At 51.8% G+C, this 286,501-nt stretch overlaps 6 long non-coding RNA genes across 10 annotated transcripts; 1 reads left to right on the top strand and 5 right to left on the bottom strand.

The window, feature by feature from the left end:
- Positions 1-15,753: 15,753 nt before the first annotated feature.
- On the bottom strand, positions 15,754-19,065 carry LOC128316196 (uncharacterized). The gene is made up of 2 exons (XR_008299788.1): positions 18,929-19,065; positions 15,754-16,246 (listed from the first exon to the last, which is right to left on the bottom strand). It is a non-coding gene; the product is annotated as an uncharacterized LOC128316196 (long non-coding RNA).
- A 39,014-nt stretch (positions 19,066-58,079) lies between these two features.
- Positions 58,080-85,807, bottom strand: LOC113601868 (uncharacterized). 3 transcript variants are annotated; one of them, XR_008299066.1, is made up of 3 exons: positions 85,522-85,807; positions 69,275-69,462; positions 58,080-58,464 (listed from the first exon to the last, which is right to left on the bottom strand). It is a non-coding gene; the product is annotated as an uncharacterized LOC113601868 (long non-coding RNA). The 3 variants fall into 3 exon arrangements; XR_008299065.1 differs by lacking the exon at positions 85,522-85,807 and adding an exon at positions 79,922-81,266; XR_008299067.1 differs by lacking the exons at positions 58,080-58,464; positions 85,522-85,807 and adding exons at positions 66,306-68,143; positions 79,922-81,266.
- A 285-nt stretch (positions 85,808-86,092) lies between these two features.
- Positions 86,093-92,061, top strand: LOC113601867 (uncharacterized). The gene is made up of 2 exons (XR_003423180.2): positions 86,093-86,608; positions 91,479-92,061. It is a non-coding gene; the product is annotated as an uncharacterized LOC113601867 (long non-coding RNA).
- On the bottom strand, positions 91,042-118,265 carry LOC106980791 (uncharacterized). Of its 2 annotated transcripts, XR_008299064.1 has the most exons (5): positions 117,343-118,265; positions 116,136-116,281; positions 114,092-114,253; positions 113,308-113,478; positions 91,042-91,782 (listed from the first exon to the last, which is right to left on the bottom strand). It is a non-coding gene; the product is annotated as an uncharacterized LOC106980791 (long non-coding RNA). The 2 variants fall into 2 exon arrangements; XR_003423179.2 differs by lacking the exon at positions 113,308-113,478.
- Positions 118,266-139,680, bottom strand: LOC128315907 (uncharacterized). Of its 2 annotated transcripts, none has more exons than XR_008299069.1 (3): positions 139,002-139,680; positions 126,089-126,233; positions 118,266-119,706 (listed from the first exon to the last, which is right to left on the bottom strand). It is a non-coding gene; the product is annotated as an uncharacterized LOC128315907 (long non-coding RNA). The 2 variants fall into 2 exon arrangements; XR_008299068.1 differs by lacking the exon at positions 139,002-139,680 and adding an exon at positions 131,480-134,124.
- A 528-nt stretch (positions 139,681-140,208) lies between these two features.
- On the bottom strand, positions 140,209-229,232 carry LOC113601866 (uncharacterized). Its single transcript, XR_003423178.2, has 3 exons — positions 227,923-229,232; positions 172,245-172,332; positions 140,209-141,204 (listed from the first exon to the last, which is right to left on the bottom strand). It is a non-coding gene; the product is annotated as an uncharacterized LOC113601866 (long non-coding RNA).
- Positions 229,233-286,501: the final 57,269 nt, after the last annotated feature.

Raw genomic sequence — 286,501 nt, forward strand, 5'->3', positions numbered from 1 at the left:
AAGGTTTGGTGCGTTTGATGTTTGTTTGTTCCTGACACCCCGCCTACTTCCTGAGAGTACTTGAGGCAGTTTCTAATATGAAAACACACAGAGAACAACCCAAAAGAAAACCAAATAAGAGGTTTCCTGAGCCACGTAGCAAACTGGGAGGAAGAACGCTTCAGGAGCCTCGAATAATAAGATCTGATTTGACCCCCGAGCCTCCTGGCAGCCAAGGCAAAATGAAGTAGCCAGAGAAAGGTGATGGGGAACTTGGGGATTCTTAAGAAGGGAAACCTCGATCCTTTCCTGGAGGTGGGGCCGGGCTTGATGCCTCAGATACGGCCCACCGGGAGGGGGCTCACCGCCCCCCACTTTCCCCAGGTGATGTCCACTCTCCCCAGCTGACCTCAGCGAAAGCCCCAGAGATTACAGTGATGCCTGCTGTACCTCTCCAAGCCAGCTTCATTAATAAACATGGGCGCCGAGGAGGAATTCTCCAAAGAAAGTTAGGAAATCAGAGTCGTGTTTATCCTAAGGAGCCCGGCATGCAAATACAGCAGCTGTTTCCATCCATAAACAGGAGAGGAGAGGGATTTGGTGGCTGTTTGCAATGATCAAGTGTGGTCTAGACCGAAATAGTCAAGTGTGTTTGGGCTGGGAATTAGGTACAGATAAACATGAGGTAACTTGCTTTCTGCAGTGACTGTCTAGAAACACCGTGGGCAAACTTGTCCCTCATAAAGTGGATGATATTTACACGCGCTCAGGCAGGCGTCAGTTAAAGGGCTCCGTTGGCTAATCTTCTGTTAAGGTTTAGCAACGTCTGTCTCCTTTATCTGTTTGATACAGGTGACCATCTAATGGATGCTTGGATTGGTTGGCGGCGGGGGGGGGGGGCTCTCTGCCGTATCCACCTGCTAGGTCAGCCCCACAGAGACTGCGTGTTCCCAGAGGTCCTGCAAAAGCACTGCTCCCAGGGCATTTGCAGAGGCTTCTGCAGAGGTGGATAAGACAAGAAACCCACTGCCAAGGAAAGGGCTCAGAGGAGCGGGACAGTAACTTCCAGAACAATTTTTAAAAGGCTGAGCAGATCATACGAAGCCTTTCATTAAGGCTCTGAGTATGTGTGCAGCCTCATCTATCCCCGCAGGAGGCCCTCTGGGGGCGGGGGGTTGCTCACCGGTGTTGTGGCAAACTTCAGGGCTCCCCAAACATGTCAAAGCCATGCCCTTTGCCTGGACCCCCTCTTTTCTTCCTCTAGTGGCTCTCAACGGGAGACAGTTTCACTCCCCGGGGGACATTTGGTGATGCCTGGAGACGTTTTTGGCAGTCACAGCTTTGGGAGGGAGCTGTCGGCATGTGGCCAGAAGAGGTCAATGTCGCTGAATGCCTGCAGTGCACCGCGCGGACTCACGGCAAAGAAGGGTGCAGCCCAAAGGTCGATAGTGCCCGGGTTGCAGCGACCTGCCTTCCAAAACTCAGCAAGGGGTAGCGCTTTACTCAAGAAAGCCCCCTTGACTTCTCCTGGCTGTGCTAGGAGCCCCCCACCAGGTTCCCAGGCCAGCAGAGAGTTGGGCCAGGGGACTCTGACGAAGGACCCTAGGAATGACGAGGCATTGTTCCTTCCCAGTCCTGCCTCTTCTGTTTGAGTGAGTTCCTGGCTGGTTCCAATTCTGGGCCAAGAAGCCTCCAGCTGGTGCCTTCTAGCCTCAGTTCCCCTCCTGCCCCCCCCCCCCCCGGTAAAAGAAGGAGCACAGACCCGTACAGTGCTGACCTCACTCTGCTCCGAGCTCCCACCCCTCCAAGGTGACAGCTGCCTGCTCCGTAAACCGCCTCGGCATCAGCAGCTGAAGCACAGGAAGAGACCGAGGTTAACTCCACTGCAGAAAAAGAGCAGGGGACCGAGGACCTTGTTAGAAAATATCTACTACGCAGAAGAGAAAGTCACAGTTTACTTCCCACAGCAGAGCCTTCTCTTCGGGCTGTTGGTTTGCACCCTTCTCGCTGCTGCTTCTTGTCCCCTCAGTGCCCCCAGCATGGCTGATCTGCCCCCAGACGGAGCCTCCTGATCGAGAACAGGAGCAGGAGACTCTAAGGCAGGAGCCAGGGAGGGGCTGCCTGGGGCATCCACCTGGGAATCAGGCCATCCAGGGTCCAGGATGGCCGTTGCTTCCATGTGACCTTGGACAAGTCTCCTTACCTGCCTGGGCCTCGGTTTATCCATCTGTCCAGTGGGAATGTAATGCTCGGGCTATCTCATGGAATCATTAGAAAATCGGTGGAGGAGGGGAAGACCAAGCCAGAGGATGCTGCTAATATTTCTGGAACCCTATTATATGTCAGGCTGTTTACATACATCACTGCCCTATTATTCGTGCTGAGTCGACGAATGCCCAGGGTGAACCCGGATGTGAGCGCAAGTCGGCCCCACCAAGGGCCACATTCTCTCGTCCATGCGATACTGTCTCCATGACATGTGCTGCCTGTGGAACCAGGGAGGGCTAACCACCTATAAGCCTTTCCTAGGATGGTCATCCTACCATGTACTTTGTCCTTCACTAAGGGTAAAGTGTGTGGCACTGAGGAGACATCCCACAGGAGGAGAGGAAAGAAAAAAATGGTGCGAGTTGGAGGAGGTAGGATTCGAACCCGGCCCTGGGGAGCGGGGGGGCGGAGCAGAGAGGAGCAGGGGGACATTCCAGGCACGGAGAGAACAGGACCAAAGGCGTGGCGGCTGGAATGAGGGTGGTGGGCGCAGGGGGCAGTGAGAAGGGCATCTGAGCATCTGACTCACGCTCACATCACATGGGGAAACGATGGCGCGAAGGTGGGGGCCCTGGGTGCCTTGCGGGGATAAGCCACCTTTTCCATCCCCGTCCGTGAACTGTGGCTCACAGATCCCCCTCATCCACACTCTGGGGTCAGTGGCAGACTAGTGAAAAAAAAAAAAATGAAAAAGGAGAACCCTTGGAGATAATTAGCATTTTAATTGGGATCAATGCTTTAGGCGAAAAGGAGAATGCTTTACTGCAAAATTCCAGGCAGCAGCTGGCAAGTCCAGCAGGATCTGGGACGCTCTGCGCGGGGACACAGTCAGTCCTCCCTTTTCTCTCCCCTCGCCTTTCCATTCAATTAACCTCCGCGCTCCCTTCTCCACGGCGGGCCTTCCGGGAGGTGCTTCACGCACCGTATCTCATTTAATTCTCGGAGCAGCCCAGAGCTCGCTGCTTACTGCTTGCTGTGAGCCCTGCTCACCACCCCTCTCTCGGGCTGGCCGGGGTCTGTTCCACCCCGTTTGCCGGTGTGACAATGGGAGGCTCAGATGGCACAGCTCTTAGGGGCAGGGCTGACGCTGATGTCCAGATCCACTCGACTCCCTGTCCGGTGCTCCTTTGCTGATAGCTCTTGGCCTGATGCAAAGATCAAGGCAGGGCCCGTGTCCTTATGGCCAGAGCCCAGGTTAGGGTCTCAGTGGGCAAGAGGAAAGGGGAATGCCCGTTGGCCTTGGAAATATGGGAAGGGTTCTCAAAAGTCAATCTCCAGCTAAGTGAAGGTTCTCAATTTAAGCACCATATTTTAAAAAATAAGTTAAATAGGGGCGCCTGGGTGGCTCAGTCGGTTAAGCATCCCACTTTGGCCCAGGTCACGATCTCGTGATTCGTGGGTTCAAGCCCCGCGTCGGGCTCTGTGCTGACAGCTCTGAGCCTGGAGCCTGCTTTGGATTCTGTGTCTCCCTCTCTCTCTGCCCCTCACCAGCTCATGCTCTGTCTCTCTCTCTCTCTCTCTCTCTCTCTCTCTCTCTCAAAAATAAATAAACATTAGAAAACTTTTTTAAAAAGTTAAATAAATAACAAGTTAAAAATAAGTTCGTATCATTTCATATGGAAATCATGCTGTCCCTAAAAGGACACTGGGGACAGTTGGTGAAATCACTCATCATTTGCCCATCAGATGATGGGCAGGTGAGCTGTTCCTGCTTTTTATTCAGTTTGCAGCCAGTTGAGGGGCCCAGAGCCTCCAGTGGGAGTCCCTTCCCCAGTGCTGCCCATGTTGATTTCCTCGCTGCCCAGCAAACCCTCCCCTTGCCTGATGAGCCCCAGGGTCTCCCTCTGGGGGCCGCCTCGGAAGGGCTCTCAAGAGAGGGGTCGCTCACCCAGCTAAGAGCAGGCCCAGGCCACACGCTGAGCCAGGCCACACCCCTCCCGGTCCAGGGGGTCTGCTGCTGACGTCAGAGTGAGAAGGTAGAGGAAGGTCTAAGAACATCCCTGCCCATGGTCCCTACAGCCTGGAGACCAGGAAACACTCACTCTATTTCCCACACTGGGTCCCCTTCTGTGAGCTTCCTTCTGTGAGCCGACAAGGGCCCCATCGCTCTGAGCGTTCCAGAGTTCTTCGGTGGGTTGTAACCAATGCTCCTGAGCCAACGTTGCTGTGTTCTCCCTTGCTGCCCTCTGTCTTGGTGCCTTCTCTCCCTGCCATCAGCGTGCTGGCCTTTAGAAACCGTCCCCTCCTGATCCGAACGGGCCAAGGGATGGGGAAGCCCTCGACCAGCCCCTTAGAAGTGTGTGCAAAGTAGGAGTCCCCGGGATCTGAGCAGGGTGTGCAAGGCTGTCACCGGTCAGCTACACAGTCCAGCAACACATATTTTTGAGTTCCTACCGCGTGCCAAGTTCAGTGCCAGCCTCTGGAGGTGCGGCCAAGGCTGCGGGGGAGGCTCTGAGGCTTCTGTCAAGACTGAGCATTCTGGCCTGGGAAGCGCCCTGCTAAGAGGACTGAGGTTTAGAACCGTGGTCCCAGCAGGGTCCTTCGATCCAGAGGCAAACTGCAATTTACAGGAAATTTTAGATAGCCTTTTTATCTTTATAGCAGGAAGCTGGGTTGTGACCGAGGGTCCCTCACCTGTGGACACTCAACTGGTTGGGCACATAAGCCCTGTGTAGAAGAAGAGACACCATGGGACAGCAGGTCAGGAGCCCTGGGAGCCAGCCTGGTCTCACATTCACATTTATGTGAATTTATTCTCCATTTAGTGGGCGTTTTTTTTTAATTTTTTTTTAATGTTTATTTATTTTTGACACAGAGAGAGACAGAGCATGAACGGGGAGGGTCAGAGAGAGGGAGACACAGAATCTGAAACAGGCTCCAGGCTCCGAGCTGTCAGCACAGAGCCCGACACGGGGCTCGAACTCAGGGACTGTGAGATCGTGACCCGAGCTGAAGTCGGACACTCAACCGACTGAGCCACCCAGGCGCCCCAGCCTAGTTTTCATTTTTGAGTGTGCAAGGACATCACACGCCAGCCTGTCTTCACGTAACTCACAGTTTACACTCATCGTTAGATGGTGGCCTAGCCTGTACACGCGCACACACGCGCGCACACACACACACTCGAACACCTGCTTCCAGTCTGAGTCCCGTGACAAGCCTGAATGGCGAAGAGACGCCTGGGTCCTGCCTTCAAGGCACTGGGAAGAAAATGAGAACCTCTAAGAGCCTGTTGCAGGGCACCCTCGGTGCAGCTTTGAAATCCGAGGCTGGGCTCCCGGCCCTTCCCTGCCCTTTCCCGCCTGCGGTTTTCCTCTCGGCCTCCCCTGGGGAAGCAGGCCCTGCCAACGAGGCCGGGTTTGATCAAAGCCTCCCCAAACCCAAGCCGAAGCCGCAACTCTCCGCATTATTAAAGCGTTTAATAACTGTCCACGGCTCCTCCCTCCCAAAGACCCTGAAAGCCCTCCGGCGCCTCCTTCCTTCACCCTCGGCCTTTTAATGGCAGGAGGAGCGGGAGGGGGGCGTGGGGGGAGGGGTGCTGCGACGGGCGGATGGATCTGATTTCCCTCGCCAAGTTCAAAATCATAATCGCAATGTTCCTAATTTCCATGTTCGGGAAAGCTCCTTACAGTATAACAAATGCCCCCATTACCATGCTTGCCGCCCCTTAATGTCGTTTTAAACACACTGCTCCATTTCAGTCCCCCTCCCCCCTCCCCCCGCCACGTGCAAATAAACCCCGGTTACGGCTTCCTGTGTGCAGAACAGGTCTCCGGCCGGCCTGGATCCAGAGATTTCAATCTTATCTGGCAGGAAGGGTAATTTGAAATTTAATCACCTTTTCCCCAAGCCAGAATGCCTTATTATTACTTTTTCAGAGAAAAGAACAGGCCCAGAAATCAAGCTCCAAAATTCGGTGTGGAGGGAGAGCGGGAGGCGGAGGGTGCACCAGGCTGTGGGTCCCTGCGACCTCATTAGGGATCTTCTTCTGTTCTCGGGACAATCCCTGTGACCGTTTTCAGCCGGAGCAGAGCCAGTGGGCAGGCCCTGGCAAGATCCCTCCGGCCGAGAACTCTCCCCTAGACCAGTTTTTCCTGGGCTGAGAATCCTACAGAGAAGATTTTTTTTTTCCCCCTCCCTTGTTGAAAGGGAGTCGTCCCAGAGAGGTGGTACAATGTGCACTGGTGAGTCAACAGGCTGTCGGGGAAGCCACCCGGTACCCCGGCCCCCCAGCTGGTCAATGGAGATGTTTCGGCCGCCCGGCGGCCTGGAGACAGATAAAAGAAATGCTGAACGTTCTTGAGCAAACCGGATTCTGTCCGCGGACTGTGGAGGAGAAAGAAGCTACACGGAGCCAGAAGCTAGTCCAAGGGACTCTCTTTCCGTCATCAGCCTGCACACTTCTGAGCGGGGACTCTGGCTGTCACCGTGCCTGGCCCAGTCGGGGAGGTTCCTTCCTGTAAGGAACATACTCAACACTCTCCCGTATACAATAAGGAACATGGAACATGTTGACCGCTCACCCATGAAGGAAATTTGGTAGAGGTGGCCACAGCCTTACAATCCCAATGACCTAACAGCAGCGATCTCCAAAGCTGAAAGAAACGCCTCCGAATGCTCAATAACAGCCAAATTCAATCGACGGTGCTAAAGGGAAGATAGAACCGGCCTGCTGTTTTGCCTCCAGAAAATGCTAGCACGAAGCCGTTGACGTGGGAGAAAAGGATCAAAGAGAATATAGTCCAGAATAGAGGGGAAAGCTATCTTATGGGCATGTCAGGCAGCTAACTTCTAAATATTGTTGTTGGTTCCTGGATTTTGTCGTGTGTGTGGTATTTGTCAGCCTTTTAAGATGGGATTTTTTGTGATTTCTCATCCTAAATAACAGTCAGGGCGCTGGGTGGCTCAGTCGGTTAAGCGTCCGACGTCAGCTCAGGTTATGATCTCGCGGTTTGTGGGTTCCAGCCCCGCGTGGGGCTCTGTGCCGACAGCTCAGAGCCTGGAGCCTGCTTCGGAGTCGGCGTCTCCCTCTCTCCGTTCCTCCCCTGCTCACTCTCTCTCTCTCTCTCAAAAAGAAATAAATATTAAAAAAATTTTTTTTCAATAACACGCACTCTCATACTGAATTTTGGACTCGACGTTCTTTTTCTTTAACGAACACCTAACCAGACCTGGGTCCAGTCTGGCAGGTTGGATGTGGGGACACCAGAAAGATGGTCAGGGATGACTCCAAGGTTATGTCTTCCCAATGTTTGGGTAGTAAATTTCCCCCCTATTTTATGCAATAATGGGAACAATTAGGTTTTAAGAATGACCTTATGTGGCAAAGGAAACAGCTGGCCCCTTCTGTTGACTTGCTATTATGTTTATATTTCGAACGCCACTGGTCTGTGAAATCTCAAGTCCGAGCTGGGCAAAGCTGTTGAGGGGGACTGCCAGGGAGCGAGTCCTGGAGTCGTGCCCTTGGACAGAAGGGGCTGGGGAAGACTTGGCTGTAAGGAAAGGTGCAGACTTAGCCGTGTCAGGGGCCAAGAGCACAGCACCAGGAGAGACTAAGGACTGTTTCCCAGGACTGGCCCCGCCTACCTCTGTGGGCCCGTCCTCACGGCCCCTGACCCCTGCCTAGTATCTCCGACAGCCCTGACCCCATTGTCACACCTGCTCCCCTCTACACTCCCAGCTCTTTGCGGTGCAAACCCTCCGGGGGTTCTGTGTCTCCACGCCTGCCCAAATGCTCTCCTGGGCTTCTCGGCATCCTCGCACACACAGGAGGTGGTCTGCCGCTCACACTGGGGCTCCCGATCACCCCAGGTCTCTTCCTTACTGAGGCTGACTCATGGCAGCACGTGGGTGCGCACTGGCCGATGGGACCAAGTGGCAAAGGCGTCTGAAACCCTCCCCAACAACAAGCAGCTGCTCAGAACCCCTTCCCCTCTACCCTGCAAGAGGTCCAGCCAAGACCACCTTGGAAGACAAAACGATCCTGTTTAAAATCACCCTTAGTTGTGCTTAATTCTGGGGTTTTTTTTTTAATGTTTTATTTATTTTTGAGACAGAGAGAGACAGAGCGTGAGCAGGGGAGGGGCAGAGAGAGAGGGAGACACAGAATCCGAAGCAGGCTCCGGGCTCTGAGCCGTCAGCACAGAGCCCGACGCAGGGCTCGAACTCACGAACCGGGAGATCGTGACCTGAGCCGAAGTCGGACGCTTAACCGACTGAGCCACCCAGGCGCCCCAGTTGTGCTTAGTTCTTTCTGTCCCTTGGGTAGGGGGACAGCCGCCCGAAGATGTTTGTTGACCTTCACTGGTACCACCCCCCAGGTCAACCTGGAAAATGGCACCGTCAGTGTGGCAGCGAGGGGTCCGCGGTGGGGCTGGCTGCAATGCCTTTGTTTCACTGCAGTAAATCCTGCACTCTTGGACCACCCGCCTTCTCCCGTGCAGGAAGAAGCCAACCAGAATGAAACAGTATGGCCACCCCTCCCCCGGTGCTTACTTATGCGTCAGGCTTAACCCTCCAACCCTCCAGCTGGTGATCCCCGGTTTCCAGAGGGGAAACTGAGGACAGCTCCCATTTCCTGGCCGTCGACCTCAGGCCGTGCTCCACACGGTGGTCTGAGGCCAGAATCACCGACAAGTGAGAAATGCCCAGCTTCTTTACCTCCGTCATCCCAAATCTGCGCCTGAGGTACCCTCGTTCCAGGGTGACGGGGAATTCTGTGGCAGTTACTCTTATGATCTGACCCCCCCACTCTCTCTGAGCCGCCCCCCCCCAGGAACTTCAGGTTGCTGGAGTTTTCATGGAGCCCAGAACTGAAGCAGGGCCCCCAGAGGCCAGGCGGTGGTCGGCACCCCCTCGTCCTGCATGGGGTAAGCTCCTGCAGCCCCCAGCTCCCAAACACTGTCCACTCTTCGGCTGCGTGAAGGGTGAAGGTCTTTGCCAGGCAAGTAACCCTGAGCTGGGGGCCCGGCCTCCTTGTGGCTGCCCAGGGCCACCCACCCTTCTGGCGTCTTGCCTGGGCGAGAATGCTCCCCGCCTGGGGGCCTGCCCACTGCAATCCCATCCCTGCATCGCGCAACGCCATTCTTTTTCCTCTTGTTGACCTCAAAAGTGTTCCCTTTTCTTTGTCCCTGATGTAGCACCTACAAAAGTTTAGACCAACAAACCACGAGACAACAGACCAAGGCCAACGTGGTGATAAGTAATGTTACACACGCAGCATCTCATTCTTAACCCTCACAGAAGCTCTCCGTGGGCGGGTATTCTTAGCCGCATCTCACAGATGAGGAAACTGAGGCTTAGGACTGTCAACTGGCTTACCCCAGCGTCCCACAGCCTGTTCAGTGCAGAGCGGGGAGTGGAACCCGGGTCTGTCTTCATCATGCCTCAAGAGCTATGTTTAAAAGAGTCTATCTTTTAAAACATATTGAGCCTAACCCTGAAAACGAATCCCCAGGGGCAGGCCTCCCTCTTCCCCGTTCAGGCCAGGCCTTCCACCAGTGCTGCCTCCTGGAGTCTGTATGGGGCCTGCCTGAAGCATTTCGTGTCTCATCCAGCTGCATAACCCCGCTCCTGCCTCTGAGAAAGAGGGCCAGTAAAGGCTTCCAGTCTCCCCTGGAAACCAGCGGAGGATGCCAGCCCCCTACCCCCACGTGAGCCCCCCACCCCCACTTGCAAAAGCGGGGGGGGGTTGCCCCCAAGGGAGCCACAAGGGGGTGAGAACAGGGGACACCGGGACCCGGAACTAAGCTGGGGAGTCAGGAAGCAGTGACCGGGCCTCCCTTCTATATCCTCTCTGCAGGTGCAAATCAGGGTTCCTGTGAGTCCGGTAGCTCGGAGGGGCTGGGCAACCCTGCCCCCTAATTAAATGGAAGAGCCCAGGGAGCAGGATAATGAGCTGTGTCCCCCTGGCCATGGAGGTGGATGCCTTCCTTCACTGTGCTGCAGCTAGACAGAGTGAAGACAGAGACTGTATCAGCTTCATAAAGCAAGAAGTGATGTCACAGCGGGTGCGGGTAGCCAGGGCCTTCCCTGAACTGAACGTGAGGCCTGGGGACCTGAGCATCTCTCCGAGTGGACAATGGGGATCACTGCCCAGAGCCAAGAAGGACTTGTCACCTCTCAGGGACCCCCTGGAAAGGCTGGGAGAGGCTGCGGGAGGCGACAGGGGAGGGGAAGCAAGAAGAGAGGAGAGTGTCCCCAGGATGGAAAAGGGACCGTGGAAACAGCTGGAAACAGATCTGCCACAAGGGGAGCTCAGCAGGTGACTGAGAAGGCCTCCCAGTCAGCAGGAAGGAGGGACCAACATGTCAAGGGCGTGGGTGACTGAGCGTGTTCATGGAAATACAGCTCTGTTCTGAGCTGTCATCACACACACGGGGAAGTCCCCCCAGAACACAGAAAACCCCAGAGAAGAGCTACCTGAGGGAGGGAAAGGTTCCTCACCAAAATCATACACCACGAGGGACAAGGCGAACAGATTTAGCTTAGTCACAAATATTTCACTACTTTATTTGCACTGATTAAAAAAAATAAACACCACATCTTGGGGAGCCTGGGTGGCTCAGACGGTTAAGCGTCCGACTTCAGCTCAGGTCATCATCTCACAGTTCGTGAGTTCGAGCCCCGTGTCGGGCTCTGTGCTGACAGCTCAGAACCTGGAGCCTGCTTCGGATTCTGTGTCTCCTTCTCTCTCTGCCCCTCCCCTGCTCATGCTGTCTCTCTGTCTCTCTCAAATAAATAATTAAACTTTAAAAAGAAAAAAGGAAAAATTTGTTGACCTCTGACTTAGATTCTATAATTAATATTTACGGCACGTGCTTTATCGCATACCCAGCCAGCTATGAAAAGAGATATTTGCGACTCAGATACTAGCAAAAGATGAATAGCCAAAAGACCTTGAGAAGGAGCGAGTCCGGACTTCCTTGGAGGCAACCCAGAAGGGATGGGAAAAATGCCGGAAGAGAAGAGTAGATGGTTGGTGTGGGCCGTGAGCTTTTGGAATTTTCCGACAGTAAGACTGTTATTGCTGCTGTTTTTTTCCTGGTAATGGACCAGTCCGGTCCGGATGGTGCAAAGAGTTCCCACAGTGCTTAATTACCTTTGGGGAAGGATCATTTGATTAATGTGGACTTTATGCCCCAAGGAGGCAAGGTCCACACAGCAGTGTGTAAGTTTGATGCCTTGCACAGTGTTGGGTCATCCATGACCCCCGTCAGTATTTGTTAAATCAATGAAGCCCTGAATCTCTGAGACAGGAGATGAGTCATCGACCCCTGCTTCACCGAGGTATTGCCTCACTTGCCCGTGATGGGAATGTCCGGCCTACCCTGTCACCTGGAACGAGGGACTCTGGGAAGGTGCCAGTTTAATCAGCCACTACTCCTGGTGGGAGCTGCAGGGATGATCTGGAATGTTCCTTGCATCGAAGGTGCTATCGTACAGGTAGGAGGGACACGCCTCTCTTCTCAGCCACCATCAGGCAAGGAGGAAGGGGATGTGCACCCTCCAGCAGGAAGCAGGAAGACCATTTTGTACAGGTGCTAAGCTGTAGCAATTTGGCTTTCTAGGTTGTTCCTGAAAACCAGCTTCAAAATAGATCCATAAAAGGCAATGTGATTGCAAACAGGTGTCTCAAAAATGCATAATATGGCCTACTGTTTCTGAGTAACATTTTTAAAAAAGAGTAGAAGAGCAGTCGGTTTGGGGTAGTGAAAAAGATCAGAAAAATGGTGTAATTGGGTAATTCACGAGCGGCTGGCAAACCATCCAGGCTCCAGATGCCGATTCCTTCGCCGTCTCTGAAACGCTGTGTGCTGTTCTTTGCAAAGATGCCTTCTCCAGGCACCGAAAATTAATTGGGCATTTCCTTGGAGGGGCTGTTATGATTGTATTTATTTTGGTTGTTTTTCTTTCTTTCTCATTTTGGCAAATTGGGAAGGCTGGAGTGTGTCTGCCCTCTCATCCAACGTTCGTTGCTATGGGAAAGAAGCATACATTGGGCATCTATTAGGTGCTCCACTCTGTGCCAACAATTTTATTCCCTCATTCCTTCGGTCATTCATTTGTTCAGGACCCTCATGGTCATGGTCACGTTCCTGTGTTTCAGGGGTTGCTGAACTGGAGGGACTTCTGAAAGACCAAGCATAATAATTCCGCTCCTCCTATCCGTGATGGGTTTAATAATGATCATGTGACCCAATTTGAGCTGATGAGCCTTGAGGACACGTCTCTTGAGCTGCTGGAAAAGGTTTCTTAAAAATGGACATAAGGGTTTTTCCTTAAGGGTGGTGAAAATGTTTTGGTTGAGTGTTCAACTCTCGACTTGGACTCAAGTCGTGATCTCAAGATGGCAGGACTGAGCCCCACGTCAGGCTCTGCCCTGGGATTCTCTCTCCCCCTCTCTCTCTGCCCCTTCCCCACTCATGCTCCCTCTCTCTGTCTCTCTCAAAATCAAATTTTAAAAAAATAAATAAATAAATAAATAAAACGATCGATTTCATGTTGTGTGACTTTCATCTCAAGGGAGAAAAAATGGACAGCCAGAAGTGTCCCTCGCCTTGCTGGCCTTCTCTTCGTGCCATGTGAGGATGCCAGCCTGGAACTTCAGCAGCCAGCTCGTGCCCAGGAGGGCACCAGCCTGGAGGCAAACATCTGTACGCTGAGGGTGGCGAAGCAGAAAGATGGAAAAAGTTGCCCTTGGGTGCACAGAGAAGCTGCGAATTAGGAGACCCGGGGATAGTCCTGTCTTTGGGTATACTCTACGTAAGATATTAGATCTCCGGTTTGTTGAAGCTGTCTGCAGTCACATGTTGTCAGATGTTGTGGCGCTGGTAGCAGAAAGCACTCTGACTGTGTGTGGTCTGTTTCCTCCGGTCCCAGAGGGCAGGCACCTTGCCTCTGCTCAGCCATTTCTTCCCATGCCTTATAGTCAAGCCCATCACAGAGTAGACGCTCGGTGTTTGTGGAATAAATGGGCATTTTACCTGAATTATTTCATTGAATTTTTAGAACAGCCCTGGGAGACAGATGGGACCGCCTGATTTTATTTTGTTTTTAATTTTTTTTAATGTTTATTTATTTTTGAGACAGAGAGACACAGAGCATGAAGGGGGGAGGGGCAGAGAGAGGGAGACACAGAATCGGAAGCAGGCTCCAGGCTCTGAGCCATCAGCCCAGAGCCTGACGCGGGGCTCGAACTCACGGACCGCGAGATCGTGACCTGAGCTGAAGTCGGACGCTCAACCGACTGAGCCACCCAGGCGCCCCAACGGACCGCCTGATTTTAAAGCAGAGGAAGCTGGGTCTCAGAGATTAAATAACTTGTCCGAAGCCAGAGGACTCAGTTCAAGTCTGTCTGACGACAGTGCTTCTCGTTCCGGTCCGCGCTGCGGCCTTTAAGTGCAAGACCGTGGACGAGGGCAGGGCTGCAGGCTGTCCGTGAGACTTCTGTGGCTGGATTTAGCTTTGCAAGGGTGCAGGCTCAAACGGCCGCTGAGACGGTCACGCGGCTTCCATGGTCGCCGTTTCATGGTGCCTACGATGTACTTGGAAATAGACCTTCTTGTGGGGTTCTGGCTTCAGCCCTGTAACGAGGGTGGGAGGTGCAACCTCACGTTTTAGGGATAAGGAGGCTATCCCGAGAGCAGGAAAGTAAGATTAACTTTCCTCCCCGCTTACTGTGAGACTCCAGAGGGTTAATGGGATGAACGTCACCCGTGAGCTGTAAGACACTGGACCCGGTAGGTGATTATTGCTGGAGCCCCGAGAAAGGGATTTTCAAAACGACAGGCTCATAATTATAATAATAGCCAGCAATTATTAAGCCCCTGCTACAGGCCGGGCACTGCATTAAGCCCTTTACATGAATTTTCTCATTTAACTCTTACCGTGTAAGAAATGCTATTATCTCAGATCTACACATGAGGCAACAGAAGCCCAGAAAGGTTGAGTGATTCTCCCAAAGTCACACAGCTATTCTCGGAGGAGCCGGGACTGAGTCCGGTCTGACTTGGTCGCTGTAAGAAACTGCCCACCTGTTCCTGAGTCTCTGACACGCAGCTGCGGTCTCTGATATCATCAACCAAACAGGAAATTGTACTTGTCGGTCGCCTTTGAGGATGACCGAAAAACGGCCCCGAGTAAGATGTGTCTCTGCTGAATGGTGTAGACTCATCCCTGCCTGCCATTCTTCCATTGCAGCTTTGCATCTTGTTGTTGAAGGTCAGAATTGTCCCATTCGAAAGGACAAATAGCCCCCTGGCGAGGGTGCCCTTGTTAACTCTGTATGAGTATAATCATCTTAGTCAATCGCTAGTAAAGGTGTTGCAGGAAAGCACGAAAGAGGGAAACATCCCTCCTCCCCGGTGCACCGGGCCCAAGTGCAGTTCACCCCAGCTTCTGCCCGGGGTGGGAGAGGGCAGTGTATTCGCTTACACAACCTAGGAAAACGGCTTGTGCATAGATTCAGGGATCACATACATGGAGTGGATTTCTCTTCCTACGAAAAGCTCAGGAGGTTTTTAAGCCCCTCCTGCCGCCAAAATGCAAAGCGTAAAAGATGGCGATTGCGTCCCAGGCGCCTAGAGGAGACACTCTTGCCAGATCGGAGGACAGCCACACCCCCCGCTTTTGCAGCAGGTTGGGACAGTAGCAAATAGGAGCTCGACTAGGCAAAGCTTTGGAGGAGCCGCTCAGGAAGACCCCGCCCTCGCCTTGGGGGTATTGCGCACTTCTAGAATAAACACCCTCCAGCCCTCTTGGCGGGTGAATGAGCTCCCAGTCCGGCTCGGACAGTCAGAACTGGGGCCGGGCGGGTATGGAGAAGCGGGGGTGATCTCTGCGCCAGACAGCAGAAGGCAATCCAGGGCAGCGGTGAGGGTCTTACCCCACATGGCTCCTCACTCGTGCAACCTGCGAGGTGAGATCACTGTTATAAACAAGATTCCCACGACAGCCACAGTGGTGTAGGCGGATCATGTTATCCTGGGTACATATTTATGCTTAAATGTTTGGTTTGAAACTCGACACAGTTGATCCCTATGGTCTGCATTCAGTACTTAGCCAGTGCCCCTTGCTTTTTATACAACCTTGAGCTTCAAGAGTCATTCGTGGTGTTGTTAAGGAGGGGGAGTCCAGCCCGGAGCCCCCTCCGGCAATTACGGTTAACGATCTGGTGCCTTTACCCATGTGAAATGTTGGTGGACGGGGGCAATTGCTACAAACCACTTGGACGGCAATTGAACCCCGTGAATCTAAGCCTCTCATACTTCCTAAGGTGGTCATTCTTCTTCTGAAACTGTATACCAGTCACCCAATAGACGGCAAGCACGCCATCTATAACAGCGGCAATCTGAAAACACGCGCAACGTCCGACAATGGGGGGTGCTCGGGGGAAGTGGTGCGTCCATTTCAGGGACCATCAGGGAGCTGCCGGGAATTATGTTGATGAAGAGTGTGCTGAACGGACGTGCTTGCAGCGTAGAGTGAAGAAACAGCACTCAAAACTGAATGCACGCTGATTATAATCTATAAAAAAAAAAATTAACAATCCCGTATACTAGAGGGAAGTCAGAGCCTGAGTCATGTCTGCGTGGGGATCCAGATATTTCTAAGCGTGCTTGGTCATCGTGTGGGGTGGGCTTCCCGGGGCACGTGTGTATGTGCTGGCTTGCATGAAGGCTTGAGGGAGGCACCCAGAGGGGCGGGCCCCGGGGACTGGGGAGCCAGCACTGCCTGCCCTAGGTGTATGGTTCCCAGACACCCTCCCATGGGCCAAGTCCGTGGGACAGAGGGCAGCAGGGGGATAGCAGGTACTGTTTTGACAAGGTGCGCAGGTGACCCACTGTCGTGTAGAATGTCTTCAGGGCAGAAATCCACGGGGCAGCCTCCTTGCTGGTTGGCTGCAGCACCCCTTCGGCACCTTGCAGTGGCAGAGGCGGCGGTGGCCAGGCCCTGTCACCCCGTGGAGGTGTCAGATGTGGGCATCACCAAGGGCAGCCTGAGAACACAAGAGCAGCACTCTAGTATTAGGTGTGAGCACATACTGGGCACACCCATGTGACTGCAGGGAGTGTGGTGTGTGTGTGTGTGTGAGAGAGAGAGAGAGAGAGAGGGAATTGACAGGCAGGACAGAGGCCAGAGGAACAACAAGGCTACTGGGGCTGGGCTGGCCTGCTGAAATCTAAGCGACCCCTACCTACGCATCTGGAAGAAAACCTATCAAAACACTAACAGTAGCACAGGGGAACAAAAGGAGCCCAGAGTAGACAGATGACCTTCACGGCATCCCTTAGAGATAATGCGTAGGGTCTGGTCATGTGCTACAAAGCCCTTGAACTAACCGTCTCCCCCACCAACATGAAGGATGACTGGTGACAGCCTCAGGCACCCCTCAGATACTGAGCTCCTAGCCCAAACCAGATGCTGTCCTAGGAATGAAAAGGGGTATCGGCCCAACCCTGACCTTCCAGTCCAGCAGCAAACCCCTGCTTGTCTCTCCAGGCTCAGCCCTGCCCGCCCCCCTGCTCTGTGCTCCCCTCCCTTTCTTCTAGCTCCCTGCCACCTCAGGGACTTTGCATGTGCTATTCCTTTGGATGAGAACACTAGTCCCTGTCTTCCTTCTGGCTGACTCTTATTCTCAGTCCAGGGCTCAGCTTACATATTCCCTCCTCGTGGGCTCACATCAGCACCAACCCCTCAGTCTCCTTGTCCTACATGCTCATTGCTCCCTGATTTTTCCCTTCGTGGCACTTTTCAGCTTATAATCTTAAGTGTATGTCATTTTATGGGATTGATGTCCAGCTCCCCTGTTGGACTGTGAGCTCTGTGAGGGGTGGGGCTGTGAATATGGGCTCAGCACAGTACTTACTCAGAAGGCATTGAGCAAATATTTGTTGGATGGATGGATAGATGGGTGGATGGATGGATGTGTGGATGGATGGATGGATGAATGGATGGACGGATGGGTAGATGGATGTGTGGATGGATGGATGGATGGATGAACGGATGGATGGATAGATGGATGTGTGGATGGATGGGTGGGTGGATGAATAGATGGATGGATGGATGGATGAATGGATAGATGGATGGATGGATGGGTAGATGGATGTGTGGATGGATGGATGGATGGATGGATGGATGGATGGATGTGTGAATGGATGGATGGGTGGATGGATGGATGGATGGACAGATGGATAGATGGATGTGATGGAGATGGATGGATGATGGATGGGATGGATGGATGGATGTGGATGGATGGATGGTGGATGGATGGATGGATGGAATGATGGATAGATGGATGGTGTGGATGGATGGATGGATGGAGATGGATGAGGATGGATGTGGTGGATGGATGGATGGTGATGGTGGATGGATGGATGGATGGGTGGAGGATGGATGGAATGGGATGGATGTGTGGATGGATGGATGGATGGATGGATGGATGGAGTGGATGGATGGATGGATGGATGGATGGAGTGGAGATGGATGGATGGACAGATGGATGGATAGATGGATGGGTGGATGGATGGATGGATGGATGGGTGGGTGGATGGATGGATGGATGGATGGATGAATGTGTGAATGGATGGATGGATGGATGGATGGATGGACAGATGGATAGATGGATGGATGGATGGATGGATGGATGGATGGATGTGTGGATGGATGGATGGATGGATGTGTGAATGGATGGGTGAATGGATGGGTGGATGGATGGATGTGTGAATGGATGGATGGATGGATGGATAGATGGGTAGGTGGATGGATGGATGGGTGGTTGGATGGATGGATGGATGGATGGGTGGACGGATGGACAGATGGATGGATAGATGGATGTGTGGATGGATGGATGGATGGGTAGGTGGATGCATAGATGTGTGGGTGGATGGATAGATGTGTGGATGTGTGGATGGATGTGTGGATGGGCAGATAAATGAGATGGAAAAGAACATGTTATGCCAGAGATAGTGAGAAGATTAGTGTGACAGGGAGGAAGAGTATATGAAATGACCCTGGGGGGTAAATAGAAGCAAGATTGGATGGTGGCTGGTCACACAGAGAACAATTCAGAGCCACCAAAGAGAAGAGGTTAAGGGGACTCATTTAGGATTGGGGCAGAAAGGAGGTGATAGCTAGGAAACAGCAGAAAGTAAACATGGGCCACAAGTTTCTGGGTATCTGTCTGTCCATCCTCTTTCCCTTCAAGTCAGCTGGCCTACTTACTCCCCTGCCAGGCGGCCTGTGACGAATGCTGGAGCACTTCAGGTCCCCAGGGCTGGGGACCTCCCTGCCCCCAACCTGCGCCTGTACCAACACCCCTGGGAACCTGGCACAGGGCTCCCTCCCAACTCTGCCCACAGGGTCCTGACCTAGACTCACTGTCAAGGTCTTGGGTGGACACCCTGGTCAAGTCCCTGCCTCTGGAAGCCAGCCTCCTTGGAGGCCAGGAGCTAGTGGAAATTGCAGAAGAGAAACCTCTCTGCCCTTCACCCTTGTGCCAGGACAAGAGCAAGGTGCCGGGAGGCCTGGCTTTCTCTCACTGAGACCCTGGGAAGAGGTGAGGGACCGCCAGTGGGAGAGCCAACACATGCTACAGCTGGCGGGCCGCTGTGGGAGTTTGCTAGAGCTACAACCAAGGTACAGACCGGGTGGCTTAAAGAGCAGAAATTCATTTCCTCACAGCTCTGGAGACCAGCCAGCTGAGATCCAAATGCGGGCAGGCTGGTTTCTTCTGAGGCCTCTCTCCTTGCCCGGAGATGGCCGTCTTCCTCCTGTGTCTTCCTGTGGCCTCCCCTCTGTGTGTGTCCGTGTCCTAATCACCTCTTCTTTTTTAAAAAAAGTTTTTGTTTTTTCATTTTTGAAGGAGAGAGAGAGAGAGAGACAGAGCAAGAGTGGGGGAGGGGCGGAGAGAGAGGAAGACAGAGAACCTGAAGCAGGCTCCAGGCTCTGAGCTGTCAGCACAGAGCCCGACGCGGGGCTCGAACTCACAAACCTCGAGATCGGACCTGAGCCCAAATCAAGAGTCGGCCGCTCAACCGACTGAGCCACCCAGGCGCCCCCTAGCTTAGTTACCTCTTTAAAGACCCCATCTTCAAATATGGTCACATTCTGAGGTCTGGGGGGTTAGGACTGGAACATGGAAATCTGGAGGGGGGGGATCCAAGTCGGCCCGTCCCCAGAACCCGGGATCACCACGCGCAGTCCCCCAGGCTCCCGCCGTGCAGACTAGAACGCAGCGCTTGCATTGCAGGGGAGGCGGAGAAGGGAAACCCAGAGGAGCCGGGGCTGCCTCTCGTGGGAACACAGTCGGAGGACATCCCTAACCCCTCGGCCCTCCCCACCACAGCCCTTGCGGGGACCTGCTCCTCCCAGAGCGGGCGCTCAGGCAGCCACGAGGCTAATTGCTTGGCAGGGATGCCACAGGGGGAGCGAAGCGGCCTTGAGCAGGCTTTGAGCTCCTCCGAGATAGGGCGTCTCCAACCCAGAGCTTATCAGCACGCTGCTGCTGGGTCAGGATCCAGTAATTAGAATGACATTCCCAGAGCAATTTGGTGGAGCGTTTGCCCTTCCATTCACGCCAGAGCCAGACGGGGCCTCGGGTTTGCAGCTTCTGAAAAACAAGAAATTCCAGTAAGGGATTAATGACTTAATTATAAATGCGGCTTGGAAATGCAAAGGTTATTAAGAAGGGGAAAAGATACATGCTAATAAGAGACACGCTATTAACAACAGAATAAAGATTCATTGTTGGCGCCGCAGTAAAGTTTTCCAAGTTCAGTAATAAAAACCACCTGGTCTGCGGAGGGCCGGCTGCCATGGTGACAGGCCCCAAGGCGCGGGAGCTGTCTAATGAGGCGAGTCCTCCCCGCCTCTGATCGTGCTCCCTACGGGGGCTCCGGCTTCCTCGTACAATTGGCCCACAGGCCTCAAACCACCGGAGGAAGGGCTGGGCCTGTGCCCATTTGTGGGAAGAGCCCAGCGAGGCACAGGGAAGCCATCAGGGTTGTCGGGCCCCTGGGAGAGTCTGACTCTCGGAGCGCCTGAAGACCCATCGGTGGGAGACGCAGAGAGCGCCAGAACCGGCTGGAAGCTGGGATTCTGGGAAGGGGTTCAGCCCTCCTGGACCAGAGTCAGCGTCCTCTCACCCACGGTGATGAACCCTTCGCCCTGAGCTCAGAGTGTTACTACTGTGTCTGTGAACTTGGACTCGCCCACTGGAGGAGTGTTGGAAAGGAGCTGTCCTACGTGTCCGGGCGTTATACCAGGTGCCCTTGTTCCCGTGAAGTTATTTAATCTGTGCAACCATCTTGTGGGGCATTATTGTTTCCACACTCCGCTGACAAAGAAACAGAGGTTCACAGAGGTGAAGAAATGCACCCAAGGGCACTGAGCTAACAAGTGGCAGAGCTGGGATTCAAACCCAAGGCCAGGGTCCTTCTCATAGGATGGTGGAATCAGGGGCCAAAGGCGCAGAGCTATTCTCCCAGTGGGCTAGAGGTTCCCGAATGGCGGGGCTGGGTTCTCCTCACACATTCTCAGACGCAGGGCTCACACCCCAAGTCACAAACAAGCTTCATTCGCAAGGATCTGGGTCACCAAGTCAGGCTTCTTTACTAATTAACCAGCTGTGCCCACGTGTCTCTCCCCAGGGCCACCAGGCCACCTGCTCTCCCACATGGCCAGGAAGTAGCTTTCCAGAGTTTTCTAGGGGCTTAAGCGCTCCAGCTAATCCTTGGAGGGCTGATGGGGTCTGGGGAGGAGGTAAGAAGAGACAGCTAATCTCACCTACACCTTCCCTCTCCTGCCCTCAGTACACGAATCACAAGTTGAGGTGGGTTTCGTCAGGCCCTTGCAGGCAGGGTCAGGAGTCCTGGGTCCCAAGAGACCAGTGGAAGGGCCTAAGAGCTGGATATGGGGCAGCTGGGCCACCGGGCACTCTTGAGACAGGGGAGGAAAGACCCACCCAAAGCAGATAGGGAGACAGAAGCCTCACGGGCTTAGCCGGCCAGCTCCAAGAGGGACCGTGCCTGCCCACGGGCACTCAGTCAATATGGCAGAATGAATGGCACATGAGAGGAAAGCAGCCTCAGACGCCAGCGCCCGCCCTCCAGCAACGTTCAAGTCCACTTCCACTTGCAGCCCTCCAGTGACCCAGAGCTCACTCCAGCCTGCGGCAGCCCGCCCACAATGGTGACAACCTCTCTTCCCAGCCTGAGCTGAATCCCACCCGTCTCGCCTCTGCCCTCTGTGCCCCTGTGCTCTGAGTCACCAGAGCATCCGTACTCACAGGAGACAATGCAGCCCCTTCCTCGCTGTGTGATTCTGCCGGCATTTCTAAACCTCCCTGAGCCCCAGAGTCCTCCTCTATAAAACGTTGACGATGACGTCACCTCGCTGTAGGAAGCAGACGCGGGTACTCACAACCTCCCGGCATGGGATAGGCTAAAAACGTGATGGCTCGAACCTACCCCCTTCAGATAATCCATAATCCCACGCCTGCTTGTCTTCTCCCGGGCCACACACCCCTATTGATGATTGATATCACTTGTCATGGGGCCCGGTGCCCCTCCATGTCTTGGCCCCTCTCGTCCTGGGCCAGTCCCAAGCTCAGCCGGACCCTGACACAGGACACCTGCTGGACCGCCGCGGGCCACCCGGTCCACACCCCCCAGCCCTCCCGGTCACCTGGAGAGCTATCACTGGGATAAAGCAAGAAAGAGAAAATGAGGAAAGGATGTGGGTTCTGTGGACATCAAGTCCAGGGAGCCCCCAAGAGAGAGAAGCCAGGGTGTGGACCGGACTGGGCTGGGGTTGAGTCCTGGCTCTGCCACTTGCCAGCTGCCCCTGAGCCTCAGCTTTCTCATCTGGAAAGTGGGGCCATCTCTTTATACGTACGGTTGCTCTGGAGATAAAATGCGATGACGCGTGCAGGTGTCTGATACATAGCGAGTGAATGGTCAACCTCCGCTATCTAGCATCACTTGTATTTTTGCACAAGCGTTTTGCTGCTCACGACAACTGAGGGGACCTGGGGTCTTTGTTTTGCTTCACTTTGCTTTGTTTGTAAACCAGGAGGGTTTGTTTTTTTTTTTAAATAAGACTACAGCATTTTATTTTATTTTATTTTATTTTATTATTTTTTATTTTGAGAGAGAGAGAGTGCATGCAAGCAGGGGAGAGGGACAGAGAGAGAAGCTCAAGGGGGCTTCATGCTCAGCGTGGCGCCCGATGCGGGGCTCGATCCCACGTCCCTGGGGTCATGACCTGAGCTGAAATTGTCAAAAGTCAGACACTCAACCGGCTGAGCCACCCAGGCATCCCCCTGCTTTTTTTTTTTAGTAAAGGCACCTTTAGAAGGCCCAGGAAGCCCCAGTCCCAACCCAGACCTCAGGCACCCCTGACCACAGAGCCCATGAGGGCTCTCAGCATCAGCTCCAAGGCTGTGTGGTGGGCCAGCCAGTGCCTGTCCCACAGGCAGCGTCCTCTGACTGGCTGCAGAGGGAAGGGGGGTGCAGGTGGGGGTGGGAGCGGCAGAGCCATTGGAGGAAGGTAGGTGACGGCAAAGGGAAGGGGGCCAGGGGAGGGAGATGGCTCATCTAAAATGGGGAAACTAATGAAGAAATCTCCATCTAATTAGACAGGCTGCAGTTTTAATCAGACAGAGTTTCCTTGGCGAAACCTGTTTGCATGTTTTCTGTCATTCAGCCAACGTGTTAATTAGGCAAATAATATTAATAATGATATTCACTTCGGGAAAGTGAAGAGGGGAGGGAAAAGGGGGAAAGTGACAGTTTGGGATCTGCGGAGGGGCCCGAGTTCGCAGGTCGCGTGTGAGCCTGGAAAGAACACCGCCCGGAGAAGGCGCCCCAGCGGCTGCTCCTCTCCGAGCCTCAGTTTCCTCATCTGCACAATGGGGACGGGCGAGTTGTGGAGGACTAACCGAGGTGGCGGGTGTTCAGTCCGGAAGGCAGTGTGAATGGAGCAGAGCAGGGCAGGACAGGGGCTGCTTGTCGGTTTCAGCCCTACCCGCACTGCCCACCCACCTCTGACCTGGAGTCCTCACTGCCTGATCAATGGCACCCTGTCCCCCAGCACAGTCTCAGACTCCCGCTTCCTTTCCTGTCCACGGAGTCCGGCATCCGGACGAGGGGAGGCTCCCGCAAGTCTGCCTTGCGGCCAACCTGCCCAGAGCCAATGTCCCCTGGCTGCCACCAGCCCCCCAGCATCCCAGGCCCCCACTGCACACTCTCCAGACTGGGTTCCAAGGAGGGGGCTCCCTCCTAGCTCGCAACCGTGGATCACGGATGGAACCATAGAAATCAGCCAGCAAGCCTCCTTCCCCCTAGTCCCCAGAGCCCCTCCATGACATCCCAACTAGTCTTAGCTTGGATACGCCCTGTGACGGGCACTCGCACCCACTGATGCTGCCTGATTTTCAGGCGATTTGGGCTCCTCTTGGCTTTGGGTTAAAATACTCCGGTTGCAATGTTCAGCTGATGGACCCAGCTCTGCCCCCTGAACTGCACAAAAGCCCACCCTCTCTCCCGCAGGGTCTTCTCTCTGGGGTCTGTGGCGCCAGCCTCCAGGCAGGTCCTGGCAGACCTGGTGTTGCCTCCTTGGATGCTCACTGAGCACCTACTATGTATCAGGCACCGAGTCCGGGCATCTTCTACACGGTGTGTGTGCCACTTAATCTTCCCAGCCAGCTCAACATACAGGGCTCAGGAAATTTTCTCAGCCTTGCGGCTGAGAAAAAAAAGACTCAGAACTGTGAAAATACCTCGTTCCATCATCGAGAAGAGGCTAGAATTCAGTCTTAGCATCGTACCCCATGATCTTTCTAGAAGAAACCCAGGAATGGTTCATGCAGCGAGTCTGTCCTCATCTGAGCCCTGTGACGGGAGCACCATCATCCTCCCCGCTCCACAGATGAGGGACCTGAGCCTCAGACAAGTCACGTAAATTGTCCGCGTTCACACGACCAACAGAACGGGCAACTTGCCCAGGTCCGCCCTCCGCACTCGGGGCAAGAAGAACCGCACTATTCTGGCCCTCGCGGGGCACCATCCACCGTTCCAGAGACTCAGATAATGCTGGTTAATTGCATTTGCAGTGGGCGGCAGGGTTGGCCAGTGGTTAATGCCTCCTACTCCCCTTTAAACTCCCCAGCCTGTCTTTGCCGTTCACCTTCAGGGAGAGGGTGGTGAACCCTTTTAACTGCAGCCAGAGTGCTTGGCTGTATTCCTCTCGCCCGGGGTCAGACGCGCTGCGCGCCTCCCAGCCAGCCGTGAACAAGGTGATTATGAGCTAATAACCTTTGGTTCCAGAACCCCAAGTGAGCACTGACCAGGGGTAATCCCGAAGGCAGCTCTCAGGTAGGCGTGGGAGCGGTGGCTTACCTCACCCCTTGCAGCCACAAAAGAGGAATTCTCTTTTTAATGGCAGAAAGGCCTGGCTCCTCTCTTTGCCTGCTGTCATCGCTGGGCGGCTGGAACACAGGTCTGGACCACAGAGGGTCACGCTGGGGCCCTGCATGTTACAGAAAAGGAGACGTGCCCTGAAACGGGGTGGGAGGCGCCCAGGGTCTCCCGAGGGTTGGTGGCGGGCAGCACTGGGTGGAACCCTGCCATCCACCTGTGGACCTCTCTGCCTCACCTCGTGGGCTCTCAGATTCTGCAGAGGGTCTGTTTGCTGGCTCGCTTGCTCACTTGGGGGGCCGGCCACCAATCAGCCTATGGCTGGCCCCTTCCAGACCCTCTAATTCTCTTCTTTCAGTAACATTACTGGTCATTTCGATGTCAGCCCCGATTGCTGAGGGGGGCGGAGCCCCGGCATTGCCCCTCTGACGGCCAAGGCAAGGGAAAGCACGAGGTGGGAGAGAACAGAGTTGGGGGTGGGGAGGTCCCGCAAAGGAGCCCCGCAGGCACAGCATTAACTTGTTATGTAAATACCTTATTCAATTATTCCTCCTCCTCCTCCTCCTCCTCCAACACACAGTGGGCTAATCACTCATGCCTGGCTGGTTCATGAATATTAAACCCAGCTCCCTTGCCAGTGCATCTCAGCCGTGGCAAACCGTGGCCTCCAGGGGAGAGAAAAGCGGGGGCCTTGAACGCCACCTTTAGGGGGCCCTGGAACATCAAGGGGAAGCCTTGGGTGCCTCTTTTTCCACGTACGGGGCAGACAGTTGGAATAATCGGTCCTCGGAGACACTGAGCACCTGCCTCCGTGGAGACACCGGGCTAGACTCAGGCTGGACAGGTTGGAAAATGATTCAACTTTTCTGGGCCTCGGTGTTCCCATCTGTAAGATGGGGGTAGCAACGGTCACCTCGGCAGTGGTTCTGATTCATCAGCCAATACATATATAAAATGTGACTGTACCCTGCGTACGGTTAGAAACGCCTAACTGAATCCTCCCTGCCTGACAGAGCCCACGCTTGCCTTCAGGGAGCTCCAGGCCTGGTTTCTAGGGTCATCTACCGAGGAGGAAGGAGCCCAAAGCCCAGAGGGAGGGAAGGGCAGGTGGCAGGTGGAGGCCGAGGTAGGAGAGGATTCCATAGCCTGGGGTAGGTGCAGAGGGCTTCCTGGCAGAGGTGGGCTTGGCACAGACTATAAAGATTACATCTATTCATTCGCTCATGCAGTCAATACATATTTATTGAGCACCTATTATGTGCCAGGCACTTGGAATAGAGCAGGGAGCAAAACACTCTAAAGACCCTACCTACCCTCAAGGAGCTCCAGTCCAACTGGGCCCAGCCTGCCCACTTTCCTTGGTAAGGCAACAGAGAGGCAAGCCACGCCAGCTTGGATGTCCGATCCCTGCCCACCAGCTGAAGACCACCGGGCAGTGGTCTTTTCATTTATCAGTAAATGAACCAAGAGGCCTCTCCTGAATGCCCCACACTCACAAAAAAATAATGAAACGTTTCTTGTATTAAACTATTAAACTTCTAGAAAGTGTGTCCTCTAGCAATAGGGGAAGCAGGGGAAGACAGACTGACAGACGGCAAACATATGCAGTGGAGGAAAATGCTACGGAGAATGGAGGATGTGTAAGGCAGTGTCCGTGTGCCCAGGGAAGCACTCGCGGAGAGGATGACGTACGAGCAAAGACCCAAGGAGGCGATGAATGCACCTGTCTGGAAGAAGAGCGTTCCAGGTAGAGGGAACAGCCAGTGCAAAGCCCCTGAGTCGGGAGGGCACCTGGCTCATACCAGGAGCAGCCAGGAGCCGGTGGGGCTGGTGTGCAAGGAGCAGCCTGCTTGCCCATAGGAGCGTCTCGCTCCTCGGCCGCAATCCTGCACGAGGGTCCCAGTGCCCTCATTTGAGGGCACCCAATGACCTGTATCTCTGTTGGGAAAGCGGGTAAAAAACCATCCTGTGATTCTGTGACCACAATTTTCCAGCTGCCTCGCCTTGCCTCTCCTCTCCTCTCCTCTCCTCTCCTCTCCTCTCCTCTCCCCTCCCCCCCTCCCCTCCCCTCGCCTCTTCTCCTCTCCTCTCCCTCCAAGGGGGTTCCTGAGGCTCCAACATGAGCACCACCCCCCACCTTCCTTTCCCCCGCTCCCGCACTAAAATTTTAAAGCTGCCTGATCCACTCAAAAGGTCGGGTGGGGAGTGGCTCTGAGGCATCAAGAAGTCAAAAGGAAGAATTTCCATGGAAGGAGCATCTACGGGAGAGGCAGACACTGCCCTCCCCGGGAGGCAAAACTCATCATCGCTGGCATGGAGGGAGTACTCGCTGTTGCCAGGCTGTGCCAGCTCCTTTATCTCATTGACCCTGACCTCTGTGTGGCCAGTACCATTATGTCCCATTTCCTGGATAAGGATGCTGAGACACGGAGCCACTTGGATACTTGGCCCAAGGTCTTCTGGTGAGAAGGCAGAGGGGGTCACGACGTGCCGTATTTCCCAGCCGAATGTCCCGAAGCGGTTCCTAACGCCAAAAACAAATGTCAACCCCAGCATAAGGCTTCCCACGGACGTGGGATTCCTGTCCCCACCGCGGACACAGGTGAAAACACAATAGAACTCTCCAAATCGTGCCGGGAAAGGACGTCCTCCTTCTCACAGGTTCTGGGGTGAGAGCAAAGGACGCAGGATGGACACTTGTAGGACTAGGGGGCTGGTGGCACTGGCTCCGTTCAACCCAGACAGGGTGAGAGGAAAGGGAAGGGAAAGAGAAGGAGGGGGCTGGCGGGTACCAGGTCTGGGTGAGCCGGCCATCAACGGGCCCCGGGTGGGAAGGAGGAGACAGAGGATGCCATTGTGCTTAAGATCAGTGCCGCTAATGATTTATTAAGGATGATAACACGGTCGACACTGATTGACCTCTAACCCTGCATCAACCTTTTAATACAGCTCGTTAACGCCTCGCCATGAACCGAGGAGTAGTGACGGCCACCTTATCTAGAGGGACACCGTGGCTCAGAGGGGTTATAGTACCTGCCTAGCGTCGTCACACAGTCAGTAAGCACAGCGAACCCGGCTCTTTTCAGTCCCGGGGCCCATGCTCTTAACCACCATGCTGCATATGGAACAACTCACAAGAACACGGCCCCCATGCACGCGGGAGTCTGCGTGAGCTGCATACAAGTCACGAGGGATATCACCCATCGGTGGAATTTCAGGCATCGACATTCAGGGCTCACCGTTTATGGGAGGCTCGTTTTATTTGGACACGGTCTCGTTTGAGCCTCACAAGAGACCCATGAAGTTGACGTCATTCTTTCCTCTTACAACTGTGTCAAAGCAAGAGCCACAGCTACTTACACGGAGTCTCAAGGACAGTTAGCTGTGACGTTGGGACTTGGCCACTTGACCCCCAGCTGCCTATCTGCGGCTTAAGTGGCTGCCCGTGGGCCCTGGCTGTGTGTTCCCCACAGGGACGGGTGGGGTCCCGGCGGGCCCCACCACTGTCGCCCCTTAACACAGCTCTGGCCACAGTTGCACCCTGGGAGCGGTGTGCCCACCGGGAGGACAGCGTCCTGGGACCCCGCTCTCTGTGCGGTGGGCGGGACCGGCCCCGAGGAAGCTCTCTGCTCACGGTCTGCAAGGGCTCAAGACCAGTGTCTGGGTGCAGTGCGAGTGTGTTGTAACCTGGGGGTGCAGGGGCTCTCGTGCTCGTATCACACCCTCCTGCACTGCTACATCTTCAAGCCACGCTAATGCCTTGCTTCCGTGGGGTCTGTACAAGTGCTCAATACAGGAAAAAGGAAGAACGGGCAAAGGTCACGGTGTGGCGCTTCGAAGAACAGTCCCAACCTGATCGATTTCACTGATCGTTAAGGAAAAGGAAATAACCAAAAGGATGCTTTCATCCGTTTGGCAAAGAGTTAAAAGGTAACACCCAGGGTTTGGGGGGGGGGGAGCGGGGGAGGGGGTGTAGAGAGAAACAGCCACTCACAAGATCTTGGTGGCAGAGTACATGTGTGATCCATTTTGAGGGTCAAATGGGCAATACGGGCAAAATGCAAAATACTCACACCCTTGTATGGAGCAGCCCTGCTTTTAGGATGTGTCCCCCAACCGTTCAAACGCACGGAGACGTCTAGGCAAAGATGATAAATTGCAATGATGTGAGTAACTGTGAAAAACTAGACAATACCCGCGTCCCGATCAACGGCCAGTCCATCAAATGAATTCAACGCAGTAATATACAGTAATGAAAAAGAATATGTTACATCTCCATACAGTGGCGTATGAACTAGGGCATAAAACCGTTCCCAGCACGTGGGGTGGGGAGGTGACACGAAAGAATATGTACGGAACAACTATATTTTGTTTCAAAGCAAAATAATTTTAATTCTTACATTTTCTATTAAGTTTTAAATTTAATAATTTTACATTTTTAGATGTATTGATAGGCTGAATTCAAACATCCGAACTTACGCAGAGCGGGTCACCGACTTTTGTTATTTTAGAGGAGGGTCATTGGCATAAGGAGTGCTCGGCTTCCTGTGTTTGCAAATTTTTACCTTGCCCTCTTTTATATTTGTAAGCAGAAGGAAAATATGGTTAATAAGTGAACCCATCAAGAATTAAAAAAATAAAAGAGGGTAGGATCTGTGAAGCCAGAGAGCAGGAGAAAGGACTCTTAGGGGAGGAAGAGCATGGTGAAGGCTGCGGGGACAGGCGAGTTTAGATACAGCAGGGGATGGGCGGTGCGGGCATCTCGGAGGCTCTCAAGTCCCTCAGGGCAGACCCCTTGGAACTTCTCCAGGGCGCTCACAGAGGAGGGGAGGAGAGCTGGCTTCACAGAAGGAGGCAGAAGGGGAAGGGGGAAGGTCCCCCCAAGGAGGAAGATTCGGGACCAGAAGGGATGTCCCAAAGCTTACAGTTTTACGATTTGGAAGACATTCCCAGCAGAGGCGTGGAACAGAAAAGGGAAGACACGGCGGGGGCATGGAGGAAATCCGGCAGGGGTAGGGCAGCAGCGTGCAGGGGGCAGGATCTTAGGGACCACCGGAGCCTTGGATGCAATGGCCATCATGATAGGTCCTGGGAACAGTGGTTCTCCAGGAAACTCCAGACCCTGGTGGCTAAATCTCTGAGGGTTTGTCCCCGAACCTACACGTTAGCCGAAGTCCCCCATGAGTATCAGGCACTCTGAAGCTTGAGAACCCATGGCTTAGAGATTTGTAAGCCATCCTCTTTATTTTAAAATGGGAACACAAGGCACAGAGAAGTTGAGCCACTTGCCCAAGGTCACACAGCCGGTGCATGGCAGAGTGCAAGAAACCAGGTGCTCGGTCTGCTGGAGTGTCCGGGGCTCTGTATCTTTCTAGCTGGGGCCTCTTGAGACCCCGCAGCAGGGCGATCATCTGCGGTCGGCTCCCTGCCATTTCTCCAGCTCACTCCCCCCCGCACCCCACCCCTGGGCAACCTGGGGACGGAGCTTTTAGGCCATAGATTTCGGTGCTTTGTATCTCAACCTGATTTCCCTGAAATCAATATCCTTAAATCAATTTAGAATCTACTTTGGCAGAAATATTTCCCGGCCCGTTCTGAGTCTTCTCCATCATTCCAGGGTTTTCCCGGCCCTCCCCACTGCCCCCGCCCAGGGGGTTGATTTAAGATTGGTGAAGGTGGCGGTGGTGGTGGGGGGGGGGTGATAGAGAGCCAAAGTCTAGCCACTCTCTGCCTGTCCCGCTCCCCCGCGGCCAGACCAAGGCCTGCCTCCCCCAGGTCCTCCTGATGGCTCTGAGGACCCCTCTTCAGAGCCCCTAGAATCCTGGGGTCCCCAACAGGTGCCATTCTGTGGTCCAATTACCTTGTTATTTTATGGTCCCCCAAGGGGTCTGAATGTGTGTGTGCATGTGTGTGCTCGCGAGCACGCGCGCAGACACATCTTAGTTACCCCTCTAAACTGGGGGTGCCCTACTTCCTAACCGCCCCAATGCCCAGCAGACTGCTGTCAGTGCAAAGGAAGGGCCCAGCCAGGAGGCCAGGCCGGGGCTGGGGCGCCGATCCTGACTCACAGTCCCCTTTCTCCCCTTTCTGGCCAGCTTCCTAGTCTGCAAAATTAGGAAGGTAGACCCTGTGTCTGCACGTTCCCTCCAGGATACATAATTCAGCTAAACATGGCACCAGAACAGTGCCATCCTGAATCCGCACCCTCCCCCCCCCCCCCGCCCCGCCCCTGCCCCTCCAAGCCTCCGGCTCTGTGCTGGGCAATTGAGAATTCAATACATATTTAGCTGATTGATGTAAGCAAAGCATAAAAGTCACTGAAGGGGACGTTAAGCTTCCAAGAAACACTGGAACCTTCCATGGTATCCCTCTCCCGTGAATTCTCTCAGAGGGCAGAAAGCATAAATAAAGTAGGCAGCCGATTTTTTTTCTCTCTTTAAAGTCAAAGACCCATAAATCATGCATGTGCAAATTCGTCTCATAATTAACATCCCTGGGTATACGTCTGTGAAAAGTTGTGCTTCAGCTGGCTGAGATGTTCTGCTAATTAAAGGCTTATTTTGTGATGGGAATCATTTGGTGGAAGCCACTTCACATGCACTCGTTTAGATTTTTTTTTAATGACCCATAGGCTCTGCAAAGTGAGTCAACTGATGGCTCTGAGCAGCTCACGGCTTATTAGACAGTAACACGGCGTGCACTCCAGAGCCCCCATTCGCGAATGCAGCCCGTGGTCAGTGCGTTCGCAGAGTTGCAAAAACACGCGCACACGCACACACACACGCGCACACACACGGCCACAGAGAACCAAGGGGAACGCAGCAGCCTTTTGAGATAACTGAGGCCGAGAGGAGGGGAGGGATCCGCCCAGGGCATCCCAGCCGGCTGGCAGAACCCAGTTCGGGAACCCCATCTCTTGCCAGTCCCCAAAGCTCCATCTGCTCTCCCTTCGCCCCCACGCCGCACATGCCCACGTGCCCCTGGCTGTCTCGGGAGCTCTGGAATCGATCGCTGGGCTTGCTGCACGGTGAAGGAGGGCTCGCAAGGTAAGCCCGCTCACTGCTTTGCTGAGCACCCCCTGGAAGCAAGAAAATTGGAAAGAGACAGCTGGGATGGAGTCTTAACTATTTTAATAATGTTCGGCACCATGGCTGTTGCTGGGAGATTAGCAGGGAAATGTGACGGTGTGTAATTTTTCCTAAGAATTCCATTAACAAAATCCAATGGGCAGACGGAGGTGGGGGTGGCGGTGGGGGGGAGGGGGAAGGGTTGGAGAGCTTTCTGGGGGCTTCCTGGGGAGGGAGCTTCTAGGCTCAGGAACTCAGCAAAAGCTCTGGGGTGTGAGTTCAAAGTTCTCTCGGGCCTTCTCCCATCTTCCTTACCCCTTCCTGTCATCCACGTGGAGAACAGGGAGACAGGGTTCCAATCTCCGCCCTGCCACTGTGGCACTGTGTGGCCTTAGGCTGGTGGCTTAACCGCTCTGAGCATCAGCTTCCTTGGCCGTGGCCTGGAATAACCATGCAGTGTTATTCTCAGGGGCAGTGGCGATGAACACGGCACCTGAGGCAAAGTGGCCCCGGAGGGAGGCCCGGCGTTGGTGACTCCCAAGTGTCACGTGTCCACGTCCGGCCCACCCAGATCTGTATCATCGCCTCTCACGCGCCGGTTCCTACACCTGGACTATCCTTTGCATGTCGGGCCAGGACTGGGTGTCAAGGGCAGTGCCAGAGAGATCAAGGCATGGCCCCTGCCCTCCAGGTGCTTACAGGGAGGTGAGGAGACCAGACACTTTCACCTGCTCCTCTCTGGCACGGCAGCAGACTTGAGATACTACAACATGTATTACAGGGATCCGTCTCAAAAACCTTGGGAGAAAGGGGCTACCGTGCCCATTTTACAGATGAGCAAACCGAGGCTTGGATAGGTTGTCACTTACCTTAGCCTACACAGCAAGTCAGCAGCAGAGTTCAACAGGGAGCCCAAATACCCAGATTTGAAATAGCCAATTCTTTCTCCAATACCCCTTCCCCGGGTGTGTCTACAGTTTCACTTACTATGTTCTAATTTTCTACTTGGTTTCGTCTTGCCCTACCCATTAGACCACAAGCTCCTTGAGGGCAGGCATTTATTATACCTTCTGTCTGTCTGCCACGAGACAATGCCACGCAGTAGGCGCTCGAGGAAAGCACGGGATCGAACAGAGACCCGCTGAGACACTGTTTCCTTACTAAGTCCAGTCTCTAAGTGTCCCTTTCTCTCATCCTCCAGTCCACACACACACACACACACACGCACACGCAGCTTGCAAAATCTAATAACAACCAGTTTAAAAACATACTAAAAACAGAAAATTTATGTAGCATGACCCAAATTGAATTATACATTACAGCACTATAATTGATTTTTTAGAAGAGAGATTAAATTTATTTTATGCCTCACTAACTAACAGCTAGATTTACCTAATTGCTTGGAGTGCAGAGTTAGTATGATTCATTAAACTCCATGCATGCCTGGGTACACTGCGCACTGAGTAAAGCTTCCCTGCTCACAGCAATTAACGAGGAGAAACCCGAGGCCGCACCAGTAATTGACGAGAACAATTCAGCCTGAAGTTTGCTCTGGGTGTTTTATTAAGTTCTTTGAGCAAAACGCAGATACTGTGTGCATCCTGGTAAAGCAGTTCCAACAAATCAAAGATAACTAATACTCTCTCCCGGTCTCTCTCAACTCGGCTGTGATGGGGGACGGAGGAAGAAAAAACAGGAAAAGAGGCAAACTGCAAGGCTTGTCTCGGCTTAATTACATCAATCATAACAGTGTTTTTTTTTGAAGATCTCACCGGCATCTGACAGCGTGCAGGCGAAGTCAGCCAGCCTAACAAAAGAGTGAGTTTGGGTGGAATGAAGGAGCGTTTGGTAATTATATACACATTACCAAAAAGGTAGCAATTTAGGAAGAGGGGGGAAAAATATGCTAATTTTTGGTAGCAAGAGAAAATTAGAACTCTCGGAGCCATTTATTTATTATTATTAATAATAAACATTTAAAGTGGCATACTTTCAAACATAAGTGTGAGTCCCTTTGTTGGTGCCTGTCGGGTGTGATTTTTGGGGGTTCTGCAGACGTCACACGCACACCATTTACTCCTCAGTCAAAGGCGCGCTCAGATTTTTCACACTCCCCGGCCCAGTGAGATGTTTGGACTGGCCTGTCGGTAAAATGGATAGAATCCCTTTGCCCAAATCATACTTTAAAGTTGTGGGCTTTTGCCGTTGTGGCAACAGAGAAAGCGATGCCCTCGTATCCCTAACCACATCTCTCTCGAACCCCCCCTGAGCCTGTATTTGGGGTGTTGAGCAATTTGCTTTGCCCCGAAAGAAGCATTTAAAAGCAAACGATGTCAAGAGGCGCCTGGGTGGCTCGGTCGGTTCAGCGTCTGACTTCGGCTCAGGTCATGATCTCGCGGGTTGGGAGTTCGAGCCCCGCCTCGGGCTCTGTGCTGACAGCTCAGAGCCTGGAGCCTGCTTCTCATGATCTCGCGGGTTGGGAGTTCGAGCCCCGCGTCGGGCTCTGTGCTGACAGCTCCTGCTTCGGATTCTGTGTCTCCCTCTCGCTCTGCCCCTCCCCTGCTCATGCTCGCTCTCTCTCAAAAAAATAAATAAGCCTTCAAAATAAATACATAAAAGTATAAGATACCAGACGCCGCTTTAATCCCTCAGGAATGGATGATGTGATTGGGGAGGCAAGATGTCCTAGACGTCAGTTAGGCTGCCTCCATGCTGATGCTTCCCTTCTCTGGTGGCCTCCCAAGATACCCAAGTGGGGTGTCCTGCAGCCCTGACTAACGCTGACTGGACCGAGGATAGACACCTGTCCCCAGCTGGGCCAATCACATTCTCTCTTCTGTGAATCTGAAGCCAAAGGAGGGCCACACGGGTTGGTGGCTGTTTGGAGTCAAGGTACGCTGGGGGCAGCGCTCCAGAGAGATGTTCCACCAACTCCCTCTTCTACGGTCTTCAGACCTCCTGGGACCCAGGGATCCTGCGTCATCCTCCGATTCTGTAGACGCCGCGGGGTCCTCCCTCCCCCCCAATTCCTCCTTTTGTCTTAAGCCACCAAGAGTGAGTTCCATTAATCACACCCGAAGATCCTTAACCTAATACGGAAGGCAAAGGAAGCGTAACCGCCCAGTGCAAGGTTGGTTAGCGCTTCTGGGACTACAGCTTGGACCATCCCTACTAGAAGATTCAGTGAACGCAGAATGTTGGGGAGCTGGCCAGGCCCTCAAAGAGCCTCCACCCTACAGGTTTGCAGGCAGGGTCCCCAGGAGGGGCCTTTCGGAGAACATTGTGACCCTGCTCCGGCCAGAGCAGCGGTGGCATCAGTTGGTAAACGCTTCTGCCCCTGATGGCTTTCAAAGCATCTGCTTACTGAACATACCCCACCTTCGAAAACAAGCGTTCTGATTGAACCCCACCATTTACGCACGGGAGAAATGAGTGCAGAGGAGTTGTAAGTGACTTCTTCAAAGGTGACAGAGCTGGACAGACGCAGGAGACTTGAACCCAAGTTTCGGGACATTGACACCGGTTCCTGTTTTCGTTCCAGGGCCTCGTGATGCATTCCAGAAAACTCTAGCGCCACCCAGAACCTCTGTCACACTCGTCACCCTTCGCAGGATGTGTGTGTGTGTGTGTGTGTGTGAATGAGCCCATCTCTTGTTCCCCGAGGGCGGGACCTAGGGGACTCCCTCGGGCCCACAGCGTGGTCCCAAGTATCAGGAACTTTCACTTCCTGCAAGGGACAATGCCCAGGAAAGCCTTCACTGGTCAGTGAAGGGTTTTGCTCACAGTAAAGGCAACAGTGCGGGGGGCCAGGCCAGGGCCCGACAGAGCCCGGGCTGGAGGCAACAAACAGGGGCCCCAGGTTCTGCTCACACAAGATACTTGGTCACGCCAGGGTCTGGGCTGGAGAATGCACAGGGCCCTGCAGGGCGACCGTGGCAGTCTCGTCTGACAGATGGGGAAACTGAAGCTCGGAAAGCCAAGTGAGTGTCCCGGGCCAGAAACCTAGAAAACATCGCAAGTGGGATTTAAATCTGGGTCCATCTGACTCAAACGGAGCGCCACTGCTTTCCTCTGCGACCACCGGGGAATGATCCCAGGCTCTCTGGAAACGGGTGTTCTGGAAGTCAGCTCCCCAACCAGGTCCTGTGAAGCTTCTCCAGGGTTCGAACCTTGCGTCTGAGGAGCGCGTGAGGAGGCCCCAGCCCTGCCCTCAAAGAGCTTCTAATCTGGGGCGCCTGGGTGGCTCAGTCGGTTAAGTGTCCGACTTCGGCTCAGGTCATGATCTCGTGGTTCACGAGTTTGAGCCCCGCGTCGGGCTCTGTGCTGACAGCTCAGAGCCTGGAGCCTGCTTCCGATTCTGTGTCTCCCTCTCTCTCTGACCCTCCCCCCGATTCATGCTCTGTCTCTCTCTGCCTCAAAAATAAATAAACGTTAAAAAAAATTAAAAAAAAAAAAGAGCTTCTAATCTAAGTCGGAAAATAGAGTCGATGCCCTGCAAATATGTTTCGGTGTCCTGCCGCTCTGTTAACCACCCCTCCCCCCACAAGTCCTCAGGGACCGTCAGCCAGAAGCTGCCTCCCAGACACGTTTCTGAGAGGGGACCTGAACTGTGTGTTAAAGGGGGGCGGGCTCGCGAGGCAAGAGAAATCTCTCCCAAATCCGACTCATCCTGGGAGCATTTATGGAGCCCAAGCTGTCACATTTGGGCTAGGGATTCCAAGTCACCATCCCTGTCCCCGAAGGAGGAAGTATACTGTCCAGGAAGGAGTCCTCTGTGCGGGAGGCTGGAGACCCAGCCCGGCGCCCCCTTTGCCAATCTCCTGGTACCTCGCTTTCCAGACCCCAGTTTCTACAGCTGCGAACAGAAAGGAAGAATAAGGGAAGGATCGGGTCCACCTCAAAAACTGTTAAGATGTGCGGACTTCCGACAACGGAAAACGTTGACGGTTTTCGAGAGGAAGAGGTATTTGCTCATCCCCACCTCGCTGGAAGCGTGAGCCTACGGTTCCCCTGAGATGCTCGGTGTGGCCTCGGGCCTACTGAGCCAACCCCATTTCCCCCGCTTTCTGTCTCCCTCCCAGGGGACTCAGACGTAGGGCCTAGCATGGACCGTTGGTCCACGTCAGGGTAGCAGCAAAACCAGATTAGCGCATTCATGAACCACCTTAACATCAGGGGCACGCAAACAGAGCTGTTTCTTGGCCTCCCAGCCTGACCCTCCTCCTCAAGCCCTTGATTAAAGAGCGTGCATTCCCAGAGGCTCCGGCCTTTTCCTCTGAGAGACTGGCCGGATCCATGCACCCCTCCCTGTCTGTCCCTGGGCAAGGTGGGCCGAGAGCACTGGTGCAACAAAGCCTGCTGGTGGGAGGGCCCGAGGGGGCCCCGCCAAGCTCTCCCCTGGCTTCCCATGACATCCCACACCACAGCCCGGCTTCTCGGCCGTCCCTTGATGCCCAAAAGGCAGCCGTGCCGGCCACAGAGGCACCAGTGGGATCAGATGGCCCGTGTGGAATCCTGGCGAGGGCTCCGGGTCTGGATCCTTTCTGTCCTGGTCGACGTGACCCAGAGAAAGTCATTTCATTGCTCTGGCCTCCACACTCGGGCACCGTGTGGGCAGACGTGATTATTTCACAGGGCGTATATGAAAATTAAAAGACGCGCGTATTCGAAATGCCTTCACATTTGTTATGTTGAACATCAGGGGGCTTTGTTTTCTCCCGCTACCCTCGTTCTCACTCCAGAGAGGTTCTCGAAAGCTTGTCAACACACCAGCTCACCAGGCTCGTGAGGCTGCCAGCTTCACATCTTCAGAGGGTCAGGGTTTTCTCCACGTCCTGGTCGTTTATGCCAGAAGGACGTGAAGCTTGCTTTCCACCCTCGCTGTCCGAGTCTCAGCAGGAAATGCAGAGCTCTCATCACCAGGGGCTCAGCAGATGGAATCAGTGCTCCAGTGACAGAAACCAGACATAGGCTTACCCCTTCCTAAAACCCGGCAGAATTCTAAGGTTTAATACGACCAGCCCAATTCTCCGTCGGGGTAATAGCCTTCAAGCCAGCTTGGGAGTCTCTCCACATTTCCCAGAAGACGGAGGGGCTTCGCCCGGGGACCCTAGCGGCTGCCAGCCTTGCCAGAAGTTTCTTTAGCTCTTCAGGGTTCCCCTGAAGCAAAGGAAGCACAAGCAAACCCTCTGGGAAAACCCGTAGGTAACACAAACGAATGCGCCGTCCTTTGGACACAAAGAACATTCTAGAAGCTCCTCAGTTCTTGCCCGGCACAAACATTAGCTGTGATCCAGACTGAAACATCAGAGAAGCAGGGAGACAGGAACGCACAAAGCAGGGACATCAGATGACACCTTCCCTTTGTGTGGAATTGTACAGTTCCTAGGACGATTCTGCCCTCCGTTTCATCCCCAGAGCAACCCTGCGGGCAGGTGAGGCACCTCACCCAAGGCCACCCCACCTAGCCAAGGGCCAGAAGAGTTCTGGTGTTGACCTCCACGCACTTCCCCTGCAGCGATGTGCCATTCAGGTGGGGTAGGGCCAGAACACCGCAGGCGAGGCGGGAAGGACCTCAAAAGCCATGTGATTGACTCCAGCTTTCAATGAGAAATCACCAGAACATCAAGGCCTTTGTACTCTAGCACACCTGGAAAGTCGTGCTGAAAGGGGAGCTTTTCTATGTGAAATCAAACCATGGCTCACTGCACGTTGATATCGCCAGCACAAAGATTCGTTAGCAGCACAAACAAACACGAATCACTGGTGAATGGGGGGAAATTTCGGGCATAAATTCCATGTTTGCTGCTCACAGGCTTGGCATAATTGAAATCCATTTGCTCTCACAGAGGAGGAAGCTAAGAGTTGGAGTAACATTTAAAGAAAGTCTCAGGAATCTCTTTATTTTGTCCCTCGGTCCTCGGTGGAGCCACGGCAATAAAGATCTCTAAATTGGCCCTATTTATATCCTTCTAAAGGCATTTTCCCCGCTCCGCAGAAGCTCCAGCCTCGTAAGTAATGGTTTGGGGGGGATCTTGGGGAGGTCTTTGATGAAACTTGGGGGCATCTTTTGATAGGGAACTCAAGGCAGGGGGCGAGAAGTGAGTAGCTATCAAAGGGGCTTTATTGAACTTTTACTCTCTAATGAATGCATTTAATGGGCACCGCGTTGGATGTCAATGCGACATAATGATAATTTAATCTATTTGGCTAGATGTGCGTGGCTTTCGAGGAGGAAAGAGAGAAGGACCTGCGTGAGCAGTTACTCACGCTGCCTTTAGCCAAACTTCATTTAAAATTTTGCCGTGTTCTCTAAGCGGTGCCGAGAGACAAGTTAAAGTAAGCAGGAGACCCAGGCTTTTAGCCTCTTATGTTGAGACTCCGTATTTCTGGTGACACGTGATTCAGAGAGATGGCAGAGCCTGGTCGAATGGGGACATTAGCGACTTCCACACCTGGCCCCATTCTGAACATTGGTTCCACCCTGCTGATGGGGAAACTGAGGCCCGGAGCGATCCGGAGACTTACCCAAAGTGCTCACGGAGGCAGAGTGGGGCTCTAGACGTTCTTTTTTTTTTTTTTTTAACTTTTTTTTTTTTTAATTTATTTTTGGGACAGGGAGAGACAGAGCATGAACGGGGGAGGGGCAGAGAGAGAGGGAGACACAGAATCGGAAACAGGCTCCAGGCTCAGAGCCATCAGCCCAGAGCCTGACGCAGGGCTCGAACTCACGGACCGCGAGATCGTGACCTGGCTGAAGTCGGTCTTTTTTTTTTTTTTAAATGTTTATTTATATTTGAGAGAGATAGACAGCCGGTTCCCTTCTTCCTGAAAAGGCACTCCACCCAGACCCCTCGGCCCCCCTTAGCAGTGCTCTGAGCATGTCTGGGGTTGCCTCCCCGCCCCCCAAGGGAAGCCACTGCTCTGTGCACCTTCACTGACAGCGGCCCAGGCAGTCCCCCAGCCTCAGGGTAGACGTCCAGTTTCGACCCATTCTGTGAGAACACTGTGAGAACACTGAGACCCAGAAAGGTAGACGAGGATTTGCTGAACGACGGGAGCCGCCAGCTCACACAGCTCGTTTGAGTCAGCACTAGATTTGATCTGTGGCTAAAGGTTCCAACACCCCTGCCCTCTCCCTCCCCGCCGTGGGAGCCCTGGAGGGAAAGCAACCATTTTTATTTATCGGCGTTTGACAGATGGTGACCCAGAAGCCCAGCAGGCGAAGAGGCTCATTCTGGGGTGTCGAGATAATGGCTATTTAACTAACGCGAATAGTTCACGTGGGGTACACGTGAACAGTGGAAGACCCCAGCACACTCACACACACACACACACACACACACACACACACATTTACACGCCCCGCTGGGAATTAACGATGCAACTTGAAAAAGAACACGTGGGGGCACCCGGGTGGCTCAGTTGAGCGTCCAAGCCTTGATTTCGGCTCAGGTCACGATCTCGCGGTTCGTGAGCTGGAGCCCTGTGTCGGGTTCTGTGCTGACAGTGCGGAGCCTGCCTGGGATTCTCTCTCTCTGCCCCTCCCCTGCTCATGCACACACGCGCGCACACACACACACATGCACGCACGCACACAGAAAATATATAAATAAACTTAAAAAAACAAAAAGAGCATGTGATGTCAGAGAAGGGTGCATGGTTGGTATTTTGTTTGTTTTTTCTTCTCGTTCGCCCTCCCTCGGGAAGCTGAGCTCAGAGGCAGTAAGTAACTTGCCTTTCGGTGTTTCTGCTGGGCCTTGAGCCCAAGTCGGTTTGGCTCAGCCCTGTAATACCATCGCCCAAGCTGGATCCCATTATCGATTTATTTTCCCGCCTTGCGATGAGCTCCCGCGAGCATTTTCCGTCCTTACGGTAGCTCCCCAGCTCTGTCATAACCGGCCCCCGCAGCCCTTGCCGGCCAACCTGACCTCACTGTCTCAGGGGTGGGGCCCAAATTCCCACCCAGAAGAAATCCACCAAAGGGAACTTCAGATTGATTGAAAAACCAGATTCCCCACGTGGAACCCGTAGTGTTACGCTCTGTCTGGTTCCACTCATGAGCTAAGTGTTACTTAAGGTCTGCGCTACGATCCCAGTCTGGTTTTATGGAGGACGTTCTCCAGCTGAGGAATTTCAAAGGGCAGCCAGCCCCGCGGCCAGCGACCCCTTGAACCTGGCGCCTGGCGCCTTCTCCCCGGCCAGCACGCGGAGCAAAGCCGGCCGCCGCTGCCGTGGACACCCCCTGAGGGGCTTGGGGGAGGCGAGGGGGAAGTCGAGGAGCAAAAATCGAGGGAGAAGGAGAGAGACCAAGGCACGCCCTGCCCCTCTCCGCGCACAAGCCCCACGATCTCCGGGACGCATCCGCTCTCTCCAGCCCAGGAGTGGAGGGATCCAGCCCCAGGGCTTGTGACCACGTGCACAAGGTACCCGCCATGTGGCTCTGCCCTGGGCATGGCGCGTCTGTCCCCACACGACGCAGCCGCGCCGCCTTTGGCACAGGTGGAGGGTGGGGACAAGAGAGGCCCACTCTACCTTCTTTTTCTGGATGGAAGCATCAACTCCAAAAGCAAAAGAGCGGGCAGGCCTCCCCTCTCGTGGGAAGAGTACACAAGTAAACGGATCTGGATCTGGACGTATCGGTGGACATTAAGCCAGCTGACGGGAAGGTCTTGGAGAGGCGTGGTGGGCGCTGCCCTCCCCAACATTCGCTTGTTCTCGTGGACGGAAAACAGGCGGGTGTTGACTGAGATGCATAAGATGGCCCCGAGCAGGCTCGTGGCGATCACTCCAGAGAAAGGGAGATTTCTGGGCACGGAGGCAGGGGTTGACAGACGTGGAGAACCAGGCTTCGGGGCCGCCTGAACAGGCTTCCACCCCACGGCTCGCCTCCCAGGGCCCGTGGAGACCTGGGGGCCCCAGCTTGGCTTCCAGCCCCCCCTCCCCCACCCCCTGCCAAATTCTAGGAAACCCAAATTCTAGGGAACCCCGCCGCCCGGTTCCCCCTCCCGGAGTCGGTCCTCAGCCCTCTGCTTCCCCCACCCTGCCTCTCAATGCCCTGGGTCCCCACTCCCCTCCATCAGGGAGCCCTGGGCCTGCCCTGTCCCAGCTGCCCCACCCCCACCCCTCCTCTCTCTGCACACTCAGCGTCGCACATCAGGCCGGAAGCTCCTGGGATTGTGAAGCTTGTGTTAGGGCCGCTCCCTCCCAAGGCGGGACTGGAGTCCACAGTCCTGTGTACTCTTCACGCGAAGCGGCTGAGGAAGTCTGGGTTTCCCGAGACCCCCCCCCCCCAAACAGAGTGCCAATAACTCTCTTGGCGGTAAGTTTGAGGTATCCGGGCACTTCCAAATTGGCATTCTCTCAGCAATCTGCACCGTGGGCTTCTGGTGCTACGCCTCCCATTCCGTAGATGAGAGAACTAAGCACACGCACCCGGGCTGGGTTCAGGAGGAATGTGCCGTCTTCGTCCCTCCCTCCATGGCCCGCCCAGGAGGAACGGGGCTCTGCCCGAGGCGCAAAGGTAGGGACAGTTATGAGCGGGTCTCCAGGATGGGGAGCCAAAGCCCCAATAAACGCCCTTCTGGCCCGCCGCTTGGGTGGAGCAGCTAGTCACAGAGGCCACGCCTGCGGCCCTCTTGGTCCCCTGCCGAGTTCTGGACAACCCCGGGCTCTTGCGGCAGTCCAAAATTATTTCCAGAAGGAATTGTCCTAAGACTCCTAAAACAGCAATGAAGCACTCTTTTACGTTTCCACATGCCCAGATGTACGGTCCTGGGCCTCCCGGCATCCTAGCCCCAAGCCAAGTCACAGATAACAGAGCCATTCTTCCCCTGGAAAGACTTTACATGGAGGTGGCCTGCGTCCCTGCCCGCAGGCTCCTCCTCACTGGTCTGCCAGGCTGTCTGGGGCCTCAACATACAGAGAGGAGGGGACTGCGTTTTGGACACATCCCTTGGAGAAACACAGACAGGACACCTACTAGGTGCCAGGAACGGTATCTGGGGACCCGGCAGGGGGGAAGACCTTGAAATCCAGTGGGGGGGGGGGGTGGGGGCGGGGAGGCAACCAGTCACCAAGCAGTTCTAGTCACGCAGGAGCATGGGGGGAGGGGGCAGCTGTCAGTCTGGGTCCTGGAACAGACGTCTGAGTGGAGAAGACCAGAGAGGTGACTGGGCAACTGCTTGGAGGCCAGAGAGCGGGTATCAGTCAGGGTTGTCCAAAGAAACAGAACCAACAGGCTGGATGGATGGATACATAGGAAGGAAACCAGGAAAGCTAATGGCGGAATTTAGTCCAAGTGCGGAAGTCCGAAGGCCTAAGAGTAAATCTGCCCTCCCTCCCCATTTTCAGGGGCCCTCAGGGGGTTGGATGATACCCAGGAGGCCATCACCCACTGCATGGAGGAGGCCAGCGAGGAGACTGTTGGCCGATTCGATTGCGAATCTCTTCCAGAGACGCCTTCACAGACACACCCCTTAGCCCATCGACTTGGCACATAAAATTCACCACCACGGAGGCCGTGGTGTCGGGGGGTTGAAAACACTCCTGTAAGGTGGGAGCACAGCGCGGTGGGCAGATGTGGGGAGGGGGTGGTAAACGGAGAGCCGAAGCCAGAATCAGGGAGCCCGGAGTCAAAACCAGGCTGCCAGAGTTCTCCTGACCTGAAGATCCCCTTCGCTCGTTGATGGTCAGCTTTGTCCATCTGGACAATAATGCCCACCTGGCAGGCTGGAGCGAGGATTCCGGGCGACCCCGTGCCCGTGTGCACACAGGGCCTGGCACGCCGCAGGGTCAGCCCGTCCTCGCCCCTGCTCTGCCCGCCTTCTGCTCAGGGACAGGCACAGGGCCCCACCCTGCAAGGTCAGTCTGGTTCAGGCCGAAGGGTGAATCATGTGGGTGCAGCAAAGGCCGGAATCCTGCCTCCTGCCCAGGGGCTGGAGTGAGTCCCAGAGCGCCCTTATGCTTCCCCTGCTGCCCTCCCAGGCCTGCTCTGCGTTCTGTCCATCTTTGGGGCCTGGGCAGCCCCCCACCCCCTGCTTCCTGATAGCCCTCCAGTGTCCCTGCTCAGTCAGCCCTTCCCTGCACACTCCCCACCTCCAGCCGCCGAGTGGGACAGAAAGAATTCCTGGCCGGGGGATGTTTCTTGAGGGTCCCCCGCAGTCTGCCGACAACAGAGACACCCAGGCACATCCCCTGGGCGGTAGCCAAAGTGATCAGGGAGGGGCTGAAAGCGAATCCTTCTTACTCCCAATGTCAGCCACCGGTGGGTGAGTTGAGGTCTTGCCAATAACTCAGATCGCCCCTCCTCTAGAGGATTTTGAGGGTTTTTAGCTCACTTTACAGCACCACCAACCCCACCTACCGCCCTGTCTTGGGACTTCCTCCGCCATTCCTCACGTCCCCGTTTCAGTCTCTCTGCCGAGATGGTGTCCCCTCCTGCCACCCCAAAGCCACTGCTCGTGTCCCTGGCTTCCCCCTTTCTCCCTGGCTGGGACCTTTGCCTCCCAGCAGGCCTCTTCCGTTCTGTCTCTCCGAAGTTGGGAGTGCCCGCCATAGTGAACCCAGGCCCCGCCGAGAGTCCAGTAGGAGAGCTAGGCTCTTGGGAAATACAAGGCCAGGCCCCCGGGTCAGAAACCGTCAGCTCGTACGGGGGGCAGGAAGCAGCTCGTTCGGGCTGGGACATAGGACTTTGCCGGCTAAATCAAGGGAACCCGCGGTTTAAAACCCAACCACGGAAGGCCTTCCTTGACGCCAGGCTGTGGGGTGCCGCCTCGCACCTGCAGGCCGCTGGCCGTGACCCTGGAGTTCCATCGCGACCACAGATCCTCTGGATCCGTGCTCTGTGCCGTAGGCAGAGGCCGGCCGGGCACATGGAGTTGTGCACCTTTCAAAGCCGTCACCGGAGAGCAGGAGACAGCATCCCAGAAGTAGAAGAAGGCCGGAGCACGGCAGTGAAAGCACTTCCTGTGCTCAGTTACTCATGGGTGGGAACGGCGGTCCATGCCCCTCTGTGTCCTTCGTGGTGCCTCCTGTGGTCAGTGCCTTGCAAGGCACAAGTGCTTTCAAAGCACCTGCCGGTGGGGAATGAACAAGGGCCCGGGCCCTGGAAGCCTCAAATAGAAATCCTGTGGAAAGCCGCGATAGAGGGTCCCGACCCCCATTCGGAGGCCCCACAGGAGTGTGGGCAATGGCACAGACTTTTCAGGGGCCAATCCGAACCCCTCTCCTCGCTAGTTGGGCAAGTAACTTAACCTCAGGTTGCCTCCATTTCTTATCTACAAAGTGGAAACAAGAGCCGACTTCACAGGGTCCTGGTGGGAGCAGCATCGGGGATTGAGGGGGTGTGTCCTTCCCAGGTTCTTGGGTTGAAGCCCTAACCTCCAACGTGGGTGCCTGGAGGCAGGGCCCTTAGGGGACAATCCGGTTTAGATGCGATCACAGGGCTGAACCGTGTGATGAGATGGGTGTCCTTCTTACAAGGAGAGACTTGTCTCTCTGTCTTTTCCTCTCACTCTCTGTCTCTCTCCCCTTCTCTTTCTCTCTCTCTCCCTCTCTCTCCCTGCCACATGAGGACACGGCAAGAAGTCATTCTGCGAGCGAGGAAGAGAGCTCTCCCCAGGAACTAAATCAGCCGGCACCTTAATCTTGGACTTCCAGCCTTCAGACGGGTGAGAACTACATTTCTGTGCTTTAAGTCAGCAGTACTTTGTTACCGCGGCCCAGGGCGACTCAGACAGACTGTGCACGTAGAAGAAAGTGCTTAGAACAACGCCTGGCTGCGGAGGAACCCTAGGAACTTAATAAAGGGTAGCCAGCCCTGGGAAAGGAAATAACGGCACAGAGCCAGCAGCCAGGCTGCCTGGGTTCACAGGTGGCAAACTCCTTAGCCTCTCTGTTTGCTCACCTGTCAGAGGGGAGTGATGATAACTCTACCTGTTTCCAGAACAGGCATGCCACGACACTCAGCTGCTATCTACAATGACGCAGCCGTGCTTACAGCTAAAATATCGAAATGTTTCCACGCCAGCTGGCGGCAGTCAGCTGTTCGTGTCCCTGAGGGCCACTCAAGACCCCCCCAGATGTTCCCGTAATCTGGCAACTGAAGGGCTCGTAGCTAGTATGAGGGGCCCACTCTGCTAACTGGGTTCATCACTGAATTAAAAAGTGTTCCCCAAATGCTTCGAGAGATAACGTCACCATTGTCGGAGTCAAACGTGCCTCCGTTCATCCCTTCATTCAATAAATATGTATTGGCCGCCTCCAGATGTCACGGATGTCAGGGCCTGGGGATTTGAAGAGAAATAGGCCTGCTCTCTACCCTCAGGAGACTCACCGTGTAGTGGGGAAAAGATCGTCAGAAAGTAAGGGGCTGTGTAACACGATGCCCAGAGCCCTCGGGGCCTCCAACAAGGTGATTGAGACAAAGGACAAAGTGACAGTCTTTTGTCCAGGAGTGCTCTGTCTGCTTCATGCTCACCCTCCCTGTGTAGGGTTGCCAGATTTAGCAAATGAGAATTCAGGACACTCAGTCAAATATGAATTTCAGATATGCAATGGAAAAAAAAAAAAAAAACATTCTTAGTGTAAGTATATCCCAAAATATTGCATGGGCTATACTTATACTAAAAAATTTTTTTTTATTGTGGTTGTGGTTGTTTGTCTGAAATGCACATTTAAGGGAGCATGCTGTATCTTACCTGGCAACCCCATTTCTGCTGGCGATAACCAGTGCCCTTTTAACTGCCAAACGGGCCCCTTCCACGTCCTTCCATAAGACCACGTAGCACGGACACAGGTTGGTTTCCTGGAGAGAACAAGAGGAGGACAGTGCAGAGAGGGAAACGAGAGGGAGGGGGGCAGAAGACGGAGGTGCCTCAGGGAAGGGGTGGGGGGAGGAGGCCGGGGGAGGAGAAGCGATGGGCAGTTGGAGCCGGAGGGAGAGCTCACCCCCTCTGCAGCTGTCTCTCCCGCCCGGGCTGCCCCCGCCAGCCATGTGCCCGGGGGGCAGGCGGGGGGGGGGGGGAGGCGCAGGCTCGTCTTGGGAACCTGAGTGTGCTCTCCGAAATGTCAGCAGAAATAAACCTGGCTAATCCTCCTCGATGGCCCGTCACATTAATATCCCTGAAATTCCAAGCGGATTAAAATAACCACGAGCATGACACCATTTGGAAGGCCAGGGATTTACTCGGAAGCGGTGCCCCATTGGCAAGCATTCCTCTAATTGCTGCTTCGTATAGTTCTTTAATATCGCCACCGGCCCCAGCTGACAGATTTCGAGGGGGGCTGTCGAAGTCATTAGTGCCCTGGCCGCGGTAAACCGAGGCTCCGCTCGGGCTGTAAATGGGGTTCTCGTGGGCCGATCAATCTCACCAAAGCCACCAGCACTGCCTGTTGATCTGCAAGGTCCTGAGTGGCTATAGCTTCCCAGAAATGTGCTTGCATCTGTCAGAATTATAAGCAGCTGGCAGCTGACACAAAGGTCAAATCTGCTTCTAGTGTGGAAATAGAATCTCCCCAGTACAAGAAATGCTACTTAGCAGTATATCAATTGCAGGCGGGTCATTAAAGGTGTGTGTGTGTGTGTGTGTGTGTGTGTGTGTGTGTATTACAGCCTTGGTTGCCTGGAACCCACTTCCTCTGTAGGTAGGTCCACACCGGGCACAAATGCAGGTGCTCAGATGTGAACTTTTCCGCATCATCATCCTAAGGCGGTTTTGATTCAGTCACCTAACGGGGATTTACTGAGTGTTCACACCGACTCCGGCGCTGTTCCAGATGGTGTAGACTTGGCGAAGACCTCTCTTATTTCTGGGCTGTGTGGCCTCGGACGTGTTATCTACTGGCCTCTCTGAGCCTCGAGTTTGCCATCTCTAAAATAGGGGTGATAATTGCTAGCTCGGGTCACATCGAGCAGACTTGGAATAAGCCCCCTACGGTGCCGGGACCACTCGCGCTCAGTCTGTGTTAGCCAGCGATGGCAACGCTCACTTGTGTCCGATGGCCATCTGGGAAGGGGGGCAGGGCAGGCGACGGGGCCAGAAAAGGAAAGGTCCAGATCCAGAAGGGGGTACACCATCCCAGAAGGGATGGTTAAAGGGCTCTATCCCAATTCGGAAGCCATGGGGACTCGGACTGCATCTGAAAGGCAGGTCAGATTTGCAGGGGGAGGGTTTCCCAGCTAAGTCAGTTTCCGGGGCCTGTGGGTGCTTCACACCTCGTTTCACCGAGACGCGTCCCCCAGTCAAGCACGGGGCCCCAGGGAAGCAGGTTCCACACCACCCGAGGAGAGGGGCAGAAGACAGGCAGGCCCCAGGGCCTCCCGCACCAGCCTCCGGGCGTGTGGAGCCCAGGCCATCTTGCGGACCCCGTTCTCGTCCATTCGTCCAGTCCCCTAGAGCGCCAAAAAGGCTGCCTACCCTGGTTTTGGAGTTTACTCTCCCTGGGTGAATGGGGTCTGTGTTAAGCCGGGAGGTGTTCGGATGAGTTGGCTTCTGAGGTTTTATCAGACCCCGTAAGACAAAGATCAGTCTTCCGTGTTGGGCCAGATTTCCACCCAAGTTCTATTCCAACTCCGATTCGCTGAAAATCCACCTGCCTGAGGCGGCTTCTACAAGAGTCAGCAGGTGACTTATTCATTCCGGCTGTTGGCACGTCCCTCCCGGAGATGATTCCTCGGGTCTGCACGGCATGCTGCCCAATTAGAAGTCCTCCTTTGTCCCGTGGTTCTTTCAAGCCCCACACCGGCACATGGCTGCTTGAACATGAAGAACACGGGCTCTGGGTCCCCTGGACCTGGGGTTGCGCTGCGTCACTGCCTGCCTACCACGGCCGTCCCCCAGCCCCGAGGCCCGCTTTTTGTGCCTTTAACCTCTCTAAAATCAGAAGGTGTCTTATCACCCGTGAATGCTTGGCAGCTCTTTCCCTTTCCTTGTTGTTTATAAAATATTGGGGGCTTTTGAAATATTGTTCAGAAAACAGTCCCACGGTCTACAGAATCTGAGATTCGACGAAGGACTTCTGAGCGTCTGGCCTTTGGCAAGTTCCCTCTCCTCTGGGAACCTGTTTCCAGTCCCCGTCACCTGGGGCCAGCAGCAGTTGGCGGGGCTGTGGTGACGACACGAGGCGCCTGCGTGTTGCAGGCCCTGAATGCGTGAGGCCTGGGCTGGGGCGGGGGTGGGCGGGGGCTGTTAGTTGCAAAGCCACGTGGCCTCCGAGATGGGGAAACTGAGCCCCACAAGGGGAGCCGTGACTGAAGTCACACAGCCCCAGCAGACGCCGATGTCACAGCCCCTATGTCACCAGTGTCCACGATCGCTCAACCAGCAGCAAGAGGGACTCCCTCTTGGCTCCACGGGGGGGTTTGGCCTGCTTCTGGACACTCAGCTGCCGGGGGCGGGGGGGGGGGGGGAACGGAGGGGCAGTGTGGAAACCACCAGCAGGGCCCAGAAGGCGACCACTAGCACCAGCCGTTTGTTAAGGAAATAACTGCCCTACGTGCGGTCTATCATTTTCACTTTCTGCCCCAGGATGTGGTAAGGAAAACCAAAGTCAGATAGCGTTTGATAGTAATTCAAGGACAACGGCGCCTGAAGCCTTTTAAAGATTGCGGATTCGTCTTCGCTGTATCATATCAGAACGAATTTCATAGGCTGCCAATTCAAATGGGGGCGGGGGGGAGAGAAAGAAAGAGAAAGCCGATTTCTCCCTCGATCCCCAATTCTGCTCTTGGCAGGACCTCTGTTTTGGTTCATCCGGGGATTTTTCCCCATCTGTCCTTCAGGCGCTGTACCTGGTGGGGTGGGGGAAACATCGCATCAGGGCCCCCAGGGGCGCACAGCTGGTTCTCTGGGGTCACCTCCAGTGAGCTGGGCCCTGCCCATCCAGTCCCGGGCGTCACGGTCACGGTCACGGGCTGGTGAGGGGGTCCTTTGCTCCCGCAGCTCCCGGCTGTGGGACCATGGAGCCTGCATCGCTCCCAGAGACCCATCTAACTCATTCTTTCCTTCGGAGGCCTCTGCTTCTCCCCTAGCACCCCCCTCAGGGAAGCATTAACCTAATCTGGGTTATCGGTGGAAAAAAGTGGCTTAACTAACCATACACCAGTCCTCCCAAGTGCTGGATGCCCAGGATTTGAATGCTCAAAAGGGAAGATTTTGAGACTCCCAAGCTATTGTCTCCACTGTGAGATTCACAAGCTATGTGCTCGCTCGTTTCTCCTTCTCTGTATTTCTCTTTTTTCAATGTTTATTTTCGAGAGACAGAGAGAGCAGGGGAGAGGAAGAGAAATAGAGAGGGGGACAGAAGCTCCGAAGCAGGCTCTGGGCTCCGAGCTATCAGCACAGAGCCCGACGCGGGGCTCGAACTCACGGACCGCGAGATCATGACCTGAGCCGAAGTCGGATGCTGAACCGACTGAGCCACCCAGGTGCCCCGCTTCTCTGTAGTTCTGCTGTGATGACCGTACCATGGGGTCCGTGAGTAAAGACTGGGGAAAGGTAGAAACCACCAAGAACGGTATAGGGGGATGTTTTAAATATTTTCAAAATGTTATCCTCCATGGTAAGTAGAAATTCGTCAAGGTCCAACTTACTGGTGAAATCAAGACTTTAAACGTGTATCGGAGAGAGTACCCTTGGCTGCATCATGTCAACTAGGAGATAGGAGACAGGATCTGAAGCCTCACTCTGTCCCCCACCAAATGGAGGCACTTCCTTCCTTCATGAGTCTTGGTGAGAGGCAGGCTCCAGGCTTCAGATGCAGACACCAAAACAGCCAGACATGTTCTCCCAGACCCTGACCACTGCGGGGGGCCCATGGCCAATCAGCTGTTTCCCCCCGGGAGTGACCCTAAGAGCCCTGGGTCAATTTCTAGTGCATCATGGCCCCAGCTGAAGCATGGTCAGGCCATGCCCTCAGCAGCCCGCCTTCTCTGGACTCCTGCTTGTTTTCTGAACCTGGATCTCCAGGCTTCCAGTGGGTTCCGTGGGCTCCCTAATATCCCCCCTTCCCCCCACCATCACATCTCTCTCCCCTTGGTTATCCAGCATTGGTCACGGTGCACAGCCAAGAACCTGGACCGGTGATAATGCGTAACACAGCTCCCCTCTAGGGACCTCACTGGCCTTCTCTACTACATGAGGTATTGAAACCAGATGCACTCCGAGATCTCACGATCTGCTTTAGGCTTTAAATATTCTGGGGCCGAACCACACAGCTTACTTGGCTGGTTCACGCACCCATGCCCAAAGCGCCACCATTCTCGAGGCGACCCCTGTCCACACTTCCAGGAGCGGTCACCCTCTGTGCAGTTGGCCTCGAGCCTCATCATTCCATCCAGCGGGTGGGTAAGCCACCCGAAATGAGTTCCGCGATCATTCAGTCAACCAGTCCTCTACTGCAGGACTTGTCAGAGCCTTTCATAGGCTACGGTACACTGGTGATTTTCCAGGGCGGGATGATGGTACACACACCTGATTTCCCAAATGAATTTTGCTACAAACACATTTCCTTGTTGCTGATTTATCTCAAGAGCTGGAATGCAATGGAACACACTTGGAAACAACAGTGCTGCAGAAAAATAGATATCAAATGTCACATGAGAAAAGACATCTTGCATGACTTCTAAAATTTTCTCTCTCTCTCTCTCTCACACACACACACACACACACACACACACTTGCACACATAGGAATTCCCTGGCCCAGCCTGATTCCATTTTTTCCTTCCTTCCTTCTCTCTTTCTCTCTCTCTCTTTGCCACCGCTTTGCTTCCTGCACGCACAGACAGAAGCAGCGTTAAACGCCTTCAGCTGGAGTCCTACGCCTGCGGCAACAGTCAGCAGTGACTCAGGATCTGGGGTTTCCACACTCCACGCGGCTCATTTGTCCTCTGTGCCACTCAAGATAAGGCAAGTGCTAAAACACGTGTGCTTTCCCAGCCCTGGGCGCTCCGCTGGCACGGGGGCAGCCTGCCGCCCGTGGAGTCCCCGCCGTGGGGAGGACACTCAGGGGCAGGCTGACGACAAGCACCGCCCACTGCCCCCTCCACCCGCCCCCCCCCAGCTCCGCGTGGGCTGCCCCCTGACCAGGCCCGCGGGTGGCCCCGGCTTGGCCCCTGGGGACGGTTGGGGAGCCTCCCTGACACCCACCCCAAGGCCCAAGACGGCCCCACCACTACCACACCCCTCTCCCCCTCTGTGACAGAACTGCCATTCGGGGACATTTCAAAACCTCTTGAAACCATTTCTATTTTCAACGTGTATCCTCTCGGGTGAGAACAGCTGGTTCGCCTCCTATTGCTTCGAGAAGGGTTTCCTCCTTCAGCTTTAAGGGAGCTCCTCGCGCGGCGATTACAGGGCCAGGTGGGGGCCTGCCTACCCCACCCCTCCAGGAGCGCCTGGCTCTGATTCCACAAGTTCAGCAAGAACACGAGCATCCGCCCTTAGCCCCTTTGCCTTTCCAAAATGAAGAAGCAAATGTTTAATATAGTGTCTATTGGGGGACTTTCTTGTTTGTGCTTTTTTACAAGACGTGCTTGTTACCAAAAACGTAGGAAAATGGAGTAACATATACAAAGAGATAAATAAGGATCACCCACATTCCTGCCGCCCAAAGATAATACTGTAAACATTTGGGAATGTGTCCTCCTTATATTTGCTCCTTCTTTTTTTCCCTAACCCTTTGATCGCAACCTGCGTAAATGAGGGCTCATTCGCCTTCTCATGACTGATAACGTGACTCAGATGGGGCTTCCACATATAAAGAGAATTTATTGGTTCTCATCGAGGGAAGATCCAGAAGTAGGGCCAGCTTCAGGCAAAGCTGGATCCGGAGCTCCTTGCCGTCCTCAGGACGCAGCTTCTCTCCAGTCCTCGGCTTCGTGCCCAGGATCCCGGATGCCACGGGGGGGGTGGGGGGGGGGGGTGGGGGGGTCCGCTCACCAGCTTTCAGGCTCAGGTCTAGAGGGGAAACCTGAGCGTCTTTCCTAGGACTTTCCGCGAAAGGCCTGAACCTCATTTCGATCGCACCAGCGTCTGGTCACGTGCCCACCCCCGAACCAGTAGCTGTGGCTGGGGAATGCGAAGGGCTGATTGGCTAAGGTCAGGGTCATGTGCTCTACCTCCAGGGACCCACTCAGGCCACCGGGGCCAAAAGGTGGCTGGTGCCTAAGTGAAAACTCGGGGGAGGTTGTTGGAAAATGATGGAATCAGTGCAGGGGAGGGATCAAACAGTAAGAGTGCTTTACGAACTGGATAGACGTGTAGCTCATCGTAGTGACTGGCTCCCTGATTAGCCTTTACACGTTCTCACTAGGTACGTCTTGGAATGTTGACAAAGGGCAGAATTCCCAGCAGTGGCCGCTGACCTGCCCAGGACGCCTTCATCGAGCAGAGCCCCTCCCCCCTCCCAGGGAACCCCCTTCACCCCCAACAGCAGCTGAGAGCGCCAGAGACCCAGGCGGGATTTTCCGGATCCCAACGGAGCACGGCACAGACCAACCGGGAAGGAGGGACCGAGCCGGGTGCCCGACCCCGCTGGAGATTCGAGCAGAACATTTGTCCGCCTTCTCAGGGAGCTCATGACCCGCTGAAAAGACCTGCAGGGAAAAGATACAGATCTCGCGCCGAGCTGAACTCAGGAGGCAACATTAAAAGGAGGTGAGAAATGGAAGTATTACATAGTAGCTAAAAACGCAATGGCTGCATTAAGAAACCACTCTGGAAGTAGGTAGTGACACATACAATTGATGACCCAGAAAAGCGAATCAGCCCCGCAGACAGAAAGCAGGCGGCCGGCTCTCTTGGGACGCAAAGGGGACACATACAAAGGTGACAGTCATGAGAAATCAGACGGGGGCGGGGCACGGAGAAGAGCAGAGATACAAAGGCTAGACCTGGTTCTGGAGCAGAGCATCGTTGGCAAGTCTAATCGGGAAGGAAGAAAGGAGAAACGGGGTCTAGCCGTTGGCCCGGTGTCCCCAGTGCGCGAGGAGAGCTGAGAGTTCCAGCAACTGTCCTGTTCTCGGTCTGGAGTCACCTGTGGCAGGCTCAGGGCTCAGTGTCGCTGCGGGTTTGGGCTTTATCCACTGTGTCACGGGCTGTCACCAGCTGTCCGAGTTTGGGGGGGCTAACAAGCTGCCGGCAGCTGGGGGGACGCTGGGCCACTGCGAGGACGCTTAGCAGGTTGCAGGGTCAGCGACAGCCCGTGAAGAAATGGTGGTGGTCAACGGAGTGATGCGTTGAGGGCAACTCAGGAAAATAAAGGCCCACGAGCCCAGAAGCCCCGGCGGGTCCAATGAGGCTGGATTCAGCAAGCCGTGGAATCAGAGCTTGGGAGGAGTGCAGAGCGGCTGACACAGGAGGGACCATCTGATTGGTTGGAAGCAGCCCCCTCCCCACCCCGCTCTTCCAGCCCAGCCTTGGGGTGGCCCAGAGCTCAGCCCCAGTGGGGCCCCTCCAAGGAAGCTTGCTGAGCCAGGGCTCGGCTCTACCTTCTCGAAATGCCGATCACACACCTGCTGGAGAATGAGAGAGGGCACTGATTTGGGAGTCCGAAGTCTTCAAATGCGGACCTTGATGTGCCCAGTGACTGTCCCTGAACATCTCGGGGCATGGCCTCTGCAGAGAAGGGATCCCCTAGGTCTGGCTCTGTCTCCTTACAGAGCACCGTGACCATCCTACTGACACATTCACTGGGAACGTGCTTGGAAAAGGAGAACGTGACCCAGTGGTGGAGGTTGAGAGGATTCGGAGAGAGAAATTAAGGGAGAATGTTCTAGAAGCTGGGGGGGGGTTGGTCGTAATGCCCAAAAGCCAACATTCTACTTATAAGAAAAAAATATGTCTCCGCAGCTCCTTAGTGAGAAGGAAAGATTCTAGAAAGCGTCTTGGAGTCCTGATTCTCACGCTGGCTCTGGGGCCACCCCCCAATCCCTCTCTGTCCCTCCGCCTCTGCTCTGTATGATGTGTGTCATCAGCTTTGAAGTGCCTGCACAGGAGGCTCAGAAAGAAACTCCCAAAATATGACGTGAGGGGAAAAAAGGACAATTTCTCAGCAGGTTGAAAATGGTGGCCTGTTGACAGAGGTCGGGGTAACGAGGGGATGCATCTCCCTCCGCTGTGCCTCTGCCAACCTGGCCTGTTCTCTGATTTATTTTTTCAGTCCCAAGGAATATTTTCTATAGGCAAGAGGCAGCCCTTCAACGTAGCTTCACCGGAACCGGACATCACAGAGGAGCCTGGATTCGGGATCAAGTGCCACCTGCTGGGCCTATGCTTGGGCCTCAGTTTCCCCTTCTGTAAAATAAGACGATGGGTAAGAAGAAACCCATCTCCCCGTCACCATTCTTTAGCAGAGCTTTTGTGGAACCATCATTGGCGGCGGGGGGGGGGATTATTTTTGGGGAAAAAAAGTGTTTTGCCCGTTTTCTTTTCAGGTGTACTGCATAAATACATGAAATGTTTTATACGGGCATAAATGCAGCCATAGGCATGTATGCCCAGCCTTGTTTCTACTTTTCCTTTTTGTTGGGTCCCGTCCTCCCTCGGGAAGAGCTTTTGGGACCTTTGTGGCTCTGGTGGTCCACATTTCCGGGGCTGGAAGAATCCCAGGGCGAGGTGAAAGGAAAACAAACAGCACCAAGGACCAGTTATGCGTGATGCTAAGATGGGGAGCCAGGCACCATGAGGGTGGTCCTTGCTCGCCCTGGGAGCGTAAGGCCTTTGCTTTTCCTTTGCCTCTCTAGCCCTCCTCCCCTGACTCCGACAGTCACCCCAGGACAGGTCTGGAAGCCAGGCTGTACCTGAGTTTGGCCTCCAGATTTCCACTCTGCCATGGAGTCTGGGGACCAGGGAAAATTCTCCCTAGAAAATTCTCCATGGAAAGCTGGCCCCGCCCATCTTTCTGCAGGGAGTGGAGACTGGCGCATTCCCAGGTTTTTCAGGCCAACCGGCTCATTTCCTTCCATCTTAGAAACCTCTGGAAGCCAGGATGCCCACATCCTGGCTCACCCCTTAGCCATCAGTTCAGCCAGGAACTACTCCTTCCAGGCAAGAGAGAGCAAAAGCAAACACAGAAAGGTCAGCCTTAAATGAACAAGCAATTCACAGAAGGAACAGAAGCAGCTAAGAAACGCATGAAAGTAGTTTCAATCGCAGTGAAAACTAAAATCAGTAAAAACGAGAAAATAAAAAATAATAAAGAAAAATGCACACCAAACAGTGGTATGCCTTTGGCAAAGGTGACTATTCTAGGGGCGCCTGGGTGGCTCAGTCGGTCAGGCGTCCGACTTTGGCTCAGGTCACGATCTCACGGTTTGTGAGTTCGAGCCCCACGTCAGGCTCTGTGCTGACAGCTCGGAGCCTGGAGCCTGTTTCCGATTCTGCGTCTCCCTCTCTCTCTGCCCCTCCCCTGCTCTCGCTCTGTCTCCCTCTGTCTCAAAAATAAAAATAAACATTAAAAAAGAATTAAAAAAAAAAGGTGACTATTCTGTGGGGAGAGCCTGTAGGGAAGCGGGCTGCTGTGTAGACCAGCAGCCCCTCTGTGTGGGACGGACACGGAGAACCTCCTCTCTGGAGAGCAAGGTGGCAGGGGCCGCACAACTCTGACCGGGTGCTGGCCTCTGAACTCAGCAATTCTGTGTCTGTGAGTCCGTCCCAGTGGAATGATAAAGACTGGACACAAATATCTGAACTCAGGAATACTCCTAGGAATTAGAAAGAACATACTTGTCCAACAAAGGGAGATTGGCTCCGTCACCTGTGGTCCGTCTCTACAACAGAATTCTTTTGGACTTCATATCACAAAAACCTACACCTGGGCATAAAAACGATGTTCAGGATACATCGCTGGGTAGGAAAAGCCACTTAGCGGACGCCAGAGTCCATGCAGTAAAATGACATTGCCTTTCTGTGAAAAGGCATGCTATGCGGCATGATGGGTCATAGACAGCCTTCTGGATCATTTATGAATATTTTAGCCACGTTTTCCTACATAAACAGGTACCACGTTGTTCCCCTTCCCTCCCCCCATGTTCTTCTGTCTTGTTCCTCAACTTCCACGTAGGAGTGGAAACATACCTGTCTTTCTCTGCCTGACTTATTTCACTTAGCATCACCCTCTCCAGTTCCGTCCACGCGGCCACAAAAAGCCAGATTTCGTTCTTTCTCATTGCCACGTAGTATCCCATGCAAACCACGCCTTCTTTCTCCACTCATCCGTTGATGGACATTTAGGCTCTTTCCCTAATTGGAACAAACAAACAAACAAAGTTACAAAAGGGGAGGGAGGCAAACCATGAGAGACTCTTAAACACAGAGAACAAACTGAGGGGGACTCGGGGGCGGGGGAGAGGGGAAAGCGGGCAACGGGCATGGAGGAGGGCACCTGTTGGGATGAGCACTGGGTGTTGTATGGAAGCCAATTTGACAATAAACTGTATTAAAAACCAACCAACCAACCAACCAACAGGTGGGGCTTACCCATGACGAAAAGAAAGCAACAGCCCGAAGAAAGGAGCCTTCGTCCCATGCAGAGGGGTGGTCGGGAGAACAGGTTGAACTTTAGATCTTCCCCACAAAAATTTCCCCCGCCGCTGGCGGGAGAGGCAGCGAGGGAGAGGGAGAAGGGGTGAATATTGAGGCATAAATCCTGGGGCAGCACCTTTCTCTTGTCCCTCTGTTAAAAAAAAAAAATGTGTCCCCAGCACTGGCCAGGAAGTGCTTTCTCTCCCAGACCCTTCTGTGTCCGGTCTTTCCCCACCTGTTAACCCTCCTCCTCCCCTCCCCCATCTCCTCTCCCTCCTCCCTCCCCCTCCCCTCCCCCATCTCCTCTCCCTCCTCCCTCCCCCTCGCTCTCCCCTCCCCCTCTGTCTCCTCTCCTTCGTCTTTCCCAGGAACGCTCCTGACTGGATATAAACTCAGCAATGCTACTTCCCAGCCGTGTGGCCTTGAACGGGCAGAAAATGCCTTTTTATGCTTCAGTTTCTCATTACAGAGAGGATTAAAAGAAGGAGAAGGAGCAGGAGGAGAAGGAGGGGGAGGGGGAGGAGAAGAGGAAGGTAGCAGGAGAATTAAGGAAGGAAGGGAAGGAGGGAGGGAGGGAAAAGAGAAAAGGAGGTGAAAAGCTTTCGCATGCGATGTGATAGCTTGGATTTTATCCTGAAACAGAAAAGAAGACATTGGTGGAAAAGCCGGGAACTCCCAATAAAGTCTGTCGTTTAGCTGATAATAATACACTGGGCGTTAATATCTCGGTTGCGACCAACACGTCTCGGTTCCGGAAGACACTAGCGTTATGAGAAATTGAGTGAGGGCCAGGGGAACCCTGTCCTCTCTTTGCAACTTTTCTGTGAATCTTAAAATTACTCCAAGATAAAAGTGTATCTAAAAAAAAAAGAAAACCAAAAAACAAAAAACAAAAGCAAAGTGCTCAGAATAACGTCTGGCCAAAGCAAGCGTTCAGTGAATCGTGACTATTATGTAACTGGGACCATCCAGTTGTTCATTAGCTCGGAGAGGGCATCCAACTATTTCGCACGTCGCAAAGAACCTTCTATGATGTCGGGCACCCGGGAGGGCTCCCCGTGGCAACTCGCCTTTCGGCCTTTCTCAGTTCCCACCCCTGGCCTCCGCTTTCTTGTTACCAAGACTCTGAGCGTGCGTTACCTTATTTTCAGACCGTATCGAAGCTCCATATTGCAAGTTGGTTGACGATTCTTTGGAAGTAGGCGGGCTATCAATAAGTAATGGAGACATTCATCAATAAGTTACTCTGTTTTTCACCCGCACTGCACACGGAAGCTGAACCTCTCTGATTATGGGGTCTTGGGAAGAGCGCGGGTTTGGCCAGAGAAGAGCCGGGTCTGTGAGTCTCAGCTCCACTCCTACGGACCGTGTGCGGGCAACTGGGTGAACTGGGAGCAGCCCCCACCTTCCCAGGCGCTCCAAGGTTTCCTTATGCTAATGCTCATGCAAGCCCTTGGCAAAGCCCATCTCCCTGACCGCTGTCTCCCCCTGCAGCCGAGACTCAGGGAGATAGTGTCCACCTACAGGGAAATCCGGGCCTGGGACCAGAACCTGCCCAATGGAACTCACGTCTCCTGGCCAACCGCTTCTCGCAGTCACCTGTGGTCCCCCAGCCCCACGTGGGACGGGCTAGTCCGGCTGCCTGACAGGGCTCCGGGCATTCACCCAGGAGGTGGGCCTGAGGCCGGCCGGCCGCCAGGGCCTCACTCCTCCCAGGTCTACTGCTCAGGCCCGGCCAGCCCCTGTGCACTGCTCTATGGCTTCACAGAACCTTAGAGAAAGGGTATCACGGCACCTCCGATTCCCTAGCAGAGGGATGCTGCCTCCAGATAACCGTGGGTGGGGAAGGAATGACGTGTGCACGATTTATCCCTGGTCATCTCCGGGGCTGAGGGACCAAGGAGGTGATCTTGAACCACGAGGGGTGGGGGGTGGGGGGTGGGGGTGCAGAGCGGTAGGGGAGAGGGGCCACCTCTGATTCCTTTGAGGCTGGAGGACTCAGTCCCTTGGACCCTAACTCCCTGGCACTCAGCCTCGAGGCAGGCTAGAGAGGGAACAGCGGAGGCCAGGAGTCCCTGCATCTGAGGGCCCTTACGCTGAGTCCTCCCAGGATTCTGCGCTCCTTTGGGGCCCTCCCCCAACCAGGAGGCCCCTTGCCCTGCTGATGAGGAAGGGCCGCTCTTGCTGAGGAGTCCTGAGGCAGAGAGGGCTGTGAAAGAGGGCATGCAGTTGGCAGCTGAAAGGGTGCGGGTCCCCGGATGGTGCCTCCTGGGAAGCCATTCCGACTAGGGGCTCAGCGGTGTGGCACCTGCCTGCCCCGGGCTGAGCCAGGCAGGCCCCCGATGGTACCGGGCAAGTGGGAACATCCCAGAGAAACTGTGACACATAAACCGCAGAGAGGACCCTGAGAAACCCCCACGGGTCCCCTGGGGCGGCGGTGGGGGGATGGGGGGACGGCATTCATCTCTTCTCCAAGAATCTGGCCTCTGCTCTCTAACGTTTTTCTCTCTAGAAGACAGAGAGAACAGGCTTACTTTTTGTTTGTTTCCAGCCTGTTTGACAAACAGAGAAACTGAGGCCCAGACAACTAAGTAATGGCCCGTCAGGAAAGAGCTGGAGGGGACACAGAGGCCTCGCCACCCCAGAGCGGGCTTGTCCCGCTGAGCGCTGTGACCCAGCACTCTGCCCTCGCCCCAGGGCTCCGTCTAGAAGTCTCTGTTGGCACGGAGTAGCCAAGAATTTGGCTGTGGGTCCACTCTTGTGAATGCTTGGTTTGTACACCCTCAGCTTTATCCCAGAGCCTCGGGCTTCTGGAAAGGGTGGGGCTGGGGGAATTTCAGGACCTCGACCTGGAAGGAATTCCGGGAGACCGGGCTGCCTCTCACTCCACCGGCCGCTGGAGAAGGCCTGCCTGAGCCACAGACTTGCTCGGAGATCACAGTGAGGATCCCCTGAGCCACCCGTCCGTCCCTTCTTCTCTCTCTCCCCCCTCGCACCCATGGCGCCTGCACGGGCGGGACAGCCAGATTCCTCAACATGGAAGTCACAGCCCATTTCACTTCTGGTAAATGGCATTTTCATAGGGTCACAGAATGCAAAAACTTGAAAGGATCTTATTGATGGGTATGACCAACTCCCTCTTTTAATAGATGAGGAAGATGAAGGCAGAGAGGGAGGGTGGCTCCCCCCGGGGGTGGCCAGTGAGTCAGTGTAGGCAGGGCCTGGGCTAGAACCCCAGGCCGGCTCTCCCGGACCCTGCGGCTCTGTCTGACCTCCCTTCCCACTTTCCACTCCAAATCCCCAGTGCTCTCGCCAGAAAGGACTACAGGAAGACTGTGATCAGGTCAGGGCAAGAGTTGGGGACAAACCCGAATGCCTCAGTGGCGGGGAGGGGGAGGGGGGCCCTCAACGTCTGTCAGAAGAGGAGAGCCAAGACCTGGGTGGGGGGAGGGGGTGACTGCCACACCGATCATCGTCCCGCAGGCCGAGGATTTCTGCACCTTCTGGCTTTTTAAAAGCATCTATAAAATACACTTTTTAATGTAAAATAGTCCAACACTTAAATATAGAGACAATCCAAGGTTAAAAATAAAACACCCGGGACTAACTTATGACCGGCAGTAGAATTCAACTGCATCCTGTTTTGATAGATGAGGAATCTGAGGCACAGAGCGGTGGCCCTCCGGAGACCACGCAGGGACCACTGGCCAGTGTGGCTGAGTCATTTGTGGGGAATCCCCCATGCGGGTCGTGGCCACACCGTTGACAAGATGGCATCCCCCAAGACCGCACTGCCAGTATCTGGACCCCAGCCCCGACTCCTCCGTCTGTAGGTGATTTGCCTTGAAGGGCCTAACCCTTGGCCTTTTGTGAAGTGCTCCCTATGGTCCACATTCCCCAAATCTCTCTGAGCGTTCCGTTTTTCCTGGACATGTCCCTTTAAGACTCCAAAGTGGGCCAGAACATTCTGAGACCCTGCCGGAGGCTGGGAAGGACTGCAGACTCCCTTCCCTGTGCCAAGCCCTTCCCACATACCATTCCCCTTGCCTCTGGACATTCTGCCCTTCGCGGTCCAGCTCAAAACAGCACAGCTGACACTCCAGAAAAACCTCATAAAGCCGAATTAGGAGCATGTCAGCAAAAGGGGAAAATGAGATCATGGCCAGCCTGCCACCTTCCCTGGCCGGCTAGATCCACCGGCGGGCCGTCAGTCCTCGTGCCCTCCCTGACCCCTCCTGCGTGTCCAGCCCTGTGCCCAAGACAAGGGGCCTGGGGCAGTTAAGTGAGGAGGTGACACACAGCCTCGTAAAACCACAGGAGAAAGTCAAGTGCAGAGATGAGCACAGAGGATAATAAGGGTTTGGTGAGCTGCAAGGAAGGGGTGGCCAGAATAAACAACGGCTCCGCCGAGAAAACGGGTCTGGAGTTTTCTCGAAGACAAGACGGAATCGGTGTGGAGAGCTAGCGAGGAGGGGAGAGAGCATTCAAGCGTCAGGCAGGCAGCAACATCGCCAGGGGCGGGGCATGTTGGGGCAGAGTGGAGGCTCGGCGGCAGCCCTGCTGTCCCAGCTCTTGGGCGAGGCCCCTCCCCGATCTGAGCTCTGCTTCCTCACCGGCAGGCGGGGACTTGGGCCAGATGAGCCCCAAGTCTTCTGCCTCCTTGAGCAGGAGATCTGCTCTTGCTTCTCTCAGCACCCAGCTTACACCCAACATACGCACTCCTTGAAGGAACGGGTGAGCGAGTGGTGTAACAGACACCAAGCCGGTGAGAAAACTAGGAGACCCGACCCCCAAATAAGCCCGTTTCGCATGTTCGGTGTTTCGAGGCACTTCCCCATCTGCCTTTCAAGGCACTGCCCCCACTGGAGGCAGACAGTGGGTTTCATCAATCCTGTCCGACAAGTAGGGAAACTGAGGCATGAAGCGCGTTAGGAGGGATCCGAGGCTTACCTGAATGGTGACCTCGGACAGAAACGGAAACCATGGCCCCGCCCTTCCTGGTGCCGCCTCCTGGGGACCTGCCTGCCTGCGGGGAGGGTGCCTTCGGGCCTGCTGCTGCGAGGGGGTCTGCGGTCAACCATTGGGTCTGCACCTGGGTGGGAAAGTCTGCCCGCAGACCCGAGCCCCATCTGCAGGTGCAGCACTTACCAGAATAAAGCCGCCATTTTGGTTTCTATCTGAGTGGCCCTGCAGGGATCCCTTGATATGTTCTGAACCCCAGGAGGGGGAGAGGAGTGTTGTCTCTGCAAAACCCCAACAGGGGGCGTGAAGCAACTCGTTCAGAGAATCCCAGACTTTACCTGGGGGGGGTCCCCTGACATTCAGCCTCCTACCCTTTCCGGCCCGATGAACACTGCCAGAGAGGAACAGGGGGCGCGGGAGAGGCACCCTGGTGGGTCAGATGTGGGCAAGTCTTGCTGGAGACACCCACCTGTTTTCTGGGAGGGGGCACGGTGGGGGGGGGGGGGGAGACAAAAGCCTGAGTCTCCGCATCTTTCAAACGGGGATAGTCTGCTGATCGCGTGATGTTGATGTGAGCAGATCCTTCCAGTCGGGCAAAGTCACTACACAGGTATACAAACCTGTACCCAAAAAGGTGTATGCGATGAGGGATTTACCGCGAAAAGGTTAATGGAGAAGTAACCTTTCATTTGACCCAAGGATTCTCCGACTTGCAAAATGACCCACTGGGTTTCTTTAAGTTGCAACCCCCTGCTGGCCCCTCTCCTCTAGGCTAATTTAAAATAGGGGACAGGGGCACCTGGGGGGCTCAGTCAGTTAAGCATCAGGTTTACTGATGGTAAACCTTGGTTTCGGCTCAGGTCACGATCTCACGGTCTGTGAGTTGGAGCCCCCGTCAGTCTCTGCGTTGGCGGTGAGGAGCCTGCTTGGAATTCTCCCACTCCCTCTCTGCCCCTCCCCTGGTCTCGCGCACGCTCACACATACACGAGTGCTCTCTCAAAACCAGTAAGGAAACATTTAAAAATAAATAAGTAAAGGGGCGCCTGGGTGGCGCAGTCGGTTAAGCGTCTGACTTCAGCTCAGATCATGATCTCGCGGTTCGTGGGTTCGAACCCCACGTCGGTCTCTGTGCTGACAAGCTCAGAGGCTGGAGCCTGCTTCGGAGTCTGTGTCTCCCTCTCTCTCTGCCCCTCTCCTGCTCACACCCTGTCTCTCTCCCTCCTTCAAAAACTAAACATTAAAAAAATAATAATAAATAAATAGATAAAACAGGGGACGATTGTAAATGCTCTGATTTATCAGGAACGTGTCTGTTTATAAAACAAAGCTCAGGTGTGGAATTCTGTGAATTCATCCCCGTGCTCACCAAGGCCCCTTTACATTCTCTGCGGCCTCAGGATGAGGTGCCAGATGAACCCTACCTGCTAAGTAAGGCCCCGCGCCTCCCACCTATCCACCAGAGTTCTCCTCCCAGGGCCGCCCCGTGTGAGGGCCTCGAGGACTCAACTCTTCCTCCCCACACTCCCAGGCCAAGTTCACGTCCATCTCCTGCTGCCTGGGACCCTCCTCTGGCAGAGACTGTTGGTTCCCTTCAAGGACCCGCTCTTCCCATGGCCTTTAGTAATAGAACTAAAGGCCCTGGTCCCCAGGCCCCCTTGCCGGAGGCTGTGTGGCCCGGAGCCCATGCTCTACCAGTGACACATGAGGGAAATAGTGTGTGCCAGGTCTGGGTCATGTCTGGCCTTAAGGGGACTGGTGTTTCTTCAACCTCCACTTTTCTTCTTTTCTTTCCGTCGGCTGAACCCCTATGATGGCAGGGGCTGGGTCATCTTGGACCATATGATAAAAGTTGCCAATGGACAAGAGCAGAGCAATACAATGGATGAATCTCGGGTCTCCAAACCCTTGAAACTGCCATCCTGGCCCTGGACTGCTTCAGATATCACCACGGTTCCGTGAAGGAGACATGCACTTCCATTGAGGTTAAGCCCTCGTTCTTTAGTGATGGCGGCTGGACCCCTTCGCTTTGCAAAGCCCTTTCCAACCATTCTTCAAAACGTACCCGGAGGCCACCAACCCCAGGAAGTATGCCCCGATCATGCCAGTGATAGCCGGCCTCGCCTCCCCCATCCCAGAAGGCATTGTCAGAGCCAAATGTTGATGCACCAGACCCTATCGTATTTCATGTTATTCACTCCCGTGTAGAGTGAGGCAGATCAGGAGTGCTTAGCTTGGTGTCTCTTTCGTGGGCACAGTGCCTTCCAGACAGCGCCGTAAGCCTCTGCAGCGCAGGGCCGGGTCACAGACCTCTGTCGCCACCATTCCCGGCGTGTAACACTCAACTGAGACTCGGGGGCTTGACCTACGTGTTACCAAAAGGAACTAATAGGAAAAGGAAGCAGCCAAGGCTGGTGGGGTGTGGCAGGGGACAGTCCCGGCGCCGAGCCTTTAAATACAACCTGATGTCAGAGAAGTCTACGACATGTAACCCCAGAAGAGGACTGCTATAATCGGATTCTTCCGATGTGGAAAAATAAGGCAGGCCGACTGCTGCTGCCATGGAGAGGCGACAAGTGTTTGACCTCGGGTGTGAGGAACGCTGACTGATTCTGTGCTGTCACAGGGAGAAGGGCACACCTGTTCCAGCTGGAACACAGTCAGCCCCAGCCAGCCACCGTCAGAGAGACCAGCTGGAGTCCTGGAAAAAAATGGATCATGCTAGCTATTATGCAATGAAGCTAGCCAGCAGCTGTCCAAGATGGAATAAACTGCCTCATGAGGTAATGAGCTCCCTGACGCTCGAGGCAACCAAACCAGATGACCACTGGTGGGGATACTTTACGTGGATTCCAGTTTCAGACTGGGGAAGGAGACTGCTCTGGGTGGCGTGAGGTCTTATGAAACGGATTTTTCAGGCTACGGGTGTGTGTGTCTTCTCCATTGGTTCCAAGTCAACATTTCTCCCTCAGAGCCTACCGTTGTGCCTCAAGTTGTACCATGAGAGCTTTATTCACTGGAAGTCAGGTGTCATGATCTCCCGGGGATGCCAGTTAAATAAAGGGATGCTATTGGGGCGCCTGGGTGGCTCAGTCGGTTAAGCGTCTGACTTCGGCTCAGGTCATGAGCTCACAGTACGTGAGTTCGAGCCCCGCGTCGGGCTCTGTGCTGACCGCTCGGAGCCTGGAGCCTGCTCGGGATTCTGTGTCTCCCTCTCTCTCTGCCCCTCCCCTGCTCTCTTCTCTCTCTCCCTCTCAAAGAACTAAACATCAAAAAAATTAAAAATAAAATCAAATCAGGGGATGCTACCTAATGTTATAGGTATTGACTCCTCTTGGCGAATTCATTTAGCAGACCCTTCTCCAGAATGGCTGGGGGGGTCAGGGTTAACTGGGACACTGGTCACCATAGCAGAGGGCTCTGACTAAAGGCAGGTGGAACTGGGATTCAGATTCGGTTACGGGACTTTGTGATTCCCCCGGGAGAGCTGTAGCTCTGAGCTCCTGCTGGCCTGGATCCTGGCCCTCTTTTCTCCTTTCTGTCAGCCCTGTTCACAATCGGGGCTGTGTCCTAGAGCTGAGGGCGTGGGAGGCCTGGGGCTCCTCTCCCAACATCCCGTCCCCTCACTGGGCATCCTCCCAAAGTGGCCTCCACGGCTTGGGATCTCTGCCCCCAGCTCAGTGCTCAGGGGAACCGGTCTGGGACCAGCCACGGAGGGTGCCATACTCACCCATGCCCTTCCTCTGCTGCCCCTCTGCCTGCCCAACCACGAACGGCTGTGTGCCCCGGGCCGGTTACTTCGGTTCTCTAAGCCTCAGTTTCTTCATCTGTAAAATGGGCATCATCGGGTAAGTAGGTAGGTCCGTGCCTGGCACATGGCAGGTCCTCGCTGGGGGAAGAAAGGTAACTGATCCCCACTCATTGAGGACCTGTGACATGGCAGACACTGACTTACCTATTTATACACACCGCTCTTCCTATGTCATGACCATTCTCCTCCCCCTTAGCTACCTCAGCATGTATTTTCGAGCAACAAGAACATTTTCTCATACAACCACATCAACACACTCTCATGCCAGTTGACCTATCATGGACTTTAGAGCAATGTTTTTCTGGCCCGAGATCCAATCAGGTCTCACACGCGATGGTCAGGTCTCCTTAGTCTGGAATGGCTCCCATGCTTTTCTGTCTTTTGTGACCTTGACATTTGGGAGGAGCGCAGGCCATGCATTTTGTAGAATGCCCCTCACCTTGGCCTTGCCTTATGATGCTTCCTTGTGATCAGACCCAGGCCCTGCGCTTTGAGCAGAAACATCACAGAAGAGATGCCGAGTCCTTCCCAGGGCAACTCGTCAGGAAAAAGTGACATCGATTCGCCCGTCGACGGGGATGTTCCCGCTGATTGATTTGGGGCTAGGGTGACGCAGGTGACATTTTTCCCGTTCTTTGGGGAACGTGGTCCCGTTTTAAGCCCAGGCTCTCAAATCCAACGGAGCTGGCTTGTGTCTGCACTTCAACATTTACCAGCTATGTGGCCTTGGTTGAATTACCTAAGCTCTCTGAACGTGTGAAACAAGGATTGTGCTGCTACCTCTCAGGGATGTTTCCAGGAGCAGATGGGACCAGGTGAAGCGCTGGGCAGTGGGCACCGGTGCCTGGCACATCGGGGGTGCCTGGTGGACATCAGTCGACTGGGCATCTGCCCGAGGCTCCGGAGGGGACTGATGGAAGAGGGGGGTCCCAGGAAGCAGCAGCAGAGGAACCCGGTGTCACTGGTGCTGTCATGATGCCCTGGGCTCAGAGAGGTGCCAGGGACGGGAGCAAGTGTCTACTCACGACAGATAACCCTGGGCATAGGAATGGACTAGCAAGGTAGACCCATGGCCACGAGCCAAGTGTGGACTCTGGGGTCCAGCCCATCTGTGGTTGTAGCCCATGATCTGTGTGAATTAGCTGTCCTTGGGCAAGTCAAACAACCTGAGTTTCCGTGTCTCCCTCTGTGAAACGGGGGTGATTCCACATCTCTCGTGAAGTTGTAAGGATGGTGAGATTAATGGATGCCAACAGCATGGCCCGGTTCCCGGCATACAAAGTACAGACACTGATCTTCTGGGCCAGGATCCCAGTTCTCAGCTTCCTTCTTTAGAAACGACTTCCCTGGAGTGCCCGGGGGGTTCGGTCGCTTGGGCATCTGGCTCCTGATTTCTGCTCAGGTCACCATCATCTCACGGTTCATGAGATCGAGCCCCACATGGAGCTCTGTGTTGACAGTGTAGAGCCTGCTTGGGATTCTCTCGCTCCCTCTGCTCCTCTCCCCTGCTCGTGCTTTCTCTGTCTCTGTCTCTCTCAAAATAAGCAAACATTAAAAAAAAAAATGCCTTCCCTGACCACACCCCCTGAGGAGAGAATCAAACTTTCCCTAAACACTCTTGGGGTTGTGTCATCTCACACCTAGCAGGACCAGAAATCGGTACAATTTCTTCCTGGAGGACATTTTGCCAAACGGGGATTTTGTTGGTCAGTGTTCTTAGTTGTTCTTAGAAGCCATTCAGCTAGCTTAAGCAGAAATGGATTTATTAAGGAGAATAGATACCTCCCAGAATCATCTGGAAGTCGAAGTAACACACCCCGGGCTGGGCGTCCAGGGACATGTCCCAGAAGCACAGACCAGAACTGGCTGTCACCGGAGCGGCTGCTTCTGCCTTGATCAGAAGGGAACGGTCACCATAGCTCACGATTCCAGAACTGGGTCACCTGCATCCTGATCTGTGGTGGCAAAGATGCTCCATACCACTGGCCGTCCCGCCTCGTGACTCAGCCTTGAATCACACTCCTAGAAGTTCATCTCATTAGCAGAGCCCAAATCGCATCTAGAATGCACGCTGTAATGGAGTCTTGGCTTTTAGCCGTCCATTATCTAGACACACTAGAAGGAGGTGAAATATGTTTTGAACGAGCCGATCCACCAAATCAAGAACCATGAAAATGGTCACCTCTAGTAATTGTCATTGCTTTTCTAGGAATTCATCAGAAGGAAATTGACATAAACAGTATTTTTTATAAAGAGGAAGGAAGGATGAGAGGGAGGGAGAAATGAAGGAATAGGAAGGAAGGAAGGAAGGAAGGAAGGAAGGAAGGAAGGAAGGAGAAGGAAGGAAAGAGAGAAGAAACGAGAAGGAAGGAAGGAGAGAAGGAATGAGAAGGAAGGAAGGAAGGAAAGAAGGAAAGAAGGGAGGAAGGAAGGAAGGAGAGAAGGAATGAGAGAAGGAATGAGAAGGAAGGAAAGGTGGAAGGAAGGAAGGAAGGAAGGAAGGAAGGAAGGAAGGAATGGAGGGAAGGAGGGAGGGAGGGAGGGGAAAAATCCATAAACAAGGGGTTGGTTAGATAAATTTTGGAATTGTCATAGGAGAAAAATTTTTGACCAATAAATATAAATTATTCAGAAATTTTGAATAATTTTGCAATGACATAGTATTAAGGAGAAAAGGCAGCAACCAAACTTTGTAGAGTGTGATCGCAGTTTTACAAGCAGGGCACATACACGCACGTTATCGAAGGAAGTACCTGAAGGTGTTTGTCTGGAAATCACATGGGATTTTTTTATTTTCTTGTTTACACTTTGCTAGATCATCTACGCGCTCTACCAAGAACACGTATCGCTTCTTATAACGAATTGTTTTCGAGATTGAACGATGACATAAACAAAACGAGGTAGTCGAGCCGAGCACGCGGCCTTGCCTTGTGCAGGCGTGGCCTGTGACAAAGACAGGACTGGAGTCAGGGTGGAGGGAGGAGCGGGACTAAGTGATAAGAGTCGATAAGAGAGGACAAGGACCAAGTGTACAGGGTGGGCAGAGGCCATCTCGCACTTATCTGGCATGTAAGGGGATGTCTATAAACATTTGTTCTGTACCCATACGAAGAAATCGTCAAAGGGCTTGAAAGCAGCCAGTTCACAGCAAAAGGAATACAGACGACTTTGAAATGGATGAAAAGGTACGCAGCCTTAATCAGAATCAAAGAAATGCAAACTAAAACCCGAGGGATTTTCACTTACCAGATTGGCAGAGATCACAACGTTTGCTGAGAACCGGGGGAGGTGCACGACTAGACTCCTGGTTGTGGGCTGTGCCTGGCCCTGAGGAGGATTTGTAACATCTCTCAGAGAGGGAAATGTGTGCGCCCTTTGATCCGGCTGCTCTGCTCCTGGGAGTTTATACCCAGGTAGAGTTGTGCGTTGCTCATCTGCAAAAGAGGGAGCGCACAGGGGTGTTTATGGCATTGGTGTTTATCTTACCAAAGATCAGAAGCCGGGTCTTCAGTAAGGGTCTGCCTAGACGGTGGGGTATCCATAGGACGGATTACTTGCTGAAAAGGAATCATCTCAAAGATGTATTTTTAAGCACCGAAGTCAAGGTCAAGGGCAAACTACATAATATCCTATCCTTGTAAGAAGAAAAAACACATGCAGAGATATCATTGGATACAATAGTCTATTTCTGGTGTCCCTGGGGAGAGAGACCGGGGGAATGAGGGTGTGAGCTCGAGCTGGAATTTGTCGTTTATGCTTCGGTACTGTGTGTGATTCGATCACGTTCATGTGTTACCTTTTCAATTTCAACACAGAATTTGAAAATAAATACTCTTTGAATTAACCGTCGGGCTAGGAAGCCAGGGAGAGAGGCATTTGGGGGTGAGGAGACGAGCCATAGGGAGCCGTCGATGGTTCTTGAGTAGGGCAGCGCAGCTTCTAAGTGGTGTTTGGCAGGGAGAGGAGCTGGGAAGCTGGGCCAGTCTGAGGCATGAAAGTCACCGGGCAGGCGGGCTGCCCCCAGGGGTAAGGGTGGGCGGGCAGAGAAGGGTTACTCCATGGGGAGCCTCTTTTTATCCTCCTCTCTCTGGATGATTCTCCCTGTTCCCGACCCGTTATGCCTCACAAGTTTCCCAGGCGAGCTATGGAATAACTCCATCTTTTGTCAGGGCAGATAGTTTCTTTCTTAACCATGGTCTCTCAAGTACCACTCTACTTCCGTCTGCTGGGTTAGAGTCCCTTGTCCTTCCTCTCATTCATTCCCTGTGCTCCCGCCCAGATGGAGCCTGCTCTCGCCCCACACACAGCCTCTATGCTCCGTTACCTGGCTCTCCTGTCTCAGCCCGCACTGCCCCCTTCCCCTCACATGCACACCTGCTCCCCTCTTCCTGGTACCACCCCAGAGGGAGCCCTGTGAGACAGATTACAGATGGCCTTTCTCCTCACCCTGGCTCAGCCAGGCTCCCAATGAGGTTTATGATGGGTCTTATGCCCCAGGAAGAGGGGAGGGGGGTGGGAGAGTGGAGGGAGAGTGGGGTTGGAGAGGAAGGAAATAAACCCGTCCTGCCTTATTACACCTTCATAGGCGTACTTATTTTAATACGAAATCGTTTTAAATTACAGTAAAACCTCGGGCCACGGGCATATTTCGTTCGGGAAACATGCTTAAAATCCAAAGCACCTGCGCAATCAAAGCGAATTTCAAGACCCATTGGCTCGGTTGTGATGACGTGAAGTTCGGCATCACGTCCTACTCAGACTGCAAGCCAGCGCTCCTTTATCAAGTTGAAATGTAGTAGAAATGTTTGCTCGTCTCGCAGAACACCCGCAGAACAAGTTACTCGCAATCCAAGGTTTTACTCTATTTGCCGTGGAGTAAGACAGATGCTCCTGGAGATGCCCCAAACGGATCCCTTTGTCCTATAGGGTTTCTCAACCTCGGCACTATTGACATTTGAGGCTAGATGATTCTTTGTTGTGGGGTCTGCCGTGTGCATTGTAGGATGTTTAGCAGCACCCGTGGCCTCTATCCACTAGACTCCAGTAGCCCCACCCCCTCCAGACAGACAAAAATGCCCCCCGACTTTGCCAAGTGTCTCCTGGGTGGCAATATGGCCTTAGTGAGAGCCACTGCTGTAATTTCATGTCCTCCCCAGTACAGGACTGTGTGCTCGAGTGGGGGAAGGCATCGGTGCCTCTCTATTATCGGTCTTTACCCAACATCATAATGGGGAATTTTTGGTCTTGTGGGGAAGGCAGGCAGCTGTTGGCTTGGTGCCCCCTATAAATCACAGCACAGAGACAATCTCTACTTTTCCACGTGTCCCCCGAGAACATTAACCTGGAACCCCAGCCTGAACCATTTGCAAAATCCTGAGATTTTCAACCTCCATATAACTAGATTCTTCCTGGTTCTTGGGTTTTTCACCCAGGACTACCAAGAGCTCTGCTTCTTAGAGTCTCTTATTGTTAGGTCTACAAGGGCAATAAAAACCCTCAAAGGGTTTCCGGGACTTCAAATAGCTCCTTTAAAAATTAAAAAGAAAGAGAGGGGAAAGGGAGACCTCCGAGCCTTGGATTTTGTTACACGCTGAATTAGACATAAGGAGGTTGTCCTTAAAATATTTCCCACCCTTTTGTGGCTGCCTCGTATTTTAGGGGAGTTGGCCCGTGTGTTGCCAACTGTGTGGGACGTAGCCTAGGATTCTGGGGCAGTCCACTGGACCATGAGGAGGAAGCCTGAGTAGCATGGCCCAGGACATCCAAGAGTATGGATATTGTACTGTGGGCTCGAGCGGTCAGGGAGAACCTTGGAAAACAGCAAAGCCTGGATATCTTTACAGTTCTCAACATCTTCTGAATATGAGATGCACTTTCAGCCCCTTGGCTCTTTGCTGAAGCTCTCCCTTCTGCCTAGAAAGCCCTATCTCCTTTGTGTACTTACTGTCCTTACTCTTCCAGGAGTAACTCAAAGTCTCCCTTTCTTCTTTGCTCATGAAATAACCAGACAAGTGAGCAAAGGGATGTATAAGTTTATGTACGCATGCATGGTGAAAATGAAATGTATATATTTCATTGCAATGTGGTTTGTAGTGATGAAAAAGTGGAAATCAGCTAAAATGTCCAATAATAGCTAAATAAATAATAGTTAAATAAATTAGGATATAGTCATATAATGCAAGATCACCCTGCCATAAAATATTGAGGATAGAAATGGCTATTGACTCGATTAGTTGAAAGGAAGTTAAAAACAGCATAGATGATTTTATTTTTAAAAAATATGTTATACAACGGGGATTCTGGGAAGATGATGCAGTAGTGAGCCCCAGGAATCTGTCTCCCCCCCCTTAGACAACAATTGCAGAATCTGTATAATGTAACTATTTTAGAACTTGGAGGGAGGCCCATTGAAGGCTTTCAAGTTCCAGGAGAAGGCTTGGATGGTAATTTGGGTCAATTTCAGCTCTTAACTTAGTAGCAGCTACCCTTTGCCCATGCCCAGCCCCATGGCAGGCAGCTGTGCACATGTTCCAGAAGCAGCCTGCGCACAGCTTGTGGGAGTCAGGATGGCCCATACGTACCCCGTCCTCAACCAAGAATCCCATATCCTACAAAACTGGCCTTTTTGCCCTTCCCTTCCAGCTGAAGCAGCTTCTAGGGGATTTAAAGGGCCCAGCTCTTTTTTTCTCCGCCCTTTATTTTTCTTTCTCCCCCTTTTGGTAAAAACTAAGGACGGCAGACTCCCAGACTTTAAAGACTAGGACATTCAAAAGCAACTGCATTTATGGGGGAGGGTAGAAACTCACTGAGCATACCCAGGAAAAGGCTCAGAAAAGACCTGAGAAAACCTTAAGTTTGTACCTCGGACTGATCCTCAATACACACAATAACCTAACAATCAAAACAAAAAACAAAAAAAAATGGTAAATCTGGGGTGGGGAGAGGGCTGGGATCTGACTTCCAGAGTTACAACATTACTATATTTAAAATTTTTTTAATGTTTATGTATTTATTTTTTAAGTTTATTTATTTATTTTGAGAGAGACAGAGAGAGAGAGAGAGCACGAGCAGAGGGGCAAAGAAGGAGAGAGAGAATCCCAAGCAGGTTCTGTGCTGTCAGCACGGAGCCCAATGTGGGGCTTGAACTCATGAACAGTGAGATCATGACATGAGCCGAAATCAAGAGTTGGTCGCTTACCAACTGAGCCACCCAGTTACCCCAATGTTTATTTATTTTTTGAGGGAGACAGACAGAGTGTGAGAGGGGGAGGGGAACAAAGAGAGGGAGACACAGAATCCAAAGCAGGCTCCAGGCTCCAAGCTGTCAGCACAGACCCCAATGCAGCGCTTGAACTCACAAACTGCAAGATCATGACCTGAGCCAAAGTCAGATGCTTAACTGACTGAGCCACCCAGACACCCCACAACATTATTATATTTAAATGTCCAGTTTTCAACAACAACAGCAACAACAACCAAATCACACAACATGCAAAGAAGTAGGAAAGTATGGCTTGGTAAAAGGAAAAAGAATAAGCCAACGGAACGGTCACTGAGAAAGACCAGATGGCTGGCCTACTAGACAAAGACTTTAAAACAAATGTCTTAACGATGTTCAAAGAACCAAAGGAAGACACGGAGAAAGTCAAGAAAACTGTATGAACAAAACGGAAATATCAATAAAGAGAAAACCTAAAAATAAACCAAAAAGAAATTGTAGAGCTAAAAAGTACATTAACTGAAATGCAAAATTCACTAGAAGGATCCAAAGGCATATTTGAGCAGGTAGAAGAAAGGATCAATGAACTCAAAGACAGAATGATTGAAATTATTGAGTCTATGTAACAGAGAGAAAAAATATTTAAGTAAACTTAACAGAGGTTAAGTACCTATAGGTACCTTAAGCTTTTAAGCACTTTGAGCACTTTTAAGCACACCAACATATGCAGTGTGGAGATGCCAGGAGGAGAAGAGAGAAAAAAGGGGGCAGAAATATTTGAAGAAAAAAAGCTCGAAACTGCTGAGTCTGATGAAAGACATGAATATAAACATCTAAGAAGCTTAACACACTCAAAGTAAGATGAACCCAAAGAGACCCACACAAATACATATTGTAATAAAAATATTGAAAGACAAATACAAAGAGAGAAAATACAAATACAAATACAAAGGATCCTCAAAAATACAAATACAAAGAGAGAAAGCAGCAAGAGAAGCTACTCCTCACATACAAAGGATCCTCAATAAGATTGTCAGCATAAGTTTTATCAGAGACTTTGGAGGCCAGAGGCAGTGGGATGATATATTCAAAGTGCTAAAAGAAAAAGCCTATCAACCAAAAATCTTATACCCAGCAAAACTGTCCTTTAAAAGTGAGGGAGAGGGGCGCCTGGGTGGCTCAGTCAGTTGAGCGTCCAACTTCAGCTCAGGTCATGATCTCACGGATTGTGGGTTCGGGCCCCGCATCAGGCTCTGTGCTGACAGCTCAGAGCCTAGAGCCTGCTTTGGATTCTATGTCTCGCTCTCTCTCTGCCCCTCCCCCACTTGTGCCCTGTCTCTTTCTGCCTCTAAAAAATAAAGAAAAAAATTTAAAGTGAGGGAGAAATTAAGACATCTTCATTCTCAGATAAACAAAAGTTGATAGAGTTTGTATTATCAGACCTGCCCTGCAAGAAATGCTCAAGGGAGTCCTACAGATTGAAATGAAAGGGCTCTAGATAATAATCCTAAGCTGGGTGAAGAAATAAAGATCTCAATAAAGATAACTACATAGACAATTTAAAAGTATTATTGTAACAACAGTTTATGACACAACTTTTTGTTTTCTACATGATTTAAGAGAATAAAACATTTTGTAAACATTATAGTCTAAAAGCAAATATTAGGGGCACCTGGGTGGCTCAGTCGGTTGAGCATCTGACTCTTGATTTCAGCTCAGGTCATGATCCCAGGGTTGTGGGATAGAGCCCTGTGTTGGACTCTCAGAGCCTGCTTGGGATTCTCTCTCTCTCTCCTTGTGCTCCTCTCCCCTACTTGTGCTCACTCTCTCAAATAAAAAATTAAAATAAATAAAAATAAAATAAAGGCAAATGTTTCATAATTTTGGTTAAAAACTCCATATTATGCTTAGAGACTAATGCACTGAAGAAACAACTTTTAGTTTATTGTTTGGGATATACAAAGTATAAATATGTAATTTTGTGATATCAGTAACTGAAAGGAGTAGGAATGGAGCTATAAAGAAGTAAAGTTATGTTATTGAAGTTAATCTTGCATCAATTAAAATTAGGATATTATAACATTAGAATGTTAATTAATCTCTTGGGTAATCACAAGGAAAATAGGTATAGCATATATACAAAAGGAAATAAGAAAGCAATTAAAACATTTCACTACACAAAAAGTAAATAAACACGAAACAGTAATGAAGGAAATGGGGGGACAAAAAGCTATAAACTGTATAGAAAGCAAATAGCAAAATGACAGAAGTCTCCTTATTAGTAATACCATTAAATGTAAATGGATTAAATTTGCCAATGAAAATACAGGGATTGGAAGAAGGAATTTAAAAAACATGGTCCAAAAGTATGCTGTCTACAGGAGTTTCACTTTATGTCCAAAGACACAAATAGGTTGAAAGTGAAAGGATGGAAAAAATATATTCCATGCAAACAAACCAAAAGAGAACAAAGTGACTATATTAATAAAATCTTCAATATATCAAGAAGATATAACAATTAGAAATATTTATTGACCTGATAATAAGCCATCAAAATATATGAAGCCAAAAAATGGACAGACTTTAAGAAACAGACAGTTCTACAACAATAACTGGACACATCAATACTCCACTCTCAATAATAGATAGAACAGCCAGACAGAAATAAGGAAACAGGACGTGAACAACACAATAAACCAATTAGCTCTAACAGACATAAAGAACACTCTACTGAACAAGAACACATGTTCTCCTCAAGTGCACATGAAACATGTTCCAGGATAAACCATATGTTAGGCCACAAATTATTCTCAATAGATTTATAAAGACAGACATCAATACCACATATCTTCATAATGGGCTGAAGAACAGAAGAAAAACTGGAAAATTCACAAACTTATGGAAACGCAACAACACACTTTTATACAACTGATGGATCAAAGAAGACATCACAAGGAAAATTAGAAAATATTTAGAGACAAATGAAATGGAAAACACAACACACCCAAACTTTGGAGACGGCAGAAGCAGTGCTAAGAGGGATATTTATAGCTATAAATGCTTACACTAAAAAACAATAAAGCTATCCCATCAACAACCTAATCTACAATGAAAGGAACTAGAAAAAGAACTAAACCCAAAGCCAGCAGAAGGAAAGAAATAATAAAGATGAGAACAGAGATCAACAAAATACAGAATAAAGAAACAATAGAGAAAATCAACAAAACCAAAAGTTGATTCTTCCGAAAGATCAAGATTAACAAACATTTCGATAGACAAAGAAAAAAAAGACAGGAGATTCAAATGACCAAAACCATAAATGGAAGTGGCAACGTTACACCCAATTCTATAGAAATAAAAAGGGCTCAGAGCAATTACACACAAACACATAACCTAGATGAAATAAACAAATTCCCAGAAACACATGATGTATCAAGTCTGAATCACAAAGAAATAGAAAATCTGAATAGGCCTTTAACTGTTAAGGAATTGAATAAAGCTCAGAGGGAATTTAAGACAAGATGACCATATATCTGGGCCACACTGGCTGATCCCCAGACACTGGACCAGGAAACAGAAGCTTGGACCTCCGCCCGTCTACTCACTCTCAGTGGAAGGCTCCACTAGGCAGAAGGCACCCTCAACCCCTTCCCTCTCCAACACCATATCCCATCCCTCCTCCCCCAGCCCAAGTGTTGGTGCCCTGCCTATGCACAGAATCAGCAGCTCCCTCTTGGGTGTAGAATGAGGTGAAGTCATACATTTCTCCCTCCCAAGCCCCGGAGATCCCTGTTATTGAGGGACCCAGTGGAGGCAAGCATTACCTTCTCCAGCTGCATCTTTCCAAAGGCACATTCCCCATGTTAATGCCCAGGGATCACAGTGGGAATAGCCTGAGCTGTTGTTTCTGCTCCCTGCTCTGTCTGGAGGAACCTGGGCAGGTGGGAGTCATGGCACGTGGAACCAGCCAGCAGAAAGAGTATGGCTAAAGAAGGACAGGGTGCACCAGCTCTGCTCAGGGCCACACCTCCTGGGGAATTACAGAATCCTAGACTCACAGCTTAGAAGGACTCTTGCATTCAACTCCACCACTGGGTGGATGGGGAAAACGAGGCTCACAGTGGCAAAAGAGATGCCATGGCTATCAGTGGCAGGACTGGGATTAGAGCAAGATGTATCACTCCCAGTGTAGGGTTTTGCTGTTTTCATGAAAGACTTCTGGAATTCTAACGGAGGGCCAGAGAGGGTAAAGAATTCATTCAGTCACAGAGATAGGAAGTTGAGATTATGGGATTTGAAACCACGTCTATGAGACTCAGAAGACCACGATGGTTCCATTAATTCATCATGGGCTGTGTGTGTGTGTGCGCGCGCCCGCGTGTTTGGGGAGTGGGGAGTAGAGAGATTGAGATGGTGACAGGGATGGTACTAAAGAGCTGATTGTCCACTTCTCAGCCACATCTTTTGGTTAGCCCTGCTTTCACTGACCATCTTCCCAGGCCAGGTCAGGCTCTGCTATCGTGCACCTGCTCCCCAAAAACCCTGTATTTTCCTTCACGGTACGTACCACAGCAGCGATTTGGTTCCACATAGTATTATTTTGTTCAATAAAGTCTCTCCCTCAATACACAAGCAGCCTCATGAGGCAGGACTCTGTTTCAGCCACCCCTGTATCCTCCTAGACCTAGCCCAGGACCTGCACAAAGTCTGTGCTCGCGGTATTTGTTGAACAACTAGATGAAATGGTGGACAGATGGATATGTGGATGTGAGGATGTCTGGATGGATGCCTAGAAGCCTGGGAGGATGGACAGCTGAGTCTCAGCTTAATGGAGACCCGAGATGTGCAGTGACGCAGGGCCCCAGGCCTGGGTTCTGGTTCTGGACTGGGAGTTACAGAAGACCAGGACCCTATCTCTGTTCCCAAACCTCGCCTGTGTGGTGAGTCACCTAATTTCTGAAAACCACATGCCTCTTTCCACCCCGAGGCTGCCCAGAGGGGCCTCTAAGCCTCAAAGACTGTTAGGAAAACTCGACTCACACACAATTCCTACCGGCCCCTTATCATGGCTGTTTCTTTGATGTGCTCTTTGTGAGTCAGAGAGCTGCTATTGCCTCACTACTGTTGCTGTTTCAGCAGCACGCTGACATTTTTAAAAGAAAAAAATCGGAAGAGGCAGACTCTGTCTTTGGGCTAAGACTGCAGACAGCCCTTTGATTTGATTATAAACGGAACTGGGGTTGAAGGAGGCCAGGATGTCCAGGTGAAAATGGCAGGACCCTCCTATTTATGGCACAAGAAAAAATGCTCCAGGACTTGGGAAGAAACCTCCCCGGCTCCTCCTTTCCTCCAGGAAATCCACTATGGAGCCCCATTCTGATCATTCTGGCATCTGGCTGAACTCTCATTTCCCTTCTTTAAAAAAAAAAAAATTATTTACGTTGAGAGAGAAAGAGAGAAAGAGAGAGAGAGAGAGAGAGAGAGAGAGAATGTGGGGGAGGGGAAGGGGCAGAGAGAGAGGGAGACAGAATCAATCCCAAGCGGGCTCCGTGCTGTCAGTGTCGAGCCCGATGTGGGGCTCAAACTCATGAACCGTGAGATTGTGACCTGAAGTGAAGTCAAGTCGGACGCCTAACCGACTGAGCCACCCAGGCGCCCCTCTCACTTCTCTTCTTACCTACACACGTCTTCTTGCCAGAGAGGCAGCCCTCCTCTCGTCTCCACGGCTCACATGTCCAAGTACTGCACAGCCTCTGAGCTCCGCCCAGTTACCTGTTTCTCCACGGCCACCAGCCTCATGACCTGCCTGCTCTCTGATCTCCCGTTACATCCACTCCCCACACGGCAGTTACCTATGTTACTACGTAATGCTAATGTGAATTTTGCAATGTTGCGTGGCAACGTAAAGGAAGACAGTTGTGGTGTCTTGGTGACAGTGGCATTCTTGGGGCCAAACGAAAGTCGTCCAACTCAGCTACTTTTCTTCCTATCTGATCTCAGAGAAGTTATGACTCTCAGTTTGCTCATTAGTAGAACTGGTGGGCTGGTTTTGATAGTTTTGAGTATCAAATAAGATAACACCATTGATATGCTCTGTGAACCGCAGGATGGTGCGCCTGTATGAAGACTGATCAGTACCTTCATCTTCTTCGTTCTCGCCATTATTTCCAGCAGGAGCGTTACATTGCTGCTTCACCTCCCACGCATGCCGGTGTTATCTTCCCAGCCGGACTGTGAGCCTCCGTAGAGTGGGACCCCACCCCCTCCTTCTGCACCTAGCACAGGGCTACATTCACAGCTGGTAGCCCATGAATGTTTCTTTTTTCCTTTGTTTTGTTTTTGCTTTAGCTGTACTTTTTTTTAAGTTCGTATTTTAATTTCAATTAGTCGACCTACAGTGTTGTATTCATTCCAGGCATACAATAGAGCAATTCAGCACTTCCCTACATCACCCAGTGCTCATCACAAGTGCACGCCTTGATCCCCATCACCTATTTCACCCATGCCCCCCACCGCCTCCCCTCTGGTAACCATCTGTTCGTTCTCTATCGTTCAAGAGTCTGTTTCATGGATTCTCTCTCTCTCTCTTCCCTGTGGTCACTTGTTTTGTTTCTTAAATTCCACACGTGAGTGAAATCATATAGTGTATATTATGACTGACTTATTTCACTTACCATTATACTCGCCAGCTCCATCCATGTTGTTGCAACTGGCAAGACTTCACTCTCTTGTCTGGCTGAATGATGCCCTGTTGTATATACCCACCATATCTTCTTTATCCACTCATCTGTCCATGGACACTTGGGCTGCTTCCATATCTTGGCTATTGTAAATAATGCTGCTATAAACATAGGGGTGCAGGTATCCCTTTGAATTCGCGTTTTTGTATTCTTTGGGTAAATACCCAGGAATGTGATCATAAGGTAGTTCTATTTTTAACATTTTGACGAACCTCCATACTGCTTTCCACAGTGGCTGCACCAGTTTGCATTCCCACCAACAGTGCAAGGGGGTTCCCCCTTTCTTGACATCCTCACCAACACCTGTTGTTTCTTGTCTTGTTGATGTTAGCCATTCTGACAGGTGCGAGGTGATATCTCATTGTAGTTTTGATTTGTATTTCCCTGATGATGAGTGATGCTGAGCATTATTTCATGTGTCTGTTGGCCATCTGGATGTCTTCTTTGGAGAAATGTCTGTTTATGTCTTCTCATTTTTTTTAAATTGGATTATTTGTGGTTTTGGATGTTGAGTTTATAAGTTCTTTATATATTTTGGGTACTAACCCTTTATCAGATCGATCATTTGCAAAGATCTTTTAGTCTTGTTGATGGTTTCCTTCACTGTGCAAAAGGTTTTATTTGGATGAAGTCCCAAGACTTCATTTTTGCTTTTGTTTCCCTTGCTTTAGGAGACATAGCAAAAAAAAAAAAAAAAAAAGTTGCGATGGACGATGTCAAAGAGATTACTGCCTGTGTTCTCCTTGAGGATTTTTATCATTTCAGGTCCAATATTGAGGTCTCTCATCCATTTTGAATTTATTTTTGTGTATGGTGAAAGAAAGTGGTCCAATTTCACTCTTCTGCATGTTGCTGTCCAGTTTTCCCAACATCATTTGTTGAAGAGACCATCTTTTTCCCATTGAATATTCTTTCTTGATTTTCCCAGGATTAATTAACCATATAGTTGTGGGTTTTTATTTCTGGATTTTCTATTCTGTTCTGTTGATCTATGTGTCTCTTTTTGTGCCAGTGTCATACCCTTTTGATTGCCACTGTTGCGTAACAGAACTTGAAGTCTAGAATTGTGATGCCTCCAGCTTCGCTTTGCTTTTTCAAGATTGTTTTAGCAAGTCAGAGTCTTTTGGGGTTCCATACAAATTTTAGAATCGTTTGTTCTAGCTCTGTGAAGAATGCTCTTGGTATTTTGATAGGAATTGCATTAAATGTGTAGATTGCTTTGGGTAGCGTAGACATTTTAATGATATTTGTTCTTCAAATCCATGAGCATGGACTGTCTCTCCATGACTGTTTCTTAATCAACTGGTAAGTTCAGGGAAAAAATAATAATAAGTCAAAGGGAGAAGGTTGTATTCAACAAGGATGTCTTCAGAGATCCTGTTTTCTTACTTCCTCTGTCTAAAACAGAAAAGGAAAAAAAGGAAAGCAAGGACATTGTAAAAGACAGCAACCTCCCTACTTGACAAGGATGGTCTCAGACATTTTTTGCCATGGTCCCTGATAGCACCAGGGCACTTTCCACCCCACGGTCTCAGCCAGCCTTCAAGAGAGTCCTGGGAAAGGAGGTGGGAAACAGGTGCATTAGCATCCCATTCTACAGCCGAACAAAATGAGGCCCAGCAAGGCCAAGGGTCTCACTCACTCCGAGGTGGAACAGTGAGTCATTGAAAAAAGCCCAGCCTGTGAAGCAGGCTTCTGACGAGAGTCAGAAGCCCTGGGTCTTTTTAGGAGGACATTCATCCCACCGGAAGAGAATTTCTTACCACCAATTAAGAGGGAGATTTTATAAGCATTACTCAGTTTACTCCTCATGCTGTCCTTGAAACGACCTGTCATCATTCCCCTTTTATACAGGAGGAAACTGAAGCTCTAAGAGGTGAAATGGCCTGCCTAAGGTCACAGAGAGGAGGGGGAACCAGGCTCCCATTTCCCAGTACCTGCTGAGCACATTCTGAGCACGTGGGCTGAGCCCGGTGCTGGGGTGTGAATCTCTCCCCCTGCTCTCTGGTTCCCCCATTCACAGGAAGCTTGGGTCAACCACATCCTGCCACGTCCTTGCAGACAAGACAACGATCCCCACCACTACCATTCTCTGTTCCACCACAGCCCAGCCCAGCCTGGCGAAGGCAGACAGACTTCCTTTATTCTGTCGGTAACCCCTGAATGTCAGAGCTAGCTGAGGTCTAATTCTATGCTCCTTGAAGCGCCCTCCTTCAGAATCCTCCGGGGGCAATTGTTAATAGTCCAGAATCCCCGAGCCGTCCCTAGAATTGAACACAATGGCTCCAAAGGAGAGGTCTAGGAATCTGCATTTTTTAACAGGCACACTTAGTCATTTGATGAGCGTTCAAGTTTGAGAAACCACTGGTCTCACCATTTAAAAGAGGCAAACTGGTTCCCAGAGGGGAGAAGTGACGTCACCTCCCTCCCTCCCCATACAGATCTCTTACCTCTTTGGCATGCTTGTTGAATCTGCTGAAAGAGACCCCCGAATGCTATTGGGTTCAACTTTGCCATTAGGGAAGCCAATGAGGGATCCATGACACCCAGCTCCACATAAGCGAGGGGAATGGCGCTTGTGGAGAGTGAGAAAGACATCTGGAGACCCTCCAGAAGCACTCCCTGCATTCAGGGCTAAATACACCACAGGCAGATAGACAATCGGAAGTCGCCTTCTTAGAGTGATCTGGAACTGGCTTTCAGTCCAAGGGTATGAACACTTCATCCCGGAAGTGGGCAAACGACTGCCTGCAGGTCAGATCTGGCCCCCTGCCTGTTTTTGTAAAGTTGTATTGGAAGGTAGCCACATCCCACTTGTAGATGTGTTGTTTATGGCTGCTTTTGTGCCACCGTGGCGGGTAGAGCCTAAAACATTTGCTCTCTGGTCATTTACTGAAAAGGTTTGCCAACCCCTGAGTTAGCCCATCAATCAAGCAGTGCAGCTTCATTCCTGAGGGTATTCCAGAAGGTCTCTGGTTCTCCCACTTCTGTACCCAGAGCACCTGGCAGCACTGTGCTTGGCACATCGTGGGTACTAAAAAAAAAAAATTGTTGAATGAATGAACCATCACAATAGGTTATTTTAATTCCCATTATACAAATGAGAAAAACCACAGCTTTTAGAAGAGGTTAAGTATACAGGCAAAGGTCTCTGAGTTAGAAAGTGCTAGAATTAGAAGTCATCTCGATCCACAGTACAGCATTTTCCTACCAACTCGAAGAAGGGATCAGGTAGAATCTTGAGAGAAATCTGTATGAACGGAGTCCATGGTAGATCTTTTACAAGGAGGGCTGGGTCGTGGGGTTGGGAGAGATGGTAAGGAAAGAATAGAGGCTCATCTGAAGGGATAAGATGACCCTGTCCTGCTGGGAAAATTTATATCTTGAGATTATAGTAAGCGAATTTCTCCTACAGCGTGAGCCTCTCTGGACCCGCTTTCTTCTTAACTGAACAGACATTTTTCACCTGTAGGTGAAGGAGGGCCCATCAAGGAGCACAGTAAGGGGAGATGAAATGAGTCAAGCATGCTTACCAGAATACAATTCAAAATGAGCCAGGCTATGGACTCAGGCATACTGAGTCACGGGGGCGTTCACAGAAAGCCTGCATAGCCACCTAGCCACGGGTCTGTGGTGACGTGCCCACCCCAGGGAGAGCCTCTCCTAATGACCACAAAGCCTCTCCCAATTCAGAGGTTCTCTACAGGACTAGCCCTCTTGAACCTGAGAAGATCCAGCTTTCTCGGGGTCACTTGGCCCAAATAGCCACAGAGAGTGGGGAGTCATTTGTGTTAGCTTATTAGATGCCCCTGTTATCTTCCCCCCAAGAAGCCACACCCACGAAGTGCCATCGACGATGTCCAGTCTGTTTCTTTAAAGCGGAGCGAAGACATAAAGCTGAGCGCCAAAGACTCCACTTTCACAGGTTTTGGGTTTTGTTTGTTTGTTTGTTTGTTTGTTTTCCCTTTCACCTTTACTGTTATCTCACTTCCATTTAATTCACCAGAGCGCTGTTGGGTTACCGCATGCATTGATTCTCTCCAAAGCACTCCACTTGGCTTGCAAAGAAACAACTCTAATTTTTTGCACTCGTACTTCATTGCATTATGGAATAATTATTGCATTATTGAACTCGAATGACGGGTACAGATTGAGAATGAACACACGTAGCACTTGAGAAGCACACCCCAGCTCAGAATGAGCCCGGGAAAGATCAGAGGGTTCCCTGCTGGCTTCAAGGGTTGGTTGTGTCCTGGGCGCGGGGTACAGCTCTTGCTGAGGGGCATGGACAGCCTCCGGCCACCTAATTGAAGGTTGGTTAAGAGGGTTCTGCTATTTAAGCACATATGTTGCAGCCCATTGTCACGTGCAGAGCGCTGCCCTGCAGAAGCCTCACGATCCTCTGAGGCAGGCAGAGGAGGCTTTCGCACCTAGTGAGGATCGGGGACAGAAAGGGACTTTCTCAAGAATAAACGCCAAGTAACCATCTCCTTTGTGTCTGTACTGCCGGAGCCCAGGACAGAGGGGACCCGTGGAAGAGAAATGCATGGTTTATGGGACAGAAGTGATACAGCTGGGCTCCAAACCCAGAGGATCCGCTCTGAGATGCGAGTTCCTCCCGCTCACCAACAAAGCCAGTGGGAAGCGTGCTCCATGCCTGGCTCGGGTACCAAAGACACAGCCCCCCTGCTTCTCACCCGTTCAGAGCTTCCTGCTTCCTAATTCTTAACTCCTCTCCCCACCTTCCCCCTGCGCCAGGGGAAAAAGGCTGAATCCTCTCTCTCCTTAGGTGTCACTGTTAGACTCTTCTGCAACAAGGCCTGGAAAGGAACAACCCAGCGCGTGGGGGTCGGGGCCAAGGTCCTTCGGAGGGAGGGGGAGGGTGCTCCCCCCCCACCCTGTGTCACCTTCACCTCGACCCCCATCTCTCACTTCCGACTCCAAGACTTCCCACACTTAGGCAAAACATCCTGGCCTGACTCCCCGCGAGCTCTAGGGGAAACCCTAAACCTCAGAGTGAAATTATAAGGGGCTGATTTGCCCCGGGGAAATTAGACACAAACAAGCCCGGGGTGAACCGCTGGGCCAGAGCTGTTTCTCTGGATTAGTCACAGGGTTACCCACTCATGAAGGCCCCTCCCCCGCCCCCCCCCCTCCAGCCCCAGTTAATCTGGAAGGCTGGCCTGGTTACAAGCATGGCCAGATGAACAGGAGGTGAAGAGGGGGAGCAGGGGGGAGGCACATTCGCCAAAGAAACCACAGCGCCCTTCTGCCTGGGTGGGGCTTCTGTTCTCTTAACTTGCCACTAAACTGCTCTAAACTGCCTGTCAGCACCCCTGCTTCCTGCCGGTGCTACTAGGAGCTCTTTTCAAGTTTAATAGGACGGGGAAGGTCCCCCAGCCCCAGCTCTACTCCCAGAGAGGGCAGCAATGTTCCCGTGGTTCATTTCTCCGCAAATAGTTACCAAAGCCTATTTCCCGCCACGTACTGGAGCTGAGGGTCATTAAGGCAAAGACGTCAAATAGCACACTCACCTCACTGAGGGTGGGGGCTTCTGTTTATGTGGGTCGTTGCCGTATCTTCGAGGATGGCATATTAGTCAGTAGAGGCGCTCGGGAAGTATACATTGAATGAATGAAGGACTTCTGGGCCTGGGTGGTTCCGAGGGTTAAGCATCTGACTCGATCTGGGCTCAGGTCACGATCTCACGGTTGGTGGGATCGAGCCCCGCCTCTGGCTCCGCGCGGACAGTGCAGAGCCTGCTCGGGATTCTCTTTCTCTCCCTCTCTCTCTCTGCCCCTCCCCCACTTGCTCTCTCTCTCTCTCAACAATAAATTAAAAAGAAGAAGAAGAAGAAGAATTAAACATACCCCAGGCACCAGGAGAACGTACCCTGGGATATCTAATCGCCTTTGGGTCCCAGAAAGGCTTCTCAGCAGAAAGGATGATCCGGTTAAGATCCAAGGGGTTAAGTAGGAAGCAGCTAAAGGAGAAAGGGGAGGTATGGGGAAGAGCAGTCCAGGCAGAGGGAACAGCATGGTTGAAGGTCTGGAGGCGGGAGGGAGCACAGCTCACGAGTTGCTGGCTGAGGCAGCGGGAGGATGGTTGGCAAGGGAGGGCTGAGTCAAGGTGACTCTACAGAGGACAGCCGAGCCAGGCTCGTGGGCTGAGAAGACTCCAGCTTCTTCCTCCCTTCGGGTGAGGCGTCGCTCAGTCGCGATCAGCAGGAAGCGATGTGGTCAGACTTGTACTGGCATCATGAGTGCAAAAGCCTCCAGTTTGGGAGCGTTCAGGTGTACGTGACCACGAGGGGAGGACGAATTAACCTCAGCCGCGGCTGAAGTTTAAACTGATGTGTTTCCAATCTACTACAGGTTGACCTTCACGTCGTTCCATAACGTATTTCACTTAACAGACGCCAGTGTTGCGTCACCACGCGTCAGGTGCCATTCTACCTGCTTCTTGCTTCGGAAACATCCGCTCGCTCCGTCCTCACCATGACCTTGTGACTTCAGCGCCGTGATTACTATCCTGTTTGAAAGAAGAGGCGACCTGGGCGGGGCGTTCATGCCTGGATGGCAGAAGGCAGCACCAGATGGCTCCAGAAGTTTCCATTGCCCGGTGAGGGGTCTGGGAGGAAGCGGGCTCAGGAGCTGCGGTGGGGAGGCTCAGGAAGCAGATGGGGCTTGATGGAGAGTCAGTCAGCTGTCAGGGGAGCCACAGTGCCAGCCACCGTAAGGTGGGGCCATGACGGCAGGATGAGAGGGAGCGAGGTATCCAGGCCACGACTGCCATCCACGCTCTTAGGGATCCCTTCTCTTTTTCCACCACAGGATTATCTTTGTGGATCCGGGTCTGCCTCTTCCCTGGTTGACTCCCTCCTTTTAGCAGAACACTCCCTGTTGTAGCATCCTGAGACGGGAAAGATGGAAAGCAAATGTGGAAGAAATCTGTGTTTTAAAAACGCCCTTAGAGCCTCTGATAGATTGTGATTTGGCTGGACATAAACTCTACATTGCAAATCAGTATTTTGGTCAGAATGTTGAAAACATTGCTTCTTTGGCTTCTAGTTTTCAGTGTTGCTGCTGGAAAGCCCACACTTGGTTAATAGTTTGGCTGGGTATAGAATTCTAGGGTGTAAATCAGCTTCCAGAACTGAGTGTTGAGAAATCCAGTGCCATCCTATAACCTGATCCCTTACACATGTCTTGTTTTTGTTTTTGTTTTTCATTTTTTCCTTTCTGGAAGCTTTCAATATCTTCCCTTTATCCATGGTATTATGAAATTTCACAATAATTTGCCTTGATGTGGGTCTTTTCATCATTGGCTGTGTTGAGCATGTGGTGAATTCAGTCAAGGAAACTCATGATTTCAGTTCCGAGAATTTTTATTTTTGTGTTATTTCCTTAAATATTGCCTCCCCTGTGTTTTCTCCGTTTTCCTCTCTTTGGAACTCTGACTATTTGGATGCTGGATATCCTAGATATACCCTCCAATTTTCTTATCTTTCCTCTCTTCAATCTGGTTATCTCTTGGTTTTACTTTCTGAGAGTTCTCCTCATGTTCCAAATGTTGTGTTATTTAACATGTTTTTTGGTCTGTTAATGTTACTTTTCAAGAACCCTAGTTTATTCTTGGTTTGATTCCCCCCTTTGCTTTTTCCATTGTTTTTTAAAATGCAAAAGTCTTCTCTACTCGCTGATGATACGACACATAATTTTTTGAAGTCCATTCACATTCATGGATCACTAGGGGTGCCTGGTTGGCTCGGTCCGTAGAGCACGCCAGTCTTGATCTCAGGGTCATGGGTTCAAGCCTCATGTTGGGCGCTGAGATTACTTTTAAAAACGTAAAATTCTCAAAAATGAAATGAGTCACCAAATATCAGGTGAAAATCTCTGTGAGGTTGAATGGTGTTTATCAGTCAGTGAAATTCATTCCAAGGTAATTATGTGGGGAACTAAGCATTTCATTGAGGGACTCCCCCACCCCCCCCAACGCCAACCATTGGGAATATCCCCATTATGTAGATGGGAAAATTGAGTGAATAAGTGAGTCACCCATGCTCACGCTGCAAACTGGGGTAGCTGAAATTCAAACCCAGGGCTTCTCCCTCCGGAAACAGTGTTCTGCACCACGGGGCCACACTGCCTTGCAGAGCAGCATCAGCTGACCCATATTAAGTGCTTTCTGTACCCCAGGCCCTGCCCTAAGCCCCTGAAAACCCTCAATCAATTTAATTCTCCCAGCAGCCCTTTGAAGTAGGTGCTATTAGTAGATCCATTATTGACGAGCAATCTGCGACACAGAGAAGCTAGACAAGTCGCCCAAGATCACACAGCTGGTAAGAGTTAGAGGCAGGACCTAATCTTGGCAATCTGGCCCTAGAGCCTTCTTGCTTAGAGTCTGAGTCTCCAATTCCCCCATCTGAAAGTGGCAATGTGGTTCCGAACGCATGGAGTTATTTTAAGGATGAAACAAGAGAACACATGTAAGAAATACGTACATGATAGCCCCTCAGCAAATGTTATTTTCATTAAAAACCCTTCCCCCTCTCTGGGGCTTTTCATTTCTTTAAAACCAGAAGCTACAGTTTGGGACTCCCCGAGGCTTTTCTTGGCTGTGAACTTCATGGTTCCAAGAGCTGGGCTGCAGTGTTGGGGGGATGCCTAACTCAGAGGGGCGATGGGGAGGGGGTGGGGGTGGGGGTGGCAGTGGGAGGCATTAAGACCTCCGGGGATAGAGGAAGGAAAGAATCAGGAGGTGGGAGCCAGTGCAACATATTCTGGACTGTTCCATTCCCCCACTTGGTCCCAGAGCATCACTTCTGTGTTCCCAAATAGCTGTGAAGTTCAAATAACAGACTCCAACTGACACATAAAAAGGAACACATGTAACCACTTACAGGCCAATTAATATCGGGGCGGGGAGAGAGCCACGGGGCGGGAGGCCACTGGGGTTGAAGTGAACAGAATGAGGGCCGCGCTTCCGGCCCTCCGGCTGAAATGGGCTATTATGTGTCATCAGGAAACTTAAGAAGGGGGGAAAAAACAACCTCTGATCAAAGTCCCTTTTGTCAACTTCTAACAGATTAATAGATGACAGATTTTGCACTTAGAGCTCTACTGCAAGGTCAAGGGCAGTGAAATGGGGCTTGTTGGGACTTTTTTCTTCTTTGGTTCAGCTGCGGGGCTGCAGTACTCATCATTCTGACAACTTGGCTGCCTGAAACGGCTCTAAGAAGGTTTGCGTTCCCTGGGGTTTATGTCGGGGAGTGGGGGGGAGGAGGCCCCTCCTTAGTACCCACAGTGACTTTCCCTGCTCAGCCTCCTGCTAGGAGACCTCTTTCTCTGCAGCCCCAACCTGATCGTGCCATTGCCCCCAATACCCCAACCATGGCAGCCCTCGACGGACCACAGAAGGAAGACACTTCTAATCTTGGTGTCTAAGTCCCTGGTGACTTGGCCCCACCCCCATCTCCCCAGTGCACTTGTATCGGTCACACTGGATCACTTGTGGTTCCCCAGATCCCCCTTGCCTTTTTGCCTCCACATCTTGGCCTCCTCTGCTATCCTTTCTGTTCTTCCTTGATGTCCTACTAAACCGTCAAGGCTGTGCCAGCGTCAGCCCCTTTGGGAAGCCCTCTCTGGCCCTCTGCCCTGCTCTCCCAGCCCAAGGAGAGACCCTATCCTCTGTGACCCCAGACCCTTCAAATATGCAGCCTTTGGCATGTTGCCTTGCCATAGGGCCACTATCTGCTCTTGGGTCCGACATATCCACTTGGCCGTCTGCAGAGACCAGGGTACTGCCTGGCACGGGGCAGGTGCTCCCCGTTACACAGACGTGGGTACACGCAGGGTGATTCACCAAGGTGTGAGGGCTCGTGGAGGAAGACCCCAAGGTCACCCGAATAATTCCCACCCTGGCAGAATCTGTGACTTGCTTCTACCCAACAGTCTATGGCAAAGGACAGCACTTCCATGATTAGGTTATGTTATAGGGCCAGGATGATGGGCTTTCAACCACATGATTATGGAGCTTTATATAAAACTCCAGACCCGAGTGAGCATTTCTCCTCACTGGCCTGATGAAGGTATCAGCCGTGTCGAGAAAGTCCACGTGGCCAGAAACTGGAGGGCTGGCTTCTAGGATCTAAGGGTCTTAGGCCTCCAGCTCACAGGCAGCAAAAAGCCAGGGACCTTGGTCATACGGACACAAGGAAATGACTTTGGCCACAACCCGAGCGAGCCTGGAAGTGCATCTTTCCCCAGTTGAGCCTCCTGATGAGACTGCAACCCAGCCTAGACCTTGGTTGCAGTTTTGTGAGCTCTTGTGCAGAGGACCCAGCTGAGCCACACCTGGTGTCCGGATCAATGGAGGCTGTGAGGTGATAAATGGGTGTGTTGTTTTAAGTTGCTCCATTTGTAATAACTTGTTACTTGGCAGTTAACAAACTGATGCAGAAATAATTCCTAAAGTATGCATTCTTTTGGGTATTGAAGACCCAAATAGTGCAGGGGAGAGTTCTGTTAAGTGTTATTCCTATCAGTTGTAAGTTCTTACCTTGGCAAGAAACTTTTGCCACCCATTTCATAGAAGATTCCAGAACAAGGGTCTGAAAAAGGAACATGGGTCAGGCCTTGGGAGAGCAACATAGGAAGATGAGAAACCATAGTCAGACAGGGAACGGGGAGAGCCCTGGATCTGAAATCCGGTTCCGAGTTCCAGGCTCTGCAGTTGATTTGCAACCAGACTTCGAACAAGGTAGCCCCACGCCCCCACCCCCAGCCCCAGGGCCTCTGTGAGCTCATCCACAACCCACGCTATGAACTCTCCACCTCCCTTGGCTTTGGCATTCTGAACCAACGATGGTTCCGTTTTACCAAAGAACTCTATATTTTAGAGTATGTTCAATCTTTCACTGTTCACTCGTGCAGAATAAGTTACTTCCACTTTCCATAATTTTAGGATTGCTTACCATGAAAGATGCATATTTACTAACCTCATTTCAAAAGAGAGAGAGAGAGGGAGAGAGAGAATGAATTAGTGGAGAGAACAGAAAGCTATGCCAGAATCCCAGGCTAAAGTAGACGTCTACTGGCCTAGTTTCCCTCACCCCATATTTCCAATAGGGAATATATTCCATGTGCTTAGGGTGGTGCTAAGTTGGGCCCCCTTCCCACCTACAGGGAGGGTCACCATGGCCCAGATTTAACCAGTCAGAGTACCCCCAAGTCTCTGGCCCCTCTATTAGTTCAAAAACGAGCCTATCTGCCAAGCAGGATTTGCCAACAAGGCTGGTGGAAAAGATTCTTTCTGCTGGCGTTGCTAACCTTGTAGGATGTGCTTTTGCGGGCAGTTTAAGGTATGGGACTGCCTTGTAGAAAAGCCTATCTACAAGGGAGCCCTGGTAACATGAAGCCCTTGAACCCAGCCATCTCTGAAGCCATCTGCACTTACTTAACCTGATAAATTATCTTTTTATTTGAAGGTGTCTGGGCTGGGTTTCTGCCACTTGTAACCCAAAGAATCTTAATTAATGGCGATAGTTATTTCAACTGAGCGTATAATTTCGCCCGAGGTCTCTGGAAAGCCAAAGCAAAAAGTGAACCACACAACTCTCGTGCTCTGACATCACAAACCCCAATGCACCATGAAAGAGCGCCTTTCCTCAAGGGCTCGGGCCGTTTTCTCATGGTCTTTCGCACTGGTGGCCCGGAGCGACATCTTCCACAGATGTTTTGGAAATGACGCAGAAACATTCCTCATGTGGCAGGCTGCCTCTTGGACTGAACCTTGACAAAAGACCAGCAACAGAAACCAAGCGTCAGTCAGCGTGCGTGAGGACCTCCTACGTCTTTACCCAGAGAGGCAAACGGGCCACGGGGCTTGGGGTCTGGCCATTAATTGCCCCTGGCCCCTCTCTATGGCCTCCTCAGGAGCACCTCCAAGTGCCGCTCTGAAGTTCGACTAACCCGTCATCTCTTTGGTTGGAAGGTTGGTGTTTCCTTGCGAGACCACAAAGCCATATTACATTCAAAGTTAAATAAACAAACGTTCGAGTCTGTGTTTTATTGGTTCCATACCATCTGCCATCTGGTTTGGGGGAGCAAGGAAAACTGTGGTTTTGTTGGTTTTGTGTGTGTGTGCGCGCGCGCGTGTGTGTGTGTGTGTTGTTGTTGTTGTTGGGTTTTGTTGTTTTTTTTTTTTCTTTTCCCTGTGAAAATTCTCTAAGGTTGAACACTGACAGCAGTCCGGGCTGGTTAAAAGCCACCTAGTTTCCCACATCTTAACTCTCAGCTAAATGTTGGAGGCTGGTCTGGGTCCCCATCTGCTAAGCAGACTGTTGTGTGAAAATGAGATCTATACATATGCAGAGCTCCACAGCCTGGCTTCCAAGATCTAAAGAATTGTTATGAGTGAACCACAAGAAGTGCTTATTTAATGTTGACAAGCTGCACCCAGACCAAAGGCTAGAGCGGGGCATATGGAAAAGGAACAGAGAAAACCTGGTGTCTGAACAGCCCGGGCTGTCAGGAAAGGCAGCTACGCCTTCAAGACCCTGGGTTGCTAGAGACTTCGAACTTGTAATGACTTGAAGGAGAAAATAAGCCCCAGACACTGGGTGGGAAATATGCCCCAGCCTGCCTGGAATCTTTAATCTGGAAATTGCGATGGCTCTTGGGGGGTTGGGGCACATTCCACGGTGGGCGTGGGGCGAGGGCCGACGTCTCTGAGCCTCCTGTTGGCCCAGCTGTTTTTAGCCAGCAGAGCCTGGAGCTGCTTGAAAAGAGTGGGGATATCCCCAGGGGAGGGGGTGGGGGGGGACGGGGACAACAAATATTAAGCTAGGGGAGGTACCCTCAGAGCATCAATTTCCACGCCTCTTATACCAGGTCTTTGGCATCCTTGTCTAGAAAACGAAGACGGACTCGGGCATGGGTCACAAATGCACGTGCCCCGGGGCCAGGAAGGTAATGAAACTGAGAGAGTGGCTGGGTGGGGACCAAGGCAAACAGGATTGGGGCCAAAGGGTGGCGGGGACTGAACCAGCTCCAGTGATGGTGGTCACACGGGGACTCGGCCCCGCGTGGCCAGATTTCCCAGGTTCTCAAGAAAGGCCAGATTTTTTTTTTTTTTTTACGTGAAAACGCCCAGTGTTTCAATGCTGGCAGCAATTACAGCTCCTGAAAGAAAATCCCAGCAAATAAAAGCCGTCTCCAGCCCACATAAAGCCCACAGGTGTCCAGTGGGTGACCTCCGTGGGAAAAACTCAAGGAGACAGTCTTGGAAAAGCCTGGAACAAAGACCACATCTTCCCTTGATGAAGGGCAGAAAGGCTAGTCCGGGCACATTGATCCTTCCCTTGTCTACACGGGCCTCGGACGACATGGAGGTATCTCCAAGGCACTGACTCCTCCAGGCTCGGTCCACAGGAGCTGGGAAGGGTCCTCCCTAAGAGGTCCTCCCTTTACTAATCCTGAGCCCCAGGGGTGGTGGTGAAATTCCGGTGCTGGGTCACCCCTCCTTCCTGGCCCTTAGTGACACAGGCTCTGCCCGGCCACTCCAACCCTGAGCTTCCCCGGTCTCTTTGCTTTGCAACTCGCCACCGGGAAAGCGATGCGTACATCTGATGCTCCTGTGACATACATTCCCAGGTCCCCACAGTCTGGTCCCTTCCCAGCCACCTTTTTATAGTATCACAAGTCAGCAAGCCGGGAACCTGCACAAAGTGAAACACGGCCATTTCATCTCCGGCCAGATGTCACCTCTCTTGGCACAAGGCAAGAGTCCTGACTGCCTCGGCAGCCAAAGAACTTTTAGCCTATTTCTTTTTCTGGGATTTGTTGTTGTTGTTGTTGTTGTGTGTTCTTTCTAATGGAGGGGTGAAAAAGTCCTAGGTTCAGTTTAAGTCCCTGATAAACACAACTCAGATTTTTTTTTTTTCCGGCGTCAAAATCTGCATATTTGTATTTCGAACAATGTAGGCGAAACAATGCAAATTCTTCCATGTCGTTTCCTCTTTTGGCCTCATGAATGTCATTTGTTCAGTATGAACTCTCTACACTCGATGTCCCATGCGTTGAAAGCAAAGGTATAGTAAATCTTGATAAGCTATTTAAAAAAAAAAAAAAAAAAAATAGGTCGGAGACCTGGTCTCCCATCAGCCGCCATCTTGCTATGGGGTCTTGCCGAGTCATTCACTCTGAGCCTCACTGGCCTCAACTGCCATAGGGGACAAGAGGGCATACAACCCCCCCCCACCCCCGCTCTACATTCCTGCAGACAGAGCATGTGGGGCGGGGAAAGGGTGAGAACATTTCGAGGAGGGAGGCAAGCATGGTAAGAATTCCCATCGCCAAAACATCACAGGCACACAGACTCTGTGCTCCCTAGGCACAAAACCACACAGACTGGGAGTCCGCTTCTAGAAACAAGGCTGGGCTCTGAGCTCGTGGGGGCAGCGGGTAGGTCCTGCTATGGCTAGGTCCCAGGGCCTAGCACAACACGTGTGCGGAGTCCGGAGCAGTCACTGCGAAATTCTCGCAGGTGAGAATCCGCTGGAAGGGACTGACCTGGCTGGGTCCCAGAACATCTCAGCACGTCGGGCTGAGGTCTGAGAGTCCTGGGCTCCTGAGATGGACACAAACCCTGCGGCCAGCAAAAGGCAGGTAGCGAACACGTACGCACACAGCCTCACCCCCAAAGACAGGAAACCACATTCGGTCTGGGCTGGCCCCAAGCTGAGGAAGAAACTTCGAAGACGTAACTTCCAGATCTGCTTCACCTACTGGAAGAGGCGTCCCTGGACGCCAGCTTTCAAGGATCCCTGGATGCCGAGGCCCTTGGCCCCTGGTCCGTGAAGATGTCCAGGCTGCTGCCCAGAATTGAATGCCGGGCCATTTCCTGCACTTTCATCTGCCCCATCAAATCCAGCTGAGTGTCTGGGACAACCCCCGCCCATTTCCTGGGCTCCTTTCCGCCCCCATCCCCCACTCCCCCCCCCCGGAGGTTCTGTAACCTCCTCTAAGTGCTGTACCCTTTCATCTAGTTAGACACCCCCTCGGGAGCGAAGGTTAAATTACAAGGCTCAGACTTACTTTTCAGCGAACGTCCCACAAAACCTTTGGTTGATGACCAACAGTGGGACCTCTTTAGGTAGAAGGCTTTTTCTGTCTTTGAAGCTACTACCCCACCCCTTCCTGCTCCCCTACTCTCCCAGAAGGAAAGGCAAGAGTCTTGGATCCTGGGGTCATGGGCCCTTTGGGTTAGGCACTGAGCTCAAAGTCACAGAGCCCTCTTCGGTCTGCTCCACACTCCCTTGGGCGGGGGCTTATGCAGCCTCTACTTGGCCATCTCCGGCCACAGGGAGCTCACTACCTCTCAGAGAATCTTCTTACAACTCAAGCAACACTGAGCATCAGGACGTACTTCCTCAAAAAAGCTGGCATCTGCTTCTCTGCTCATGAGGACCCACCGGAAAAGACAAATGGCTCCTCAAAGCCGCAGCTACACCTGGCAGCAGGGGGCAACAATTTCCAGTCTTAGACTGACTGTCATCTCTGTGTGCGCTTGAGTTAGTCGTTTCCATCCTTTCTGGCCTCCATGTCTCACCTCTAAAACGGGGAAGGCCTTTTCAGTATATGGGCTTTTGTCCGGGCGGGGGGCGCCTTAGACTCAAGGACTCAAAGAAGCCAGCACCACGGAAACCATGGACAGAGCCTGCGTTTCCTGGCTCCTCAGCTGTTGTGCTATTTCCACCCTTGGAGACAAGAGAGCATCGCAAGGATATGAGGAGGGGTACTACGCACAGCTAAAGTAGAAATGACGAGATGGGGTCCAAAACACTTCCGTGGAAAGAGAGAGCTTGTAGCATGAAGGCGACACAGCAGGACACAAAGACCTTGAGCTGAGACACGAGACAAGGACCCCCGCATCGCGGCTCAGTCATCAACTAGCTAGCTGGCCTTGGGCATGTCGCTTGACCTCCCCAGTCCTTGATTTCTTCCTCTGCTAATGGGAGACATTGGAATGGCTGATCAGCGCCTTAATAAGTCAGAGCATCGATACGAAACGTAGAGGTGGACCCCCAAAATAGCTTGGAGTTTGATCAGTTTTAGTAAAGCTGTCCACAAGGCCGGTGGCAATGGCATCATACAAATACCAATGAAGCTCTAAGAAGGGGGGGGTGGGGTGGGTACATGTCTGTCATGGTGAAAGCTTAGTGTCTGGCCAGAGGAGGCCCTTCCTATAGAGGAGAAAGTTCAAGGGCTCAGGTGGCAGAAACAAAGGCTCGACTCTGGGTCTAGGCTCCACCGTTGCTAACCAGGGCCGTAAGCATGGCCTGGCCCTCCCAGCCATGGTTCCCTTGTCCTGAACACAAGGGCAATCCCTCCTACGGCATGGAGTTGGCATGAGGCTCAACAGGACCAGGTGCCTGGCACATAGTAGGCGCCGTGCAGGCTACAGAGGTTGTAGCTGGCTATACACGTGCCTGCAGGAGAGGAATAAGCCTTAGTAAAATCCAGAATCTTCTTTAATTCTTTAGCAGTCTCCAAGGACCTTGATCCTGTATCTGACTCAGAAATACCTCTCTTTCTCTGTTTCTGTTTCTGTGTGTCTCTCTCTGTCTCTGTCTCTCACTCTCAGACACACACACACACACACACACACACACACACACACACACAATAAAAGAAAGAGAAAACCACAGTCAGCCTGGGGTGTTCCCAGGCATAGGAAAAACATGTGTGGAACAAGTACCCAATGCAATAAATCAAACTGTGGGATCCACATCTGAGCCGGGGTCCAACCTCCAGCTCCAGCTGCATCAGAGGGTGGGCCGTACTCTCCGTTCCTACAGCCAGCACTGCCCGGAGCTTCTGGCCCACTCTTCTGGCCACTCCTGAGGTAGTTGACCCCTTCTAGGGAGCTCAAGAGTGCCCAGAGTGGGAGGGAGAGAGAAGTGGGCTGGTGGCCATGGGGATGTTTGGCTTAGCTGAGCCAAGGAGATGGCTATAAAGCCTGGCTGTGGCAAACTTCCCTGATTGCCAGAGTGTTAACGTTGGAAGGGACTGCAGAAAGACACGGAGGTGTGCACACAGGAGCCCCGGGGTGGGGGGTGGAGACTCAGACTCTAGATATGTCTCAGCCTCTAATTGCTGGATGATTCCGGGCAAGTTTTATCATAGCCAGGCAAGTTTTATCCCAGAAAATGAGGGCCTTAGGTTACTAGATATCCTCCAAGAGCCTTTTCTGCAGTGAGATTTTGCTGAATTCCTCTGATGCCATTTAGCTAGTCAGCTTCTCACTGGGCTTCAATTCATTTCAAGAAAGCAGTTACTAAATGTTGATTGCATGCCAGGGGCTTGTGCTGAGCGCTGGTTGGGCCAAGAAGAAAAGACAGGGTTCCTGTTTTGCTGCTGCCAAGGAGCTCACAGTCTTATGAAGGCAAGCCTATCTTTAATCAAATAAATATAATTCAAGACAACACGTAAGGTAGCAGCGATCCCCTTTCCTGGGGAGGCTACAGAAGGTTCCATAAAGGAAAGGGATACCTGAGTGAAAGTTTGAGAGATAAGTAAGAACTTTCCAAAATACCGAAGGCAGAGGGTACGACAGAAACCAAATCCAAGGGGGAGTGTCAATGGATACGAATATTCATCCGTGCAGCTGTAGCATGGAGAGGGATGGAAAGGCATGAAACTAGAAAGACTAGCGGGAGACAGAGTGTGGAAGGGCATGTATGAGAGCCAAAGAATTAGTTCTTTATCCTATGGGTAATGGGGAGCCATCGAAGATTTCCTGGCAGGGGAGTGACAAAACCAGATCTGCATTTTAGGCCATTCATTTGGCAGGAACATAGAGCCTCTGGATCAGCAAACAATAGTCCATGAGCCAAATGTGGTCCGCCGCTTATTTTCATATGGCCTGTGAGCTACAGATATTTTTTTTTACTACAACTTTACTGAGAAATGAGGTGCATACCATATAATTCACTTATTTATAATATACAACTTAATGGCTTTTAGCATACTCAGAGTCCTTTACTCGGTCAATGCAATGCAGTTGCAACCTTTACTCGGTCAATGTCAGAATACTTTCATCTCTTCAAAAAGAAACCCTATATTCTTTAGCTATCACCCGCCCCATTTCCCCATCTCACCTCAGCCCTACTTTCTGTCTCTATAGATTTGCCTATTCTGGATATTTCCTATAAATGGAACCTATAACATATGGCCCTTTGTGTCTGGCGTCTTTCGCTTAGTATAATGTTTTTGTGGCTAATATTCCATTGAATGGACATACCACATTTTGTTTCTCCATTCATTAGTTGGTGGACATTGGGTTGTTTCCACCAAAGAAGAGCATAGACATATGTGGCTCACACAGCCTAAATACCTCCATCTTTTCACAGACTTGATGAACACCCTGCATAGCAAGACTGGAAGTCAGAAGTCCAGGTCAGGGATTCCAACAGTCCTCAAGTGACATCTGATGGTGGCTTCAACTAGAGGGAAGGATGCCATATTGAGTGGTAAAATCAACCGGACTTGATTGGATGCTTTGGTGAAGGAGAGAACTATTGAGGAAAATTCATTTACCATAAGAGAAGCTGAACTTCAGACAGAGCGGGCAGTCCACAGTGAAATCATGGCTGATGGCAAAGCTAAGCTAAGAATCCAGCTCTCCTCTTGAGTACAACCCATGGACTCGTGAGATTTCGGGAAAGCAGACTAAGCTGGTGGCCGTGACCTCGCTATACGACGCTTTCGCCATATGGCTAATCAGCCAAAAACGTGTATCCTGCGCTGGCACGTTGTCTCAACAAGAGCTGACAGTGTCTCCTGGAGCCTCCTGGAGTGTGAATGTCTCATGTGTCCCTCCAAACACCTTTGCAGCCTTCTCTTGATCCAGCCCCTTCCTTCCAACTAAAGAGGTAGGTTGCTCCTCTGCTGTCTTCCTCGATCCCTCCAGTCCTGCCCCCAAAGCTGTGAGCTCATGTCTGTGCTGGGGTATACGTCTTGCTCGGGCACAAAGCAGAAGTGGCTGTGGTGTCCCTACCAAGTTTGCCTGGGAGACTGCAAAGCTACAGGGTGCCAGGCCCGGGATACGGAATGAACCGAGACAAGGAGTTTTCTCTGCAGCACTTGTCTCTGGTAACTGCGCCCTCCGATCTCTTTCAACTCCGCTGGATCTCAAAAGAATCCAAACTCTAGCTTGGCAGAGAGGGTTCTCTCCCACCGTGCCTCAACATACCTCTCCAGCCACACCCTCTCCCATGTCTCTGTGTCTCTGCTCTCTGCTTGTCTCATACTCTGTTCCCCAAACTTACCGTGCTCCTTTCCTGCCTCTGTGCTCTCCATGTGCTCCTCCTGCCCCTACCATCGTCCTCCCCCACTCCCTTCTCCGCCCAGAAAACTCCTGCTTATCCTTCAAAACCTATTCAAATATTCTTCCTCCAGGAAATCTCTCCCTCCAGCTCTTGTTCATTGGATTGGCCACACTGAATTGTGCGTCTTTCTCCTCCACTAGACCTTGCCTTTTGTCTACGTCCTAGGAGTTTACGGGAGAGATTGGCCCATAGTCTGTACCCTCTAAATATTTGCTGAATGCATAAGAGAGGGAGGGAGCGAGCGAGCGAGCGAGCGAGCCGGCAAACATTCTTTCCCCTCATCCTTCAATTTCAAGGGGAATTGCTTTCTTGAAACCCCTCTGGATCTTTCAGAGGAAGCCACTCTCAGCCTCACTGCTTTCCCTTCTATTGATCCTGGGATTTATGGCGCTATTGTTTCCTTTTATTAGGCTGTAATGGCCTCCGTTAAAACATGTTACATGGAAATAGGCTAATTAAGTGTGTCAAATAAGTCACCATCCCACAGAGTGGCCAGCCCTCCCCGGGCAGTGCTGTGGTGACTCACAGTGGAGGGAAGCAGGCAGGGCACAGGGACAGCGTGTCCTCAACCCTGTTCCTCAGAGCAGTGGAGGCCCACACGTCAGAGGCTCACGGCTTTGCTCCGGGGGCCTCATGGAGTCATGTCCACCTGCATAAGTTGGACTTGACAGCTCCCACGTTGGGAAACTTGCTTCCTGTTCCTCTGCCTGTTCCTAGTCTGGGTCCACACAGGAAGGGGGAAAGAGTTCAGGTCTCCAGTCCAGGAGACCTGCTTCTAGTAGCAGGCCTGATGATCAACTTTGGTGGGAAACCTGTTTTACCCACCTCTGTTTCCCATCCAGCAACACTTCCCAAATCCGTGCTTGTTCGCAGGAAGCCCGGTCAGCAGGAGGCACCCCAGCTCTTGGGTGAGAGGTGAGGGTCTGCCTTTTGAGGAATTTCCAACAGGTCCTTGGGTTAATGAAGACGGGACTCCCAGACAGTGGTGTTTGCTCTTTTAGACAAGGATCTCATCCTGGGCTCCTCTTGTCCATGAGGGAACGGAGTATTTGATCAGATTCTCATGAGGAAGAGTCCCTTGAGGATAGGGACATTAGCTCACACGAACAATTTTCAGTTTTGCTCCCCCCGTGGGAAAAGCCTCATCAACTGCTTGAATCCACTCTTCAAGGCCCAGGCAAGCCCGCAGTCTTCTCCTCCCTTGAACTTCTAAAGACGAACCACCTTCAGGAGCATGCCTCAAAATACTAACCCTGTAGGCTAATAGGAGGGCTCTGCATGCCGAGAAGCTTGGAGAACACCGTGTGAACAGAGTTACACAGACTTATTTATGCAGGACCTCTCGGAGCTCTCCACATGTCAACGTGCACTATGAATCTTCAAGGAAAGTGTGGCAGGACCCAACTGTTTCCTACCCCTCCTCAGTGTTAGAATCGTATATCCCTGCCCTTTGCTGTGTCATTTTGCAGTTCTTCCCACTAAACCGGGCTGTGTACAGTTCTAGGGTCCTCACTGGTGTTGTTTGGCCACGTGACTTCTTTGACCAATGGAAAATGAGCAGAAGTGGGGTGTCTCAGAGCTGAGCCGGTAACAGACATGGCAAGTGTCTGCTCATTTTCTCTCCCATTTTTGTCATTGCCACGAAAAGAGCACAGCCCCTCTCCCAGAACACAGCTGGTGAAGACCCTGAACACCAACCTATCATCTGAGACCGAGCGGCTCCCCCCAACCCCTTCCCGCCAAAGAATGACAAAGTAGCATCGAGCTGGTTTGTTACTCAGCGGTAACTGACTGTATTAGTTTCTCACTGAGGCCGTACCAAACTACCACAAACTGAGTGGCTTAGAGCAGCGTGCATTCATTCCCTTACAGTTCCAAAATCCGGTCTCACTGGGGTGAAGTCAAGGTATTGACAGGGCCGGTTCCTTCTGGAAACTCCAGGGGAGAACCCGTTGCCTTGTCTTCTGCAGCTTCCAGTGGCCATCTGTATTCATTGGTTCAGGGCTCCTCTCTCTGTCTTCAAAGTGCCTCACTCCAATCATGATATCTCTTACTCCTCACTTTGACCTTCCTGCCTCCTTCTCATAGGGACCCTAGCGATGACATTGGGCCCATGTGAATTATCCAGAATAATCTTCCCACCTCAATATGCTTAATTCAATCACATCTGCAAAGTCCTTGTTGCCATATAAGGCAGCATTTATAGGTTCTGGAGATTAAGATGGAAATGTGTTTGGGGTCCATGATACAACTTGCTACACTGGCTGATACAAAAAAGGATAAACATATGTAGGGGTTCTTGGGGCACCTGGGTGACTCAGTCAGTGAAGCGTCCGACTTCAACTCAGGTCATGATCTCATGGCTCATGAGTTTGAGCCCCGCATCTGGCTCTGTGCCGACAGCTCAGAGGCTGGAACCTGCTTCGGATTCTGTGTCTCCCTCTCTCTCTGTCCCTCCTCCGCTCACGTGCGTGCGTTCTCTCTCTCTCTCTCTCAAAAGTAAATAAACATTAAAAAAAAATAAAAATACAGATACATAGGGGTTCCCTACGTTTTTTGGAATTTTTTTCTCACAGGGCAACTCAGAATATCTCCTTCCTTCTGAGGATACCCCTTTTGGAAACTGGGCCCTACCTCTATTATTGGGTATTTCTACTGCTAATTTGCAATGAAACCGAAACCCCACTGGCCACTGTAGGATTACAAATTCCTTCGGACTCATTTCGGCCACTTCCCCTTGCCAAGAGGGTCTCCTGCTTTCCTAAACTGTAAAAGAGGGATAACATCTGTCAGGCTTGAACCGATCGAATTCCGCAAGATGCTTCTGAGCATGTCGAGGCGGTGACCAGCCGTAATTTCTCAACAGACAGGCCTTGCCTTCCTTCCCTGCCTGCCTTTGCCAGAATGGAGAGCTGGCTGCCATCGTCAGTGGTAAATGCTCTTTGGCTGATAGAGGCAAGGTCTCCCTGATAACCATGTCCCTGTCGTCCATCCTCTGCCCTTCCTCCTACGGTGTTAGGCATGTGGCCTGCATGGGCCTGTATCTATTTGCCCTGCTGTCCCCTAATATATGGAAGTCCCTGGGGGAGGTGGGCAGAAACTGTGTGCATGAATAGATGAGCCTTATCAGCACTCAATAGCTGTGTGGCATTTGGAACGTTTCTTGTTTTCTTGAGGCTTAAGTTTCCCCACAGGCTACCATGAGACCAGATCCGGGGCCCTGTAGCCTGTCCCTGCTGGATTCAAAGCCCTTGAGTCTGTGGCTCTCCCTCTTCCCACCATTTTGGTCAGCGCAGCCATTAGACCCCATTGGTATTCAGTACCAACGGGGGTGCCCCTCTTTGTGCAAGCCTTTCCTATTTTGCATTTTACTGGGTTCTGTAAACCAAAATACCCTTCAAAAACCAAAAGAAAAAATGGCAAGTTACCCAGGCCCCAGAACAGACCATTGGGACATGTTCAGGATCATTGGGCCCTCCCGGAAACCTCAAATCCCCCATGAAAAAAACCAGTGCTACAGGAATAAATGCCACTAGTGAGTTCTGTACTCCAGGCGGACTTGCAGGGCAACCCTCTCCCCCTGCCCCCCCCCCACCACCGAAAGCTTGGATCCTGAAACCCACAGAACTCTTTGGCAGTCACGGAGATTCCCATGGTTAAAAGAAAGATCTATTTTGTGCGAGAAGGGTGACCCAAAAAAGGGTTAAGCCCTAAAAGGTTCATTTCCTCTGCACTGCCTGCTCTAGAATCTGGGATAATTCCTGCCATTAATATTTTAAGCAACTAATTTGACATTTTTCCATTTAATTAACTTGCATACATATGAGAACAGGGTTTTGAGAGTACCATGACATTTAAACAAAGTCATTTAAGTGTTCCCGTTTCTGGCGGAGTGCTGCTTTTTTCTTTGCCTTTTTTTTTTTTTTTTTTTTTCTTTTTTGCTCCATTTCTGTTTTGCATTCCTGATCCTGACGCTGGGCTTATTAGCTCAGAGGAGTGACCAAATTTCCCAAAGCAAATGTCCCACAGCCTCAACCCAGGTGACGTGGGTGGGCCTAGAGCTCCGGGCTGCGGCTCTTTTCAACCGGATCCTGCTCTTTTCCAGGCCTTTCTACAAATGGCGTTTCAATCAGAGCAGGCGCGTCACAGGCTAATGTTTTTCTGTTGCCACACCAACCCCGGGTGGGGGTTGGGGGAGGAGCGGCGAGAACGCAGACCATTTATCAAATGTAACCATCTCCACAGAAGAGCTGGGGCTTCAGGAGGGAAACAATAGCTCCGTGACGATTTTCTCTTCCAAATGACAAATAATTGCTGTCATATCATCAAATGATTAAGAAATAAAGGAAAACAGACAAATGGAGTGTATCCATTGAGGGATGGTGGGGGGGTCTGGGGAGAGGCTCGCTCGATGTTCCATAATTGAAAAATTGCACCCTAATTAGCTCCCACCCCAGAGAATTCATGAGTTCTATGCGCCATCCAATCCGCAGCCCGCCAAGTCACAGAACTTGCAGCCATTAAAGTTTACTGCTGGTTTCAGAAGGGGCTGTGCAGTCTCCACATGCATCCAGAGAGAGAGGCTCCTCAGCTTGCCCAGCCCTCAAGAAGGATTCATTACTTCATACTTTCATCTGCCATAATTAATCACAGATTTTCTCTGCCTATCAACAGCTCCGGCTGCTCTCCCCAGATGAACCTGGGCACTCATGCCTCCAGCTTATCGGTGGTGGCCAGGCCAGCCTGGCTCACAGAAGGTCACAGGAGCTGTATTCCCAGGATACAAAATGGCGCCCCCTCATCCCAGGCGCCATGGGAGAGAGAGGGTCCTGCATTTAAAATGAAATCCCGTTGCAAACAGAGCTCATGGGACTTTGGAGAAATCCAGTCTTCATTTCCACCCATGTTCCAGATATTCTTTGGGGATTTCTAACGAGGCTGTCAGGAAGAATAGCACTGTAAGAGAGGCGTGTCCCCATTCTCTTCCATTCCCTCCCCCTGGACCTGGGTTTAAATCCCAGCTGCATGACCTCATTAGCTGCATGACCTTGGGAAAGTGACTCAGTCTGTCTGAGCATGAGTTTTTCCTTTTGTAAAATGGAGACCATAGGACCTACCTTTCAGAGATAAGATGGTGGCTCGAGAATGCCATTGTGAAGGACCTGGGTTATGGTTGCTACAAAAGCCTCTTGATGTCTTTACGTAAAGTGGGGATAATGATCTTACCTCCCCACTAGGACTTTAATGAGAATTGAGTAGAGAACGCATTATATGTGTATAAAGTGCCTTGCACAAAGTTGGTGCCCCGGAAATATTCGAAATGAACTGAGCTGAATCACACATAATTGGTTCATTCATTCATTCATTCATTCAATCCATCAGCTAATAGTTGTTAACTGCCTACTTTTTGTCAGACACTTTGTTCGGCACGGGATATATGCTGGGGCGTGAGACAGACTTGATTCATGCCCTTGGAGGCTCACATTCTAGTGGGGAGCACAATGAAAACCAAAGTTAAGAAAAACAACACACAAGTTGTAAAAAGTTCTATAAAAAAAAAATAAGACAAGAACACAGATGAAGGCTAAGAGCTGGTGGTGAGTTTTAGACCTAGTGGCTAAAGATGCAAGCATGTGAGGAATGGTCAGGAAAAGCATTGCAAGCAGAGGACACAGCCTCAGAGAAGCACAAAGTACCTTAACATATTCCAGGAACAGAGAACAGGCGATGAGTCGGGCCATTAGAGCACCCAAGCCCAAATATCAGTGATTTCAGACAATATTAGTGTATCCCTTTTTCTCCTCAGAACCAGTCGGGTGTTTGGTTGGAGGTCTTTTGCTCGGTTGCTCAAAACCCAAGCTCCCTGCCATCCTCCGAGGTCTCCTTGGAGTGGTCCATTATAGCCTCTGCATGCAGTCAACGGCAAAAAGAAAAAGCTTTGGGGGCCAAGACCAGAGGTGACGCATCTCACTTGCACTCATATTCCATTGACAAGAACTCCAAAATACGGCCCCGCCTTACCGCGAGGAGGGGGGGACGGTGTCTGGCCATGTGCACAGCAAGGCAATAAACAGCTTGGGAAGACACATAGCGATGTTTCTGCCTCCCAAGGCGAGTAAGGGTAGGTAGCCTGGAGTGAGATGAGACGTGGAAGCCAGTTTGTACAGGGCCATGTAAACAAGGAGAAGTGTGGGGTTCAGGCAAAGAGAATGAGAAGCCATTCCAGGGTATTCCTTACACGCCAGTTTAGGTCTAATCCAGTGAGAATGGGAAGCCACTCAAAACTAATGACATGACCTAAGTTATATCATAAGAGGACCCCTCTGGCTGCTATGAGGAGAACACATCTGCAGAGGGCAATAACGGTCCCTGGAAGGTACCTTGGGTTAGGTGATGGGGAAGGGGATGAAGAGAATGTGACAGATTTCAGAGACTTCAGTCCCTGGAAACTGGCTCCAGTCTCACTGGCTAGCCAGCACGCAGGCACATGCTGACCTGGGGCTGTCATGTGCAGCCCCGAGAGATGAGAGAAAACACGAAAGCACTGGGCCATGCAGCTGGCCGTGTGGAGAGGAGGAATTCCAGAAGTTTCCACCTGGACCGAAGGCCGGGAGTCTGTCTCCTCGCGGGCCCTCTGGCCCATCGCGGCAGCAGACCCTCCAGGTCCTGCTTCCACGGCGGGTTGAGAGAGGTTAACAGTCAACCAGCCCAGTTCCCGCCGGTCCCAGTGCTGGGGGGGAACTGGGATGAAGCGGGCAGTTCTCGCAGAGACCACTCATAGGGCACAGGCTTCGAGTGGGTCCGCTGAATCCTCTCAACTGGGCTGGGAGGATGGAAGGCCCTACCGTGGACGCTCCATTTTACAGACAAAGGAACGCACTCACGCTGCTCTTGTGACTTGCTCCTATTCGTAAAAGCACCGGTTGGGAGACAGGTCTTCTGCTCGCGCCGGAGTGCATGACCGGTGGGCTCTGCCTACACTCGCGCAGAGACCGACAGGAGCGTGAGGATCCGCCCAGGGCTCTTTACGGTCCGTGTTTCCTGCCAACGTGGCAGGGGCCTCCTCCAACCGGATGCTGCCCAGTCCCGTGGTCTTCCAGTGTCCCGTTCCGCGATGCCTTCGGACAGGTCGCTGCCTTATGAAGCCAGCTGATCTTCACAATCGCCCGGCAGCCTTTAAATACACGACATCCTGGGGCGCCTGGGTGGCTCAGTCGGTTAAGCGGCCGACGTCGGCTCAGGTCATGATCTCGAGGTCTGTGAGTTCGAGCCCCGCGTCGGGCTCTGTGCTGACAACTCGGAGCCTGGAGCCTATTTCAGATTCTGTGTCTCCCTCTCTCTCTGACCCTCCCCCGTTCATGCTCTGTCTCTCCCTGTCTCAAAAATAAATAAAACGTTAAAAAAAAATTTTTAAAAAAATACACAACATCCTGAGCTACCCCATACGTGTTACGGCAGACTCTAGGGACGAGGGGAGCCAGTCCGCTGTATTTTGAAATCTTCCCGGGCACACGGCGACATGGCGCTCGGATAAAGCCTAGCGGTGGGTTCGGTGTGAGGCTCAGGGAGAAACCGTGATTACAGAGTGAATTCTTGACAGCCAGGAGTAGATAAAGGGTCTCTGGCCCTTCTAGTCTCTTTTCCACAGCACCGTCCTCACCCTCCGAAGGGGTCGTGGAGGCATCCATCCTTACCAATGACCTGGAAACGTCAGAGCAGGCCAGGAGCTCTGTCTGAGGTTATCTTTCCAACCCAGGGGTTCCCGCATTTCTGTTGGACCAACTGCGTCAGAGTCGGAGGAGGCGCTCATGACCGCGCAGCTTCCTGGCCTCGCTCTGTACCTCCTGTCTCAGCGACCTTGGGGTTGATATTTTCTAAAACACCTCTGGTGATTCCGCTATCAGCCATGTTTGGAAACCACTGATCCAGCCTTCCCCCTGCTGTAAGTCAATAAAACTGGGGCCCAGAGAGAAGTAATTTGCCTAAGATTACCCGGCCTATGAGCCAAGTTTCCTGGCTCTCGTCCTCACCCGTCAGAAAGCCCCTCCACGCGCGGGGGCAGGGGGAGGGGTTGCTCAGCCAGCAGCGGCGGAATGGGCCATCATGTTGAAAGAGCTGCTCAAGAGAGATATCTAATTAGCTGACTATAGCAGCTTTCCTTCCCCTGGTTATTGATGCTTCTCCTCCCTTCTCTCCCTGGTACTTCCCCTGCTCATCCTAATGTGATCAATTACTCACAGGAATAAATTACGCACACAGCCTACAGTCTATTAGGTAATCGGTGATGCACCGGCTAGGGGAGCCAACAGGCAAGACAGGCTGTCTGGAGTGTAGGCCAGCAGAAGGGACAGTGTGGGCCCAGTGCATGGAGGAGTCTCCAGACAGAAAAGCCCAGCCCTCCAACAATCGTCGAACTGTCTGGCCGCCCACCCCCCACCCCCCACCCCAGACGGGCTCGCAGGCCAAACTTGAAAACAACTTTTGAAACAGCTGGCCTGCCGCTCTGTCGGGGCTGCGGTTGCGCGGGCCGACCACCACCTTCCCCATCTCCCACAGCCCCAATCCCTGAGGAGGCCTAGCTCCGATCCAGCTGGAACTAGAGCCTGCCTCTCAGATCTTGGGGTTCATTCAAATCGCCAGGGATCCTATTCACACGGAGGAGGTCCGGGTGGGGGGAGCCTACGACCGCCTTTCCAACACCAGTGCCGCTGGTCTGGAAAACGATGCCCTAGCGATCGGTGTGGGCAGCGCTGAGAGGTCAGCTGGCTTGTTCATAGGCAGAGGTTCTTTTCCCAGCCACCCCCTTTGTATGTGCTGTGCCGCCTGCCCGCAACACCCTCCCCACTGGTATCTGCTTCGAAAACTGTTCGCCCGTCGCATATATCTGCTTCGAAAACTGTTCGCCCGTCGCATATTCTGGCTCGGACGCACCTGCTCTCTGAAAGCCTTCACTGACTCCCCCTGGAGTCTCAACTTAGAGCAAATGATACGTTCACTGTGGCCCGCTCACACTCCGCTATAGCAACGCTTACCTACATTAGTTTGCCACTCGATGGCCTGGGAGCTCTGTAAAAACTGTCCCAACTCTTCCGTTTCTCCGTGCCCCAGCCTCACAGAGGGCTCTGCTAACCACTGGGCACGGTTACAGGGCCTGGGAACTTTTCAGAGATCCCTAAAAACTGTCTGTAGACCTGAAAACAAAATTATTGGATCCCAAACACGAAGGAAAAGCTTTGCAATGGAAATGAATAAAATTTCACTGAAACGTCCACAAAACAGAATGTTACATCAACTGCATTAATGGTTTCATTTAGCATTCCTAAAAATTCGTAAACATTTCACTATCTTTGAGGACGACGTGCAGGTTAGATGTTTCTCACTTTGCAAGAACTCTCGAGCACCCCCCCATAACTGCTGGGAAATCAAAGCTGGCCGTAGATGGAACGAATTACTTGTAGCCAAATAATTTCAAAAGTGACGTTATAAAACATAATCCTTATTTTTCTTCACAGGAAAAATATACCTCATATGGAATACGGGTGAATTGCAATACATTTGATCCGTGTGAGTCGGCACTTCCAGAGCAAGCGCGTCTAGGTCTTAGAAAGTCTGAACACAATCTTGATGTCTGGCCTAGGGGAAGCACGCAGTACATTTCTCCCAAAGGAAGGGGATAAATGAATGGCAACCCAAAGTGATTCTGAAAAGTGCGTAGGTGGGAGGAGAGGAAGGAAAACAGGCGAGAGAAATATATAAAGCGTAAGCCAAAGTTTTAAGACAACAACAAAGGAAGTCCTTGTTAGGGAGAAACCCTAGGCCCAACTGGAAGACAGAAGCAGACGATATCGCCCCCTACCGGCTGGAGGAGTCCCGGATTGTCCACACATTCTGGCTTCGTTTATTGATCTGTCATTGTTGCTTCTCCCACGCCAAGAACATCAAAGCCCTTTGGAATTCTCTCAAAGAAAGAAGTCAGTGGTCCCTGAGGATCAGCCTCTGCCTCGCTCTGGGAAGGAGGCTCGAGGGGAGCTGTATCACTGGCTTTGTGTCAGACATCCTGAAATGGATCCAAACCCATCTTGAACCTATTTCTACCTTCCTCCTGAACCACCTCTTGGTTAACATGTTCCATATGTTCCTTTCCCTGGTGGAAAATAGGCTTTGCTTTTATTTCAAAGGGCATCACTGGAAAGTCTGGGGGGCAGGGGCTTTGTTCTAAGACAAGCAATCTTTGGGGAGCTCTTTTAAAGAAGCAGAGATTCCGACTTCAGCCAGGTCACGATCTCGCGGTCCGTGAGTTCGAGCCCCGCGTCGGGCTCTGGGCTGATGGCTCGGAGCCTGGAGCCTGTTTCCGATTCTGTGTCTCCCTCTCTCTCTGCCCCTCCCCCGTTCATGCTCTGTCTCTCTCTGTCCCAAAAATAAATAAAACGTTGGAAAAAAAATTTTTTTAAGAAGCAGAGATAAACAGAAAGATTTATATACAAGATGTTCACCGCAGCATTATTTATAATAGCGAAAGAGTGGAAGCGGCCTAAATGCCCAACAACAAGGGGCTGGTTAATGAAATTATGATCTACCCACACAGTAGGTATCACAGCCATTAAAAGCCAGGCTTTTGGAGATTATTTTTATAGAAATATCCAATCTTTTGTGAGCCCTTCATAGGTGCCAGGAGGCATTGTCTCTGCTTTACGTGTCTTACCACAGCCCTGTGAACAAAGCTCTGCTTGCATTGTCTCCATGTGACACGCAAGGACACTGAGGCCCAGGCAAGCCAAGGTCACACAGCTAGGGCTACAAGCTGTGCCACCCTAGAGCTGCACCGTGACGTGACGTGCTGCGTGCTGCTGCCTCCCTCTCACAGAGATTCGTGGAAATTCTGAGCCTGGGGAGTTGGAAGCGAAGTGGCGAATTCCTTCCCGGGTCTGCGGCACGCTTTCAGGAAGGAGGGCGGGTCGGGCAGCACCCCAAGGAGCAGTGAGGTTGTGGCCAGGCAGCTCTCACAAGGAGGGTTCACAGAGGAGGAAAGAGCCCAAGCAAGTTGTGGGGAGAGTTTAGCAAGCACGGAGAACGTGGGGATGGTTAGCGCATCAGGTATGTTGTAACAGCACTGGAAACCAATAGAGAAACCACAAGGGACTGGGCTGAGCCCTGCAGCACATGCCGAAGCAGGGACAGTGACCGTCGAAACCGCTAGTGTTAGTGAGCCCATCCAGACACCCGTGCTGCGTGCTATTCCAGGTGTCTCATTAAATCCTGAGGACCACAACCTTTCTTCGGGCTATCATCATGCCCATTTCACAGGAGAGAAAACTGAGACCCAGCAAGATTTAAGTAATGTGCCTGGGGTTTCGACCGGTGAGCAATCGTGCCGGAGTTGAAGCGTGTGGTGCAGAGACCAGAGGCCACGTGCTTAACCACTGGGCAACCTCCTCCCTCCTGGAGTTGGGGGGGGGGGGCGGCGTGCCAGGCACAGGGATAGGCGTTCACGTTTATCCCCCACGAGCGCATGCTGTTTTGTGTTCCATCAGCTACAGCTGGCCTCCTTCGCTATTCAGGGAAACCATTCTATATGGAAACGATTACAGAGCCTCCTGAGTTTATGGGAACCCCCAGGAAGCCCAGCGTCTAGCAACACCAGAGGTGGGGGAGGGGAGAGATTCCTCCACATTTGGGGAAAACCACCCAATGGTCTCTGGTTCCTCCAGCTGGTGCCGTGTGAAGTCCACGGGGCATCTGAAACAAAGGAACCTCGCATGCCCACCCCAGAAGTCTTGGGCCCCTCCTCAGCCCCAAGATGCTGGCTCTGCCCCCGTTAGACTCCAGCCTAAGGGGCCTCAGCCTCTTCCTCCAAGATCGGCCACCTCCTACCAGGTCGCCGGGCTCTGAACCGGCTCCCCAAGCCCGTAGCAAAAGGGCCCAGCCCTCCTGCACCCCTGCCCACCACCCCCAGGGCAAGCTCTTCTCGGACCCTTTACTTATCTGCTTTCACTGTCCACAGTAGCAAACATGGGGATTTTTCTGGTCTGCCTCCCTTCCTGAAAAGGTGAGTGGAGGTCTCTGTGGATTCTGACTACTGTGCACCTGGAGGGCAGGCTCACCGGGTCTAACAGAATGGACAGCCCTTGGGGGCCAATCCAGCGCCGGCACCCCTCCCACCCACAAGCCCACCCCCCAGCAGACCCAGAGGAGCAGGCTCTGGAGCCCTGCTGTCTAGGACACACCCCCTTTCTTGGCCCCAGGCCCCCTGACCCGAGGCGCAGCCCCTCAGACTGCCCGGATCCCAGCGCCCGGAAGGAGGTCCTCTCCTCTGCCACTACGGGGCATTTGGCGGTGAGGAGGAGAAGCCGGGCAGTGGGGCTCTCCTCTACCAGAGAGAGCTGGCCCTCAGATGGAGGGAAGAAGGAGGAAGGAGAGCCGCGAGTGTGGGAAAAGAGCCTTAGGCAGGACTCTGCAGTTTGGGACACTTAGTTCCTCAGAAGCGGGGCTGAAGCTTTCACCCCTGGGCTTTGTGAAACTTCGCCATCTCCCTTCCACAAGGTCATCATTTGGCTTGAGCAAAATGTCCCTTGTAGCCAAATGGGCCCCAGCTAAAGCAGCCCGAACTAGCCCATCGAGGCTGGAGGGGGCCATCCCCCCGGAGGGCTGTTCTGAAGGCCTGGGCCCTGCAGGAGAGTTCTCAGCTCGGGGCCCCATCCTCCCCGGACCAGGGGCACTGTGTGGGGAAGGTTGCCGCTGAGTCCGTGGAAGTTCAGTGGCACTCTAGACTTGCTGTACGATGGGCTCAACCCCAGACAAGTGCCTTTCACGTTGGCCTCTAGGACTTCTGCAGCCTGCCCCCCCCCCCCCCCCCGGACCCACTCGCAGTTGCCATCCTGGTGGCAAAGCCTGATTAATCCTTTATCTCATGTTTCTGCGTCTAAAGTAGCTCCCCGCTACATACAGGGTAAAGTTCAAGTTCCCCACCACGGCGTTCAAGTTCACTGTGTACCTCCTGCAGCCTTATCGCGCCCCATTTCAGATTCTGGGTCTTAGCTGGATAGAACTCCATGCCTTTGCTCATTCGGTTCCCTCTGCCTAGAATTCCCTTAGCTTGCGTCTCTGCTCTGCTAACTTCCACTCCAACTTCCCAGGCTGGGGAAAAGGGTTCCTCCTCTGGGCTCCCGTACCTCTTGGCCTCACTTAGCCTGTCAAAACTCAGACCAGACTACGCTGTCACTGGCTGCTTTCTTGTCTTTCCACTGCACTATGGACTCTCCAAGGGCCAAGATCACCACTGCTTCCCTCTTCCCCAGTGCTAGGTCCGGCGTAAATTGGCCTCTGTCCACTCGCCCACCCCACCTCGTGGTTACTCTCTCCAACCAAGCTACCGATTTCCAAGAGAACGTTCAGGCCACCCGTCCGGATCTTAGAGATGACGCAACGGAGGCTCAGAGGCTTGCCTTGTGCCCTTTGAACCCATCCGTTTCTCTGTGACAATCCCTGGCTCCCCAGCAGGGCTTTGCAACCTACCCGTTTGCTCAGTGTCTGTCCCCTAGGAGATGGTGATCACCATACTATTCAGCTTCTAGCCCAGAACCTGGCCTATTAATAGGTGCTTAATCGAAGCATGTTCGAAGGAAGGGGCAGGGAAAGGCTTTCACGCTGAGAAAGCCCACCAGCCCCACGATGGGCGAACAAGGCTTAACCCCATTTGGTTTCTCTGCAGCTTCCAGCGAAGAGCTGGGGACACAGTCAAGCGTCAGCTAGCATTTTCAGACCAAATTCTACACACCATGACTTTCTTCGGTATTTGTGCTGCGATTTACAAGGCACTTTTGCAAACATTGACTTACTTAATTTTCATAATAATCATTAGAGGCCTTATAATTTTTTTTTTTTTTTTTTTTAGATTTTATATGGAGGAGCCAATCCCAGGCCTTACCTGCCGGCAGCCTAGCCCACGGCACACACTCCTATCTGAAGTCAGAGTCCCGCTGCCTAGACAAATCCATATATGTTACAGGCATCCTTGTCCACGCATGGTCCAAACACAGCATGGTTACATGGTTGCTGATAGAAACAGGGAATCCTCAGCGAACGAATGGTCTTGCTCCTAAGATCAATGGGCCAAATCAGAGAGCCCAGACACCCCCTGACTCGTAATTCTGTTCTGTGATTCCCTCTGCCCCCCACCGAGCCGTGAAACAGCAGTGCCCAAAGCAGCCAACTGCTTCCAACCAACCCTCTTTCTCTAGCTTCTCCTGGAGCTTGCTGACTTCAGAGTCGCCCTTCCCAGATGGCAAAGCTGTAATAAGGCAACGCTCAGAGGTGGCCACCCATCAGAAGCTTCCAGCCCCTCCCTCATCCCAGAGGCCAACCTTTGGTCAACAGTCTCTTCTTTCAAGAGAGAAACCACAGAGTGACCGCCAGCAGAGAGAGAGGGACTGGTCAGTTGAGACCTGAGGTTGAAATCTGGCCTTGCCACCAAATCTCTGTTTTTGCTTGGGCAAGTGGCCCCCACCTCAGGTGGCTCCCTTCACAAGGACGGTGGTGGCTTCCCTGAGCCGTCCATTTCCTCTTTCCTGCCAGGCCTCTCGATAACCAGAAGCCACGGTTCTGGGGCAGGGAGAAAGTTTAGGGCACTAACAGTAAAGTTTCCTCCCTTTCTGCAAAAATAACAAACCAACAATAAAAATAGCAATAGGGCATATGTACTGTTTACTTACACAATTTCACACCATCTTCGCAGAAATGCTAAGAGGTGGATATTCCTTTTGCTCCCATTTTAAAGATGGAAAACAAATTCTCAAAAAAGAAAATACTCCATTTCGTCCTTGGACACGCAGCTGGAGACAGGTAGAAGCAAGATTCGAAACTGGGCGACTTATCTGCGGAACAAGAACATTTTAGAACATCATTCTTTTCTGCTGGTCTCACCAGCTCAGCTTGTCCTTCCCCATAGAACATCTATAAAGTTCGACCACATACTTGGACACAGAGAAAAAAATCTTTTAATTTAAAACTGGAGAGTCTATAGGTCGCATTCTCTGACCGTAATCCAAAATTTTTAAATAAAAAAATAATGGGGCTGAAAATACTCTTCAACGTTTTATTTATTTTGGGGACAGAGAGAGACAGAGCATGAACGGGGGAGGGGCAGAGAGAGAGGGAGACACAGAATCAGAAACAGGCTCCAGGCTCTGAGCCATCACCCCAGAGCCCGACGCGGGGCTCGAACTCACGGACCGCGAGATCGTGACCTGGCTGAAGTCGGGCGCTTAACCGACTGCGCCACCCAGGCGCCCCAGGGGGTGAAAATATTCTTAAGTGCTTGGGAATTAACAAACAGAGGTCTAGATAACCCACGGATCAAAAGAAATATTAAAACGAAACTCAAAAACCATCTAGAAACAGATGAAAAGAGGAACATTTGATTTCAAAACCTACGGGACCCCCAAAAAAGCTCAACTCAGGGGGAAATTATGGCCTGAAACGCCTTCCTTATTAAAGAAGAAAGACTAAAAATAAAGGCGCTGAATACGCATCATAAGGAATTAGAAAAATAAGCCAACAAAAAAGGAAAGCACAAAATGGGAATTGACCAATAGCTGAAATTAATAGCCCAGAAACTAAGGGGATAAAAAATATATATATATATATACACTAAACAAGTGCTTTGAAACCAGAGTTGGTGGGAGGGAGAGGCCAGTGGTATCTTGGGGCCCCCTGATCTGTGAGGGTCTCCCTGGAGCCCCGCCGGCCAGTAATGCAGCCTCCTGGAGCTCGGGGTCCCGGCCCCCAGCAGGTGGCTTGCTCCCACCGCACAGTCTGGCGATGTGACTGCCCACCCGAGACTCCTTGGCCTGGAGTCGCGAGCAGAAATAAAGCTCCTCCGTCTGGGCTTATTAGGCAAAGGAGGCAGTTTTGTGTTTTCAGCAATGAAAGCTGCTGCGGTTTTGTTTTCTCTCTGTTGCCAGGAGTCAAGAGGAAGTCTGTGGTTAGACATCTTCGGGTGGAGACGTACACAAACACAGAGGCCAGAGATGAGCTCCTCGAATTCAGCCCGCCCAGGCCCAGCCCCATGGAAGGAGGCTAAGGAAACAGAGCCTGGAGCAGGGGAAGGTGGGGGGAGAGATGCCCAGACCCGCAGCCGCACACAGCCTTCCTCTATCCGCGGCCCACCTCCCTTTCCCATCTTGACAGCGGGATCCTGTAGATCTATTTTTTCTTCAAGGCATGAGGCAACCCAATTTGCCTTCACTCTGTCCAGAGACCGAGGTCAAATGATCCCTGTGAATTGAGCGCCCGTCTCAGTACTGGAGCCATGGCAGGCACTGCGGGCCGCCACCCGCTGTGGGTCCCAGCCTCTCCCTCGTTTCCATCAAAACCTTGGATTTGTTCCGGGTCACACCTCCACAAAGTGCTCACGCCTCCAGCCTCCCGCGTATCTAGAACCCGGCCATTTGATTGCACTTCTGGCCAATGAGCTATTGCATTCCTAAGAAGACTTTCCCATTCTTCATTCCGGTTCTTCCTCTGTCTCCCTTCTTTGTCCTGCCTGGAGCTGGCATGCAACCCTGGAGATAGGACACCCATCTTGTGTTTAATAAAGGTAGCAGCAAGAGGATAAAGGGAGAACAGGAAAACAGAAAGGCCAGGCCCTCCACGGCATAATCCCATCACCTGCCACCCTGCCCTGTGCTACTCTTGTGTCCAGGGAAAAATAACACCGCATCTGTTAAAACCATCTGTAGCCGGTGCCCCTGTTACCTGCCGCGGAATGAATTCCTTCTTGAAATGACAACTTTGGTCTTTGTAGGGTTTTCGAAATGCTTTCAGCCCGTCTTCTTACTGGGTCCTCACGGAAATTCTTCAAGGTGGGTCAGTATCTTTCTTCCCGTTCTCAAATGAGGAAACTGGGGTGCCATGGATGTGAAATGGGTCAAACAAAGAGTTAGGGTCTGAACTCCAGCACTCTGTGCCTCAGTTCATCGCTTCCCCCCCCCCAAAAAAAATCCTTCTTCCTATAAGCAGTTCAGGGCTATCCTTATCCTCACTCTACCTTGCCCCACACAATCTTGCACACAGAAAGCAGAAATCCCCCAGGAACCAAGGAGCATGCGGATGGAGCTTGGTCCCACCTTCTAGTGCCAGGAGTAGACAAAAAAAAATAAAAAATAAAAAATAAAAAAATAAAAAAATAAAAAAATAAAAAAAAGTAGACTTTTTTATTTTAAAATCCATCACTTCCAATCAAAGGATCTGGGTTCAAGTCTTGGGATATCCCCCTTTAACTTGCTATGTGTTCCTGGGTGGGAACAATCTCTGAAAATCTCCCTGCCCATCCATACAGTGAGAATGGCAGGCGTTCTCCTCCAGAAGCTATGATAATAAATTCAGAGATATAAGATAATGTATGATGTATGACAATAAGCTCTGAGATAGTAATCTCGAAGCACTCAGGATGTCACGGAGAACACTTTGCACATGATAAAGCACCGATGCCCTTATTACGGGGCTGTTATCATGATGACTTGGGTCTGTCTCAAGGCTGTGACTCCTCCCTCAGCTCAGCCCTCCTTGCGGTTGACATGTAAATTACAGATATGCTTCACATGCCTTCGTGACTACTCGTCACCATTTGTCGACCTCAGGGGAGCCGAGAACGTTGATCTCATGAGCATCTACCTTTAAGCAAGGATAATGTTAGTGTTATGATACTTACTTGCTCGTTAAGCCAGGCTATTTGATTTCCTAAGGTCTTTACTTTCTTAGTGACCAAAGCTTATCCATTCATCCACTTTCCAAAAAAAGAAATAGACTCTGGGCTGGAGACTCTCAGGGTTGCACGGGACTTAAAAATCATCTGGTCCAGCCTGCCCTCCCACACCGAGCCCTCCCCTTTCTGGGATGGCGTCTCATCTTCATGCCCCCTCCCCCCAAATCCCCGACGGGCATCGAACCTCCACGTGCTCACCTCAGAGACAAGGGGTTTGCTGCCTCCTGGGGTGGTCCATTTCTCCTCTGAACATCGTCTGCTAGAATACTCTTCCTCTAACAGACACTCCTTGGCAGACACAAGGATGTGCTCTTGGCAAACTTCTAATACTGTGCACATTTGACTGTGTAGGATGGTGACTGGCAGAGTCAGTGGGGGATGAAGAAGCCCACGTGAGGTGTTACCAAACAGGAAGTGCCATCTGTGCTGGATGATGACAGTCAGGGAAAGCGTCAATCAGCTGCCCCGCGTGGCTCCAGAGACAGCTTCTTCCTTCCTCACATTAAAGAGCTCAAGAATAGCAATTACTCCGTTAATTCTGACGCTCTGACCATTCACGGGGCCAGGCCAGGCCATGTGGCAGTGACAAGACTGAAATTGCAATCTTGAGAAGGAAGTTTATTTCTTGCGCATATCAGGTGCCCTGTGAGTTGCGAGACCCTCCCCCTTTTGGCATGCCGTCTGGAACACGGGGCGTCCAAAGTCCCTATGGCAAAACAAGGAGGCACATCAACCCGCGATTGCCTTGGTTTCAGCCCATTGGGCAGAACAAGCCATGGGGCCCCAATCTAGCTGCAGAGGAAGCGGGGAAGTGTAGCCCAGCACATGGAATCTGTGGTGAGTGCTGTCTCTCCAGCCAGCCTTCCCCCAGGACATCTCAGGGTATGCCATTAAAGAAACGAGAGTCAACCCTGTGGAGAAGAGGAGCCCATGGCCATGGAAAGGAACCATGCAAGGTGATGGGGAACTTTGGGGGAAGGCCCTCTGTCTGCTGCTGTTCACTACAAGTAGCCATCACACGGCAATCTGAGGTAGGATCTGTACGCACGGGTGGCCAGGCTCTTCCACCCACAGCGACCATGTGCTGACAAACACCGAGGACAAACTTTGCATGCGGAGTGTTCCCGACGTCCCCGCCATCCCTCCCGTCGCCATATTTGCCCCACACACCCCACTCTCCAAAAATGCGGTCTCGGCCTGCTCTGTTTCTTCTCATTCAGCTCCCTCAGAGCTCCATCTTGGCCAGCGCAGTTCCTGGGAGGATAGGAAGGGACAGACAGTGCTGGAGAGACCCAGGTCGCGGGGGAGCATCCTGGCTTGCCAGATCAGTCTCTGAGTCCCCCCACCCTGTCGGAGGGAGGAAGTTGGGTCAGCAGTGAAGTGGAAAGAAAACTCAAGAACATAGAGGGCGTAGGGAAGGAGGGACCAGAAGAAAAAAAAAAAAAGACATAGGTGTTGAGTCCTTTGTGTATAATGGGGATGCAGAAACTCGAGAGTCATGGCGTGTCAGGTCGATTATGGATGCCCGGGGGGTTTGGGGTTCCTTGGAAGAGTCAAAGTTTCTAAAGAAGACTTGAAGCCCAAGATAGTAAGAGAGAAAAGGAAACAGGGACCTCATTCTTTTTCATCTCTTTGAGAGGTGTGCCTGAAGATGGAAAGCTCTCTCTTTCACTTGCTGGATTGGGCTTCTTTGAACGTGACTTCATGTAGAAACGAGGTCACAAGGAATCCCCACAGGTACTCAGGTTACGTGAATAAAACCCAAAGTTGAATGAGTAGCGTATTCTGGAGGCAGGCAAGGCAATCGGATAAGAGCAAGAAGGGGCTGTAATTGTTCAGAAATAGACTGATACGCTTTGGGGATGCCAGAGGACGAGGAGAGTGTCCAGCAGCAGCCAGGAGTGTCCACCCCCAGCCTCTGGGTCAGAGAGCCTGGTGAGCTCTCTGCCCCTTTCCCTGACTCAGGTTTCCAGACCTGAGCTCCATTTCCTGGATGCAGACTGACTCGGGAGTATCTCCTCCCTCCCCGACTCGTTGTACCTCCACTTGGTGGATGCTACAGTGACATTAGCTTTGCTGGCTGCCACCTCCCCCCTGTTGACTCATACGAGACTTCCTGTCAACTAAAAACCCAGCCTCTTTCACTTATGCTGTTGACCTAGGTATCCCACATCCTGTGTGTGTCTGGTGGGTATTCTGAACCCCAAGCAAAGGTCTCTCTTGCCTTTCATCTTGCTATGCATGAATTTGAGCCCATTTCAGCCTGGCCAAGGCCTTTTCAAACCCTGCCTCTCACCTTCCCTGAAACGTCCACCCTTCCCACTTTCCCACACGCCCCTCGGGGACAAGGCGGCTCAGCCCCATGGGGGAATCACCTGGCCTGTAAAAGGGGTAACACAACCTATCTTACAGGGACACCATGAATAGTAAGTCCATTCTAGCCATTGGTAAGTGTTCAACAGGATGTGGCCCAAGACAGTGTCCCTTGGCATTCCTCATCTGGGCTGCTCAGCTGGGCTCATGTAGTTAGATTCAGCCATTCCTCTTGCACATGTGGGTACACTGTGGGAAACAAGGCAAATTCTGCATGAATTTTCAAAATAAAACTTAAGATTTATGAGATGTTTCCTCCAACCTGAGGGTCCAAAGTCACTCTCTGTCCTTTGAAAGTCACCCCACCAGCCAGGCTATTTGGATGCACAGAGACAAAATGGCACCTCTTGGCTCCCTCAGTACTGCAAGGAAGAAGTCTAGATCTCTAGGGCACCTGGGTGGCTCCGTCGGTTAAGCACCTGACTTCCGCTCAGGTCATGATCTCACGGTTCGTGAGTTCAAGCCCGGCGTGGGGCTCTGGGCTGGCGGCTTGGGGCCTGGAACCTGCTTCAGATTTTGTGTCTCCCTCTCTCCCTCTCTGCCCTTTCCCTGCTCGTGCTCTCTCCCCAGTAAATATTTTTTAAAAAAGAAATGCAGCTCTCTACTTTCAAGAGCTGCCTCTTCCCCTGGGGCCCACTCCTCCCCACACCGCTCTCTCCCCAGCTCCGGGAGCTCTCCGGATACTCAGAAGGAACAACCTCAGCAGCTGGTCCACTCCCTGCCACAAGCGACGGTCCAAACTGTGGCTACTCTGACCTTCATCTTCAACCTCACTCCTAGGCTAGCGATGCAGAAGAAAGCACGGGACTTGGAGAAAGACAAGCCCACGTTCAAATTCTGCTCTCTTTCACCAGCTGACAGACTCAGGAAAGTCACCCACCCCCCGCGATCAGATCAGCAGGACTGCAAATTGGGATAACAGGACCGTCCTCACTGGTGGTTGGGAAAGTTACGAGGAAGGACTGGCTCCCCATCTGTCTTCAACCGCCGTCCCCCACCACCTCCCTCTCTGCCTCAATTCTTCCCAAATGTGAGATTCTCTTTCCTTCTCATTGTTACATAAGGAAGAGAGCCGGCCATCAGGAGACCTCACCCGACTCACGACGTGACCTTCAAGTCACTTACGTGAACCGTGCCTCGGTTTCCTCACCTTCACATTGAGAGGCCTGAGTGAGAGATTGATAATGTCAGCTTCCGCTGGTTGCACGCCTGCCGTGTGGCAGTCATGCCATAAATGTCACCTGTTTACATTAATCCAGTGGCTCAAGGAGGCATTATTATGTGAGAAGGAGCAGGCGTAGCACCCATGAGCATGGGCTGTGGCTAAGGCTGCTCCGCCCCATCCCCCTGCTCTCCCTTTGGCTGCTTCATGGTCTAAGACAAGTAACTCAACCGCTCCGTGCCTCAGGTTCCCCTCTGCCAACAAGGGTAGTCGTGAAAATTAAATCGGATCCTGCACCCAGAGGCCTCACCCAAGGCCTGGCACACGGGCAGCCCAGCATGGCTAGTTTCCCAGAGGATGTGAGGTGTCAGAAACCTGTCTAAGGTACCCGGTGCAAGACCACGCAGCTCAAGACCGTGCCCTGGTCCACTGCAGAACGCAGTCTGTGCGTGACCGTGACTGTGGAGCGTCCTCCAGGAGCGTCTCTGGTGTTGACTCTGGAGTTGGTAGGCTGGTAGCCTGGTGTCCAGGGAGAGGCATCAGCCTCTGGGGCACTAAGGCTTTCCCCCCACCCATGGCAGGCTACCAAGACCCCAACAAGCATGCCCACGGAGAACACACACACACACACACACACACACACACACACACTGCAGGAGCCATATTCTCAGCTCCACCAGCTTCAAGGCTCCATCCCAGAACCCAAGACTGCTACAAACAGACCTTTGAATCAATCGTCCCATCCATATACTTGCCTGGGCCCCAGCCTCTGCTGGGTGCTGTGATGGACACATAGAAGAATACTCTTCAATGCCATGTTCATTGAGCACTTGCTATGTGCCAGGCACTGTGACTTTAGAGGCAAATAAGTCAGGGTCACCAGACTTATGGATGAGACTAGCGCATGGCACAACACAGAATACAGACCAAAAGAGAAGTCCAAGAAACTCTTTACCAGTACAGGGGACACAAGCGGAGTCTTAGAATCCTAAAGTGTCGTCATCATGGGGACAGGGTGGAGAAAAGGTTTTCCAGGCAAGAGAAACAGCTTCGGTTCTGTGTGGAGGTAAGAGACACCCTGGCCTATCTGGGGGATGGGGAAGGCAGGGATGAGAGACAAGGCTCGGGACCTAAGCTAAAAGTTCTGGCCTTGTCTTATGTCAATGGACAGACACTGAAGGGTGCTAATAAGGAGCACCTGGAAAGAGAGTTTTGAATTACCTGCCTGGGAAGACTTCCTGGAAGAGGTGGCTTTTGAGCAGCCCCTTAAGCCATAGCCAGAACTTTGAGAGGTGGAGACAGAAAGGAAAGCCTCCCACGCAATCAGGCAGCGAGGGAGCCGGGACATGGAACAGGAAGCAAGGGGCCGTCTGGAAAACATCCAGGCCAGCAAGAGATAGCGGGGAGATGTTGCAAGAGACGACAGTGAGGCTGCATGGAGGGGCCACGGAAAGTCAGGGAAGGGAGAGAGCACTTTGGGCTGGGAAGGGTCAGAGGAAGTCTTATGAAGAGAATGAATCAATCAATGAGCCAATCAATCCACGAGTAGGCCTTGATTTGAACCTCCAAGTTTAACAGGTTTGCGTGAGCCCGGGTGCCACACCCAGGCAGGCTGCCTCTGCCCGCCCCCACCCCGGCTGCCCTGCTTCCGCCCTTTTAACCACACCTTCATCAAACCTACTCCTTTTGGAACCCCACGAGTAACCTCAAAGTTAACCTTTTGAGCTCATCAAAATCCTAGAGTCCACACAACCTAAGCCCTTAGTTTTATATTTGAGAACATTGAAGCCCAGACATAGGACGTGACTTATCCACGGTCACATCGGGACACTTTGCAGTGTCACAGCCAGAACTAGCACTGGGATCCTCAAGTACCCTCCTCCTAAACGTCAGCCATCAGGGGTCCACGAACGTCTCCACCCCAAAGACATGTCTTTCATCATAGAAACTTCTTTCTTAGAAGAAAGAAATTGACTCCTTAGGACCCAAAGGAATGAATCTAGGATAGTCATGCTTTAAGCCACATGACCAGTTCTGAAGAAATACCTGGCTGTCGCAGCACCAAAGCTAGACCAGGTGGGTAACCAACCTCCTTCCCCAGATTGGAAGCTGGCCTGAGCCCTATGTGCAGAACAAGGAGGGGTGAAGCACTGAGAATTTCACCTGCTTTGTTTCAGTTTCCATAGAAACCTCACGGGGAAAGATGGGGAAACCCCATCTTCCAAACCACCGTTTCAGGAGGCCGAGAGGTGGCCCAAGGCATGAAGGTGACAGCATCGCGGTCTGCCCACCCCCCCCCCCGCCGGCCACTCCCCTCTGGCAAGAGGACACCATCCCTGCAGGCTCGCCCACTGCTTACTCTTCCTTCAGGGCCTGGGCACCCTCACAGGGCACATCTGTTCTTTGCCAGGTCAGTAACAGCCCATCAGGAAGCCCCTGTTTAATAAACCATCCATGTTAAATTATCGAAGGGATAGGAAAGTGCCATGAAGATTCAGGTCAACAGGAGTAGGGAGGAAAGGGGCGATAAAAGAATATGAATTGAGTGCCCATGAGCTAGACGTTCTCTGGGGGTGTAGCTGTGCGGTTGTACAATGACGTCACACTAAGCCGAGTCCTCTCATTTTACAGAGGCTCAGAGGGGTTTATTGACTTCCAGGGACAAACAGCCATTGAGTGGAGTCCAGCTCAGGTCAGGCTGACTCTCATTGGTGCCGTGCTGCCCCCAGAGCAGTCAGAATGGGTGAGGGACGGCGGGCTGGAGGGGCTGGAGAGAAGGCAGCGGAAGCTAAAGCAGGGTCAACCAGAAGGAGGGAGGAGATGGGCAGGGGAGAAGCCAGAGGGCTGAGGCGGGGGGACTGGTGAGCCCGATTCTTAGGAGCACCTCGATGTCCCCCTCGAGCTTCTCTTTCCTCCTGACCATTTTTACCAACTTGACTAGAACACGGAGCTGATCCTTGGAGGCGGGGAAGCTGGTAGCAAAGGAGAAAAAGAACAACCTCCCTTCTCCCTGTGTCCCTTTCGGGGGGTTGGGCTTTAACATATAAATCTGGACGGATACAATTCAGTCTGTAGCACCAACCAAGGAAGGAATTTAGTAACGACATCAGAAGAGGCCTTCGGCACTTAGTGTTCTTCCTCTGGACGTTGGGGTTGAAACATCACCTCCTTTGTGGGATTTCCAGAATCACTGGGCTAGATCACATCAAGGGGCCCCCGTTCTCCGCCCCGCCCTGTGCCCGCTGCCTCTGCCTGTGACTTTGTAAAAACCTCTCACAGCAAGGACATGGAGTCTGTCCCCCTCTTTGATTCAGGGTTAGGCCATGCCATCTTTTGGCTCATGGGATGTTGGCACATGTCAGGCAAGCAGAAGCTTAGGAGAGCACTTGAATGATTGGTTTCTTTGCTTCTGCACTCCCCCATCACCACATGACTATGCCTGAGCTAACCTGGTAGAGGACGAGAAATCTGTGGAGTAGAGCTGAGCTGCCTCAGTTGTCCCAGATGAGGCCAGGCAAGATCAACCAACGGCCCGACTCATTCCCACACCTTTCAGGAGCTCAGCTGAGGCTAGAAGGAGCTCCCAACTGACTCCTTAAATTAAGGAGCTAAGAAACTGTTTATTGACTTAAGCCACTGAGTTTGGGATGGCTTGTTACGCAGTATTGGCACTCGATAGCTGACACAAACACAAGATAGTGCGTAATCGGTGCCCGAAGGGTGGGTATTTCCTCCACCGTTCTACTCACCGCCCTCCCTTCAGACGCAAACATAATTCTCACAGGGATAGTTGGGACGCACCAATCGTGGTCCTGGTGGATGTTGAGCTGCGATCTCATTGTTACTCCCGCTTCAGATTGATTACAGACGCTGACTGCTCAATTTTGATTAAATACTAAATCATAAGCTGCTTACAAAATGCCTGCAAAACGCTGACATTTATGAAGTCCAATAAACTACTTGTAAGAACAGGAGTGCTAGATTGGGAGAAAAAAATAAAATCTTCACCCAAACAAACATCGGTTGACAGCAGGCAGATGGTCAGAATCCCTCACTTGTAAACTAGAAAAATTAAGATTTGGCAAGGGTTGTCTGAAAATAACTAGCAAACATCAAAGTTTCCCCTTTCTATGCTGGTGTTTTTCTGGGCCCAGCTTCAATATTTTCACAGGCTACTGCACGGAAAAGGTGTTGCAGGCCTCCGCGTTGCTGGCAAGGAAAGGCTAAGAAATACCAGCAACGATTTATAGGAAGCAAGGTTGCCAACATCCCAAAGAGTGCGCGTTTAACAGCCAGCAACTGCACATTCCCATAAATCCCCAAAACTCAGCATCAGGCCTTCCCTTAATCTGCTGCGGTGTGAGGGAAAGGGAAGGCAGAATTTTCTAACTCGATTTTCCACTCGGATCGGCTTTCACAGGGGTGACCGTGAGTTAATCTTACGAGGCCTTCAGCGATCTTAATAGAAATGGAATCCAGCCTTAAAACCACAGGGTAGGGCTCTCCTCACCTTTGTTAAGTCAAGGAATGCGGGCGCTAAGAGGGGCTTTGGCTCAGGCTCAAACAAGCCCCACAGGTCCAGGAGAAACACAGGCTTTGGCGGCCCTGGTTCTCATTTTTTCCTGGCCTCTCCGTGACCTCCGAAGGGCTCAGAGAGTGCGCCTGTGAGCTGATGAGGTGGGTTTGTGTACTTACGTGGCTGTCCTCAAGGGTCAACATACCTCCAGAGATGGCCCAGGAGCCATCCCTTGATAGATTGCCCCTGGTGCCTCAGACACACAGCTTGCACACAAGACCACGACCTCACGAATCACAGAATCGGGGCCCCTGCTGGGAGAGCAGTATTTCATGGTAGAAAGATTGCAGACATTAGGTCTGGGAACCAGATCCCCAACCGTCTCTGGCTCCTTCTGGCTTCATGGGCAACACCTTCAGTCATGCTGAGGTCTCCACCCTCCAACTAGGGGAAACCACAGGCACTCTGCAGGGTTATTGAAGGGCAATATGGACGCGACGTGAACGAGACAAACTCATACGCAGATCATTACGATGTACGTTGAGTGCCATGACTAAGTTCTGCCCAGGGCATTACAGGAGCATAGAGAACACCTGGTCCGTCAGAAAGTAACTCCTGAGCTGTCTTAAAGGTTGAATGAGAGGGAACCAGCGGAAAAGGAAAGGAAAGAACATTCCAGAAAAAGAAGACTAGGTGAGCGAATTATTGACAACCAGCCTCTGTTTGAACCCTTTCAGTACTTCACGGCCTACTGAAGAACCCGTTCTAGTTAAGGAAATCCTTTCTTTCAGAGAGTCTCTCTCTCTGGCTTCCACTGATTGGCCTTATTCCCAAGAAGGGAACATAGCACGCAATATATATCAAACAAAACCGCAGCGGGTTTGCCCATTTACCTGGCACACGGAGAACACGGCGAAGGATATGGCTCTGCAGAAAGACAAGGCCCGTCCTCACCGCTCGCGACACTTGCCTCGTTCCCGCTCGACGTTCGCTGGAATCCACCGCCCCCTCGCTTCCCCTGGGAGTTGCTCCTTGTCACTGAAAGCACAGAGACGAAGGATCCAAGCTTGGCGTCGGGTGATCTCCATTCAGGTCCCGGCTCCGCCCGGGGTGTTCCGGATTCTGTGCCTCCTGGGGGCGGGGGGGCCCCCCGTGTAAAGCGACTGACGGCCACGGCCACAATATTTAAACACATCCTGCGACTCACCTTCCAAATCCCGCAGTAACGTTTCCTAATTAATCACCCTGTGTACTGCATTCTAAATTAATTAAATTAAAAGTCATTAAATCCAGGAAATTGAAATTAGTCTAATTAGATTAGAGGCACATCCAGTGGCTGTGGTGAGGGGTGCCATGTAAATTGGCCAATTTCAGTGTAGAAGAGATAAAGTCAGATTACAGACAGGCTGTTAAGAGGGAGAGGCAAGGCGTACAAAGAATGAGTCAAGGTCGAGGCGATAACGGTATCAAGGAGAATAACGACCACGGTGGCGACAGCCTGCCTAGTTAGTCCCCACAAACCCCCTCTGAGGTAGGTGCTTTCGTCAGCCCAGCTTGACAGATGGGCAAACGGAGGCTGGGCTGCGTGGAGGGCCACGGTGGAAGCCCCTGTGGTTCGACCCCGGAGGCCCCTGCTCACGCTCTCCCACCAGCCTCCCGGATCATAGGCAGAAAGGACTCTGTGGGCTGGACAAAGAACAGCGTGGGACGGTGGCCCCGCACACACCAGCCAGCCCGGTCCGGCACAGTCCACGTGATGTGGACTTCTGTCCTCCCGTGATGCCCACGACGGGTAACGCTCATGTGCCCACCCCACTTAAGGGTGGTCCGGGCCAAATCATGGCTGTCGAGGACTGGGAGGTGTCCAAGGTTTACCCTACTCGCTAAGAAGCTAGCGCACCTTACAGTCGAGGTTCCTGGGCCAGACACAAAAGACTTCAATCCTCACAGAAATAGTAAGAGGCAGAATAGCAGCCTTTCTTGCCTCGGTTCCCCAAGCCCCAAATCCCTTAAGGCAACAGGGAAAGGGCCAAATGATGCCTGCGCATTCAATGGGTCGTATTATAGGAGAGAAACCCCAAGCGTAGGGAAGGTGAATCTTTTATAAACTCTTTTTTTTTTAAAAGTCTTATTTATTTTTGAGAAAGAGAGAGACAGAGTGTGAGCAGGGGAGGGGCAGAGAGAGAGGGAGACACAATCAGAAGCAGACTCCAGGCTCTGAGCTGTCAGCATAGAGCCTGAAGCGGGGCTTGAACTAGTGAACTGCGAGATCATGACCTGAGCTGAAGTCGGATGTTCGATCGACTGAGCCACCCAGGCGCCCCAGGGAAGGTGAATCTCATACGAGGAACAGCGGGGTTGCCTGCCCTGCTCTCCAGAGGGACGCCCTCCTCCAAGGCTATTGGCTGTACCAGGGACTTCAAAGCATAGCCCGGAACAAAGGCAGGTGGTACCTCTGTTCAGAAAACAGGCAGGAACTCCAAAGGCCTGCAGAGAATTTTCTCCCGACCATATCCACCCTTTTTAGTCTCAGCTTCTGGCCGATTTTCCCTTGAGCACCCCACCCCACTGGCCACTCTGATTAAGCTGACCAACAGGGAGCGGGACCAAATCTGTTCTGTTAGAGTCATGCAGCATTTAAGCGAGGCAAATATCAATAGGGCTCCAGGCAGCAAGAGGAGACCAACCTGCAGTACTGACCTCAGCTTTGCCCTCCCCAGAGTCCTGAACCCGGCCGTCTGAACAAAGGTCATATTAATCAGGGTCTACCTGAGAAAGCCAGGGGGATTCCGCCTTATGGTTCTGTACTGACCTTTCCGCTTGGCCCAAGGCAATGATCCAAGTAGACAGAATGTATTAGGGATGGCACAGGCTCCTCCTTGACCTCCCAGGAGAAAGTGTGGGGTAGTTCCATCATTCAAAACAACCCTGGCTTGACCCTCGGCTCTCAGTGAGCTGAGATTGACATGAGTGCCTTCCAGATCCCAGGGCAAGGTGAGGTCAGCTAAAGGCAGAGACAGATTTCTTGCTGCCTTTTCTGAGTGGGGGACCCCCATGATAGGGATAACTAACCACAGGAACACACACAGGTGCCAAGTGGCTTCAGTCATCGGGGGGTTCCCGACGTGCCAGCGATGTCTACTTAGATACCTGAAGGTCTCTTTGATGCCTTCTAAGCTGTAAGTCACCATGTATTCAGAAGGGACACAGGTTAATGTCTGGCTTCCACATGAGAAGTACAGTCCCAAGGCTGCATATGGAGACCCTAGAAAGAAAGTACTTTTTTTTTTTTTACAACTGTTGGGCTCCCCCAAGTGGGGACTTCATCACTCAGGGGACACGGGTTGACAGCACCTCCCATGGCCTTTCAGTGGGTCATAAGCCATGGGGTTCCCAATTCCACTGCCATCAGTCTTGTCTAGTCCTTGGTTTGGGGGAGATCGCCTGAGGGCAGACTGGCCAACCGGTTCTGTCTGTCCACTCCCCCAGCCGGGTGCCCACTCCCCCAGCCGGGTGACATTCACCTGCCCCATGGAATGACCAAGTAACAGCTGTGAGAATCCAGACACCCAGAGGTGCTGACGGTATTTTGTGCGGGAGATGCAGGAGCTGGGGCCATTCCTGCCTTTCGTACAGAGTTCTCAGTGAGGTCAAGGGGAGTAGGGACCAAATGATGGTCAGAGCTGCCTGGCGGAGGACGGCAGACCCAGTAGTTCGTTAAATTTAAGGCACTTCAACAGTTTGGGAGAAGCTGCGCAGAGCATCTTCTTTCGAGAGGAAGTCCCCAGGAGCGGTTCCAAAAGACCAATCCCACGAATGTCCCCTTCTTCCCAGTAGCTGACCACCGAGCACAAATCTAAGATGTTTCCTCCGCAGGGGCTGGGTTGTTAGCCTCCTTCCGCTGTCATCCCAGTGGCTAGAACATCACCCTTTCCCCCCGATAATCTCCTACTCATACTCTGTCCAGAAGGTTCGGGTACAAGAGCAGTGAGAAGCGTTTTCATAAAACATATAGAGACCCGTTACATCCCCCACTCTGGCCCATGGGGGCCACCGTAGGAGGACTTGGTGAGCCATGTACTCATCCACGTGGTCACCGCCCTGATGCTCCAAGATCATGGCAATCCAACAAGAGAATCCAGGTGACCGAACCAAAGTTAAATTTGAACCCCCGCAGGTCCCCCCTTTGCTTTTGGGGGTTGCTGGTGGGAAGGAAAGATACATCCCACCCAGGAATGGTCCGGATGGAATCCCGGAGCTCCCAAACTAGATCTGAATAAACTCCCACCCGGATCATTACTCAGGAGGCAGCCAAGGGAAGAGGCTTCCTTTCTGGGTCAGCCGCATCCACACCGCCCGACTAAAGTGACCAGGGGAGGCACAGTCAGCAAGGAAAGGAGCGGGGAGGGAGGGAGAGAGACGAAAGAAGAGACCCAGCCGGGGCATAGCCACATGCAACAAATGCATCTCTGGTGTTCCCATTTACAACATTGACATTCAGGTTACTTTTTCGGTCTCCCCGCAGCTGCGGGAGGAGCTCACTTTATGGACTCAAAGGTCCGTCCTGATCATTTCAGCGGCCCAGAGGAAACATCTGCCCTAAAGATGAAAGCTTCTGCCTCTACCAAGAGAGGAACCACTCGCAGTTTGGAGAAGACAGTTCTGCCATTGTCTGCCTCTCCCAAGGTCAGGCCCCTCCCGGGTCCTCCTCCCCGGCAGCGGGCATCCCGCCAGCACGCTGCTCATTAGACGACAGCTCTACCAGGGGCCCCAAACAGCACCGGCGAGCTCCCCAGGTGGCTGCTTAAATGGGATACAAAGGTACATTCTAGACTCTCCAGAGATGAGTCTACATTGCGTATCCTTCCACGAAGCTCGATGACATTAATTTTTACAGCTGAGTTGATAAGAATGAAGCAACCGGGGAAAAAGAGGAGAAAAAAAAAAAAAAAATGAAGCTACCCTTCCCTCCAATCCCTGCACTGCTGACGTTGCAAATTAAGAGCCGCGTCATCAGGCGGCTTGGGGTGGGCGTTCAGGTTTGCTGCCCCTTGTAGGCCCTTCTTGGGCAACACGGGGCCAAGTTCCACCTGCCTTGTCTGCCCCCAGACACCGCGCGTGGTGCAGGCGTGTTGGTGGCTGGAACGAGGGGTCCCGGCTAGTAATGAAAGCCCGCGTGGGTGCCCGTCTTTGCAGATGCCAACGGGACACGATGGGGGGCAGGTTAAAGCAGGCAGGGGCAATATGCCTCCTCTCTATGAGCTCCCAACCAACAATTAGCCTGACCCTTTCCTCTTCCACTGCTGCTTTGCCTAATTTGCTTCACTGCTGGGGCGGGGGGGGGGGGGGGGGGGGGAGGCGGGAAAAAAATCCTGAAGACGAATAAAAGCATTGGTCTCTTTCGACCATCAAAGGCAGAACTGGATGCTGCGTGGTGATTTTCAAGGCAATTCCAAATTAACTTCAAATTACCAAGAGCCGACTCCCTCCATGCCTTTCTCTCTCACGCTCGCTGGCTCACGCTTTCCCCCCCCTCCCCCCCGCCGCCTTTAGCCTGACTTTGTTCACAGAGCAGAACAGTTCCCAGCCTCCCTGTGCTCTGCTGTGAAACCAGTCCATGCTTTTCCACTTCACCCCTCCGTCCCCCTGGGCAGCGGCTCCCGCCCCTCCTTCCAAAGGAACCAGCCAGGAGGCTCAAACACTGAGCGAGCGTGTGCTTTTTCCAAGAAGAGGTTCCAAGGGACCGCTGCACTTTCCAGCCAAGAGACTCTGTTTGGTGTGTGGTTGCTGGAGATTGTAAGACATCGGCCAGGTAGGGTGCCCCCAACCCCCCCCCCCCCCACCAGAGCCTGCCAGGGCTCAGAGAGTCATTCCTGAGTGCTCCCCTGCCAGGGGAGGAAGAGGTGAGGGAAGGGGAGGAGGCAGAGGCAGAAGTGTGCTAGGGACATGGGGCAGATGGGTCATTCTTTCAGTGATGCTGGCCTGGAGGCCACCGCTCTGTGGGAGCCACGTCCAAGGCCACTCCCGCAGATGTCCTCTCTCACTGCCTCTGCCCCACGGAGCTCGCTCGCTCGCCCGCCTTCCTGGGAATTCGGACTCAGTGCCTGCCCGGCCCCTCGATTCTGGGCGCACCCTGCCTGCTGTCTATTAGGGGCTCCGCGTGCATGAGAAACACAGACACAGCCTGACGCAGCACGCGGTCTCAGCGAGCGTTGTCCCATGCCCCCACTTCCTCTGCCCTGTCTCTTCTCCTAAAAGTAAGCTCCACGACAAAAGGGACCGACCGTGTGACACTCCGGTGGCCCCGATGCCTCGTCCAAGTCCTTCCACGTCTTAGTCACAGAACCAAACGACTGCTTGTGAAGCGGATGACGGTTCCCTTCAAACGTCCCAAGTTTGCCGCTGTCCTTTAATGACTGAAGAAAACACACACGTTAACAATGCTTCCAACCTCATCTCTGTTCCTACTTGCCCCAAGCCTGTAGACAGAGTAACCAAATTGCCCCTCCCGCGTTGGACCAAACAGATGGGCAGTTTCTGGTGCGGTTAAAAATTCAGTGGTGAAGGGGTTTCTCTTTTCCACTTGTTAACTGACTCACTTGGAGAAGAGAGGCCGGGCTCTCAGTTCCCGAGCTCCTCCTATTCCGCAGTGAGTTTCGCTTTACCACAATAGGGCCAGGGAGGTCCCAGACAGCTCTGGGATCCTGAAAAAGACCACGTGAGAACTTTCTTCCCAAGGAGACACCCCACCAGCCAGGTCAGGTTGTACAAAGGAAGCTTTGACAAGTTGCAAATCGCCCCCAGGCTGCAAGAGGTGGGGACTGGTCCTTGAAACCCGGCTAGACTGATGTCTCCAGTAAGAATTTAACTAGGGAGGTCAGGAGAGGCCTCATCAGGGAGGTGACACTGGAGCTGAGGCTTGAATGACAAGGCCACGCCATGGCAGTTCTGGGGAAGGTCATTCCAGGCATGGGGAACAGCTACTATAAAGGCTTTGAGGCCAGAATGAGCTGGGTATGCAGAAGGAATCAAGTGAAGACCAGTGAGACTAGAATATGGGGGGCTAGGGGAAAACAGACGTCGGTCGACGAGGGCGCAGAGACCCATGGCGTGGGTCCTTGCATCCTGCGTTAGGGAGTTTAGACTTGCAGTTCGACAAGAAGCGATTCAAGGGCTCTACACAGGAGAGCAACGGTTGGGGGTCATTCTGGCTGTGGGTGAAAAAGTGCTGAGCCGTGGTTGGATGCCAGTGCTACTTACTGGGATGGGGAATACTTGGGGAGGCCTGTGGGCAAGGCTTCTAGCTCACTGTAGGTGATCAACAGGTGGGAGGTTATTGTCACCTCATTGCTACTTTTGTGGCTCCCTTGAAGCTCTGCCCAGATCCCTTCTTGGGAGCAACACATCTCCAGCTAATGGGAAGCTCATCCCTCATCAGAACCTACCTTAGACCACGGGGATCTGCTCTCTCACGGGGGCCTGTGGCCGATGACCGGGTGATGTGTGGACGCAAGGGCCAGCCTTCTTACCTCGGTCGGAGGCCATTTTGAAGGCCCATCCCACTCCAGAGCCCCCTGTAGGGTCCTGGGGCCTCGTTCACAGCCACACCTTGGGTCTGCTTGCCCCCTTGGCCTGGTCAGCCTCCTCCCCTCTTTATTTGTGTTCCCCGTGCTCCCCGGCCTCTCCGAGAACCGTCTCAGAGTCTAGTTCCCGAAAACCTAATCTAAGACCACTAGTGTTACCGTCATCATCATTATCACTAGATCATTCCTAGGGTCCCATCCAATTTGAAAACTCTATTATGAGGAATGCTGAAATAGCCTCTCAAACTTCTCTAATGCCTACTATCTGAAGACTCCCGCCCCCACATCTTGGTTCACCACCAACACCACACTGTCCCTCAGAAGCGGCTTCCTGTCCTAGATTCGCTGAGAAACTGTTTCTATTTTCTATGCCTTTGTCTGCAGAAGCACACTGGTTTAGTTCAGACCCTGGGTCCTGCGTCGAGACGGGGCAGCTGCGTGGTGAGCTACCCACAGAACACCCCGGGGACCCTGGGGGTCTCTCGATAGCCCATCCTCACTCCCAGCCCCCACGGAGGGTGGGCAACAGGATAGCCCCCTTTCCTGCTCGGGCAAACCGTCTCTACATGTACATCTGCCGTCACACATATACTGCGTTGGCAGAAAACCCGTTTTCATCTGCACACGCGCGTGCATGTGCGACGCCCATCTGTAACGGAATGCGCCACATGCCGGAGACGGTGCTGCGTGAGACCACCGGCCGTGACGGCACAGGTCGCACCCTGTACGAGGGGAAGCGCGCCTTGATGAGAAGGGGGTCAGGAGCTAAAATCCGGCCCGCGGTTTTCTACCCAGCCACACACCCTGGGATGGTTTGCTTCTTCCGGGACGCACCTTCTTCTAATTCCGCTCACCAGACCACGCGCCCTGACACAGGGCCAGCCTGCCCAGAGGAGGCGATTGTCCCTAATCTGCCTCGCGGCTGAGAGGAAACAGAAGCAGGGTGCCCTGGTTACGATACCCTTGTCTCTGCGGCAGACCCACGCTTCGAGTCCACTGGCTGTTGCTGGGGCCGGAACTGTGCAAACCCCTCCCCTTTGCTGGCCGCCTCCTGCTGTGCTCTCTGCCGCCTTACTGTCGCTGCAGGGGTGGGGGTGGGGGGTAAGAAGCAGCAAGGCAGGCGGAGGGACTTAGTCTATCTCATGGGCTTCCGCTTCCAGGTAGCGTCACCCCAGTAGCCACAGATCATTTCAGATCAATCACCGCCTTTCCGTCACAGTCTCAGAACCAGCCACAGCCTGTCCCCCTCAGGGACAAGGTACCAGTCAGCCAGCGCCCCCTGCTCCGCATCCGAGGCCCCACTCCAGGGCAAGCTAACAACCCCCATCTCCTTCTTTGTTCCCCCCACTCAGGGCAGTAGCTGCCTTTTTGTGCATCCTCAAAGACCACTCTCTGCCTCTCCAGTCCCGCGATCCTTGTTATCATCTATGCGATCCCGCGATCGTCTATGGTAAGATTCCCCGATACAGTCCCTTGTGTGGTCTCTGCTTCCTGGCTGGTCACCCTGGATGGCATAGGTCTCACGTTTCGTTTTAGGGACTCGTTTATTCAGTCAACAAACACTGGTTTGCACCATAACCCCTGTTGGTGTATATATGATGCAGGATTTCATTTCGTACACACACAGATGTAAATACCGTTTATATCTTCGGGATATGCGTCGAACATAACCCAGGAAGCCACACAGGATGGCTACAATTCATTCACTCTGGGGACTGGAGGGTATTAGACGGGAAAGAGGACTTTCCACAGGACCTTCTGAGCCTTTTAGAAACAAGCCACTCTTCTATTTGAAAAACTGATGAGCGCTCATGCGTTCAGTGCCATCTGAGTGCCAGGCATGGGGGGAGGCCCTGCAGATAGCCAGATGTGTTTACCCTCCGCGACTCTCCCTGCTCAACCCAGGCCGAAACCGCAAACCAGCACTGCCCCGTATCTGGGTTTTCCCTTCTCGTCGACAGAGCCAGAGGAACATTCTGGGAAGATGGGAAGTGGATGGCAGAATCCCCAGCAGGGGAAGCAGCCCCCCCACCACACGACTGAACTAAGGGTGCAGCAAGGAAACAGGCAAGTGGGAGGTGTCTTTGCAATGCCACGTGCATGGGGTGGAAAACGACGTAAGGAAGGTTCGAGTAGGAAGGGCCCCCAGGGCTGGTAGACACAGCAGCCTCGTGTGCAACCTGAAAACCTCTTCACTCCCGCCCCTCCCATAGTGACCATGCCATATGAGCAGAACTAACCTGACCCCCAGCTCTAGCGGTGGGCCTGATGGCTCCAAACCAGCTGAGGCACTCCTAAACCCCCTGCCATGGGGATTGGTTCTGGTAACTTAAGACTTAAACCTATCAGCTGGAAATCCCAGACTTTGGCTTAATGACTGTAAGAAATGGCACTTTTTCCTGGTGTGATGCCCAAAATATTTAATAGCGTCCAGGTCAGTTTCTGACCCACTAGAACCAGCAGGGGCTCAATGAGAACAAAACCGGATCCAAGCAATCTGTCTGCTCACCGTGCTTAATGCCTTTAAATAGCCCTGCCTCCCCCTCCCTGGTTGTGAAACATGTGACTCCGGTTGCTGCTGGCAGCTCTTTTGTGATCATGAGGCTAGCTATCCTGAAGATTAAAAAAGATACCCAAAGGAGGGCTGAATTAAGATCCCTGGTCAGACCTTGTTTCATCCATGGTTAAACTGGGAAGAGCAGGGAAATGCCTTGTTCAAACTCTTGTAGCACCAGGACCTCAATCTTTTGTCCGTCAGACCAGTGTGCTTCTAATAAACCAAAAAACCTCTTATACCGCACTGTTGGCAGCAATGGGGACTCAATAAGTGTTTGTTGAATGACTTCATTACTGAACATGAATTAGATCAGAGGGGAGTGCTGGCAGGGGCCCCGGATCAGCAAGGGTTTGGAGAGAGGGAGGGATGACACAGAGGGGGACAAGGAGGAGAACCACCCACGAGTTGACGCTGTTTTTGGTCACGTGAACACATTTGCGGTACAAAAGGTTCCATTAAACGCTAGGTTTTCTATGGCTAAATCTCTGCTTGCCACGATGTCCAGAAACAATAAATACCCAAAGCACAGAAAGCTTTTAGAAGTTTGCTATAAAAATAACTGAAAAGGCTCTACAGAGATCTTCACATGCTGGATCCCATCAGGGGCTTGGGGTTGAGTGGAGGGGCGCTACGGAGTCTCGGTATTGTTCCCTGATTCTCAGAACAAGAGGGTTTGAAAGGCTGTGACAGTGCAGTTAGAAAACACAGCTGTTCTAACCTCGGAATTCACATGCATTTAAGAAGCACAGTCCCTGTTCCCGGAATCGGAGAGCACGGGACGGACTGTCAGAGAACCCTGGGTTCAAGACTGCCTGTCGCTTAGGAGTTTCGTGGTGTCGGGCAGGATGGCTGGTTCTTTCCCGAACGTGGGTTTCCATTGTATGTAAAACGGAAACAATGTAGGCTCACTCTGGTTTATCTCAGGGCCAGACACCTCAACATTCAGAAATGTGGGATGTTAGAAAAGTTATATGGCCCCTGACAGCCGATGATGGAACACCAGCGAGTTCCGAGGAACTCTGTAATCAAACAAACACACGAGTATTTCTGTAGGGATATAAATATTTACAGTAAATGGGATAATTGAGACCATAAATAACCTCATATCGCCTTGGCCCAGGACCTGCCACCAAGTGAGTTATAAAAGTCTTTGGCTGTCGGGGCGATTTGGAGTTTGGGAACTAGGGGGTCAAGGATCGAGGACCTGAACGAGCACACACTTCATCAGGCTGTCAGAGCACTGAACGAGATAGAGCCCCCACCAGCACCCCTTTTCATCCGGTAACAAAGGTAAGGCCAGTGCACCGTCAATGGCTGCAGTCTCTTCCAGAATGACTTCCTCTGTCTCCACTGCGGATGTATTTCCAGGAGTTCCCAGGGCTGCCTGGACACCCGGTGTGGGATCTCTTCTGCCCCTGGGCAAGGGGAACAGTGCACCCCTCTGAACAGGTTCTAAGGCTGGTATCTCTGAGCTAAGCTGGTCCGGCACCCCCACCCTGGAAGGTCGGCCTCAGCAACCAGTCCCTCGAGCCCCATAGCAAGCCTTAGAGGCAGAAGAGGGGCTAGCCAGGCAATCGCTCCTCCACTATCTGCCTCTCACTAGCTCCGCAGTCATTATGAACCTGAGAGAGAAGAACCCACTTGCGTTTCCCTCCAAAAGATACCACTGCGGGGAGGGGTGGGGGGGGGGGCGGTGAGCTTGGGTGGCTCAGTTGGTTAAGCATCCGACTTCAGCTCAGGTCACGATCTCACAGCTCGTGGGTTCGAGACCCGCTTCGGGCTCTGCACTGACAGTGTGGAGCCTGCTTGGGATTCTCTCTTTGCCTCTCTCTGCTGCCCCTCCCCCGCTCACGCTTTCTCTTTCTCTCTCAAAAATAAATAAATAAACTTAAAAAAAAAAATCCTGGCTAGGCTCTTGGCCTTGTCCTCCCACTAGCTGTTGGTGTAGCCAACAGCTTCACGGGTGCTGAGAGGAGTGAGGACACCCGGCTCTGGTCCCCAGCTACTGGGATCGTCCATCCAGCAGGTGAGAAAAAGCACTTCCTTGCCCCTGATGCTTTAGTTCACACTTCCGGGTCTTGTGTTCAAGTTGAGCATCTGTGAGACATCGGTGTATTGCTCAGCCCTTTGCCAAAGGCTTCCCCGGGTTCAGGGGCCCCGGCCCCTTGGTTTCCCTGTGGAAGGGCAGCTCTCCAGGCATATCTGACCAGCTGGAGCAGAGCAGTCCCCTCCCTTGTTTTGCATACCATGCTTCTGTTCATCCAACCTACTGACTGGGCACTGGGCACGAGGTGCTTGCAGAGTAATGCCGCAAGCTGCCATTCCCCCAAGGCATCGGATGATGTTATGGGGCGACAGCATGGCGGCTTGGCTAATGAGACCAATTTTACGTTCGGGGCCAAGCGTCCTCCATCACACAGCAGGTTGGGACAAGGATGAGACAGCAGAGGGAGGAGCCTCTGGGAGCTGTAGCCTCACACAGGCACAGTGCACAGCGCAGGGCAGGCTTGAGACCCTCAGAGGAGGCACCCACAGGCTGTTCTTTGAGCCACAGCATGTGCACAGGCTAAGAATTCTCCAAACTCAGCACTGACGTCAACCAGGCACCCAGGTCTGACCTGTGAGCAGGGCCAGGACGAGAATGAGGCAAGCGAGGCACTTGGGGTGTCCACTTTAAGGAGGGGCTCTCCCTCAGGGGCTGCCCTGCCTTTGCACGACCCAGGGAGAGAACGCCTCCTTCAAGTTCACAGCCAGGGGCCTCTGTTTGCCAGCCTGGGGCCCAGAGCAGAAGGGACAGTCCCCTGGTCGGTGAGAATCGGAGGAAGAGTGCTGACGGGAGCCACTCTTCCTCCTCTGTGGCTTTCTAGACCCACACATTGGTCCCGTCATTCTCAGCAAGTCCTGTGATGTCTTCATAATGTCCTGAGTCAATCAGTGGGAAGCGGAAATCAGTGTAGCTATTTGAAACAGAAAGGGATTTAGTAGCAGGTTAAAAACCAAACTGTACCAAACCCAGGGAGGGCTGGAGGGCAGCAGGCTTCTGCCTGGGACCTCCAAGAATGTCTGTGGACACCATAGAACAGTCCACAAGGGGAGCGGCTGCCTCTGGCCCAGCCGGGAAGGTGGAGAATCAGGGACTCTGTGTTCAGATGCCTGGAATCAGCAGCCAGGGTCGCAAAGCCGTCACCTCTGCTTGGCGTGGCTCCAACAAGGCAGGCACTCAGACACGGAGACACTTGTAGCAGGTCCCCACACGTCCCCACCTTGTTTGCCCACAGACATCGGCTAACTGACAGGAAGCTGGCCTCACTCCTGCTTTCACAGCTCGGCCCGACGGCATCTGACAAGCAGCACCGGACTCACGCTCAGAACTCTAGCTGCAAGGGAGTCTGAGAAATGGTGTTTTTATCCTGCCCAGCTTTGGAGCTGCGGAAGGCGCGTTGGAAGAAGGGGAGGGTGGGTGCTCACTGAGGGCCCGAAAACAATGCCTGGCTTGAGTTCCCAGTTAAAAGGCCCCGCAGAGGCCAGAGAAGCTAGGAGGACTTCACCTGATTGTGGGAGGTAGGGATCCGGTGCTCAGCGCCGGGTGACCCGGGCAGGGACCGCCTGATGGAGCCCTGCCCCCACAGGCTGCCCACCCGGCCGAGCGAGGCTATGGTGACTCACCTACAGTTCCTCCAGCACCCGCAGCCGACTTAGGCAGCCCAGCGCCGCGTGTGACTGACTCACACCTCCTTCTGCCCCCGTCCCACACTCTGGAATGTCAAGAGCCCGAAAGTGCAAACGTGTGATCAATCTCAGGAATAGGCCTTTCTTGAACTGCTAGTCCCGTCCCTGTGACTGCGTTTAGAATCTCTTAGTGAATTTGTGCCTGCCGCGGATCCTTCGCTTGGTTTTACCCAAGCGTTTTTCCACTATCTCCGGCACCGAGATTTGGAAATAAAGTGGCATCTGGACTAATCACTTGGTGGAATCTGTGTGGCATCCCAGCTGTCAGCTGCAGCTCCCCGGCCCCCTTCAAGTCCTGCTCAGTGTGGCTGAAACCATGAATCCGTGCCTTATGGGTGTGCAAGCTCTCCCCTAGATTTGCCCCCAGCCCCCATTCCCCGGGCCGTGGCCTGCCTCTGCCCGCAGGCCTCCCTCCCACTGCCCCTCTGCTGCCTGCTGCCGTAGACACCGCCTCCGGGAAGCCCAGCCTCTCCCCAGGCCCGCACAAAGCAGCTCACCAAAGCAGCAGATGGGAGAGATGTCCTAATATGGTCCTAACATTTCTGAGCACACACTGCAGGACAAACATCCCAGGGCCGTGCTCACGCCCATCTTTTTTTTTTTCTTTTTTCTTTCTTTTTTTTCTTTTCTTTTTTTTATTTAGAAAAGTGGCAAAGTGGTACAGAGCCATACTCTGACTCCTAAAAGCCCCCTTTGACGCCACCCCCCCATACATTCCCAGTGGTCTCTGTCACCCCAAAAAGTATCCAGCATCTCACTATCTTATCGTCGACTCTGTCTCTCCCTTTCTGGGTTGGTTTTTTTTTTTTTTTGTCTTCTTTTTTCTTAACCATCCCCCCCCTGCCCCCCAGAAGCAAAAGTTAAATTTTTTTTCCATTTTCGGTAGCAGGCCAGCTTGTTATTCGACGGTCCAGATGACAACGTTGCCTTCAGAGTCTCTCTCCGGTCCGGTGGCTTATCAAGGAAATTTCTCAGGGACTGCCTATGCCCTGTGGGAGTTCGGTGCCCACTGTGAGGGCAGTCAGTGTTTTGCCTCCTTACATGTGCGCACAAATTTATGTATATAGACATTTTACGTGTAGCTATAAATGTCTTGATGTCTTCGGATGGAGACGAACCATGCCTACGCGGTTCTTTGGGGGGCAGTGATTGAAAGGACGTGCTAATACTCAGGGCTTCATAAAGCTCTAAAATGACTTGCCCCCTCCTCTCCAGTTCCCCACCTTGCCTCTCCCTTTCCCTTTCTACAGGTGGGGCTTCCAGCCAGGTGAGCCACACACGACGTTAGGTACCGGTCAACAGTTGTCATCAGGAGAAACCAGCAGGACGGAGGCGCCTGCCTCCAAGTGTATTCCTAAGAGTACAGAGGCTGTGTCTCACAGGGGCCATGAGGAACCCCCCCCCCCCCGGCTTGTGATTTGTGGGGTTTTTTTTCTAGATAAGTCCATCGAGACAGGGATGTTAAATAAGTCAAGGAGATGTGTCAATGATACACTGAAGAAAGGTCCCTGTACTCCACGCATCTCCCCACGCTGGGATCTCAGCCTCAGCAATACTGACGTCTGAGCCAGATTCGGGCTGCCCCGTGTATCGCAAGGTGTTTAGCAGCGTTCCCGGCCTCTACCCACTTGATATTAGTGGCATTCTCTCTCCCCCCGCTGGAACGGCCAAAAATGTCTCCAGACATTGCCAGATGTCCCCTGGGAAGCAACATCGGCCCCTAGTTGGGAGCCAGTGTTCCGTGTGACACATATTGTGTATACAGAAATGTACATATACATACAAACAATTAAATATTTATATGTCCTTATTTTAAGTTGGCATCTGGCATAAACTTTTCATTCAATCAGCATATGCACAAAACAGAAATGTAACATATTTTCTTCCTTTTCTCTTAAAAATTAATGTCATCTGTGATAATAGTGACATTTGCGGTGATTAAATAAATATAAGCATCTTCTATCTTTCTGTAAAGTTGGCATTGGCCTTACCCGGCCGTGAGATGGGGTCTTGGAGCTCCTTAAATTATCCCCCATGGTCCTTCCACAGTGACTTCTGACTGCTTGAGCTCTGATGGACAAATCCAGTGTCCAACACCATCCACATGTGTCTCTCTCCAGCCACAACATCCCAGAGATCCCTGTGCAAACGAGTTCAAAGAGAAAAGAAGACAGGCTGAAGTCCAGTAAATCCCCCATTGCACAAGGTCACTTTCAAAATCATCCCAAATCCAGTATATTAGTCAGGATAGGCAAGGCTATGGTGCAGTAACAAATACCCATTTAACAGATGTGGCAAGTGAGACTTAGGAAAATTCAGTGACTTCTCTATACTGTGCAATTATTTTTTTAATGTTTTTTTTTAATTTATTTTTGAGAGAGACAGGCAGACAGAGTGCAAGCGGGGGAGGTGCCAAGAGAGAGGGAGACACAGGATCCGAAGCAGACTCCAGGCTCTGAGCTGCCAGCACAGAGCCCGATGCGGGGCTCAAACTCACAAACTGTGAGATCATGACCTGACCTGAAATCAGACGCGTAGCTGACCGAGCCACCGAGGTGCGCCTCTACACTGTGCAATTATTAAGTGGCAGAACTGGGATTAGAATTTGGGTGCCCTGACTCCACAATTGTCTCTTCCTGGTCCCCTGCAAGAGCTTTGGAAGGGCCTCAGGGAGCTGAGAATATTCCTGTTGCCACAGCAGGATGATCGTGCTTCCCAGGCCCCTGTGCGCTTCTTTAAAGGTGCCTTTGCCTCAAGAAAGATTAGGATTGTTCTATCAGGAATGCAAGATGTGAAGAGAAAAGAAACAGTCAACTCTTTTCATTTCAAAGTACATTTTTGGTACTCAGAGCAGAGACAAGTTCTTGAAAGCTAAGGCTTTTGATTTGCAGGAACTGCTTTTTAAGTTCTAAATGCCTAATTTTTAGCATCAGAAGCAAAGCTCTGAAGGAAATCGGGCATACATGGTAGATTGGAAAAAGGATAGACGAAGCTAGACTGCCGTAAGGTCAGAGGTTGTCTATGGATAGGCAAGATGGGTGGGGATGGAGAGGAGGCGGAGAGGAAAGCAAGGCTCATGTCGACAAGGAAGGGAGCAACTGTCCAAAGACCAGACTAGATGGCAAATCTCAGTAGACACCAGGGGAAACAGATGGTGACAAGGGTGCCTTACCAGTGCAAGGATGCAGTGATGGATGAGAGCGGGGATGGAGAACAACATGGCCAGCAAATATCCAGAGACTCCTTCTGATTGGACCGGCCAGGGTCACATGCCCAAGCCCACTGAACCAATCACCGTAGCCAGAGGAGGGCATGTTCTGATTAGCCAAGGCTTGCGTTGTAGGTCCACTCCAAGGACTGCAATCTCGACCAGACCTTGTAGACCAGAGTGAGGAAGGGCAGAACCCTCCATAAAATGGGGGCTGTTATTAGACGGAGAAACGGGTCCTAGAGAGATGAACGAGTTTCCACAAAAGAAGGGGAAACGTCTCAGGGGGATGCAAACATTACAGCTGCTTAGCAAACCTGTGCTCTCAGTGTCCTCCCTGGGCTCGCAGTATTCCTGAGGGAAGCAGGTGCTCTGCTCCATTTTCCACTGGAACACTGACATATAAACATGGGCAAAGTTATCTATTTGTCAGATTTGTCCAGATGAGCTGTTATATCCCTCCACTGGCTGACTTCCCTTTTAAGACAAGCCGGAGCGGGACAGACTTATCGTGGGGGAAGGTGGGCTTTGACACCAACCTTCCAGAACTTCACACGGAAAGGCTTGGGTTGGGAGACCAGGACTGGAGGCCTGTTTCAGGCAGGGCTGAAGCTGTCATGGTCTGATCTTGGGGGATCCAGCTGTGTGACCCCAAAAGGAAAGAGAAAGGGCAGTGGGGCAGAGCCCACATCTCTCTCTCTCTCTCAAGACTGCCTCGGCTCACGCTCACGGGTCGCCTAGGCAGTGTCCTAATCGTTGAGGCTCAGGGAAATGAGCAAAATTGCCCAAGGACCTATCAGTGTTACTAGAACCATGATTTAAACCCAGAGTTATGAGGTTCTCTTCCCACAGCTGCTATTGCCTGGGGCATCATCCAGCCCCTGAATCTCGATCCTACTCGATTTTATGGAATGCTGTAGGGAAGCCCCCCCCCCCCCCTCACCCCACACAGGTGAGGAAAAGGAAGCCATGGCGGGCCGCCCGGAGCCACACGGCTGAGTAATAGAGCCAGGTGGTCCCGGGAGAACCCAGTGCTTCTCCCGCATGGCCTGGTGCTCCTCCTCTGCCCACAGCTTGTCCGGCATCCCTGGACCTCCATCTCCAGTGGGCCAACCATCTAGGGTACAGGTCTAGAAGGAGACATGAAGCCACAAGCCAGGTGTTGGCCTTTCTACATCCCCCTCACGGTGCCAGATCCCAGGGATTCCACAACAGTCTGAACGTACTTCTGCTTTGGAAGAACGAACCCGGTCTGCATCCTTGATATCCTAAGCGTGTTCTGCGAACCAGCAGCAGTAACATGACTGGAGACTTTCTCAGGTCCTCCCCAGAATCAGGTTCTTTACTTTGACCAGATCCCCAGGGGATTCTTCCGCATATCTAAATTTGGGAAGTGCTCGCTCTGAGCACCGGGACGTTTCCCAGCCTCAAAGGTTTCCAATCCACAGGCTGTTCCTGCACTTTGCTGCTGCCATAAATACCCTCGTTACTGCCTCCGATGCGTCTACGCTTGAGGGTTCGCAGGTACACCGGGCCCTTGTGCACATAAAGATGTTACTGGCTCTCCAGTTTCCAAGGAGGGGAGTGAGATAAGTCATGGTCCTTTGCTGTCACGAAGGACCAGAAAAGGAGGGCCACAGAGGCACCTTGGATGTTCCTGCTTCTGTTTCTCCCTCCTCTCCTGACACTTGATGACTGCTTGCCTTTGCCCTTAAGTACTGTGTTTGTAAACAAACCCATGTGTGAACCTATCAAGGGAAGTCAGGGCCGGAGCCCTGCATTGCCAGGGCCCCAGCATCTGCGTTTTTAGGAAAGTCTGCCCTCCGAGACAGAGATATTCACTGTGGTTCTCCTGCCTTCACCGCAATTTCTTTAAAAAAAAAAAAAACAACACGCCTCAGTTCCCATTTTTTGGTCAATGGGAAGATCCCGGTTTCTCTTCTCTTTCTTCTCGACTGAGCTTCGAACGACCCATACGCACACATTATAGCGAATAGCAGGTATCGGTCCTGTAAAATCTTGGTGAAAGAAAGGCAAGAAAATGGGGAAGCTTTGATCTTCTCCCTACTTAGCACAAAACCACAATGGTTGGAATACTTTCGAATTCCGCGACAAGGGAACGTTCCATCCCCACCCTGAGTCCGTGGACGTACACAGATGTAGGTTGACATCGCTTGGTGGGGGTAGGCCGGTGAGGGGGGTGGGAGGAGGCAGGCCCGTTGGACCATGTGTGCAATCATCAAGGAATTAAAATTAAAAGCAAAACAAAGTACAGTGCCCCCTCGTCACGTCTTTATTTTTTGTTGATGGGATTTAACATAAAATACTGCTGACCCAGCTGAAATCTTCAGAATTTGAAGTCGACATCAGATCCCCGTGCACCATATTTTTGACTTGCAAATGCCTTCCAAGAATAGCTGGAGTGTCCTTATTAAGCCCGGCTTGTGATGCATCCGTACTTTGCGCCGTCTGCTTCAGCACTGTATAATTCATGGACTTGCCTTCTGAAGTTCGGGAGGGATCGAAACCGTGACCAGCCCATGAACTCAAGCTGACACGTCCATTATTTGAAAAGGAACACAGAGAAAGCAGACACCTGACCCACCTCTCAGCCCCAGCCGGCAGGGATCCTGAGCAGTCCTCACGTGAGCCAAGTCTCAAGTCCACACGGACTCCGGGGCCACGGGATTCGGCGAAGGGAGACTTACTCCCAACTTACGCTGGCTCAGCACCTGCCGTCCCTCGTGATAACGGGCAGCCCAGAAAACCGGCCTGTGGGGCCCGTGGTATTTGGAGTTGAATTTCGTTAATTTCAACAAGAAAGGGCAAGCCCAGGCACATCATCGTCGCCATAGTTACTGAACGCGAGCTCCTCCAGCCTGCCAGGCCCTGGACCCATCATCTCCTTTGAGCCACACAGCAAAGTAGGACTTTCTGTCCCATTTGACAAAGGAAGAAACATCTCAGGTCCAGAGGCTGGCCTAAAGCCACACGGATAATGACAAGAAAAGCCTGGATTCAGACACAGGTCTGTTGGACTCTAAAGCCTACATTCTTCGTCTGTGCTCTGCACGGCGGGCACAGAAACCCCAGGGCTCCTCAGAGCAACTGGCCCATGGGAAGAAAATAACAGGAATGGTTTTTTGCATATGAAAATCCCATTTAAAAACATCGATACTTGTACATTTTCGTTGTGTACATAACATAGTATGACATTTGAATGTGCCTAATGAATAAACAAATACCTATGCATATATTGGTAACTGGTTTTTGTTTTTTTTTTTTCCTTCATAGGCTCCTTCCTGCACTGACCCCTGCCCAGAGGCTCCAAAACCAAACTCCAGGCAGCCCTGCTGGCCCTCTCTCCTCCGGACCCTTTCTGAGACCGTCAGCACCTCAGGACCCTTTCTGAGACCCCCATTCGCATCACAAAGACACCTGGGAGCTTCACTTCCCCAGCCGGCCCAGCCTGCCTAGCAAACAAAGAAACTGATGGATGTGAAATCCAAAGGCCACTCCTAAACAGCAGCGTGACCTCCGATCATAAAGATCATAAAAGAGGACCTCCCGCCTGGGGATCGGAAGTCCCCCAGGAGCTGGGTGGTTGCGATGGAAAAGTATCGCCTCCGTAAAGATGAGTCTCAGAGCCGGGGTGGGGGAGGGGGTGCATTGTATAGATGTAGACATACAAGCTGCGGTTTCACGCAGAATCTCGGACCCCCTCCTCACCTCCCTCCAGGGAACAGTTCAGTACAAAGAAGAAAGCCCGCAGTTAGCAGCACCCCTGCCTCAGACAGCCCCAACCTCCCCTTTGAGGGGTCGGTTTGGTTTAAGCACCCAAAGGAGCCCCTGCCACCTACGACCAAGCCTAGATGGTGTAGACAGGTCCTGCCCATCACACCTCCTGAGTGTCTCCGTCTCCCGCCCCCGGCCTCCTCCTCCACCGTGACTGGGGCCTCGGCAACTGCCACGCTGGTGATTGAGACGTGACTGGCCTCCGTCTACAGCAAGTCCGCATGACGGTGCTCTGGTCCCCTTGGCAACCACCCACCACCTCCCTAGCTGTGAGGCCAGGAGTCCGTCTTCAGGGCTCCTCCCCAGCTGTGGGCAGACCAGGGGGAAGCCGGCCCCTTCACTGAGTTCCCTGCCTTCCCCCGGGGTGGCTAGAGGCACCAAGGAACCCAGCCTGGCTCCCAGGGTTGACAGTCTGCAGGGCTGGGCACACTTGGCTGCCACCCACGGCCAGTGACACAAGGGCCAACAGGTCCCTGTGTACCCATAGCTGGACGCAGGCCCCCATGCACACAGGGCACAGGAGAGGCAGGCCTCCCCCAGGATGGGAGGGCCAGGTCCTAGGGGGGAGTCGGGGCACCCGGGGAACCCCTTCAGCTGATGAGAATGGCACGTGCTCGGCCTGGTGCCCCCAATCTGTGTCAGGCGGGGTGCTTGACACACAGCTCATCACCGCCCCACCCCCCGACGGTGAGCCTGAGACTCGGGGTTATTACCACCACCACGTTACAGATGAGGAAGCTGAGGCCCCCAGGGAAGAATTGAGCACCCAAGGTCCCTGTGCTCAGAAGCGACAGATGAGCAATTTGAGCCCTGCCGGCCTGCTCCAGGGGGGCCCATGCCCCGTCTGCCTTCTCAGGGTCTTGAATCTTCGCCGACCATCAACCTGAGCTGAGCCCCAGGGCCGCCGCAGGATGTACACATGAGGACAGAATCTCTGGAGTCAACGGGCTGAGTCGCAGAGACAAGACGGCACCCAGGAATCAATTCTAGAATGACAAACTAAAGGGGTGACTAAGGGAGAAAGGCGCATTGAGCTTGGGAGTTAGCCAGCCCTGGGTTTGAACCTGAGCCTTCCGAACCTCAGCCTCCTCATCTATAAAACGAGCCCTCTGCAGGGTGGCCCAGAAGGACCCGTGAGCACCTGCACTGTCCCCCGCCATGAGTGGGTGCCTCACGAATGCTTCCTTGCTTCCTTCTTCTCTTTTTCTGTCCCTCGAAAGCAGTTCATTAAGATCCTGAAGCAGGGAGCACTCCCCGTGGGCTTCCTGGAGTTGCTGACACGTGGACCCCCCCACACACCCCCCCCAGACCTGCGGCATCTGATCTCAGTAGAGATGAAGGTGTAATTATTCACCCAGCATGTCACGGTTCCGGGCCTCGGCTTCCTCATCGGCAGAACTGGGATAATCACAGCCACTTTATAAATAATCGTGCACGTAAAGGCGCCAGCAGAGCCTCCTGGGAGAGAACCGGGAGCCCAGAGATTGGTGTTCCTGGCAGAGCTGTGGCACCACCCGGGGCCAACTTCCTTTCCTCATTCTTCTACCAAATAAGAATGTTGGGGCGCCTGGGTGGCTCAGTGGGCTGAGCGTCCGACTTCGGCACAGGTCATGATCTCACAGTGCGTGGGTTCGAGCCCCGCGTCGGGCTCTGTGCTGACGGCTCAGAGCCTGGAGCCTGCTTCCGATTCTGCGTCGCCTTCTCTCTCTGCCCCTCCCCCACTCATGCACTGTCTCACTCTGTCTCTCAAAAATAAATAATTGTAAAAAAAAATTTTTTTTTTTTTTTAAAAAGCATGTTAAGTCACTGGGTGAGTCGCGTAGCCTCTCTGGGGCTCCTGCTTCCTCAGGAGTTAACTGGCCTGGTTGCAGCTCTTCAGGGTTTCCTCTTGACTTTAAAGCTCCCTGAGGCCTCATTACCAGGCGAGGGCCCACGCTGTCCCAACAGCCTCCCCACCCAACGTGCCATCAAAGACCCTGCACCCCTGGGGAATGGCATTCAGGTCCAGTGTGGGAAAGGTGATGCTTCTGGGCCATATCCTGTTTGAGAGAAACAAACAAACAAAGAAGGGACAAAGAGCAAAGAAGAAGAAATTCGCCTTGAAAAAAGATCACAGGACATAAACTCTTCCAGCTGGCTGATGGCAGGGCAGCCCTGTCACCTAGAGAGGGGACGAAGGGCACTTCCTGCCTGGGCGAGGGGCAAGGCCGACCAGGACGTTGGTGGAGACAAGCCCCAGGTAAGGCAGGGCGCTCTGACCACATGCCAGGTCACACACAGGGGAGCAAAACGTCTACTTGTGACCGACGGTTAAGGGCTAGTGGCAGGTGACAAAGCCAGGTGAGGAACCACAAATGGGCCCCGGGCCCCTGGACGTAGAAAGTCTCCCTGCTCTTAGGTTTCCCGCTTCTGGGGTACATTATTCTCAACGACTTACCCGTACCCACACCCTCGCTCAGTTGCGACCGACATCCCATCCTTCCTAGACGGGTCCACAACTCGCATTCCTTCAGTGGAACTTTGGGGTGGGGTGGTTTGCCATTGGGGTTTTCAGCTTTGAGTCCCCGCTGCCACCCAGAGGGCTCCTCCGAGTAGGGGGCTGGGAACTGCAGGGGAATTTCCCTAGTCTCTAGAATGGAGCTCCGCTTTGCAGGAAGCTTCCTCCAATGTCCTTCCCCGCCATCCTTGCCGGGGTGACCTTCATCAGGAAGAGGTGAAAGTAGAGGAGGGATGGGCGGGAGCCAGCTGATAGGGCTGCACACCCCAGCCTGACCCCACCTTTCTCTCTCCCTCTCCCCCTTTCTTAAGGTGCATTAACTAAGCACCTAATATACGCAGCCCTGCTGAGTGACTACATACATGTGGCGCATGAAACACCGCTGTCTGGGGTTCTAACTCCACGTTCCCGCCGGCTCTCCGGAAGCGGAGGGACCTGGAGGCCAAGAGCAGAAAGGGGTCCTCAGCCTGTGAGCCTCACCACCGGCCCCATTTCACAGATGTGGTCGGGGAAGGGGGTCAAGGGCGCCCCTCTTGAGACCAAGCCTTGTGCCTTCCAGGCCCGAGAGGGCCCAGTGTGGGTGCACGGACTCCAAGCACCTGCTGGGGCACCTGCTGTGCACGCAGCACCGTGGCGGACTGCGGGGGGGGGGGGGGGTCAGGCCTGATCTGGGGGTAGGGGGCGCAAACACACACTGAGCTGACTCACAGCGGGCTGCTGCAGGGGACTGGGGAGGGTGTGAGACAGAAGCCCAGGCTCCCTTAAAAAAAAAAAAAAAAAAAGAGCGAGCCTTAGAGGGTCATCCTTCACACAGCAGCCCAAGGGCATTGACAGGAGTGGCGGTGAGCGTCCCGGTGCTAAGGCCCAGAGAGGTGCCCCACCTTGCCCAAAGTCACACAGCAAGACGGGGCAGCCCCTGGCATGGAGCCCAGGTCCCCACAGTCATCTCAGACCTCACAGACTCTTCCAAGTGGGTGGCCCCCTCCTGGTTCCACTCCTGGACTGGATGTCCAGTCCTGGTGTTCCTGCAGCTTGGAGCCAGTGCCTGGGAAGGGGAGGGTGGGGGACGGAGGGGGATTGGTGCAGAGAACACAGAAAGTGCCAGCTGATTCATATTTCTAAATGTCATGTTATTCTAGGAGCGTTCTCACTTTGCCACCACCTTCATCCACCCCCCGCTTGCCATCTTGAAGAAGGGCTGCAGAGTGGCCAGGGGAGGCGGGGGTGCTGTGAGACCGTGCCCCCTGGGTGAGCGGAGGGGAGGGCGCTGCACAGGGAGCCCGGGTTCAAGACCAGGCCCTGGAATCGGCAGCTGTGGGACAGTCAGCCTGTCCCACTTCCTTTGTATACCTTCCCTATGCAAAACGTGGAGGGCCTGGGCTGCCCCAGACCCAGACCGGCTACATATCGGATTTGCCTCAAAACAAAACAAAACAAAACAAAACAGATTCTTGGGCCGCACCCTTAGAGATTCCAATTGAGTAAGTCAGAGGTAAATCCATAATCCCTATTCCCTAACCCCTGGCCAACCTGGTGGTTCGGGCACAACGGGTCCACAGAGGGGTGCTTAGAAAGCTCCCAGCGACATGCTTCCGTCAGACATCATTTTCTTCAGTACTTCTTTACCTCCTCCGGAAGGCCCTCCCAGATTTACCCGCCCCATCTGCCACCTCCAGTGCTCATCACTCTTGGCCCTGCCTCCTCGCCCACTCTCATCTACCGCTCGCAAAAGGCATTTAGTCATTTGTGCATGTGTGTGCATGTGTGTGCGTGTGTGTGCGTGTGCGTGTCCTCTGTGAATTCAGCGAGGTGAACCTCCCATGCGGCGTAGAGGAAGGCGCTCAGCACCGGAGCCAGTTCGAAGCTGCGCTCGGCTGCCCGAGGTTGGGTTGGGTGACCCGGGGGAAGCGCCTCAACCTCTCCAAGCCTCCAGCTCCACATCTCTTAGATGAGCCTAAACAGACGTGACCTCGGGGGGCCGCCATGGGCCCCCCTGAGCTGAAGCGTGCAAGCCCTTAGCACAGGGCTTGGTGGGAGGGGGCAGTCAGAGGCCCCTGAAGGGCCCCAGAGGGCCCCTGACTTGATGGGTTGCCATATGGGAGATTTGGACACCTGCCACCCAGCGTGTGCCTGTAGACAGAGGACTCAGGCAAGCGTGGGTCCTCCACAAAGAACAGGTGAGGTTCAGAGTCCTCAAAGAACCTTTCAAATGGCCCTCGGAGCTGTCCTGCAGAAGACAGAATTCCCCGCAAACAGTTCAATAGAAGAGACAGGAGCAGCGGGGTTGCTGACAGAGGCGGCCAGGGTTAAGGGGACCGGAAAGGGTCATGAGCGTCTGTGATAGCAGGCGGTGCTCGTGCCCCAGACCTAAAGAGGCTGGGGCAGACGGCATTGCCAGAACCCAGAGGGAAAGTTGGAGATGTGGAAGAGGGGCCACCCCGCTAGAGCACAGTCACAGAGGGAGGTGGTCATTCCCGGAGCCACAGCATCACAGCAGAGAGAAGCAAATGACATAGAGATCAATCTTTCTCCTCCCACTTTCCCTTCTCATTCTGGTGCCTTCCATTGCCAAGCCAGAGGCACAGGCAGCCCCTAGAGGTCCCCCTCCTGGGGCTCAGAGAAGGGCAGAGAGAGTTTTGCAGGTTACACAGGGCGGGTGGGAGACAACTGGGGCAGCCTGGTGATCTCCCAGCTCCTCCACACCCCCACCCACCCTCTCCACTCTGCAGGGTCCGGGGGGACGTGGCTGACACAGCCATCCAAAGACGGGGCTTCAGCCCCTTCTCTGCCACCAACACACAGGAGGATGTGTTGGTCCCCGCGTCAGGCCCCGGCCTCCTCATCTGTAACCCAGAGGGGCTAAACGAGCCATCCCCTTCCAGTCCTGACCTGATGTTTTCCTCCCCTGCCCTTTTCTAGAATACAGGCCCGCTCGACAGGAAAACGGGCTTGGAGAAGCAGGGAGCTTCGCAAATGGAAAATTAATTCTGGGCGGTAAAGAGCAGAGGCTGTTGTTTGTGATGTATAACTTACTCTTTGTGTCAAACTGTGTACTGTGAATATCAGTGGGATGGCAAGAAAACCGAGATCTATTGCTTGGAGTTGAATCTGTTGGAGCGGGGAGAGGGAGGGGGAGGAAGACGACAACTTTAATCACAGGCCCAACTCGAGATGTCAAGCTGCTCTCGGGTGTGTTAGTAAAATGATGTTGTATTACAGGCTTCCCAGACAGCGCCCCACACTGCAGCTTTATCTGCCCAGCCGTAAATTAGCACACCTACTTTACGCTCTTCAGGTAAAACCAGTAATTTAGCTGAAACACACACACGCTCGCACAGGGGGGTGGGCGGGAGAGGGGGGAGCTGGGGGGAGGGGGGCTGCTCCCCTTGAGCAGGGAAGAGCTACAAATGTGCAAACCGGGACGAAACTGACGCCTCGGCTGCACCTCCTGTCATTAGCGTGTGGGCTCCTGGTGCAAACCCCGGAGCCAGCCCACCTTCCCTTCTACCTGCCTCGGTGCCTCCCCCCCCCCACCACCACCCCTTTTCGCCATGAACCGTAAATTACATGCTGACACCTTTAATTTGTGCAAAGTATGCCTGGCTGCGCCTGGCATCAGCAGCCGGCTGCTATAATAAGGTCAATCTATATTCATTGTCGCAGAACTTGATGTGCCAGATAACACAGGGAGGCAGCGCTGTGGTGGCTTCTCTGGGCTGGGGGGTGGGGCGGGGGTGCCCGCTGCTGCTCAGCGCCGCCTGGCACCAGTTGGTTCATCACTTATGCATGGCATGAGCGATGTTATGATTTAGCTAATCACCATCAGTTATTCATCCTACGGCTGCCTGGAGACGGCCGCTGTGCGCGCCTGCCCGCCTGCACCAGGGAGGGAGGCCCCCACCCACGAACAGCACGGAGAGGCCACACGGTGGGTCTGACTGTCCTTTCTGGGTAGTGGTCCCCGGCAGTCGATGCTTCCAGATCATAGATCCCCTCGCCTCGCGGAGAGGAAACTTATGGGGGGGGGGGGTGCTCCGCGGACAGGGGCACGAACGTAGAATGTCTCTGTGTCCTGGGGCCCAGCCAGGGGGGGGGGGGGGTCACACAGCATGAGCCCAGGCACTGAAGTCACAGAGTTCTGGGTTCGAATCTCCCAGCGCTGCCTCTCGCAAGCTGTGAGAGCTTCGTCAAGTCACGTGACACCTCTCTGGGCCGGATGGAGAGGCAACTCCAATCCCGGCAGGGAGAGTATAATATGGATATGGTTCCTGGTGTGTCCACACATAGCAGGCGCTCGGCCAACGACAGCTCCCATTATCAGAGCCCTAGTGGGTCCGTCACATGTGTCGTTGGATGTACGTGCACTTTCAAGTGGGGAATCCAGACCCAAAAGTTTCCTAAAGGACGGGGCTGGCACCAATGGGTAAGCCCATTTGGAGACAGACCCCACTTGCATGGGGTTGGGTTGTGACACTTCCCAGATCCTGAAATGTTGAAGCTGAAGAAGATTCGATCCACGGCTGGGGAGGGTCATGGGGGCAGGAGTGGAGCAACACAGGCTGGAGGCAACAAATGAAGCATAAGCAGTCCCAGAAAATAGAGGTGATGGGACATGAGATGGGACACCCAGACCCCGCGTACTAGCAATGGGGAACAGAAGGCAGAATGGAACCTGATAGGTCCAAGGGGGTCCAGGCAGTGAGCTGGGGTCCCAGTTGGCCTTGTGCTTTCATAGCTCTGCCCGCTGCCTCTGAGGACAAATGACCATCGGTCTCCCAGGGGCTGCCTGTGGGATGATGGGGATCCTCTCCCCTCTGTGTGGTGCTTAGTTAGGGGTGCATAACATGAGCTCCCCACATGGCTGTGAGCAGTGGGAGGCACAAGATTGAATTCAAAGGCCTCTGGCTGATCCCAGTTTCCTTATTTGCACAACGGAGCCAATAGCCTCTGCCCCTCAGGGCGGACGAGGAGATTAAGTGAGCCCAAGTGTGCACCTGCGAGGGCCAGATGAGGACCCTTTTCCCTCCGATCAACAAGCGGAGGGTCTAAAGAGGGGATCACATAAGTCCAGTGACCCCCAAGCCGCAGGATCAACGGTCTGTGATCTGGAATCATGCCATCTCACCCTACAGCCACATCTTTGTCCTTGCTGTTTCCTCCCCCCAGGAAGGCCCTTCCTTCTCACACTGGCAGGGCCAGCCCGTCCTCCCAGGTCCTAGTCACATCCTGCTTCCTCCAAAAAGCCCTTTGTCCCTCCTGAGCGTCAGGAATGGCTGCCCCTACCCGCAGCCCCACCCTTCCTGACGGCAGGTCCCTTGGTGATCCGGCCCCAGATAAGAAAGATGTCGTGGGGAGGTGAGCTATTACGTACAGGCTAAGCAGCCTCTGTGGGTCTCCACTGCTCATCTGCAAAATGGACAGGCAAAGGTGGCTTCGGGTGCCCTTGGTGTCCCCAGGCACCACAGGGCTAGGACCAGGGGGCAGTGGGCATCTCCCTGGAAACCAGCTCCCCTGGGTTGAATTCCACCCCCTCTTGATAGGATGAGGAAAAAAATGCAAGATTCTTTCCCACGTAGGCTGGGGCACTGAGGTCCCTTGCCGGGGCCAAGAGGAATCACCCGCTGCTGGGCCCATGCCCCCCTCCCCCCATCTCTGGCCGGTGCCCTCTACTCCCGCCGGAGGCCAGCACCGGGCCGCACCTCCACCCCTCTCCCCGCACCTCACTATTACCCACGCACCTGTGCCGCGAGCGCCTGCCAAGACGGGGCGCTGCCAATGTTCAATCGCCCTCGAAATGCGTCGCATCTCTTACCAGGAAAACTTGGACAGAGCGGAGGGCGGGGCCTGCCCGGGGAAGCAGGGCCATCAGCCTCCCACCACCACCTGGTGGGTTCGCCTGGCTGGATGCTCCCCCCCGCACCCGCCCCCCGCCAGACCCGAGGGCCACCGGACCAGGCCTGGGGCTGGGCCCACACCCCCATCCCAAAGCATCCTTATCGTCCACTAGCAAGCGACTGTGACGCCGCTTTGCTGCTGAGGAACCAGAAGCAAGAGAGGCGTGGGGCTGGTGTATCCTTCATGGGGCGGTCTCTAAGCATCACATAGAAACAGGGGTTTCCAGCCCCCCTCCCTTAGCGCCAGGGAGGCGGGGCCTGTCATCACTGACACCCCTTTTCCTCGACGTCTCTTCTGAACGTCTTGCCCTGACAGATACCTGGTTGTCCCCACACACACCCCTGCCCCGGCACCTCCCCAGGGGAGACTGTTTTCTCTTCCGTGTCCCACACCGCCTGGGGCCCAGAGGTGAGGTGGGTGTCCTCTTATCCGCCCTCTCCCTCCAAAAGCCCCAGCTCCTCTGAATCCTATGCCAAGTGACTTTACCTGTCACCACTATCTTAGCGGCAGGGCCATCCGCTGCCCCCTGGGTTGCTCCCCTCATTCACTGCAGGCTTACCCGCCACCCTGGCCCACTGGCTTCCTCTCCAGCCCCACTGGGCGACCTCACGTCCACTTGGAGGATCCATCCAACACTGAGGCCTCTCTGTTCCTCCACCTGGCCGGCTCCAACCATCTGACCCACCCCACAGCCATGGGCATCACACCCTGACCTTACCATCTACACAATCTCCGCCTCAAGCACCCCACCTGGTCACCACCTGCCACTGGCTAACCTTCCAGATCCCACTCCCCCCAGCCTCACGGGGCCCCCAGGCCACCAACCACCGCCATCCCAGGACCAATGCCCATCTGCTGCCCTCCTGTCCACCCTTCACAAATCCTTCTCCTCTCTTCCTTCTTTACACTTCGAAGCCATGCCCAGCCTCAGCTCCGTCCATCCATGCACCTGCATGATGCCTGTGCCCACTCCGAACACGGCCGGAGAGAAAGCAAACGGCCTTTCCTCATGGCCTCAAGTCTCAGTCACTACCGTGGCACAACCACCTTGGCAAGTACGACCCCGTTCTCCCAAACAAATGTCTTATCCTTTCTCCTCTCCACATGCCCCTCGCCACTCCCACCCTCGGTGGCCTCATGCTTTGCTCTGAAGATAGCAGCAGTCAGAGAGAACTCCCTCATCGTCCCATCGGGAAATTGACACCGGCTCTCTCCTTCCTCCCTCCCGATGAGCGGACGAAGGCCACTGCTCTGCCGAAGGCCACCTGTTCCACCTGGGGCCAGGATCCCACCTCCCTCGCCTGCTCCAAGACCTGGGTGTCCCCTCTTTCCGCACCCCATCTTGTCCCTGTCCACCGGGTCACCCCCAGCAGGATGCGCATGCCCTAGAATCTCTTATAATGAACACCAAGCTCCATTCACCGCCACGCCTCTCCCCGGCTCCCATTCTGATTTTCCGGCTCCCCTTCACGGCAGAACGTGCTAAAGAATGGTCTGCGGCTCCTGCCTCCTTTTCTCACTGGGCATTCGGGGCCCACAGCTAGACCCCCACCTGCGTGCCCCCCGGCTGGGAAGGGATGGGCAGTGGAATGTGGCTAGCGGTCTAGAGCAGGAGGAAGGACAGCTCGGGGGGCACAGAAAAGACCCTAACTGTGATAGGCCTCAGGCTCAATCAAAGTTGGCCATTTCCTGGAGCGGTCTTCAGATTTGTGTCTTGGAAAGGATGTTCTGGTGGCACTGGGTGGGGTGGGCTGGAGGCCAAGAGAGGAGACCAGTTAGGAGGTCACGGGAGGGTCCGGGTGAGAAATCAGGAAGGCCTGAGTTAGCCAGACCGGGGAGACAGAGGAGGAGTGGAGAATCATTGTCAGGGCTAACAGCAAAGCATGTCCAGGGTCACGTACAGATTTCCCTCGGTCTGGAATGCTCCCCAATACCCGCCACGTGCTCCTTATCACTAGTGCTTTCCCATCACGAAACTGACTGCACCGGGTGACCCTGGACTGGTGACCATCTCTCTCCTCCACCGGCTGGGGGCACCTTACCCTCAGCCCCGCCATCACCTGGGCCTCACTGCCAGCATGAGGTAGGTGCTCAGTGCACGTTCAAGGAAAGGGTGGACCACACAGAGGCGAGGCCAGCTAGAGGGGAGCAAAGGGTCAGACTGTGGAAGTTTAGGTGCCAAGCTCAGACCTTACGCCCTCGGTACCAGGGAGACCCCGGAGGGTTCTGGGTACAGAAGTGGCACAGCCAGCTGTGTGTGTGAGATAAGCCCATCTGGCAGCTGTGGGAGATGAATCTGAATAGGGCGAGACTAGAGGAGAGGACCTGTCCCGGGCCAGCTCTGATACTCCAGGCAAGAGGGGTGAGGCCTGATCTTGGAAAGAAGAGAGAAGAAAGGCCAGCCTTAGAAATACCAAGGAGGGAAGAGTGGCGAGGCAGGTGGATAAGGTGGAACAGCTAAGTGGTGACTTAGGTAGCTGGGTAGATGGGGCCGTGGGTGGGGTGGGCTGTAATGAACTCCACATTGGACATGTTGAGTTTAAGGTCACTGTGGAGCATTCTGGGGAGAAATGCACTAGATGGGTAGCTGGATACTCAAGTGTGATGCTCAGGATGGGGCCCGGGACTAGAGGTAGAAATTGGGGAACCATCTGCCAGGAGAGGCAGTGACCACAATGGCATGAAGGTCGGGGAGTCACCCGGAAAGGTCACGTTGAGGGAAAAGAACAGTGGCTCCAGGACAGAGCCATGGAGACTGCCGACCTTTGAAGGTCAGCAGAGGGAAAGGACCTACAAAGAGGCAGATGAGGAAAGGAATCAGGGAAAACCAGGAGAGACTGGTATCCCAGACGCCAAGGAAGAAGGTTCAGGAAGGACTGGGGGTCATGAGGTCAGTAGCAGCAACAGGTCTGGCCTTCATGGGTTTGGCTGTTTGGGGGGGGGGGGGGTGGGGAGGGCCCGGTGACCTTCGCCCAAAGCATTCCCATCGAACTGGGGACATGGAGGGAGTCACAATGCTCTGGCCTGAGGAATATGGAGTCCGCTCAGTTCATTAGTTACGTGTTTTGTTATCATTGTTACACCTCCTTCTTCCAGAAAGGAGAAACTTCTCACCTATAAAGTACAATGAACACAATAAATCAAAAGATACAGCGTAGGGGCGCCTGGGTGGCGCAGTCGGTTAAGCGTCCGACTTCAGCCAGGTCACGATCTCGCGGTCCGTGAGTTCGAGCCCCGCGTCAGGCTCTGGGCTGATGGCTCAGAGCCTGGGGCCTGTTTCCGATTCTCTGTCTCCCTCTCTCTCTGCCCCTCCCCCGTTCATGCTCTGTCTCTCTCTGTCCCAAAAATAAATAAACGTTGAAAAAAAAAAAAAAAAAAGATACAGCGTAAAGGACCTAGAACTGGGGCAGATGTCCTGTGCTGGTCAAAACAAGTTAGGTATACTTGCCTCTTGTATAGCCAGCAAGCTGTTAAAATAGGAAACTAAAATTCCTGTGCAGATACATACACAAAAGAATCGAAAGCTGGTTGAGGCGCCTGGGGGGCTCAGTCGGTTAAGCGTCCGACTCCGGCTCAGGTCATGATCGCACAGTGCATGGGTTCGAGCCCCACGTCAGGCTCCGTGCTGACAGCTCGGAGGCCGGAGCCTGCTTCAGATTCTGTGCCTCCTTTTCCCTCTGTCCTCCCCTGCTCGCACTCTCTCTCAAAAATAAATAAACATAAAAAAAAAACTAAAAAGAAAAACAATAATTGAAAGCTGGGACTTGAATAGATATCTGTACATCCAAGTCCATACAGCACTGTTCACAACGGCCCCCGAAAAACAGAAACAACACAAGCGGCCGCCGACAGATGAAGGGAGAAACGACATGCGGTACGCACCTCCAGTGGAATTTTATCCAGCCCTTAAAAGGAAGGCTATTCTGACACGTGCTGCAACGCAGAAGAATCTGGAAGGCATCACGCTCAGTGAAACAAAGTCAGTCGCAAGAGAGCAAATGGTATCTGATTCCACTCACACGAGGTACCGCGACTGGTCAAATTCATAGAGACAGAAAGTAGGGTGGCCGGAGCCAGGGGTGGGGGGAGCGGGGAGCTGGTGTTTAATGGCGACAGAGTTTCGGCTGGGGAAGATGAAAAGAGTTCTAGAGACGGATGGTTGCACACAATGAGTGTACCGAACTCCGCCACTAAACTACACGCTTAAAAATGGTTAAAATGGGGTGGCTCAGTCGGTCGAGCGGCCGACTTCGGCTCAGGTCGTGATCTCGCGGTCCGTGAGTTCAAGCCCCATGTCGGGCTCTGTGCTGACAGCTCAGAGCCTGGAGCCTGTTTCAGATTCTGTGTCTCCCTCTCTCTGCCCCTCCCCCCGTTCATGCTCTGTCTCTCTCTGTCTCAAAAATAAATAAAAGTTAAAAAAAAATGGTTAAAATGGCAAGTTTTATGTTGTGTATATTTTACCACAATAAAAAAAAAAACGCACAAGGAAGAGAAAAACGTATATGACAGTGTGGGCTCATAAAATGACTAGGAGTGAGCATTTCATTATGTTCTGAGCTTCCTGGTAACCAAGGCATAAAGGGAAACTTTTGAGTCTTGATGTTTAGTCCACAGAAAAAATGACTACCACAAGAGATTTCAAGTCCGCCCACCCCCATCCCTGGCCAGGACTGGATCGTAGCAGACATCGGCCTCAGAGAGCCTTACGAGAGGCATCGATAGCATAAAAGGCAACGACGAATGCTGACGATGTCCAGAGACATATTCGTTACCCGACCATTTCCGGCGGTGAGTCTTGAAGAAACGTGAGAAGAACACCAATAAGACTTCATTCGAGAAAAGCCTCTCCAGTGGGAATGAAGTTCATAAGGTCTAGATGTGAAGATTCCCAAGACGGCACTTAGTAGTGGCTATAGGATCTCCAGGGGGAGGGGCCTCAGGAGGTAGCTGGTAATTTGCTGCCCAGCTCGGTGGAGAGGTCCGCTCGGTGCAGGTGGGGGTCCGAGCATCACCAGCACAGAGAGGGTGTCCAAAGCCACGGGCAGGAGTGCAATGGTCAGGGGGGTCATGGAGGGCAGGAAATGCGGCCTCGTGATCACCCCCATTTCCCCAGGGCCCACCCAAGTCTGGAGTTCTCAGCGCGGGAGCAAGAACTCATGCCCTCTGACTTTGTGTCAGCCCATGCCACTGCCCCAGGGCACTTCCCTGCTCAGGAGAAGAAACACAGGCAGTGCTGGACATCAGAAGCCTTGGGTCGGAGTCTCACGTCAGCATTTCTGGTGTTGCAGTCGCGGACAACTTACACACCTTCTTGCAACCTCAGGACCCCCAGCTGTAAATGGTGACAAAAATTTCTCAGGGCCGCCCCGTCTCCCTCGCGAGGTTATTGGGAGCAAAAGGGGGCTGGAGAGGGCTTTTGCCTGTGCCTACCCCATTTTCTCTCTCCCCCTCCACCATCCCACATAGATACCAGTCCACATAGAAACAGAGGAGCCCCTAGGCAAAGGTGCTCCAGAAAGTCTCCTTCGTGGCTTCCTGCTGCCACGGGTCGCCTACCTGGATAGTCAGGACCTGCCCCTGGCTGGGATATCCGCTATGATGAGCCACACGATAGCAGAACGGCACTGGTAAACCACTGATACACGTGGGTGATGGCGTTTCTGGGCCTTGAAGCCGATTGTAGCTATCGAGGCAACGGGGAGACCCTACACCAAGCAGGGGAGGCCGGGAGGTTGGGCAGGAGCATGGGAAGCTGCTACATGCTGTGAACATCTCACGCCAAGAGGACCAGAAGTCAGTTGCATGTAGACAGGCTCCGCTCCCCCCCCCCCCAAAGTAAGTTAGGGAGACAGAGAAGCTTGACGGTAGGCAGCAGGTAGGTGGAATCCTTTCAAAGGGAAACTTGAAACTAAAACGATTAGAGCCTTTCACAGCGAGATGGCCGCTGGGCATTGAGAAGGGGCCAGGGAAGATCTGAGGAGATCTGGGGGTTCCCACACGTTCCAGAATTCGCACTGCACCCAGCTGCCCAGGCCAGGCCTGGGTGGGACCCTTACTGTGTGTGGCCCGGGGCGCTTGACAGAGGACGGTCTGCAGAGAGCGGCCTTGCATCGGGTTGGAGGGACGCGCTGGCAGGGCCCTCTCAGACACATCATCTCTTAAAACCGCAGCCTGGATGGCTGTGCTCAGCAATCATGTGTTTAAAAAGCAATAAGACTAAATGCTTTTCCGTTTCCCCTTTGAGAGACCATGTATGATAAATGATAGGCAATTTCATGGTTGGAGTTTCAATTTCCGAAAATATTAGTGCTATTCCCCAAGCTCCACTTCCGAGATAAATTCTTTTTGGCAGCCTCCTCCGTTGTCTCCTAATTCCCTGATTCTGAATATATTTGGAAGTCTGGTGTAAATTTCATCAGCTCAGCCCCAGCATCCACCTGTCTGGTGCACACTGGAAAGGCTGTAACCCACCTGCCACTTTTTCAGCTTCTCTGACATTTGCTTCAAGTCAATGGATATTATTAAGCACCTCCTGTGTTCCCAGCCCTGTGGCGTTAGCGCGGTGGTTGTAGGGAAGCTACAATCAACCGTTCCATCAACGAATATTCGTGGCGCAGATAGTCTCTTCAAGCTCAAAGCAACAACATGAACTCTCCGATGCCTCTCCAATACTTCACGCTTGTTTCATACTATCTCCATTTCATTGTCGGGAAAACTGAGGCTCACAGCTAACCCAGTAAAATCAGACTAGACTAGTCAATAGACGGGGCAGGATGAGAGACAGAAGTGAACATTTACTGGGATCCAACAATGCCCGTCCAACCCTCTTAGGCAGGGGCCTAAGCTCTGTCTCCTCACAAAACTCAAGGTAGGCGTTATTATCCCCATTTTACAGATGTGGAAACTGAGGCTCAGGAGAGATAAGCAACTCACCCAAGGATTCTCATTCTACTGGCCCACATTGCCTCTCCTGATGTCACGAGGCCAGATGGTGTCCCAACAGACACCTGCAAATCCCGGAGTGCCCGTGTTTAAAGACCTCAAAGCAACAAGCCAGACAGCAGGGGACTAATTTACCTTCCTCACTACCTCCTGCCTGCCCTAGCCCTAGGCTCCCTCTTAAATTTCTCAGGCTGGTGTCCTCAGTTTGTCATCAGCACTTAGACCCATACTGTCCTTCTGTTATATTGTCATCCTCTATTCTCAACCCTCTCTGTCATAGGTCATCTTAGATCCATGTGACAATCTCTTTCCTCACCACCACTTACTCACCCTCCAGAGGGGATACCTCACGCCCAGGGTGGCATTTCCTTCTCCTGTAATCTCATAGATCCTTACCAAAAGACAGGGCACGGAGCAGATATTCCAAACTCTTAAGGAAAGCACTGGGGCAAGATGAGAATAAATCTCTCAGAATGGAGCAAATGGAATGAACTGGAACAGAATGTAATAGAATAGAACCAGGAAGAGTAGTATGGTATGGATAGAAAGAAGTAGAAAGGGGAAGGAAAAAAAAAAAAAACCAGAATAGACTAGAAGAGCATGGAACAGAATAAAAAGAGGAAGCAGACAAAACACATTGAATTAGACCAGGACAGGTTGGAACAGAATCAGCCAGGATGGAACAGACTAGGTCAGGACAGATTGGAACAAGGTAGAAAAGAATAGGACAGGAGAGAATAGTGTTCACCAGCCTAAAACGGAATGGAACAGACTCAAATAGGTCTGGACAGACTAGAGCACAGTAGCCAGTAACAGGGCTATAGCCAAATGTTATGTAACTGGATGAAATAAAGTTTATTCCGTTCATTTAACACATATTTATCGAGGGCTGATCTATGCTAGGTAACAAGCAGACGTGGTCCCTACCCTCACAGAACACACTGTCTGGAGAAAAGGACCCAAAAAAAGAGACATAAGTAAGCAGTAATAAATACATAATTACAAATCACGAGCTTCCACGAAACACCATGAAAAGAAAGGGCAGGTGGCCATGCTGAAGAATAACATTAATATGAAAGCAATAATATTAATAAGGAGGAGGTCAGGAAAACGGAGACCTCAAAATGAGGAGGAGACAGAGACAGTTGAAGAACCAAGGAAAAGCATTCTGGGCAGAGGGAACAGTATGTACGGAGGCCCTGAGACCGGAAAGTGTTTGGCCTGTTCCGGGAACTGAGCGTTCGGTGTGAAGAGAGATCAGGGTGACAGGCATAGGGTGATGGGAGAGGCAGGGGAGAGACAGGCAGGGGTCGATGGCACAGAGCCGGAGTGGGAAGGGCAGTTTGGATTTCATCCTAAGTATAACAAGAAACCTCGCAAGGGAGCCACAGGATCTGTGGTATGCTTCATACTTCCTCCTTGGCTGGTGTAGAGGAACGGATTAGGGCATCTACCATGGTCGTCCACGCAGTGGTGATGGTGGCTTGGCACAGAGGGACAGTGGCACCAGAGCGGGAGAGACGCGGCCGGCTGGCCAAATATTCTGAAGGCAAACACGGATGCAGGAGTTGCTGACGTCTGGGTCATGGGTCTGGCAGAAAGGGGAATCACAAGGAAGCCCTGGGGCTCCCGGTTTGGTCCTTCTACTTCCTGAGATGAAGCACAGGAGAGATGTTCTGGGAAGGAAAAATCACGTTTCCTTGCGGGAATCCTAAGGTTCAGAGGCTTGGGTCGCGTCCAAATAGAGATGACAAGTAGATGTGGAAATATAGGCCTGGAGCTCCGAGGAGGATCCGAGCTGGAGATATCAATTGAGGAGGTGTCAGCATATAAATGCCGTGCAATGCCTTGGGATTAGATAAAATCATACATGCAATAGTGCGACGTAGAACTTCATCGAAGTGCGCTCCGTGGATTACCGGCATCAGCATCCCTCAGGGCGCTTGTTGAACGCACAAATCTCCGGGCCCCCGGGCCACACAGACAGATCTCTAGGGGTGGGGCTCAGAAGTCCTCACGTTTGGCAACCACCCTGGAGTGTTTGCATGCTGCTAGCTTGTGCGAGACACTGGCCTAGGGAGACAACAGAGGGCGGAGCGTCTACCACGGAGAAACGCGGGCATTTGCACGTCAGGCAGAAGCCCAGCAAAGGGCGCCAGAAAAGGAGCAGCCGGAGAAACAGGAGGAAAATCGGGAGAGAATGGGTGTCTCGGAGGCCGAGGGAGGAGGCAGTGTCAGGCCCAGGGGGTCCATGGAGCCCGACTCGGTCACGCAGGGGGAGCACAGGACGTGCACGTGAGATGGGGCCACACGCACCCCTCCAGGCCATGCCGGGCCCAGCCAGGGTGGAACAGGGCAGGAACTGAGCGGCCAGAGGAGGACACTTTGACAGCAAAGTGGGGGAGCGGAATGGATGACAGCAAGATCTGTTATCCCTCTCCCACCCCCGAGGAACCTCCCTGATGCCCCATCTCCTTCCCTAGGCATGCCCCTCCCCCACCTCTCTCCTCTTCTCCCAGAGCAGTTCCCAGGCCGTAGCCACTGACAGAGGTGTTAAAGGACCCACAGCCACCTGTGTCCCCAGGCCTCGCCTCCAGGAGCGAATTGCTAAGGCTACAATTTCCCCGCACACGGCAGGTTGGGAAGGCAGCCACTTTGTGGCCAGAGGACCTTCCTGGCCTCCCACAGGGCATCCCGGCCACTCTCCCAGCAGCTGCCCGGTGGACCCAGAGCCCCGATTCTCAATAGGGTAAGGTGATGACATGGGCACCTTTGGAAAGACACATTCAACTTTCATATTCATACAACAGAAACTGAAAACCCAGTGCTTTCATAACGCAAGCCTCAAAAAGCAAGCCAACAACATTTCCTTGTTGGTGAGGCTTCTGGAAACAAAACAGAGATGTTCCAACTGGGGAGAAACCCCTGGCGGGGGGGCGGGGGGGAGTCTTTCAGAATCAAAGTGGGTGAGATGTTTATGTTTTTCAAAAGGTTAAATGATAGTGGAAGGCAGTGACCGAGTGAGGCCCACCCTCGCTTTCCCCCAGGTCGGAATTTGATTCTGTTATGAATGCACTCCTCCAGCCCACGCCCGTGAGGGGCCACACACACCTCGGAAGACCTGAGGAGCCCCCGTCATCCATCTGGAGGCAAATTCTTGGCAAGGAGCAGCCGGGAGAGACTTCACACAAGTCCCTGAACCTCTCAAGAAGAATCTACAGCAGCAGAGGGATTTTCCCCAGGAGAGCAAATGACAACACAGCGCCTGTTTGTTTTCGATGCAGGAAGGAGCCAGAACATCTGCTCCAAGAAGCCACTTGAAAGATAATCAGGCAGCAGTGTTGGCAAAACAGCTGTGTGGCAGGCAGGGAAGGGGGTGGCCAGGAGTAGGGAGGGGAGGGGAGGGGGAAGGAGGGAAGCTAAGCCCAGAGCTAGGAGCAGCCACCCACCCAGGAACCCTGCCGCCTGCTGGGAAAACCCCTGGCCCAGCCCTGGCCCTGCCCACCGAGCTCAGGGGGGACCTTCCGCCCCGCTGAGAGCAGCTCACGTGGGGACCCCGCTCTGCCGGGAGCCCCGATTGTCCTCATGGAGAAACACGGGAATTGTTCCAGGTTTCCCAAGGATCCAACTCAATTTCTAGGATGGGACGGACAACGTCGAATGTTTCCTACATCTGTGATCCTGGAAAGCAGCGAGGGTTAAGGAAACCCCACCTTCGCCCCCTTTTTGTTCCAGAAAAGGCCATTGCAGTTCCCCAGCATCCTTCCCCATGTGACTTAGACGAGACTCACTACACCCCCTTGTTAGCTGGCCACAGAGCAGACACAGATCCTCCGACTTCCCATTCTTTGTCTTCCAAGTGATGAGCTGTACTGTTTTGTCCCGACTGGTCAAATGGAACACAGGGCTTAGTAACGAAACAGTTCGAGTTCTTCTCGTTTGCCCACACCCCGGATTTGAAGCCTCCTCAGCCAGAACACAACCCTTCCTGAATGCCTTTCTGCTGGACTCAGGGAAAAGCATTCTCTTGTCCCCTGTGTCTTCAGGTCAAGCCCCTCCTGACTGACGTCTTCGCTTGCTCTTTATCGACAGGATTTGAAGGTCCTCTGGATCACCTCCTGCAGGCCAGCTTGCCCGGTGCCTGAAGTGATGTCACAGATTAAGAGCTGAAATGAAACTCAGAAGACTCAGGGTTCTGTCTGCCACTCACCCAGGGGACACAGAAGCAAATCACTACTCACTATGCACATATTGGGAATAGAGCTCGGCAGGGTTTGGTTTGACAAACATTAGGGACAGGGCCAGGTAGGGTAGGGGTCCCTCAGCCCCAGTGCCTGCTCCCTTTTCTTTCCAAAAAATGTTAAAGTAACCCGCAGAAGGGCAATAAAAGGTGAACAGAGAAACAAAAAACAGAGACAAGAAACAGAAGACAAAAGGCTAAATTACAAACTTAAACTTTGACAGAGCGATAATTCAATTAAATGCAAATGGTCTGGGTGCATCAGTTAAAGGACAACGATTAGCAGAGTGAACTAAGAATTATCACCCGACCAAACGTGGCTACAACACATTCACTTCAAATGTGGTGTAGGCAGGTTGAAAGCAACAGAAAGGAAAAAGATAATTATGCAAACATTAATCAAAGGAAAGCAAGAGTAGCTATATGAGCAGTCAGTTAAAGCAGGCTTCAGAGTAAAGAAAATTACCAGAGACAGAGAGGGACATTGTATAATGATAAAAGAATCAATCCACCAAGAAGACCTGGAAATCCTAAATGTGACTTCATCAAGCGACAATGATGCAAAATATGGGAAGCAGAAGCTGCTAGAACTAAAAGGAGAAATAGTCATCTCCACAATGATAATTAGAGACTTAAATATCCCTCTCAACAATTTTTACACAACTAGACAGAAAATAAGCAAGGATATAAAAGAACTCACCACATCAACCATCAGGTTCTCATCAACTTTTATAGAACATTCCACCCAACAATAGTAAATTATACACTATTTTCAAGTGCCCACAGAACATACACCAATACTAAAACAGACGATTTCCCAGAGTATAGAACAATCCTCAAGTCGAAAAACAATTGAAATCGTACAGAGTGTGTTCTCCAACCACAATGGAATCAAATGAGAAATTAGTAACAGAAAGACCTCCAAACACTTTAAACCAACCCATGGGTCAAAGAGGAAGTCTCAAGGGAAATTTAAAAGCACGGTGAACTGAACGAAAATGAAAATAGAATGTATCACAATTTGTGGAACACAGCTAATGCCATGCTGAAAAGGGAAATTTATAGCACTAAGTGCACACATTAGAAAAGAGGAAAAATTTCAAATCACTCATCTAAGCTCCCGCCTTAGAACCTCAAGAAAGAAGAGCAAAATAAACCCAAAGCAGAACAAAGGAAACAACAAAGATAGGAGTAAACCTGATGAAAATGAAAACAGAAAAATGGAGAAAATCGATGAAACACAGAGGTGGTTCTTTAAAAAGATCAATAGAATTGACAAATTTCTAGAAAAGCTTACAAAGAAGAAAAAGAGAGAAAAAAACATAAATCACCAATATCAGAAATGAAAAAAAAGGATATCACTACAGACCCTGCAGACATCAAAAGCATAGTAAGGAACACTGCAAGTCTACACACATAAATTTGACAACTTAGATGAAATGGGCTAATTCCTTTAACAATACAAACTACCATAATTCACTCAATATTTAATAGATCATTTGAATAGTCCTACAATCTGTAATTATTTGAGAAAACTGAATTCATGATTCTAAAAATTCCAAAAAAGAAATCTCCAGACCCAGATGGGTTTACAGGAGAATTTTAGTAAATGTTCAAAGAAGAAGTGACACGAATTCTACACAATTTCTTCCAGAAAAAAACAAAAAAAGAAAGAGGAGGGAACTTCCCGATTATTTTATGAAACACTTCCAAAATACCAAAATAGACAAAGATACAATTACCCTTTATGAATACAGATGTTTACATCGCAAACAAAATATTAGTCAAATAGAATTCAGCAACAAGTAAAAGGAATTATACACCATGATCAAATGTGGTTTATTCCAGAGTGCACACTGGTTCAGTATTTGAAAGTGAATCAATGTAATCAACCTTATTAACAGATGAATAAGAAAAGTTACATGATCATATAATTTGATGCAGAAAAAGGATTTGATGAAATTCAACAACAGTGAAAAATAAGAATAGAACGGTAACTTCCTCAGTTTGATGAAAAGCATTTACAAAACACCTTTGGTTAACATACCTAATGGTGAAAGATTGAATCCTTTCCCTGTAAGACTGAGAACAGGCAAGGTTATCTGTGCTCACCACTCTTATTCGACACAGCTCTAAAAGTTTTAGCCAGTGCAATAACACAAGAAAAAGGAAATAAAAAGCAGACAAATAAAAACTGCCTCTCTGTGCAAACAACATGATTGTTTACATAGAAAGTCTCGAGGACTCTATAAAACCAACACACAAGAAAACCTTCCAGAGCTAATCAGTGCCCTAGTGTCACAGGATACAAGATAAATATACAAAAACTATTATACGTCTATGTACTGGCAATGAACACAAAGACACCAGAATTAGAAAAACAATACCACTTACAGTTGCTCTCCCAAAATGGGATACTTGGAGTGTAAACATAATAAAACATACATGGGAGTTACGTGCTGAAAAAGCTGTACACTGTGAGTGAAAGCAATCAAAGATCTAAATAAATGGAGAAACATACAGTATTCATGAACAGGAAGGCTCACCATAGAAATATTGCCAATTCTTCCAAACTGATTACAGATTTAACATAATTTCTAATTCGAAATCACAGCAAGATTTTTTGTAGACAACATTATTCTAAAATTTATAGGGAAAGACCAAAAAAAAAAAAAAAACCCACAAGAGTAGCTGAGGCAGTTTTTTAAAAAGAATAAAGTGGAAGGAATCAGACTTCAGATGTATATGGCCACTGTAATCAACACTGAATAGTTATGGTGGAGGGAGAGCCACACAGATCCATAGAACAGATCAGAGAATCCAGAAACAGACCCACACGGATATGCGCAACCGATTTTGATAAGAAAGCAAAAGCAGTTCGATGCAGTAACGGTAGCCTTTTCGAGAGCTGGTGTTGGAGCAGCTGGTCGCCCATAGGCTTGCTGGAGTAGCCTCTAGATTCTCCGGGGTATTTACAGAATCTAGATAATGCACGGAGCAAAAAGAATGTAAGAAGTCCAAGAGGATTAAGTTGCCCTACAACATTAAGGGGCAGAAGGAAGGAGCGGGATGGAGAGACACAGAAAAGCCTGGTGTTGAAGAGTGTCGATGGAACACCGCGAAATGTGTTTAGATGGGGAGAGGCCATGGAGCCGCTACAGGGCTACGAGGATGGAAGGAGACACAACAGGATTTTAAGGAGACTCATAAAGTGGCTCTCCTTTAATGCCCTGTAAGAGATCCGGTAAAGATTGAAGTCCGTTTTATTTTTGTTTTCTAGGCTGTATTTGTAATGTGACGGCACGGTGAGACAGGACCCTGTGGGGCTCGACCTTCTACTAGAGTTACACGCTCTTCACGTTTCTTTCTCCTTCAGTCGAGGAGCCATGGACAATATGGGCAACACCCCTCCAGGCTGGACTAGACCCTCACACCTACCCACCTGCAAATCACGCTCCCATTCACCTCTTTACGGTCCATTAGGGCGGCACATAGACATCCAGTTGGCAGTGGGGAGCCCTTTCTTTGAAATATTAGGGAAAGGGGTGCCTGGGTGTGGCTGAGTCAGTTAAGCATCTGACATTTGGTTTGGGCTCAGGTCATGATCTCACAGTTCATGGATTCAAGCCCCGTATCAGACTCTGTGCTGACAGATCCTGCTTGGGATACTCTCTCCCTTTTTCTCTGCCCCTCACCCTACTCATTTGCTCTCTCTCGCTCTCTCTCTCTCTCTCTCTCTCTCTTTCTCTCTCTCTCTCCCTCAAAAATAAGTAAATAGGGCCCCTGGGTGGCTCAGTCAGTTAAGCGTCTGACTCTGTTTCGGCTCAGGTCATGATCTCACAGTTTGTGAGTTCAAGCCCCACATGGGGCTCCATGCTGATGGCTCAGAGCCTGCTTGGGATTCTCTCTCTCCCTCTCTCTCTCTGTCCCTCCCCCTCTCACTCTCTCTGTCTCTCTCTCAAAAATAAATAAACAAAATTTAAAAATTTTAGGGGCGCCTGGGTGGCTCAGTCAGTTAAGCATCCGACTTCAGCTCAGGTCATGGTCATGCGGTCTGTGAGTTCGAGCCCCATGTCGGGCTCTGAGCTGTCAGCACAGAGCCGGGAGTCTGCTTTCAATTCTGTGTCTTCTTCTCTCTCTACATCTCCTCCACTCTCACTCTCTCTTTCTCTCTCTCTCTCTCTCTCAAAAGTAAATAAGCATTTAAAAAAATTTTAAAACTTTAAAAAATGTTAGGGATTAAAAAGTGACCAAAGAGTGCTTTAGGCAGGCCAGTTGGGTAGTGATGTGCAGAATATGTTGATGAGGGAAGAGCTCAAGTGCCTGTCCAAGCTGTCACCCTGGCACAGAGTATGTTCTCAGTAAATATTTGATTGGCCCAAGAGTCACCTAACGTGAGCTAGAATGAAGGCGACAGAAATGGAAAAGAATTGACAGAACCAAAAGTGGGGCCCTTGGAGGGGACATGACCGTGAGATCTCAGGCACTGGAGACCGGAGAGACCTTGGACTGCAATAAGGGGGGGAGACCAGGAGTGGACAGATGACCACAGGGTGGGATCCTCTGAGCATGTGGCGCTGTTCAGCTGTCCGAATAAAGCTGTCCAGCGGGTAGTGAACATGGCATTCTGGGGTCCAAGATGCAGCACGGTGGGGGGGATCCTTCCCACCAAGGTGACCTCTGGAGCAATGGAAGCAGAATGAGAAAGGGCCTGGTAAACCACACAGCCCCCTTTGCTCTCTGTGAAGGAGAAGTTTCTAGTCCTGGACCCATGTCCTTCTAACACCCATACCCCCTCTTTCAGCCCCTCCTCTCCCCAGGGGAACAAGGCACCCAGGAGGCCAAATACAAATGTTCCTCACGATGACGTCTGTGCCCAACTGCCAAGCTTCCTGACTCTCCTGCACCTGGATACCCCAGCCGTCCACCGCCACCCTTCCCCACTCCTTTCCCTCCCTGGGTTCTCCCCCTCCTCCGTTGTCCTCTCTCCTCTCTGCTGCCTGCACCCTCCCGCCTCACCCCCATCTCTGTTCCCGCCTTTCAGCGGCTCTCTGCTCTTGCCCGTCCTCCCCTTCTGCTCTCTCTGTGCTCACACAAACCAGCACACGTGAATCTTAAGAGACCAAGAACTAACTCAGGGAGACTCATGGAAAGGGCCCTACCTGACTGGCGTCCGCGGGCCTCCTTGGCCACCTTCGGCGGGTGATATATTACAGAAATACATTAAGGGGCCGTCCCGCTGACAGCAAGCTAAGGTGCTATGTCAAGGTAGCAGCCCTGGGATGATGTACGTCCCCCATAGATCAGGACACCATCGCTCTGATTGCACTCCAGCACCGCATGTCAGAGCGCCGCGGGGGCGTGATGGACGGCGGGGATCCATCACCGGCCGACCGGCCATTCCCAGAACAACACTCATATCCAGAGGTGATTTAGGGGCAGCGCTGGGATACCTCCCAAGATGCACACACAGCAAAAGTGGACTCTTTTCTTTGTACTGAGAGAAGTTCAGGGAGAGAAACACTTGTAGAGTGTAGCTCCAAGGTCAAGGGTTTGAGAACCAGACAGACCCGGGTTCACATCCTGCCTCCTCCACCGAAAAGCTGTGGGACCTTCGGGCCCGTTTTCCTCCCTCCCTGAGGTCATTGCCTTGTGTATAACATGGAGGTCATAATACTATCCTCCCAGGATTTAAGGGAAGCTCAAATTAAATAATACAGGTAAAACACGCAGCACAGAGCCAGGTCCCGGGCCCTGGGAACACCACCCGGACCTGTCCAGTGGGCACACAGCAGGAGCCGCAAGCCGCAGCCTCCCACATATTCTCTTCCTTCACCTTTTACCTTTTACCTTCACCTCCCTCCCTGATGGCTCCGCAGCCCATGGAGGAGGTCCTGAGGACCCCCGCTCAAGTCAGCCACCCAGCCCGTGTTTCAGGATTGCCCACCAATCCTCTCCCCATTCATTCTCCATTCAGTCAATAGGTGTTGAGCACCCACTAGGCACCAGACCCTGTTCTGGGCACGGGGGACACAGAGTGAATGAAACAGATGAAAACACCTGCCATCACGTGTCAGTATCATCAAGTCCTTCCATCAGGTAACCCGTCTGTGTAGGGGCAGTAGCCTTGCCAGAAGGCCCTGGGAGCCCGGCCTTGACCCATACAGACTAGATGACTGTGACTTTTACCTGTGCAAAGAGAATGGTGCCCTCATGACAGCTTTCGAGGGGACCATAGCTATTCCCTCAGCGGGTCCTAAGTGGCTGAAGCCCAGACGTGGATGGTGAGTTACCTAAGGTCACACAAGGAGCATGAGGGTGAATCAAGGTTGGAACTCAACCATCTCAGAACTTGCAAGTTTGGGGCGCCTGGGTGGCTCGGTTGGTTAAGCAGCTGACTCTTGATTTCAGCTCAGCTCTTGATCTCACGGTTTGCAGGTTCGAGACCCGAGTCGGCCTCTGCACTGGCAGTGTGGGGCCTGCTTGCGATTCTCTCTCCCTCGTCTCTCCGTCCCCACCCACCCTGCTCACACTTGCATGCTCTCTCTCTCTCTCTCAAAATAAATAAATAAGCTTTAAAAAAAAAAGAATTTTAAAGCTTACCTTTAGATCCCAATGCACACCAGGCGAATTCCCCGTTTTACAGGTAGAGGAGCCGCTTGATTCGTACTCTTAGGAAAATTCAGCCTCCCTGGAGAGAGAAGATACGGGTGCATGAAGAATTAGAACTTACATCACGTTTGCATGGGGTACTTCCTTCATCCTCACAGGGCCCCAAGAGGCAAGCATTGTGATCCCATTTTATAGGTGGGAGGACTGAGGGCAGGAAATCCAGTAACAGACCGTGTCACTCTTGCCTCTTCCCCACACCGCATACAGAGGAGTAGAAACCTGAGATTCGCTACACACACACACACACACACACACACAGCTTTAACATTCCATGGTAAGCATATTCCCGTATTATTAAATACTTTTTGATATATGCCTTTAAAAATGTATTCTCCTGGGGCACCCGGGTGGCTCAGTCAGTTGAGCGTCCCACTTCGGCTCACGTCATGATCTCGCAGTTTGTGGGTTCGAGCCCCGCATCGGGCTCTGTGCTGACAGCTCAGAGCCTGGAGCCTGCTTCGAGTTCTGTGTCTCTCCCTCTCTCTGCCCCTCCCCCACTTGTGCTCTGTCTCTCTCTGTCTCTCAAAAATAAATAAATGTAAAAAAAAATTTTTTAATGTATTCTCCAACAGAAATACACACTATTTTATCAAGGCTTTGTTGCCATACGTCGTAATTATTTCTAATATTCAGATCTGATAAATAATATCGTGATGAATATTCTGATACCGTCTCCACGGTTTCCTTCCAATAGATTGCGAGAAATAACACCGGTGAGTCAAAACTACGAAAACTGTTGAAATTCTTCCACGCAGATTGCTGCCAATTTATGTTCCCATTTCGTCACATGGTCACTAACATTTCTGCAACTGCCCTCAGCAGCAGCAGCAATCTTAACAATTGGACAGGTAAAAAAAAAAATGGAATCTTGTCTTATTATGCATTTCTTTGCCCAATAGTAAAATTAAACATTTTTTCATACGTTAGCCCTTTGTATGTCTTATTTTGTGAATGTTCTTCGCCAATTTTTCTACTGGGATGTTAGGCCTATTTTTTTTTTTTTTTTTTTTTAGGCTTTCTGAAAGCTCTTTGTATACTAAGGCCATTAACCTTTTGCCATATCTGTTTTTCCAAATATTTTTCTGAGTTTGTCATTTCCTTTTTTTATTTTTGTACTTTCTTTTTTAATATATAGGTGGAGTCTGGGGTAGGCAATTGCTTTAGTCATTTCTCCAATTGTTTCTAAGCTTAAATAGGTGTCACCCCCACACTAATTTAAGGGTTTTTTTAATGTTTATTTATTTTTGAAAGAGAGAGAGAGAGTGTGTGAGCAGGAGAGGGGCAGAGAGAGAAGGAGACACAGAATCCGAAGCAAACTCCAGGCTCTGAGCTGTCAGCGCAGAGCCCAATGCGGGACTCGATCGAGCTCACGGACCTCGAGATCATGACCTGAACCGAAGTCGGATGCTCAACCGACTGAGCCACCCAGGCGCCCCGCCCCCATACTAATTTAAATGTCCACTTATGTTTTCTTCTATCGTTATGGGGCTTCTTTTGTCTAATGCTAGAATGACCTGAAATTTCCTTTAGAAAAAGGTTAAGATCTACAATGATTATCTCCCAAGTAGCCCATTTCCTCAACACCAGTTGTTGATCTGACCCTTTCCTATTCATTTGTAATGCTTCCTTCTATCTCGTGTTGCTTTTATACCCATAGTCAAGTTGGTTTTACAGTTATCAGTTATGTGCTATTGATGCCGGCTGGTCCAGGAGCCAACATCATGCTGTACAACCGGTGTACCTTTAAAATATGATTGAATATTGTTAAAGCAAATCGCTTCTCAGGTTCTTAAGAAGACTTCAGCTATTTTGAGGTTGCCATTCTTTCAGACTCATTTCAGAGTTGTCTTTTCAAATTACCAAAAGTTTCCATTGCGATTCTTATTGGGGTTTTGCCAGATCCACGTACGAATTCAGAGAAGAAGAATGTCTTTTCGTTGTTCCTTTTTCCCAATCAAAACCCGGGTGCATTCTCCACTTACTCAAAAGTTTTCTTATGCCGAACTAATAAAGTTTTGTGGCTTTCTTCATGAAAGTTTCACATAATTCTCAGTGAGAGTCATTCAGAGGTAGATCGTGGTTTTGTTTGCTTCTATCTTCAACCTGGTCATGGCGGGTATGTGAGGAATTGAGTTTTGTGTATTTATCGTGTATCAGGGAGGAGAATATACTCAGTAGCAACGTTCCCAGGGATTATTCACAGGAACATTGGTAAGAGCAGAAGAAGAGCCGTGATCTCTAGGGACCCAGTCCATCCCTCACTGTGGGTGTGGGGACGACCCACAGGCACAAGGAGGCCTGGCTCTCAGGTCTTCCAGCAAACTCTAAAGTGCTGTATGCACACCTTATTCTGCCTTTTAACCTCGGCGTGAGGCCGAAAGAAGCTGCTGGTGGATCAGGCTCTGTCTGTGTGTGAGCAGGGACCAAGGCCACGCTGCTGGCCAACAGAGCCCATATCCACACTGAGGCTGCCTGTGTCCCTCCCTGGCTGCCCTCAAACCACACACGCTGAGAACAAGGAGAGACAAGGATCATGGAATGCCTGGTGGGCCGGCCAGAGACTTGCTCCTGGGAAGGGCTGCAGGCAGGAAAGGCTTCCACCCTTGTGCACTACCTGCGGTGGAAATGTTGGGTGCCTACCTGGGCCCAGCCCTCCGCTCCCGCCCACACCCCCTTTGGACCGTGGAACTTTTGCATCTGCATTTTGCTGAAGCGCACATTTATACACTCTGATGAAAGAGTCTATTGGGCAGAGGAAGTGGAAAACTTGGGGCCTGATTCACACTTACCAATATTCAGAAAGTCCCCAAAACAGCCCCCGTGATGGGGATCTACCCAACCCCCCCCCCCACACCTTCCCCAGCTGCCTTGTGATGGACGTCCCAGTTTGCTAATGGTGGCCACATGGAAGGCACGGCCACGGGGAGCCCTGTGGAACAGCCCCTCTTACTGCAGCCATAAAGGCTCATATTTCGACAGAGACTTGGATCCCAGATGTCAGCTACACCACAGGTTTTCAAGCGTTTTTTGAGCAATGGAAATCTTTTTCTAATTAGAAACCCTCATGAAACCCCAGTCTTCAGAACAGATATAAGTGGAACTGTCTTCAGTTGGATTGGGGTAAAACGCCTTGAATGCTCCTACACGCGCGCGCGCACACACACACACACACACACACACACACACACACACTTGAAGTGTGCCATCCTTCTAAGGCACTTGACACATTTCTACAAATTGCTAGGACCATGCCAGACACAACTCTCTTTTTAAGGGTGGGCAAACTGAGGCCCAAAGGGAAGATGACCCTGGGTCAAGATCAAGCAGCATCTTAATGGTAGATGTAGGGCTAGAATCCTGGCTCTGTCTGCCAGCCTAAGACCGGTGCAGAGACAACGGGGTCATGCTCATTGGAATTGAACTTCCAACTCAGGGAGTGATGAAGAAGCACCAGTAGGGGTCATCAGGAAGTCTACTTGGACAAAGCGGGCTTGCCCCAAAACCTGTTCCTGATCACAACACTTGCAAGACTGTGCGGGAGTTCCTGAGTGACTCATGGAATCAATTAATCCATGGGAGAAGGAGAGCCAGGGGCCGGGGTTCCAGCATCTGACCTTCCTGTCGCTTGCCAGGGACCTTGGGCCAATGACTGTCTGACTTGAGTTTGACTCATGATCTCCGGGATCCCTTGCAACTTCTGTACTCCGCATACAGGCAATGAATGAAGCTTTATTACCTACCGTTGATACGGGAACCCCTCTACAGAGCAAAAGGTCTCTGTTTGGGGAGATACCTTAAGGAGTGGATGGGGAGGTCTGAAGGCATGGGGGTGTGCCCATTCCAAGGTCTCTAAGGCAAAGGCTGACCCACCCTGCAGGAAATGAGGAAGGAAACTGGGGAGTGCTTAAAAAGAGGAAAGGGAAAGCAGAAGGAATCAGAGAAGGGCGGGGCGGGGGGGGGGAGGGCCTTGGGGAGCAGAAGGTACGTTTAGAAGCTGTAGCTACCTGGAGTAGTGGGGTGGCCAGAGGGGCATTTTAAGAATGGAAACACCTGATGTTCAACTTGAAGTTGTTTGCACCGCCGTGATGTAAATCCTTCCTTCGTTCCCACCCCCGTCCCACCCTGTATCTTCAAATAAATCTGCCTCACCCACGAATGCTTTGTGCCAGCGAGCTGTTCCATGGAAAATGAGAAGTGGCTGAGCTTGTTGTCTGGGTCCATGTGCTGTGAGATGAAGACGGGAGGAGCCTGAAGCAGCAGGAGCCAGGAGACTCTGTGTCCCCTAGAGAGTCTCAGAGACCTCGGGGGACCCACGGCTGCGGCTCCACGGAGAAGGAACTTTGGGGGTCTAAGTCAATCTTAACCTGGATCTCAAGAGGCAGAGAAGCCCCCCCCATAACATGTAAGCTGATTTCGATCATATGAAATATTTATGTTGTACCTAGTACGTGTCCGACCGTGAGCTCCGGGCTGTGGGAACTCCGAGAAGCGGGAGGTAGTGATGATTACATTTTACTGTGTCTGATCAGGACCCTGGCAGCTTGTTAAAGATGGAGGTTCCCAGGCTTAATGCCACAGACTTCTTCGATTCGGTAGGACTTTGACAGACCCTGGGGCATGGTGGTGACACGAGCCAGCCCTCAAGGAGCCTACAATGTCACTGACGACTTTAGTAACAGGATTCACCTCCAGGCTTCTGGCCTTCCTCTGGCCACTGACAGTTCCTATGGGCCCCTGAGTCCCCAGACCCAGCAGAGAGCAGCCAGTCTCAACCGAGAGCCACAGGTCTTTGTGTCTTTTGGCACAGCTACTCTTCTTTGCCAATGCTAGCCCTCAGGAATGCTGTCCCTTCTAGATGGAAAACCATAGGCTTGAGCTCTACAACCCATGGTACACACCTGGTCTCATGTCCTCAGTGTCCAGGCCTGTTTCCAAGACTTGACTCCTTCCCTGCCTGGACCAGTGATCCCACCTGTCTTTCTCTGCCTCAGCCGGCCCCTTTGGAATAACCCCAGCTAGCTTGCCTTACAGATCTGCTTCCAGGACTTCCTTCGAACGCGGTTTAGTTGCGGGCAGTAAGGCAAAGAATGTCGGAAGGCAGCGAGAAGGATTTCTTTCACATAGCCAAGCATCATCCGGGACGCTGGAGCCAGACGGGGACCAAAGTGTCAGAAGCGTCCACCCAGGAAGTCAGCCCAATGAAAGGAAGAGGGTTCTGTAGGCCGGGGTGGGGGCAAGCTTCTGAGAAGGATATGAAATGGAATCACGATGGAGAAAAAAAAAAGGAAAGGGAGTCAGAGTTCCATTTGTTCATTCATTCACTCATTCATTCATGCAACAGGCATGTGCTGAGGCCCTTCTGTATAGGGATAGAAGCATCAATGAGCTCAGCCTTTTTCTTAAGGACCATACCATCTAGCAGGGGATGGAAGGGGTCCTTGAAGGCTGATAAGATTCTGAGCATCGAAAGTTGATAGAAAGGTGTTCCAGGCAGGGCGAACAACTCGAGCGAAAGCGTGCAAGCAAATGGAAGGTTCCATTTGCTCAAGAGCCAGTGGGTTGATCGACCTGGGTAGAATAGAAGTTTATGGAAATATGTTCTACTTCGACCTATCTTTCCTGTGCTCCGAGCCAGGCCCGGGCCAGGTGCTGGGGACTTAAGGTGAAGAAAGCAATCTCTGCCCTCAATTGCCAGAACTGATATTATCATTCTAGAAAGCGGCAAGGGAGCCACATGACAACCGCCTCCCCTCACAAAGCATTACGGGCGGTCAGCGTGGGTTACCCAGCAGACCCAGGCGGCCTCACCTCCCAGCCAACGGACAGGAGAGCTAGGGCAGAGAGGCCCTCGCCGCCTAGTAAGAGATGAAACTTAGTTGGGGGGAGATGACCTCCCTATGCCGCAATGAAGTCCCTGGCTCCACCTGAAGGAGGCAGAGCCTTAAGGCAAACAGCCCAAGAAAGACAAACAGCAGGGCAGCGCTCTTGAAGACATGATGACCCACGTGTACAAATGCAAAGCCCCTCCAGAGGTAAGGTAGGGTGTGATCCCAAAGGGTACTACGTTCCCCTGCAAAATGACCCTGGTCTGAGCGGGCCGTGGGGAAACCCCTCTCTCGGATTCATGTAGTGAAGGCCTCTCAGGTCAGGGCCAGGGAATCCTGGATGGTTTTATTACTTTCTGGTCTTGTCGCCCATCTTTTTGATGCTATTGTCAGTGAGGTCTGAAAAGTCAAGGGCGGGGGGTGGTTCTAGATGGTGACGCGTGATACCTGGAAGGCAGGCAAGAAGGAAGCCAGGAACCTGAAGAACTACTTGTGGGTGGGGCACGGAGCTTTGGAGGAAAGTGCCCTCACCTGGGAGTCGGGAAGTCTGCCCCACCCCCACCCCCCGCTCTGTTCCAGCAGGCTGTGTGACCTCGGGCAAGTCCCTTCCCCTCTCTGGGCCCGCTCCTCAGTTGGCCACTTTCCTCCCCATACCCGGCCAGCACCCATAACTCTGTAAGAAAGTATTACTTTTACTTTTAAAGAAGAATTGTTACTTTTGAAAGAAGTAACAGAGGAGTTTCCAGGAGCAGATCCTGAAATTTTGCCAACGGAACCAGAGGCTGTTAGAAAATGGCCCTGTGACAGGAGGAAGGTCCTAGGGTGGTTCTCGAAACAAACTGCGTGGGGAGGCGGGTGCATTTCATTAAGTTTGGGGGCAGAGCTGGCTTTCTCGCGCCTGCCAACACAGCCTGTGAGCTGAGAGGGCCTCCCAAGTGCCCTGGGAGTCGCTGAAGGAGGGACGATCAGGGCAGGACCCTGTATCCGTATATATGCCTATATCCAGCCTATATCATAAAGGCGTATATATCATATATCATATAAACATATATCCAGCTTGCCTTCAGCTTGGGACGGGGGAAGAGGGAGGGTCCTGGACTTCCTCTATGCCTCTTTGCCAGTAGGCACCTTAAGTAAAACTCCTTTGGGGGGTTCCCCAGGGTCATTTACAGCTGGTGGAGCAGAGCCTTCCCCCCACGGGCTCACTGCCTCTGCCCAGCATTCAGCGCTCACTGACATTTACTGAGCCTGTGGACCCGTGTCCTCAGCCCCAAAGCCATTGTGTGAATTAGACTTTTCTCAAAACAGAACGTTCCCAGAGTCTGGACAAAGGTCAGGAATGCTTGCTTTTGAAACGTCTCTCCTTTGCCTCGTTTTATGTCCCTTCCAGAGTGCAAAGCCTTGATCTCCTGCTCAGAGGGGGTCTGGGTGACGGCCAAGCCTGGTGGTGATGACCTGTCAAGCCAGTGGGGCCGCACCTCCACGAGTGATTTACAGCAAGATCTCTTCCATGTGGCAAATGTAGAGTTTGGGACCAGGGGTCCAGAGGTAGGTGGCCCAGAACTCAGCTGGCTGTGAGGAGAGAAGGTCAAGGGGGGGGGGGGGGGAAGGGACGGAAGAGGAGAGGGGGAGAGAGGGAAGGGGGAAGTAGAAGGAGGGGAGAGGAGAGGAAAGGAAGAGGGAGGAGGAGGGGGGAAGGAGGGGGTGGGGGGAGAGAGGCAGGGGAAGGGGGAGAGGGAGCCCTTTCATTGCCCGAAGGCTCAGTTTCGTCACCTGCAAAATGAGAATACTGTCACCCTACGTCAGGCCTGGGAGAGTGGAAAGCATAACTTCTGTGAAAACCCCCATACAAAGCTGGTATTCTGAGACTCCAGAACATCAAAGAAGGGAGGGAACTGACGGGGACCCACCGCTCGTAACAGGCAGAGCCAAGATTGGAGCCCAGGGGAGTCAGAGTCCAAAGTCAGCACTTGGCACACCAAACTGCTGCGCCCTAACCTTCCTGGAGATAATGTCACCGAGCCTAAGACTTAGTCACATGGTCTTTCCAGACGCCTCGGTGACTTCCACCTCGGGGTGCTCAGAATCCCCCACAGACCCCAAATAATAACCCAGGGAAAAACCAACTCTTGCAGGGGACTCACCAGAGGAAATGACCTGGGGAAAGACGGGAGGAAGAGTCAGCTGGGGGGGGGGGGGGGTGGGGAGGACCCTGCGAGGCCCAGGTTTCTCTTCAGGCTGATGCTACCTAAGAACGGCAGGCCACAGAAGCGGCCCAGCCGTCCTCACGTGCCCCACCCCAGGTACATGCCAGGTCCCACATAGTTTTCTCTCTCCTTGAAACCTCAGTGCCAGCACAGGAGCCCCCAGGCCTCCCTCTTACCGTCAGCCAGCAGCTGGCAAGCGGACCCTGCGGTCACCTGCTAGGCTGGGAGGTAGCATCGGGCTTTGGGGTCTGTCCCTCTGCAGCGGTAGCTTATCTGAAGACACGCACGAGGGAACGAGAAGTTTCCCAACCGAGGTAGAGATTAACATAACTTGTATAAGTCCCAAGACACAACCTCAGTTACTTCTAAATGTGTGGTCCAGAAGACAAGCAGGGCTCTTTTCCCTTCACTAAACAAAGAGATCAGCGTGATCTGGAAGCTTCCTGGGGTGGGGGGGTGACAGTATGTTTGCTGCAGGGTCTCCATGTCCCAGGCATTGGGTCTTCAGGTCCATTCGACCTCAAACCACCCACAGGAGAGGCAGGACTTAGTCTCTTGCGGGTGACAAAACTGAAACTCCAAGAGTATAAACGGCTTGCCCAAGGGCACGCCAGATTCCAGCGTAAGGTTGTTTCCGACGAAAGCCGGGCCTCGTTCTGGATTACTCTCGTTCTGGATTTTCCCCACCAAAAAAAGAACCGATCTCCTGGCTCTCCGCCCAAGATCATGGTGCTCCTAAAATCTCCTGGATCCAAAGTCCTCGGCCAGCTCTGCACTTAATTCAACATAGAGGCTGAGTGCTCCTGGATTTGTTTTCACGACCCCACTGGGGAGCAAAGGTTAAAGTCAATCATCAGGGAGGAAGAAACGTTCAATGTATTTGTTAAAGTTTATCAGCATTGAGGTGCCAGTTAGCAATCAAGCATCAGCCCGGGGCCCACGCCGGGCAACCAGCCTGGGTGGGTTGGACAAGACAGGAAACAGAAGAGAACAACCGGTGACAGTTTTTAATCAAGTACGCAGAAACATAGCCTCACCGCTGCATGATATCAGGCAAGGGTTTTAATCTCTCTGGGGCCTCACTTCCTCATCTGCAAAATGGGGACAGTGACGCTGTCTTCTTACAGTCACCGTGAGGATCACATGAGGCCATCACAATAAACTGTTTAGCGGAACAAGCTCTTAATAAACCTTACTTACTATCATTGTTGTTGCACGGGAGCTTGGGGACTGATACATATTTATGTATTTATTTATTTTTTAATGTTTTTTTTTTGAGAGAGAGACAGAGAGACAGAGAGCAACCAGGGGAGGGGCAGAGAGAGAGGGAGACCCAGAATCGGAAGCAGGCTCCAGGCTCGGAGCCGTCAGCACAAGCGCCCGACGCGGGGCTCGAACTCACGAGCCATGAGATCACGGCCTGAGCCGAAGTCGGACGCTCAACCAACTGAGCCACCCAGGTGCCCCCAGGGGGGGGCATGTTTCTAATACATGTTTGACGCCAGATGCCATTTGAACAAAGTATGGCACGCCTTGAATGCTTTACGCGGTGAGATGGCGCCAATCTTTGACATTATTTGGCAACTCCCAGCAAAGTATATTGACCTCTGCCACCTTTAGAGCTGAGAGAACGTGGGCCCCTTGCCTGGCTTTTTGTAAAGCCTGTCAGCCCATGCTCTGTCTGTCTCTCTCTCTCAAAAATAAACATTTAAACAAAGCTTAAAAAAAAAAAAAAGGCAGGTGAACAAATTCTGACTATATTTCTCGGAGGAAGGAAGGAAGGAAGAGAGGGAGGGAGGGAGGGAGGGGGAGAAAGGAAAAGTGCTTGAACTGAAATTTAAGATACCGCAAGAAGAAAAAGATTGTGGCATCATTTGCTTGCCCCTGTTTATTTTCTGAGTGTCAGGATGACCGTACTTTGATCTGCAGCAGTTTTGTTTTTTTTTTTAAGGACGTTATATTATCCTTTTTTCACAGGTCATTGACAACATTAATTACCTAAGTAGAACTAAAACTTCAGGGTTAAGTGCGATTGCTGACTTGTTTGCATTTTTTTCCCGCCATCCCAATTAATCCGCGTGGCTAGAAAGCCCACCGTGAAGAACACCCAGAAGGTTCCAGGGACCCATTAGAGGCATTGCCAATTAAACCACTGCCCTGTGAGAATCATTAACAAATGACAGGGACGAAATCCAAAGTATCCGTATATTTGCATGGAATGGTACAACATGTCTACATGTTTTTCTGCAGACTGTTATCTGTTCATTTTATTTTTGACAATCCCTGCCCCGGTATCTCAAGCAGAACAGTCTTCCTCCGAATGCAAACCAATTAAAAACTGTCTAAGGAACCCTCCTGTGACAACAGCGTTTAACAGAATTAACACCACTCCCTGTAGAAACAAGGCAGCAAAAGTTGTGAAACTTGCCGATGCTTTCGCTAAAGCCAAATCACAACGGAAGGCGCTAGTTTGCTCCTAATTTCCAAATCTGTCTGTGTTGACTGAATGTCTGGGTGCTGACATGTCTTACTTTAGAGGATAAGTTTTGAAGTTTATTTCAATCGGTTTTTTTTGGGGGGGGGTTGTATCAGGAAAGATCGTGTTTAGTAATTAATACAGTTTTTTATTTTACCGGTTTTGTCCGATGATGCCATCACACTGGAAGAGAATCTACAATGGTTATATCTGTGTGGAAAGAGCAAAAACTAAGCCATTATGGTGGTTCAGAAGGGCAGAAGGGGGAAATTGAGGGCTCTATCTGTTCTGTGCACCGGACTGTGCATTGTACTACATTATTAATTTTTCTCTTCTCAACAACTTTGAAAGGCAAGAATGTTTACCACCTTTCTTTTTACAAGTGAGGGGGCCTTCACTCAAGGAGGGGAAGTAACCTGCTCAAGGTCACATAACGTGGCCAGACGCCAACCTGCGTCTGTCCGGCTCCAAAACCTTCATAAGGTCAAAGAGGGCCCTTTCCCACGAACCCAGATCACGGGATGTTTCCTGCCTGCCTAATGACTGTCTGAAATGGTGGAGCCGGGGGTCACTGAGGCAGAACTTGGCCTTCTGACATGATCCGAGGGCACATTTGGCATCAGTCCAATCCCCTGGCACAGCTCCAAGCACGGCCCCATTTGAGTTGAGGGCGCTTACAACATTAGCTCACCCCATTAGGGCGGCAAAGTAGGTGCTCAAAGGAGAGACTTGGGCGTGAGTCTCAGCTCTGTCATACGTAGACCTTGGGCTAAGCACCAAAACCCACTGCGTCTGCAAAAAAAAATTTTTTAAGTGGGTGGTGGGGGTTGGAAATAATCTATCCAACATCAAAAAGCTGGCGAGAGGAATAAATTAAATGATCCGTGAAAAACCCTTGGGAAAAAAGCATAGACACAGAAGGTGCTTAACGAATGGGGGCTGCATTGAAATCAAGCCTGCAGTAAAGGGGCCCTGCCCTAGGTTCAGAGCACTGTCTTAGATCCCCCTGCTGTTCAAAGTGCGGGTCATAGACCAACAGTATCAGCCTCACCGGGAGATTGTTAGAAATGCAGGAAACGGGCTGCACCCCAGGCCTCCGGATTTAGAATCTGCATTTGCAACAAGGTTCCAGTTTGAGAAGCACTGCCTTAGACCTCCCGGTCTGGCTCCCTAGGTCTCCACCGTCAGACAAGGAAGTTAGCGTGGTTCACTCCTCCATTATTCCTTATCAAAAAGTAGAATCCAAAGGGCCCTTGAAAGTCATCCAATCCCAGAATGCTCAATGCATGACATGGGTGCTTGCTGCCCTTCCCTTCCCGGTGACCGGGGCAGACATCGATAATCAATCATCATCAATCAGGGAGCTGTTTCACCAAGCTAAGAAGTAGTAGCATCACACTCCAGGAGTGTGCTGTTTTTCTTAGAGTTAATACGGGTGTGAAATCTACATACGGCGCCCACCGCTTGCCATGTGGTCTAAGCCCTCTTTTTTCAGAGGTGGACCCTATCTCCGGTTTATGCTTGTTTCCCCAACATTCTATCCCATTTCATATTCTCCCCTACAGAAGTGTTGAATACATTACATGGTTACACTGATTAAGCAGAAACCAAATGCCATCAAGGTAAAACGATGTCCCCCAAAGTGGAGAATCCCACTCCTCTGCCTCAACTCCTCTTGTCTTTTTGTCACGGCCCCACTCTGTTCCACCATCGGCGTTTTAGACCAAGAAAAGGAAGACTCAAAACCCCACTAAGAACCCAGGACGTTCCCGGGATGCACTCAAAAGCCAAGGTAGAAACACACTAGAAGGCTTTTACGGTGTTCTAGGACTTTGCACCGCACTCCTATGTGCCCTGGCAACCCAGCCCTGTCTCCTGCACGCTGAGCCAGCCTCCCTCCTGTGGCCCTCACCCCGTTTCCCAGCGGCCTGCCTCAAACGCTATGTGCAAAGAGTTCCAAACTAGGAGTGATATTCCGAACTTAATTTTTGTTCACATGTAATAGGAGACCGATGCCCCCACCAAGCCACTGGGCCAATTAGCCAGCGGGAAGCAGCCCACATTTCTGGAAGGCAAATCATTGAGAACTGGGATACCATGGAGGCATATCTACAGGCTGGACCCAATTTTAAGTGAAAATTAATGGCAAATTCTTGAAACCACATTAAGGCCCATTGTCGTTCACTCGAAATCAGTTAAACATGAAAACAGTATGAAAACCATCTTGAGTTTATGGAATATAAATATTTGTCTGTCTTTTTTTGCCAGTGCCCCAGAGAGACGCGGAGGTACCAGCAGATGTGCTCTACAAACATGCTCACAAAGGGGGGTGGAGGTTGGGATAAGGAACCCGATTCTTGTCGGGTCAAAGCTACTTGTCAACTTTTCCATTTCCTCAGTCGGAAGATAATTAAACAGTAAGCAGATGTCAGAATCAAATTGGTTCAAGGAAACATTGCCCAATGACTTACAGTGCTTGTGATTTTTAGGGACTGTCCTCAAACAACACTTTGGTTCATACAGGAGGCAGAAAAGGAGGATTTTCGAGGTCAATCCTGAGCAGAAGGTTTTGCTCCCAGGGACGCAAAGGCTCTCCTAGCAAAGCCATCTCTATACAGACATGCTTGATATCAGGAAGCAGGCAAGAAAGTTCCTGAAACTCCCGCTTTGGACCTATCAGGCTGGAGAGAAGCCTTAGCTTTGTAGAGGGAGAGAAGGAAAAAGGAGATAGAGAGGAGAGGACGGGAAGTCAGGAGATGATGAAGGGAAGGCAGAAAGGAGGAGGAGGTGGGCTGAAAGAAGGAGAGAGAAAAAGAATTGAAGATTCAGAGGAAGGCGGTGTCTGGACAGGGAGGGGGCCGAATATGTCACAAGGTCTTCAGACCCAAGCCCTTTGGTGCCATGACTTTCTACCCGTAGGACCTTGGACCACTTGGGGACCTCCCTGAATTCATTCCCTCATCTGATATTTGGAGCCTGGCTCTGTCACGGGCTTGCTGTGAGATTCAGAGTGAGAAACAGAAAGGTCTCAAAACTATAACACGCTGTACGATTGCCTTAATTTGTCATCAAAGAGCAGAGGGAAATTGAGTGAAAGAGCGTAGAGACAAGGTGAGGTCTGAGGTGGGGTGAGGGCGGACCCTTCTCCGGTTTTCTGTGTCACAGTCTGTTATAGGGGTCCCACAGTGGTGTCGCCTGGAATCCGGCGTGTTTCCGAGTTTATTAAAAGAGCTCTTTCAGATTCTGCTACAGAACCCCCTCCGATAGCGTGTGTGTGTCCGCACGCACGCACGCGGACACACACACACACACACACACACTGTTTTCTGTGGGACTCAAGCGCTTGTCCAGGGAGCCAGGTGAGGAACAGGCTCGAAAAACCCTCACCACGCTGTGTTCTGAACTTCTATTCACTTGACACTCGGGTTAACGCACCGGTAGCAGCCTTTCCCTTCAGGATGAATCCCTTCCCTGGAGGATTGTCAACTACCCCTTGCAAACTGACCCCCATTAGGGGACAAGCATGGTCAATAGGCCTTCAGCTCATTCTCGCTGTGGAATAATGTATCAGGTGGTCTGTTCCAAAGAACCCATTTGCTGATGAACTATGGGTTCGCACGTGCACCTGGTCTCACCTCTGAAACTACCTTGCTGTGTGGCCTCAGACCAGCACGAAGCTGCTTGGGGCTTTTGTCTTCCTATCCGTGATATCAAGTTGAACGGCTTGATCCTAAGACCCTTTCTACTTGTGACTTGAAATTCTCACCGTTCACACACTGGAAATCTAAGGTATGCGATGTCATGTCTTTCCCCTTCCTCTGCCCTTCCAGACTCCTCTCTGCTCTGCTCCCTCACTCTGCTTCCCCGTGGAAGGTCACAGTGCCTGGGTCTTCTCTTCAGACTCTCTCCTTGCAGATTTTCTTACCGTCTCTTCCCTTTGTTTCTCCAGGCCCCAGGGTAGGAACAGCCCTACGGTGACTGTGTTATCCCTCATGGTTCTACTGCTCCCAGACAACACCTCAGCAAGTGGTCCTTTGTCAACAAACCCTCCTCAGTGGGGGACATCGTGGGTGGTCGGTCATGGAAGAATGAACAGGTGGTCCTATAGGGCTTGGGGTGAATGAGGAGAAGGATGGGGAAGACCTCCCAGGGAAGAGGCAAGGTTTGCAAAGTTGGGCTGAAGCCTGTCTGGAAGGACAAGAAGTTTAGATAGGCAACGAGAGGGTGGGAGAAGGCCTTTTAGCCAAGAGAGTGGTGAGGAGGCCGCCATGATGTCTGTCTGTCTGGAGGGAAGAATTTGGTAAAGAAGGAACCAGAATGAGGGTCACGGATGGAAAAGCCAGTGAAGCCTCAGTTGCAGGGATCTTGAAGGTGAGACTGAAGCCTGGGGCTTTATCTCTAGGGGCAATGAGAGACTTCGGATGGTTCTGGAGCAGGGGAATGGCCCAATCGCACAAAGCCATTTTAGGAACGCTAATCTAGCAGTGGGGAGCAGACTGTAGTGTCACCGGTGGGGCAGCCCTGCGGGAAGGGCACAGAGGGTGAGGCCAAGTGGGACTCACCCACCCCCTACTTCTCCTAGCAGGGGTGGGGGAGGGGCAGGCAGTGCGGGCGATACCCCCGGAGCAATCTCACATTCCTGCCAGCCTCAAAAGAGCAGAGAGTGAAATGCACCGCATCCTGAAGATGTAAGAGAAAACACATTCTTGGAAGAGATCTCCTCTCAAAGCCGTCCGCCCACAACCCCCAGAATAAGGGGTTGGCAATCTGCTTCTCTTGGCATCTGATTCAAAATGCTCCCGAGGCCAAGAGGACCTAAAAGAATACCTCTGCTCGTGTGTGCAAGAACAGCCCAACGGGGGACCATCTGTTTCAGGATGGGCCCAATGTGGGGGCAGAAACAGTAGCCCCCAAAGGAGTGCTATTTTGGTTTCCAGGAAAGCATCCTGTGAATATCCCCAGCCACCAACTGGAGATCTCTCTTTAGCTCTCTGCTTAGTTCTTTGCTAAATAGAACCCCCCCCCCCCCAGGTGGTGAGGGTCACTCTCTACAAGGTTCTCTGTCACTGACATCTCAGCGGGTGGTGGGAGTCCAGGGGTTCTGATCACCCGAGACAGTGCAGACCCAGTAAGCAACAGAAAGGTTAAAGGGCGGCAGATTCAAGGACAGAGACCACTCAAACTCCTGCAAAAACTTCTGTTAAGGATGGGCCCTATGTCTCCTCCTTGACGAGATTGTTTTTAGTACCAAACATGGCTAGAAAGGTCCTTCCTCGAGGTCCACTTCCCTGACCATCCCCTGGTGATGTCCGGATGATTGCCATGTTCCAGGGGAGGCACAGTGGTTGCATGGATGAAGAAAAGAGGGGGCTATCTCCAAGCTCTGGAACACTCTAACATTTAGACGTCCAGTAAAAGAGACAGAGCCAGCAAAGGAGGGGGGAATCTGTGAAACCCAGAAAGTGAGTGTCACAAAAGCCAGAAGGAACCAAGGCAGAGGAAGTGGCCAAATACCTCTGATGCTCTTGGGGGAAGCGAGTACCAAGGGACAGTTACAGAGGTCATCATCAATGATCCGGACAAGAGTACTGTCAGTGGCGTGGAGGAGCCAGAACCTTCGGAGGTAGATACGTTTATCTCCACTTTGTAGACGAGGACGCTGAAGCGGAGAGAGGTAACCTGACTTACCCAAAGCCTAGATACCTGTTAGACCATGACCCTACTGCCTGCGATCACGGGGTCCCAAAGGGTGTTGCAGACGCGGTTGATGGTGACACCGGTGGATGTCAACGGCGATGTTGATATTGCTGCTGGTGGTGATGGAGACAATGATGGTGGTGGTGACGGTGATGCTGTTAGTGGTCGTGCAGATGGGGAAGTTTGATCATGACTGTGATGTAGACATTGGTCTGTGGAATCAGACAGATCCAGAGCTATATCCCAGCCAGTCAGAGACGCATAAGCTTTTCAACCTTTGAGCCTGCGTCCCTGGCTGTGAGACGGAGATACTCCTGTCTACCTCAGAGGCAGTGGACCTAGTGCATTGTGGGAATGGGATGGATGGGGAGGCACCTGAAGCACCGGGCTGCTAGCCGACCCTCAGGAAATGGCTCATTCATTTGTCCTCAGGGCCAGTTTAGGGAGCACAGTGGCCATCGCTCCATGAGCTGAGCTTGTCTCCCTAGACCCATTCTTCCAGGGTAACTGCCCTCCCCAACCAGAGTCAGCTCCATCCTCAAGGTCAGTCATGGCCATCTTGCGGACCATCTGCTCCCCAGGGTCACCCCTCGAGGCCCACGCCCTGCTCCAGCAACGCTGCCCTGCCGAGACCCCCACCCTCGTGTCTGCCCTCCTGGCGCATGAACGCCCAAAGAGACCCTGAAAGGAAGAAGGTGGAAAGAAGCCAACACTTAATACTGTCATGTGCTCAGCTCTCTGCTCTCACGCAGCCGGGAAAGAGGGGGTGTAGGCTTGCATCGGGGTGCTGGAACCAGACGTGCCCGGAATGAAGCCCCTCCCTTCCTTGATGTCTACTCAGATAGCAGCTTCTCCACGAGGCCCACCGCGACTGCCATCTCTCCTGTGCCCTCACCCGCAACACCTTCCCTGCCACCCTCATCCTGCTCGTTTCTCCCCATTCCCCTTTCTAACTTGCTACATGTTCTTCCCGTGTATTACGTCTGTCTGTCTCTCACGGAGATGTAAATTCCAAAGGGCAGAGTCTAATACCTCTTTTGTCCACCGAGGCGTCCCTAACACTTGAGACGGGGCTGGGAGCTAGGAAGCGCTCACTAAACATTTATTTGCAGCGTCAGGTACCAGCTCGGCCCCCAGTAACATACACATACACAGCCGGCCCATAACAGACGGTGAACAGGCCCCGCGCGGCTCCAAACCCGGGCCCCTCGCAGACAACAAAGTCAAGTTTCTTCCTGGTCACGGCCCCTCACCTCACCCCACCCGTCATTCTCCAGAACCCTTTCATTTTGAAGTCTCCCTCTTGGATCAAGCCATTTAAGCATTACAGGGCTGGGCTGCTATGGGAGGAAGACAGAATGTTCCCTGCATTCTAGAAGGTGCCGGGCCCAGCATGCTTTGAGGTAAAGCAGAGAGGCTGGTCTGGCCCACCCCGGGCCTGGCTGGAGGCCCTTTCGGTTTAAAAGCTCTTCAGTCAACTCCACGCCCAAGGGGCAGAAGGCAGGTCTGTGCTGTGTTTGCTCCGAGGGGTCCACCTACTGGGAAGACGCAGGTAAGTCAAACAAGGCTATTTGTTCTCCCAGTACAGCAAACAAAAAAAAACAGGACAAATTCTTCTCCAAGGCCTCCTCACTGGACCCGAGAGGCATAATTCAAGTGATGGGAAGACAAATGTTTTCCCGGAGAAAATGATAAAACCCGAGGCAGGAAAAGCAAACAGCATCTTCAAAAGGGCAGCGGGCGAAGCTGGTATGGAGCTGCCCCAGGAGCAGGTAGGGAAGATTCCAGAAGTGGGAAGCACTTGGGCGGGCTCCTGGTTTAGACGGATGGGCCAGCCTTGCTTGGGCTCGAACTCATTCACTCATTCACTCATTCATTCGGCCAGTCAGTCCACCCTTTCAGACATGTGTGCTGAACAAGCAGGCTCTGGCTGGTGCTATGTGCCTGAGGGCCTCCACGTTCTCATCTGTGAAATGGGCTGGTGCCGGATTGCCGGGGAGGTAAAAAGTGATGTGAGAAGCCCTACACAGGGTCTGGCTCATGATCAGATTCTCTGATATGTCCCCTCGGGCACCTCCTCCCTCTGATCTTCTGGCTTTATCTCTAGCTCCCCTCTCCCCTTTCCCAAGCCCCAGCCAAGTGTCCTCTTTGTCCCACCTGCCTCTGCCCCATTCGCTCTGGCCTCTTGGCCTTTATCCGCGCCATTCTCCCCACCTCCGGTGCCCTTCCCACCAAGGGATCTCCACACAGTAACATGCACCAAATTCCCAAATCGAACAGGCTCCTGATCAATCCTCTGCACCCCACTGTGCCCCCAAACCTAGTCTTCCTGTGTGTTTCGGTGAAAACTCCATCCCAGTAGTGCTCCTGTAGAAACCGGGGGGGCCCCCATGGGTCCCCCTTTCTGCTCACCCAGCATGGCTGCTGTCTGCAAGGTCACACCAGTCTTGGCTCAGCCCTCCTGCAGGTCCCAGCCTGCTTTGCGCATCCTGGACTCTAGCTGGGCATTCACTTCCCTCCTTCCCTTTTTGGCCTCAGATAGCCTCCTGAGACCTTAAAACTCTAGTTCAGCACTTCCTCCAGGAAGCCCTCCCTTGTCCCGTCAGGCTGGGTTACCTGCCTACCCACCCCACCCTGCTCCTTCCCAGAGCACCTGAGCTTACCTTGGCCCCACACGGTCCCATCTGGCCCGGACCTGCCTCCTTCTTGTGGTGAGCTCATCCAGTCCTAGGAACCTGGCACACTTACCTCTTCCCTCAGGTTTCTAGCCGAGGGCCTAGTACTCGGAAGACTCCAGAAAGGCTGCGGTGGGTGGCTCACGTCTAGGCCCGAGAGCTGAGACAAGAGGTGGGGGCTCTGGCAACGTGGGATAAGTGAACTCATCCCATCAAGGGGGGCTGAGGGTGGAAGAATGAGGGTGTCAAGGACAGTTGTCAAGAGGAGGAAATGTACAAGCTAAGACTGCAAAGAGGAGAAAAAATTAGCTAGACAGAGAAGGTGGGAAAAGCTTTCCCAAGCAGTGGGCGGCAGGGGGGAAGCATGTGCAAAGGCCCGGGGGAGGCTTTGATGGCCCCTGAGAGGTTGTGGGCAAGTGTAGCTAAGGGACTTCTGAAGGTGTCTCTGGATCTTTTCTTACACGGATGGACGGGCCCTGCCTGGGGAATCCCGAACTGAACTGGGACACGATCACACCGCATCAGAAAGACGCCGCCGAGTGCTGTGTGGATGGACAAGGGGGTCAGGAAATGCCACACTTCTGGTTGTTTGGCCAATGCCAAGGTCCATGGAAGAAATGCAGGAACAGGTGGTGGCAATGAAGATGGACAGAAACGGATGGATGCAGGGGTATTTCGGGCAGAGTCAACACAGTTTGGTGATGGATTGTGTGTGGGACCCAAGGGAGAGAGAGAGAGGTCAACAGCCCCGTGCATGAGTGAATCCTTTGCCCCAAGGTCCAAGGGCTCCCAGCCAAGTCTCCCGTGGTGCCCTCTTTCTTCCCCGAATTGAGACAAGAGGTCAAACCCAGCCACCTGTCAGCTAGGCTCTGTCTTCCTCTGCCAAGAGCAGACATTGCTACCAGGGGTCCCAACTGGCAGAACGTTCTTCCTGTCCTAGCGCAGGGGAAGTGAGCGGGGAGAAGCAGCAAGGGGAGAGAATCGGCCCTGATGGAACACCTCCCAACAAACGCACGTGCCAGGCATGGTAAGTGGTACTTTAGCTCTGAGCGTTCAGCCACTCTTTTTTATTTTAGGTTATTTATTTTGACAGAGAGGGAGAGGCAGAGAGAGAGGGAGAGAAAGAGAATCCCCAGCAGGCTCCGCGCTGTCAGCGCAGAGCCCGACGCGGGGCTCGAACTCATTGAACCGTGGAGATCACGACCTGAGCCGACACCAAGAGTCGGGTGCTTAATCGACGGAGCCAGCCAGGTGCCCCTGAGTTTTCATCCACTCTCACGATAATCTCTGAAGTGATAGATGTATCATGCCTAACGGCTGGGGGCGGGACAGACTGTGGTCTCCGTTGCCACTCTCCACCCCCGTGATCCTGAGCAAATTTCTTCACCATTCTGAATCTGTTCGTTTGGTTGTTTTGTTTTTTTTAACCTAAAACATGGTGATATTAATGATCCTTAATGCACTGGGGTTTTTAGCACACGGTTTATGGCACAGGCTCAGCACATACTATCTATTTGTAGCGCCCCTTGTATAGGTGGGGAAGCGGAACGTGATCACGTGCTGGGGTTGGGCTTCAGACTCGGATCTCTTGGCTCCAGGGCCAGATCTCTTCCCTCCCCCCTACTTGCTTGGTCACTTGTGACGCCGCTAGGAAGCCAGTCTATGGGAGTGGTTCAAACAGGGGGCGTTCTGGGCACCAGAGTCAGCTGCTGGCGGCGCTGTGGCCAGGGGGCGTCGACCACAGCTAGAGCTGGGGCTAAGAGAAGCAGCGATGGAAACTCAGACTCTCAGTCGGGCCGAGGAATCCTCGTGGAGCACTTACTGCTTGCAAACCTTCGTGCCGGGCCCTGTGGGCAATAAAGCATATCCTCTGCCCTCAAGGAACTAGCAATCTGCTCCGATATCTGAGACACACATCTGAATCTGTCAATTGCCAATTCACAACGGTGATGCAAAGAAATCAATCCCCACTGTTGTAATACCAGCCCAAATCGCGAAGACCACAGTCATAACAGATGTCCAGGCCTGCCCTGGGGTTTGGAACGATTAACCACGCCAGGAGGGTCCTGATCTGGCCGCAGCCCGTGGGAACAGGGCCCAGGGGCTTTAGGTGGCCCCAGAGCTTCACGTGAGCCCACACAGAGCTGTGACTGCTTCGGAAGCGAACGCGATCCCGGGACCAGAGACACAGGTGTGAGGTTCAGGCCAGCAGAGGTAAGGGGCATAAGGCTCGGGCTTCATTTGGAAAGGTTCCAGCCCTGGGGGCCACATTCACTAGGAACGAAGACCGAGAATGTCCCCCGAGGGGTGGGAGGTCGAAGAGCCACACCCCTTGAAGAATTATCTAAAGAAAATTGGATAACTGGATCACGGTCCGACCAGGGCAAGGAAAGGCTTGGCTGGGTGCGGGCACCACCTTCAAATACCTGTCGAGGGCCTGAGTGAGCCTAGACAGTCAGCAGACCCACATCCAAGGGCCGGCTCCACCACGTCCCGAGCTGGGGAACACTGAAGGTTACTGAATTCTCCCGGGCCTCGGTTTTCTCATCCGAAAGATGGGAATAAGGGTGCGGATATGAAAATTAAATGTGATGGCAGAGCTGGACAGAGGGCAGCGCTCAACAGAGCCTACTCCTTCCTCCTCTGAGACATCGAAGGCCTGCTCTCAAAGGCACAAACTATGGGGGGAGGGGAGGAGGGGAGCCACAGGCACCCATTAGCGTGTTGGCCAGGCGGGAGCGCGGACCCCAGGGAACTGGCTCACCAGGGGTCAAGGGCCCCAGAAGGTGGTTCCGCAGAAGGGACTCAGGGAACCAGGGTCATAACAGAAGACCTCGAACGGATGCAACCAGTGTGGAAAGGCACACTAGGGAGCCTCTGGGCTTCACTGGGGACAACATCCCCTGCTCCCGCATTGCCGTCAGCTCATTTCCCATGTTCCGTGCGAACAGCCATCTCCAAAGTGTCGGTTTGGATCCCCCCAAGAAGCAGGGTGTGAACAAGGACCTGGGTACGTACAGTATAACTGGCAGGTGACCCCAGGAAGTGAGGATGGGGCGAGGGCTGGCGGGGAAAAGCTGTCCCTGTGCACTTACTGAGAGGTCACCACTGTGGGCAACTGAGAGCCACCTGTCGGGGTCCCCTCTGAGGAACTGAGCCTACAGAGCTCCCTGAGGCTGGGACGCTGGGGCACTGACCGCGCCCCCACCTTGCAGCATATGCTACGGGTCTGACTGCACGAAACCCCGAGTCCCAGGCTTTGCCCCCAGACCTACGAACCAGCCTCTCTGGAAATGGAGCCCACAGATGTGCCTTTTAACCAGCGCCCAAGGTAAGGCTGGTAGACAAAAGTCAGATGCGCAGAGGTACACCATATTTGAGACATACTTATACTAAAATATTACTTGTTTATCCCCAGCTGATTCCGATGTACCGTAAAATTCAAGGATCTTTTTATATACTCTCCCCAAGTTATTCTATCCATGCCCCTAATTTTAATTACCAACTACACCTTAGTGGCTCAGACTTCTTTCTCGCCCAGACCTCTCCCCCAAGGTCCAGAAATGGTGGGCCACTGGACATCTCAAATCTGATGTGTTCAAAATAGAGCTCACTGTTCACCGCCACGTCCCGCACTGCTCTCCAAACCGGCTCTTCTTTCTTTCCCTTTCTCAGCTGGTAGCCCCACCATCCCCTTGTTGCCCAGGGGCGCTATCCCAACACTCCTTCCTCCCCATCATCCCCTCGTCAGTCCCTGGATTGGGCTGGCTGTGTTTCCCAGGGCCCCTGGCATCCGTGTAGTGGCCTGAATACCAGCCTTCCAGATATGTTCACATCCCAGTCCCTGGAACTGGGGAGTGGTAACTTCTATGGTAAAGGGAATTTGCCGATGTGATTAAGTTAAGGGCCTTGAGTTGGGAGAGTATCCTGGATTACCCAGGGCCGGGGGGGAGGGGACGGGGGAGGCTTGGACCTCCACGAACATCCTTATAAGAGGGACAGAGGAGGCTCAGAGCCAGACAGAAGGAGAAGTAATGATAGAAGCAGAGACTTGCGCGACTTGCGCGATGTGTATTAAAGGTGAAGGAAGGGGCCACGAGCCAAGGACCGAGGCAGCCTCTCGAAGCTAGAAAAGGCAGCCTGGAAACAGATTGTCCCTGGGGCCTCCGGAAGGAGCCAGTCCTGCCAGTATCCTGATGTAAGCCCAGTGAAGCGGATTTTGGACTTCTGGCCTCCAGAACCGTAAGATAAATTTGTGTCACGTGAAGCCACCAAATCTGTGGCCAGGGGTTACCGCAGCGAAAAGAAACGAATACAGTCCATCAACTCTTCTCCTTTTGCACGGTCCCTGCCTGGCTTCTGTCCCCAGTCTGCTGCAGACTCCTCATGAGGGTCTCCTGCTTCCGGGTTTGCTTCCTCCATGGCACCACCAAAGTGGTCTCTCTCCCGCCTCCCCTCCTTTCGCTCTATTCCTTCAGACTGCTGGCTTCTGGTTTCATAAGCCCTTGTTCTTCTGTCTTTTTCTTTTAATTTTCTTAACATTTATTTATTTTTGAGAGACAGAGACAGAGCGTGAGCAGGAGAGGGGCGGAGGGAGAGAGGGAGACACAGAATCCGAAGCAGGCTCCAGGCTCTGAGCTGTCAGCCACAGAGCCCGACGCGGGGCTCGAACCCACGAACGGTGAGATCATGACCTGAGCCGAAGTCGGACGCTTAACCGACGGAGCCACCCAGGCTCCCCCCTTGTCCTTCTTTCTGACAGGAATGCCTTTCCCTAACTTTTTTTTTTTTTTGGCCAAACTCCTATTCATACAACAAAACCCAACTCAGGTATATCTTCCTCCAGAAAGCCTTCCCTGGCTGTCTCTCCATCTCAAAAGAGTTCATGAGACCCCACTCTAACCTCATACAACCTTTATTCCTTGACCAACTTCCCACTGTTGCAGGGGAGTGGGGATGCATCGGTGCCCCTACCAGACTCTGAGCCCTTGAAGACAGGAACAGTTCCTTGTGTGCTTTTGAATCCCCAAGACCTCAGAGATAATCCATATGTGTTTGTTAAATGGGGGCAAATAAAGGTTTCTCTAAGTTCCAGCATTTTATGATTTTATGCTGCTGCTTCGTAGGGCTCTCTCTAAATCCGCTGTTCTCTACAAAGAAGCAGAAAGACAATTATTTTTCTTTTCCATTGCTAGTTCCTGTTAATTCAGTCAAGATAAATAAAAATTAATAGGCACTCATTTGTCATGTGGATTTAATAATCCAAAATTACATTTGTCTTGGCCCAGAGTGTTAATACATCTCATAATATTTGCAATTTGCTGAGAAAAATTTAGGATCCAGTGTTGTCTCTCTCACTTAAATGAATACACACACACACACACACACACACACACACACACACACACATACTAACAGGAACTAGGGAAGGAAGATAGAACAAAACTGTGGATTCACTCTGCAGAAGCCCCACCCAGACCAGGGCACTGCTCCTTGTCAACAAGGTGTCCCCAGTCCCGCCAGCCAAAGCTACTCAGAAAAAAGACCGTGGAAAACTGTCGTGGGAGGGACATAACTTTCTCTTTAGCTCCATTCCTACATAATGAACCTTATTTAAGGCCACACTCGGCCTAAAGAAGTCTAGTCATCGGGCCACCTGGGTGGCTCAGTCAGTTAAGCGTCTGACGTCAGCTCAGGTCATGATCTCCAGGTTTGTGAGTCTGAGCCCTGCACTGTGCTCACTGCTCTCAGTGCCGAGCCCAGCTCGGGTCCTCTGTCTCCCTCTCTCTCTCTGCCCCTCCCCCGCTCAAGCACTCTCTTCCAAAAATAAATAAAACATTCAAAAAAGACCACAGGATGGAAACTGACACCCCAAGCATTTAATTCTAAAGCAAGAAGTATTATTTCAGAAGGGAGGTGCCTAAAATGTGTAGTCTGTAGTTCGTCCCCTCCACGGCCACTGATGCTTGAAGGGGTTTCGGACAACTCTAGAGAGTGCCAGGGGCAGGAAGGACCAAAGTCCCTTATAAGGACGTGTGATGAGAGTCAGTGTGGTTTGGGAAATGGAGCGGAGGGTTGGAAGGTCTGCAGACCTGAGTTCAGACCCCAGCTTTGCCCAGCAACAGCCATGCTGGACTGGTCTGTCGGTCCACCTTGGCATCCTGCCACCTTGCTGTCCTACAGACTCGTCCAGGAACTGGGGTTCTCAGGCTCCTCTTCTGCACAGGGTCCCAGGCTAGATTCTGCCCGGGGGACACTTGCGAGATATCTGGAAGGCTAAGGAAAGAGTCCATTCCCCTCCAGAGGCCGTTAGAAGCAGACCTTCCCGGCAGATGGGAGATTTGCAGCCGCTGCTCACAGCCACTGGCTTCTAGGAGGTTCCGCACAGCTTCCAGGGGAGTTTCAGGGAACCACCCATTCTGGAGCCTGCAGGGTGACCTTCAGCAATGACTTCGTGACCTTCACTCACTCTCTACCCTTACAGCAGCTGCGAAGGTGCTAATTCCCTGAATTAACACCCTTTGTACTTAGAACGCACAGAATCCGTTCTGACAAGCAAACCTCAGGCAAACCACCTTCCCTCTTCAAAGGCAAAATGGGGTGATTAACACCTGTCCCAGGAAGTCCTCGGGAGGACTAAACAGAGAACTCCTGGCAAGCGCCCCGCCCAGTCCCCGGTTTCTCTGCCCTCTGACATGCCATCGCCCACCTTCAAAAGGCCATTTTATTTTACGGCTGGTTCTTTGTGAGCAATCCTGTCAATAAGACCCACTTGCATGAAGCCCAGCGAACAGTTAATGTTATTACTGATGATAAAAGGGAAGCGATGGAGCCGGAAGGGATGAGGCAACAGAGAAAAGAGGTTGAATGTGTGGGAGCTGGTCCCGATGTCCGGGGGGGAGGGCGGGGGGGGGGGGCGGAGCACAGGGGACGCCCAACCCGCAAGCACAGGGGCAGAGACCAGGTGGTTGTGGGGACCGCAGGTGTGCAGACGGTGCAGGGGCCACTTAAGGGCCCCATTTTCCCTGTGGGGCAGGAGGGTGGGCATTGCACTTGGCCTTCTTCAGGAGCCCTGGCGATGGTTGCTTGTCTGTTTCCCAGGTTAGGCTGCCCGCCTCGGGGAGGCAGGGGCCCTGTCTGTCTTGCTCAGCGTTTAGCAGGTGCACAAGGTGATGGGTGCTGAGAAGGGGGGGCGGAGGAAACAGGGGAAGCTTGAAATGGTTGTGGAGGGGATGGGAGACGGGGCCGCCAGCTCACAAGAGGATGGCCAGGTGCCCCGTGGACTGCCGGGAGTGTGGATTTCCTGCCGGGAGTGTGGATTTCCTGCATGGGCACGTGGCAGTGACGCCAGGCGGTGTCGGGGACAACCTCATGTCCGGGGTGAAGGCAGACCTCTGGTTTTATCAGACAGGAGTAGTGGGAGGCAAGCAGGGACAAGAGACAGGGGTATGGGCACAAGTGTCAAAGTGTGGCTCCTGCTGCCTGGACAGGAGGACACTGGTGGACAGGAGGAAGAGAGAGGGTTGGAAGCCTCCGTGACTTGAGGAGGAAACTCAGGTACAGAGAGGGGGGACCTGGAGGTGACCAGTTGTGGTGGGGTTGCGGGGGGGGGGGCTGCTGCTGTCGGGTTGAATTCCAAAGGGAACCTCAAGAGAGGATGACAAGTCCCAGGGGTCCCCACCCTGGCTGATCATCAGAAAGCCAAATCCGGTTCCTGGGTCTCATTTCTAGAATCTCTGGGACCTGGGAATCTCGTCTTTAAAGTTCCCCAAATGGCACTGACGATCAGCCAGTGCCGGGAATCCCTAACAGTCAGGGCGGAACTGAGGGCATGGCACTAGCAGGGAGTGGCAGTGACGGCCATCGGATCTGAAAGGTGTAGGATGCATATGACGCGTGGGTGACAACAGTGTCATTCACGAGGCCCCCGATGTCCCCTGGGACGGTGGCAGGCCTTTGGGAGGAGGAAGACTGATCAGGTGCCAAACCCGGGATGACTGTGGGGGTGTGATCTCATAGGGGTGGTGGCCACGAGGAGGTGTACTGAAGGTCTGAGCCTCAGGCATCCCCGGGCAGCACCACCGGTGGCGAAGAATGGAGCGGAGGAAAGAGCAAAGACCGGCCCACGGAGCAGCCTCCGGAGCCTGCCCGGAGATACCCGCCAGTCCGCCAGCACTTTGGGGCTTGTACTCCGCACAAAAGAGTACAAAAGCGGGGAAAGAGGGGAGAACCACGTCTGCCGCGTCCGGACCTCAGCATCCGGCACAGAAGGGCTGGCATCCGTCCCCTGCTCAGCCCTGGGACTGTTTTCCGCTCCCGTAAGGGTCCTGGCCGGAGGCCTTGAGGAGCTTTTAGTATAAGGCACTTTGTAGCGTTTCGTGCAGTCTGGGGGGCTGATTCTCTGCCCTGGACCTGCCCCCCATCTGACACCGCGTCATGGGCACTTTTGGACGCGTCTGGGGACAGTGCCCTCGTCACAGACTGGGAGGACCACTTGAGCAGCCTTGGGAGAGAAGGGCACGGATGGGTGGGGAACGGGGCAGGACAGAAAGAACTGGGCAGGCACGACGTGGTGATGGCAACGTGATGAGGTACTTGGGGGGGAGCCTCAGAAGTACTCAGGGAAACTTAGCCGGTGGCCCTGCCCGAGAAGCTGGAGGCAAGAGTGTGTGTGTGCAAAGTGGTGCCCTCCCAGGTACACACCATCTGGTGAGGCCCCAGAACACCGGGATCACATACACACTGTCTACATCACGATCACCTGCCCACCGATCTAAAAATGCAGCTTCCTGGGCTCCGCCCCAGACCAACTGTATCGGAAACTCTGGCAGTGATGCCAAGAAAGCGGCGTTTTTTAAGTAGGCTCCACGCCCAACATGGGGCTCGAACTCACGACCCTGAGATCAAGAGTCACGCGCTCTACCTACTGAGCCAGCCAGGCCCCTCTGAAATCTGTACTGTAAACAAGTTCCAAAGGGGGCCTCATCACTATTCCAACATTTCCCACACCTTCCTGTCACCTCTGAAGAAAGTATCATCAGGCCCATTATACAGACGAGGAAACCAGAGCTCAGTGAGGCTAAGTCCCTGGCCCGAGGTCTTGCAGCCGCTAAGCTGCTGAGTCGGGGTTCAAAGCCAAGTCCTTCGATTCCACTGCCACTGATGTTCTTTCAGCTACTCTCCTCTGTCAAAGAGGGAGGATGTGATTGGCAGCTCGAGAGGTGGGGCCGTCGAGACTACCTGGGGGGTGCAGGCCGGGGGGGGGGGGGTTGGGGAACCTTGCAACCTTGTCTTGCAACAGCAAAAGCCTCTCGTCAAATGAAACCTGACACAGGCTCTCAAGATGCAAGAGTGAGAGGGAGAGCCTCGGGCTGGGGCCCACTGCAGGACCCAGAGCCGCCCTGTCCAACCCCAGGGCTGCCCCTGAGGCTTCTTGTCACCAGTCACAGCCATTCATGGCGCACGGGCGGCCTCCCCAGCAGGAAGAGAAATACACCTGCGGGGAGCCGCGAAGGGGACAGCCAGGATCAGGCAACGGGGAGGCTCTGACTGGGGTGAGCCATGCCCCAGGACTCTCTCCCCAGGTGCTCCAAATACAGACCCCATTTCCCCATGCGACCCCACAAACAGGGTGGCTTTGTAAGGAAGGCCTTTGGGAAGGAATATGTGTGGCAGGTTTCTCGAATACCTTCTTTCAACTCTATCTAAAGAACAGAGGCGCGAGGAAGGAGGGAAGCAGGTGGCAGGGAGGCCAAGTGGCGTGGGGCACGGAGAAGTGCGTGTCCGCTTCCGGAAAAGAAAAAAACAAAACAAAAGCTCGCTGCCTTTCTGAAGCTGCTTAAATACACAACAGCTGCCCGCCTCTGCTTGCCCGCGTCCCTGCTCTCCACGATAAACACATTTCCTTCTTTCTCCGCGTCTAAGCATCCAGGAGCCTCCCTTCCTCCTAAGATGCTACCTCCTGGGGCCCAAGCCGATGGCTGTGGTGGTCAGGACCCCATGTCGACACAGCTGCTCAGACGACCCGGCTCCCGGTCCCATCACAGCAAAAGAGATCAACATGTAGGAAAGGAATTGCACTCCGCGTCCCTTTGCTCTGGATGTCGTTGTCTTCGTTGCTAATCCACCCCAGCCGGGGCATCTTGAGAGCCCAGACTGGAGAGGAAGGTTCCAGGCGATAGCACGCGGCCAGAGCTGTTCAGTGTGGGCTCTCTGGCCCCAGCGTCAGGCCCAACAGCCCAGATGTAGTTGTGACCCAGACAACGCCCCCCACAACCTGTCCCTGCCCCAGGCTGTCTCCCGCCCTCCTGAGGAGGGACCCAAAGTGAGCTTGGATGGGACCCTGCAGAGCTCTAAGTGGCTCTAAGCCTGTCCCCAGGGAGGCCTCTGTGGCCGGCACGCCCTGCTGTCCTCCCCGGCACATGCCCTCCCACGGGGCCCAGCCTTGGCTGACTACAGGACTGGAGCGAGCACAGGACAACCCTGGGCGACAAAGAGGAGGACGGACAGCCAGGGACAGATTGTTATAAATAGGCATGTGTGACTGAGAAGGTCACCAGCCAGAGTGAAACATGCCAGAAATTCTACAAGAGAGAGACAGATGAAGCTCATCTGAGCATCTCACAACCTCTCCGTCTCAGGGCAGAGAACAGGAGCGGGTTCTAAGACGGGGCGAGAAGGGGGAGAAGGTGGCCGCGGACCCCCGGCCAGGGCCCGAAAAGGCGCTTCGATGAAAGGGGCACTTTCATATTGCACTGATTTCTTAAGGAGGCTGGCTTTTCTTGGCGATCACCAGACTGGCCAAGCAATCTGGAGAGCGAGAGGGTCAGGAGGGGCGAGGAGGCCCTTCCGACCCCCGTCCCTTCGCCCCCTCTGGCTCCTCGGCCTGGCCCGGGACTGTGCCAGCGCATGGCAGGGGAGGGAGATGCCCCCCAGGGAGTATTTGGCCACATCTAGAGACATTTGTCACACCCGGCCAGGGGGGGCTCCTGGCATCTCGTGGTTGGAGGCCAGGGATGCCGCTTAACGCTCCCCAACGCAGAGGACAGCCGCCCACGACAGAAGATTGCCGGCCCCAGTTGTGACTAGGGCTGAGGGGAGCAACCCGGGCCCGGCCCTCTCCCGCATCCCCTCCACCTCCAGACCCCACCTCCTTTCCCCTTCATTTCCAAGGGCCCTGTTGAGGCACCCAGAGCACACAAGTACTCATAGCTACGCAAATAGCAACTCCTTATTTGCCGTGTTTGCTCAGCCAATATTGACTCTGCAGCCTAACACTGGTGCTATTGAGCCAGGGTTATTCTCAATATTGTTTGAGCAGCATTAGAACAGCCTGTGATAACCGGCAGCAGAACAGGAAGCTGCGCCTCCCTCCTAGGCACCCCTCCCCTTCCCCCAGCCGCACCCCCTCCGTGGGACGCTCCTGCAGAGACAGAGGAACGAATGTGCTCCTGGAGTCCAGCGGACCTAATGCCCACCCCTCCACTGAGCAAACACACCGAGGTTAGAGAGGGAGCCTGCTCTCTGGCTAAATCAACACTCCGGGGAAGCCTGAGCAATTGAAAAAGGTTACATGCGGGAGGCCGTCCCCCCGGGGCGGGACCAGCGAATAATGATGGTGAGGCAGCCCCAGGCCATCAGCCAAACCCTACATTGGGATCTGCAGGGAAAGGTCCCCAAGGACTGGGGTTCGTTGGCTCTGGGTGACCAAGCAGGGAATCCTTCCAACAACCGAGCCCCCCGATAACCGAGGGCTTAATGCAGGTGCCAGATGTTGCTCCCCTTAGAACCAGAAGCTGAGAACTGGGAGGGCCTTTGTGGACCGGCTAATGTGGCCACCATGTTTTCAGGATGAAGACCCAGAAAAACAGCCTCCGTCTTGGGGCCGGTCCTGGCTGTAAGGGAGTACAGCCACTGGGCACGAGTTCAGAACTGATGACAACCCGCTCTCAGAAAAGCACTCTCCCTGCCAGATGGGCTCAAGTCCCTCTAACGGGAGCCAACCCTGAACATGCCACAGCAAAAGGCTTTCAAATGTAGTCCCGGAGAAGGACAGTGACCTCCATTCATGTCTGGGGCGAGCGTGGATGTCAGGTTCCTCCCGAGAGCCATCCCGAGGGGCAGAGGGAACAAGGGACAGAAACCAGCAGCCAGGCCTGCACAAGCCACATGAGTGATGTAAGAGGAAGGCAATGTCTCCCGCAGTCCAGAGAAGGAGCCCAGAGGCACAGAAACAAAACTGTGAAGCCAGTGTGGGATCGAGGCTCCTGAGGCGCTCTGGTGAGGGTCATGGGCACGGCCACCTCACACGGCTGTGCACCACCCGCCCAGCCGCAGCCAGCAGCTCCATGGTGAGACCGGACAAGCCACAGAGCGCTCAGAGACGAGAAATCCGCACGGAGTACTTGGGGCGGCTTTTCCTTGCCCACAGTAAAGCAAATCTAGGCTTAGCTGTACGTTTGGATCTGGGCCCATCCCGTGTCTCCAGGTCAACATTAAACAAGTTGCCAGAATCATCGAGGGGGCATTCTAAAAATTAGCTCTGGCCAGCCCTAGTGGCCTGGGAGCACCAAAATGGTCATTTGCTGAAATTGGTCATTAACATTTTCTACTAACTGCTCTCTCCAAAGACTTGGAAAACGAGGGGGGACCTCCTCAGAAATCAGCAGTTCTGTAGGCCCTTGTGAAGACCTGGACGCTAAGCTCCAGAAGCTATTCGTTTTTAAAAGTACACGGTGGGCGTTTTCTATACGTGGTCGAATGCTTTTCTTCAACACCAAATCATTCCATTTAGCCAATGCGCCTGCCCAGTCTGTGCCCCCTCGTCTGAGGAACGCCTTCCCACCCATAAAAGTGTCTCTGCCGTCCTGCACCTGAATGCACCCTGTTGGAACAGAGATGGACACCTGACTCAGGAGAGGCACCCCCATTGGCTGGCCACTGACCAATCAGACTCTTTCTGCTGGGAATTTAAGTTTAGACTTTTGGTGTTGGGTCTATGATGGGAGAGATCAGGTCTGGACGGAGGCGAACATTTTTAGACATGGAGAAGGCCAGTCTTCAGAGACGAGAATGAAACAGACCTACGGAGAGAGGCTGAGATAAAAATCCACGCGGTCCCAGAGAGGGAGGGACACAAAGCAGCTGTCTGGGTCTCTGATGACTTTCCAGTAGCTCCACCTTGAGCCTCTTGTGGACAGTGCTTGTCATCCCTGCCCTCGGACTCAACAAGTCTCCCAGTAGCCTTCCAACAAATTCATCATCATCATCATCATCATCAAGAGCTAAGTTTATAGTTCTGTTTCTTGTACCAAACAGTTATTGACCAAGACACCTGTTAAGAAATCACCTGTTTTCTGGACTGTACTTGTTTAACAGAGTATCTCACCACTTCTTCCTCGCCCTTGCATCTAACTTGACGCCTTCCTCTCCTGGTATTTCCGTGTCTTCCTTTTAGTGTTTCCCATAATGAGAACCAGCAGGGTGGCTCAGTGATTAGCAGATGATTACGCTATGTAGCCTAGACTTCCTTCCACACAGTGGTTTGCTTGCTCAGCCTACTTCAATGGAGGCTGTTAGCCTATCAGTCAGTCATTAGTCACTCAACAAACATCCATCAAGCTATCTCCCAACCCCAGCAAAGATATGTTGGAACAAACAAACACACTTTACAAGACCACAGAGAAAATGTAGGCACTTTTTTTTTTTTCTATTTTCCCATCACCACAGAGGAACAGTTCCAATGTGCTACCAGCCCTAATGCAGTTAGGATCCACCAGTTACCCCGACAACCCAGCCAGAAGTGTCAAGACAGATTCAGCTTTTACTTTGCTAACATGTGGAGGGGTAGTGGCTAATCGTTGCTCATGAAGGGAAATAAACACCAAATCATTAATCCTTAAAAGAAATGGACCACCTATAGCATCAAAACTTCCCTAGGGGCGGCGCCTGGGTGGCTCAGAGCGTTGAGCGTCTGACTTCGGCTCAGGTCACGATCTCATGGTTCATGAGTTCGAGCCCCGTGTCCGGCTCTGTGCTGACAGCTCCACAGAGCCTGGAGCCTACTTCACATTCTGTCTTCTTCTTTCTCCGCCCCTCCCCCGCTTGTGCTCTGTCTCTAAAATAAATAAACATTAAAAAATTTAAAAAAATTAAAAAAACTTCCCTGAAGGGCTCACAGCTGCCCTGACCCCAAGCACAGGGGACCTGGAGGGCATCCATCCTGTCCTATTTTTATTGGGTACCTTCTACTACGTGATAAGGAATCTCGAGGAAACATCTCCCATCCCCGTAAGCTTTAGTATTGTCCTACTTGTCAATTTTATTATTGCTGAAATAAAAATATTATAACTACTAACATAATGAGATTAAACTTTGTAAAACCGTCTAACAAATCACTCAGACTTGCCATTAATGCAGTCAACAGTTCTCTCTTTTTTTTATATATTACCTTCCCTGGGTATTTTCTCATTTGCGTGTTACCTTCCGCGGGTAGCGTTTTTACATCGACAAGACCCTGTAATGCATTTCGGGCTGTAATTTTTTTTAATGTTTATTTATTTTTGAGAGAGAGAGAGAGAGAGAGAGAGAGAGCAAGCAGGGGAGGGGCAGAGAGAGAGGGAGACCCAGAATCCAAAGCAGGCTCCAGGCTCCGAGCTGTCAGCACAAAACCCGACACGGGGCTTGAACTCACGAACCACGAGATCATGACCTGAGCTGAAGTCAGACGCTTAACCGACTGAGCCACCCAGGCACCCCTAAATATTTTTTTTAATGTTTATGCATGTTTTAGAGAGAGAGACAGAGACAGAGCGTGAGTGGGGGAGGGGCAGAGAGAGAGGGAGACACAGAATCCAAAGCAGGCTCCAGGCTCTGAGCTGTCAGCACAGAGTCCGACGCGGGGCTTGAACTTGTGAACCACGTGATCATGACCTGAGCCAAAGTCAGATGCTTAACGGACTGAGCCACCCAGGTGCCCCCAGGCTGTAATTTACTGTTTGATCTCATCTGCCACTTTTCTAGGTGTGAGCGGTATGTCCCAGGCTCGTGTTCCATGCAAGGCCTCCAACCCCGCTCAGAGCTGTACCCACTTATTACCACATGGAATAATCCCTTTCCCCGGCTCTGCTTCCCCAGTGAGGGGCCTCACTGTGGCTCATGGGGCCCAACAACAGCTGGGGAGGCCCCTTCCACCTGGGAAAGGCATGGCCGCTCCCCCCAGGATGCCCCCACACATCCCATCACCCTCTCTGCCCGCCAACCCCCACCGCCTTCCTGGGTACGATTGCCCTCGTACGCTCCAGGCGTTCCAGGGGCCATAGCTCTCTTTCCCATCCTTGAACATCAGACCTAACACAAAACACAACACCCAGAGGGTGGTGCAAACATTGGGTGAAAGAACGAGTGAAAACATAACTAATGTTTTCTGATGGACAAATGAGCCATAAAGGCCCCGGCTTCCTCCTTCTGCCACCTGCTTCTCCCCCGGCCCATGGCTGTCCACCGGGAGCCCTTCAACCTGCCCACACAAGAAGGACCAGGCTGCAGGGATTTGGGGCTGGCTCAGCTCATGCTGCCTTGACAGAGAAAGACAGCCCAGGACTTTCCGCACCGTTTCCTCTCTCCACTCCCTGCCCACGCCCACCCCCACTCCTATCCCAATTCCTATCCCAGCTCTACCCTCCATCCCATTCGGGTACTTCCAGTCTCTTGTTCACTTAAAATAGTATCGAGGACTTACTGTATCCCAGATGCAGAGACAAACCCTGCCCTCAAGGAGCTCATAGTCAGGTGGAGCACAGATGAATATATACAATAATACAGTCCAGAGGGGCGGTTAGGGAGCCTCGTGACAGAGGACGGGGAGCATTTCTGGTCATTCACACGAATGACTTAATGCCTGTGCTGTGCTCATAATGACTTAATGACCTGTGCTGTGCTCAGGTCCCTCAGGGGCCGGCCACAGGGTCTGACGTTCTGGTCCAGAGGTCCTCCTTCAGGTTAAGCATTGCCCCCTTCCTACATCTGCCTTCAAAGGTGAATCCTTGGCCCCATAGGAGTCCCCATGCAGGCCCTCGGACTCGGTGGGGATCTGAAGCCCTCCTTCCTCTCTGGAACCGTTAGGGCTACGATAAAGCACACACTTTCCGGGAGTTGAGGAAGATGTGGGAAGGTGAGAGAGACGCAGGAAAGGGGCCTGGAGGCTCCGAGGCCTCCCTTCCACAGGCAGGGTCATCTCCAGGGGGGGGAACTGAGGTACTGGCTGACACATCCGGGTCTCTGCCCCCCTCCCTCACCTCCTGACCTCGCGCCCCAGAGAATGTCCGAGGCCTCCTTCCCAGCCATCAGCAGCACTTCCGATCTGTAAGGAAACCTGGAGCCCTCTAATCTGACCTGCTCAGTTTACAGCTAGAGAAACTGAGCCCAGAGAAAAGTAAAAGGACCAAGTCTCTCTTTCCCTTTAATTTTGCATTGACTCCGGTTCTGCAGAATGACATTGGGATACGTTGATCTCCTGTGATCAAATAACTCCATCTCTGAGAAGCTCCTCTGCAGAAATAACCTTCAGCACGAGAAAAGCTTTGGGCACAAAGGTGGTCATTACAACGTCATTTCGACAAAGAGTGCCGGAAGAAGGGGGCAGGCCAAGTCATTCCCCTTGATGGAAACCCGGCTGCCATATATCCACTGAAAAAGTATAATGCAGTCCAGCCTTTAAGAAATGGGAAAAAATTTTTCATTATTTTTTTAATGTTTATTCCTTTTTGAGAAACAGAGAGAGACAGAACACAAGTGGGGGAGAGGCAGAGAGAGGGGGAGACACAGAATCCGCAGCAGGCTCCCGGCTCCGAGCTGTCAGCCCAGAGCCCGACGCGGGGCTCGAACTCACGGACCGCGAGATCATGACCTGAGCTGAAGCCGGACGCTTAACCGACTGAGCCACCCAAGCCCCCCAGTTTATATTTTTATTCAAGGATGATATTGGGGAACCAATTTATAGGGAGAGGGACGGTAGTTCCCAGCAGCCTGGGCAGCTAAAGTTGCTTCTCATAATTATTACAAAGGCCACCGTCAGAGCCACCCTCTCCCTAAATGATCCCATGGGACCCCTGGCTAGACACCAGGTACTCATCGGGATACATTCGTCCATTCCCAAAAAATGTCCTAACGTGGGCACTGTACTCATTGCTGAAGACACAGGAGTCAACGAGGCAGAAGGAATCCCTGCCGTCTTTGAGCACACTGTTTCGTGATGGTGGCATTAAAAGGATCTGCATGCAGCTAGCATCAGCCATGATAAGAGTCACAAAGAATGTTCTATCAGGTTGAGATCGAGTTTGGCTGGCAGGAAGAGAAATCCAACTACAGTGATGAAAACAAGTGAGGGTTCTCTCTCTTACATCAAACAAGTCCAGATGGGGGCAGCCGAGGGCTGGAGCGATGGCTCCCACAAAGCCTGCCAGGGCCCCCACCCTTGCTCCGCTTCTGCTCTCACATAAAAGTATCCTTGATTCCCTTAACAGAAAGGTCTAAGACAGCTGCTAGGGCTCCAGCCACCACATCCGCGTCCCAGGCGAAATGCAGGGGAGCGCATTTTGCAAAACGCAAAGAGAAAAAATAGTCCTTTGTCAATTTCTCAGAAACCTTACTCAGCAACTTCCTAGCTGTCAGGAAGGCTGTAAGAGACAGTCTTTTCAACTGTACACATCGCTTCCCTGTTAAACGGGGATTTGATAAAAGAAGTAATCATGTAGATCAGGAAGGAACCAGCAGTCTCTGTCCCAGATGACGTTGTGAAAACAGAACACAGAGGGATCCAAGCCGGCCAAGGCAGGGGCTCAAGGCCATCACACTGAAGCTGAGGCCTAAAGAACATGTGAAGCCCGATAAGCAAACGGGTTGGGGAAGAATTCCAGGCAGAGGACCAAGACTGAACCCGAGAGGACAACTCTGATGGGAAGTCAGTGAACCCGCAGGGAGAACACTGAGGTGGCGTCAGGAGACCTGGCTTCGTGTTGTGACTCTGCAGGAACATCCCATCCCCTTCGGAGCCTCTCTGGCTGTAAAGTGAGCAGTGCACGCTCAGATCCCTGAAATATTCAGGAGGGCCTCTGCTAGGTTACACGGGGGCAGGGAGAGGGCACGCCACCCGAGGCCACAGCCCCACTCGGTTTTCGGACAAGACGGACGGAGGAAGCCCAATGCGGTGTGACAGCTGTAAGAGGAGACCTGGCCCAGGCAAGGCAATCCAGCCCCGCTGCAGGGTTCAGGGGAGTTCACATCCGTGCACCGTCAGCCTCGCCTGGACCCTGGGACGCCGGGCTGCAGAGCCAGAGGCCCCTACAGGGGTGGACAGAGCGGCGGCCGGTGTCTCCGCAGGCCTCGACTGGGACATGCTTCTTGAAGGAGGACTGGGGAGAGCCACCACTTGGGAAGCTCCTTCTGCGCGCCAGGCGCTGTGCGGCTTTGCTCTTACCCTCCCCTGCCGTCCTCCGCGTGATCACTCCCTCGGGCTCGGCATTCGTTATTCCCACTTCACAGATGGGAAAGCTGAGGCTAGGGGGGTAAAGCAACTTGTCCACACGACAAGTGAGCGTGATCGTGGGTGATCAACAGCCCCGGTGCCCCAGGCCGATGAGAGTCCTCGGAAAACCCCGGTCTCCGCCGGGCTGTGCGACTCGGGTCGGTCCTCCTCTGTGCGATGAGGTCACCTGGTTCTGCCGCGCTCCGCCCGCCAGCCCACGCATCCAGTGTCCCCCACACGCAGGCGCCTTCCTCATGGGGACTTGTCACACCTTCACGACAGCCCTGCCAGGGGCTGACCCAGGCCCCTCTCCCCACCTCTGCAGCCTGAGTCTCGAAGGTCCAGAAAAGCCCATTTCCCGGGGCCACGGGGGACGCTGCATTTTTGTCCTTGCCGTGCCCATGTGGGTCAGGGCGGGGTGCGTGGGGCCGGGCCCTGGCTCCTGGGCCGGCTGTGGGAAGACACCAAAGGAGCCCCTTCACATTATTACTATTCAGGTCAAAACACCTCCCTGTGTTTAAACAATTACGATCCATAATTAGTTGCCATCACAGCGGAACAAGTCCACTGTGGTTTCAAAATCACAGTGACTGCTTTATTTAGCTGGAACGACCACAGCCGGGACACTGGAATCTTCGTCAAACAAAACATCTGCACTTTGGTTTCCTGACTTTCTCAGAGCCAACCTCCCTCCACGCACACGCACACGCCCACCCCGCCCGCTGCCCCCAGGTCTCCAACCGGGCCGCCCACACCCATCCCTAAACTCTTCTGTCGCTTACCACTCCTCCTCTGTGCTTCTCCAAACCCTGTCCATCCATTAAAGCCCAGCTGAGGTCGCCTCCTTCAGGAAGGCTGCCCTGACTATAGCAGCCCCATCCACCACTCGGGCCTCTCCATTCTCGTTGCTTCTCCGTGCCATCGGCTCACTGGTGTGTGAGCTGAGTGTGTAAGCTGAGTGCGTGAGCTCAGTGTGTGAGCTGAGAAGAAAGAAGGAAGGGAAGGTAGACTGTGGAACAGGAGGGAGAAGGATGGGCCACAACACAGGCCTTGGCACAGGTGCCTGTGTTCGGCAGAGAAGAGGGAGCCAGGATGAGTGGGAGGGAGAGACGGGCATATCACCGTTAGAGTGTCCTTCCTGCTCGGGTTTAGAGGGTCTCAGCAGGACCAAAGCTCTATATTCCTAAGGACTGGGGAGGGGAGGCTAGGGATGCACCCTGAACGCGGCAAGGTTCTCTCTCAGTGACGCTGACCTAAGCGAGTTCCTTCCTATCAAAGGCCCCCGATTGGCTCGGCAAAGCCAAGGCTTCCTGGACATCGGAGTCCCATGGTGCGGAGGCACGTTCAGTAGCTCCCTCACCAGATGCTAGAGGAAATGTTGAGTTTTCCTTAAGAAAGCACAACTCAGGGGCGCCTGGGTGGCTCAGTCGGTTAAGCGTCCGCCTTCAGCTCAGGTCACGATCTCACGGTCCGTGGGTTCGAGCCCCGCGTCGGGCTCTGTAGCTGACAGCTCGGAGCCTGGAGCCTGCTTTGGATTCTGTGTCTCCCTCTCTCTCTGTCCCTCCCCTGCTCATGCCCTGCCTCTCTCTGTCTCAAAAATAAAGAAAAACATTAAAAAAAAAAGAAAAAAGAAAGCACAACTCGGTGCATTTCCATCCAATAGGCGTTTTTAAAGAAGAATCCAGCGATGAAGGTGGGTGTTCAGGGCCTGGAATCTTTGTTCCTCTGAGTGACAGTCAGCCTGACCTAGGGAGGCTGGGGACAGGTGGCCCATCAGAAAGGGGCCCAAGAGAAGCTGGTGTCTTTCCCCTCTGCCTAGGAAGTACCCCTCTCAGACCTTCCCCTGACTCCTGGCCCAGGCCCCAAGACGGACACCCCTAAAGTTACGGGTGACTTCGGGAATCAAGAAGCACAGCTCAGTGCTGTCCTGAAACCCTTCACGGTCTTCCCGCTGAGCAGCAGTCCAGGGACAAGAGCCAGGCTGTAACAGGAGGTACTCTCTCAGTTCTTGGGGTCAGCTGTCCCATCTTTGGGTGCTGCATTCACATTCTATTCCCATGGGGCCCGGCTCTCAGCCCACGGACAGGCCCGCCCAAATATGGGCACCCAGCGATGGCTGCAGGCATTAGCGTCCAGGACTCTGAATCGAAGGCACGCACCACCAGAGTGTGGTAGGTGGGTCAGGGAGGTCTCAGTTCACCTCCCAGTGTCTAAACCTCCTTCTCTTACAAAAGGTCAGGTTGCCCCAGCTTCCCTTCAACTCCAACATTTTCTGGTTCCGGAAAACATTTTTGATAAGGGGTGGGGGAGGGGGGGTATAATTCTATCCCTTGTCCATTGACTTTCTGTAGGTTTTAGTCCTTGGGTTTTTATGTCCGGTGAGACGGAGGGCTGTCTCCAGAGGAGCAGAACTGGCTCCCCGCCCCCTGAAGCTTCAGGCCAGGAAGTAGGTTAAAGGGGCGGGGCGCCTTCGAGAAACCAGAGGGTGAGGGGGTTTCCCCTCCCCTAACCCCTCCCCCGCCCCTCTTCCGTGCCCACTCGCCCCGAGCAAGCAGGGGAAAGTAGGTACTGGCGGAAGTTGCCCGGGTTCAAGTAGCCCTTCTCCCCAAGGGGCCAGGCTAACTCGGGGACCCGCCAGAGCAACAGGGCTTGCTCACCCGGACCGCCCATAGCCGGGCCAGCCGGGGCCCAGACAGCAGATGGGGCTGGCCAAGGTCCCGCTGGGGTTGCCGACAGCTGGCCAGGCCCCCTTCCAACCTTCATGTGCTTGGGCTTTCGGTCCCACCCTCTCCACGCAGCCCCCACCTACTCCACCCACCAGAGCTATCACCCTCCTCAGAGAGCCCACAGACCTTATATTCTGTGTCACCCAGGCTGCCCTCTGTTTCCCCTCACGGGATGTTTGCTGGTTGATGGACGCCAGCCCAGACCAGAGGCAAAGACCTGAACTGCGGACAGACCGAGGAGGAAAGCGAGTCAGGCCCTCCTGAGGAATGCCAGAATGAGTCTAAAAGAGAGGAGCCCAGCAGACATCCATCCTCCCCGACGCTGCTGCCCCGCTTTCATTCATTCGTTCACTCATTCACTCATTCAAAAAATGTTCACCCAGCACCCGCTACGTGCCAGGCACAGTGCTAAATGCTGGCACACGGTGCCAGTGCCAGTTCCACAGTGGAACAAGACGCAATCTCTGACTTCACAGTGTTTGTAGACCGGTCGAAAGGGCAGACACTAAACAAATAATTACACAATGAATTAATTAACTGCTGTTATAACTGATGCTGTGAAACATTAATAAGGGCAGGTGTTAGTTAACAGAGAACAATTTCCAGGAGGAGCTTACCAGTGGGAAGTTCACAGAAGTGATGTTTTAGCTAAGACCGAAAGATGGTCTGTAGGGGAGAGGAAGCAAAGGGCAAACAGCCTGTGCAAAGGTCCTGAGGCAGGAATGAGCATGGACTGTTCCAGAAATCTAGAACGCCCATATGGTTGGAGCTCAGACACATTCAGGGAAGAGGGGGTCTAACAAGGTTGAAACAGCAGCAGAACTTCCCAGGCCAGCAAAGGATCGAGACTGGGCAGATTGGGGATCCCGTGAAAAACTTCAGCAAAGAAAGAGCTCTATGCTTTTCAACTTGGCCATGGCAATTGTTTTCCCTGCCATCTCTCTTCTAAAGGACCACAAACATCAGGACTTGCTTTTCCTGTCCAGAATTCATGCCACAGTAACATCCTACATCCGCACAGCTACATGAATGATTACAGCATTTTCCCACCCACTGTCTCTTCTCATGCTCACAGCAACCTCATCAGGTAGGTGTTTTGAGCCCTGCTTTGCAAATGAAGTCATTAAGACTCGGGGAAATTAATTAACCTGCCCCGAGGTCACCTCCACAGTGTTTTGTGCAAGATACTACGGTGGCCTGACGAAAAGGTAAAGAAGAAAAATCAGCATTCACTAGGTACGAGTAGGCAAACGTGTGCCAACATAAGTGAAGCCTAAGAAAGAAAATAAAATAGCAATAAAGAATATCACCCATTCCAAAGTGTATGAAAATATTTGGGATGAATCCGCTTTTTTAAATTGCCTACTGATAGATATAGGTATCAGCACAGACACAGATATAGATACAAGTACGGGGAACATGTATAGAAAACTGAGAGTTGGAATAACTGATTTTTTTTTCCCCCATAACTTGAAGTCTTCAACTGCTCGTTCTGGGTAATTGGCAAATTTTATGGTAATGTGAGCTGGCAGCGAGATGGTTCTAAACTCTAATTCAGATTCTAAAAAGTTTCATAAATAAGTAAGTAAAAGGTTAGTTCTTCCACTTAGAAATGCTCACCATTTCAATGGTTATTACTACCTCAATTAGAATGGTAAATAATAATACCAGGGGTGTGAATCCTAGATCTCAGACTCAGGTCTGGGAAAAATATCACTTCCTTCCACTTGTCAAACGACCCCAATGCAAGGTCCTGAGCCCCCTCCGGGAAAGCGGCCCCAAGTCCAACAGGAATCCACTCTCATCACGTAAGTCCAAGAGCAGACCCAGGCTAGGCCGGCCCAAAGATGGAAGACAGAAACTATGTTCCAAGAGAAGGCCCACCTAGAAAGCAGAGCAGACGTAGATTCTGGGGCAGGGGTGGGGGCTGGGCCAGCCTAGCCTTTCCATATAAAATATTGAGTGCTAGCGTCAGGCTCAGCATTAGAAATCTGACACGCAGGCAGAATTCTCCTGCCAGAACTGCAATACAAAGCCGCAGGGAAACTGAAATTTAAAAAACGGATCCTCGGTCCTACGGCAACTTAGTCACTCAGCGAATTGATCATTTGGTAAATTGGCTTTTAGCAAATTGATCTGGGGTGTCTAGGCTGCTCCCAGAAGGCTGTCCACCAGCCAGTAGAGTGCGTGGAGCCTGGCGGATGAGAACACAAGCTCCCAGGGAACAGTTGTCTCCCCTTTGCCCCCGAGGAGACAGACCTCCAGGCACGACGATGACCTGGAAGAAGATGCCATACTGGGGCACGCCGGGGCAGCCTTGGGTCTGGGTCCCTGGAAGCCCCTCTCCTGCCGGGAGCCTGTGGTGCACACAGACCCTCAGGGTGGATGTGGGGAGCAAATGCACTCTCGGTTCCAGGAGCTGCGACAGGGTCTTTACACTGAGGTCACCTCTGACCCCACGAACACAGTGGCAGCCAAGACGTGCCGAACTACAGGGTCCTCCTCACCTCCCCGACCTCCTGCTGCAAACCACTACTGTTCCCGTGAGGCTCTAGGGCGGGCACAAGGCTGGCTTCTCAGAGGGTGTCCCACGGGAACTGCCCTTACATCCTAGGATGTGGGATTATAGGGTCCCTGTCCAGATGGGGAAACTGAGGCTCGGAGAGTTGATGTGAGGATTCCATAAGGGAACCCTCATTAACAGATGCCTATGTTCCTTCCAGAAAAAAATTAAAATAAAATAAAATAAAATAAAAGTAAAAACCAAGGTGTCTCCTGGGATACGTACACACAAGGTTTTTTAAAAAACGTATATAAATGGACCCACACATTCTTCTCTAAACCTTGTTCTTCTCGTTTATTAAACCATTCCTTCCTCCTTTTTCTTAACAACTGCACTACATTCCAAAGCACGAAAGCTCCAGAACGTATTTATCCAGTCTCCTACTGAGTGGCGCTGCAATTGTTTCTAGTTTCTGCTGCTGCTCTTCGGCACTCTAAGCCATTTCCAAAGAATATATCCCAAGGTCTCTGCGCATCCCTCAAGCTGCTAACATCAGGATAACACATAACACTTCCCGTATGATAAGATAAAATCGTAACTTGAAACGTTGAAGTTACCTTAAGTTTCTATTTTCCAGCTTTAAATCCTTGCTTTGGTTATGCCCCATGACCTCCTCCTCACGGCACCTCCGGCCCCAGCAGCTGGTTTTCTTTGTCGTCACTTCGTGGGTTCGAGAGTTTGATGACAGGTGGAGAACAGCTAATCCACACGCAGATGAGAGGCTGCACCATGAGCAGGACCCTCCCCAGGCCAAATCTCTTCCTCTCCCACGACCCTGGAGGGCCGACAATCAGCATTCAGCCTCAGCCCATCTACAAATGGCGGCACGCAACGGGCCTTCAAGTCATTCATGGGTAGTTACACCTCAAAGCTTAAGCTGTAAAACGCAACAATACCCTGCACCTTTGTAATCTGCCGCAAGGCTGCCCAAATCTGAACGTCTGCATGGATCCCCGTGGAGGGATGAGGTGCACCTGTGTGGGGCCCTGCACTTGAAGCACACCCACCTTGGCCCTCCAGATTGACCGGAGAGGGCAGAGGGCTGGAAGGATTGCCAACAATAGTCACTCGTACTTGACGGGCGTCGTCCAATCAATTTCTTATCCCCCTATTCTTTTCAGCCAGAGCACGCAATCTCCAAAGCTTCCTCCTACTCTGATGTTTCATGGTTCTGAGGCCCAGAATCCTTTGCATTACGACCCCCATAAGTTGTAATGGAATCGAGCCATGACAAGAAATCAGCCAATCCTGACCGGCAAGCCAGGGGTCATTTCGATCCGTGGAAAGCGAAGTTGGGGATACGCTTCTTTGGCTATCAGGCTGAGGAGACATGGCACAGAGGGGTCCATGAGAGGAAGGAGGGAGGAGGAAGGAGCCCAGAAAGGTGGTCTGATGATTTTGATGATGATGAGTTGATGTCTGGGGAAGAGGAAGAGAAGGAGCAGGAGTTTCGAATATTTCGAAATTCTCTTACAGCCCACCTCATCTTCAACATGGCACAGAGCACAGGTACTAAGAATGCTGCGGGTGGAGAAGTTGAGTCCCATCAAGGTTAAGCACCTCATCCTAGTTCACCCACCGGATCCGGACACAGATCCTGCATACCCGGGAGCCAGCTGATGACCACACGCTACCCTCTCCCGTGCACATCTGTGCCCACGTCCGTGCCCACCAAGTAGCAGGGGACACAGCCTCGGGGTCCAGAGGACAAAGCAGAAGAGGGGCAACCTTTGACCCGACTCAGTATAAACTCCTCCCCCTTCCCCCTCAACTCCCCACCCCCACCCACCACCAGAACAGAGAGGGAGAGAGAGCGAAATGCTAGCATCACCCAATCCCAGCAGCAGAGCCTACGGGCAGCGGCCACCCTCCCAGCCTAGGGCACTGATGCCACACCTCATCAGCCCCACCCCATTCGTTCCCCTGCAGGCAGGGTGGGCCAGGGACAAACAGGGTCAAAGGCAGGCTCTTATCACGTCTGCCCACTCACTTACTCTGCCCTGAGCGCTTAGTATTTTGTAATCACGGCACCTAGGGAGCGCTTGGTCACTTTTTGCTGAATTAACACGTGCATGCATGAACGAATGAAGGACTGAAGAAACCCCTGGGCCATGCATCACCCTTTTCATTTTCACATCATCTCTGTATCCATTATTCCATTTTATCCTCGGGATACCCCCCGGGGAGGCAGTATTGGAATCCCTACTTCACAGATGGAGAAACTAAGGCCCAGAGAGACCACTGCCTCACACAAGATAATGGCAGAGCTTAGGCCAGCATCCTAGCCCCGGGCTCCTACCTCAGTGCGCCTTGCTTATGATGGCTGCTGGCCTGGGTAGGCTCTCCAGTCACCCAGTCCTCCAAGGAGAAAAGCTTTACCGCTGGAGCCCAGCAAGTCACAGGGTCCCCGAATGCCCCACTCGCCACCGGAGGTGCCGATGAGGCTAGAACTACAGGAAAGCCCCCAGAGAACAGAGTTCTCAGCCCTCGCTCGGGAGCACTTGTGACCTTCCAAAGGGCCTCCACATTTCTCCCGGGTTAGCTCATCTTTTCCAGATCTGGATAAGACCTGGAAACCCCCATCCGGCACCTTTCTGATTGTGACTCACTCTGAGGGCAGGGAGGCGGGAGAGGTGAGGCACTCATATCTCAAATCTCACCGACTTAACAACAAACAAGTCTCTTCTTCAACGCCACAGTCCTTCATCCAACAAACTCTCCCGACCATGTGTTATACGGAGCACTGAGTACCCAGCACCATGGTCAGAGCTGTGCAGGCAGGAGAGGTCACAGCAGCCTGCCTCTTGTGGGTCAGCACTGCAGCCCACGACCTTGCCAGATGCTCTACCATCATCCCTCGGGCCAAGGGACCTTCCTGGCCAACCCTAGACTTGTGCACCTGTCTCTGCCGCCCTTTGAAATGTCAACCATTCATTCTTTGCCGGTCCGCCCTTGACTTCCACCACACCAACTCCTTTCCCCGCCTCTCCCACCCACTCTTGGAATGCAGGGGCTCCCAGGAGTTCTGTCTTAAGCCCTTTTTTCTGTCTTTGGCTATGCACACCCCTTTAATCATCTCATCTACAGCACAGGGGTGCAAATACTACCCTCCCTGTTGAGGATGCTCAGGTTCATTCTCCAACTACGTGAACCGCTTATTGGACACCCTCTCCTGGAGTGGCCTTGGGCGTCCAAAACCCAGCACATGCACCCCTGACTCACCCTCACGACTCCTTCCCACTCTGCTCCTCCTCTCCCCCACTCTGGCCAGTGGTGAGCGGCTGCAATAGGCAGCCCCCTGAGCCAGGACCCTGGGGGTCAGCCTCACCTCTGCCCTCTCCTCCAGTCGCCTCCTCCTCTCCTGAGCTAGAGCAATGACCGCCATGCTGGTCTCCACATCACCTCTTCAGCTGTAGCCTGTGCCCCAAGCCCCTCCATGACCAGGCCCTGCCTTCTCCCCAGCTCCTCTCCACTCGCCTGCATTTGCTCCAGCGGAAGTGAATGCTTCCAGTCCCAAAGGGGCCCTGCTCTCTCCCCCTGCCAGCTTTTTGTGCTTTCCTTTCCTAGAAAATTCTCTCCCGCCACACCACCCCCACCTAGGGAACTTTTACAGCTTCTCCTTCAACACTAACTCAAATCTCACCTTCTCTGAGAGCCCACACCCCCCCCTTCTGACCTCTCCAAGCCCAGGCCAGGCTCTCCCCCAGAGGCACCCATGAGGGCCCCACACAGGCCATTGTCACAGCCCTCACCACCCTGAATTAGACTTTACTCTGTATGTCCAGCCCCTGGTGACATCCTGCCCACGGGGAGCCTCAGTGAGTGAATGAATGAATGAATGAATGGTGCAGAGACTGGTGGACTTGGTGGAATTAGGGGTGGAACAAGACAATACCAACAAGTCAAGAGGAGGAAAGACACCAAAACCTCCTCTGCCAGGCCCTAAACAGTTTACAACCAACTCGAGAGAGAGATGAGACTCTCAAAACATGTAACAAACCAGAACGGTTTGCAGTGAGTTCTGCGAGGCCCCCATTGTCTCTGGAGCTCAGAGGAGCCGAAGGAGGATCAGGACAGTGGCCTGCCTCCATGCTCCCGCCCAGCCTCCCAGGATCCTGGCAAAACTGAGGTCAAAGGGTTGGGGGAGACACTGCTTCTCCAGGGAAACCCCACCTTCCAGAGCTCCTGGGTCCTTGCAGGGGAAAGCTTGGTGCTACCTCCCCACCAAAGAGCCTGGCTCGCTGGCAAGGGTGGAAGAAGGGCAACAAAGCGTTCCAAGCAGAAGGTGGACATCCCCCCCACCTCACCCCCGCAAGGTGACAGCTTGGAGTCCATCTGCTAGATGTTCTGGAAGGCTTTCTGACTGGGGATCCAGACACCAGGCCAGACCTCCTGCCCAGGCGGGAGGGACCAGCACCCGGAGGCCAGGAACAGCACCCAGAGAAGGCAGGGAGGGAGGGCCAGAGACTCGGGCACCATTCCCTCGTCTTTTTGACGCTGAGCCAGCTAAGGTTCCGTGGACAGTCTTGACCTGACCTTGGTCTCTATATGATCTGGAGAAGTGTAAATATTGAGGCGTATGCCAACACTGAAATAAAGCAAGTGCACGCAGATAGTCCGGCCTCTCCTGGCAAAACGTCGCATCCAGCTAGTGACTCTCAGTAGACCCGGGTTTCCCTGTCCTGCACCCTTTCCCCTCCCCTCCTCCCTCCCGCCCCTTCCCCAGGGCCAGGCTGCCTCCTGGGTCCCGAGCAGCGAAACCCGCTCCCAGAAGCGCAGGTTATAAAGCTGGAGGGGGCTCCGAGCTTGGCCGGCCCCAACCCCTTTTGACAGAGGAGGAAACTGAGGCCCAGGGAGGGAAGGGGACATCAAGGTGATCATGCAGCTGCCCAACTCCCAGGACAAAGCTCTCTGTGCTGAGGAAGCTCTCAGACCCCACCTGTGCACCGTCCAGTTAATCTAGGAAAGAGTCACTGCAGGCCCCACCCCCTCCACCGCACCCGCCCCCCACCACCAAGGAGAGAAACAGGGCTGCGTTTCAACATCTCAGAACAACCCACTGTGCATAATGGCCAAAGTATAATGGTGGCATTTGAGGCCTCGAGAGCCGAAGCCTTGGGGAAGGCCCGAGATCCCAAGACTCCGTGCCAGGGTTGGGGGGCTCCCTGTAGCAGCACCTATTACATTCTGTCCTGGCCCCCAGCGTCCCCTCCCAGCCTTCCTCTGGGTCTGATGATGGTCCTTGAGGCAGAGCCAGGCCCAGAGGGAAAGAGAAAGCGGAAAGCCTACGCTTTAGAGGCCACTGTGGGGCCCGGGCTCTCTGAAGCCTCCCGAGGCTTCAGTCTGCATCCTACAGACTCCTGCCCACAACCACGCTAACAGGGCCGAGGAACAGGCCCTGCGCTGTCTGCCTGCTGGCGGCCAGAGGGCCCCTCCTGCAATGCCAGTTCCTCCAACACAGTAGGATGGCTCATCATGGGAAGAGTGGAGACAGGCCTCTGGTGCCCTCTGCTGTCCTGCGCTCCTGTCCCACAGCCTGAGGGATGGGGCTGAGGCCAGTAGGGGAAACCCAAGGCATGTCACCAGTGCCTGGGCGGCCCCACGGTGTCAGCACCTCTATCTACTTTCCAAAAAGACCCAGAGCAAGTGACAGCGAAGGTTTATATCTCGGACCTGAGTCGTCTGGGGCTCCATACTCCCTCTGCTCCTGGGGTCCAGGCTGAGGGAGTGGCGCCATCTTGAATGTGGCTATTTCCGGGCAAGAGCCTGAAGGGCCTCAGACAGACCACGAAAACTCACACTCGCAACTCACTGGTCCCACCCCAGCACCAGGGGCCTACAGGTGCAATCCTACCTGGGGCCCAGCACTCAGCAAGAAATAATTAGAGAACAGCCTTCGTGATGGCCGATGGCCAGTTTGCTCTTGGGGTCACTACACAAGTGGCCCATTCTCCCTCCTGCAAGCAAAATGCACTCACCCCTCCCCAAGGAATACAGCCCCGGGGTCCTACCAGGCAGGACAGCACACTCAGGATCTCAGGGGGCTGTGTTGGGATCTCCGTATCAGCAGTGAGGTACAGTAATTCCTTTGTCGGGTACAGATGTGGCCTCTTGATCCAGAGACCAACAACCTAGGAACTAAAGTGATCTGCCTCCCGACCATTCACGACTGGATGATATAACAAGTACAAGATAACATGAGTGAATGCTCAAGTCAGAAAGAGAAAACACGGGAGACGTACCTCAGCAGGCTCCGCCCCACTGGGCAGACATGTTAAGGGTCCCCGCCCTGGGAGGGAGGCATCTTCCTGCGTCAGGCAGACAGGGGCTGTCCCCGGGACATCTCTCCTCATAGTTCTTTGTACCTGTGCTCCTTGTCCCTTGTCTGGCTGGCTCCCTGAGTTTCTCCTACCTCAGAACCTTCAGGTGTCTGTAGCCCTGTCATGGCCACCCCACCTCCAACTTCCAGCATGACACCTCAAATTCCAGAAACAGAGGGGGAGGGGGCAAGGAGGGAGGGAGGGAGGGAGAGAATTTCTCGTCTGATTGGTGCAGTTCTATCATTTAGGACCTGATGCACAAGTCACAGCTACCGTTCAGCTCATGAATGGCCCACTCGGGAATGGCCTGAGTGTTGCTCCCACCTCCTAGATGGCACTGGACGTAGACAGGAAGGCAAGGAAGGCACGTTTGCTCTGAAACAAATGTCTCCGAGTTGCTTCCGAACAACTCTGAAGAAGACACACAATTTGGGGTGGGAAATAAGGTTCAGCCTACTCCCAACACAGACTAAGTGTTTCTTCATTTGTCTAAACCTCAGTTTCCTCGTCCATAAAGTGCAGATTTTGACCTCTGTCCCTACCCCCTCTCCTTTATTCACCCCTTTTTAGCCCCTGAGGCTCCCCTCCGATGAAACCAATCCTAGGGCCCCGTTACTGAGCTGGATCACACTCCAGTCTTATTTGTTGCCTCTCCCAGGAACTTTGGCTTTTGTATGAAGACCTCTTGGGGCGGGGGGGGGGGGGGGCCGCCTGGGTGGCTCAGTCAGTTAAGCTGCAGACTCTTGATTTGGGCTCAGATCATGATATCACACAGTTCGTGAGTTCAAGCCCTGAGTCAGGCTCTGCACTGACAGTGTGGCACCTGCTTGGGATTCTCTCTCCCTCTCTCTCTCCCCTCTCCCACCTCAAAATAAAGAAATAATCTTTAAATTAAAACTTTAAATTAAGAAAAAAAAAAAAAAGAACTCTTGGGAGACTGAATAACCAAAGGAATAAATCTCTAATGGTGAAATATGAGGCAATAAGAGAGACCAAAGAGGGAATATTTTAGTAGAAGGAAGGAAGGAGACAGGGGGCACTCATGATCCACTTAGATATTAATTCTACTCTCTCTTGCTGACTTTTCATTTCCTCCTTTCGTGGGAGAAATGAGTCAAGGCCTGTCTTGAATGACAACTCTTATTACCAGAATCCTCGGGTCATTTGGGGTGGTAAAGCAGCTTTTGGGCGATGTGTGTGGGTGTGGTGCCCGCATAGGTACGCCCCCCTGCCCACCCCTGACCCCGTGTTCTCTCACTTCTGCCCAAAAGTGACTCAGGCCTAGTTTTGATCACGGCAAAATGACTGCAGCCCACATTTCTTGACCTCAGAGAATGAGAGTGCTGGGTTTTCCCTTGGAAAGCTCTGCCCTCCTCCCCACCCCTGACCTACCTCTTTAGCCCCTGGGCTGTGATCCTCGGAAGGGGGCCTGCGTGGGATGTGTGTTTTGCCCTGTTGCTGAAGCAGAAGTCACACTCGGGAGTGATTTCCACCATCCATGTGTCCTTGCACTAGTGGCCCCTACATGGGTTTTGGTAAACCCATGGGTTTTGGCAAAACCCCGCCTTGGGTTTTGGCATCCTCCCACGTGACAGCTTTGACTCCTAGGCCCAGCATTGGAGCCACTGCCTACCTGGCCTCCCTCCAACCTCGCTGCCCACTGCCCAAGCACCATCCTCCTAGGACCCTCGTCTGTCCCACCATGGCCCAGTCCCTGGGCCCTAAGCAGACAATGCCCCTCATTCCCACCTGTCCTCACTACCCAACCCTAAACCTGCTTTCTCACCTTCTGCGATTTGCGGCAGATGGCTTAAACTCTCAGTGTTGTGACATGAGATCCAAGAAGGCAAAATTCCCCAATTCTAAATTTTGCCTTTCCTTTCCTCCCTTTTAGGGTGCATCAGAAATAACAATAGCTGGGGTGCCTGGGTGGCTCAGCCGGTTAAACGTCCGACTTCGGCTCAGGTCCTGATCTCCCGGTCCGTGAGTTTGAGCCCCGCGTCGGGCTCTGTGCTGACAGCCCGGAGCCTGGAGCCCGCTTCAGATTCTATATCTCTGTTTCTCTCAGCCCCTCCCCTGCCTGCACTCTGTCTCTCTCTGTGTCTCTCAAAAATAAATAAACATAAAAATATTTTTTAAAACATAGCTAATGTTGGTACAGCACTTTATAGTCTATCCAACATGGCTACATGCATTATTTCATTTAAAACCACTGACGACCCCCTGGGAGGCAATTATTTTACAGAGGCAGAAACTGAGGCTCAGAGGGGTTGAGTGACTTTTCTAAGGTCACACAGTTCGTTCCTTCTACCTCAAACCATGTCTCTCCCTCACCCTCTAGCTCATGGCTGCAATCCTCATTCCCCAGAGAGAGCACTTTTCCTGCCGGAGTCAGCAAGGATAGACTTAGTATAAGCCTTTCCTGGGCAAGGGAACCGAGAGGGACAGAGCATTAGCACACAATGAGCTGCCTTGGATCTCAGGGAACTGTAAGAAAAAAAAAAAAATCATGACTTTAAAGCTTGTCACAGGCTCCTCTATCTGTGGCCTGGACCTCTTGGGTGAAGCAAGGCTGGCTCTAATTGGCAAGGCCAGATGTCGTCCTCCCCCCCCACCCCCGCCAGTGACAGACCAGCGCTTCCCTGGGACCAGCACCTGGGAGGCTCCTCCCAGGGCTCCTCTCCCCGCCTGCCGCAGGTGCCGCCCAGGATCAGAAGCTAGGTGCATCCTTTCCCCACCTCGGTTTCTCTTTCTGTAAAATGGGGAGGATCCCCACTGCCCTGCCACCACTCTCTGGGAGGAATGGAGGTGAGGACCGGAGGGCCTGAGTCAGTCCCTTTACAGATATGATATCTGAATAAAAGATAAGAGTAAGAGTGGCTTCAATGCCGCCTGATAAGAGGACGCCAGAGAAGAAATCGATTCCCCGGCAAATTCTGGAGAGTTGAGTTTTCTGCATGATTAGAAGCCCCTCTGATTCGAAGTCTTGTGGCTCCAAATCCTCCTACTCTTGCAGAGAGAGAGCCTCACTGGGACTGAGTCAGGAGGTCGCTTGGCTGGGGTGCACACGCCAGGCTGCAAAGCCACAGCACCCAGGGCCTGGACCAGAGGTAACTGCAGCAGGCAGCGTCAGACGGGCTCAGGAGTGGCATGTTCAGATAAATCCCTGAGCGCCATTTGCCTTAGTTTCTTTGGTTCTTTCTCAAAGGGGTCAACTACGTAAAAACCCCAGTTACGCAGGGCCGTGATTCAATTTTATCACGGCATAGAAAGGCGTACTGGAATAAAATCCAAAATTTGTAGGACACACTAGCAGGCTGGAAATTTATGTAAGAGTTCATGTTGCAATCTCAAGTTCAAGTTCCACAGGACAGCAGGATGGAAACTCGGGCAGCATTCCCCTGATGCAGTCCTGACAAGGAGTCCCTTTTCTTTGGGAAACTCGATCTTTGCTCTTACGGCCTTCTACTGATTGGACGAGGCCCACCCATGTTGTAGAGAATAATCTGCGTTACTCCAAGTCTACAGATTTAAATGTTACTCAGATGCAATAAACACCTTCACGGCCGCATCTAGATTGGCGTTTTATGTTTTATTTCTTTTTGAGAGCAAGAGAGACAGAGCACGAGCGGGGAAGGGGCAAAGAGAGAGCGGGGGACGCAGAATCCGAAACGGGCTCTGGGCTCTGAGCTGTCAGCACAGAGCCCGACGCGGGGCTCGAACTCACAGACCTCGAAATCATGACCTGAGCCGAAGTCGGACGCTTAACCGACTGAGCCGCCCAGGCGGCCCACAGGGTGATAAGCCTGAGCTGGACTCCTGGCTCCCCCACTCATTAGCCCAGGGACCCAGTGCAAGGAGTTGAATCCCTCGGAGCGTGAGTTCTGTGTCTGTCAGGAGGGGCATATAGTACCCCCAATACAGGGTTTTGTCGGGCTGACTAGGGAAGATCCGTGTGACGTGCCCAGCTCAGTGTCTGCCATAAAAGAAGCCCCCATCATCTTAGTAATGATTATTTTATTGCTTCTTCGCACACAATTAAAACTCACTAATTCAGACCTATCAGAGAGGGCAGTCAATGGCTGGAAAGTCCACATTAAAAAATAATTTAAAAATAATGTCGTTTTATTACTTTAAAATATATTACTCAATCCAGGCTAATAAAGTGTTGCATAGCGAGCCCCTGGGGGCCTTATGTTAATGAACAAATAAGAACAATGTGAGGTTAGTCTATCAATTATTGGTGTGGAAAAGGGAGTTTTTGAAAGTACTTGAAAATGCCTCCACGGAGTGTATTATCCTCCGTAGATTAAGTGTTTCCCCTGCAATCATCTTCACGCATTTTATTAATTCAACAGCTTCTCGCCACCTTGAGAGTGCTCCAGGCAACTTTGGCGAAGCACTGACCAGACTTCCTACAAATTCTGACGCGGTGCTAACTGCGTGTAAGACATTCCGTCGAGTTAGGTCAAGACCTTTATTTTATGTTCTTTCCCTTTCCTAGAAGCCTGTTTCAGGGCGGCCATCTCAGCCTGTAGCTCCCGGAGATGGGACCGTTTCCATCAAATAGCAGGGGCTAGGCTTAGGAACTTGGGCTCTGGACTGAGCCGGCCCTGGTTCAAATCCCACCTCTGGCTCTTTTAGGCTGTGTGACTTTGGGCAAGCCACCAACCTTCTCTGGGGCACAGCAAAGACCAGTTGACCTTCACCACGGGGTAGCTGTGAGATCAAATTAGTGACATATCAAAAGCAGCTGAGGGGCACCTGGGTGGCTCGGTGCGTTAAGCGTCCGACTTCGGCTCAGGTCATGATCTCGTGGTTCGTGGGTTCGAGCCCCACATTGGGCTCTGTGCTGACAGCTCAGAGCCCAGAGCCTGCTTCGGATTCTGTGTCTCCCGAGCCCAGGGATGGTCATCATTATTATTAGCAACGAAAATGACAACTTAGATTTCACGAGAGCTATCCAGCTTCTCTCCAAAGCTCCCCTGAGACCATTTATATTTGAGGGAGGCAAAGGGCATTGTATCTGTCGGTTCTTTGTAGGCCTTCTGAGTTTGAATTGGGTTCGCTCGCCAGAATCGCACGCGCAAAACGAGTTCAGCCCCTGTGGAAAGGTCTTCCCGGAGTGTAGGTGCAAGTTAAGCCCCAGATTCCACGGCGCATCCGGGTGGAGAACCACCGAGAAAGGGGAGTCTCACGGGAGCCCCTGGGAGCTCATCACCCATCATTTATGAAGCACTTACTCTGGGGAGGGCCTGGGGCTTTACAGCGGCCTTTGTCCTCACCAACCTCCACCAGGGAGCTTGGACCATTGCCCCCCACCCACCCCAGCTTCTCAGAGGAGGGAGGGGGAACTTGCCGGGGGTCCCAGAGCTGGTAAGTACTGGTTCTAGGATGTGCTCACTGCACACCAGCCTCTGAAGATGTCCTCTGTGACTGTATCTCAGACTCCACAGAGGCTCCCGCCCTTCCGCAAGACCCCTCGGGTGAATTTTGTCACCCTGCTTTGAACAACCCTGACAACTCACCCACCTCTCCTAGGGCTTTGTCCACCCTTCCCTGAATGCCAGCCACACGGGAACCACCCCCCCACCACCACACCCCCGCTGGGACTTGTCTGATTTTGTTGACCCGGTGGTGGCCGTCAAGGCCTGTGGCTGCAGAAAGCACGTAATCCATAGCCGTGCTGGTGGAATTACTAAGAACTTCCTAGAGGGCCTTTGGAGAAACTGTGTGCCTGTGTGTTCTTTTAGGTGACCCCACTGTAAAGGCAGCTGCTGGAAAGTAGACAGAGGGGCTGCTACGAGCTGGGGCAACCCCAACGGCTGGTGACATTGCCCTCGTCTCCCTTCGGGCCTGGTGCCACGCCTCAGGAAAGGATGAGACAGGACTGTGGAGCCCGAGCTGAGCAGCCCAAGTGGGCGTCTGCTCCTGTGAACAGAAGAGCCCAAATACAGGCCCCTTCCCAAGGGAGCGGCCGGCTAAGAAAGATGGTGTGATGGTAACTGACCCTGCCCCTCCTCTGCCCCTGACCAAGACCCCCCACCCGGGCACGGAGACCATGCAGCCTGACCACAGATAGCCAATCAGTGGCATAAGGAGAGTGCCTGACACCCCAGAAGGCTCTTCTCTTAATGTTTATTTATTGGGGTGCCCGGGGGGCTCAGTCGGTGAGCACCTGACTTCGGTTCAGATCATAACCTCACGGTTCCTGAGTTTGAGCCCCGCATCGGGCTCTGTGCTGACAGCTCGGAGCCTGGAGCCTGCTTCGGATTCTGTCTGAGGGGCAGAGAGCGAGGGAGAGACAGAATCGAAAGCAGGCTCCAGGCTCCGAGCTGTCAACACAGAGCCCGATGCGGGGCTCGAACTCGGGAACCGCGAGGTCACATCCTGAGCCAAAATCGGAGGCTTCACTGACTGCGTCACACAGGTGCCCTCCCCAAAACATATTTTTAATGTTTTTTTTTAACGTTTACTCATTTATTTTTGAGAGAGAGAAAGAGAGAGCACGAGTGGAGGAGGGGCAGAGAGCGGAGAGAGAGAATCCCAAGCAGGCTCATCGCTCAGTGCAGAGCCTGACATGGGGCTCAGACTCACCAACTGCGCGAGATCACGACCCGGGCTGAGACCAAGAGTCGGACGCTTAACCGACTGGGCCACCCAGGTGCCCCCAACAGGTCACTTTTAAACTCAATCGTCTTCCAAACACCAAAATTGTTTTCTGTAAAAATCACGAAACACAACGAATAACAATATTATAGGTGTGCTGGACAGGCCATGTGTCATTTCTTCAGAATCCCCGTTAACGACACGCGATTTTGAAAGCATTATGTACTTTTAACCTATCCAGACATTGTTTCATTTGCCTCCTCCTTTGTTCTTCTCCCTTTTCTCTATGGAGCACCACTGAACTCTTGCCATTTTAGGTTGGTGCGGGTGCCCCACTTGAAATTTCTCCAGAACACCTTTATGACTATGAACCAGTTGCTGGTCTCACAATACTATCACACATTGTAAGTTACTCCAAGTTCCTATAGGACACAAAAGCACAACGATTTGTATAATGGTGTTTATACATGCCCAGCAGCTTGAACTCTAATCCTTTGGTTATGGTCTGATATAATAATAATTTATGTAAACAATTATCCAGTAACTAACAAGAGGATGTTAATAAGACTACAACGTCAGCCAAAGATACAATTTATTGATAAAAACCACTTTCTGGATTTTGTTCTTTTTAAAACAATTAAAAAAATAAGTGTCAATTCAAAACATTTTATTCAAGGGGCGCCTGGGTGGTGCAGTTGGTTAAGCATCCAACCCGATCTCAGCTCAGGTCTTGACCTCAAGGTCATGAGTCCAAGCCCTGTGCTGGGCCCTTCACTAGGCATGAAGCCTACTTAAAATGTATCTATGTAAACATATGTATACAAACACATCATTCAAATCCAGTTAACTATTTCAAGCATGAACTAAAATACTCACTAAGCAAAAACATAACATCTCGCAGTTCACACTCTTTGGTCGTTTCAAATGTTACTTCTTGTAAATGTTTATTTATTTTTGAAAAGAGAGCACAAAAGGGGGAAGGGCAGAGCGAGAGGGGGACAGAGACTCTGAAGCAGGCTCTGCGCTGACAGCAGCGAGCCCGATGCGGGGATTGAACTTACGAACCACGAGATCATGACCTGAGCCGAGGTCGGACGCTCAGTTGACTAAGCCGCCAAGGTGTCCTGGTTGTTTCCAATTTTAAACAAAACTAAACTCGAGGGGCACCTGGGTGGCTCGATCGGTTGAGCAACTGAATCTTGATTTGGGGTCAGGTCATGATCTTGACCTTGATCTTGGGATCAATCCCTGCATCAGGCTCTGCACTGGATGTGGAGCCTACTTGAGAATCTCTCTCTCTCTCTATCTCTCAAAAAAACAAAAACAAAAACAAAAAAACACACTAAACTCCAGTGACTACCTAGAGTGACTGCATTGCATTAACAAAGTCACGTTATGTTTTTCATCTTTACAACAGCTATGTTGTCATTATTCATTTTGAGCTTTTAAGCTCGAGGACACAGGTTACCACGGGGGATTGGGGACAGAGACTGCACCCGGGGAGAAAGCAAACACTTCTGCAGCCTGACAAAATAACTCTCAAAACAAATGCCTGGGGGCGGGTCCGCGTTTGGGGAGCCAACGCTTGTAACTGGGAGTCCTCCAAATTAACTTCGTTGTACGATTACAATGTTTATTAAAGGAGAGGAGGGGCGCCTGGCTGGCTCAGTCTGTGTGTGGAGCATCCGACTCTTGATTTCGGTTCAGGTCATGATCCCAGAGCCGTGGGTTCGGGCCCTAAGTCAGGCTCTGTGCCTAAGATTCTCTCTCTCTCTCTCTCTCTCTCTTACTCACTCTAAAATTAAACAAATAATTTTTAAAATTTTTTAATTAAAAGAAAAAAGGAGAGGTAATAAAACCGTCCTAATGTGAAGCTTATACTTGTTACTACTTATTCTTAAGGTCCACTCCCTTACACCCGATGCCAAGAAAGAATTTTCGTGGAGGAGAATTTTGTCACTGACGTTGTTTGCAATTGCCAGTGCACAGGGACAATCAAAGCAGATCAAATTTCAGTCAAATTTATTGCTTTTTTTTTTTAACTCCTCTGCACCTGCTTGTTCCCTGCACCAGAAGCCTGCGCCCATCACCCTACCCTCAGTACCCAGGACGAGACCCTACATGCAGCCCCCAGAAGGTGTCTTTCGAGCTGGCTCCCAGCACCTACTATCCGTTTCTCCTTCACAGACGGTGAGGACCACGTGACTGATTATGTCGCCCTCCTCGCGTTGCGCCGGGAGCCACATTTGTAGCTCACCGTGTAGGACCTTATGGCCTGTTAATCCCTCCCCCTTGATGTCAACCTAATGTCCCGGTTTCCGACTTAGTGTTTGAAAGTTCTCAGGATGACCTCCCTCGCCACCTAATGAGCTGGCAGTGTTTTCCCGTATCCATTTGGTCTTTGGATGGCAGTGGCATGAGGGAGGGCCCCAAACCAGTTTACCACAGTCCCTACCCCTCCCTAAAGCCTTGCTCTGGGGCCTGTCTCCTTCGTGTCTATTACCCACCCTGCCTCTGAAAGCACCTGAGTTTTCAGTCCGTGTACGTGTGTTTTGTTAGCCAACTCAGGTCCAGCTGATGGGGACCTCAGTCCCACTTAGTCCGGAGAAGACGGTGCTGTGATCTGGGATGAGGGACACGGCCAGGTGCTTTGGCATCGTCTCATCTGACCCCTCGATCACTCACCGAGGAAAGCATCGGCACCATTTTATAACCAAGGAGTCGGAGGCTCTGAGTTCAGTGTCCCATCCCGAGTCACAAGGATTCCAGGTAGCAGAACCAGGGCGGAACCCCACGCAGGTCTGGAGGTTGCTCTGATGATCGTGGAGGGAGGGGGGAGCATACCGGGGTTCTCCCCAGGAGATGAGGGACACCCCAGAAAAGAGATGGCCTTCTATGCCTCTGCCCCGCCCCTCCCCACTTCCTGTCTCCATCCACAGCACCCACAGAGATGCCCCGCGGGAGCCCAGGCCGTGCCTGCCCCAAGGCCACACCACAGAGAGCTGTGCAGCCTCTCAGACCTTGTCCTCAGACAGACATGTGCTGGGCCTCATGTTCTGCCGTCACTGTCTTGAAATTACTGATTTTTGAACGAGGGGCCACCCTTCCACCACCTAGACCAATAAGCGACAGTGGCCCAGCTGGCCCAAGCACCACCAGGCTCCCCCTCGCAGAGGATACCCTGCACCCAGCAATGCTTCTGGGAGTCACCCCCCACGGACTCCAGCTCCTCCTCGCAGACATTGGTGGCCAGGGTCCTTCGGCATCACTGATACCCTAACCTCCCTGAGTTTTGCTCTGGGCAGTCACCACAACAACGAAAGCTTGTTCCCTGCAGCTGAGTGAATCAGAAAATATTTATCAAGCACGGTGCTAGGAGCTTCGAGGGAGAATGGGTGGCTTGGCTGGACAGTCCAGTTTTAAAATAGTTTCAGTGTGGGGCGCCTGGGTGGCTCAGTCGGTTAAGCGTCTGACTTCGACTCAGGTCATGATCTCGCGGTTCGTGGGTTCGAGCCCCGCGTCAGGCTCTGTGCTGACAGCTCAGAGCCTGGAGCCTGCTTCATAGTCTGTGTCTCCCTCTCTCTCTGCCCCTCCCCTGCTAGCACTCTGTGTCCCTCTCCTTCAGAAATAAATAAACATTAAAAAACATTAAAATAGTTTTAGTAATAAATACCCTAAAAGAAGGGGGGAAGTAATATCTGTAAGCCTCTCTTTCTCTCCTGCCTTGGAAGTCATGAGGTAGGCCCAATAGTGAGGCTATACAAGCACAGACTTGGAAGCCAGGGACTTCGGGGTTTGAATCCCAGCACCTCCCCTACTAGCCGCGCCACATTACGCAAACCACTCTTCTCCCTCAGCCTCAGTTTCTCCTTTACAACACAAGAAGATTTACCCCTGCCCACCGCGCAGGGCTCTTTAAGGATGAAATGAGCTAATGTATAACAAAGAGCTTTGTTGACTGTGCAAATGTTAGGTTGTTCTTTCAATAAACATTTATTAAGCATTTACTCTGAGCCAAAGCCTGAGTTAGGCATTAGAGTCTCTCAAATGTAAACGTCCTGGGCTCACTGGGATTCATTCTTTTTTCTTCCCCCCGCCCCCCCCCCCCGCCCCAACTGAGGTGAAAGTCCCACCACATAAAAGTAACCATCGGAAAGAGAACAATTGAGTAGCATTTAGTGCATTCACAACATTGTGAACCAACCCCTCCAAGTTCGAAACTACACGAAGACGGTCCCTCCTAAATGTCACCCTCTTCTTAGGGTATATTTTCTCTTGCTAGCATTTTGCCCCTCTTGGGAGCTGATTTCCTGGGTTTGATACGATCCTGATGTCCCTCTGATCCCCTGTGACGCCAGACCAGCCCCCGGATCCAACCTCAAGCTTCACAAGCTGCAACCCACTTTCCTTGGCCAGCGCTAGGGAATCCAGAACCCCAAGCCTGCCATTTTTAATTACGCCAGGGCTGGGTGAGCAGGTAATCACTGTGTATTTCAGTAAATTACCTCTCATAAAGGAGCTATCATGTTTGTTCGTGTGCCCTTCTTTCCTGGAATCAGCTCCCCGTTTTCCAGCATCGCCTCTTCCCAGCAGCCTGTGCGCTTGGCGAATGTCCGCCTCGTCGAGCTGGGGGGAGAGTCAGGTGCAGGGGGAGGGGGCGGCGTTTGGGCAAATATTGGACTTGGCCACACTTGCTGTCCATATCAGGAACCCGATTGCTGTTATTGATTGACAGATGTGGGGACCAACTGTTTGGAAAGCTGAGCCCCCTCGGATTGGGGTAGGTGTTTCGGCAAACAGCCCTAATACTAGGCAAACAGGCCTGTTGGAAGAAGTGCCTGGCATGTTAGCAGAGCAAACCAAGCACTGAGCAAACAGCTTAAAAGAATGTGGCCACCTCCACGTAACCTCGACCGAGGTATTGATCCCACTGGAGGCGGGAGAGGGGCTGCGCGGGGAACAGAGAGATACGAACCCCAGCAGAATGTAAATGTTATCTTTAAGCTGCGGCTGTCAGGGCCCTAATGGGCATCTGTTTGGAATTTGTCTTCTTGCAAATCTTTAAATCCAGGTCAGGGCCACGCGCGGAATTTAATAACAACTTTTCAGAGAGCTCGGGGCCTGGGACGGATTTCATTCTTCCTAAGTCCAACTGGGACTTTCTGCTCTTCTCAAGAGGGAGCAGCCTCAGACAGAGACTTTCTAGGTGCACGGCCCCCGCTGAACATTAGCAGAAGGCTACAGGAGAGAAGAAGAAAGTCAGAAATAAAGGTGCTTTCTTGGACCCCCGAGCTGCCCGGACTTAAGAGCTGGTCGGTGCGAAGAATCCCAGAGTCCGTGCCAAGAAACCTGGGCTTCCCGCAGCTGCTGGCCCCACTTGGCCGGCCATCCGTCCGTCACCTCGCTGGGCCTCAGCTTCCTGCATCTTCCAAGTCGAGCACACAGCCCCTGCTGGGCATATGCAAAGGCTCGGGCCAGAAAAGCTCACTCTGGCTACACTCTGTAGCCAGAAAACACTGCCCCCCATATCAGGAGTTGGGCAGTTTGCTGGGACGCCCCTCCTGGGCCCGAGACCCTCTGGCATTACCACGTGGCAACGGCATGGGCCACGGCCAAGTCTGTCAACTGTTCTTCCGGGCGAGTGACTGGACAGAAGCTGGAGAGGGAAGGGAATATGGGATGTTTGCAAATTCCTTGAAAAGGCTGAAAACCTCTTGGTATTTCTGTAAAAGCACAGGCTGACAAAACACCTGCTCCTCAGTATTCCAAATGAGGTAAGAGGGGCTGTTGATCAGAGATCACCACTGGCCTACGGTTTCTCCTCGACAAAAGCCACGGAAAAAAAATAAGATCTTCTCCCTTGCCCTCCCTTGCCCTTCCCCAGCCTGGCCTGGTCCCCTGGTTGTGCCGGTCGAGGCCAGGAGTAGGAAGTAGGTAACATGGCCATGCACCTCCGAACAAGGAGGGGGCAAACCCATGCTGAGCGCTGGCCCATTGGGAAGACTGATTCCTATCTGCACCTGAGGCCCTGAGCAGTGAGTAATACCCCAGAGTATTACTTGGCACTGTATCTACAAGAGTACAAGGAGTATGTTAACCATTTGGGTCCCCTCTGACTTTTGGTGTCGCATTTCACAGTGATAAGAAGACACCAAGAAGGCTGTGGCTCAGAGAAGGGGCATTCCCAATTTTAATGGATCTTTAAACAGACACGGAATGGAAAGATGTAAGCAAAGCGGTCAAGGGCGTGGGCTCTAGTCAAGGGCACGGGATGGAATCCCAGGTCTGCCACCTGTGAGCTGTGCAGCCACGGGCAGGCCACCTGAGTTCTTTGAGCTGAACATCCCTCCCTGCAAAACAGAAATAATAATACAAGCGATTGTTATAAGAATTAAACGGGCTACTGTGTCTCAGGCCCTCAGTGCTGCCCTTCACCCATGGTCAGCCCTCAGTAAATAGTAGGGACTCAACACGGTCTCTGTGACGTGGACAGGGCAGACCCTGGAACAAGCTGTCATTGCCAGTATGAGACTGCGGGAGATGCCCCTGTCCCCACTGAGGAAGTCCGCCAACCTGGCCTAGACAACCTACCATCCGACTGGGGTCAGCATGGAGGTTTTACCACAGAGGAGAAAAATGCCCTATGTTTCTACGAGCGTGGCCCATGAGAGCTTCTAGACTGACATCCCCCCTAGACACTTCGAGGCTTCCCGCTCCTACACACCCTTGACTCCAGCAGCAAGAGGGCTCTCAAGACAAAGCTCCCCATCACAGAGGTGGTCTCTCGGCCTCCGCTCACAGATGGTGCAGAGGAAGCCCCAAGAAAGGGACGGGCTTGCCCAAGGGTGCGGCATAGGCCGGATAGCGAGCCAGCCACTTATGACAACAAGGAAATGGGCAGAGGAGGCTGGGTCTCCCAAGGCAGGACCACCGACAGGTTATCAGGGAGAAGTGAAAGCTGGCCTTACAACAGAAGGGGATAGTGGCCTGCTTCCCCTCCACTCCCCAGACAGTTACTCATTAATCAGGGCGCCTCTACTGCAATTAGAAACAAATAAGTAAATTGTACCCGTGTTGACACCCTTGCCCTCAACCTAATGATTAACCCGCCCTCGATGAAATGACTGTCTCAACAGAGAGTGTCTCAAAACCCTTTGCTTTGGGAACAGGACAGGAAACACGAGGACGCACTAACACGGGGGTAATCTATGGCGTCAGTTAAAGAGAGACGGCTAGGGGGCGCCCGGGGTGGCTCAGTCGGTTAAGCATCCAACGCTCGGTTTCGACTTAGGTCGGGATCTCACAGTTGGTGGGTTCGAGCCCCGCCTCCGGCTCCGTGCTGACAGTGTGGAGCCTGCTTGGGATTCTCTCTTGCCCTCTCTTTCTCTGCCCCTCCCTCCCCCTCAAAATAAACAAAGTTTATAAAAAAAAAAAAAAAAAGGAGAGATAACTATATTTCCCCAATCCACACAGCCTAACATATGAATAAACCCAGATGATTCCCCACCCCCCCACCCCCACTTAAGGAAAAGGCTCTTAGTCAAGATCATGTGTTTGGCCTAAGTCCACCGTGGCTGGCCTCCGATGCTCCCCGGAGCACGGGCAGAAGTCCTCCCTCCCAGCTCTCCCCGAAGCTCCAAGGGACCGTGATGCAGAGGCTCACTGTCGTGAACCAAAAACAGTAAAAAGTAAAAGGGGGAGAACTTGTTCAGTACAACTGCTGCCGTTTTCAAGGGTCAGGGAAGGATGCCCTCGCTGGCCTGAAGGCAAAAAGATAGGGCACGTGGGCACCTCCACCGCCTTCCCTGGTCACTCTTGGGTTCCAGACCTTGCCCGTGGCGGTCGGACCACGTCCGCCTTTCTTGCAGGAGAAGATGGGGCCGCTCTGCAGCCCGTCTGGGGGCAGGAGCGGGTAGGCGAGGCTGCCCAGGTGGAAAGCGTGGGAAGCAGAAGGCCAGTGAGCGTGAACTTGGTAAAGGGTTTCCGGGAGCCTCGCTCGGGATGGCTCAGAGTGTGCCTCTCACGCTTCCTTAATCCACAGTGGGGCCCAGAAACCCCTTGCCCAAAGCACCGGCTTTGCCTTACCTGCTGAGACTACCCCCCTCCACTGCGGAAGCCTAGGGCACGAGGTAGAGAAGGCATGGGCCCCCATCCTGCTGCTGTCACGGTTCCCCACACCTGTCACGCTCCCGCGGCTGCTGGAGATCCAGGCACTCACAATAGGGAAAGCTGTGCCCTCCCGTGTTCCCACTTTCTCACCCCGTCGCTGTGCTCATAATTACCAAGTGCTTATAGGAAAGACAATTAGACTGAGTCCCCTGATAGAAAGGTTAATTATTACAAGCCAGGAAAAGAGGGAGTCGTAGGCTGACCCCATCTACCTGGATGCGGTAACTAGCACTGTTTTGGAAACGCCCAGGCTAGAGCAGTGTTTTCACTGGAGAAGCAGCAGCTCATTACGATGATAATGTGAACTACACGGGGCCGGGGGCCGGGCCGCAGCAGCAGCATCATCGCTGATGAATCAGGGAGAGTGCTGAGTGAGGCTAAAAAAGCTCCATTACCGATCCACCCCACAGAGGCCCCTCCACGCGGGGGCCCGGATCTAGCCCATTATGCGAAGGTCACAGTCCTCTCCTAAGCCGCTGGGTCTTCCCTACAGACTTTACAGGTCCTCAGAGCAGTGAACTTTGAAATGGGTAAGCGCAAATACGCACCGGGCCAGGACCGGCCTCATGGGCACGTGACCTGCACAGTCACGGAGGCCCAAGCTCGCAAGGAGCCCCCACGCCGTTTAATGCTCCGCCCTCCCTCTCTTGACCTTGACTTCTGAGCAGGGGCCCCCAGCACTTTCGTTTTGCACAGGGACCTGGAAATCGTGTCACCAGTCTTGCACCCAAGTCAAATTAAAAAACTAGACGATGCTAATAGAAAGTGAGACTCAGGAATCCATATGTCAACCCCCTTTGCCTTCATTTGAGTCAAAATGCCCCACTCTTTTAAAATTCTGGGCAAGAGAAAGTCTGAGCCACAGAATTTTTTTTTTTTTTTTTTAGGAAAGGATTTTATTACAACAGAAACCCCTTACGAGTAGGTCTGACCCGGTCCTCACCTCTCAGCCAGCCCCTGCCCAAAAAGCACCTGTCTGACCTACTGTGTCTATAATCCCAAATTGAGGAGAGTCCCAGCTCAGCCCTGAGACAGCAGCCCCCTCTACTCCATAAAAGGAAATAGGATTGGAGAGGGCAAGGGAGGGGGGCATTCCCTCCTGCTTCTCAGTTGTTTGAAAACATTGGCCCAGAGAGGGCCTCTACGGCAAAAACAAGTTTTAGAAACTCTGGATCAAATAAAGTTAATGTTCTGAACTGCAGGACTTGTCAGAACCTTTAAAGAGTTGCAAGGAATTGGGACTCTGGAACACTGCACTGACAGCACTTCCCAGGCTTATCTGACTCCATTCATCTAATGAGGCAAATAATGAATGACCCAGTCACTCAGGGGAGTGTTCACCATCAGGTCCATAGAACTGAACCTCAGGGTCTCCCACCCATCTAGATCATTCCAAGAATCTGGAAATACCCTCACCAAATGTTCACCTGGTATGGTGATCCACCCCACAAAGTCACGTTTGCAGAAGTAAGGTACTGCCATATATCCGTATTCTCAAAGAGAGCCGCTAAAATTCTACGACCTTTGGACCCCACAGAACGCACATCCTCCTCTGTCTGCATCCATCCCCAAATCTGGAGGCCCCACCCTTATGTCATGCCACACAGCTTAAAATGTACCCACATTCCTGTTCAATATAATTTAAAAATAACTCTAGGAATTGAGTCAGAGATGGAATAATGTCATTTGTTTAGTGGACATTTTTTTTTTTAAGAATGGTCTTTTTTTTTAATGTTTGTTTATTTATTTTTGAGAGACAGAGAAAGAGAGAGGGTGAGAGAGAGAGAGAGAGAGCTAGCAGGGGAAGGGCAGAAAGAGGGAGAGACAGAATCCCAAGCAGGCTGGCAGCGGGGAGCCGGACTCTGGGTTCGATCCCATGAACCGTGAGATCATGACCTGAGTCAAAATCAAGAGTGGGATGCTTAACTGACTGAGCCACCCAGGTGCCCCAAGCAGACTTTAAATAAACATTCTTGCATATTGGCTTTGCTCTGTTGCAAGCAATGTGAATTTTGGAGGCAACATGTTAAAAATGTGCATGCCGTGATCACTTCCTCAGACCCCAGGGAAGCTCGAGGCCCCTGAGCACCAGGTCTACACCGCATAATGCACAAAATGGTGTCTCACTTACCAGCCGCTACCATTTGAGAGATGCTACCCTGGATTATGTTCACGGTCATTTCCACTCCAGAGGAAATGTCTGTCTAATGTCTAATTCAGACTAAAAAGAGACTGGGGTGGTGGGAGAGAGGTCTGGGTTACGGAAATCGCACTTGTATTATTGTCGAGAAACAGCAGGTTTCCTTGAACTAGGTTAACAAGGTGTTATCTAACGAGACCTGAGGGGCTGCTTTAATTTAGGACAAGATTGTTGTGCAATTAGCTTATCAACTCTGTGTATGTAAATGAAGGCTTTTAAAGTCCTTGAAAACGGCGCCTGCTCTTAAGTAATTGAACTGTTTCCCCTGGATGCCCTTCACTCTCTCCAGCTTGGACACTTCTTCTTTTAATTAAGCATAAATGTGCAAAGCGCTGTGCCTAAGGGTTGACATGTGAGCAAGACCCAGTCCCTGCCCTCCACCTGCCTATGGTCGAATCAGGAAGTCCCTGATCCGAATCAGGAAGTCAGCAACCTTCTTCCGCAAAGGGCAAGATAGTAAATACTTCCGGCTTTGCAGACCATTTCTGTTCCAAGAACCCGACTCTGCCCTTCTAGCCCAAAAGGGGCCGGAGACAGGGCACAAATGAAGGAGTGCAGCCAGGTGCTAATAAACCTTTACTTACAAAAACCAGCCGGGCTTTAGTGTGCCGCCCCCTGGTCTAATGAGAGAGACACATGTGGTATAAACCTAGTTCTGTGCTAGCCAAGTGCAGAGGGAGCGAAGAAGCAATTGACTGTCGAGGGGGAGGACAGAGGCTTATGGAGCCGTTGCCATTTGGTTTAGTCCTTTATGGTTCCCCAGCTGCTTTGTTCTTACCTGATTTTCCTCCCCCAAAAGACTGGAGCTTCTGAGGCCTGGCTTCTTCTTGTATCATTCACGGGGCTGAGCTAAAATGGGTGCATACGTCCTGCCTAGAACATTCTGAGTCAGCATCCAGTCAAATGAGGTTAACGTTGTAGAGTGAAGTGCGGACAGCAGGCTCTCCCCCAGGCTTCCTATACCCATTCCTGGTTTGGGAAGCCACCTTGCCTTTGAGAGGGATCACACAATGTAATCTGCCGCACGGACCCCCCGTACCCTCCGCCCTAACTCCTTTATTGTTCTTGGAGACACTTTCTCTTTGCATTTCCAATATCCAAATGCCATGTAGTTTACTGTGACTTGTTTGCTCAAGGCTGGGCAAATAAAAGGAGAAAAGAGGCTGTGATCATCAGCGGGGCCTTAGCTATCACCTGCTCTCATCCCGAGCTTAGCAACCTTCAGGGCCCCCTCCCCTAAACAGGCTGTGGGCCAAAGTTGCTTGAGATGCGGGGCTATAAAGATTGGACGGGAGACAAGGCACTTTCTGAAAGGGCTCCCGATAGCTTATCTTTAGCTCCACCAAGAACCAGGGAAATGATGACACCCTAGCAATAACAGCAGGTAAATGAATTACTCACCCAGAAAAATGGGTGGGGCTGATAACAGCACGACCTAGAGATTTTTCCAGTTAGAGGTCTCACCAAGAGATATATCCTGGGGGGGGGGGGGGGGAGGCGGCGGTTAGCCCCTGCATCATCTCCATTAGCCCCTCTCCAAAGCCTCTCCAACTTAAAGATGTAATCTACATATTACGCATTACATCCGCTACGTGTAATCTACACGTGAGTGCAGCACACAGGCGGTGGCACGGGACCACTACCACCCCTAAGCCCCTTCTCTAGAGACGCTCTTAGATCCGCCCCCCCCCCCCCCGCCTACGTATGGCTGGCATACACCCAGTGGGAGGCAGTGCCCATGAATCCCCCCAACATGTGTGTGACTCTCCAGGAAGCTAGAGGAAGTCAGACCAGAGAACACTGCATCCAAAATGTAACCTTTCTCAGCAAAGCCAACGCACTTAGCGCTGGGAAGCACCCTGCCCCTCCCTTCCTAAGCCCTTCCCGACCGGGAGCTGCAGTTTTTCTCATTGGCAAATAAGAAACTATCTCTGAGCCACCCTCCTGCCTCTCGTCCAGCACAGCTCCTGACTGAAGGGGAGTCCCTCTGCCGGGTGAGCCTGGACAGGGCAATCGACGTGCTGCAGAGAAATCTCCCTGCCTGGACTACCCCCCTACTTCCTCTTCCCCTTGGCAGGGACTACCCAGCCTTTAAGCTCAGCCTCTAGGCTGCCTCTTCCAGGAAGCCTTCCCTTATCACCCCAGCTCTTCCAGCCCCCCTCTCAGAGCCTCTACCCTGCTTTCAGGCAGGCTCGCACAAAGTCAAACTTAATAATACCCTGTCCAATCTCACTGTCTCAGTACTCCGCATGTGTTCATTATCTCTACCCAGAGTGTGTAAGCCGTTGGCTGGAAACCATGCCTTCACTTTTAACCCCCTAAGCTCATTGCACAAAGCTAGACAAACAGCAGGTGATATAAACTGCTGTTGCCGATATAAATTCCAAGGATATAAAAAGAGTGCAAGCCCAGCAGCTTCCTCTTTTAAAAGGCGACACAGCCCTAGTAGTAACCAAAACCTGTGAGGCATTGCATATTTGAAACAGACTTGCCACATTCATGATGTCAATTAATCAGCAACCCAGGGTTGGGGGGGGGGGGGGAACCACTCTCACAACACAAACGTCGAAACTGAGGGCCCGGGAGAGCCTCTGATTTGCCTGAGAGCAAAGCTAGCGAGTGGCCAAGAGTTGTGATTTGCACCCAGGTCTTGGGACACCAAGCCCATTATATTTCTTCCATCATAGGGGTCTGTGAGCCTTAAAAGGCAAGAGAGGATTCAAGGGGTGCCTGGCAGTGTGGCGATCGAACAAACCGCAACCATCGGGAAATAACATAATTTGTTGATACTGAGACACAGGGACCACAGAGATGATTTAAGTTTCCACCAGGCCTGGAAGAAGCAATGGGATTCAGACAAAATGGGAGGCAGGAGAGAAAAGGTGCGTGAAGGGGAGCAAGCCAAAGGTATCTGAAGGAGACGGGAGAGGTGTGGGGGCAACCACGTGGAAGAAGGGTAAGAAGAAGGCGGAGTCTGAGAAGGATAATACGGGGCCAAACTATGAGGGAGTCTCGACCCTCAAGCGGGAGATTGTGCAGGCAGTACAAGCAGGGACAGGAGGTGGGAGGAGTTTGTGAGACCCTCCCTCTGCTGGACCCCCCGAGAGAGACCAGATGGGGAGGGGGGGAAACTAAGCGTAAGTCAAGGTCGTTCCAAGCCCCCAAGTCAGAGAGACTGCTAAAATGTAGGTGTCATTAATCGACACGGGGGTGGCGAAAATTGCCACTGATTCGAACCGGGAAGGAAACAGGTGGCATCACACAATGTCAAATTTAATAATATCCTGTCGCTGTGCACTATCTCATTATTCCACACATGTTCATTATCTCCCCAGATTGGGTGCTAGCTGGCTTTTGGAAACTCTGTCTTCTTTTTTAGCCTCTGAGGCTCCTCAAGGGTTGAGCACATAGCTGGGGCCCAAGAAATACCAGCGGCAATCCATCTCAACACCATAAACGGGGCCCGACCCCCAGGGTCAGTGCAGAGGCGTTTCAGAGAGACAGGCACCGACTCGCTATGTTCTCAGAAGTATTTTTGCAGTGGCCGTCAGATGTGCCCAACAATGCCCAACAACAAAACGCTGCCCCTTGAGGGAGAGAGCGTCCTGTCACTCAAGGTATTCAAGCAGAAACCAGACAACCGTCAGAAGCTCCATGGAAGGAATCCCTGCATTGGGAGGGAAACCAGACAGAACAGCTCATACAGCCCCACGCCATCTCTCAGACGCTATGGTTCTAAAATGCTGTGAATTCGATCTCCCGTCTCCTTGGCATGTCACATTCAGAAATAGCCAGACTGACTTAAAAAAAGAAATCTCCATGCCTCTTTCTATTTCTTTCAAACCCTTTAAATGTCAAGTTCCAGACCACTGTTCTGCCTTGCCGGTTGGATACCAAACCCATGAGTGCTGGGTTTAGAATAGCATGCCTGGCGTGGCCAGAGGAGGGGTCTGACTTCATGCATTCCTAATGCACGTCTATTTTTACAGCCATGAGCCGCATCGCCTTCCCTCGCTGTTCACATCAATATCACACAGGGACGCTGACACAGGGCCATCTGTCCCCGCAGACGTGTTCTTTTGGGAGGGGAGGCAGAGAGAACCGGAGAGAAATAGATATGCATTTTTGTTCTAAGTCTGAAAATTGATTTGGGCTATGATAGCGCCCAGGCTTGAGCTGGCCAGAGACGCCTTTTGCCAATGCACGTTGGGAAGAGAGCATCTCACTTTTTTCAACTCCCTCTGAAGCTTAGCACAGTCTGTCAGTCTACCCACACACTTATTCATTCATTCACTCCCTCATTCATTTGCCTGAGGCGTGCCAGCTCTGGGCCCCACTTCCTTTCACTATGCTTGACTCTTCTGGAAGCCCCTGATGCAGGAGGGCATGGAGGTGGGGAGGGATCGCAACGGGGAGGATGAACAGATGAGACGAGTCTTTCCTGAGCACCTCCACGACATCCAGGGCTGTGCCCACACTGAAGTCTGGCCAGGCGGCGTTTTCCCCTGAGACGGGAGTCCCTGCACTGAGGCACAAGATGAGGCCAGACTTGGGGGCCAAAGGAGGAAGGGTATCTCATGTGCTGGGGCAAAGGAGTCACCAGCGAAGTTGGGGCTCGAGGTCAGTGTAGCCATGGACCCCAGAATCTGGCCTCAGCCAGCTCTTCTGGAAGAGTCCCACACTTTAGGGGAGGAGACATAGGAATTAATCTAAGGAGCCACACTGGGAACCGGCCCATCCGGGGCTTGATGTGGACTCTGGTTCCCAAAGTCCTTGACGGCCCCTTCCACTTTCCCATCTCCCTCCTTTGATAACACATCCACTTTTCCTTGGCTGTGCTGCTCCCCTAACCCTGTTGGTCCTGATGGACCTGTCAATCACATGACTCCACCTTCCCTAGGTAACAGTGTGGTCCAGGCCCAGCCAATCAGATCACCCCTCTGAAAGGGACTGCAGTGATTAATTCAGGGAGGCACAAATTATTCTGGCATGGCCAACTAGAGATCGTCCTACGACTTTCCTGCCAGAGCTAACAGGGAAGATGATCTATCTCCGTTGCTATCGCTAGTCTGAAAGAATAGTTTGAAAGAATATCTGATCTGAAACTGTCAGTCGCCATTCTGCCTGCTCCAAGGAAAGGACCCAGGGGAATAATAGAGCCAGGCAGAGACCACACAAGCCAAGAAGAAGAATTGAGAGAGACAGTTGTGGTGCCTTCAAACGTCCCCTGGTTCTACCAGGCAGAAGCCAACCCCTGGACTGCCCGATTATGAGAGCCCATTTCTTTTTTTCCCCCTCTTCCTCAGGCTAACTTGATTTGAACTTGCAACCAACATTGTCCTCACTGATACGCACTTACAACTTCCTTTGCCAGGTGGGGCTTTAAAGAACGGGACCACGGGATCGCTTGTGCTCCCCCTCTGAGAAGCTCCGAACCCTGAACTGAAATGTGTAGCAATGTAGGAGGCAGCCACCTGGGTCCCTGGTGCAACCCCAGGCAGCCCATTTCAGACCCAGCCAGAGGCGCCACTCTGCAGTGCCAGCAGCCGCAGACTGAAGATCTTTTTGAGCCCCCACTCAGACTTCAGCTGTCCCTAACTTGGAGAGGATCCCAGTGGCACTGCGGTTTCTAGACCAGTGAAGCCTCCTCTGGCCTCAGGAGCCCGCCTGCCTCTTTGTTCCAGCTCTGGGAACAGATGGGACTGGCCGATGGGAAAGTTGGGGGATTCCTGGACACTTGGGAGAAGGGTGCCTGAGAGAGTCAGGAGACGCCGGGGAGGAGGGGGCTTACGCCCTGCTCTTGGCCGTTACCGGAAGGGGCATTATTTACACTCAGACGATGAAGCTGGTCCCGCCCTGTCTGCAGGACCGCGGGGAAGAGGTCCAGTCTCCAGGCCGTGAGGTCGACCAGTCCCGCTGCAGCACAGGGCAAGATTCGGAGGCGGGGAGGCGACTGAAAGCCACGAGACACACACAGATGAAGACAACACAAGATGGTCTTGCCCTGGAGGAGCCCCCAGCCCCCACTTAGAAGACCCTCGCTTGAACGGAAAGCTATAATGCAGTGTGCACTGAGGCACATTTCTTATTTAAAAACTTTTTGTAGTCGGGGCACCTGAGTGGCTCAGTCGGTTAAGCGTCCGATGCGTGATTTCAGATGAGGTCATGGGATCGAGCCCCACGTTGGGCTCTGCATGCACGTGGCACCTGCTTGAGATTCTCTCTCTCCCTCCCTCTCCCTCTGCCCCTCTCCCCTGCTCATACTCTCTCAATAAATAAATAGATAAATAAATATTTTTGTGGTGAATATACATAATCATAAAATGTACTATTTTAACCGTTTCAGGTGTACAATTAATTGGCATTAAGTGCACTGCTGTGCAACCATCACCCCTACCTATTTCCAGAAGTTTGCTCATCATTCCATATTGACACTCTATGCCCATTAAGCAGTCACTCCCCCTTCCCCCTTCCCCCAGCCCCTGGGAACTGCTGTCCTGCTTTCTGTCTCTGTGAATTTGATACTCCAGCTACTTCATACAAGTGGAATCATAAAATATTTGTTCTGGGGCGCCTGGGTGGCACAGTCGGTTAAGCGTCCGACTTCAGCCAGGTCACGATCTCGTGGTCCGTGGGTTCGAGCCCCGCGTCGGGCTCTGGGCTGATGGCTCGGAGCCTGGAGCCTGCTTCCGATTCTGTGTCTCCCTCTCTCTCTGCCCCTCCCCCGTTCATGCTCTGTCTCTCTCTGTCCCAAAAATAAATAAACGTTGAAAAAAAAATTAAAAAAAAATATTTGTTCGTTTATTGCCTGCTGCTTTATTTCCCTTAGCATCACGTTTTCAGGGCTCACCCATGTTGTAGCCTGTGTTGGGATTTCCTTCCTTCTCAGGGATGAACACTAGTCCATTGTGTGTACCTCCCACATCTTGTTTTTCCGTCCCTCTGTTGACGAACACCTGCGTTGTCTCCACCTTTTGGCCGTTGCGAGCAAGGCTTATACGGACGTTGTTGTACAAGTATCTGGCTGAGCCCCCTGCTCTCAGGGTTTGGGGGATATATATCTAGGAATAGAATGTTTAGATCCCTTGGTGTTTAGATTTTTGGTGACCTGGTGAAGTATGCTTGAGGCACATGGATGGCGGGATGGGCAGAGGGCACGAGGGGAGGGAAGGGAGAGCAGAAACTTTAGGTTCGGAGAGATCTCAGTTGGAGTCCCCACTTGGCTGTGGTTTCGGACCTATAATTAACCGTTTCTGTGTTTGTTCCCTTATAAAGTGGAGACAATATCTCCGGCTCATAGGGGCGTGGTGAGGGTGAGGTGGAGGAAAGTCATTGCCATCGCAGCAGGCCCCAGAATCTATCTTATGGGAAAAGCAGTCTCACTTTGAGGTGATACCTTAGTAAACGCTTCTGATAGAAGCAGGAACATCACGTATGGTTGTGTAGGCTGGTCACTCGACAAGGGCACCTGTCCAAAGCGGGGAAAGGGGATAAAATCTACCCTGCTCCCCACTCACCCAGCCAGGGACCCAACATATAGCCATGCCATCCCTGATCGAGCCCTACTCAGTGGTGAAAGTGAGGTTTCTCCATTTGAATACGACCCCCATGCCAGCATTCTGTGGCTCCCCATTGTACTAGGACAAAGTCCAAACGCTACTGGGGGACTTATAAGGCCTGCAGATCCAACCCCTACCTGCCTCCATCGGCCCCATTCTAGCCACCTATCCTTGAACCCTATCCTCCAGCCCTCCTGAATTTCTGAATTTTTAATATGCCAACAAATTTGAAAACCTAGAAGAAGTGGATAAATTCTTAGTAACACACAATCTTCCAAGACGGAATCAGGAAGAAACAGAAGATCTGAACAGACCAATTGCTAATAATGAAATTGAATCCATAATTAAAACACTGCCAAGGGGCGCCTTGGTGGCTCAGTCGGTTGAGCGGCCGACTTCGGCTCAGGTCCTGATCTTGCGGTCCGCGAGTTCAAGCCCCGCATCGGGCTCTGTGCTGACAGCTCGGAGCCTGGAGCCTGTTTCGGATTCTGTGTCTCCCTCTCTCTGACCCTTCCACCCTTCCCCGTTCATGCTCTGTCTCTCTCTGTCTCAAAAATAAATAAACGTTAAAAAAATTAAAAAAAAAAAAACACTGCCAACAAACAAAAGTCTAGGACCAGATGGCTTCACAGGCGAGTTCTACCAAGCATTCAAAAACAAGTGAATACCTATGCTTCTCCAACTATTGCCAAAAAATTGACAAGGAAGGAATGCTTCCAAGCTCATTCTACGAGGCCAGCATTACCCTGATACCTAAACCCCTAAACCAAAGACACTAAGATACAAAGATACTAAGTACAAAGATAAAGAAAAAGAAAATTACAAGCACTATCCCTAATGAACATAGACGCAAAACTCAACAAAATATTAGCTAACTAAATTCAACAATACATGCAAAGGATCATACACCATGATTAAGTGGGATTTATTCTAGGGATGCAATAAAACTTCCACCCAAAAAGTATTCAAACTAATAAACTAATCCAGTAAAGTTTCAGGATACAAAAGCAGCATACAGAAAAATCTGCCGTGTTTCTATACATTTATAACAAAGTATCATAAAAAGCAATTAAGAAAGCAATCCCAGGGGCACCTGGGTGGCTCAGCTGTTTGAGCGGCTGACCCTTGATATCGGCTCAGGTCACGATCCCAGGGTCATGGGATCAAGTCCCACTGCGGGCTCCATGCTGAGTGTGTAACCTGCTTAAAACTCTCTCTCTCTCTCTCTCTCTCTCTCTCTCTCTCTCAATTAAATAAATAAATTTTTAAAAAGTAATCCCATTTACAGTTGCATCAAAAAGAATAGAATATCTAGGAACAAATTTAACCAAGGAGGTAAAAGATCTGTACCTTGAAAACTATAAGAAAATGATGAAAGAAACTGAAGATGACACAAACATAGAGATAGTCCATGCTCATGGGTTGCAAAAATTAATATTGTTAAAATGTCCACCTACCTAAAGCAATCTACAGATTCCATCCAATCCCTATGAAAATTCCAACAGCATTTTTCACAGAACTAGAAAATAATTCGTAGCCTAAAATTTGCATGGAGCCACAAAAGACCCCAAAGAGCCAAAGCAATCTTGAGAAAGAAAATCAGAGCCGGAAGTATCCCACTCCCAGATTTCAAACTACACCACAAAGCAACAGTAATCAAAACGGTATGGTACTGGCACACAACCAGCTACATAGATCAATGGAACAGAAATAAACCCACACTTATATGCTCAATTAATCTACAACAAAGGAGGCAAGAATACACAACAGAATATGGGGTGCTCCCGTGGCTGAGCAGTTAAGCATCCGACTCTTGGTTTTGGCTCAGGTCATGATCTCGCGGTCATGATATCAAGCCCCATGTCGGGCTCTGTGCTCAGCATGAAGCCTGCTTGTGATTCTTTCCCTCTCCCTCTGCCCCTCTCCCCTACTCACACTCTCTCTCTAAAATAAAAAAATAAATAATTTTTTTTAAATTTTAGAAAAGAATATACAACAGGGAAAAGACAGTCTCTTCAATAAACAGTGTTGGGAAAACTGGACAGCTACTTGCAAGAGAATGAAACTGGACCACTTTCTTATACCACACACAACGATAAACTCAAAATGGATTAAAGACTTAAGCAGAAGACGTGAAACTATAAGACTCTTAGAAGAAATCCTGGGCAATAAAGCTCTTTGACCTTGGTCTTAGGGATATCTTTTTAGATCTGTCTCCTCAGGCAAGGACAACAAAAGCAAAAATATACCAATGGGACTACATTAAACTAAAAGAGCTTCTGCACAGGAAAGGAAACTATCAACCAAACAAAAGGCAACCTAAGCAATGGGAAAAGATATTTGCGAATGATATATTCAGTAGGGGGTTAACATCCAAGATATATAAAGAACTCCTACAACTCGGGGCCCCTGGGTGGCTCAGTCAGTTGAATGTCCAACTCTTGGTTTCAGCTCAGGTCATGATCCCAGGGTTCTGGGATTGAGCCCCATATCGGGCTCTGCACGGATCATGGGGCCTGCTTAAGACTTCCTCTCTCTCTCTCTCTCTCTCTCTCTCTCTCTCTCTCTCTCTCCCCCCACCCCCACCCGCCCCATCCTCTCACTCTCCTCTCAAATAAATAAAATGAAAAGAAATTTAAAAAGAAAGAACTCCTACAACTCAATATCAGTAAAACAAACAATTTGATCAAAAAATGGGCAAAGGACCTGAATAAACATTTTCTCAAAGAAGACGCACAGATGGCCAGCAGGCACATTGGAATATGACTTGCCATAAAAAAAGAATGAAATCTTGCCATTTCCAACACTATGGATGGACCTAGAGGTATTTTGTGAAGTGAAATAAGTCAGACAGAAAAGGACAAATACTGTAGGATTTCACTTATACGTGGAACCTAAAAACAAAAAAACACAACAAGCGAACAAACAAAACAAAAGAGAAACAGACTCATAGATACAGAGAACAAACTCATGGTTGCCACAGGGGAGGGGGATGGGAGATGAACAAAATAGTAACAGGGGTTAAGAAGGACAAATGCTCGGTTATAAAATAAATAGCACACGGGATGTAATACACAGCACAAGGAATGTAGTCAATCATATTGTAGCAAGTTGGCATGGTGACAGTAACTAGACTTATCTGGTGACCATTCTGTAATGTGTAGATGTATCAAATACATTGTATTCTACACCTGAAACTAACACGATATTGCGTGTCAATGATTCTTCAGTTGGAAGAGAAAGAAAATACCGTGAGAAAGTAACGTAAAAAGGAAAAGGAAAACATCCTTGGCCAGAGCAATTCAGTTTCCAGTGGTCCAGAACATCAAAGTGGCCCCCGTATCTGGGGATTGCTAAAGTGCTCTGAATAAAACAGACATCCAGCTCCAATAGTTCATTTCCTTAACAGAGATTGGAGTGAGCAGAGAAATGACACGGCAGAAATCTATTTTGCAGACAAAGATGGGGAAAATAAGAGAAAATGAATTTCTGTCGCTTCAGTCTACAAATTGAAGCTCTTCAGCGGCCTCGTTAAATGCAATTGCACTTCTGTCAGCATATCATGAGGCAGGTCAGATTAGCAGAACTCCCCTCTAGAAGGGGGGAGGGCGGGTCAGCTCATGCCAGGGGTCCCCAGGCTCTCTCTGGCCCCAGCCAAGGTCTAGGGTGCTTCGACTCTGGGGAAATCCTTTGGGATTTCTCCAGAAATGACGACTGCTGGTGCAATCTTCTCCCAGTAGCATTCAATGGAGTCAGACACCATTCTAGAGCCTCAGGAATCTGTTCACCTCTCCACCACCCAGATGGAGAAGTGGCCAAATAACAACCAACTCCATCATAGATTTGAAAATACTGACGCTGGGGGCGCCTGGGTGGCTCAGGCAGTTGAGCATCCAACTTCAGCTCAGACCATGATCTCACGGTTTGTGAGTTCGAGCCCCGCGTTGGGCTCTGTGCTGACAGCTCGGAGCCTGGAGCCTGCTTTGGATTCTGTGTCTCCTTCTCTCTCTGCTCCTCCCCTGCTCACACTCTGTCTCTCTCTCAAAAATAAATAAACATTAAAAAAAAAAAAAAAAAAACACTGACTCTCAGGGCACCTGGGTGGCTTAGCCAGTTGAGCATCCAACTTCAGCTCAGGTCTCATGGTTTGTGAGTTCGAGCCTCACATCGGGCTCTGTGCTGACAGCTCACAGCCTGCTTCAGCATCTCTGTCCCCCTCTCTCTCTGCTCCTCCCCCGCTTGCATGCATGCGCTCTCTCTCAAAAATAAATAAAACATATTTTAACACTTTTAAAATATTGACTTTTGGTGCACCTGTGTGGCTCAGTCAGTTAAGCATCCAGCTCTTGGTTTCGGCTCAGACCATGATCTCACAGCTCGTGGGATCAAGTCCCCGCTTGGGATTCTCTCTCTCCCTCTCTCTGCCCCTCCCCTACTCTTGCAACCCACTCTCTCTCTCTCTCTGTCTCTCAAAATAGTAAAAAAACTTAAAAAACATACTGACTTTTAAACGATGCCCACAATCAGAACTTGTACAGGCACAGTGTATGATCCAGCAATTTCCTTCTGGGGTTGTATTAGTTATCCATCGCTGGGTAACAGATTGCCTCAAAATCTAGTGCCTTAAAACAGCAATAAGCATCCATCAGGTCCACTTCTGTGGGCCAGAAACTTAGGAGTTGTGTCACTACATGCTTCTGGCTTGCAGTCAAGATGTCAGTTGGGGCTCAGTCATCCGAAGGCTTGCCGGCGGCCAAAAGACCCACCTGCAAGGTGGCTCGCTCACCCCGAGAGAGCGTCAGTGCTGGGTGCTGACAGGAAGCTCGCTTCTCACCACACGGACCTGGATCCCCAAGACTGCTTGAGTGTCCTCACTACACGGCCATTGCCGGCCCCCAGAGTGAGTGAGTGATCCAAGAGCGCTCTTGTTTGTAATCTCGCCTATGACCTCGCCTTGGAAGCCACCCTAGCCTTTCTGCAATATCCTGCCAGTCACCTAGGCCAGCCCTACTCCATAGGGGAGGGCGTGAATTCCAGGAGGCAGGAACACTGGGCTAGCCGGCAGGCTGACAACTACACAGGTCTACACCCCCCAGAAGTTCTCACCGGGACCTGAAGCGGATGTGTGCAAGGTCACTGCAGCAGTACGTGGGGAGGCAGGGGATGGGAGTGCTCTGAGCAGGGGGGGTGACGTGGAGGGCACATCCCCCTCTCTGATGGAGCACTGTGCAGCAGGTAAAAGAATTAAATGTACACATGGCGGGGCGCCTGGGTGGCTCGGTCAGCGGAGCGTCCGACTCTTGGTTTCAGCTCAGGTCATGATCCCAGGGTCGTGGGATCGAGCCCCAGATCGGGCTCCGCGGTGAGTGTGAAGGCTGCTTGAGATTGTCTCTCTCTCTCCCTCTGCCCCTTCCTGCTCGCTCACTCTCTCTCTCTAAAATAAAATTTAAAAAAAATGTTCACCTGGCAACATGGATCATGCGTCATAAAACATGGTACACGGGAATTAAAATGTGGGAAAAAACATGGGGAAAAAAATGTGAACTGCAGAATGAGTTCTTTTTTTTTTTTTAATTTTTTAATGTTTATTTATTTTTGAGAAAGACAGAAGACAGAGTACAAGCTGGGGAGGGGTAGAGAGAGGGAGACACAGAATCCGAAGCAGGCTCCAGGCTCCGAGCTGTCAGCACAGAGCCTGATGCGGGGCTCGAACTCACAAACCATGAGATCAGGACCTGAGCCAGAGTCCGACGCTTAACCGACTGAGCCACCCAAGTGCCCCCAGAATGAGTTCTATTGTAGCCTCTCATTCACATCGGTGAAAGATACATGCACATAAAACAACAAAGTGCACTTGGCAAGAACACATACAAACAACAACATACATGTTAGAACGGCCGCCTGTCGGCGGGGGGGGGGGGGGGGGTGGGAATGGAGAAGAGGAAGGGGCATTCCAGGGAATAAATAAATAAACAAACAAACGTATAGGGCCTTCTGGGGACCAGTAATGCTGGAGTGCCACGACCTGAGAACTAAAGTAACTCCGCCCCTCTGCACCTGACATCCAAACACCCTTGCGCAAGGAAACAGATGCCACCCCTACAGCTGGCCCCCCTGCAGGGACATCACCTACCACGTGGCCCCTGGCAGAGTGGCTGATTTGTTGTTTCTCAGTGGTGCTGGCTGCTTGGTTCTATTTTGCATCCAAAACCTTGTCTCTAACACCTTCACTCCAGAATTCCAGACTCCCTTCCCACCTACCTGGGCATTCTACAGACTGAATTCATCCCCTTTCCTCCAAATCGGCCCTCCTATACCTTCCCTCTCGGAAGAGGCTCCACCATTCACCCAGCCATCCCATCTGAAAGCAATTCCATCCAGCCTTCTGCCTTTCCTCTCAAGCCCACCGCTGTTGAGACACCTGAGCTTCATAGATGGCGCCTTCCTGTCTGCAAAATACTTGCTTCTGTATCCGCTAAGACATGTTGAGTGGCAAGTAACAAACCGCTCAAAGTGGCTCAAGCAAAAACTAGCAAACATGGTCCTGGTTTCTATCCTCAGGCTCAGCACTGCCCACCTTAGGGAGATATCACCTCCCCATAGCTCCCAGAGAGGCTCTCCTCTCGCGGTCAGGAGCTGGAGGTAGAAACTCCTGGTCTTATATCCTGTAAATTTTAAAACCTTGAGGGAAAGGTAAGGTCGTGTCCCCAGGCGTCATTGGCTCCCCGTGGGTCATGTGATCATCCCTGAACCAAACCCCAAGGCCAGAGAAATCCTGTGATTGACAAGGCACATATCACACCTCTGCACTGGGGGCGGAGTCACCCACGAAAGCACAAGAATGGAGGTTAGGGGATGATAGGGGACCCCCAGGGGAATCGGGACACAGTGGCCAGATGAAGGCAAATGAAACTGGTTGGCCGCGGGGTTGATGACCACCACTACCCTACGGCGCGTCATGCGTGTGCAGTGGGATGATGTGCCTGGCACAGAGAATGTTCTCAGTGAATGTGGCTATCACTGGCACCTGCATCAGCATCACCCTTATTAACTTTAGGGTAAGTGCATCGACAAGCAAGACATTCCAAAAATCAGCAGCACAAGTGAACGCAAGCCCTTACAATCCTTTAGGGTTCTTAGCAACTTTAGATAATGGTTTATCCATGAGTTCATTTGCTTTCACCCATGATTTCATTTTCCTTCCATAAATTAAAAAGCTATTGTACGTCACAAATTTCTAACGAGTCCATACAAATATATGTCCAACAGACAGCATCCCAGTTGCAAGTTTAAAACAGTCTGTTGAGGTTTATCAGAGTCTTTGGGGGAAGTCATATTCCAGTTTATCAGAATTCCTGCACTCTTCTTCCAGTTGGTTCCACAGACACAAGCCGAGGCTTTTAGCCGGCGTCTTATCTTATTGTGCAAATCTCTTCTACATTGAAGTCTTCCCACCTCAACTAAGCCGCGAGCTCCTGGGGAGCTGAGAGCCTGTCTACACTCCCCCGAGGCTCCTGTAACAGTGTGTTAGGGCAAAGACTGAGCTGGCTGGCTGGCTGGCTGGCCAGCCGTCTGACTGACAGTGCAGCCTGGATCCCGGTAGTTGGCAGGATTCCCATCTGTCTGCACAGCCCACACACCCCCAGCCCCGCTGCCAACCAGGGCTTAGGCCCCAGCCATTAGAGACGCCATTTGTGCCATTAACGGGAACGTCAGCAACAGCTGCCGGCAGCAGGTGCAAAGCCCAGCAGAGCCCAGCTCCGGAGAGAAATCTTTTGCTCATTCGAGCCAGCTGTAGAGACCGTGAAGACACGGGGGAGGGGTAACAGCTCTCTCTGAAAGGCAGCACAGGACAGGGAAAGTTTGGCCCGGGCCGTTTTCATCACTGACTCAATCAGTCAGATGGGCCAGCTGCTTGGCCACCCAGTTCCCCAGAGCCGAATGCCCCTCATCATGGGGACTGGGATTGCCCCACCTGCCCCTCTCGCTTCCAAGAGCCCCCCTACCCTACCTCCAAATCCAGACTTCCCTCTTTCCCCGGGAAGGGAGGGGCCAAGTGGGAAAGAAGAAAAGGGACCAGAGCATTTAGAGCCTCCAGCCATGCATGGACTAGCGGAACCTCCCGCACCTGGAGCCTTCAGACGTCCAGAATCTCAGCCTCTACCCCAGACCTCCTGAGTCAGCATCTGGAGTTTAACGATCTCCTCGGGGGATTCCTGTGCACATTCAAGTCTGAGAAGCACTGGTTTGGAGAATCAGGCATTCATTTAATCTCTCTCTCTCTCTCTCTATTATATATATATATATATATATATATATATATATATATATATATATATGTATGTATTTTTATTTATTTATTTTTTTTTTTTTTACTAAGCATCCATGATATGCCTGGCACTGTTATAGGCACTGGGGGTACATCAGTGACAAGAGAGAATATCCCAGCTCTGGAGCTTGCTTCCTCATGGAAAGAAACAGACGATAAATAAGAGAAACACATAAAATAGTATGCCGCGGGGTGAAAACTTCCCAGGATAAAAACTAAGTGGGGAAGGGGCACCCGGGTGGCTCAGTCGGTCAAGCATCCGACTCTTGATTTCGGCTCAGGTCACGATCTCATGGTTGTGGGATCAAGTCCCACGCCGGTCTCCACACTGAGTGTAGAGCCTGCTTAAGATTCTTTTTCTCCTTCTCCCCTGCTCATGCTCACTCGCTCTTGTTCTCTCTCTCTTAGAATGAATAAACATTTAAAAAATAAATAAATTTAAACAACAACAAAAACTCAGTGGGGAAGAGGACAGAGACCATGGGGTGGGGAGAGGGCAGGTGTGAAACAGAAGCTTCCCTGAGAGGTGGCCCGGGAGAGAGGACCCAGGAGGAAGTGAGGCTGAGGGGAGGGCCAGAGGCAGGAGGACCAGTAGTCCCAGCTTTCCCAGTACACAGGGAATGCCTGGGGCATGGGACTTCCAGTTTTAAACCCAAGACAATCCTCTGCAAGTAGAGACAGTTGGTCACCCCGGAAGGAGGGCAAGGGGAACAGGGGCGCCCCAGGAGCCTCGAGCCCAGAGCCTTGTCCCCCGCGGTGTGGGCCTCCGCCCAGCGACATCGCCTCACTTCGGGGCTGCTGGAAATGCAGAGTTCCAGGCACCACCTCAGACCTCCTCAATCAGAATCTGCTTTTTCATCAGGGGATCCTGGGGCATATAAGCTCCTTCCCGACCTTTGTCAGGACTTTGACACTCCGAGTGAGATGGGCCACCACCACAGATGGCATGATCTCACACTTCACAGGCTCCTGGGCCGAAAAGAGATGGGGTGCGGAGGGGGCCAATGAGGAGAGGCCTGCAATAATCCCGCCGAGCAGGGGCAGCGGCTGCGGCCCCGGCTGGCTGTGATGGAGGCCGTGAAAGCTGTCAGGTTTTAGATGTAGATCTTTCTTTTTTTTAATTTTTTTTAACATTTATTTATTTTTGAGAGAGAAAGAGAGCGAGCGAGCACGAGTTGGGGAGGAGAGAGAGAGAGGGAGACACCCAATCTGAAGGAGGTTCCAGGCTCCAAGCTGTCAGCACAGAGCCAGATACGGGGCTCGATCTCACGGACTGCGAGATCGTGACCTGAGCCGAAGTCTGACGCTCAACCAACTGAGCCACCCAGGCACCCCATGTTTTAGATGTAGCTCTAAAGGGGAGCGGAGGGTGGGAACCAAGTCTCTGAGGAGGGAAGTCCATGAGACGCTTTCTACAACATGCCTTCTCTTCACCCCACCTCCCTCGTATCTCTTGCACAAATCTCCTTCCTTCCACCAACATCTCTGGGGGCCTGGTTTACAGAAGTCCCTATGCTGAGGGAAGGAGACCCAACTGCCGAGACTAGGCATTGCAGGACCGTTTCTCTGACGAAAGAAACCCCAGGGGCACCAGGAGTCCAGGGTAAGAGCCATTCAGTCGGGCTTCGGGGCAAGATTCCCCCAAAGGACCCATCCTCACAGCAAAGCTAAATCTCAAGGAGCCTGAGTAGATGCAGGGAACAAGCACCTGAGGGCAGGGGTGGGGGGGAGCATTCCGGAGCATTCCCAGATGTCAGATCCCTGGAGTCACTCTGGACCTGAGTCCGGTCCTGCCATCCTCCTGCTCAGAACCCTAAGGCTCCCCATTGCCCATAGGAGCAAGCCCAGTTTCTGCAGCCTGACGTTCAATGCCGTCTTCATTCAAGCCCATACGTTTTTCAGCTTTATTTCCCAGCTTTCCCCGCTCTCCACCAGGAACATTCACTGCACTACCAGCCTTAGAACTGGGCAAGGAAGGGGCCCTGGTCTGACCAGGTGTCTTGCCATGCCCCTCTCCTTGGAACAAGCAATCTATGGGGCCATGAAGGGGCACCCACCGGGAGCCTACATGCCCATGCCAGACTCCGGTAACCAGAACTAAAGGATTCACTGCTCCAGAAGGCCCAGCCCCCTTGCCGGACCTGCACAGGCCTCCCCCCAAGCTAGTCCCTTAAAGGTGAACAGGGCCAGGGGCTCCTGGGTGGTTCAGTCAGTGGAGCATCTGACTTCAGCTCAGGTCATGATCTCATGGTTCGTGAGTTCGAGCCCCACACCAGGCTCACTGCTATCAGCACAGAGCCCGCTTTGGATCCTCTGTCCCCCCTCCTTCTCTGCCGCTCCCCCAGTCACACTCTCTGTCAGAAATGAATACACATTTAAAAATAAAAAAAAGGTGAACCGGGTCAGTATGCCCACCCCGGGCCAGCTGTCTACGTGGGCTGTGTTCAGAGCTTGGGTGTATGTGCTGAGGTGTCGTCTGGGCACGGGATAGAGTCAGGGGAGGGATGGGACCCTCTATCTCAATCTGGTGAAAATTCCAAGGATTCTGAAAATTCTGAACAGGAACCCGCCTTCGGGCCATTATGGAGACACATGCATTCAGATAAGCAGAGACACCTATTTCATTTAACAGATCATTAGTGTGAGTTATGACTTTTTAATATTTAGACATATGGTTTGTGGCCTCCATCTGTGCTCTTGCCCTGGGCCTCACAAATGTTATGGCCAGGCCTGTGGCAGAGCTGTGACCCTGCAGCTCTCTTGGGAATGTTCCTCCCAACCTCCACGTTTCCTATCTGAGCCTGAAATGCATACAAGACCCATGTGGAGATCATCTGTTATTTTTTGCCTGCTGTCTATCCTATCCCCTTTCAGCTGGTACGTGAAGCCTTCTTTTCTAGAAGAAACCATTCTCCGTGGTTTGGTGGGACTGAGCTCCTAGGAGTTAGTGTGTTGGAACCATCAAAAAAGATTATCGGGGCGCCTGGGTGGCTCCGTCGGTTGAGCATCTGACTTGGTTTCGGCTCAGGTCATGATCTCATGGTTCAGGAGTTCGAGCCCCATGTAGGGCTCCACATTGACAGTGCAGAGCCTGCTTGGGATTCTCGCTCTCCCTCTCTCTCTCCCTCTCGTAATAAATAAACTTTTTAAAGAAGGGCGGGGTCGTGGGGAGATTGTCTCCTTCTGATGGCAAGACAAGCCAGCACAGAGAGAAGAAAGCATAACCAGGGCATGGTGTGGGAGGGAGACAGAGCCTAAGGATTCCTCCGTCAGCTCCTGGATCCAGCCATGCCTGATCCTAGCCCACCTTTACACTTTACAATTACCGAAGTCAATAAATTCGTCTTTTTGATTAAGCTGGTTGGAGCTGGATTTCTGTTACTAACAACTGAAGGAGGCTTTACAGTGATCCTAATTCATAGAATCATAGGTGTCAGAACCTGCAGAGGCCTTAGAAACCATCTGATCGACTTCTACCCTTCCACGTGTGACATCTGAGACGCAGGAAAGTCTCATTCACACAAGTGAATCGGGGCCAGAGCTGAGACTGGAACACACATCTCCTTGCTCCTAGGCCATGACCCCACGTTTCCCCTGCATGTCAACTTCCTCAGCCCCTGCAGACCAGACCTGCACCCCGCCTTCGCCTCAGTGTCCCCACGCGTCTCTGGTTCTTGTCCTGCTTCACTAGCACCAGTGGGTGCTGATCCAAACGGAAACAGCAAGCCCCTTGAGGGAACAATGCCGGCCACCCTCCATCGCCAAGTCCCACTGGGCCGAGCCAACCCCCTGGCACATGGCAGGGGCTGAACGAGCCCTTGCTAACTTACCAGCCGGAGGCCTTGATGCCTGATTGGCTAACTCGAGCCCCCTTTTCCCACCAATGTGCCCCCTCGGAGTCTATGTTTCGCGCAGGCAAGGCATTTTTACCTGCAAGCTACTTCCCGGGCCATTGCCAGGAGCTTGCAACCAGAGGCAGGAAGGCTATGTCACTTTTTTTCTCCTTTTGTTTTCAATTTTCTGCCCGTGGAGGGTTTTTCCCCCCTCCCTTCTTTAACAGCCCAAGTTGCTAAATTGCACATCCACAGCAACTCCTGTGAGTTTAGTCCTTAAGTGTTACATTTCTGTAACAGATACTCCACACCACTTATCTACGGGAGGGGGCTGGAGAGCCACACTAAAATTACATTTCCATTTCGGTTCCTATGTTTTTAAGCTGTTATTTTAGCATTTCTGACTAGTTCACAGTTGACACCTACTGATGGAAAATTAAATGAAACTTGGCCAAGAACGAGCCTTCCCTCTCTTCCCGGGGCTGAGAACTAGCTCCTTTTTATAACGAGACGCAGCTGCGGAGGGCAGAAAAGCCGCCCAGATTTGGAAATGCGAGATCTGCTGTACAATCCCAGCTCTGCAGTTCCCCAGCCCTTGCACCCGGGGCAAGGACTGAGGACTTGCCTTCTAGACTGAGGACTGAGCCTTCTGACCCTCATTTGCCTCATCTGTAAAATGGGAATCATACCTGCAGAAGCCAGAGTATTTCGGGGGTTTTCTACTACGTAAAAATTCCTGGCCATACACGGACGACGTGAAAACTATACCACGACGATTCTTGGCACATAGTAGGTGCTCAGTGAATGTTAGTTATTTCTTGGCCTTAGTCCTTTTTCCGTAGCCATCTGATATCCCTGAGTGATTACATATGAGAATTACTGGATATTGGGGCGCCTGGGTGGCTCCGTCGGTTGAGCATCTGACTTCGGCTCAGGTCACGATCCCACAGTTTGTGGGTTCGAGCCCCGCATCGGGCTCCGTGCTGACAGCTCAGAACCTGTAACTTGCTTCAGATTCTGTCTCCCTGTCTCTCTCCCCTCCCCCGCTCGCGCTTTGTCTGTGTCTCTGTCTCTCGAAAATAAATAAACATTAAAAAAAAAAAGAATTACCAGATACCTCTCCTTCCTGGTTAACAGATCAGACCACACCCCCAAACACAGGCTACGCTGAGGCCATGGGGTCCATCTCCATTAAACCCTTCCAGCAGCACGCTATTGTTCTGGGGATCAGGCCCAAACTCCATGACACCACATGTGGGGTGAAGCCGCTCACACCTTCTTCTTCCCCTCCGGTCACATGCCCATCAAGAGCCTTTGGCGATGCACTTTCATCTGCCAAATAGGCCCTTTGCCTGGCTAACTCCTCTTCCAACTGCCAGAGGTTCCTACATCCCGCCTCTGGGCTCCCTCCGTGTCTTTTGCCTTCCCCTTCCCGCTGGCATCAGTGGTCTTGTCCCACTAGACTGTGAACCAGGACGGCACGGTCTGTATCCTGTTCATCTCTTATTCTTGGTGCCAGCAAAGTGCTCGGCATACAGTAGGAGCTCAGAAGATACTTCTTAAAAGTCTAAGAGGGCTAATCAACACATAAAAAAAGAAATCAGAGGAAGATTCCATATGTAAAGACAGAAATTCTCCTCTAGTTCATGTATAAATTCAACGCCGTTTCCAAACCCATATTCTAATAGGGTTTTTACGAAACCTGGGATACTAATCCTAAAATTTGTCTAAAGAGTAAAAGCCATGAGAACAAACAAGAGAAGCTTGAGAGGCTGCTGTGAAAAATTGCAAGATGTGTTCTGAAGCTTTATCAATTAAAACAGTGGATTCTGGTAGACGATTAGGCAAACTGATGGGTCAGACCCGAAGAGTCCAGATACATACCCGTGTGCACGTGAGAACTGGGGGCACGATAAACGTGGCATTTGATAACGTCACGGAAAGATGAGCCATTTAAAAAAAACTGGAAAGTCAACAGTCAGCGGTCCAGTTGGGAAAAAGCAAGTTAGATCCCCTCTGGAATCAGCCAGGATGGGCGGTGCTGTGCTGTGGCGATAAATTGCTCCCGAATCTCAGGGACTTAACACCGCGAAAGCTGACTTCCGGTTCCGGGTACACACATCCGTTGCACACTGGCGGGGAGGCTCTGTTGGTGGAAATCACACAGGAGCCAGGTGACAGACCAGCCGCCATCTCAAACACTGCCATAGAAGGTCTGCACTGAGACCGGAAAGTCTTGCATTGGCCATTGGAGACTCGGTCTTGAGGTGACTCCATCACTCGGCTCACAACTCAGGTTGGAACTAATCCCATGGTCCCATCCAACCCCATGAGCTAGAGAGGAAGTGAAATCCTATCCTATGCTATGAAGTGAGCCAAGGGGCCTTGCAGTGAAGGGTGCAATATCTACACACAACTTTGCCCCGTCAGTCCATGCCCCTACCCCCCGAAAAAGTATTTTTATTAAAAAAAAGAAGAAGAAAATACAGAAGAAAAGATTTGTGATCTCAAAGAGGAAGATGCCTTCCTATTCAAGGCATTAAACTCAGAGGCCGTGAGAGCAAAGACCTACAGATTTAGTTGCATAAAAAATGCAAAAATGTGTTTAATGTTTATTAGCCTTTGAGAGACAAAGACAGAACACGAGCAGGGGAGGGGCAGAGAGAGAGGGAGACGCAGAATCCGAAGCAGGCTCCAGGCTCTGAGCTGTCAGCACAGAGCCCGATGCAGGCCTCAAACCCGTGAACCGTGAGATCATGACCTGAGCCGAAGTCGGTCACTTAACCGACTGAACCACCCAGGTGCCCTGAAAATGAAAAATTTTTGCATGGCCAAATAATCTACAAATGGAGATAAAGCGTAAGTGACAGACCAGAGGAAGTCTTTGTACCTGCATACGTAACTGACAAAAGGTTAGTATCCATAGTATACAAAGAGTTCTTGAAAATCAATAAGAGGATCAATATGTAGGATAAGGGTCCCATGATAGAGAGTCTTGTTTAGAGGGTTTGAGGAAATAGACATGCTCATTTACTTATTGTTATAAGTATAAACTGATTTTTCTTTTTTCTCTTTTTGAGAGTGTTTTGAAAACACCTATCAACATGTTAAATGCACATACACTTAATGCAGCAATTCTAGTCCTCGTACAAAATATCTGTAAATGTATGCTCACGGTGTTATCTCCTACAAAATATTATTTACAAACGTATATGGGACAGGTTGGCCAGTACGGAATTACTGGTAATGGTTTAAAAAAAAATACTGCTTTTAGAAAGAAAAAAAGGACTAATATATTGCTTTTAAACAAATATGGTGCAAACATGCCACGGAATATTGTGCTGTCATTAAAGAGCGTCAGGTAGTGGGGTGCCTGGGGTGGCTCAGTCAGTTGAGCGTCCGACTTCGGCTCAGGTCACGATCTCACGCACGGTGAGAAGGCAGACCCTTCCCTGGAGTCCATGAGAACACTATGAACCTGCCCCAGGCTCCCCTCCCCTACTTGCCTCCTCTCTTAGGAAGCTCAGAATCTTATCTTGCCTTCAACAGCCTAACCTTCCCTCAGTCAGAGTTCTAGGATTTTATTCTCTTTATTTTTTTTAGTTTATTTATTTTAAGAGAGAAAGAGAGACGCAGAGAGCGGGAGAGAGAGAATCCCAAGCAAGCTCAGCACTGTCAGCACAGAGTCCGGCTTGGGGCTCGATCTCACGAACCGAACCGTGAGATCACGACCTGAGCCAAAATCGAGAGTCGGATGTTTCACCAACTGAGCCACACAGGCACCTCTAGGATTCGATTTTCTACTCCCAACTACCTCGCAACATTTGTGTCTTCCTTCTGCCTGCTGGGCTTCGATCCCGATCCCGTGGTGCCTTGTGTTTCATGGTACCTCCATGTAGCACAAGGCAAGCCTGGCCGGGAAGCCCAGCTCCTTAAGACTTGGGAAAGTTCAGTTCTTTCGCCTCAAATGTGCAGGGTATGCAGTGGGAGTGGTAGTCACGTATCTCTCCCGTGGATGCATCCTGAGGATTAAATGAGATAATGCACATACTGCACCTGCACACAGAAAGCACTCCCCGGAGGTCAAAATAACCATTTTATTCCAGAATGGCTACATATGGCAATGTCATGTGTGTCTGCCTAATGGGTCTCCTGACAAAAGTAGGTAGGCTGTAAATAAATGTGATGCACGTTCTCACCCCATCCTCATATTTGGACATCCGCATAGTTTTCTGTTTGGTAGCTTGGGAGCCTGGGCACACCTTGCTGTGCCCTGAGGGAGGCGGATGGGGGGCGGGGAGCAGCCAAGGGCCAACTGAGACCTCCCGGGCAAGGAAGAGAGGAGGGAGCCTGGAAAACAGCAAAGGAAAAGGTTCTGGGCTTCGATAATGCCCAAACACATCCCAAACCCTGCTCCTCCCTCTTTTCAAGGTGGTCCCCAAAGCCTGCCCAAATCCTGCCATTCTCCAAAAGGCAGTTTACCTGGCCAGTCAGCATTGCCCATCCCACATCCCACAGCCCGGCTCTGCAAGGAGCCGGGGTCTCAGGCCCCTTGTCTTACTGTGATAGCCCCATCAGGCTTAGCTAGGTGCCTGGGACAGAGCAAAGACTTAGCAAATGTTTGCTGAAATGAGACTTCACTGAGCTCACAGTGTTCCTTGGGGGCCAGTCCTAGCACCCTACAGAGAAGTGGGATATTAATCTTATAAAGTGGCTCCACCCAGGAGGAAGTGGAGAGAGGGAGAGGGGAGGATAAACGCAGCCGTGGAGGACCCGGGACCATAGGCAGCTCAGGAGCTCCTACCCAGGAGGACCGAAGGGCACTCCCAGATGGAAAGGGGGTTGCTTAGAACTTATCTCAAAGACGCATGATGTAGCAGGCTCGCGGCTTGGACTTAGATTGCATGTTTATTTGGGGTGGCTTGGAGGGCAATTGATAGAAACAGAGTCGGGTGGGCCTGGAGTCTCCAACCCCAGCCACCCAGGCTCACCCACCTGAAACAAACCCCTTCCTGGCTAAACGGAAAAGCAATCTTTCCCCGGCAGGGACCCCCACTTCATTCCCGACAACGAGCATCAGCCCACGAGGGCAAACCGGGCATCGTCTTGGCCCCATCCGTGCAGGGTGACCTTGGCAAACCCACTTAACCCCCTGGGCTTCAATTTCCCCGGCCATAAATTGAGCTCAACCTCTATGCCCCACTTCTCTACCTCCTAAGCAAAGCCTGAGAAGCCTGCAGCGCCCCCTCCTTGGAGACAGCCACATGAACGGGAGCAATTTAGAACTGGAGCCCAAATCTGAGGTCCCAGGGACCCGGGACTGCGCGGTCCCCTTGTGCTGCGCAGGCTGCAGCTGGGGATTACAGGGCCACCTCCAGAGGCCGCCTCCGGTGGCACTGCCTGCCCAAAAGGCCCCACTCTTGTCAGAATATTAACACTCTGGATGCATTTGTGTGTTCCTCACGATTGCGACCACGGTTCCAAAAGGATTATACAGCATCCATATTTATGAGACAAGCCCAGACAAAGACGACCACATTTTAAAAGATGCAATTATCTCTAAAAAGTTCAGCTTTATTTTCATGCTAATGAATACAATATTTTTAAGCAAACCTAATTGGTTTGCCTGGGCTCCCATAAAAGCTCTCAACTCATTAGAGCTCCGAGGTCCCCTTCAAAAGGGGCTTTAGAGGGAGATGGGGGGGCTAAGCAGGGGCTGGAGCCCAGGCATGTTCTCAGAACTTTTCCTCATGCCTGCTGCTGTCCCCTGGCCCCCTCCCCTTCCCAAGCCGTCAGGATGGGTGACTGGTGAGGCCTTTCAGGAAAGGCCACCCTGAGAGTCTGTGCCCTGGGAATGGGGGAGCATCAGGGGAAACTGAGGACCGGACGGAATGTCTTCCCTTCTCTCTGCAGAGAACGTGAGGCTGTATCCCCCCCCCCCACCATCTACCCCCATGGCCTCCCAACACTCATCCAACAGTGTCACAAAACGTCTGCCTCCCTGGTGGATGCTGGAATCCTACCCAGAAACGGGATCTTCCAGCAGGCCACCAGCCAGGACTTTGGGGAGGGCCCCCCCCCGACACCCCAGTCCCAGGTACCCCTGGGCTCTAACACCTGGTCATTTGCTTTGACATCACCAGCTTTCGGATTTCACCCTCTATGTTTGAGGTGTTTCCCATCTATTTTTTTCATTACTTGCCTCTGTAAGGTACATGTCACCAATGAGAAAACTGAGGCCCAAAGGTGCAAAGTGAGTCTGTGTCAGCCTGCAGGTCCCACGTGTTCTCCAGGACAAGCCGGACACAGGGCTTTCTGTGAGCAGGGGCTATCCTCCTTCCTGTCTGAGTCTGTGTCCTGCTTGCCTCCTGTCTCAGCCACCTCCCTGCAGTCTGAGCTGGGTCTTTTCCATACGTGCCCAGATCCCCCCTTTCCCCCCCAACTCTTGGCCCCTGGGCACTGGGTACAGCTGTGTGGCCTGTGCACTGTGCAGTACCAGGGGGTGATGTCGTCTACGAATGGCACTCCCTGGAGTTGTACAGCATTATGCCCCAGTCAGCATCCTTACCCCTACTGGCTTCCTGCAGGGCCACTGGGGGATCTTGGACTTGTAAATTGCACAGGAGAGATTCACGGGCCCCTTAACCACCTCCCTCCCGGAGGCTGAAATCCAGGTGCCTGGTGAAAAGACAGTGGTGTTCAGGAAATGACCGGCAGGCTCAGAGAGGGGCTAAGAGGAGTGTTGGAGCAGAGCAGAAGCAATGGAAAACGTGGCCAAGGCTAAAGCTCCAGCCTGGAGGTGAGGAGAGGAGGGAACCGGGCTCGGCACAGCCACTGAGTGGCTTTGTGCCTCCATTTCCCCATCTGGAAGTGGGGAGGTGCAGCCTGCTAATCTCTGAGGTCCCATCCAGTGCGGATGTCTTTTGATCCTACTGCAGATTTCCCCAGACAGGGAAAGAAACAACGACCTAACACTAGGCCAGGGGCACCTGGGTGGCTCCGTTGGTTGAGCTTCCAACTTTGGCCTCGGGTCATGATCTTGCAGTTCATGAGTTCGAGCCCGGCATCGGGCTCTCTGCCGTCAGGGCAAAGCCTGCTTCAGATCCTCTGTCCCCCTCTCTCTCTGCCCCAATCTCACTCATGCCCATGTACGTGCTCTCTCTCTCTTTGAAAAAATAAACACGAAAGAAAGAAAGAAAGAAAGAGCTAGAATCCAGTTGAAAAGGCAGAACAAGGGCCTTATAAATTTGCCATGTGGGGCATGATTCCATATACCCATCCCCATTCCTGGGGGGAGACAGGCTTTTAGAGTCAGGCTCCAGGGTCTTAGGAAGAAGGTTCAGGGGCCAGCAGAGCAAGCAGGAAACGCATAGAGAGAGAGAAAGTTATTGACTGAACCTTAAAACCTAAAACAGCCGACCAGAGAGGAGGGGAAAATCATTCCAGAAAGGGCTCTGTGACCCAGCGACAAGAGGCACTTGGAAGTGACGGTGGCCAGGAAAGCAGGCCAGCTGCTGAGAAGGGGAGAACAGAAGCGAGGCCTCACTGGGGGTCTGTGGTTTACAAAGCACCGTAGCCGTGATCTCTTGCCATCCTCAGAACCACCTGAGGAGGAAACGACTGCGTTTCTTATGCTACCGAGGAGTAAAGGAAGCCTCAACAGAGGGTTGTCTGTCTGGAGACATCTGGGCTGGGGCCAGAGCGGGCCCAGGACCTCCGCCCCCTGATACGCAATTTGGTTTTCATTTTCACTGAACTACCATGAGGCTGGATTTGCAGGGCCTTGGAGAACAAGATCGAGACTAGGGGCGGTAGCTTATGGGCAATAGGGAGCCCCCCAAAGGTCTCTGAGCAGAGGAATAACCCGGAATGAGCGTAAAAGGCTGGCGGCCTGCTTAGGAGGAATACTGTTTCAGATTGAGTGAAAAGGTCAATCCAAGGCCCTCTGAGGTTTCGTCTTGGAGAAGCTGAGTTACAGTTCTTCACTGGCCCTCAGGGGGTCCCCGGGGGCATGCCCCGAGGGCTGTGGGAACTGAACTCCGGCCCAGGGATGTGGCTGCAGGGACCCAACCCAAGCTCAGAGCCAAACCCCCAGCCCCTAGTCTTTACTCCCGCCTAATTGGCTCAGATTTATCAAAGTAATTTTTAAGGGGGAATTTTATATGAAGGTAATTACGCTCAGCTGAGCTAATTTTATTAAACAATGCTGCCTTAATGACAAACAAATCTGTTATTAATTTGTAACCAAGCAGCTATTTCATTCAATTTGCAGCATCAGTAATGAGCCCTGTGGCCGGAACAGCCCAGAAGCACCCCTTTCTGAGGAAGGCAGCGTGGCCAGGAGTCCAGCACCCTGGACCGGGCCCCAGCGCTGGCAGGGACACGTGTGGGACTCCGACGGCACCCTCTCTCTCTCTGGGCTGTGTCTCTCTGTGAGATGAGAGGTTGGGGCGGTGCCCTGGGGGACTGCCCCCTGAGCAGCTCCGGGGACTAAGAGTCTGGCTGGCCTTTCAGTACTTCCTGTGTTTTTTCCTTAAAGAAGAAATGGGGAGAACAGGGTCACAGGGTCACCGTGAGGGCTAACGAGCATGTGCAAAGCCAGTGCTCAGGCACATAGGAAGCATTATATGAACACTTCTTATTTTTCTTAATATTCCCAGAATCCGGAATGTGGGCTGGGGACGGTGGGCAGCCCACCGCCGTGGGTGAGAGTTTCTGCCTCCCCTGATCATTATCACCCCTTGATTCTGGGTTTCCCTGGAACCGCCTTTCTAGGTGGAAAGAGACCAGAGAATGAGGCTCTAACTTCAACGCTGCCCTTGGGTGACCCGGGGGACTACGCTGGCCTCTCTAGCTCTGCAGCGTGGGGTTGGCCACACTGTCCTGCCGAGCGGCCAGGCCGTCCTAGGAAACACACAGGATCACGAGGGGGCCCTGGAATATCCAGCGTGAGTCAGGATAACCTGGAGAGCTCGCAGTAAAATGCTGGTTCCCTGCCCCAAGAGACGCCCCAGCACAGAACCTCCACAGGTCTGTGCACTTCGGGCTCTCCGTTGAGAAACCCTGAACCTCTGATGTCACTTGCCGGTCTGCAGGGCACTCTACACCCCCTGCCTTCTGTGGTCTCACCGGCCACGTCCGGCTGAGGAAAGCATGGTTTCTCGAAGGAAACTACCTCGCACAGTTGATGAGTGGGAGGCATTGCCGGACGCCAGATCCCTCAGTCCCTTGTCCTGAAGGATGCTCAGGCTGGGGCTGGGGCAAGACGGTCCGTGCACCTTGCAATCACCTGGGGGCCATGTTGACATGATGCCTCTGAGTCCGCCCAACTGTAGGGACCCGCTGTCCTGGCTGCAGAGAAGCACAAACCACTTGAGAGGCCACCTTTCAGCGGGTGGCTATTAACATACCACCCGTGCACCGGCACAGAGACAGCTGTCCTCCAGGGTCAAGAGCCCCCGGGCCTGTCGCAGTGCCCGGCTTTCTGCCATTAGGGGGAGGGCTATTGTGTCTCCGGGAGGCCTTTATGAAGTCCCAGCCTATAAAGGTACGTGCTCCATTCAGCCCCTTGGCAAGGCCTGAGTTTTGTCCAGAAAGTTTTTCCTGACGTCGATTCCCCAGGTCTGCCGAGCCAGCTCCTCACAGCCGCCCCCCCCCCACCCCCCCCCCCCCGTAGCCATCCAGCGAAGGAGCGGGAACTCTGGCCAAGAGGACTGGCTGAGGTAGAAAGAACAACAGAAGTGCCCACCAGACCCTGCCACATCTAAAACCAAGAAGCAAACCCTGAGGAAGCAGGGGCGTTTCACCTCAGCTGGGCCCACCCTCGGGACGGAGGCTAACAAATAGCACTGGCCAGCCCCCCAAAGGGCCCGGCAGGGAGGGTGAGGAACTTCCCGCCACACCATGCTTGGGCAGACCCCCACCGCGTTCCTGGGCCCGTTCTCTACAATACCCTCTTTCCCTCTTCTTCCTAAGTCCACGTGCTATAGGCACCCGCCATCTTGACTTCTTCGCTTCCACCCATCCTTTGGGCCGACCTCAATTCCCGCCTCCCCCTCCCAGAACCTTCATGCACTTCTCAGCACTTCCCCTCCACTCTAGTCGGGCCTCCGATGGCCAATGAAATGGAAATGGAAGTTTCAGATCTCTTCTAGGCAAAGGCAGTCAGGAGGTGACGGGTGTCCTCCTTTTGTAACAAGCAACCAAAACCCTAATGGTGAATTAAGAGCTCTTTCTACCTCGTGGAACAAGAAATCTCAAAACAGGCAACCCTCTGTCATCTTCGTGGTTGCAAGATGGTCCTATGACCACATTCATCATCTTGGCTGTGTGACAGATGAGCCCAAAACTTAGTGGCTTAAAACAACAATAAACAGTTACGAGCTCACACGGTTTCTGTAGATCAGAAATTCTGGAGCGGCCTGGTGGCAGAGGGTGGGCACAGGAAGAAGGGGTTGTGGCTTGAGGTCTCCATGAGGTGACAGTCAACATACTGGCCAGGGCTGCAGCCATCCAAAAAGCCTTGGCTGGGGGCGCCTGGGTGGCTCGGTCGGTTGAGCGTCCGACTTCGGCTCAGGTCATGATCTCACGGTTCCTGAGCTCAAGCCCCACATCAGGCTCTGTGCTGATGGCTCAGAGCCTGGAGCCTGCTTCAGATTCAGCCTCCCTTTCTCTCTGCCCCTCCCCTGCTCACCCTCTCTCTCTCTCTCTCTCTCTCAAAAATAAATAGACATTTAAAAACAATGTTTAAGGCTTGGCTGGAGGTAGAGAGTGAGCTCCCAGGGTAACTCTGGCAAGAGTTCTGGTACTTCTGGCAAGTAGTGCTGCCTGGCGTTAGGAGCCCTCCGCTGCTCGCCCCACCGGGGCCCCGCCCCAGGCTGCTTCAGTGTCCCCATAACATGGCAGCTGGCTTCCCCCCAGGGTGAGCAATCCCTGAGAACAGAGCTAACGCATCCATGCCTATCTCTGAAAGACACCTTCACTTCCGTCACATCCTCTTCCTTAGAATCAGGCCATAGTCAAAGAGAGAATAGAAGCCCCACCTTTGGAAGGGAGGAAGGTCAAAGAGTTGGTGGACATATTTTCCAACACCACCCCCAATAGTGTCCCCACTGGAAGACACGGAAGGAAGCGAAAAACGAGGGAAAAATCGGACACCGAGACAGTGGGTAATCCACACATAGGAAACCTGGTCGCGGTCCTAAATGCTTTTCGTGCCATCAACCTGAAATGCACCGGTTCCAGGGTCTGCTCTGAGGAAGGTGTCTGCTCACTCCGACGTGAGCTTTGTCCCCTGGGGCGGCATGGTTTCAGAGTCAGGGACCTGACATGGAGTTCCTGATCAGCCCCATCCGGCCCTGAACCATTCAGTTGCCGGTGCAACCCCGAGCAAGGTCAGTCACCCTCTCTGGGCCTCCGTTTCCGGCTCTGGAGAACAGGAATACCCACTTCACAGGCTCCAAGGACCAACTGCGTGCTTTGTAATCTATTAAGCGTCAGGCCCCTGTGTGTTCTGCCTCTTGCCATTTGCCCCGGGTTTGGGGTGAGGCCAAACCCACCAGAGGCTTCTTGTCCTCTCTTTCTTCCTGTCTAATTTCCAACACACGGTGCTCAGGCAAAAAAGAGGAGAACTGGGCACGGAGGCCAAGTCCCCAGCACAGAAACAGCGGTGCCATTGTAAACGCCTCCAGCAATGACACCCCACCCAGCAGAGGCAGCCTCGTTCCCGGCCCCGCTTAACAACGCGCAGCCTGATTTAATATGAGCAGCTGATCTCATTGCTTCCATAGCAAGTTTAATTTGCTGGGAAAGCGAGTTGGTGAAGTTCTAATAATGCAGAGCCGCAAATAATACCAAAGAGAGTTTGCATTATGATAACTTTCCAATTAAAATGGATTAATGGAGGAGAAACGGCAGCAGGAGTGTCTAGACAACATATTACTAAATCCTTGGAGAGGGAGATGGAAGGGTTGGGGGGGACAAGGGGAAGCGAAGGAAACAGGGAACGTCATGAGTTGGAGGCGCCGGGGTGCCATGTGCGGGAGGTACCGGGCACGGGCTCCTTATCGCCGGTGCCCCACCAGCTAGAGAGCACACACTTGCCGTCGCTTGGGAGAATCCATTTTGTAGGACCCAAAGGCCTTCGGTCTCTGGGCCTCTTTTATTAAAATGCAAAGAGTAGCTTCAGTCTCCCCAGATGGCCTGTGTCGGGGATCCACCTGCAGCCACCTGAGAGCACCGTGTGTAATAAGGAAAGGCCCTGGCTGAGAGTCGGGGACACACACGGACGGGGACACCTGTGCTGCACGTGTCTGGGCTCCACTGCAGGCCTCAAGACAGTCCCCCCGTGTCTGCAGCAGCGACCTTGACCCCTGACCCCTGCCGAGCGACCCAGGTGAGTCCACCCCGAACCTCTCTCCTGGGAACCTGAACTTGACACCCGGGAGACCCAGGGACTGGCTCTGGGGCTCCTTTGTGCAGGCACTTCTCCAGAAAAGCCACACATCGCTGCTCGAGACTGAGCATCGAGACATCGCTGCTCAGTAGAGCAGCCGGGGCTCCTGCCCTTCCGAGCCAAGCCTGTCAAGTCTCCCGCCATTCTGTGACGTGCCCCAGGATCCGTGTCCTTCCCCTTTGCTTAAGCTAACTGGTTATCTTCTGTTGCCTGCAAACAAAAGAGGTTTAACAAATATATCACTTCTTGTCTGTGGGACCGAGGGAAAGTCACTTCACTCCTCTGAGCCCGTTTTCTAGAAGATGGGGAGGCACGCGTACCTACCTTGTGAGGTTGGTGGCTTCCCGCATTGGTAAAATGACGCGTTAGGGATAGTTCTCCATTTAGGTCTCTCTGACTTCTGGAGTTGGGAGATTTTATAAGTGGGTCCTTGAGGGCCGGGGGAAGAGGTTAGCTGGACCACCGATCTATTTTATCAGCATCACTACACCTGCCAGTGAGCATCTCAACACCAGACTGAGGCTCCTCCCAGAAATCCCTAATGATCCCCCTCCGCCTGGGAAGGCTCTGTCTTGCAAAGCACATGAGCCTGTGAGTCAGGCCCTCCTGGGTGAAGGGCTGGCCACGTGCTGCCCCCTGCAGGCAGCTCATCAAATAGGCGAAGGAAAAGCCCACGTGAGCGGACACAGTCGTCACCCCCGTTTTATCTCCTTCTCCCAGGTCCCTCGCTATCTGCAGATGGATATGAAACTACCACTGAAAACAAAGGAGTCTGGGGATAAGGGAACATATGAGACAGGAAATGACTAGGGTAAAAAGGTCACCGCTTCCTTCATATTCATCAAAACTCCACCTCATCCCACCTACACACACACACACACACACACACACACACGCACACACACACACGCAGAACTGAGTCCAGGGCAGCCTTGATGGGAAGGGAGAGGAGTTATATTCATTGCACACCAGTTGTGAATCATGCAGTATATTCTCCATCAACTCATTATTGTCATGATCTTTCAGACAGGAAACACCAATCCCCATTTTACAGATAATGAAACTAAGGGTCAGGGTAGTTCACTTGCCCAAGGTCAAGCAGTTCATAGAAGTATAAAGTCGGTTTGAGTCCAAAGACTTCCCTCTTCACCAATGCTCTTCAACCTTTTTTATTTTTTTAGAAGTAGAAACTGTGTTCCCAGGTCATGAGATCCCGTGCCCAGTGTATAAAAGAAATTATAAGGGGCACTTGGGTGGCTCAATCGGTTGAGCGTCTGACTCTTGATTTCAGCTCAGGTCATGATCCCAGGGTCATGGGATCAAGCCCTGTGTCAGGCTCTGTGCTGAGCAAGAAGCCTGCTTAAGATCCTCTCTCTCTCCCTCTGCCCCCTCCCCTGCTTGCTCGCTCTCTCTCTAAAATAAAATTTAAGGGCACCTGGGTGGCTCAGTCGGTTGAGTGTCCAACTTCGGCTCAGGTCACGATCTCACGGTCCGTGAGTTCGAGCCCCATGTTGGGCTCTGGGCTGGGCTCTGTGCTGACAGCTCGGAGCCTGGAGCCTGCTTCGATTCTGTGTCTCCCTCTCTCTGACGCTCCCCCGTTCATGCTCTGTCTCTCTCTGTCTCAAAAATAAATAAACATTAAAAAAAATTTTAAATATAATTTTAAAAAAATAATAAGAACATTTAAAACAAGTAAAAATTTTTAAAATTTAAAAAATAACAAAAGCTCTCTCTGGTTGAGCGGGGTGGTGGTTGTATAGAAGGAGGGAACAGCTTGTCCAGCCCTGCCCACCCAGCCTCACTGTGAGCCCTCCCCTGTGCTGGAGCAGGTCCTTGGGCACAGACGCCGGGGATCCTGTCCGGTTTGGGGTGCAAATTGCTGCTTCCCTCCCAGGCGGGTTTTGTTAGAGGCCCTAGATCAAACTAACAACGTTTTCCAATCCACTGAAAAGAAAGAGCTCCCGCTTCAGGGATCTAGGCTGAAATTCTTTTTTTTTTTTTTAATTTATTTATTTTTTAATTTTTTTAATGTTTATTTTTTTTATTTTTTTTTAAGTTTTTATTTATTTTTGAGACAGAGAAAGAGCACGAGCAGGGGAGGGGCAGAGAAAGAGGGAGACACAGAATCGGAAGCAGGCTCCAGGCTCCAAGCTGTCAGCGCAGAGCCTGACGCGGGGCTTGAACTCACAGACCGCGAGATCATGACCTGAGCCAAAGTCGGACGCTCAACCGACTGAACCACCCAGGTGCCCCTAGGCTGAAATTCTTGTTCTAGACACTTAGTAGCTGTCCAAGTCTCTCCACTAGTCTGAGTTTTCCCAAGATGCTGTAGCCCAGCGCCGTCCAATAGAAATATAAATCGAGGGGTGCCTGCATGGCTCAGTCGGTTAAGCGTCTGACTTCAGCTCAGCTCATGACCTCACAGTTCATGACTTCGAGCCCCACTTGGGGCTCTGTGCTGACAGCTCAGAGCCTGAAGCCTCCTTCAGATTCTGTCTCCCTCTGCTCCTCTTCCACTCACACACTCTCTCTCTCTCTCAAAAATAAATAAACATTAAAAAAAAAAAAAAGAAATATAATTCAATCCAAACATGTAATTTTGAATTTTCTAGTTGGCCACATTAAAGAAAAGGTGAAAAGGTAAAATCAATAATAATATTTTTATTTAATCTAATATATTCAAAACATTATTATGTCAACATGTAATCAATATAAGAATTTATTGAGCGCCTAGGTGCACCCAACTTCAGCCTAGGTCATGATCTCGCAGTTTGTGAGTTCAGCCCCGCATCAGGCTCTGCGCTGATAGCTTGGAGCCTGGAGCCTGCTTCCGATTCTGTGACTCCCTTTCTCTCTCTGCCCTTCCCCCGCTCGCACTCTGCCTCTCTGTCTCTCAAAAAATAAACATTAAAAAAATTATTGAGCTATTTCAAATCCTTTTCTTCTTTTTGAAGTTGATTTATTTTGAGAGACAGAGAAGTCAAGCTGGGAAGAGGCAGAGAGAGAATCTTTTTTTTTTTTTAATGTTTATTTATTTATGAGGGGGTGGGGAGGGGCAAAGAGAGAATGAGACACAGAATCGAAGCAGGCTCCAGGCTCTGAGCTGTCAGTACAGAGCCCAATGCGGGGCTCAAACTCACAGCCTTTTCTGAACAGAGTCTTTAAAATTCCGTGCATACTTTAAACATTCAGAACATCTCAATGCAGACTTCAAATTTACTTTGGCAATCCTTGATCTTTATTTAGATTTCATACAATTTATAGTTGAAGAAGTAAATTCACATAGCCAAGTTGTTCCAAACATGCTTAAAAGTTTTCCAATAACTGGATTGACTAACAGTTTTTAAATAGAAATCAAAGTTAAATAAAATTGGTTTGGCTGGCAAGAAAGAGAGACCCTCTCAAAATATCTTCCTATAATGGTCTGGGAGTGGGAAGGCTTCAGAAAGCCGTCATGAGGACACGAGGACAGGAGTTCAAGTCCAGCCAAGACTCAGGGGCCTCTGCTGAGCTTAGGGGCAGAGCCGGGCAGGCCTCATTGAGCGGTGTTTCTGATGCCGGGACAGCCACAGGTCCTCTGAGGCCTCCGATCCCTTCTCCAGGAACCTCTAGGGCTTCCTTCCCGTGCCTCAGTTTCCCCAGCAAGTACTGCTATCACCATAAACCTTCCTGTCCACAGTACCTGGAGAATATTGTAGATATTCTTTTAGAATATCTCTTATTCTCGCGGTTCGGGAGATCAAACCCCACATGGGGCTCTCTGCTCTCAGTGCAGAGCCTGCTTTGGATCCTCTGTGCCCCTCTCTCTGCCCCTCCCCCACCTGTGCTTGCTCTCTCTCAAAAATAAATAAACATTTAAAAAAGCACATTTAAAACATTTACCATTTTAACCATTTTCAAGAGTACAGTTCTGTGGCATTCAGGATATTCACGTTGCGTTACCACGCCCATCATCCGCCTCCGGAACTTTTCCATCTTCCCCAACTGAAACTCTGTAACCAGAAAACACTAGCTCCCCATTCCCCCTCCCATGAGCCCCTGGCAACCACCATTCTACTTCCTGTTTCTGTGAATTTAAGTATTCTAGGGCCCTCCTTCCGGCAAAGCCTACAGTATTTGTATGACTCGATGACTGACTTATTTCACTTAATATAAGGTCCTCCGGGGGCGCCTGGGTGGCTCCGTCAGTTAAATGTTTAGACACTTGATTTCAACTCCGGTCGTGATCTCACAGTTTTTGAGTTCGAGCCCTGCAGCCAGTTGTTGCACTGTCAGCGCAGTCTGCTTGGGATTCTCTCTCCCTCCCTCTCTCTCTCTCTCTCTCTCTCCCAAAATAAATAAATAAACATTAAGAAAAGAAAAGAAAAAAGGAGCGGGGGTAGATTTTAAATATATATTATATATCATATATATATACTATATACCGTGTATATTATATATTATATACTATATACAGTGTATATAGTATATATTATATACTATATATTATATATTTAGTATATAATATATAATATATAGTATATAATTTATATTATATATTATATATACACTAATATACACTATATATCATATATACTATATACACTGTATATAGTATATACTATATACACTGGATATAGTATATACTATATATTATATATTATATACTGTATACACTGTATATAGTATATATATTATATACTATATATTATATATTTAGTATATAATATATAGTATATATAATTTATAATGTATATAATTTATATTATACATTATATATACATTAATATACATTATATATCGTATATATACTATATACGCTGTATATAGTGTATATATTATATACTATGTACAGTGTATATAGTATATATATTATATACTATATATTTAGTATATAATATATATTTATAATTTATATTATATATTACATATATATATACACTAAAACCTTGGATTGCAAGTAACTTGTTCTGTGAGTGTTTCTAATAAATTTTAACTTGATAAATGAGCAATGTCTTGCAATATGAGTAGTACATGACACCAAATGTCACATGATCACAACTGAACCAATGGTTCTTGAAATTCACTTTGATGTACAGTGCTTTGGGTTACAAGCATTCTTCTGGAATGAATTATGCTCACAAACCAAGGTTTACTATACACACACACACACACACACATATACATATACACACACATGTGCATATATATACATATACATGCACATATATACATATATACACTCATATATACATATACACACACACATATATATATACACACACACATATACATACACACACATATATATACATATACACACACATGTGCATATATATACATATACATGCACATATATACATATATACACTCATATATACATATACACACACACACACATATATACACACACACACACACACACACACACACACACATATATTCCTCCAGGTTCATCCATGATGCAGCATGTGTCTGAATTTCCCTCCTTTCAGAGGCTGAATAATATTTCGTTGTATGTATATACTACACTTTGTTTATCCATTTATCCATCAATGGACACTTGGGTTGCGTTCATTTTTGGCTCCTGTGAATAGTGCTTCTATAAACATGGGTATACAAATATCTCTTGGAGACCTGCTTTCACTATCTTGGGGTATATACCCAGAGTGAAATTGCGTATGGTAATTGTATGTTTAATTTTTTGAGGAATCGCCGTACCATTTTCCACAGCAGCTGCACCATTTCACATTCCCACCAGCAATGCATAAGGGTTCAAATTTCCCCACATCCTTGCCAACACTTGTTATTTTCTGAGTTGCTGGTTTTTTTTTTATACTAGCCATCCTAATGAGTATGTAGTGTTATCTCATTGTAGTTTTGATTTGCATTTCCCTACTGATTAGTGATGTTGAGTATCTTTTCACGTGTTTATTAGATGTTTGTGTATCCTCTTTGAACAAATGTCTATTCAAGTCCTGTGCCTATTTTTTTTTTTTTATTTTGAGAGAGAGAGAGAAAGAGCATGTGAGTGCACACACATGAGCAGGGGAGGAGCAGAGGGAGACAGAGAGAGAGAGAGAGAGAGAGAGAATCCCAAGCAGGCTCCACACTCAGCACAGAGCCCAATGCAGGATCCATTTCCACAACCCTGGGATCCTGACCTGAGCCGAAATCAAGAGACGCACACCCAACCGACTGAGCCACCAAGGTGCCCCCAGTGCCCATTTTTAAATCAGGTTGCTGCTGAGTTGTCAAAGCGCTTTATATATTCTGCATATCAATCCTTATCAGGTATATAAGATGAGCCTAGCGTCACTCACCAGCTAAATGCTTTGGCACAGAGAGGCAGAGGGGCTCAGGGCTGGAGGGGGAGTGGAGGGTAGCATGGGTCTGGTCTTTCCTCTTGGACCACATCAGGACTACTGTAAATATTACTGCCTTATTTTATTACATTCTGAGCCCACCTTTTGATTTTCCATTTCCCTTAGACCCTGTGGAAAATTAACTTTATTAAATCAATATATGATTCAGCTTTTTTAGTTTTTTTCTTTCTCTCTCCTTCTATTTCCCCTTTCTCCTAACTACCTCATTGTCCAGGGGCGGCCACACAGCATTTTAGGTAGCTGAACTGGGATTCATTTTCATCTAGACCAGGTATACTATTGATTAGTCTAGCTAGGGGCAAGTAACACCACCTCTCTGGGACTTGGTTTCCTCATTTGTAAACTGAGCAATGAATGTGACAGTACTGTACACACTGCAGAGCAAGGGCTTATTATTCTCATGATTATAGTTCCAGCAATTCGTCACTGCTTTAAAGCCACACGGGCTGGGGAAAGACGTGACAAGTCGCAGAAAGTCACGGAGTTTCCTTCTGTGAACCAGGATGCTATAGAGCAGTGACACGGGTGGGCAGAGACGGAAAGTTTCACTCCCTCCAGAGCCACGTTCTCTTTGCCTCCCCGACCTCTGACTTCCTCGAAGTTCCTGCAGGTGATCAAGTCCTATCTGCCTATTTTACAGGGGGTGGGGGGTGGGGGTGGGGAACCAAGGCCTACAAAGAGAATGTGCATGGTCCTACAAGCATCAGTCAGTGACGGAGCCAGTCCTCCCACCCAGAGGACTGTTCGGGGCACCCCTGTGCCTCTTCAGAGGTTTTCAACCAGAGTGCCAAGACCACTCAACGGTGAAAGCATGGTCTTTTCAACACATGATACTGGGAGAACCAGATATCCACATTGACAAAAAAAAAAAAAAAAATGAAGTTGAAGCTTTACCTTACACTATATACAAAAGTTAAAATAGACTAAATACCTAAATGTAAAATCTAAAACCTTGAAACTCTTGGGGGCACCTGGGTGGCTCAGCTGGTCAAGCGTCTGACTCTTGATTTCAGCTCAGGTCACTACCTCAGGGTTCATGAGTTCAGGGCCCACATCGGGCTGTGTGCTGACATTGCATAGCCTGCTTGGGATTCTCTCTCTCTCCCTGTCTCTGCCCCTCCCCAGATCAAGCCCTCTCTCTCTCTCTCTTTCTCTCTATCTCTCTCTCTCTCTCTCTCTCAATAGAGATAAATAAACTTTAAGAAAATAAAATAATAAAATAAACCTATGAAACTCTTAGAAGAAAATAGGAGAAAAAAGCTTCAAGACCTTGGATCTGGCAAAGAGTTCTTATGCATGACACCAAAAGTACAGGCAATGAGAGAAAAAATAGATACGGTGGGTGTCACCAAATTAAAGACTCTTGTGCACTGTCAACAGAGTGAGAAGGCAACCCACAGAATGGAAGACAATTTGCAAATCATATGCCTCATAAGTACCTGGGATAGATAAAGAACTCTCACGACACAGCAACAAAAAGACGGAGTCCAATTAATAAAAGGTCAAAGGATTTGAACGGACGTTTCTCCAAAAAAGATATACAAATGGCCAACAAGCACATGAAGAGACATTCAACACGATTGGCTGTTAAGGAAATGCAAATCAAAACCACAATGAGATACCATTTCATACCCACTAGGATGGCTATGATCACAAATCTAACTAGTGTGGGGATTAAGGCGTGCACTTGTCATGGCGAGCACCGAGTGACGTACGGAACTATTGCATCACTATATTGTGCACCTGAAACTGCCAACACAATGCTTAATATATATATATACTAATAAAAATATATATATATATGTAAATATATACTAAAAAATATAAAAGTTAAACATACAGGGGCGCCTGGGTGGCTCAGTCAGTTGAGCATCCGACTTGAGCTCAGGTCATGATCTCGCAGTTCCTGAGTTCGAGCCCCGCGTCGGGCTCTATGCTGACGGCTTGTCAACACAGAGCCTGCTTCGGATCCTCTGTTCCCCTCTCTCTCTGCCCCTCCCCTGTCTGCGCTTTCTCAAAAATAAAATAATAAATAGTAAGAATACTTAAACACAAAATTTATATACGATCCAACAAGTGAGCTCTTAGGTATACACCCAAGAGAAATGAAAACACAGTAACTTGTACACAAACATTCATAGCAGCACCGTTCCTAACAGCTAGAAGGTAGAAATACCCCAAAGGTCCCTCAGCAGATGAATTTATAAACAAATTGCGGTGCAGCCATACAAAAGACTAAGATTCCACCACCAAAAGGAGTGAAGTATCGATGATTACACCTTGGATGAACCTCAGAAACGTCACGGTGAGTGAAAGAAGCCAGACGCAAAAAGGCAAGTATTATATGATTCCTTTTACACGAAAGGCCCGGGACAGGCAAATCCATAGAGACAGCAGACTAGCGATCGCTGGGCCGGGGGAGGAAGCAATGGGGAGTGTGATTACTTACTGGGCAGAGGGTGTTCTGCGGGGGGGTGGGAGGGGATAGACAAACGTCCAAGTACAGAGAGGTGGGAGGCACACGACATTGTGAATGCACTAGCTGCCACTGAGATGTACACGTTAAAACAGTTAAGCGTACGTGGAATTTCATCTCAATTTTTTAAATGGACATAGAAATAGCTAGGCTAAGACAGAGACAGGGACCTGGAGAGAGGGATTGAGAGGGAAGAGCCGGAGCAGTCGGGGAAAAGCTGCAGGCCATTACACAAAATTTATTAGTTCTGTTCGGTCAGTGGGTTATACCAGCTAAATTTAATATGGATCTCTATACAAAGAAAATGCCTTATTCTACATAATGAATATTTAATCATGCATGGGTCGGGCAATTTCACAGAAGTAATTAAAAGCAGTCTTTTGTTTATTGCCCAAAAATGATAGCGACCCGCTGACCGGAGCTACAGACACAGTGACATATTGAAAACGTTACCGGCTGTTATTAAAGAGGAATTAAGGGTCGCTTTCTTCCTCTCCCCTTAGAAGCTAATCATTCCTAAGCCCTCCTGTCTGCTCGCATGTGGGGCACCGCTCCAAGGGGAGGCCATCTCCCAGATGAGGCAGGCGGTCTAGGCCAGCACCCCCTTGATCTGCAACCTTCCCCCCACAAATCCAGAAATTGAAACAGATGAGATGGATATTGAGACCCCGGAAAGGAAATACGGCATGACGTGTGTTCTCTGTGCAAAGTTCTCCCCACTGTCCTCCCACATCGGGCCAGCTGCAAATTCCTGACAACTCCACTCCTGTGACGCTAGTCGTGACGCTCTGTTTCCTCCTTTGTCACTATTACTTCCCCGTTCAGCGCCCCACTGCCCTGCAGTCCTGTTCCCCGGGTTCCAATCTACCGATGACTGACTCCTCCCGGATCTATGGATCAAGGCCCTGCTTCGCTCGTAAGCCTTCCGCGGCTCCCACCGTCTGTGCTCCTTCTCCCCGTGGCATTCAAGGCATCCATTGCCTGCCACCCGCTGAGCATTCTGCATCAGCGTTCTTGCTTGCCCAGGGAAAACAACCGTGGCTGGCTTAAGCCAGAAAGAACCTAATAGGAGGACACTGGGGATCTCACAGAATCGATGGGAGGCATAGGGAGGTTGGCCAACAAAGAAGAGAGGTAGAGTCACGGATGCCAGGGGCGGTCCAGCCAGGACGCCACTGCTGGCACTGCCCCAACGGGCCACTTGCCACCATCCAACAGCCCTACATCCTCTAAATGTCCCCACCTTCTCCCATCAGCCTCCAGACACCCAGTCCTAGGCAGGAGTGTCCAACAGACAGAGCCTGGTCTTCTTCTGCGGACTCATCACCACCATCCAGGAAGAAGGGAGTCTGGCCCGCTCTGCTTCCACAGGGAGAGGCCAGGCCCTCGGTTTCTAGACACACTGCCTGCCCCACAGCTAAACCAACATTTCCTCCATGCCCTATGCCCTCCCGGTGCTCTCCCATCCCTTCAGCTCTGCTCTTACCTTTTCCCCCTTCAGAATGCCTCCCCCTCACCTCTTCATAGCCAGTGGATCATCCTTCAAATTACCCAGTCAAATGCCACCTCCTCTGGGAAGCTTTCCTTGATTGCCCCTAACACCCCCCCAATCTGGATATGATGCCGTCTGAGCCTCTCTCTGCCATGTATTAGAGCTTGTCATGCTCCTGGGTGGCCCTCCCCTATGAGACCATGTGTTTCTAGAAGGCAGGACTCATGACTTCTCTTATCCTCAGGGCCAAGCACAGAGCCAGCCTGGTGTGCACAAAGAAGGCTTAAATGGACAGAAACGGGTCTGTAGAAGGAAGGTCTGCCTTGGGCCATGCGCCTGCGTCTACCTTCTGGCCCCTCAGAGATCCACCCGAAATAGTAATGAAACTAGCTGGGTATCTTCCCTTTACTCCCCTGCCCAAGATTTTTGGCTTCCTTGGCCCATGAGCATCATTGGAGAGCCTCCTTACATTCAGATTCTTGCGCCCTGCCTTCAGAGATGCTGAGTCCCTCCCCTAGAACTTGGATGCCAATGGCCCACAAATCGCATTTCAGAAACTCCACTGGATCGCCTTGACTCTGTCCACTTTCCAGGGCCCCTCCCCACCCGCATGCACCCCTGCCTGCATAGCTGCTCCCCAGTCTCTTCCACGAGGACGGACACAGAGCCGACTCCACAAACACGTAACCTGTACTGTCACTTACAAGCTTGCACTTAAAATGACTCAGTGCTTGGTGAATGCTCACTGTCAGCGTCATGAAATTCTTTACAATTTTCAAACAGGGGTCCTGCTTATTGCTTTCACGCTGGGCCCCGCAAATTAAGCAGCCACTCTGAGGGGACGGTGTCAGATACACTCACTTACACCTCCAAGAGGGGTTCTCTTGCCCCATCATGAAGAGAAAACAGGAAAAAGGCAATGTTGAAACTGAGTGCAAAGGAATGTGGGATGAGTCAGCTTCTGATCACCCTGAAATCACAGCCCATGGGTGACCACCCAAGACGAAGGCTGGGCCGGACAGCAGGGCTCTTCATGATACAGCAGTATAAATTGCCTCTACTCACTGGAATCAAATTCATAACACCATCAGTGTCTCTCCTGGCTCACCTAACAGCCTGTTCTAAATCAGCGAGTTACAGGGGTACCTGGGGGGCTCAGTTGGTGAAGCGTTTGACTCTTGATTTCGACTCAGGTCACGATCTCATGGTTTCTAAGTTCAAGCCCCACATTGGGCTCTGCGCTGACCACACAGAGCCCACTTGGGATTCTCTCTCTCCCTCTCTCTCAAAATAAATAAATAAACTTTAAAAATAAATGAATAAACAAATGAGTCACCTCACCCAAGATTTGTGCTACATCAGTGACAACACCACCACAACAGCCTCTGTGGGGGAATTTGTACTTGACCGTGAATTCTTTATATACATATTTTTTTTTACTGATGTATAATTTACATGTAATAAAATGCACAGATTGTACATGTACAGTTTGAGGCATGTTGCCATCTGGATGAATTTTAACATATATTCACTTGTGTAACCACCACTCCAATCAAGATATAGAATATTCCGCTACTCTAGAAAGTTCTTTCCTGCCCTTCCTTCCTAGTCATCCCTCATCACCACCACTGGCCCCAGCGACCCTTGTTCTGATTTCTAGCACTATAGGTTCATCACGTTGGATCTAATATTGCGTAAAATGTGATCATTGAGTACATACTCTTTTCTGTTGGCTTCTTTCATTGAGCAAAATTTCGGTCAGACTCATGCTTGTTGTTGCATGCATCGGTTCGTTCCTTTTTGTTCTAGATGGTATCCCATTGCATGGGTGTGTTCCAATTAGTCAGCCCTCCCTCCGGTCGATGGCAGTCGGGGTTGCTCCCAGTTGGGACCATTATGGATAAAGCTGCCGTGAATATTTCTGTCCAAGCCTTTTGGTAAGCAAATGTTTTCTTTCCTCTTGGGTAAATACCTGGGAATGAAATTGCTGAGTCATGAGGTTTGTGTCTGTTTTACTTTATAAATAACGCCAACCTGTTTTCCAAAGTGGCGGCACCGTTTTATTCTCAGACCACAGCAAAGGATGTGAGTTTCAGTTCATCCGCGTGCCCTCCAACACTGGGGCTGCTGACCTTTTGATCATTCCTGCAATCATTTTTTCTATTTATTTACTTACTGAGAGAGAGTGCACACATGTTCATGTGAGCAGGGGAGGGGCAGAAAGAGAGGAAAAAAGAATCTTAGGCAGGCCCCATGCTCAGCGGAGAGCCAGAAGCAGGGCTCGATCCCAGGATCCTGGGATCATGACCTGAGCCGAAATCGGGTTGGGCACTCAACTGACTAAGCCACCCAGGCTCCCCTCTTTTAACCATTTTAATTGGCATTTCTCTGATTTGCAATGATGTTGCACACTTTTTCATGTGCTTAGTGGTCATTCATATATCTTCCTTTATGAAATATCTGTTCAGGTCCTTCACCCACTGTTTTTTAATAAGATTGTTTGTCATTTTATTATGGAGTTATAGGTGTTCTTTATATACTCTGGATATGGACTCCTTGTCAAATGTAGGCAAGTACGTAATTTGTCCCTGTCTGTCACTTGCCTTTTCATTTTCTTAATAATGTCTTTTGAAAAACGGAAGTGTTTAATTTGTATGGAGTCCAAAGTATCCATTTCTTTTCTGGTTAGTAATTTGGAGGGGGGGACCTAAACTGTCTTTATCCCAAGGTTGTGAGTATCTTTTTCCCCACATTTTCCTCTAGAAGCACCATCGTTTTAGATGTTGCATTCAGGTCTATGATCCATCTTAAAATAAGTTTTGTATACGATATGAGCTGGGAGATCAAGCTGTATTTTTCTCCCCTAAGATGTCCACTTGCACCAGCATCATTTATGGAAAAGACTAATCCCTGACCTATTGAATTACCCTAGTGCCTCCAAAAATCAATGCATTGTATATGCACATGGGTCTATTTCTGGACTCTCTGTTCTGTTTGATGTATTTGGTCTGTTACACTGTTTCAATGCCTGTATCTTTACTTACCGTCAGCCTTTTGAGTCCGGCTCTCTCTGACACCTTTTCCCCTTCTCTCCCACCAGTACACACTCCCCTGGCACATTCTATTCAAGAGGCATTTTCCCCAGAAAGCCAAGGCGGTTAAGAACTATTGGCTGTCCCCCAACACTCAATTCCTCCTGTTCCTAGAGAAGTAGAACCCCGTACCTGCAACTTCCAAAGTGTGTCCGTAACGGGAGAAGGTGCAAATTTCTTCTTCTTTCTACTGACTGGAATACAGAGATAATGACTGGAGCCGCCGGGTGGATTATAAAGCAATCTTAGAAATCAAGGCCAGGAAAGCGAAAGAACAAAATAGAAGGAGCTTGACTGAGCCTCTGGCACCAGGGAGTGCCAGCCCTGAACCACACGCCTGCATCTTTTCCGTGGGAGAAAAAATAAACTTCGTTCCTGTATAAGCCACTGATATTTTGAGTTTGTCACTCACAGGAAAGCCTGCTGCTAATGGACACGGAAAGGATGGGAAAGATACAATGTTTATCCAGAATGTGCGTATCAGGGGCGCCCGGGGGGGCTCAGTTGGTTGGGCGCCTGATTCTTGATGTCAGCTCAGGGCATGACCTCACAATTCGTGGGACTGAACCCCGTGTTGGGCTCTGCGCTGACAGCGTGGAGCCTGCTTGGGAGTCTCCCCGCCTCTCCCTCTCTGCTCCTCCCCTGCTCACTCTCTCTCTCTCAAAATAAACTTAAAAAAAAAAGCACGTGTGTACTATGCTATGTCAGATTCATTATTTCATTTAAAGTCGTATTACAACCCCAGGAGGCAGAGATGATTATCCTCAAACAGATGGAGGAATTAAGGCTCAGAGAGGTTGAGTGACTTATCCATAGTCACATACCTAGTAAGAAATAGAGTTGGAATTCAAAACCACAACTGACCAGATCAAACCCACGCTCATTCCATGAGCCCCTCTTGTGTACTCAAGACCCCAGGCTACCTTTTCATCTGAACCAGCCAGAGGGCTCTCCCCCACCCTGCTTAGCCCATCACCTGCATTGTCAACTTCCCTATCCCATTTCCTCCAGGACCCAGAATACCAGCTCCCTGAGGCCAGGACCCACCTCAGGAGGCTTCCTTCCCCCAGCTGCAGCCACTAAGGATTTAATAAAGACTTGCTACATGACTGATGACTTAAAAACCTGTGAAGATGAAAGAAGGCTGGAGCCAGGGCTGGCCGACCACACGAGCGCCCCTGGGGCACGCTCACCTCGCTTGCACCTTGCCCACCCTCACGCTTTCTTTTTTAATGTGTCTCTTATTACATTGAGAGACCAAAAGAGAAACGCACAATTGCCTTTTATCAACCAACATAAATGAGTACAGATTCCAAACTTCATTTCAAAGATCTTGATGGCGATATCACCTGCTGACCAATTAAATCTAACACGATACCCTGGAGCCAGAGTGGGTCAGGCAAGGGTGAAAAGCCAGGAGTCTGAGGACAGAATTGCTTTGAAGGTGAAAAGGAGGCTTACCCTGCCTGGGTGTCCCTGTTTTTGGTATAAATAGAAAGGCAGGAATGGTGCTCAGGCCCAAAATGGAAGGGGGAAATGAAATGTCTCAACCAGAGGCACTGTGATCAGTAGGGGGGTCTGTCTGACCTTCTGGAGATGGCTTCTAGGGCACGTGGGGCTTAGTCGCCCGAGCTGCACAGGGAAAAACGGGATCTGTGACTGACACTGACCATCCAAAGGTCAAGCTGGGATCAATAGCCTCCAGATCTCTCAATGCATTTGAGCTATGGTGGCTGGGATAGGACTTTGCTGGGCCTCAGTTTCCTCTTGTTCAAAGTTACCATTGAACATAAAAGATCAGATATAATTTTATCCCCAAAAAACCCATGTCTTTGTTGTTAAGTATGGGCTCCCCTGCAACACTAGACCCGGGAAAATCGCTTTGCAACCCCGTGCCTTAGTTTCCTTCCCTGTAAAATGGGGGAATAACACCAGGTTGCAGGAGTATTTTAAGGATCAAAGGAAATCATGGGCAGAAAGCAGCTTCATTCCCTGGGCTTTCTGGTCTTAATCAGGTCCCATCTGTTTCTTCCCCCGAAGGCAGTTTCAAGGGCTTGTGTCCTGTATAACCAAAGAGGCTAAAGAGTATGGAACCGCGAAGCTCTGTACAAACCCAGTGGTTTGTCCAGCCACAGCCAGATCTGCCATGTAGCTGTGTAACAATTAGCACCCCCAAGGTCCACGCCTGGAAGGCCGCACCAGCCATGTCAGGAGCGAGTTGAGGGCCACGAGCTCTCTTCAAGGGTTTGCTCCAATCCCAGAAGCTTGCGTCTTGGGCACTGGCGAGGCCCCATCTCTGCAGCTCCGGGCTCCGGGTGGGCCTGGGTCCTGTGCATCTTAGCGGATGGTGGTACCCAGCTACCCGAGGCCTTCCTGAGTCAAACCCACTTTCGCACACCGGGGCGCGATGTTTTCTGTGTTCTTTCCGTTTCCTTCCAGGTGACGGTCAGCACAGCACAGGCCTTGGGGGCCCAGCAACACATTGGCAGTGTGTACATGCTTTACGATCAGCAAAGTACATGGTCACTCACGACCCACGTCGTAAACCCTCACGAACACCTGACCAACAGACCCACAGGGACAGCTAACCTGATTGTT

This window comes from Acinonyx jubatus, chromosome B3, assembly GCF_027475565.1.
Source record: "Acinonyx jubatus isolate Ajub_Pintada_27869175 chromosome B3, VMU_Ajub_asm_v1.0, whole genome shotgun sequence".
NCBI classification, from domain to species: Eukaryota; Metazoa; Chordata; class Mammalia; order Carnivora; family Felidae; genus Acinonyx; species Acinonyx jubatus.